The 283932-nt window shown below is 45.7% G+C and overlaps 16 protein-coding genes and 1 gene segment (V, D, J or C); 14 read left to right on the forward strand and 3 right to left on the reverse strand.

The window, feature by feature from the left end:
* The first annotated feature begins 11677 nt into the window (after window positions 1–11677).
* Window positions 11678–17074, forward strand: LOC136654351 (vomeronasal type-2 receptor 26-like). Its single transcript, XM_066631318.1, has 4 exons — window positions 11678–12445; window positions 12753–12980; window positions 13927–14053; window positions 16164–17074. Exons 1-4 carry the CDS (start codon window positions 11678–11680, stop codon window positions 17072–17074), a joined length of 2034 nt encoding a protein of 677 aa, XP_066487415.1.
* A 10682-nt stretch (window positions 17075–27756) lies between these two features.
* LOC136653544 (Ig heavy chain V region XIG14-like) lies at window positions 27757–34509 on the reverse strand (the record flags this gene model as incomplete). The annotated part of the segment is given in 7 exon segments: window positions 27757–27765; window positions 29314–29576; window positions 30634–30640; window positions 32666–32678; window positions 33286–33296; window positions 33401–33720; window positions 34446–34509. Coding segments are annotated over 7 exon segments (687 nt in total), but the record flags the coding sequence as incomplete, so codon positions are not given.
* Window positions 34510–46586: 12077 nt separating this feature from the next.
* Window positions 46587–52402, forward strand: LOC136650891 (vomeronasal type-2 receptor 26-like). The gene is made up of 4 exons (XM_066626819.1): window positions 46587–47387; window positions 48058–48285; window positions 50487–50613; window positions 51501–52402. Exons 1-4 carry the CDS (start codon window positions 46587–46589, stop codon window positions 52400–52402), a joined length of 2058 nt encoding a protein of 685 aa, XP_066482916.1.
* Window positions 52403–57776: 5374 nt separating this feature from the next.
* Window positions 57777–66700, forward strand: LOC136653545 (vomeronasal type-2 receptor 26-like). The gene is made up of 4 exons (XM_066630436.1): window positions 57777–58565; window positions 59993–60217; window positions 61690–61816; window positions 65799–66700. The coding sequence occupies exons 1-4, from the start codon at window positions 57777–57779 to the stop codon at window positions 66698–66700; spliced, it is 2043 nt and encodes a 680-aa protein (XP_066486533.1).
* A 5702-nt stretch (window positions 66701–72402) lies between these two features.
* LOC136653546 (vomeronasal type-2 receptor 26-like) lies at window positions 72403–76544 on the forward strand. Its single transcript, XM_066630437.1, has 4 exons — window positions 72403–73200; window positions 73940–74167; window positions 75195–75321; window positions 75643–76544. The coding sequence occupies exons 1-4, from the start codon at window positions 72403–72405 to the stop codon at window positions 76542–76544; spliced, it is 2055 nt and encodes a 684-aa protein (XP_066486534.1).
* An 18661-nt stretch (window positions 76545–95205) lies between these two features.
* LOC136653547 (vomeronasal type-2 receptor 26-like) lies at window positions 95206–104301 on the forward strand. Its single transcript, XM_066630438.1, has 4 exons — window positions 95206–96003; window positions 99017–99244; window positions 100497–100623; window positions 103400–104301. The coding sequence occupies exons 1-4, from the start codon at window positions 95206–95208 to the stop codon at window positions 104299–104301; spliced, it is 2055 nt and encodes a 684-aa protein (XP_066486535.1).
* Window positions 104302–113113: 8812 nt separating this feature from the next.
* Window positions 113114–124241, forward strand: LOC136653548 (vomeronasal type-2 receptor 26-like). The gene is made up of 5 exons (XM_066630439.1): window positions 113114–113911; window positions 114624–114851; window positions 116197–116323; window positions 116635–117523; window positions 123995–124241. The coding sequence occupies exons 1-5, from the start codon at window positions 113114–113116 to the stop codon at window positions 124239–124241; spliced, it is 2289 nt and encodes a 762-aa protein (XP_066486536.1).
* A 13-nt stretch (window positions 124242–124254) lies between these two features.
* LOC136653549 (vomeronasal type-2 receptor 26-like) lies at window positions 124255–159208 on the forward strand. The gene is made up of 7 exons (XM_066630441.1): window positions 124255–124290; window positions 124842–125099; window positions 154182–154228; window positions 155736–156294; window positions 157007–157234; window positions 157861–157987; window positions 158307–159208. Exons 1-7 carry the CDS (start codon window positions 124255–124257, stop codon window positions 159206–159208), a joined length of 2157 nt encoding a protein of 718 aa, XP_066486538.1.
* LOC136651193 (vomeronasal type-2 receptor 26-like) lies at window positions 131185–132081 on the reverse strand. The gene has a single exon (XM_066627382.1). It carries the CDS (start codon window positions 132079–132081, stop codon window positions 131185–131187), a length of 897 nt encoding a protein of 298 aa, XP_066483479.1.
* LOC136651194 (vomeronasal type-2 receptor 26-like) lies at window positions 141563–147542 on the reverse strand. Its single transcript, XM_066627383.1, has 5 exons — window positions 147460–147542; window positions 146135–146426; window positions 144205–144432; window positions 143100–143226; window positions 141563–142464 (listed from the first exon to the last, which is right to left on the reverse strand). The coding sequence occupies exons 1-5, from the start codon at window positions 147540–147542 to the stop codon at window positions 141563–141565; spliced, it is 1632 nt and encodes a 543-aa protein (XP_066483480.1).
* Window positions 159209–176709: 17501 nt separating the features above from the next.
* On the forward strand, window positions 176710–183869 carry LOC136653550 (vomeronasal type-2 receptor 26-like). Its single transcript, XM_066630442.1, has 4 exons — window positions 176710–177510; window positions 178195–178422; window positions 181847–181973; window positions 182968–183869. Exons 1-4 carry the CDS (start codon window positions 176710–176712, stop codon window positions 183867–183869), a joined length of 2058 nt encoding a protein of 685 aa, XP_066486539.1.
* A 4867-nt stretch (window positions 183870–188736) lies between these two features.
* On the forward strand, window positions 188737–200788 carry LOC136653551 (vomeronasal type-2 receptor 26-like). Its single transcript, XM_066630443.1, has 4 exons — window positions 188737–189537; window positions 189801–190028; window positions 191036–191162; window positions 199887–200788. Exons 1-4 carry the CDS (start codon window positions 188737–188739, stop codon window positions 200786–200788), a joined length of 2058 nt encoding a protein of 685 aa, XP_066486540.1.
* A 772-nt stretch (window positions 200789–201560) lies between these two features.
* On the forward strand, window positions 201561–212903 carry LOC136653552 (vomeronasal type-2 receptor 26-like). Its single transcript, XM_066630444.1, has 5 exons — window positions 201561–201667; window positions 206122–206413; window positions 209918–210145; window positions 211246–211372; window positions 212002–212903. The coding sequence occupies exons 1-5, from the start codon at window positions 201561–201563 to the stop codon at window positions 212901–212903; spliced, it is 1656 nt and encodes a 551-aa protein (XP_066486541.1).
* Window positions 212904–229531: 16628 nt separating this feature from the next.
* On the forward strand, window positions 229532–233551 carry LOC136653553 (vomeronasal type-2 receptor 26-like). The gene is made up of 4 exons (XM_066630445.1): window positions 229532–230332; window positions 230587–230814; window positions 231905–232031; window positions 232650–233551. Exons 1-4 carry the CDS (start codon window positions 229532–229534, stop codon window positions 233549–233551), a joined length of 2058 nt encoding a protein of 685 aa, XP_066486542.1.
* A 7288-nt stretch (window positions 233552–240839) lies between these two features.
* On the forward strand, window positions 240840–245693 carry LOC136653554 (vomeronasal type-2 receptor 26-like). Its single transcript, XM_066630446.1, has 4 exons — window positions 240840–241640; window positions 241908–242135; window positions 243226–243352; window positions 244792–245693. The coding sequence occupies exons 1-4, from the start codon at window positions 240840–240842 to the stop codon at window positions 245691–245693; spliced, it is 2058 nt and encodes a 685-aa protein (XP_066486543.1).
* A 14761-nt stretch (window positions 245694–260454) lies between these two features.
* LOC136653555 (vomeronasal type-2 receptor 26-like) lies at window positions 260455–264492 on the forward strand. Its single transcript, XM_066630447.1, has 4 exons — window positions 260455–261255; window positions 261510–261737; window positions 262847–262973; window positions 263591–264492. Exons 1-4 carry the CDS (start codon window positions 260455–260457, stop codon window positions 264490–264492), a joined length of 2058 nt encoding a protein of 685 aa, XP_066486544.1.
* Window positions 264493–271779: 7287 nt separating this feature from the next.
* Window positions 271780–276673, forward strand: LOC136653557 (vomeronasal type-2 receptor 26-like). The gene is made up of 4 exons (XM_066630448.1): window positions 271780–272580; window positions 272848–273075; window positions 274166–274292; window positions 275772–276673. Exons 1-4 carry the CDS (start codon window positions 271780–271782, stop codon window positions 276671–276673), a joined length of 2058 nt encoding a protein of 685 aa, XP_066486545.1.
* The last annotated feature ends 7259 nt before the right edge of the window (window positions 276674–283932 follow it).

The raw sequence follows: 283932 nt of genomic DNA on the forward strand, positions 1-283932 counted from the left end.
ATCCCCACCTCCTCCTTGGGGGATTTGCATGAGTGCTTCCTCCTGCAAGTTATGAAGTATAAAAGGGCTGGTGGAAGGAAGCTTCTGTGTAGGATCAACTGGTTTTGTTTTGTTTTTTTGGGGGGGGACTTCCTTTCTTCTCCAACCCCCTTGCAATAAGACATTGCAGCCCAGAGTGCCTGCAGCTCAGGAAAGATAGAGAAATAAACTTCTCCCCCTGATGCCTGTTCTTTCTTGAGCTTCTGTGGGTCACTGCTCACCTCTGTGTCTGTTAAGGCCTCTTTAGAGCACATAGTCCAGGGGTGGCTAAACTTGCTTAACCTAAGAGGCACATATGATTAACTGCAGATATTTGACAGCCACAGTATTTAAGAAACACTTAAATTCTTAAGTATATTTACTCATCCCAAACATGAAACTGACATTTTGATCCAGTTGGCTCTGAGTTTATACCTGGTAAATAATTATACCTGAAAATTTCTTATTTATGTTGTCTAGTATAAACTCGATGCAAGAAAAAGCTCAACCAACAAATTTCCAAGAGTCACACACTTTATATGTCTAAGGCTGCAATCCTAACCACACTTTCCCGAGCGTAAGCTCAACTCAACAAAATAGACCTTACTTCTGAGTAGACCTGGTTAGGATTGTGCCCAGGGATATGCCATTGTGGCATATCAATATGTGGCTTGCAAGCTGCTGTTCGGGGGCCCCTGACATAGTCTGTGGACTTCACTACAATTAGACATGGTGATAGTTGGAAAAGAGATTGAAACAAGCATTATGATGTAGCAGAAGATCTGTTTTGGTTGCTCCTCACCAACCCTGTGAATTTGCTTCTAATAGGAAAGCAGGTGTGAGGCAGTCAGAGAAGAATACTTTGCTTACAATTCTTGTATTGGCAACCTTCAGTCTCGAAAGACTATGGTATCGCGCTCTGAAAGGTGGTTCTGGCACAGCGTCTAGTGTGGCTGAAAAGGCCAATCCGGGAGTGACAATCCCTTCCACACCGGGAGCAAGTGCAGTCTGTCCCTGGTCTGTCTCCCTGGCTATGGGCCTTCCTTCTTTGCCTCTTAGCCTCAGACTGTTGGCAAAGTGTCTCTTCAAACTGGGAAAGGCCATGCTGCACAGCCTGCCTCCAAGCGGGCTGCTCAGAGGCTAGGGTTTCCCACTTGTTGAGGTCCATCCCTAAGGCCTTCAGATCCCTCTTGCAGATGTCCTTGTATCGCAGCTGTGGTCTACCTGTAGGGCGCTTTCCTTGCACGAGTTCTCCATAGAGGAGATCCTTTGGGATCCGGCCATCATCCATTCTCACGACATGACCAAGCCAACGCAGGCGTCTCTGTTTCAGCAGTGAATACATGCTAGGGATTCCAGCACGTTCCAGGACTGTGTTGTTTGGAACTTTGTCCTGCCAGGTGATGCCGAGGATGCGTCGGAGGCAGCGCATGTGGAAAGCGCTCAGTTTCCTCTCCTGTTGTGAGCTCAGTTTCCTCTCCTGTTGTGTGCTTACAATTCACAAACATGTAAATTTATGTCAGCTGTACAGGTTCTAGACATGCTTCCTTGTTTAGGATTACAGCCAGTGGCTAGGATAATTGAAAGCTCCTTGTTTTTAGAAGTCTAGAAGACACTCAGAGGCCAATTAGAAGACACTAAGGGTCCAATGCTTTCCAACTTTCCAGTACTGATACAGCCATGCCAATGGCATGTGCGCTGCATCCTGTGGGGGAGAGGGAGCAGTCATAGAGGCCTTTTCAAGGTAAGGGAACATTTGTTCCCTTACCTTGGGACTGCATTGTGGCTGCATCAGTGCTGGAAAGTTGGATAGGATTAGGCCCTTAGAAGTGTGGAGAAGGGGATGGACAGATTTTCATTTAACATAAATAAAGGCATCGGGTTGGGAGGAATTGCCTTTCTCATCCTGCCATGGCTTGTGAAGGTTTTGCCACTGTTCTTCAATCGGAATGAAATCTTCTACACTGTTGTGTTGAACTAAACCTTTGATGGAAAACACAATCAGGAGTGATAGGCAGACATGTATATATAAAGAAATGATCGTGAAAGGTTGCAGTTGAAGGCAATGAGAATGTCTCTACCTGGTAAATAATTACAAAGCTTGAAAATGAGAACGATTCAGGGCCCAATCCAATCCAATTTTCCAGTGCTGGTGCAGCTGTGTCAATGGGGCATGCACTGCATTCTGTTGTGGGGAGGCAGTCACAGAGGCCTCCTCAAGATATTGGTTCCCTTACATTGGGGCTGCATTGCATTGTTTGCAGACGACATCAAACTTTTCCGAGTGGTGAAGACCAGACGTCATTGTGAGGAGCTCCAGAAAGATCTCTCCAAACTGGCAGAATGGGTAGCAAAATGGCAGATGCGTTTCAATGTCAGTAAGTGTAAAGTCATGCACATTGGGGCAAAAAATCAAAACTTCACATATAGGCTGATGGGTTCTGAGCTGTCTGTGACAGATCAGGAGAGAGATCTTGGGGTGGTGGTGGACAGCTCGATGAAAGTGTCGACCCAATGTGCGGCAGCAGTGAAGAAGGCCAATTCTATGCTTGGGATCATTAGAAGAGGTATTGAGAACAAAGCAGTTAATATTATAATGCCGTTGTACAAATCGATGGTAAGACCAAACCTGGAGTATTGTGTCCAGTTCTGGTCACCACATCTCTAAAAGGATATAGTGGAAATGGAAAAAGTGCAAAAGAGAGCGACTAAGATGATTACGAGGCTGGGGCACCTTCCTTATGAGGAAAGGCTACGGCGTTTGGGCCTCTTCAGCCTAGAAAAGAGACGCCTGAGGGGGAACATGATTGAGACAAACAAAATTATGCAGGGGAAGGATAAAGTGGATAGAGAGATTCTCTTTACACTCTCACATAACACCAGAACCAGGGGACATCCACTAAAATTGAGTGTTGGGAGGGTTAGGACAGACAAAAGAAAATATTTCTTTACTCGGCGTGTGGTTGGTCTGTGGAACTCCTTGCCTCAGGATGTGGTGATGGCATCTGGCCTGGATGCCTTTAAAAGGGGATTGGACAAGATTCTGGAGGAAAAATCCATGGGTTACAAGCCATGATGTGTATGTGCAACCTCCTGATTTTAGAAATGGGTTATGTCAGATGCAAGGGAGGGCACCAGTATGAGGTCTCTTGTTTTCTGGTGTGCTCCCTGGGGCATTTGGTGGGCTGCTGTGAGATACAGGAAGCTGGACTAGATGGGCCTATGGCCTGACCCAGTGGGGCTGTTCTTATGTTCTTGACTACAATTCCCAGGAAGCCTTGCAGGTCTCTTGTTATCTGGTGTGCTCCTTGGGGCATTTGGTGGGCCGCTGTGAGATACAGGAAGCTGGACTAGATGGGCCTTTGGCCTGATCCAGTGGGGCTGTTCTTATGTTCTTATTGCGGCTGAATCAGTGCTGGGAAGTTGGATAGGACTGGGCCCTCAGTCTGCTGCTGTGGTCACTGCCACTGTGCAGCTACGTCAAGGAACTTGAGACATTTCGGAAAGTGGTTCTCTTTCAGAAAATCCCATTTCCCCAATACTCAGACCTCAATTTTGGATTTCTGCAGGAACACAACCTTGGCTATTCTCAGAGTGCCCCCTTCGGGCACAAAAGGAAATAGGAACAATATTGCCCCCCCCCCCCCGCAACTCGCAGACACTATGAAGAAGGGAGAATCTGCAACACCAAACCAAGGTCTGCTAAAACAAGACAAACCCCACTTCCCCTTTTTGTACACTGCCAGACTTGATCTTTGTCACTGTGTCCCCTGGCGCAGTAGTACATGGCTGTGTCTGTAGCTGCCATGGAGTCTAACTGGAGATTATGCTCTTGCTTGGAGTAGTCAGGAGTAATGGAGACCCTGCTGCTGAAGGCTGAGGCATAACTGGGCATCCAGCGGTTTTGGTACTGGTGGTAGTATCCCCCACCTAACCATTCCAGTTCATGGTTGGGAGGCTGGCGGAACCAGTTATGGCTATAACCATGTCCATCATTGATGATGGCCCCAGATAAAGCACAGGTCAGTCTCAGGGGTTCCCCAGGCTTCACTGTTCCTCCACCAGACTGAGTCAATCGAATTTCAGAAAGGACCCCTGAAAGAAAGGAGGAAATAAAAAATATGTTTTTAAGGATATTAGCAAAATTATAAGAGAGAGACAGAGAGGAAATGAGTGATTAAAACCTGTGTTCCAGCTCAGGTTTTTTTTTTTTTTTTCAAGTATCAGTGAAAATGTTCCCAGTATTTGGCTCTCATTTTTTATCCTTCCTAAAACTGATGCGAAAAGTATCACCCAATTTTCAAGGAAAAAACAATAATACTGAAATTGTTACATCATAGCTTCATCACTTGATTTGTGCAAAAGTGTCCTGGCTATGAAATGAACCATGTGACATCTGGTTGGTATTTCACCCCCCCCCCCAAAAAAAAAAAATTCTCTCTTTTCACTATGTCCTTTAAAAACAAACAAACAGAAAAAGAGAAAATCCCCATTGTAAATGCTAACCATTCTTCAGGAGTGAGAAGACAATGAGAAAGAGGACTGAGAGCTCCATCACTGCTATTGATTCTCCCCCAACTTGGGTACTAAAAGGCAAGAGCTCTATTTAAAGAAGGATATGATTAAGGGGTGATTTGCATATCCCCTGCATGTTTGGTCTTCAGGTTTTAAAAGGGGCTATGTGAAACACACCTCTTACGTATTCCTTCACAACTCCTTAGTCTTGCATGTTATCACTGCCATTTCAAATCTCACATTGAAGGAAGCCAAAGGCCTTCACATGGTTGAGATCTGTACTAAGAAAGATTTGGGGAACCCAAGCGATTGAATGTCATCTGGGGGCAGCCCATCCATGAGGCAAGATGATGTGGGTGGCAACAGCGGCAAACTGTAGGGGGTCAAGAAGGAACCAGATTTGGGGCTGCTTTCACGTGAACATGCCACCACTGTAGTTGCCTTCTTCCAGCCCACCACAGATGCAGTTGGCCTACATCTCTTTACTCTACATCTATTTACATCTATTTCTTTACTCAGCATTTGGTCAGTCTGTGGAACTCCTTGCCACAGGATGTGGTGCTGGCGTCTAGCCTAGACGCCTTTAAAGGGGGATTGGACAAGTTTCTGGAGGAAAAATCCATTATGGGGTACAAGCCATGATGTGTATGCGCAACCTCCTGATTTTAGAAATGGGTTATGTTAGAATGCCAGATGCAGGGGAGAGCACCAGGATGAGGTCTCTTGTTATCTGGTGTGCTCCCTGGGGCATTTGGTGGGCCACTGTGAGATACAGGAAGCTGGACTAGATGGGCCTATGGCCTGATCCAGTGGGGCTGTTCTTATGTTCTTATGTTCTTATCTCATTTTTGCCTGCTAGAAGTGAGTAGAAAGCTGATCACCTACCTCTTTACTTTGCTCCTGGTTTCTTCAAACATGGAACTGTGGAACTTCCAGGTGTCTTTACAGGGAACATACAAACAAAGAGTCCCTACATTCACATGGTGGCTTTCAATCAAACCAGACGTCCTGCACGTCCTTGTTTGAAGGAACCATGCCAGAAGCTAGGTAAGAGGCTTTTTTTGTGCAGAGGTGGCAACAGTGAACACAACGTGGCACTGGAGAGCAGTCCCCCCCCCAAATCAGGCTGGAACGAATTGAGCCTTGCCTGTTCCAGAACTGTAATGAAGTGACCACTCCCTGCTGGCACAGCATATTAGACCTTGTGACAAAAGTCACTACCTAGGAGCTCTCTGGCCCAGGGAAACAAGTTGATGGTGCAACAAAATCCCCAACTCTAGCTGTCCTCACCACCACTGTGGCTCCTTCTCCACACCTTAAAACCCCCGGTTCCTCACACCAGATATCTCTGGGAAACCACATTTCCCCATGTCCTTCTCCCCCTTCTTTTCCCCCTTCATGCTTGCACCACAACACACACCCCCTTCCTCCAAAGGACATCTTTTCGCCTCCCCTCTTCCTCTGCCTTAATAAAACAGTTGATCCACAAGAGCTAGTTGTGAGTGAATGGTTCAAATATATTGCATTGGGGGTGGTTCCACATTAAATTTATTATGATACTCTATCCCCCAAATGAAGTTTTTTTTTTTGTTGCATCTTTCGGCTTCCCCTCCCTCTCCTTCCCCATCAAACCATAAAAAGTGTGCCATTTCAATGCAATGCACTACAACTAGGTGCGACTAGTGAATTAAAACCAGGAGCTACACATTCAGAAACAGGTTCCCCTTTTTGCACACAGCTCCCATTGACCTTGTTTCAAGGTGCGCTCTCCGACACAGAAATACACGGCAGAGTTAGCAGCTGTCAGGATATTCAGCTGGAGAGAGACCTGATTCTTAGAGGCATCTGCAGAAATGGTTGAGCGGCTTTTCACAGAAAGGCCATATGCTGTGAGCCCATCATAAGGGTGTATTTGCGCCAGCCATTCTAGGCTTTTCCCAGGAGGCTGGCGGATCCAGTTCCAAGTATAGGCGTGTGTATTGATGGCAAAACCTGTCACTTGACAGACCAGGTGGAGATTCTCTCCAGGCCTCACCATTCCCGGTCCAGATAACGTGAGCTGAATGGCCGAGAAGGTGCCTTAGAAAGAGAAAATGGCAATTAACAAAGTACATCATCTAATCCTGTGACATAAGCAAATTACAACTCTACCCAAATGTCTGCTTACATCTTAGAACAGCCACCATGGCGAACAAGAACGACAGCAACAAATTCATACTGCTAAAGAGAGAATGTTCTTGCCAGGTCAGAAAGATTAGTCTTTGAACTGAGGATACAGTTCCGTTAATTTGAGGGTCCACTTTTGAGGAGACTCTCCGCACCCCAACCCCCCAACCCCTCCTAGGAGGATTTGAATGAGTCCTTCCTGCAGCAACTTAGGAAACATAAAGGGGCTGGTCAAAGGAGGTTTCAGAGTGGGGTTGAGTGCTTGCTCCTGGCTTCCTTCCAGTATTTTTGTCCTCCATGTGACTAGAAGTTGCTGTTGGGAGTGCCTGGGTAAAGCCTTCTCCCTCTGATGCCAGTTCTTTTCTCAGCCATGATAGTTCATAGCTCACATGTGTGTCTAAACTAGTTGGAATGGTTTTTAAAGCCATTTTGGTCAAATTCATGGGGGACCAGCGGTCTATGACTAGCTACTAGTTACACTGGCCAAGCCTTCACTCTGAGTTCAGAGGCAGGGTGACTCTGAATTCCATTGCAGGGGAGAAACGGACAGAGAGGCATGCCTTCTCTCCTGCGCGCTAACACCCTGCTGGACTAGATGGGCCTTTGGCCTGGCCCAGTGGGGCTTTTCTTCTCCTCTAATTTTGAAGTCACGATTCACCAAGCAGTCAATCAGTCAGGTGGCCCATTCCCCTCCCCTACTCATGTTGCCTGCCGGACTGTGAAAGTCATGGCAGCAGCTGAATAGAGAAGCGCATTGGAATATGACAGGCTGGGGTTTGTTTGAGTTCATTTTTTGGACACACTCATAAGTGACAACTGGAATATATCTGTCCAGATGAAAATATCGTCATAGCTCGGTACTTGCTTTACACAGAGAAGATCCTGGCTTCAACCACTGCGAGCACCTCCAGGGTGAGATGAGAGAGGCCCTCGTTTGAGATCCTGTACCAGGGACTGTGCAAACAGTACTAACCTAGATAGATCAAGAGCCTGACATTTGGGGCAATTTCCCATGAGCCAATGGGTTTTGCAAAACTAATTATTTGTTAGTAACTGAAGCCCCCCTACAGGCTATAATAGTGAATGTGAATGTGGTGGTAGTGATCTGTGCTGGATCCTAACCCCCTTCCCTCTCCCTTCATCTCCTCCTTTCTGCACCAGCAAAATGACTGGCACAGATCTGAGGAGACCCATTAGGACGGGGGAGCCTTACCCCAAAGTAAGGTAATGAGAGTCCTCTTACCTTGATGAGTCCTCTGGGACTACCCCCTCCCCCATGCATCCTGTGCTCTCTTGGCCCAGCTGCATCAGCAGGGGCTTTTAATGAGGAGTGGGCTTTGGTCTTTTTACCAGCTGCCTTGGGCACTCCTATGTACAGATGGCTTGAATCAACCTCTGAACAGCAGCTGCTGGGGACAAGGGAGGTTTGTGGTCAACTTCATGGCCCATGTGAGGGCTTCCCAGAAGCATCTGACTTGCCCTTTTGCTGGCTGAGATGGGCTCTTGACCTCATCCAGCAAGGCTTTTCTTATATTTCCACCCAGCATGCATTGCACTGCAAAAGCCACAGCCTAGGAAAATGTCTGGTTTGGAAAAGTCTGGAAAAAGTCTGATGACAAAGAAATAAGGGAGAGGCAGCTAGCTCTCCTCATTGGACTTTGAATGGAGATCAAATTTTAAGTGTGCTCTCTTTATTTATTTATTTATTTATTTTGCTCTAAACAATATTGTCTATAAGTAGAGGTGTTAGAAAATGGTTTTATTTTTTCATGGTAGTTTGTGTTTTCCAAAGTCAGAAGCGCAGAAAGTGGTGTGTTTTTTATTTTGTTATCACCATTTGCTCCCACCTCTATCTTGCCACCTTGGGTTGCCACTTGGGCTTTCACTAAGAAGAGGAAGGCAGGATCAAAGTCCTTAAAATTAAAAAAAAAAAAAATCTGTTGCACTGAGAGACCAACTTTTCTGCAGGTGCAATTTGCCTCCCATGCAATTATCTAAATCACCATCATTAATTATCTCAGTGAGAGCTTCAGCAGCTTCCAGAAGCTACTAGAAAAACAACCCATAAGCCAATCTGGTTTGTGTTTTTAAAGCCCTCTGCTTGTGCCATTCTGAGCTGGGATGAGGGGCAAGACGCAGGCAGAGTGAGGTCCATTTGTACCCAGGCAGGCTCCATCTTACATTGAATAGTTCTGACTTGAAATCCATATACTTGAGTTGCTTATCCAACTAAGTTGCCGTTAAGCTTGTTATCCTTCTGTTGGAGTAGTAGATTGGTGAGATCTGTTGGCATCCAGTGTAGTTCCTTTAGTGTCATGCTTTAATGAGACTGCAGATGGGTGCACAAGCAGAGTGAGCTCTAGACAAACACTTTGCTATCAGATGGTGATGCTTTTGTTGTTCTTGCTTCTGTCACCCTGCATGGTGTGCGACGTGCATGGCCTCAGGTGCCCCACAAGTGATCCCCTCCCTCTTCAACATGAATGGTATCAATCTGGTGGCCTTGTGATTGGTGGAATTGCTTCTCAGATTATTTACATCTTCCCCAAAGTTTCCTTCAAGAGACAGCCTTCTCAGGATCTGGGCTTTGATTTTCCAATGTAAGGAATACTTTTGTTCCCTCTCTCCTTTCCCATACCACGGGAAAGCCAAATAAGAAGCCAAATAATGTTTAATACAGGAACGAGAATGGTAAGGAGCTAGTCCACATTAACACACCCTTTTCGATGCCTTGTGAGTTTAATTCTTTGTAACATATCTAGCCTTCCTTGCCCTTTATTAAGAGGGTTCTTCCTGTGGCATTGTGTTTCCTAGGTATGAGTGCTTTCTTTAACTTATCTGAATTTGCATGCAGCCTGGTGGGGTTAGGCAGCACAAAAGTTAGAGAAACAACAATTTGAGAATGAATGGGCAATTAAAAAAAAAAAAACAGAACTCTTAAAGCCACTTCTGTAAGATCTTGCAAGATATGCCAAGGTGGGGGCATTCACTGATAAATAAGAACATAAGAACAGCCCCACTGGATCAGGCCATAGACCCATCTAGTCCAGCTTCCTGTATCTCACAGCGGCCCACCAAATGCCCCAAGGAGCACACCAGATAACAAGAGACCTGCATCCTGGTGCCCTCCCTTGCATCTGGCATTCTGACATATCACCATTCTGAAATCACCAAAGCTGAAAATTAAGAACACGTTTTCAGGTATACTCTTATACCTGCTTGTCCATTTTCACAATCTGATTCTTAAAAGAAATTCAGGCTGCAATCCTAACCTCACTTTCCTGGAAGTAAGTCCCATTGAATACACTAGGACTTGCTTCTGAATTGACCTGTTTAGGATTGTACCCTTAGTCTACAAAAACCTGTTAAAAATGGATGCAAGAACAGGACATTGGCCAGACTGGAAGGAGAATGGAAAACTTGTTCAAATAATTCTTCATAGTGAGAAAGGACTATTACAGGATGGTTTTCTGTTCCTTCATATTTTACAAGCTCATAACTTGTAAGGAATTTGCATAGCAGAGGTCATCATTCATTAGCTATGGGAGCTTTGTACTGCTAGCTTAGCTAAAATTAGGGTAAATGTTGCAAAGAAATTGAAAATGTATTTATTTTTGAGGAACCAATACTGCACTTTTATAACACCGATCTCATATAGAACGTCTCAGATTCAATTCCTGACAGATGCAAGTCCTCAGGTAGCAGGGCTGAGGAAGATATCTGCTGAAAGACGTGAACTATCACTGGTCAGACCAGATAGTAGTGAAGTTGCTGAGGTTGGGCACTAACTAAGGGTCCATGCCTATCAGAAGACCCACTGGCTTGGTTAACATCAGACCCCCCCCCCCCCGGCAACACATTGTCCCAAGACCTCCAGGAACCTGATGCCAGCACTACTGGCAATATAGGGATGGCTAAAACAGTTGTCTACCATTTAATGTGCTCATTGAAATTACACAACATTTGACTTAACATTTCTCTCTTAACTTTCTGCTAAGTTCTTGCTTGTGCCTTTTTTTCAATGGCACTTCCCAAATTCAGAAATGTTCCATCTCCATTTGTACACCTGTGTGCTTTATCTCCCCCACTCTGTGCTGTTCACTTTGATGGCATCTCTCTGTTCTTCTCTACCATAGTAAATTTGTTTTCCTTCATTCCAAAATGGGTGACAATTCTGATTTATTTAAGACCAGAGTGACCCAGCATTGTGACCAAATGATTCCCTGGACTGTAACATTTAAAGTGTTTAATTCTGTTTGCAGAGTGGTGACAAAGTTCTACCAGCATGTCCTCACTTTGGTATTTGCTGTCAGTGAGGTAAACAAGAATCCGAAGATTTTGCCCAATGTCACACTTGGATTCCACATCTGTGACAGCTACTATGATGCACGGATGACCTACCGTACCACGTTGAATCTCCTCTTCAAATCACCTAGATTCGTCCCAAACTACGAATATCACACCCAAAAAAACCTCATTGCTGTCATCGGGGGACTGAGTTTTGATATCTCCTTTTGTATAGCAGATATCTTAGGTCTCTACAAGATCCCACAGGTTGGACCTCTGCATGGGGACATTATGATTTTTACTTATTTCATATATTCTGCTTGTCATCCAGGGACAATTGTGTGGGTGGGGTTGTGTTTGACAGAAAAACCAAGCTTTGTCATATATTTAAGGACATCCTAATGCTGTATGGTTTCAGAAAGTTTGAGGGAACAGGATGATCAGAGTGCAGTCAAGGATATTGAGAAGATTTCTTGACAATGTCTATTTTTCATTCATTGAATTATACTCCCAAATATTGAGCGGAAGTTTCCTTGATCTAAACAAAACAAACAAACAAACAAAAAACAAATTGAATCAGATGTGTAGCTTTATTTATTGCATAAAGCAATGCCGTTTTATGTTTTAGATCACATATGGATCATTTGCTCCAAGGGAGAGAGATTCAATGCAGTACCCTTCCTTTTACCGAATGGTCTCAAATGAAGTCCATCAGTATATGGGGATTATTCAAATACTTCAGCATTTTGGATGGATGTGGGTTGGATTCTATGTTGTGGATGATGATAGTGGAGATCATTTCTTGCAGGCTGTAGAGCCACTGCTGCCCCAAAATGGCATCTGCTCAGCCTTCACAGAGAGAATCCCAAGCCAAGGTCGTTTGCTTACCATTAACGAACTGAACGATATGGCCTCCAATATTTTCCAACCTTTCAAGGAAACGAAGGCCAAAACGTTCATTATCTATGGTGAAACTCTGACCATTATGTGGTTGAGCACATTAATGGTTTTAGCAGGTCTTGAATATAATGAGGGAAAGGTATGGATTATGACAGCCCAGATTGATTTTACGCTGAGAGGTCTTTTAGTAAACTGGGATTTTCAACTGTTTCAAGGCGCAATTTCCTTGGCAATTCACTCTGAATTTATTCAGAAGGTGAAGCATCATTGGAGCAAAGGAGATGGTTTTCTCAAGGACTTCTGGGAGCAAGCTTTTGACTGTTCATTTCCAGATCCCAGCATGCCAGAGAAGGAGGATAAAACTTGTACTGGGAAGGAGAAGCTGGAGAGTCTTCCTGGGTCCGTTTTTGAAATGGTCATGACTGGCCATAGCTATAGTATCTACAATGCTGTCTGTGCTGTAGCACATGCTCTAAATGCCATGTTCTCATCAAAATCCAGCCGTAGAGCCATGGTGGAGGGTGAAAGCGTTGAACTTCTAAATCTTCAGCCTTGGCAGGTAATGCCACAAAATGGAATGGTTCTGAGACAGTGCATAAACTACTAATAGGTTACTTCTCTTCCATGACTAACTAATGGAAGCAGATTTATACATTGTATACATGCAGTATTCTTATCTTACCTCCTATACTTGACACCTGAAAAAGGTAAATTGTAATGTCACTGTTTCCTACCACTGCAACATTCCTGCAGTTTCAGGATAGGTGCATGTTGCAGAAACTCCCTAATACTAGCTGAGAGACAATTGTAAACCTAAATTCAACGTGTTTGTGTTATCCCTTTGTTTTGTTATTTCTTTTAACTAGCTTCACCCATTTCTTCAAGGCGTTTCATTTAACAACTCAGCTGGGGAAACGGTGTCGTTCAATGATGACCGAGAAATGGGAGCTGGGTTCGACATAATGAACATCGTCGTGTTCCCAAACAAGTCTTTTATCAGAGTGAAAGTTGGGAGGGTGAATCCGAAGGGTCTTGGAGGAAACGAATTCATCCTTGATGAAGATATCATTGTGTGGCCCCCAGGTTTTAACCAGGTGTGGATTCTGGGGTATTTGTGGGGGGTTGTATCAGAATGGATGAAATCATTTTTGCCGCTTGAACTGACCCCAAACTTTGTTGATCAGCTTTGATACTTTGGCCACCTCTTCCATTCAGAGATGAAATAGAGATAATGCACTGAAATGCTGAATAGCTATATTTCAAAGGACATCTGCAAGAGGGATCTGAAGGCCTTAGGAGTGGACCTCAACAGGTGGGAAACCCTGGCCTCTGAGTGGCCTGCTTGGAGGCAGGCTGTGCAGCATGGCCTTTCCCAGTTTGAAGAGACACTTGGCCAACAGTCTGAGGCTAAGAGGCAAAGAAGGAAGGCCCATAGCCAGGGAGACAGACCAGGGACAGACTGCACTTGCTCCCGTTGTGGAAGGGACTGTCACTCCCGAATCGGCCTTTTCAGCCACACTAGACGATGTTCCAAAACCACCTTTCAGAGAGCGATACCAGAGTCTTTCAAGACTGAAGGTTGCCAACAACATATTTCAAAAAGCATTTGAGTACAATTTTATAGTTTTTTATATATAGTAAATCTTTTTCATGCCCTGATTAAACTTTGCAAGGTTGTGATAGAGCAAGGGGGAAAAAAGGCTACAAAACTTGTATGAACCCCTTTTTTGAGGGGAGATGAGGCACTCACCTGAACAGACTATTCTGATTTTCTAGTCTCAAATCCTCAGCGACGAAACCGAGGCTAAAATCCTATGCAAACTTTCATGGGAGGAAGCCCCATTGAATACAATGGGATTTACTTCTAAATAGACATGCATAGGATCGTGCTGTAAATGCAAAAAAAAGGCAGATTTTTGCATCACAGATTCTGAATCATGCCATGTCAACTGATCCATTGTTTCTTCTTAGATCAGCTTATGGGCAGAGGAATTCTAATTTTTTTTTTCCATCCTAAAAACTCTCCATCTTTGTGGATAGGCACCTCCTTTTTCTACGTGTAGTGAGTCCTGCCACCCTGGTTTTCAGAAGAGAAAGAAGGAAGGGGAGAAGTTTTGCTGCCATGATTGTGTTCGTTGTCCAGGAGGAAAGATTTCTAACCAAAAGGGTAAGTAACATTATGCACAAAACATTCTGGTGCAGGGGGTTTAAGTGGGTGTCAATGTGTGAAGTGTTTAACTCACTATGGTGTACCGCTTGGCATGTCGGTGCTGTGCTACCGAAGGGTTAGAAAGCTTCTACCACATGCCCATTCTTGATGGGACATTCCTAAAAAGAGATCACTTCCAAGGATCACTTCCTTTTGCAATGGAGTTGGTTCACACCTGGAAACTGTGAGTTGCGTTCACAAGTTCTTAACTGATGACAAAATGGCGACAGCTAGAGCAGCCATTTTCAACCACTGCCGTGGCACACTGATGTGCCGCAGATGGTCTGCAGGTGCGCCGTGAGAGTTTGGACTAGGGTCTATTAATAGGGCTATTGGAGATGTGAGACAGCATGGTGCCTTGTCAATTGTCAAAAAAACTAATGAGGTGCCTTGACAATTTGTGTCAATAATATTGACAATTTGTGACAATGATATTATAATGCCTTTATACAAATCAATGGTAAGGCCACACCTGGAGTATTGTGTCCAGTTCTGGTTGCCCCATCTCAAAAAAGACAAAGTGGAAATGGAAAAGGTGCAAAAGAGAGCGACTAAGATCGTTACGGGGCTGGGGCACCTTCCTTATGAGGAAAGGCTACGGCATTTGGGCCTCTTCAGCCTAGAAAAGAGGCGCCTGAGGGGGGACATGATTGAGACATACAAAATTATGCAGGGGATGGACAGAGTGAATAGAGAGATGCTCTTTACACTCTCACATAACACCAGAACCAGAGGACATCCACTAAAATTGAGTGTTGGGAGAGTTAGAACAGACAAAAGAAAATATTTATTTACTCAGCGTGTGGTTGGTCTGTGGAACTCCTTGCCACAGGATGTGGTGATGGTGTCTAGCCTGGACGCCTTTAAAAGGGGATTGGACAAGTTTCTGGAGGAAAAATCCATTACGGGGTACAAGCCTTGATGTGTATGCGCAACCTCCTGATTTTAGAAATGGGTTATGTCAGAATGCCAGATGCAAGGGAGGGCACCAGGATGAGTTCTCTTGTTATCTGGTGTGCTCCCTGGAGCATTTGGTGGGCCACTGTGAGATACAGGAAGCTGGACTAGATGGGCCTATGGCCTGAGCCAGTGGGGCTGTTCTTATGTTCTTATGTGTGCCTTGTCAGTGTGTCATGAGATGAAAAAGGCTGAAAATGGCTGAACTAGAATTACCAAAGGAGGCATTTTTCTTTGCCTCAGTCAATGAATTGGTATATTTTCTCATTGGTATTTCTCAGTCGGTACGAGTTTCTCATCTTCACGTGATACCAGTGAGTTGGAATTAAAACCTCTCTAACACTGTCAAGACTTCATTTATTGATTCTCATGACTGGTTCTTGCATGACAGCTATCAATTAAATTGATTTCCAGATGCCCAGACTGTGGGTGGAACCGCTTAGGTGCAGTCTCAATCTACAGACTGCCCCAAGAACATCAAATACCTTGGTAATGATGGCATTAAAAATCAATGCACACACTATCACTGTGCACATTTCTTTAGTTCTGTTGGCAACCTTCAGTCTCGAAAGACTATGGTATCGCACTCTGAATGGTGGTTCTGGAACAGCGTCTAGTGTGGCTGAAAAGGCTGATTCAGGAGTGACAACCCCTTCCACACTGGGAGCAAGTGCAGTCTGTCCCTGGTCTGTCTCCCTGGCTATGGGCCTTCCGTCTTTGCCTCTTTGCCTCAGACTGTTGGCCAAGTGTCTCTTCAAACTGGGAAAGGCCATGCTGCACAGCCTGCCTCCAAGCGGGCCGCTCAGAGGCCAGGGTTTCCCACCTGTTGAGGTCCACTGCTAAGGCCTTCAGATCCTTTCCGTCTGATCTGGTCCGGAGATACATTTCTTTAGCACTCAAACTAATTATTATAGCTCGGTCCAATGCCCTCTCACTACACATCATGTAGCTGTGCTAAAGACAAGCAGACTTCATGCCTGCAGGGGAGAGGGGCTGACCAGAAGGCCAATGAGAGACAAGTAAAAACTTTTTATTTATTTACTGATATATTGTTCCCTTTGTAAACAGACCGGTGATGGTACAATGGCCTTTTTTTCCGTTTCTTTTACAGACATGGATGACTGTTTCAATTGTCCACAAGGTCAATATCCAAGCAAGGACCAAAACTGGTGCATCATCAAAACTATAATCTTTCTTTCTTATGAAGAACCATTAGGGATCGGTTTAGCTTTCTTGGCTATTTCTTTTTCTCTGCTTACTGGGCTGATCCTTGGATTATTTGTTAAGCACAAGGAGACACCCATAGTCAAAGCCAACAACCGGGATATAACTTACACTCTCCTCATCTCTCTCCTGCTCTGCTTCCTCTCTTCCTTCCTCTTTCTTGGAAAACCTAAGACGGTCACCTGTTTACTCCGACAATCTGCTTTCAGCATCATCTTCTCAGTGGCCGTTTCTTGTGTCTTGGCCAAAACCATCACTGTGGTGGTGGCTTTCATGGCCACCAAACCAGGGTCCAGCATGAGGAGGTGGGTGGGGAAAAGACTGGCCTACTCTATTGTCCTTTCCTGCTCTCTTATTCAAGGAGGCATTTGTGGGGTGTGGCTGGCAACCTCTCCCCCATTCCCACACTTGGACATGCAGTCATTGGCCCAAGAAACCATAGCAGAATGCAGTGAAGGATCCGTCATCATGTTTTATCTGGTCCTGGGCTACCTGGGACTTCTCTCCATCATCAGCTTCACGGTGGCTTTCCTGGCCAGGAAGTTGCCAGACGCTTTCAACGAAGCCAAGTTCATCACCTTCAGCATGCTGGTCTTTTGCAGTGTGTGGCTGTCCTTTGTTCCCACTTACCTGAGCACCAAAGGAAAGGCCATGGTGGCTGTGGAGATCTTCTCCATCTTGGCCTCCAGTGCTGGTTTATTGGGTTGTATCTTTTCCCCTAAATGTTACATTCTTGTGCTGAGACCACAGCTGAACACTCGGGACCAGCTGGTAATGAGAAGGAAGTTAAGAATCTGACTACTGTATCACACACATACACACAGACAGTGTCCGTCGAATGAAGACAGTGGCCCTGCTCTTGGTTTCAGCTCAGTCTATTTGGCACTTACGTTCCAAGGAAACAAAACTAATATATAACTGATTCCTTTCATTAAAACATCCTACCAGGGTGACTATGTTTTGATCAGTGATGTTTTTCCTTCATTCTAGACCTTAATCTTAAGATTATGACCTCAATCTTGTCTAAGTTAGGGTCTGAGCTCCAGCGCCAGTGCTGGTTGTCATAAACATGCTGTTAAACATGTTTACAGCACCCCCTAAGTAGGAAGCGCTGGCACCAGGCCAGCAACAGTTGGCACTGGGACCAGTGCTAGCAAAAGAACAATGCACCACTGCTGGGGGTACGTTGCACTGCCAGGTGGCAGTGCGGCTTCTGGGGGCTAGGGAGGGCAGAACTGCATGGGAGAGGGGAGGATCGGGCCCGGGAGGTGGGTGGAGACGGCGGTAGGTTCTGCCATTCTATCCTGTGCTCCCTCCTGCCCGGGCAGCCTGACACGCCCCCCCCCGGGTGTGCTGCTGCACAAAAATGGGCACGGATCTGAGGAGACCCACCGGTGCTGCAGCTGCTTTACCCGAGAGTAAGGGAGTAAGCACGCCCTTACCCCGAGGAAACTCCCGGCGCTAGCCGTGCACCCATAGGACTCTGCAGTAGCCGTTTCAGCTGGGAACTCTGGGTGCTTCCAGGCTTAAGAGTAGTCTGCGAGCTGGCATAGGTCCAAGGAGACCCACTGGTGGCCAGTCAGCTTACGAGTTTGTTAAAAAAAAAGTTTTTTGCTCACTTCTCTGTGGCTGTCTGACCCCACCCTCTACAGTAGCGCATCACACATACTCTTGTCAGCAACACTGCATGCTGTGGCTGGCGAGAAATAGGAATGGGCTGGCAGAAATCTACCAGCTCCACTTCACATGTTACACGAGAAAAGGTGTGAGAAGTTACAGTATTTTCATGCACAACCACCAAACTGTGTGGCGGGCTTGTATACGTTTTTAGCACCTTCTTCCAATTTGCTTTGGCTAGCAGTTGTATAGAGGTAGAAATATATGAATGCTGCTGAAGATTTAAATGTTCTGGTTTTTAATATCTCCCCATCTAAGGTTCTGTTTTAACAAGTTGGTGCGAGATTTGCGGGCTTTTGGGATGCCTGGGTGAATAAAACTTCATTACGACCATTGCTGATTGTGATCTTGACCTGAAATGTCCAATTCATTAAACTCTAACAGGATCAGCAGACTGAAAACCACCAGGGGAAGGTTTTTGTTTGCGCCTAGATTCACTTCCTCCCACTGTGCCTCTTGCACAGTAATACATGGCCGTGTCCTCAGGTTTCAAGCTGTTCATTTGTAGATACATTCGGCTATTTGAATCCTCTCTGGAGATGGTGAAGCGTCCTTTGGCTGCATCTGAGTAATAAATGGGGTTTGAGCTGGTATGTATAAATGCCACCCATTCCAATCCTTTTCCAGGGGCTTGCCGAATCCAGCTCATTGCATAGCTTCTGAAGGTGAAGCCAGAGGCTTGGCAGGAGAGACGAAGGGACTGTCCAGGCCTTTTGATATCGCCTCCGGATTCCACCAAACGGATCTCTGATTGGACACCTGGAGAAAAAAAAAAAACTTTATAGTGACCTGCTATGGAGATCCACTAGCAAGCAGCGTCTGTATGGGAAAGGAGAAATAATACCTGTGCAAATTGCAAAGAAGATTACAATGTGTTGCCAGAGCATCATTTAATCTTGTTGCTTCCGATTGCTTGACTGGTAAGCTTGAGAGCACAGATAGGTTGTCTCTCTGCTTATGACAGGGGCAAGGGAACTGTAGGACGGTTTTAAAGAGGATGTTCCCTCTACATTTACATACACCGCAGTATAATAGAGAAGCACTGACCTTTAGCAATCTCTGTTTGTCTCCGAACCCAGAGAACAAATGTTTTGGAAGATGCGGTACTATGGCTTGCCTTACCTATAAGGAGGAAAAGGGCAAAAACTAGCAAGTGAAAGTATATAACAGGAAAGAAAATGTGGATCAGAAATGAAATGAAAATAAAAGAAGTAAAATATGCCTGTTACCTTCTGTTTGGGGGAAGGTTTGATTGATACCAGGAACATTTGCATTTACATATTTCACTTTGGGGCAGAATTTGCAGCAGACCAAGGTGATCCTGTGCTACTTTTGTGGTGTGTTTCTGAGAAGAGGAAAGTGTTTGACTTGTAATGTTTAATACAGCATGTTTAATACATGTTCACTGGCATGCCCCTTCACTGAAGAATTCAGCTTGCTGCAAACTTTTGTAGTGTCAAACAAGCTTCTTTATTAAGCACCAACAAACATATGCTTAAATCTCAAACAAAAGCAATGAAGAAGGGATCACCTCCCCCCCACACACACACACAAGTCACAAGGGGGTAAGGAAACTAAACTCTCACAAGCTTGCATAAAGGTTCTTGCCTGCCAGGATCAATAAAGATAACAGTTTATAGGGTATCATGCTGGCAAGAGAGTAAAGAAATTTTATCACATACCTGTACAAGTGGTGCCTCGCAAGACGAATGCCTCGCACACCGAAAAACTCGCAAGACAAAAGTGTTTTTGCGATTTTTCTGGTGACTCGCAAGACAAATTTTTCTATGGCTGTGCTTCGCAAGACGAATTTTTAAAATTAAAAAGTTGAAGCTTTGTGCTTGAAATTTTTGAAATCCTCTGTACAGTATGTATGCCTTTAAAGAGCACTTAATAAACACTTTGTAAACCAAATTTGACTTTGTTCTGACTTTTTTTGCCCATAGGAACGCATTAATTAAATTTCAATGCATTCCTATGGGAAACCGCGCTTCGCAAGACGAAATTTTCGCAATACGAAACGACTTGCGGAATGAATTAATTTTGTTTTGCGAGGCACCACTGTATTTCCAATACCTGATTGGAAATCAGGCAGAGCAGATCACTGCAAACGCAATAATTTTCTATAGGGTCAATCCACATCAAGTGATCAAATGCAGTGATGCCATCAAATGGTGTGAAATACAGATGTGATTGAACTAGGGTGGCCAGTTACAATGAAGGACAGAGTGGCTGTACCTTTAACCATAGTATAGGAGGGGATTTTGGCAGGTGAAACTTTTAAAACCCTTCCAGGTTGAGTGACACCTCAGACCCCTTGGGACCCATGAGATGGACTTGTTGAATGAAATTTATGGTGGAAATCAGAACCAGGGCTGATAACTAGATTTGATGTTTTATTAATGCATTTGGAAGACACTGTCATCTGAAGAATGGTCAAGAAAGGTTATAGTTTGAGGCAATTAGAGTTTTTTTTAATCTACTTTTTCATGTTATTATTAATGCACAGTTAATGCAGGGGACTCAGGACATTGAAGGAAGTGGTTCTGTTCAAGAAAATCCCATTTCCCCAACACTCAAACCTCAACTTCACATTTCTAAAGAACAACAGTGGCAATGTTTAGAGTGTCCCCTTCAGGCACAGAAGGAAATAAGGACAACATCAGCCCCTACAACCAGCAAATCATATGTAGAAAGAAGAACACACAACACCAAACAACTCTACATTGAAACAACAGCAAGCCCCGCTTCCCCTTCTTGTACGATGCCAGACTCTCTCTGAGTCACTGTGTCGCGTACACAGTAATAGATGGCTGTGTCTGCAGCTGTCAGGGAATTTAATTGGAGAGAATATTGATTATCAGTACTGGCGATAATACTGATTATTGAATAATATCCAGTAATGAAGATTCTGCTGCTGAAGCTAGGGGCATAATTGGTCTTCCAAGTGGAACTACTGTAGTACATTCTCCCTAACCATTCCAGTCCTTTGTTGGGAGGCTGGCAGACCCAATGGTGAGCAGATCTATCTTTGGTGGAGCTACCAGTCACAGTACAGATCAGTCTTAGGATTCCCCCAGGCTTCACTGTTCCTCCTCCAGACTCAGTTAGTCGCACTTGAGAGAGGGTCCCTGGAAAAAAGGAAGGAAAGAAAAATGTCCTTTATTTTTGAGGTTGAGGAAAAAAAAATAGGAGAAAACAAAATGTGGAAGGTTCAAAAAGCTTGTTCAGGTCTCAGGATTGTTCCCAACACTTGGCTATCTTTGTTCCCTGAAGCCAATACAAAATGGGCTGTTTACATCTCAAAGGAATAAATAAATAAATTTCAGTGAAATTGTTAAGTAATTTCATTTCTGGAATTGTGCAAAGGGTCCCTGGACATAAAATGAATCAGGCAACTGGTCTTTGCCCCCACATAAGAAGAGCTCCACTGGATCAGGCCAAAGGCCATAAGAACATAAGAACAGACCCACTGGATCAGGCCATAGGCCCATCTAGTTCAGCTTCCTGTATCTCACAGCGGCCCACCAAATGCCCCAGGGAGCACACCAGATAACAAGAGACCTCATCCTGGCGCCTTCCCTTACATCTGGCATTCTGACAAAGCCCCTTTCTGAAATCAGGAGGTTGCACATACACACCATGGCTTGTAACCCGTAATGGATTTTTCCTCCAGAAACTTGTCCAATCCCCTTTTAAAGGCATCCAGGCCAGATGCCATCACCACATCCTGTGGCAAGGTATTCCACAGGCCCATCTAGTCCAGCTTCCTGTATCTCACAGTGGCCCGCTAGATGCTTTCAGGGAGCGCACAAGACCACAAGACACAATCTGCATCCTGGTGCCCTCCCCTGCATCCTCTCTCTGCATCCTTTTCTGATAGAAGAGAAAATCCCTGTTATGAAGACTGACCATTTTTTAGGAGTGAGAAGATAAAGAGAGAGAGGACTAATAACTTCATCATGGTTTTTCTCCCAACATGGGCTCTCAAAAGCAAAAGCTCCCTATTTAAGGAGGCGTGTAAGGAAGGATTAATTTGCATATCCTGTGCATGTTTTGTTTTCAGATATTAACAAAAAGTGCAATCCTAACCAACTTTCCAGCACTGGGGTAAGGGCAGTGCAGCTCTAAGGTGAGGGATCAAACATTCCCTTACCTTGAGGAGGCGTCCATGACTGCAGTCCAACTTCAGAATGCAACACATGCCCCATTGGCACTGCTATGTCAGTGTGGGAATGTTGGTTAGAATTTGGGTCGAAAGAACATAAGAATTGCTCCACTGGATCAGGCCAAACACCCATCTAATCCAGCTTCCTATATCTCACAGCGGCCCGCCAGATGCCTCAGGAAGCACCCAAGACAAGATACCAGCATCCAGTTGCCACTCCCTTGTGAAAGCATCTTCTGTTTCTAAGACATTCCTTTGCATCTCCTTAGTCCTGCACCTGATTCCCGTCATGCCAAAATTCATTCTGAATGAAGCCCAAAGGCTTTCACTTCTTCTGAATGAAGCCCAAAGGCTTTCAGTTCAGAAGCCCAAAGGCTTTTCACTTCAGAAGACTGAGGTCTGCACTGAGGTATCTGAGGAAGATCTGGAGAACCCTTTTCCATACCTTAATGGAAAAGAGGTCTGCAGAAAGTGGACCTGGAAAGTGGTCCGCGAGGTCACACACACAAACATGCATGTTTCTAGAACTATGCAGAGTAACAGTTTTGTTACTGGGCATGCTTTGAAGACATGTGCAACATGTGCACTAACTAATAATTTCACCACTATTACTAATAATAAGAATAATCAATAGGATAGTCAGAAACTACCAGATAGTGAAATCAAAACAGGTCATTCCTAAACATTGCTGTTCCAAAACTACTATCCCTTTGTATGTGAATTTTTGGGTTAATTCTCTCTGCAGGTAGAACTTATCACTAAGAACATAAGATCATAAATTCCTCTACCTTCGTCTCTCAGTGGCCCTGTTCCTTCTTGGGAAGGGGAGTTCAGCTCTCATTATGGTGAAGACCCAACAGTGGACATTTTCCATCTTCAGATTCTGACTGAGGGCAAAGTCTGGTGGTAGGCAAAGGGGCCCTGAGATGTCTGCCTCCTCTACAATTCTGCTTCTCACGGAAATAACATCAGAATCAACTCTTGTTACTCAAGAGTTGCACATGCTTTGCTCACAGCTTCAATAGCTGATGTCTCCAGGAAGGTCCTAAAGAGCAAGTGAAGACAACACTTAGCTGGATGGATCAATGTTGAGACTCAGCTTCTTGGGCTGCTCTGGCTAAGCCCTACAATGGAAAATGCTTCCATGCTTCCAGATTTCAGTCCTTGGTGGTTAGGATAATTCAAATTTCATTGATGTTAGAAGGCGAAAGGTTAGAGGCATATAGATGTTTGGAGACAGAGATTTTAATTTAGCATAGATAAAAGCATCAGATTTGGGGGAATTACCTTGATTATGTTGTAAGGCTACGGCTACGGCATTTGGGCCTCTTCAGCCTAGAAAAGAAACGCCTGAGGGGGGATATGATTGAGACATACAAAATTATGCAGGGGATGGACAGAGTGGATAGGGAGATGCTCTTTACACTCTCACATAACACCAGAACCAGGGGACATCCACTAAAACTCTGTTGGGAGAGTTAGAACAGACAAGAGAAAATATTTCTTTACTCAGCGTGTGGTTGGTCCTTGGAACTCCTTACCACAGGATGTGGTGATGGCATCTGGCCTGGGCACTTTTAAAAGGGGATTGGACAAGTTTCTGGAGGAAAAATCCATTACGGGGTACAGACCATGATGTGTATGCGCGGCCTCCTGATTTTAGAGATGGGCTATGTCAGAGGGCCAGATGCAGGGGAGGGCACCAGGATGAGATCTCTTGTTATCTGGTGTGCTTGCTGGGGCATTTGTTGGGCCGCTGTGAGATGCAGGAAGCTGGACTAGATGGGCCTATGGCCTGATCCAGTGGGGCTGTTCTTATGTTCTTATGTTCTTATGACAGGATTTGTTCAAGTTGCGAAATCAACTTGCGTAACCAAGTGGGAATGAAAATTTCTACACCGTTTTGTTGTGGTTGGGGAAACACCTCCCAGAGTGCAACAAACCACTGGCTCCTCCTTTAGCTGTCTCGCAATGGGGGGTTAAAGTAGCCTCATGCCTCTAGAACCTATGCAAAAGCCTATGCAAGAGAGGCAGCTGCGTATGGCACCTAACATGGTGGCGGATGTGAGTCTCACCCCCATGGACGCTGCCTCCCACAACCTGGACAGGTGGCTGAAAATAACCATATCTTACAGCCACACTGGCCAGGACTCATGAGAAGCAGGTTCAGGGAAAGACAAAGCAGGAAAGGATGGGGAAGACACTTTCAGGAGGAGAGAGGGACAGGAAGGGGGGTTCCCGAGTTCTTCCTCAGTGGGGTTTAAATGCCAGACTGAGGCTGATGAGAAATTCAGACTCCAGCAAGAGGGAAGATGAATGAGAGAGCTCAACGGAGCACCAACAGCCAACCTTGCAAAAGGAGGAGCTGCCATGAAGGGGGTAATAGAGTGAAGTGGAATCCTCTTCCCAGGGTATTATTTTTGGAGGCCTCAAAAGTTGGTGCTACCTCAAAGGAAAACCTCTGGCTGGACAGTGGCAGGTTAGTGGTTGGAATGACCAGCAGGACAGGCGCAACAAGACAGAACGTGCAGGCCCGCCTGGAAGCCATGAGATGAACTTGTTGAATGAAATTTTTGGTGGAAAACAGAATCAAGGATGAGAGATGCATTTGATGCTTTGATGCATTTGGAACACACTATCACATGAAGAATGACCATGAGTAGTTACCATTTAAGGCAGAGGTGTCAAACTCGTGTCATAGAGAGGGCTGAACAACATTCATGATGCCTGCTTTGGGGAAGACGTGATGTCATTAGGCAGGAAGTGATGTCATTAAACAGGTCATAACCAAAATCAAGCATTTTTCTCACTTAGGAACTCATTAGCTGCAAATGACAGAAGAGAAAATACGCAAATCTTTATCATATTTCAAGATAAGGGAGAGCCCAATATTCATGTGGGCTGCCTTTTCAGCAGTAGCACCTCAGCACTGCTCAGCAACTGAGAGCTTGAGGGCTGGATAAAAAGCTTTCAAGGGCTGTATCTGGCCCCCGGGATACATACATACATACATATGTTTGACAATCCTGGTTTAAGGCAATGATAGTTTTTCAGTCTGCTCTTCTTGGTATTACTAATGCACAGTTAATGCAGGGGACTCAAGACTTTGAAGGAAGTGGTTCTGTTTCAGGAAATCCCATTTCCCCAATACTCAAACCTCAACTTTGCATTTCTTAAGAACAACAGTGGCAATGCTTGGGGTGCCCCCTTCAGGCGCAGAAGGAAACAGCAGACCCTATCTAGAAAGGAGAATTCGCAACACCAGAAAACTGTTCATTAAAACAACTGCAAGCCCCGCTTCCCCTTCTTGTACGATGCCAGACTCTCTCTGAGTCACTGTGTCGCGTACACAGTAATAGGTGGCTGTGTCTGCAGCCATCAGGGAATTTAATTGGAGAGAATACTGATTATCAGTACTGGTGATAATACTGATTATTGAATAATATGCAGTAATGGAGATTCTGCTGCTGAAGCTAGGGGCATAGTTGGTCTTCCAAGTGGAACTACTGTAGTACATTCTCCCTAACCATTCCAGTCCTTTGTTGGGAGGCTGGCGGACCCAATGGTGATCATACCCATCATTGATGGAGATACCAGTCACAGTACAGGTCAGTCTTAGGGTTCCCCCAGGCTTCACTGCTCCTCCGCCAGACTCAGTTAGTCGCACTTGAGAGAGGACCCCTGAAAAGAAAGAAAGAAAAATGTCCTTTATTTCTGAGATGGAGGAAAAAAAAAATATAGGATAAAACAAAATGTGGTAGGTTCAAAAAGCCTGTTCAGGTCTCAGGATTGTTCCCAGCACTTGGTTATCATTGTTCCCTGAAACCGATACAAAATGTGCTGTTTACAGCTCAAAGGAAAAAATAAATCTCAGTGATATAGTCAAGTAATTTCATTTCTGGAATTGTGCAAAGGGTCCCCGGACATCAAAAGAATCAGGCAACTGGTCTTTGCCCCCACATAAGAAGAGTCCCACTGGATCAGGCCAAAGGCCCATCTAGTCCAGCTTCCTGTATCTCAGAGTAGCCCACTAGATGCTTTCAGGGAGCACACAACACCACAAGACACAACCTGCATCCTGGTGCCCTCCCCTGCATCCTCTCTCTGCATCCTTTTCTGATAGAAGAGAAAATTCCTGTTAAGAAGACTGACCATTTTTTAGGAGTGAGAAGATGAAGAGAGAGAGGACTAAGAACTCCATCTCAGCTGTTGTTTTCCTCCCAACATGGGCTCTCAAAAGCAAAAGCTCCCTATTTAAGGAGGCATGTAAGGAAGGAGTAATTTGCATATCCTGTGCATTTTTTGTTTTCAGATATTAACAAAAAGTGCAATCCTAACCAACTTTCCAGCACTGGGGTAAGGGCAGTGCAGCTCTAAGGTGAGGGATCAAACATTCCCTTACCTTGAGGAGGCGTCCATGACTGCAGTCCAACTTCAGAATGCAACACATGCCCCATTGGCACTGCTATGTCAGTGTGGGAATGTTGGTTAGAATTTGGGCCGAAAGAACATAAGAAGAGCTCCACTGGATCAGGCCAAACACCCATCTAATCCAGCTTCCTGTATCTCACAGTGGCCCACCAGATGCTTCAGGAAGAACCTAAGACAAGATACCAGCATCCAGTTGCCACTCCCTTGAAAAGGACACTTTTGTTTCTAAGACTTTCCTTTGCATCTCCTTAGTCCTGCGCCTGATTCCTGTCATGCCAAAATTCATTCTGAACGAAGCTCAAAGGCTTTCACTTCAGAAGACTGAGGTCTGCACTGAGGTATACCTGAGGAAGATTTGGAGAACCTGAGCTCTTACATCTCAGCTAATCGCTGTCTTTTCCATATCCTAATGGAAAAGAGTTCCTTGGAAAGTGGACCTGGAAAGTGGTCTGTGAGGTCAAGCACACACACAAACAACAACAACAACAACAACAACAACAACAACAACAACAACAACAACAACAACAATAATAATAATAATAATAATAATAATAATAATAATAATAATAATAATAATAATAATAATAGTACAGGTATTTATATACCGCCTTTCCTGGACTTTATTCAAGACTTTATTCAAGGCGGTTTACATAGGCAGGCTTATTAAATCCCCGTAGGGATTTTTACAATTTTGAAAGAATGTTCTATCTTACAAGAACCACAACATTCAGATTTTACTTTCTTGATCTGGTTTCATAAGAACATAAGAACAGCCCCACTGGATCAGGCCATAGGCCCATCTAGTCCAGCTTCCTGTATCTCACAGTGGCCCACCAAATGCCCCAGGGAGCACACCAGATAATAAGAGACCTCATCCTGGTGCTCTCCCTTGCATCTGGCATTCTGACATAACCCATTTCTAAAATCAGGAGGTTGCGCATACACATCATGGCTTGTACCCCATAATGGATTTTTCCTCCAGAAACTTGTCCAATCCCCTTTTAAAGGCATCTAGGCTAGACGCCAGCACCACATCCTGTGGCAAGGAGTTCCACAGACCGACCACATGCTGAGTAAAGAAATATTTTCTTTTGTCTGTCCTAACCTGCCCAACACTCAATTTGAGTGGATGTCCCCTGGTTCTGGTATTATGTGAGAGTGTAAAGAGCATCTCCCTGTCCACTCTGTCCATCCCCTGCATAATTTTGTATGTCTCAAAATATTTCACATTCTGGCTTCCATCCTCCCATTCTCAGAGCAGATGGAATAACTCGGCTCAGCTTGTCAGCTGCTTCAAGGTCGCACGGTGCCGGTGGCCTCGAACTGGCGACCTTCAGATGTTATCTTCAGGCAAATGGAGGCTCTACCCTCTAGACCAGACCTCCTGCCCAAAGATCAGCCTTTGGTAATTTTAATAAGTGCTTCTGATCAGAGGTGACAACTGGTGAGGCCAACTGGTCAGGCCATCACCCCATGGAATGGTGTCGCCCCATGGGCTGGTCTCATCCCCTCCAGGCTGCATCTGTTCACCAAAACTTCCAGGGTCACCCACCTGATTGGATGTGGTCCACGATGATTCCAATTTTTGCCTTAGTGGTCTGCGGTCTCCTTTACAGCCACACCTAATGAAATGAATCCTACATATGAGAATTTGGAAGAATGTCCATAGAGTTCAGTGGGCCTGAGGGGGGACATGATTGAGACATACAAAATTATGCAGGGGATGAACAGAGTGGATAGGGAGATGCTCTTTACACTCTCACATAACACTAGAACCAGGGGACATCCACTAAAATTGAGTGTTGGGAGAGTTAGAACAGACAAAAGAAAATATTTCTTTACTCAGCGTGTGGTTGGTCTGTGGAACTCTTTGCCACAGGATGTGGTGACGGCATCTGGCTTGGACGTCTTTAAAAAGGGGATTGGACAAGTTTCTGGAGGAAAAATCCATTAATATTATTATTATTATTATTATTATTATTATTATTATTATTATTATTATTATTATTATTATTATTATCTATATACCGCTTTTCAACTAAAAGTTCACAAAGCGGTTTACAGAGAAAAATCAAATAACTAATGGCTCCCTGTCCCAAAAGGGCTCACAATCTAAAAAGATGCAAAAGAATACCAGCAGACAGCCACTAGAACAGACAGTGCTGGGGTGAGGTGGGCCAGTTACTCTCCCCCTGCTAAAAAAAGGAGCACCCACTTGAAAAAGTGCCTCTTGCACATTACGGGGTACAAGCCATGATGTGTATGTGCAACCTCCTGATTTTAGAAATGGGCTATGTCAGATGCAAGGGAGGGCACCAGGATGAGGTCTCTTGTTATCTGGTGTGCTCCCTGGGGCATTTGGTGGGCCGCTGTGAGATACAGGAAGCTGGACTAGATGGGCCTATGGCCTGATCCGGTGGGACTGTTCTTATGTTCTTAAACTACAATTCCCAGTAGGCCTTGCAAGTCTTCTTGTTGTCTGGTGTGCTCCCTGGGGCATTTGGTGGGGCCGCTGTGAGATACAGGAAGCTGGACTAGATGGGTATATGGCCTGATCCAGTGGGGCTGTTCTTATGGGCCTTACTCTCAGGAAAGTGTGCAAAGGATTTAGCCCAATGCAGCCTTAGTGGTCCTGTAAAGTTGAAATTGCAGTAATGGGGGCTTCTTTGTTTTCTGATGTTGACCTTTGCATAGAAGTGGAAGTTCTATCTTCTGAAACAGCTTCCTCTTTTTGTACATCCCTCCTTTGCACTGGCCCCACTGTGTCATATCGGGCACAGAAATACATGGCTGAGTCAGCAGCTGTCAGGGAGTTCAGCTGGAGGGAGAATTCATTCCTGGAGGTGTCTGCAGAAATGGTTGCACGGCTTTTCAGAGAAGGGGCATATGATGTGCTCCCATCGTAGAGGTATATGCGGGCCACCCATTCTAGACCTTTCCCTGGAGACTGGCGGATCCACTCCCAAATATAACTCTGAGAATTGATGGCAACACCTGTCACTTTACAGACCAAGTTGAGATTCTCTCCAGGTCTCACCATTCCTGGACCAGATGACGTGAGCTGAATGTCCGAAAGGGCACCTTGGAAAGAGAACACGGGAATGAATAAAGTACATCATCTAAACTGTGTCTTAAGAAAACTAAATATTGACCCAAATGTCTGCCTACATCTTGAAATGACCACCAAGAAAAACAAGGAGGATAGCAATAATTTCATTCTGCTAATGGGAAAATGTTTTTAGCGGCAGGGAGGATGAGCCTTTGGACCTGGAAGTTTTTGAGGCTCCCTAATTTGAGGGCCTCTCTTTTGAAGAAGGACTCTCCACAAACCACATCCTCCTTGGGAGATTTGCATCAGTCCTTCTGCCCGCAAGCTATGAACTATAAAGTACAAAGGGACCAGTGGAAGGAGGCTTCAGGGTGGGGTAGAGGGTTTGCTCCTGCCTTCTCCTCGAGGTCCGCTCTCTTTCATTCTCTTTTTCTTTTCTATGTGATGAGAAGTTAAAGATAGATGGAAAGAAAAAGGACAAACCTCTCTGTGACATCAATTTTGGAACCACCACACATATGTATGTTAGGAAACCCAATTCACACAACTAACCCTGCAGCAATACAGTGGCACCAACGCAGCTGAATCCCATGGGATTCAGGAGGCTTCCTTGGTGTAAGAGAACATATGTTTCCTTGTATGAGGGTAAGCCCCCGAAGGCCTAGTGGGTCAACTTGGGCTTGTGCCAATGATATCACATGTTCACGTTGACCCATGAAGGCACATCAGGCCTGAGAAGAGGGTCCAGATTTGGTGGGCACTGCTGTTGCTGAACTTGCCCCTTTCGTGGACCCAATCTACCCAACAGTGCTGGAAAGTTGGATGAGACTGGGCCTTAAATAGTTTAAAAACAACAGTTCACAACAACAATTGAGCAAGCTGAGGAATGGAAAGGAAAGGAAAGGAAATGGGGAAAGGTCTGCTTACTAGGAACAGTTTGCAGAACTTGACTTTCTCACAGGGCAGGCCGAGACTCAGTGGCATCTCAGCAGGGGTCGAGGAGTGCAGACCACACTTAGGGGAGGGGGTGACACCAGTACTGGTCAAAGGGCCAGTGCAGCCCTTGTTGTTCAGCAATGTGTTTCCTTCATTCTAGTTACCACCTTAAACATGTCTAATGTAGGGTGCAATCCTAACTTGCGCTGGAACAGGCAGAGCGAGTTGCCTGTGTTTATTTCAGTGCAAGGTAGGACTGGACTGAAGTGCAACTTGAAGTAAGGGGATTTTATTTCCCTTACCCTGTGTCATGCGCCATCCACCCTATGGGGTTGCTTGGATCTGTACCTGCACTTTAATGGACTTAAATTTGATGGCCATGTGATGCTGGTTCAGCTAGGGATGGGAGTTTGGATCTGGCCTGCACCGCCCCAGCCGTATCACTGCCTCAGGGGCCTGATCCACCTCTCAGGTTGCCCTCCCTCTACCTAAAAATGCTCCCTCCCTACCTCTGTTCTGTCCTCCCACCAACCTCTCCCATCCCATGCTCCAGCCTGCACAAGCTAGCACCTGCTCTGGGGCAGGATCCAGCACTGGCAAACCTACACAAGTCCATGGACTGGCCTAGCCGGCTCCCAAGTAGCCACAAACATGCTTTGCGGTATGTTCATGACACTTGGGAACATTTGCCAGCTCGGGCCAGAGTGGGGGGGGGGGAGTTGGATTGTTCTGCCTGGCTATTATCCTCATAATTCTATTATCTTTATCTTATTATGCTATCATCCTATGGCTGTTCTCTTTTGCACTGTTTTGTGAGTATATCTTATCTGGCTGATGAAGAACCCCTGGTTCCCATATCTATATGGAGTAGGACAAGTACAGGTGTTCCCCGCTCATTAGACAGGTTAGGGACCAGAGCAGTGGTGAAAAGCGGAGATGGTTGAAAAGCGAAACCTGGTCTTTTTTTTTTTTTAGTTTACAGGTGTTGCTTCCAATGCTTTTTTAGCTAGCAAACTGCAAATGACTTTTTTATTTTGAAAATTCCTGCTGACACACAAGGATTTCTGCAAATGGACACTCATTAACACCTTCGAGAATGGGAATAGAATGGGAGCTAAAGTTGGTATGCTCGCTCTCTCTCTCTCTCTCTCTCTCTCTCACACACACACACACACACACACACACACACACACACACCCCAAAACAGTTTGAATCACCACTGTCATATGCAAATCAACCTGGGGGAGGGCAATATTAGCCTTTAGACCAGCAGAGAGAGGTTGAAAGGGTGAAACATACATTGAATGAATGTCTTCTGATTATTACCATGCACTCCCCAAATAAATACAGCCGACAACAGGTATGGAATTAAAATGGGCCACTTTATTAACTTACAACCAGATAGCAACAAGGCAAAAAACAGGGTAAACAATACCCATCCCAAGTGTGGGGTTCTAAGTGGGGGAAACGGCCCTAGCCGTCTACGTCCCCCAATCTCATAGGGCGTCCACCTGACTCCAGGCGTAGCTCAATTGTTATTAAGCCCGCCTTTCACCGTCGCCCGAAGAGGGTAAGTCAGCCGAACTGCTATGCCTTCAGGTCACCCCTGCAAGGCCCCCAAGTTCAGACAAGGAGCTAGCCAGCCTGCCTCCTCGAGCCACTCCAGCATCATGGGAGCAGTTCTGGTTCACCCCTGTCCTTGCTGACTTAGATTGGACACTGAGAAGGTCTTCTGCCTACCTACCCCGCACTTCTATTGCCAGTGACCAGGGCGTTAAAGAGATATATTGCAAACCCAAACGTGCTCCACAGCCAGTCTGAGGTAGGCGAAAACAAACACCATCATAGGGCCAATCAGATGGTGATTAAAAAATTCCTACCCGGTCCTCCAGAGAGCAACCAGCTAATCCCAGAATAGCTACAGGGTGGGCAAGTGGGGGTCGCTTCCCAGGAATGGACTGAGCTGAACCTAGCGCCTGCGCACTAGAAACAGCTCAGTCGTCCCGCCCCCTAAGGCAAGCCAGCCAATCAGCTGGCAGCAAAGCCCTGCTGCCGGCTGATGGGGGAGGAGGCATGACAATCATTGCTAGCGTGCCTCCTTAATTGAAATGTGTTGAAAGAGTGGAACATCAAAAAATGAACTTTGCCAAAAATGAAGGAAGTCAAAAGTCGGGCATGCCTGTAATTCTAAGAATACAGGTTCTGTCTCAGTATTCATGGGGATTTGATTCTGGGACACTCCCCAATACAAAAAAAAAAAAAAAAAAGTGTTAAAGCAGTTTTTAAAAAAAATCAAATCTACATCTATTAAATTATGGCCATTTTTGATTGTGAACTTTGCTACCTTCATGCAGCCTCTGTAGGGCTCTGCATGCTCTGGGGAAAAATTAGGGGTAACAGTGGTAGTAATGGTTGGAATTAGAGTCTATGCACTTGTTGGAGTTAAACTTGTGGTGGAAAAAAGAATCAGGAGTGTCAGCCAAACAGGTTCTTTTTTTAAATGCATTGTCTGAAGGGTGATCACAAAAGATTGCAATTTGAAACAATGATGACTCTTCAGTCTGCTCTTGTGGGCACTATTAATGCACATGTCATTCAGGGGATGCTGAACGTTAAAAGGAAGTCTCCCCTCCCCCCAGAAACCACAGTTTCCGCAATAGTCAAGCCACAATTTTGGATTTCGACCGGAATCCAAGTATGGCTGTGTTTGGAGTGCCCCCTTCAGGTATACAAGAAAAATAGCATCACTATGAGCCCCTCTAGCCTGAAATAGGGGTATGAATGAAGAACTTGCAACACCAGACAAATGTCAGGCAGTTCCTGCTTCCCCTTTTTGTACTATGCCAGACTCTCTCTGAGTCACTGTGTCTCTTGCACAGTAATAGGTGGCTGTGTCTGCAGCTGCCATGGAGTTTAACTGGAGATGATACTCATTCTTGGAAGCATCAGAAGAGAGGGAGACCCTGCTCTGGAAGGCTGAGGCGTAACTGGTGTGCCAGGTTGAACTACTGTAGTATATCCATCCTAACCATTCCAGTCCTTTGCTGGGAGGCTGACGGATCCAGGAATGACCATGCCCACCAGTGATGGTGGCACCAGACACAGTGCAGGTCAGTCTTAAGGATTCCCCAGGCTTCACTATTCCTCTGTCAGACTCAGTCAGTCGAATTTGAGAGAGGACCCCTGGAAGAAAGAAGGACAGAAAAAATGTGCTGTATTTTATCAAAATTATAAGATTTTATCAAAATTGGTTGGCAACCTTCAGTCTCGAAAGACTATGGTATAAGCCTACAGCATCTGGTATTCCCAGGCGGTCTCCCATCCAAGTACTAACCAGGCCTGACCCTGCTTAGCTTCCAAGATCAGATGAGATCAGGCATGTGCAGGGTATAAGAGAGGAAAAATGTGATTGGTTCAAGATAGATAGATATAATCTTAAAATTATTTTCAACGTATGGAATCTGAAAGTATTCCCAATAGCTGGATAGCATTGTTCACCCTTTCCTTTAACTAATGCAAAATGCATAGTCTGAATCTCCTCTCAAAGGAAAAAAAAAATTCTTGGTGAAATTGTCAGATCATGTCATCATTGGAATTCTGGCAAAGGGATCCTGGACATCAAATGAATCAGGCAAGTGGCAATTGCCCCTCCCCCCACATCCTCTCTCCCTACTAGATCCTTTTTCATATAGAAGAGAGAAAATCCCCATTATGAAGACTGACCGTTCTTAAGGAGGAAGAAGACAAAGAGAGAGAGGACTGAGAACTCCATTGCAGCTGTTATGTCCCCCACAATTCGGACTCAGAAGGCAAGAGCTCCTACTTAAGGAGAAGTGTAATGAAGGGGTGATTTGCATATTCCCTGCATACTAGGTTATCAGATTTAAAAGGTCTTGTGTAAAACATACCTCTTCCATCTTCCTCCTCATCTCTTTGGTCTTGCAGGCTGATTCCTGTCATTCCAAAATGCATACTGAACACCAAAAAGCTTCATATCAGATGACCAAGGTCTGCACTGAGGTATCTGAGGAAGTTCTGGAGAACCAGATCTGTTGCATCTCAGCTAATCACCCTTTTTTCCATACCTAATTACTAGTCTAGAACCTCAGCCTTTACAGCCACACCTAGCAGGTCAGGCAGATGGCCCAGGGCACTAGTCTTAGACCAATTAGGCAATGGGGTGGTGGGGGGAAGGTTTCCTGGGTCTGCTTTTAACCATCTCTACTATTGACCCAGCTTTACTCAAGTGATTGGTTAATTGAGCCACTGGAATTGCTTACTCCTGTGAATGTAATGGGCTTCACAGGCAAATGAGCTGAGTCAAAGCCAGGTTCTGTACCATGAGCCTTGCAACCAACACAGGTTTGTTGGCTGCAGCGGCTCAGCCACGGGCAAGGGGAAGCTCTTCCCCTTACCCGTGGGTAAGGGCTGTGCGCCCCAATGGGTCTCCTTGACCTGCGCCAACTCTGCAGGTAGTGCACGTCCGAGGAGAATGGAGCAACTGGAAGCCGCTCCATTCACCCCAGGGACGGGAGTTGGGATCCGGCATAACTGCTGGGTCCCAGCCCCGCCCCTGGCTCCCAGTGCGCCCGCCCATGGGCCCGCCCTCCCCCTGCCCAGAAATGCCCCCTCCCACCCCCTCCCCATGCCCTCCCATGCCTACCTTTGCAGCAACACAAGCGGTGGCGCGGGAGCCACGGCAGAGGCTTCTGCCTCTGTCCGCACGTCAGCGCATTCGAATGCGCTGACATGGCTCCCGCCTAAGGCAGCGCAAATGTGCTTTACAGCACATTTGCAACGCCTTCGGGGCACCTATACCAGCATAAGTGCCAGTTAGGGTTGCGCCCTCAAAGTCTCAGCAGCAGCAGTGGAGAAATGATGCTCTGTTTTGTGTTCCCAGCAAGAGGAGAAGGGGTAAGGAAAGGGAAGGGAAGGGTCCCTTTCCTGGGAACAGTATGCACTGCAGAGCATTAATTTCTCACAGGGGATGCTAGGACTTGTCGTCCTAGTGCAGGGGTGGCCAACCTTTCAACTTTAGGGCTCCTGGACCTTTAACAATTGTGTAGAGGAGGGAATTTCAGCTGCTTCACCTGAAGGTCCAGGATTGTTAAAGGTCCAGGATCCTTAAAGTTAAAAGGTTGGCCACCCCTGTCCTAGTGTATCACCAATGTGGGAAAGATGCTCTGCAAGGAACTCGGGCACCAACACTGGTACTGCCACCTTTCCTCTGTGAGTATCTTGGCTAATATTTTTATTTGTTTATTTTTTCCTGGGCTTCATCCAACCGGTTGGTAATTTTCATGTCTTATGAACGAGGGGCTGTTCTTATGTTCATCCCTGACAATCTCATTTATGCAGTAAACACTGTTGCATATGTGCATTTTGCAAGTTTTTATTCCAGTGTAATGATGTCCTGCTTCTGTATTCACCTGAATAATTCACCTGGATTCATGGGCTCAAACGATATCAATCGCGTTTCAGCATAGATAGATAGATAGATAGATAGATAGATAGATAGATAGATAGATAGATAGATAGATAGATTAGCATATAGGCATGTCTATCTCATCTGATCTTGGAAGCTAAGCAGGGTCAGGCCTGGTTAGTACTTGGATGGGAGACTGCCTGGGCATACCGGGTGCTGTAGGCTTATACCATAGTCTTTCGAGACTGAAGGTTGCCAACCATCTCCCTATACTGAACACTATCTCCCGATCTTGTCTGATCTCGTAAGCTAAGCTGGGTCAGGCCTGGTTAGTACTTGGATGGGAGACTGCCTGGGAATACCGGGTGCTGTAGGCTTATACCATAGTCTTTCGAGACTGAAGGTTGCCAACCATAGATGATTGATTGATTTTTGTGTATTTTGCTTGTGACTGCGTAAAAATTGATAGTTAGTAATAACTCAATAAAGAGCTGAATCCTATACATGAGTATTTAGCAGAAAGTCCATGGAGTTTGGTGGGCTGTACTCTCGGCAAAGTGTCAAAGGATTTAGCCTGATGCAGCCTTAGTGGTCCTGTAAAGTTGAAATAACAACAATGGGAACTTCTCCATTTTCAGATTTTGGCTGTTGAATAGAACTAGGAATCGTATCTTCTAAAACAGCCATTTCAACCACTGTGCAGTGGCACACTAGTGGTGTGCCTTGACCATTTTAGCGCCTTGTCAATGTGCCCTGAGATGGAAAATCACTGTTCTAAAACAAGTTCCTCTTTTTGTACATATCTTCAATCAACCTTGTCCCACTGTGGGATTTCGGGCACAGTAGTATTCGGCTGAGTCTGCAGCTGTCAGGGAATCCAGCTGGAGGAAGACCTCATTCTTGGAATTGTCTGCAGAAATGGTTGAGCGACTTCTCAAAGGAGGCGCATATGCTGTGTCCCCGTTATAGGTGCGTATGCCGCCAATCCATTCTCGACTTTTCCTGGGAGGCTGGCGAATCCACTCCCAAGCATAGCCCTGCGTATTGATGGCGAAACCTGTCACTTTACAGACCAGGTGGAGATTTCCTCCAGGTCTCCTTGTTTCTGGTCCAGATATCATGAGCTGGATGTCTGAGAAGGCCCCTTGGAAAGAGAACATGAAAAGGCAATGGATTAAGTACATCATCGAATCAGTGACTGAAGCAGACTGAACATTGACCCAAATGTCTACTCACATCTTGCAACAGCCACCAAGGAAAACAAGAGGGACAGCAATAATTTCATACTGCTAAAGGGGGAATGTTGTAGCCAGGCAGGAAGGGTGAGTCTTTGGACTGGAGAGAGTGTGAGGCTCCTTAATTTGAGCATCTCCCTTTTGAAGAAGGACTCACTCTCTCTCCGCACCTCACATCCTCCCAGGGGAATTTGCATTAGTTCTTCCTCCAACAACTTATGAAGTATAAAGGGGTTGGTGGAAGGAAGTTTCAGGGTGAAATCAACAGTTTAGTGGTTCAATCTTCTTAGCTTCTCCCCATTTTTTTTTTTCTTTTCCACATGGCAAGAAGCTGTATTTGGGTGTACCTGGGTGGAAAGGAGGCAAATAAACTTTCAGTCACTGATGCCAGTTCTTTCTTGAGCCACTGTGGTTCATTGTTCAAATGTGTGTCTCATAGGGCCTGGTGCTCTCTGGTGCTGAGTGTTGCAAACATGCTGTAAGGCACATGTGGGACACTCACCACTGGGTCAGCACAAGTGCCCGCTTAACACCAATTTTCACTGGGCAGTGGTGGCTGGAGGCCCATCGCATGCTGCCTGGAGCTTGTTCCTTGCTCCAGGTGGCAGAGAGGTAAGTGGGTGCATTGGGGGGGGGGTGTTCCAGGATATGGAAAGGGCAGGGGGAAGGCGGGGCAGGGGGAGAGAGTGGGTCAAGAGAGGAGCAAGACTGGTGGGGCTCTCCTTTGCTAGTTCCAGACAGGCCACATTGGGCCTCCTAAATAGCTAGCACAGACTTGAGTAGCCCCATTGTGGGGCCTGCGCCCTTACCCAGGGGAAGGTGGGAAGGAGACCCTGGCAGCTGCCTGGCAAGCATTAGATGAAGCTGTTTTGGAAAAGAGGAAACTAAAGTCGGAATATCAACCCAGTGGAAGAATTTTGTTGGCTCTGTCATGTCGTGAGAATGGATGATGGCCGGAAGGATCCCAAAGGATCTCCTCTATGGAGAACTCGTGCAAGGAAAGCGCCCTACAGGTAGACCACAGCTGCAATACAAGGACATCTGCAAGAGGGATCTGAAGGCCTTAGGAGCGGCCCGTTTGGCTGTGCAGCATGGCCTTTCCCAGTTTGAAGAGACACTTGGCCAACAGTCTGAGGCAAAGAGGCAAAGAAGGAAGGCCCATAGCCAGGGAGACAGACCAGGGACAGACTGCACTTGCTCCCAGTGTGGAAGGGATTGTCACTCCCGAATTGGCCTTCTCAGCCACACTAGACGCTGTTCCAGAACCACCATTCAGAGCGTGATACCAGAGTCTTTCGAGACTGAAGGTTGCCTACCTACCTTGGAAGAATTTGCACGAACTGTTTGCATTTCAGGTGAAATTATGGCCAATCTATGAAATTATGGCTATTGCTTGTTGTGACCCATAGCGCTCTGCATTCTCCAGGGGAAAATTAGGGGGGACACTGATAGCAACCAAGTTGGAATGAAAGTTTGCACACTTACGTTGAATTGTACTTGTGGTGGAAAATGGAATTAGGAGAGATAGCTGAACAGTGTCTTTTTTAATGGATTTGAAACCCTGTGGCCTGAGGAACGTTCATGAGGTTTGAAAGAATGATGACTCTTCAGTCTGCTCTTCTTAGCAATATTAATGCACAGATTTTAGAACATGCGAAACATTAAAGGAGGTATTTCTGTTTCAGGAAATCACATTTCTCCAATAATCGAGCCACAAATTGGGATTTCTACAGGAACTCAACAATGTTGCCCTTCAGGTACAAAAGAATATAAAGACAATAGCAGCTCCTGCAGACGGTATGAAGAAGGGAGAACCCGTCACAGCAAACAAGGGTCTGTTAAAACAACAGCGACTCCCTCTTCCCCTTTTTGTATGATGCCAGACTTGGCATGTGCCACTGTGCGCCTGGCACAGTAATAGGTGGCTGTGTCTGCAGCTGCCATGGAGTTCAACTGGAGAGAATACTCATTCTTGGAAGCATCGGGAGAGATGGTAATTCGGCTCTGGAAGGCTGAAGTATACTCGGTTATCCAGGTGGAACTACTGTAGTATCCCCTCCCAATCCATTCCAGTCCTTTGTTGGGAGGCTGGTTTGTTTTCAGATTTGGCCTTTGAATGGACGTGGGTATTTTATGTTCTCTTTTTGTACATATCTCCAATGGAGTTTCCTCGCTGTGGTTGGCTGGGCGCAGAAATACACAGCAGAGTCAGCAGCAGTCAGGAGGTTCAGCTGGAGGAAGAACTCGTTCTTGGAAGCATCTGCAGAAATGGTTGCATGGGTTTTCAGAGAAGGGGCATATCCTGTGCTTCCGTCATAGGGGGATATTGCTGCAATCCACTCGAGACTTTCCCCGGGACGCTGGCGGATCCAATCCCAATCATAACCATACATAGCGATGTTGAAACCTGACACTTTTCAAGCCAGGTTGAGGTTTTCTCTGGGTCCCACAACTCCTGGTCCAGACGAAGTGAGCTGAATGGCCAAGGAGGCCCCTTGGAAAGAGAACATCGCAATGCATTAAGCACATCGACTAATCAGTGTCATAAGCAAATTAAACGTTGACCCAAATGTCTGCTTACATCTTGGAGTGGCCACCAAGGAAAACAGGAAGGACAGCAAGAATTTCATACTGCTAAAGAGGGAATGTTCTAGCCCGGCAGGAAGGACAAACCTTTGGACCGGGGATACTGTGAAGCTCCTTAATTTGGGGATCTCCCTTTTAAAGAGGGGATCTCTGTCCCCACCCCCATGTCCTCCTGGGGGAGTTTGCACAAGTCCTTCCTCCTACAGCATATAAAGTAAAAAGGGGCTGGTGGATGGAGACTTCAGGGTGGGGTTGATGGTTTGTCTTGGGCTTCCTTCCCATCCCCCCCCCCATTCTTTTATTTTCCAGACTTTGAGAAGTTTTACCTGGCGTGCTTGGGTGAATTTTTTTTCCCCCGTTTGTGCCAGGTCTGTGTCTTTCTTTCTTTCTTTCTTTCTTTCTTTCTTTCTTTCTTTCTTTCTTTCTTTCTTTCTTTCTTCACTCTGGCTCATTTCTCACATACGTGTCAAGGCCAGTTTAAAGCACATGGTCTATGGCAATGGTCTTCAACCTTTTTCATGCCGTGGCACAAACAAGCAAACATACAAACACATATGAGACTGGGTACCCACTGCCAATCCTATCCCTGTCCCTGGATCTGATCTGCCCCCATCACCACCCAACCTCTGCCCCATTTCCTCCTAAGTCTTCACGACAACCTTCACAACACCCCTGTGAGGTAGGAGCCTAAGGAGGGCTGGCCTTAAGAGTTGCAGGGCAAGACAGCAAAAGAGGCTGTGCAGGGTTATTTCAAGAACTCAGTTTTGATAAGGCAGTGGGTTGGATCCAAGCCCTCTTGCGCAGGCTTTGAAAGTTTGCCCTGACCCCTAAAATGAGGCTTTGCGGCCCCATTGGGGTCATGACAGGTCAACATGCTTCCTTATGAGGAAAGGCTATGGCGTTTGGGCCTCTTCAGCCTAGAAAAGAGACGCCTGAGGGGGGACATGATTGAGACATACAAAATTATGCAGGGTGGATAGGGAGATGCTCCTTACACTCTCACATAACACCAGAACCAGGGGACATCCACTCAAATTGAGTTTTGGGAGAGTTAGAACATGCAAAAGAAAATATTTCTTTACTCAGCGTGTGGTTGGTCTGTGGAACTCCTTGCCACAGGATGTGGTGATGGCGTGTGGCCTGGACGCCTTTAAAAGGGGATTGGACAAGTTTCTGGAGGAAAAATCCATTACGGGTTACAAGCCATGATGTGTATGCGCAACCTCCTGATTTTAGAAATGGGTTATGTCAGAATGCCAGATGCAAGGGAGGGCACCAGAATGCAAGTCTCTTGTTATCTGGTTTGCTCCCTGAGGCATTTGGTGGGATGCTGTGAGATACAGGAAGCTGGACTAGATGGGCCTATGGCCTGATCCAGTGGGGCTGTTCTTATGTTCTTATGACCCACAGACTGAAGAACACTTGTCTATGGCATTTGTTGTTAACAGATGTGGTTATGCCACGTGTTAGTTTGGCTTTAAAAATCAGTTGGACAACTTCATGGAGGACCAAAGGTCTATCACTGGTTATACTAGGTCCCCAAAATACAAGTCAGTTCCATTCCATAGGTTTGTCCTGAAGTTGAGTCACATACATACCTAGAAACCACTGGCTCTTGTTTCCTCTCCCACTTGTGGCATTGTGCCTGCATGAAAGCATCTCTGTAGTCATTCATAACTGGGACAATTGTTTGGAAGCCAGTGTCTTAGTCTTTGTGGCTATGCTTTATCTTCAGGTTCACAGGTAGGGTGCCTCCAAATATTAGCTGCAAGGGACCAATGGTGTGTGGGGGGTGCTCCTTCTTTCCTGCTTGTGGGATACCCAGAGGTAGCTGGTGGGCCACTGGGGGGGGGGAGGAATCATGCTGCACTAGACAGGCCTTTGACATTGTGGCCCACCAGGCCAGTGTGGTGGCCCAAAGACCTATTTCTGTTGCCTGTTAGACTGTGAACAACTGGATAGAGAAGTGGCTGATGTTATGGGAGACTCAGAATTGACAACCACACGTTTCATATCCAGATGCAAAAGGTACCATAGCTCTGTACTTTCTTTGCATGCAGATCCTGGGTTCAACCCTTGGTAGCGGCTCCAGGAAGAGCTGGGAAAGGCCACCATCTGTTATTTTGTACCAATGAGTATGCAAACTGTGCTAAACCACTTAGACGCGACTCCTAGGGCAAGTTCATATGTGCAAAAGGCTTGTGCAAAAACCCAAATAATTGTTTGTTGGTAACTGCTTCCCCCTACTGGCAAGAATGAACCATGACAATGTGAGCTCACTGTTTCTTTTGCCCAGAACAAATGTGCATAAAGATCACATGGACACTGGCGTTTTGCCACAGAATAAACACATTAACTGATATGACAGACCGTCGTATATTTTGATGGTGGACATGTCATCTCTTAACCATCTTCTTTGGTTAAGAGGCAAGACCCATTCTCACAGACACAGTACTGTTAGCAGTGGTGTAGCCAGAGGGGGTGCAAAGTCCTGTGTTTTGTAGGGAGCCTCACCGCGGCATCCAAGCGGTCCCTTCCCCTCCCCTTTGAAGCCATTCTGGGCCGCGAGAGCAAAACGGAGGCAATGGCTCCAAAGGGGAGGGCGAGGCTGCCTGCAAAGCGTAGTGCTTTGCACCCCTTCGGGCTATGCCAGTGACTGTTGGCAAGTAACATACAGATCAGCCCTCAATGAATTCACAAAGTTCTGGGCATGGCATGGAGGGCAGTGGCCTCAGTGTTCCTGTTCATCCCATATTTCCGATGGAGATTCTCAGCATGGTGAAAAAGGAGGCCAGTATCACTAGCGTATTATTGCTATCTCTAGCCCAGGGTTGCCCAAACCCTGGCCCGCGGCCCTTGGGGGGCCCCAATCCAGCCACCAGGGAGCCCCCCATCTCCAGTGGGCACTCGACCTGCTGGAGACTCATCAGAGCCCTCGCTGGCCCAACACGACTGCCGGTTGCAGCGGCGGCGAAGGGATTGCTGGCCTGCAGAGCTCTCCTGCTCCAGCCCAGACATGCTTTCCTTCTGTTTTCCCTGGAGGACTTAGTTGTTCTGTTGCTGTGAGTTGACTGAGGTCACCCTGAACCCACCTCCCACTTCTTGCCCACGGAGAGCACAACCAGGCCTGCAGCAGATCATTACCACCTGGGTGCCCTTCAGAGACAAAATGTCGCAGTAGTTAATTATTTTCCTGGCAAGGATTCAGACTAATTACGCCCTCAAGCAGCTTTCATTAGGACAGCAAAAAAAAAACAAGACACAAGCAAATCAGAGAGTAGTTTTAAAGCACTCCGCCTGCTCAGAGTAGGGCTGAGAAATCACAGGCAGGGAGGGCTTGGCCAGTTTGTTGGGAGTTTCTCTTTTGCATTGTATAGTTCAGGTAGCCTCAGCTGTTGCTCAGGGCAGGCTTTTATGAGCCTATTAATGCTGACGGTACGACTGTTGTGCTTTACTTTATAAAATCTTGACTTGAGCCTTTATAAATACTTGAGTGTATTGGCAGACGGAGCTGTCATTCATCGTCGCTTGCTTCAGGTAGGTGGAGCCCACAGATGGGCGTAGGGGCATCCAAGCATAGAGAGAGACATGTGGGTGATGGTCTTTGTGCTGCTGCTACTTTTGTTGCCTCCCGTGATGTACACAGAGCATGCTACAAAGTGCCCCGCAGAGGAGCCCATCCCTGTTCTGCATGAGTGGCGTCAGCCTGGGGACCTCCTGATTGGTGGAATCAGTTCTCAGCTCATTCCCTTTTATTCCATGGTGAACTTCAAAGAACATCCAACCCTGGAGTTAGGCTTGAATCGTCCAACGTAAGATGTGTGTGTGTGTGTGTGTGTGTGTGTGTGTGTGTGTGAGAGAGAGAGAGAGAGAGAGAGAGAGAGAGAGAGAGAGTTGGCTTTAAGCCAATGGGACAAATTGCTCCCAATCGGGTCCTGTGTTTAAGGGGACCCCACTCTAGGATAATCTACTTTTGTTTGCAACCTTATATTGAAATGTGCTTCAATCCGTTTGGTTCCTTAACTTATCTGGACTTTTAAAGAGCACATTTTGATTCCTTTTCATTCTACCATAGGGATCTAAAATCTATAATAAATTTTTATGTATATCTCTAAAATTCTACAGAACTTGGCTGAGAACCTGCAGCCCCACAAAAAGTATGTTTCCATTTGGGACCCTGCAACTCATAAGGCCAGTGCCTCTCTCTCTCTCTCTCTCTCTCTCTCTCTCTCTCTCTCTCTCTCTCTGTGTGTGTGTGTGTGTGTGTGTTTAATAAAAGGCAATTGTTGATTGCTTCATGTCAAACCAAAAATAAACCAGGTCTTAAAGATGCATATGTATTTGAAATGCTGTTGGTTGGCAACCTTCAGTCTCGAAAGATTATGGTATAAGCCTACAGCACACTGTATTTCCACGCGGTCTCCCATCCAAGTACTAACCAGGCCTGACCCTGCTTAGCTTCCGAGACCAGACAAGATCAGGCATGTGCAGGGTAACAGTTGCTGCTTGAGATGCTGTACATGAGTGGAAAGGGACTGTTCCTTTCCCCCTGCTAAAAAATTTCCTGTTCATTTCCCTACCCCCATTTTTTTTTCCCATCCACTGGTTGCTTGCTCTCCTTGATCCTAATGAAAACTGGCAGTCTTTGGATGATCTGTTTTAATCATTATTTAAACCCAGAGTCAGCCTTGTAGCTAGAGGGGGTGCAAAGCACTAAGTTTTGCGAAGCACTATGCTGTAGACCAAGATCCAAGTCTACAGAGCTTGCGTCCTGAGTACACTTCTGTACTGCAGCGAGTCATGGACTCTTCACTCACAACAGGAGAGGAAACTGAATGCTTTCCACATGCGCTGCCTCCGACGTATTCTCGGCATCACCTGGCAGGACAAAGTTCCAAACAACACAGTCCTGGAACGAGCTGGAATCCCTAGCATGTATGCACTACTGAAACAGAGACGCCTGCGTTGGCTCGGTCATGTCGTGAGAATGGATGATGGCCGGATCCCAAAGGATCTCCTCTATGGAGAACTCGTGCAAGGAAAGCGCCCTACAGGTAGACCACAGCTGCAATACAAGGACATCTGCAAGAGGGATCTGAAGGCCTTAGGAGTAGACCTCAACAAGTGGGAAACCCTGGCCTCTGAGCGTCTCGCTTGGAGGCAGGCTGTGCAGCATGGCCTTTCCCAGTTTGAAGAGACACTTGGCCAACAGTCTGAGGCAAAGAGGCAAAGAAGGGAGGCCCATAGCCAGGGAGACAGACCAGGGACAGACTGCACTTGCAGTGTGGAAGGGATTGGAAGGGATTGTCACTCCCGAATTGGCCTTTTCAGCCACACTAGACACTGTTCCAGAACCACCTTTCAGAGTGCGATACCAGAGTCTTTCGAGACTGAAGGTTGCCAACTATGCTGTGCAAGCAGCCTCTCCCCCTCCCCTTCAGGGCAAATGCCGCAGTTTTGCTCCCACCTCCTGGAAAGGCTCTGGAGGGAGGGGGAGGGACCACTTGCATGGTGCATTGAAGTGCCTGCAAAACCTAGTGCTTTGCACCCCCTCTGGTTACACCACTGCTCAGAGTTGGCGGTATTGTGACTTACATGCACATTAGACTACATTTGTGAGAGGGTATTTGAACTGTTTCCACAGTGTGATGACTAAGTTCTATCAGCACATCCGGGCCTTGGCATTTGCTGTCAGTGAGATCAATGGGAATCCCAAGATTTTGCCCAATGTGTCGCTCGGGTTCCACATCAGTGACAGCTACTATGACGAGAGGCTGACCTATCGCAGTACCCTGGACCTCCTCTTCAAATCTCAGAGTTTCGTCCCCAACCACAGATGTGGGACCCCAAAAAACCTCAGTGCTGTCATTGGAGGAATGAGCTCCGATATCTCCTTCTGCATGGCCGACATCTTAAGGGTCTACAGGATTCCACAGGTAGTATCTCTACACAGAGGAGTGGGAATATTCAGATTACTTATGTAATTTTCTCATCGCACTGGGTCTTGTGGGTGATTCAAAAAGAGAGAGTGATGACTTACAGAAAAAAAAAAATGCATTCCAAAAGTTTAGACAATAAACCAGAAAAGAAAACATTCAAATTTGGGAACAGGAAGCTTACACATCATGCAATGTTATTTACCCTGATTTTTCTATACCAGTTGAGCCATGCTTTCTCATTGCAGATAGCAGAATCCTTGACATTAAGACCAATAATTTTGAAATGAAGGCTCAAGTCAAGATTTTACCTAGTGAAATAGTCATTGCATCCAAAGGCTGACACATACACATGTACTCAGTTATGATCCCAAACCCATTGGTTCTCAACCTTTAGACTGGTTCCCACCTCATCCTACACACAGTGGGTCACATCTGAACGATTAATTCTTCCTCCACAAAGCCTTTCTTTGAGCCTCAGGAAGCCAGTTTTGGGTAATGATGGACCTGCAACCCTCTATATTGGCCTCCACCTGTTCAAAACTCCTGGAAGCAACCAGAAGTTGTGGATGTAAACTGGAAGTAAACCAGTAGTCACTTCCAGGAGGTGTTCTGGGCTCAGCAGAGACCACTGGAGTGGGTTGCGGGTCTGGTTCAACCTGAAAGTAGCCCCTGGGGGCTCACAGAGAAGCTTTGCTGGAGAAGCATGGAGCATTGGGTTGAGACTCACCAGGGGGTCGTAACCCACAGTTGGGGAAATGCTGCCCTAACACCTATCTAAAGCATGCACACATTTCCTTGTAGCTCACTTATGGCTCATTTGCCCCAGAGGAGAGAGATTCAGTGCAGGTCCCTTCTTTTTACCGAATGATCCCAAATGAAGACCATCAGTACAAGGGGATTATCCAATTACTTCAGCATTTTGGATGGACGTGGGTCGGACTCTTTGTTGTGGATGATGACAGTGGGGACCGTTTCTTACAAGCCATGGAGACACTGATTTCCCAGCATGGGATCTGTTCAGCCTTCACGGAAAGAATGCCCAGGCAAGGTCAATTTCTGGCCCTTGATGATCTGGATGGCATGGCCTCAAAAATCTGTCTGCCTATCATGGGTAGGAAAGCAAACACATTTGTCATTTATGGAGAAAGCATGATCATTTTGTGGCTGAGCACCTTACTGGCTATAGCAGAACTTGAATATGAGGAGACCATCGCTCATGGAAAGGTGTGGATTATGACAGCTCAGATTGATTTTCCACTGACAGGTCTTGTAACACGTAAGAGTCTTCACCTGTTCCAAAGCACCCTTTCCTTCATGATTCACTCCGCTGAACCTCCAGGATTCCAGACATATCTTCAGAAAATACACCCTTACCAGGCTCAAAGAGATGGTTTCCTCCAGGAGTTTTGGGAACATGCTTTTGGGTGTTCATTTTTAAATCAAACTCTGCTGACGGAGATCGATGAATCCTGTACTGGGGAGGAGGGGCTGGAGAGCCTTCCTGGTTCTATCTTTGAAATGCGCATGACTGGCCACAGCTACAGTATCTATAATGCTGTCTATGCTGTAGCACATGCTTTACATGCCATGTACTCATCTAGAACTCATCACAGATCAATGGCGGGAGGTAAACAAGGTGACTTTCAAGACCTCCACTCTTGGCAGGTAATTTTTCACCAATGTGGTATCTAGATTATCATGATTGCACAGCCCAATCCTATGGCTGAACTGCAAAACCGGAGGTTAACCACGATTGCTGCACTTTCACTTTTTAAGCTGCAGGGAGCCCTGCAGACGCTCAAGCAGGGCTCCCCACACCCCCGACAGCCTGCAGCAGGGACCGGTGAGTGCATCCCAGTCCCTGCAGCCCACTTAGCCATGCAATCCTGGGGATCACCTCTCTGCCTCCCCCTGTCCTTTAAGAGGAAAGTGGCCAGGACTCACAGGCCCGGCCCTATTTCTTGCCGCCGCCGCACACACCTCTCTGGGTGGCAGCACTCATAAAAGGGCCTTGTATCTGATGAAATGGTGTTGTACACATTTATCATCGAGAAGGGTTTTTATTTTTTATTTTTTTATTTTTTTTCATAAAAGGGCCTTGTATCTGATGAAATGGTGTTGTACACATTTATCATTGAGAAGGGTTTTTATTTTTTATTTTTTTTATTTTTTGGACATTTTCTCCATGTTGGAGCTTAAAGAATCACACATCTCCAGTCTTCTAGCAATGTGCAAAAGCACAAGCTGGAGCTAGCAAAAAGTGCATAAAAGTGAATCCTAGCGTAGAGGCTCAAGTGTGATGTCGTTCCTCTGTTTCTTTTTCCCCAACATCCAGCTTCACCCATTTCTCCAGAGCGTTTCATTTAACAACTCAGCAGGAGAAACCGTGTCATTCAATGAAAAGGGAGAAATAGTAGCCGGGTTTGATATCGTGGGTGTGATCATATTCCCAAACACCTCCTTCCATAAGGTGAAAATTGGAATGGTGGATTCCTATGCGGCTGAAAGGGGAAAAGTCATCATTGATGAGCAGAGCATTTTGCTGTACAGAAGTTTCAACCAGGTGTGGCTCTAGCATAGTCTTATGTGCCTTCTCCATTATTGCAATAGATCAGGAGTGCCCTAACTCCAGCCCGGGGGCCATTTGCAGCCCTCGGGGAACCCCAATCCAGCCCGTGGGGAGTCCCCAGTCTCCAATATAAGAACATAAGAACATGAGAACAGCCGCACTGGATCAGGCCATAGGCCCGTCTAGTCCAGCTTCCTGTATCTCACAGCGGCCCACCAAATGCGCCAATGAGCCTCTGGCCCTCCGGAGACTTGCTGGAGCCCACTCTGACCCAACACGACTACTCTCAGCGTGAGGGCCAACTGTTTGACATCTAGTGCGAGTTGCAGGCCGAGGGTTCCCTCCACTGCTTGCTGTTTCATGTCTGTGATGTAGCGGCGGCAGCAAAGGAAAGACTGGCCTTGCTTTGCACAAGGTCTTTTATCCTTGAGCTATTGTGTGACCTTCATTCATTCATATAAGTTCCATCTTTAATATACACCCCAATCCTATCCAACTTTAGAGCATTGGTGCTGCCATCATGCAGCCCCAAGGTAAGCAAACAAATGTTCCCTTACCTTGAGGAGGTCTCTATGTCTGCCCCTCCACCACAGGATGGAGTGCATGCCCCATTGGTACAGCATGCCAAAAAGTATGGACCCCCCCCCCCCCCACAACAGTTACAATGAATATCATTAGTGGAGCTTGGGGTGGCTGGAGATCATGACCTATGTTAGGAGTGTTTCGAGTTAGGACTGTTTAGTTTGGAAATGAAATGGTTAAGAGGTGACACGGCCACCATCAAAATATATGAGGGTCTGTCATATCAGCCAGTCCTAACCTGCACTGGAACAGGCAAGCCAGGTCCTAACCTGCCACATCCTAACCTGTGCTAGTTACAGCACAGGCCACCTGACCTGACTATTCCAGCACAGGTTAGGATGCAACTGGAGGGCAACTTTGGGTAAAGGGATACTTTCCCCCTTACCCCATATAACACTCCAGTCACCGCTTGGGGCTACATCAGGGGTGTCCAAAGTTTTTGGCAGGAGGGCCACATCAACTCTCTGACACTATGTCGGGGGGCCGGGGAAAAAAAAAATTAATTTACATTTGAAATTTGAATAAATTAACATAAGTTTACATAAATGAATATATTGAAGATGAACGTATATGAATGAATGAAGGTGTTGCAATAGCTCAAGGCCTATAAAAGGCCTTGCACAAAGCAAGGCTGGTCTTTCCTTTGCTGCTGCTAGTGCATCACAGATGCGAAACAGCAAGCAGTGGAGGGAGCCCTCATCCCACAGCTCACAGGAGAGGTCAAACAGTTGCCCTCACGCTGAAAGCAGTTGGGTCGGGCCACTGCAGGCTCCAACAAATCTTTGGAGGGCCAGAGGCTCATTGGAGGCTGGGGGCTCTCTGAGGGCTGCATTGAGAGGCCTTGAGGGCCGCAAGTGGCCCCAGGGCCAGGGTTTGGGCACCCCTGGGCTACATGGATCAGCACCAGCAAAATTGCCAGCAGAAATCTGAGCAGCCTGTATAAGTCTGGTCAGGCCAGGGACAGAGGTTAGGATATGGCCTGCACTGCTGTGGCCGGTCCAACCCCCTCCCAGACCCGATCCACTTCCCAAACCACCCTCCCCCTGCTCCAAAATGCCCCTCCCCACCCCTTTCCACCCTCTTGCCACCCTCTCCTACCTCCCGCATCCAGCCTGCCCCAGCCAGTGCAAGCTCACCCTCTCCAGCGATGGATTCAGTACTGACAGGCTGGTGCATGTCATTGCGCCGGCCTAGCTGGCTCACGAGTACTCGTGAATGTGCTTTACGGCACATTCGCTATACTTGTAGGCTGACACACGGGGTCTGTACAGGTCTAATGGAAAGTTGGGATCGTGTCCTTGTATCACAGTTCAAAAATAATGTGAACCAGCACATGGAATTGTGAGCTACCATTTAGCCATCCCACTGTATATGGGTTGAGTGACACTCTGGGTAGGCATTTTGTCCCCTTTCTAGGCCACATTTTTTTCTCCTCGGAACAATGGATGGGAAACATAATGTCTGTCCTGTCCAGGAATGTGCTGGCAGAGATTTTGCTTGCAATGTATTGCACATTCTTCCACAGCAATTTATGGCATTTCTTTGCAGTTTATCTGATGAACAATAAAACCGTCATTCTCCCAGTCTTCAACTCTCTTCGTGGTCATGTACAGGTGCTTCCCATCTCGGTCTGTAGTGATTCCTGCCAGCCTGGTTTTCAGAAGAAAAAGAAGGAAGGGGAGAAATTTTGCTGCTACGATTGTATTATATGCCCAGAAGGGAAGATTTCAGTTTGGAAGGGTAGGTGTCATGATGCCCAAAATATTCTAGTGAAATAGATGGTAATTAAAATACAAATGTTATAGGATGAATTTTACTTTATCGATATATAATTCTCCAAGTTACTAATAACCCAGTCCTATTTAGGATTTGGCCAGTGTGCTCAGGGCTTAAAGGGAGTGGAACACAATTCTGCTATCATAGAATGTGTGCTGATGGAGCTCAGAGCAAGGTGTCAAGGCATCTCTGGGCTGCCACCAGAGCTTTTCTACGCCCTCTAGAGCAGGTAAGGCAGTAACAGGGGCAGGGCAGAGGTGAAGCAGTGTGGGGAGAGGGCAGGGGCTGATCTAGTGTTTGTATTTGGGAGAGACATGAGCACTACCTTAATTCCAGAACCCAGGCCCACAGGATCAGGATGTAAATAACTGTGCTGTGTGGAAAAAAAAAAAATGGTTCTTTGCACCCTCCTGGAAATGAATATCTGCCAGATGTCTAAAAGTACCTGGAAAGTCATGGTTAGAATGATGAATAAATGAAGAGTTCTGTAAGAGCCATTAGCCTTTACCTTCATTCAGTGGTTGACATAGAATTTTCTAATCAGCATTCTTGTATCTGCTCAGGGAGATGTGAAGGGGGAAAACACACACACATTTTGTTAAAAAAAAAACACAAAACTTAACACTAAAAATCTTTGTTAAGAACGTCCATAAAATAGCAATGAAATACTGTGGCATTTTTCTTAGCAATCAAAATAGTCCGCTGAATAGCTACACAATCTTGAGATGACTTTTCAGGCAAGACCAGCTCCAAAGGAGGACCAGGCAGACAGAAGTTGATGTAAGCAGTGACTCCTATTCAGAAGGCAACCAAGGAAATGAACACTGTGATAGGTCCTCTTTCTCTTTCAGACATGCCTGACTGTTTCCAGTGCCCAGCAGATGAATACCCAAGCCAGGACAGAGACAGATGCATCCCCAAAGTTACAACCTTTCTCTCATATGAAGAGCCTTTAGGGATCACTTTGGCCTCCCTTGCTGTGTCTCTTTTCCTGATCACAGCCTTGGTGCTGGGAATTTTTATAAAGCACAAAGATACTTCCATTGTCAAAGCCAACAACCGGGACATCACCTACGCCCTCCTTGTCTCCCTCCTCCTCTGCTTCCTTTCCTCTTTGCTGTTCATTGGCTACCCTAGGAAAGTGACCTGCCTTCTCCGCCAACCAACTTTCAGCATCATCTTCTCGGTGTCCGTTTCTTGTGTGTTGGCCAAAACCATCACTGTGGTGGTGGCTTTCATGGCCACCAAACCAGGGTCCAGCATGAGGAAGTGGGTGGGGAAGAGAATGGCCAACTCCATTGTCCTTTCCTGCTCCCTGATCCAAGCAGGCATTTGTGGGGTGTGGCTGGCAACTTCTCCCCCATTCCCAGACCTGGACATGGATTTGCTGCCTGAAGAGATGATAGCAGAATGTAATGAAGGCTCGGTTGCCATGTTTTATCTGGTCCTGGGCTACCTGGGGCTTCTCTCCATCATCAGCTTCACGGTGGCTTTCCTGGCCAGGAAGTTGCCCGACAGTTTCAATGAAGCCAAGTTTATAACCTTCAGTATGTTGATCTTTTGCAGTGTTTGGTTGTGTTTTGTCCCCACTTACCTGAGCACCAAAGGAAAAGACATGGTGGCTGTGGAGAGCTTCTCCATCTTGGCCTCCAGTGCTGGCTTGCTGGGTTGCATCTTCTCCCCCAAATGCTACATCATCGTGTTGAGACCTGAGCTGAACAACAGGAAACAGCTAATAAGGAGAAAGGATTAAAAATCAAACTGGCATGTGTATTTCTCCTGTGATGTTTGTGGCCGGAGGGCAAAGCTCCTATTGTTTTTTGTTAGCCTAGGCTACCCTGTTTTTCAGTAATGATTAGATTAGATCAGCCCTGGCCACTTTCTCAGGCTCTATTCCATTGCTCCTTTAAACCAGCAGCACCTACAGCAGCATAACAGTTGAAAGGACAACCTGAAGTTCAAGTGCTTGCTAAGGACTGATTTTTCAAATCAGTTCAATATATATGTTAAGAAAAAGACACTTATGGATGCTATAGGCAGCACAATCCTAACTTCCACTGGAACAGGCAGGCCAAGAGGCCTACACTGTATCCTGCACAAGTTTGGGGCTGGCTGTGGCTTGGCCCAAGGTAGCAGGAAATAATTCCCCTTACCCCGGTGAGAGCTGCAGCAGCCCCAATGGGGCTACTTGGATCTGCGCCACCTCAAGAAGTGGCGCAGATCTGAGCAGCCTGGGACTGGCTTGGGCTGCCCAGAGATGGGGATAGGATTTGTCACTTGTGCTGGATCCTGGTCCCACATCCCCGCTCCCCATCTGCCTCCCCATGAGCCCACCTGCCACTCGTTGTTCCCCCGCCCCGAAGCACCTCGTCCCTGATCTCCCCACACACACACACACACCCCCACACCCTCACACTGGTTGAGCTCGACCAGCATGGACCTAACTTCTCCCTTAAGCAAGGAGATTGGATCCGGCCTCCATAGGCCAGTGTGTGTTCCTGTGCCAGCCCAGCAGACTTCAGAGAAGGTGAAAACATGCTTTATAGCACTTTTGTGACCCTCCAAGGCCGGCACAAGGGACTTGCACCAGCCGAGCACCCAGTTTGCATTGCGCTCTGAGTTGTCCAAAAGTAATTTCGGAATTGATCACATCTGTCTCTGGAAATTGGCAGTCTAAAGTCATTCCAGGCCCACAGCAACTGGTCGACTTGGAAATCTGGACATTGCAAGCTTCTGTCCAGCCAGCGCATGCGCAGACATCCTTTGTGACTGTGAAATGTGTTGTGTATATGCAGTGTGCCAGGTTCTAGCATGCCTGAATCTAAACTAAGGGTGATGCAGTGTTGATGTTACCTCCCAGATGCACCACAAATGTTGCACTGTTCATGATAATTCCATCGAAGCGCACCTTCTGGCTGCTAGCATTAGGCTCCCACACAGTAGTTTGACGTGAAAACACACCTGTGCTTCCTATACATGGACTTAATTTTGGGTTGATGATGTCTCCAGGTTACCTGGTTGGACTTTACTTTGGGCTGATGATGTCACCAGTTGTCTGAGTGGAGTCCACCGGGCATCTCCATCCCGATGCAGGTTTGGCTGCCCTGCGGCAAATGCTTGCCAATCCTAGAAGAAGGGTAGCGATTCCAGACAAGACAAAGAACCCTACTTCATCCGCACGACTGTGTGGGAATGGTGCTTTTCCAACACAGGGCAGGGGCCGCTTACCAGCAATTTTTAGTCTGCTAAAGTAGAACAAAAGTGGAACAAAAATACAGAAACAAAAATGGTCACAATGTCCCTGAACACTGTCCTGTGTGAAAATGGTAGTCAGAGGTGTTTATTCTGCTGCGGCAACATTACTGGGAGGATAGGGTCTATGTGTAAGGAAACATGTCAGAGGTGAGTGGAGAATCCAGGTCTGTATTCTAGGCCTGACTCATAAACAAGAAACCAGGTTCTGCCCAAACAGAGGCAAGTACCATTCTCCCAAACACAATACTTTCAGCAAGTGAAGTGAACTCATGGAAGATACTTCCATTGTCAAAAACATGGTGGTTTCTCTGCATGGCTGCAGGTCACCCACCAGGCCTTGTCCCTGAACACTGTCCTGTGTGAGAACAGCAGTCAGAAAGGCCTGAAGCAACAGGCCAAATGCCGCCTCTCCAACCTACTGATGTACTGAGCTTTCCTGCTTCTTGGACTGGAGAAGAAGGAGAAGAAAAGGACGTGTGGAGGCCAGGAAGGGGGTGGTTTGAATGTTCCTGTTCTCTCCATAATAGGATCTTTTCTAGGGGTTCGGTGCTGGTTTTTCTTTTGTAACTGGTGACTGATTTTGAGTCCTTTGGGGACAAGGTCCTAATCCGTTCTTAACAGTCCTACGTAAGTCACTTTGTGAACTTTTTTATGTTGATAAGCGGTATGTAAATATTCTGAATAATAATATTCTTGGGAATAAAGCCTGACTTTCTTGCACCCCCGTCTCCTCTCTTCCACACTTCCTCCATGTTCCTTTTCCTATCCTGGTTGGAGGCTGTGAGGAGCAGTGGAGGGAAACGGGTGGTGACCGTTTTCCCATGCTGCCTCTGGCCCAGGTCAGTGAATGTCATGGGTGCGGAGAAGAGGGATTGGTGACCAAGTGTATCACTGCCATGACTCCGTGGCAGACCTGGGGTGGGGGAAGAGGGGGCAAATATCCCAGGCGCCATGCTTACTGTGTCCCGCCACTGCCACTTCTGCCCGTGCACTGCCCTGCCTGCCCATTGGAGCTGTTTTGCAGGCAGACGAAGCCCCGCGTGGCACTTAGCAGTGTGTGAAAAGCCTCCAGCGGCTTCTTGCTCAATCTTAAGCATTACTTCCAGTTTCATTGGAAAACTGGAAATATGGCTTAAAATCATGCAAGAAGCCTCAGAAGGCTTCTTTAGTGTTGCCGGGCGTTGCGCGAGGCTTCGTTCTTCTAGGGTGAGTATCTCCTTGGGAGGGAAGGGATGAGGTAGGCTGCGTGTCGCAGACCTGCACCCTGGGGCATCATGGGGCAGGTCTGTAACTACCCTAACTAGCCCAATGATGCCTTCCTTGTGTCTGATTTTCCTAGAGGGCTTAATTCTTCTGCTGCTGTGCGTTGACTGAGGTCACTGTGAACCCACCTCCCACTCCTTGCCCTAGGAGAGCAGCAATCAGATCTGAAACATTTCATTGCTACTGTGGGTGCCATTCAGAGACAAAATGTCGCACAGTAATTATCTTCCTGGCAATTACACAAACTAATTACTAATTGTACTCTCAGCATCTTTCTTCAGGGCAGCAAAAGAAAGAACACACAGGCAAGTCAGAGAGTACTTTTAGGAGCAGGACAGAGGGACACAAGGCAGGGGGAGCTTTGTTGATTTGAAGCAGGAGTGCTCCATTTCAGAGTTCAGTTGCTATGCAGGAAATAATAATCTGATCTCTGTTGGCCCACATGGTGTGCAAAGTAAATGCTTTGCCAAGAGGTGATGGTGCTCGCATTTCACTTGCTTCGGCTGGCCAACCTGATGTGCACAGTGAATGCTATGAAATGTTCTGGGAATGCTCCCCTCCCTGCTCTACACGAATGGTATCAGCCTGGGGGCCTCCAGATTGGTGGGATGGCTTCTCAGATCAGTTACTTTTACCACACAGTTTCCTTCAAGGAGCCCCCATCTCAGGAATTGGGCTTGGATGTCCCACTGTAAGTTTCTCATGTTCATTTTTTTTTTCTTCCTTCCCTTGTCACGTGATCTCAGAAGCCTCAGAATGTGTTATAGGAATAGACAAAATAGAATTCTCTATGAAGCTTGGCCAAGCAAAGTAGCAGACCTCTTCCAAAGAAGTCAAAGTCTTGAGAATCCCGAGCTTTTTATTTGATTTGCTGCAGTGGTCTCCAAACTGGATACTGCTGTTCAACGAAAAAGGTGTCCCTGACTCGACCAGCACTTACTGTTCTGCCAGGAAGCTGGACTTTCCCGCTGCTTATCTCCAACCCACTCCAACCCACTGCACCTTTCCAGAAATCCAGGCGCAGTGGCTGCTGGGACAATGGAACATAGAAGTGGCAGCCCGGAATTCAGTTTGGGGGAGATTTGTGGTGTGGAAGGACAGCTCCCCCACGGACCGGTAAGTGCCGTTCACTTGGAGGAGGGAAAAGGCAGGGCACCAGATCCAGCCCCCGTGACAGGGTCTGGAGAGGCCTGGTTTACAACATACCTTCATTTTCTTCTCCAAGAATAAAAGCTTGTTTTGCAGTTTTGCAGTCTTGTAGTCATTTTGTACACCAAAGATGGTTTGTAACTGAAGGTCATTTTGAAAGGAGTGTATTGATTTAATTAAAAATCCAAGAACCATGGGAGTCTTTTTATGGGTTGTGATGAACTTATAGACTGGAATTAAGGAATTTATATTTAACATTACAAATTTCAATGGGAACATCAAAAGCAGATTTCCTACTATGAAAAACATAGATGGGAAGAGTTGAGTGATGATTTTTATATTACTGTTTTTGTGAAGATTTTGTAAGTGATGTCTTAAAAATGTGTAGATCTCAAAGGTAGAAGAATGGGAGAACAGTTGCATGAATGTGCAATTCTGGCAAAGTTGGCCAGGAACATTTATAGGATGGATGGAGGTCAGGAGAAAAAAGCTAGGCTGAAAGGATCATATTATTCCTAAAGTTTACACAATGATTCCTTGCTATACCTTATATGTGATGCTTTCAAAGCCTTCTGAGTTTCACCAGTGCCTTCATGTACATCATTATACATGTACATTATCGGCATTTGACGTCTGAATGAACACCTTTTATTCAGCTGCCTCCCTCTGTCCTCTGCTCTGGAGTCCCCACCCACTTTTTTGGCTTCAACTTGTGTTCTTCTCAGCCACTGGTTTTTCTCCATCACCATGATTTAAACCAATGTTGCTTGTATGGGTTTCCTTCATCATCAAACCCAGAGCGGTGGAGTACTGTGAGGAAGCACCTGCATGCACTTTACATTTGTGAAAGGGTATCTTCACTGTTTTCACAGTGCAGTGACAAAGTTCTACCAGGACATCCGGGCCTTGGCGTTTGCTGTCAGCGAGATCAATGAGAATCCCAAGATTCTACCCAACATCACGCTCGGGTTCTACATTGGTAACAGCTACTATGAGGATAGGCTGACCTATCGCAGTACCTTGGACCTCCTCTTCAAATCACAGAGATTTGTCCCCAGCTATGCATGTGGGACCCCCCATACACTCAAAGCTGTCATTGGAGGAAGGAGCTCTGATACATCCTTCCGCATGGCAGACATCTTAAGTCTCTATAAGATTCCGCAGGTAGGGTACATACACATTCAAATCACACATGTAACTCAGTCTATCGTTCTGGGACTCTCTATCAATTGCACCATATTCTCTCACTGGGGCTCAAACAATTTGTGGCCTTAAAGTTGATAAATCGGAGGTGGGAAACCAAATCATGGTTTCACCATGTTTGGTATTCATTAAAGTCGATCACATCCAAATGTATCTCCAATCGGTTTCTTAAGCATCTGTACGTTTCCTTGTAGCTCACTTATGGCTCATTTGCCCCAGAGGAGAGAGATTCAATGCAGGTTTCTTCTTTTTACCGAATGGCCCCAAATGAAGCCCATCAGTACAAGGGGATTATCCAATTACTTCAGCATTTTGGATGGACTTGGGTTGGACTCTTTGTTGTGGATGATGACAGTGGAGACTGTTTCTTACAAGCCATGGAGCCATTGCTTTCCCAGAATTGGATCTGCTCAGCATTCACAGAAAGAATCCCCAAACAAGCTCGAGTCACAGACCTTAGTGTCACAGCCTTAAAAATGTATCTGCTGATCATGGGTAGGAAAGCAAACACATTTGTCATTTATGGAGAGAGCCCAAGCATTTGGTGGCTGAGCGACTTAATGGCCATGGCAGAACTTGAATATGAGGAGAACATAACCCCTGGAAAGGTGTGGATTATGACAGCTCAGATTGATTTTGCAGCAATAGAAACCACGCGTAAGAATCTTCAGCTGTTCAAAAGCACCATTTCCTTCACGATTCACTCCGCTGAACCTCCAGGATTCCAGACCTATCTTCAGAAAATACACCCTCACCAGGATCAGAGAGATGGCTTCCTCAAGGTCTTCTGGGAGGAAGCTTTTGGGTGTTCATTTCCAAGTTCTGCTGTGCCGGACGTGGTTGTTGAATCCTGCACTGGGGAGGAGAGGCTGGAGGGCCTCCCTGAGACTGTTTTTGAAATGCGCATGACTGGCCACAGCTACAGTATCTATAATGCTGTCTATGCTGTGGCGAGTGCGTTGTACGCCAGCTCCTCATCTAGATCTCATCACAGATCCATGGTGGATGGGAACAGAGGTGAACTGCAAGACCTCCAATCCTGGCAGGTATTTTTTTTTTTTTCCCCCCCAGAGAAAGTCAAGGTTATTGTATACCATTTGAATAATCAGTTAGCCGCACACTTTACAAATAAAGGGTGCAATCCTGGCCTTTTCTTGGGCTGGCACAAGTCCCTTGTGCTGGCCCAGGAGGGTTGCAAACATGCCGTAAAGTATGTCTGTGCATCCTCGAGAGTAAGCTGGGCCAGCGCATGGAGGTGCGCTGGCCTGCAGAGGCTGACACAAGCCACCACGCCGGCTTCCTCGGCTTCCTCAGGCTCTGGGGTGGACAGGAGGAGGCAGGAGGGAGGTGGAGGGTGGGCGGGCGGTCTGGCAGTTAGTGGGCAGCTTGGGGACAGGCGGGGAGCAGGAGGCAGCCTGTGGAGGCTGAAATTCTCGGCAAGCCTCACATTGGCCTGGCTGGGCCTATACAAGGCTCCGGGGTGGGCAGGGAGGTGTTCCTGAGTGGGGGAGGGAGGGCAGTGTGCGGCCCAGGGGCGGGTGGGTGGGGACCGGGAGGTGGGACTGGAATCCAGCAGTTATGCTGGATCCCAACCCCCATTCCCTGGGACTTCGGAGCGGCTTGAAGCCGCTCCATTCTCCTCAGAATTGCACCACCTCAGAATGTGGCGCAATCCAAGGAGACCCATGGGGCAAAGGTGCCATACGTGGAGGTTAGCCACTGACTGAGCCATTTTGGGCTTCTAGCCTGCGCTGGATGCAGTGCAAGCCTCTTGGCTTGCCTGTTCCAGCGCAGGGTAGGATTCTGCCCGAAGTCACTCTCATCCATCAAAACAGACATTGATTGGATTAGTCTTATAGGACATACTTTAGTGACTGCTTGTCTTGCTGTTCCACATTCTTTGCAGTTTTTTCAGTCTGACGGTATACACCAGTGGTTCCCAACTGTGCCACAGGGTGTCCCAGAGTCCACAGCGCACTCACAGGGTCGCTCCGTGGCCTCTTCTTCCTGGCTCTCCAGGCTAACATTCCATGATCCTTCTGAGATCTGGTGCAATCCCACACCAATGAGGCAGGAAGAATAGGCCATACAATGCCCTTGTGAGTGCAAAGGGCATTGCGGCCACAGTGAATTTGGGGACCACTGGTGTACACGGATCCTTGGGAGCATGGATGTTTGTCCACGTGTGCTCCCAATCCCTGCTCATCCTGATTCGTGAAAGCATCCCTAGGGCTGGTTGATTAGGAGCAGAATATCTGGTGAATTGGTTTTCATGCAAATCTTTGACTGAAAGAGGGTTCACTTCATCCATTTGGGAGCTGAAAACACTGTCCATCTTCAGTCTTCAAGCACTGCAAATCAAATGGCTCGTTCTCCATTAAACAGACCATATCACCAAGAAAAGGTTCTTTGAGATCTTGGCAAAGAGAACCAAATGTACCCTAATTCCTTGGTTTATTCCTGTTTTGTGCAGCTCCACCCATTTCTTCAGAGCGTTTCATTTAACAACTCTGTTGGAGAAAAAGTGTCATTTACCGACCAGGGGGAAATGGTAGGTGGTTTTGATATCATGAGTGTCATCATATCTCCAAACTCCTCCTTCCACAAGGTGAAAGTTGGAAGGCTGGATCCCCATGCAGGTGAAAGAACATTCACGATTCATGAGGACAGCATGGCATGGCACAGAAGCTTGAATCAGGTATGAATTCTAAAGTATCCTGGGGAGTTTGAATATACCTACCATGACTTGTAACCCGTGATTGACTTTTCCTCCAGAAATTTGTCCAATTCCCTCTTAAAGGCATCTAGGCAAGATGCCAAGGGGTACTACAGGGTATGACTCCATGATTACAAGGGTTGTATTTTAATAAGGAATATCATCACAGCATTCTAGTAGGCCAGAAGAATTGTGCCCTGTGAGGGGCTGTTTGTATTCGTAATCAGGTCAGCACCAAGTATCATATTTAAAAACCAACAAGAAACATATCATGAAATTATGAACTAGTACTTGGTCTTTCCTGTACCTTTGAGTTGAAGCTTGCAGCATGGTGGTCATTCCCCCCCCCCCCAAGTTGCACCAATGGCCAAATCTAATTGGGCTGCCCCACTGGTGGAAAAGTGTTCTGCAAGCGCTAACTGCCTTGTTGCAGTTTTAAATGATGCTTCAGCTGTGGCTTCAGGAGAGCCTGTGGGAAGGCCAGAGCCTTCTTGCACACACTAGAAGATCCCCCTGATCTTACCAGTGGCGGACCTCCCCAGACCTGTGCCCTGGGGCAAAAGTGCCCCCCACAGGATGCTACCGCCGCATGCCTGGATGCAAATCCACACACACACACACACACACACACACACACACACACACACACACACACACACACTTACCGGGAGTGCACAGAGCCTTGTGCAACTCTGGGACACGTCGGGGAAACCTCCTGAACATTCCCCATGCTTCCAGGAAACCGGAAGCATAGTTTCCAAAGGTCCGGAACCTCAAGGAGACTCCCATCCTGTCCTAAAGTCATGTGAGCCTTCACGCCCGGGGCACTTGCCCCGTTCATTCAATAGCAGGACTGTCACTGAATCTTACCTGCCAGATTCCCCAGATCTCACCTGCCGTGGCATGCAAGACGACAGCAGAGGTGGAACTGAATGGGAGAGGATGGAATGAGAGCAGGAGAGGGCAGAATGAGGTGGTGATGGGGCGGGGGTGGGCAGAATGGGGCTGCATCGGGGTGGGTGATGGGTGGATTGCTTCTGGGAAGGGGCATGTTTGGTGATAGCAGCGTCAGTCCACATGGACCTGTGCCTGTGAAATGGGTCATGCAGGTCTAGGTGGATTGCTCTGTACTGTAGAAGTTTACCACTGGTTAGAGAACAAATGTTTTCACACCCAGAGCTTATCTCTGCAAATTCCCCACTTCTTCACAGGATGCAGCTCTAGCCAATTTGGTGTCACACATCTGTGGGATGGGGAGGGGCAAGAAGAACTGCATTGGGCCGAACGTGAATAAAGGCAAGAATAAAAGATGCCGTACCCAGGAAAGTCCTGGCAGAGAGTTTGCATCCAATATATTTGACATTCTTCAGTGTAGATTGATCATTTATCTCACCTGATGGACAATAAAATGTCAGCAGGCCCCAGTCCTCACCTGTCTTTATGGTTCTGCACAGGTGCTTCCCGTCTCTGTCTGTAGTGATTCCTGCCAGCCTGGTTCTCAGAAGAAAAAGAAGGAAGGGGAGAAGTTCTGCTGCTACGATTGTATTCCATGTCCAGAAGGGAAGATTTCCACCTGGAAAGGTAGGTGACAGGGTACATCAAACAGCTGACAGGTTCATAGACATGACTATAAGTGAAGCGATAACCTCCCATTGTACTGGTACCAATTGGAGTGTATCATCCTATATATGAAGATTGCTTCATGACGTTTTGATGTTCATGATGAGTTCTGAACCTTTGTACCTTTTCAAAGTGAACCAGGCTGGTGGGAAATCCAGAGAAGGAGGCCACACTAAATTCCAGATTTTTCAAATAGGGTCCGTTCGCTCATCCACCGGCAAGTCATGAGTGAAGCCATGTGCATACAGATTGGGACCACTCATTAGGTAAAGACAGAATAAGGACATTGAGAATCCGTAAGTACATCAGAAGAGCCCTGCTGGATCAGGTCTAGGACTCACCTAGTCCAGCTTCCTGGATCTCACAGTGGCCCACCAGATGCTTTGGGGAGCACATGGTCCATAAGATACCTGTCTCCTATTGCCACCTTGCATCTGGCATTCAGAGACAGGCAAAACCCAGAGGCTGCATAATTATTATTTTTTATTTAGAGGTGTTCCCCTCTTTCTGCAGTGTTTCCATTTTGTGCCCCTGCAGGTCTAGGGGAACAATATATAAACGGCAGACCCCACATGCCCTGTGCGCCCGTTACGGCACCATTGTTTCACTGTACAAGAACAAAGGCGACAGGGGTGACTGCAACAACTACCGCGGCATCTCTCTGCTTAGCGTTGTAGGAAAGCTGTTTGCCCGAGTTGCACTAAAGAGGCTCCAGGTACTTGCAGAGAGCGTTTATCCAGAATCGCAGTGCGGATTCCGAGCCAACAGGTCCACCACTGATATGGTATTCTCCCTTAGACAACTGTAGGAGAAATGCAGGGAACAACGACAGCCACTCTTTATAGCCTTCATAGATCTCACCAAGGCTTTCGACCTGGTCAGCAGGGACGGCCTCTTCAAGATTCTCCCCAAGATCGGATGTCCACCCAGGCTCCTCAGCATCATCAGAGCTTTCCACAAGGACATGAAGGGCACTGTTGTCTTCGATGGCTCCATATCAGACCCCTTTGACATCTGAAGCGGAGTGAAGCAGGGCTGTGTTCTTGCACCAACCTTGTTTGGTATTTTCTTCACTGTCCTGCTGAAGCAGGCCTTTGGAACTGCAACAGAAGGCATCTATCTCCGGACCAGATCAGACAGAAAGCTCTTCAGCCTCTCCAGACTGAGAGCAAAGTCCAAAGTCCAGCTGAAGTGTCTGCGTGACTTCCTCTTTGCCGATGATGCAGCTGTCACTACCCACTCTGCCAAAGATCTCCAGCAGCTCATGGATCATTTTAGCAAGGCCTGCCAAGATTTTGGACTGACAATCAGCCTGAAGAAAACACAGGTCATGATTCAGGATGTGGACTCACCTCGCTGCAATACAATCTCTGCACATGAACTGGAGGTTGTCCATGACTTTGTGTACCTTGGCTCAACGATCTCCAACATTCTTTCTCTTGATCCCGAGCTAAACAAATGCATCGGTAAAGCAGCTACCACGTTTTCCAGACTCACAAAGAGAGTCTGGTCCAACAAGAAGCTGACAGAGCATACGAAGATCCAGGTCTACAGAGCTTGTGTCCTGAGTACACTTCTGTACTGCAGCGAGTCATGGACTCTTTGGTCACAACAGGAGAGGAAACTGAACGCTTTCTACATGCGCTGGCTCCAATGCATCCTTGGCATCACCTGGCAGGACAAAGTTCCAAACAACACAGTCCTGGAACGAGCTGGAATCCCTAGCATGTATGCACTGCTGAAACAGTGACGCCTGCGTTGGCTCGGTCATGTTGTGAGAATGGATGATGGCCGGATCCCAAAGGATCTCCTCTATGGAGAACTCGTGCAAGGAAAGCACCCTACAGGTAGACCACAGCTGCGATACAAGGACATCTGCAAGAGGGATCTGAAGGCCTTAGGAGTGGACCTCAACAGGTGGGAAACCCTGGCCTCTGAGCGTCCCACTTGGAGGCAGGCTGTGCAGCCTGACCTTTCCCAGTTTGAAGAGACACTTGGCCAACAGGCTGAGGCAAAGAGGCAAAGAAGGAAGGCCCATAGCCAGGGAGACAGACCAGGGACAGACTGCACTTGCTCCCAGTGTGGAAGGGATTGTCACTCCCGAATCGGCCTTTTCACCCACACTAGACGCTGTGCCAGAACCACCATTCAGAGCGCGATACCAGAATCTTTTGAGGATGAAGGTTGCCAACAACAGGTGTTTCACTGTCGTAGCACTTGCAGCATGGGTGCTTCTTGCTTAACATTCTAGCTTAACGGAAGAATGAAAGAGGCAGGCAAGCAGCCTGCCTGCTAAAGGGTGACTAACAGGGGTCCAGACAGGCCCTGCTTCCTGATAACTTTCAGTTCGTCTTCCTCTAGCATGGGGAGACCAACTAAACTGCAGATACCGGATCTAAGGATGGGTGGAGACCCCAGTCATCTTATGTTCTTATTTATTAAAGTATTTATATCTTCACTTTTCCTGGCAAAGGCAATCAAAGTGGTCAGTGATTAGGATTGTAACCTGTGATGGTTACAATGCCCTGTGACAAGGAGTTCCACAGATAATTATGTGGTTAATAAAGAAATATTTCCTTCTGTCTGTTCGGACTGTCCTGCAAGTCATTTTCAATGTGTGTTCCCTGCCTCGGTTATATATACCTCCGTGGATATATACAGATTGGACCTTGGTATACATGGAATACTGTGGAATCAGAAGTCCATGGATATCCAGGACCCAGTTTAAATTCCTATTGAAACAAAGTGCACAAAAATGGAGTTTCCTTCATTTTTGCAGCAAAACTGTGTCTCTTCCAAGCTTCTCAGGGCTAAACAGAGCTCTAAAGATGCACTTGGGGGTCTCCCAGCAGTGGTATAGACCACATTCAGACACTAAAGGTGCTGAATGTAATGGAATAATGTCATTAAATTCCATTCCATTCCATTCAGCACCTCTAGTGGCTGAATGTGGTATATACCAATGTTGAAAGACCTGGAGGGCATCCTTAGAGTTAATTGTACCCTGAGAGGCTTGAAAATGGCATGGTTTTGTTGGACAAAAGAAGAAAACTCAATTTTCAGGCACTTGGTTTCTATTTAAATACATTTAAACTGGGACCCTGGCATCTGCAGTGAATCAACTCTGCATATGCTGGATTCCTGGGTGCCAGGGTAGAACTTTATAGTTTAATTATATTTCAACTTGAAAATGTTTTCATCAAGAAACCAAGAGCGCATTTGTTGGGAATATTGGATGATTCAATTAAGAATGGCTATGAAACTATGTTTTTATATATGACAACTGCTGCATGAATATTGGTTGCCAAATACTGGAAAATTCCAGAGATACCTGCACTGGAAGAATGATGGCTGACGGGATTGGATTTGGCAGAAATTGATACAATTCTTCTTAAGGACAAGTCAGTAAAAACTTTTATGGACAATTGGAAACCAGTGCATGGACTTCCCAGGTATCTAGGGTAAATGGGTCAAATAACCTATGAATTGAATGAGTAAATAAAGGATTTAATTTTTATTTTTTCTCATTTTTCTTTGGTGTTGAAAATGTACTTTTCAATGCGTAGTAAACTGTTTTAGATCTGAAAGTTAATATTTTGCATGATTTTGTAGTAGAACAAAGAACTGTAGATCGAGATCTCCACACTTGCCACACGACTTGCAACTTTTTTACTTTTTAACTACCCTTTTAATTTGTCTTCAATAAAATAAAAAAAGAAAAAGGTTTTCATCACTATTAAGAATGAACATAAAAGAGAAGTCACTTAATCAGTGTGCCACTATTATTATTAATAGGAATGATTTGATAATCCTAAAATGCCTGTTTAGGCAGGACCCACTCCACAAGAGGACCAGGCAGATAGAAGTTGACTCTCACTCAGAAGGCACCCAAGAGAATACCCCTTATGCGTTTTCACTGGGATGGGTCTTCTTTCTCTTTCAGACATGCCTGACTGTTTCCAGTGCCCAGAAGATCAATATCCAAACCAGGACAGAGACGGATGCATCCCCAAAGTTATAACCTTTCTCTCCTTTGAAGAACCTTTAGGGATCGGTTTAGCCTCCCTTGCTGGGTCTCTTTCCCTGATCACAGCCTTGGTGCTGGGAATTTTTATCAAGCACAAAGAAACCCCCATTGTCAGAGCCAACAACCAAGACATCACCTACGCCCTCCTTGTCTCCCTCCTGCTCTGCTTCCTTTCCTCTTTGCTGTTCCTTGGCAACCCTGGGAAAGCAACCTGCCTTCTCCGACAATCTGCTTTCGGCATCATCTTCTCAGTGGCTGTTTCTTGTGTGTTGGCCAAAACCATCACTGTGGTTGTCGCTTTCATGGCCACCAAACCAGGGTCCAGCATGAGGAAGTGGGTGGGGAAAAGACTGGCCTACTCCATTGTGCTCTCCTGCTCCCTGATTCAAGCAGGAATTTGTGGGGTGTGGCTGGCAACCTCTCCCCCATTCCCAGATTTAGACATGCAGTCAGTGATTACTGAGATCACAGCAGAATGTAATGAAGGGTCTGCAACAATGTTTTATCTTGTTCTGGGCTACCTGGGACTTCTCTCCATCATCAGCTTCATGGTGGCTTTCCTGGCCAGAAAGCTGCCAGACAGTTTCAATGAAACCAAGTTCATCACCTTCAGCATGCTGGTCTTTTGCAGTGTTTGGTTGACTTTTGTCCCAACCTACCTGAGCACCAAAGGAGAAGACATGGTGGCTGTGGAGATCTTCTCCATCTTAGCTTCCGGTGCTGGCTTGCTGGGTTGTATCTTCTCCCCTAAGTGCTACATCATTGTGCTGAGACCTGAACTGAACAACAGGAAACAGCTAATTAGGAGAAAGTATTAAAGAATCAAACAAGCAGAGGTATTTGTTCTGTGATGTCTGTGGCTGGAAGACAAGGTTCCTATAGGTTTTTTTTCGGCCTAGGCTCCCTTGGTTTTCAATCTAGTCCATTATACATAGGTTTTAATCTGTGCACTTATTAATCTGTGCTTGAATTGTTCCTTGATATGGGCAAGCACCCCATAGCTGCGTAAGAGTAAGAATATAAGAACATAAGAACAACCCCACTGGATCAGGCCATAGGCCCATCTAGTCCAGTTTCCTGTATCTCACAGCGGCCCACCAAATGCCCCAGGGAGCACAGCAGATAACAAGAGACCTCATCCTGGTGCCCTCCCTTGCATCTGGCATTCTGACATAACCCATTTCTAAAATCAAGAGGTTGCCCATACACATCATGGCTTGTACCCCATAATGGATTTTTCCTCCAGAAACTTGTCCAATCCCCTTTTAAAGGCGTCTAGGCTAGATGCCATCACCACATCCTGTGGCAAGGAGTTCCACAGACTGACCACATGCTGAGTAAAGAAATATTTTCTTTTGTCTGTCCTAACCCGCCCAACACTCAATTTTAGTGGATGTCCCCTGGTTCTGGTATTATGTAAGAGTGTAAAGAGCATCTCCCTATCTACTCTGTCCATCCCCTGCATAATTTTGTATGTCTTAATCATGTCCCCCTCAGGCATCTCTTTTCTAGGCTGAAGAGGCCCAAATGCCGTAGCCTTTCCTCATAAGGAAGGTGCCCCAGCCCCGTAATCATCTTAGTCGCTCTCTTTTGCACCTTTTCCATTTCCACTATGTCTTTTTTGAGATGCGGCGACCAGAACTGGACACAATACTCCAGGTGTGGCCTTACCATAGATTTGTACAACGGCATTATAATACTAGCCATTTTGTTCTCAATTTGAGAGAACAAAGTAGACAGAGTAGAGAGTAGTAGAACAGAGTAGTAGAACAGAGTAGAGAGAACAAGTTGAAGAAGCACCCCTTCAAAGAGCTTGCTGTGTCCAGCTCATTGCATAGGTGAATTGCAGAAGAGGAAGGAGACCTCAGAACGCTCCTGTTGTAGGCATCAACTGAGCGTTTTTATGTTCAGTGTTGGAATAATCAACTGTGAAGAGTTGCCAGCCCTGGAGTAATAAGGCATGTTGAGTGTGGGGTTATCAGAATGATTTTCAACAGCTCTTGAAAAAAAACTCTTCCAGGTTCTGCAGCTCTGTTTCTCGGGCAATTGTCTGTAGTCATAAATTGTCCGTCCCTTGCCGGTAGAGGAAGAGGGGCAGACAACTTCTTACTACAGACATTGCCCAAGCAACAGAGCTGCAGGACCAGGAGTAGTCTTCTAGAAGCTGGAAGTGACAGGAGACCAGACAGAAGACCACAGAGGTCATTATTCTGAGAAGAGAAAAAATTGAAAATTGCAGGGTGGTCCTACCACTTCCAAGCAGTCGCTCCAGTTCCAAATGCTCTCAGCAATCGCAAATGGGATAGCACACCTACGGGCAAAATCTTAACCCACTTTCCAGACCTGAAATAGGGGCAATGCAGCCCCAAGGAAAGGGAATCATCATTTCCTTACTTTGAGGAGGCCTCCATAACTGCTGCCCAACTGCAGGATGCAACACATATCCCATTGGCACAGCTATGCCAGTGCTGGAAAGTTGGTAAGGATTTAGGCCTAAGTCCCTCCCTCTGTGTCCAGGCTTCATCTTGTATGATCTTGATTGGGCCAGCTGTCCCTGAGATAGGACACACTTCTCCAAAGTATTGGTACTAAGGAACTCAGGAAGTCACACGTGCTCTCTTTATCTTGTGTGTGTAACTAACTTCTGATGTCGGTCAGGCTGAGAGATGACGTTTGGCTTACGGCCAGAGAGTTTCCTGGCCAAGCAAGGCTTTGAAACGATCAAATATCAGGAGTGTCCATTGCAGCCTGGCAACATGGTGGTTTCTCTGTATGGTTGCACGTCACCCCACCAGGCCTTTTCCCTGAACACTGTCCTGCGTTAGAATGGCAGTCAGAAATGCCTGAAGCAACAGGCCAAATGCTGCCTCTCTAGTGATGTACTGGAGCTTTCCCATTTCTTGGACTGGAGAAGAAGGGCAGAACTGAGAAGAAGAGAAAGTGTGGAGGCCAGGAAGGTGGTGGTTTGAATGTTCCTATTCTCTCCATAATAGTATCTTTTCTAGGGGTTCGGTGCTGGTGTTTCTTTTGTAACTGGTGACTGATTTTGAGCCTTTTGGGGACCGGGTCCTATTCAGTTTTTAATAAACTGAAGGTCATATTGTCATATTGTGAACTTTTTTTGTTGAAAAGCAGTATGCAAATACTCTGAATAATAATATTCTTAATAATAAAGCCTGACTTTCTTGCACCCCCGTCTCCTCTCTTCCACACTTCCTCCATGATCCTTTTCCTATCCTGGTTGGGGGCTGCAAGGAGCAGTGGAGGGAAACGGGTGGTGACCCTTTCCCAGCAAATGCTGCCTCTGGCCCAGCTCAGTGAATCTCATGGGTGCGGGGAAGAGTGAGAGGTGACCAAGTGTATTACTGCCATAACTCCATGGCAGACCTGGGGTGGGGGCAGAGGGGGCAAAAATCCCAGGCGTCATGCTTACCGTGTCCCGCCACTGCCACTTCTGCCCGTGCACTGCCCTGCCTGCCCATCGGAGCTGTTTTGCAGGCAGACGAAGCCCCGCATGGCACTTAGCAGTGTGCAAAAAGCCTCCTGCAGCTACTCGCTCAATCTTAGGCATTACTTCCAGTTTCATTGGAAAACGGGAAATATGGCTTAAAATCATGCAAGAGACCTCAGAAGGCTTTTTTAGTGAGGCTTTGTTCTGCTAGGGTGAGTATCCCCTTGGGAGGGGCACGAGGCAGGCTGCATGTCGCAGACCTGCACCCTGGGACATTCGGGGGGCAGGTCTGTTACTACCATAACTAGCCCAATGATGCCTTCCTTGTGTCTGATTTTCCTAGAGGGCTTAATTCTTCTGCTGCTGTGCATTGACTGAACCCACCTCCCACTCCTTGCCCCAGGAGAGCAGCAATCAGATCTGAAACATGTCATGGCTACTGTGGGTGCCATTCAGAGACAAAATGTCGCACAGTAATTATCTTCCTAGCAATTACACAAACTAATTGCACTCTCAGCACCTTCCTTTAAGGCAGCAAAAGAAAGGAAAGAACACACAGGCAAGTCAGAGAGCACTTTTAAAGCCCTCCACATGCCATGCTCAGAGCAGGGCTGAGAGACATGAGGCAGGGAAAGCTCCATTGACTTGACGCATGAGTGTTTCATTTCAGAGTTCGTTTGCTATTCAAGGCATCATTTTCTGATCTTCTTAAGGCTAAAGATAAGGCTGACATACTTCTGTTTGCCAAATACATGGGCAGAATTGGCAGCTCTCCATTGTTGCTTGCTTAGAACTAGGCTGGCGCCCGTGATGAGGATGCCAACAGCCACTGCAGTGTCTATATCTCGAGAGAAGCTTTGCCAGCAGGTGATGGTATTAGCTTCTCAGTTGCTTCTGCTGGCCCACACGGTAAATGCTATGAAATGTCCTGGGAATGCTCCCCTGCCTGCTCTGCACGAATGGCATCAGCCTGGGGGCCTCCAGATTGGTGGGATCGTTTCTCAGATTGGTTACCTTTACCACACAGTTTCCTTCAAGAAGCCCCCATCTCAGGAGTTGGGCTTGGATGTCCCAATGCAAGTTTCTCGTGTTCATTTTTTTCTTCTTCCTTCCCTTGTAATGTGATCTTGGAAGCCTCAGAATGTGTCCTTCAGGAAACTGAATTCTCAGTGAAGAGGTAGGTTGGCCTTGCAAAGTAGCAGACCTCTTCCAAAGCAGTCAAAGCCTTGAGAGTCCTGTGCTTTTTATTTGGTTTGCAGCAGTGGTCTCCACACTGGAGACTGCTGCTCAACGCAAAAGGGGTCCCAGGCTTGACCAGCACTTACCATTCTGCCAGGAATCTGGCCTTCCCCGCTGCTTATCTCCCCCAAAGTAAGCTCCAGAAATCCAGTCACAGTGGCTGCTGGGGTGATGGAACGCAGAAGTGGCAGCCTGGAGCTCAATTTGGGGGAGATTGGTGGTGTGGAAGGACAGCTCCACCACGGACTGAGAAGCACCATTCTCTTGGGAGAAGGAAAAGGCAGGGTGCTAGATCCAGCCTGCATGGCAGGCTCTGGAGAAGCCTGGTTTACAATATAGCTTCATTTTCTCCTCCAAGAATAAAGCTTGATTTGCAGTTTCAGAAGGTGAATCATGTTGTAAACTTTTTCACCAAAGATGGTTTGTAACTGAAGTTCATTTCGGAAGAAGTGTATTGATTTAATTAAAAATCCAAGAACTGTGGGAGTCTTTTATGATTTGTGATGGAATCCAAATCATATCACATTTGTGAGGAATTCCAATTCCTATGGACTGGAATTGGAACATTAAAACCAGATTTCCTACTATGAAAAATATAGATGGGAAGAGTTGAGTGACAATTTTTATATTATTATTTTTGTGATGATTATATAAGTGATGTATTAGGAAATGTGTATATTTCAAAGGTAGAAAAATGGGAGAACAGTTGTGCAATAGGTGAACATGAATGTGCAATTCTGGCTAAGTTGGTCAGAGACACTTATAGGAGGGATGGAGGATGGGGGGAAAAGCCTAGGCTGGATGGATCCAATGGTTCCTAAAGTTTACACCAGGTTTCCTTGCTGTTCCTTGTATATGATGCATTTAAAGCTTTCTGAGTTTCTCCAATGCCTTCCCATACATACATTATCGACATTATACATCTGAACACCTTTTATTCAGCTGTCTCCTTCTGTCCTCTGCTCTGCTCTAGAGTCCTCGCCCACATTTTTGTCTTCAACATGTGTTCTTCTCAGCCACTGGTTTCTTTCCTTCACCGTGATTAAAACAGATGGCGCTTGTATGGGTTTCCTTCATCATCAAACCCAGAGTTGTGTGGTATTGTGAGCAAACAATTGCATGCACTTTACATTTGTGAAAAGGGTGTTTTCGCTGTTTTCACAGTGCACTGACCAAGTTCTACCAGCACATCCGGGCCTTGGCGTTTGCTGTCAGCGAGATCAATGAGAATCCCAAGATTCTACCCAACGTCACACTCGGGTTCTACATCGGTAACAGCTACTATGAGGAGAGGCTGACCTATCGCAGTACCTTGGACCTCCTCTTCAAATCACAGAGATTTGTCCCCAACTATGCATGTGGGACCCCCCATAAACTCAAAGCTGTCATTGGAGGAATGAGCTCTGATACATCCTTCCGCATGGCAGACATCTTAAGTCTCTATAAGATTCCGCAGGTAGGGTACATACACATTCAAATCACACATGTAACTCAGTCTATTGTTCTGGGACTCTCTATCAATTGCACCATATTCCCTCACTGGTGCTCAAAAGTAACTCACGTGTAACACCCTCTATCTGTTGCACCATTCCTTCACCATTCCCTCACTGGTGCTCAAACAGTTTGTGACCTTAAGGTTGATAAATTGGAGGTGGGAATCCAAACCATGGTTTTACTGTGTCTGATATTCATTAAAGCTGATCACATACAAATGTACTCAGATATACCTCTAATCAATTTCTTAAGGATCTGTACATTTCCTTGTAGCTCACTTATGGCTCATTTGCTGCAGAGGAGAGAGATTCAGTGCAGCTCCCTTCTTTTTACCGAATGGCCCCAAACGAAGTCCATCAGTACATGGGGATTATCCAATTACTTCAGCATTTTGGATGGAATTGGGTTGGACTCTTTGTTGTGGATGATGACAGTGGAGAACGTTTCTTACAAGCCATGGAGCCACTGTTTTCCCAGCATGGAATCTGCTCAGCATTCACAGAAAGAATCCCCAAACAAGTTCAATTTACAGACCTTGAAAACCTGGGTGTCACAGCCTCAGAGATTTATCTGCTGATCATGTGTAGGAAAGCAAACACATTTGTCATTTACGGAGAGAGCGCAACCATTTCGTGGCTGAGCACCTTAATGGCCATGGCAGAACTTGCATATGAGGAGAGCATAACCCTTGGAAAGGTGTGGATTATGACAGCTCAAATTGATTTTGCAGCATCAGAAATAACATTTAAGAGTCTTCAGCTGTTCCACAGCACCATTTCCTTCACAATTCACTCCGCTGAACCTCCAGGATTCCAGACCTATCTTCAGAAAATACACCCTCACCAGGATCAAAGGGATGGCTTCCTCAAGGTCTTCTGGGAACAAGCTTTTGTATGCTCCTTTTCAGATCCTGCTGTGCCGGACGTGGTTGGTGAATCCTGCGCTGGGGAAGACAGGCTGGAGAACCTCCCTGATACTGTTTTTGAAATGCGCATGACTGGCCACAGCTACAGTATCTATAATGCTGTCTATGCTGTGGCGAGTGCCTTATACGCCAGCTCCTCATCTAGATCTCATCACAGATCAATGGTGGATGGGAACAGAAGTGCCTTTCAAGACCTCCAATTCTGGCAGGTAATTTTTTTTTTTTCCCCAGAGAAAGTCAAGGTTATCATCGACACCATTTAACTGATCAGTTAGCCACACACTTTACAAATAAATTCACTCCCATCCATCATGACAGACATTGATTGGATTCGTCTTATAGCAAATATCTGGGTGACTGCTTGTCTTGCTGTTCCACATTCTTTGCAGCTGTTTCAGTCTGACGGTGTAGACCAGTGGTTCCCAAACTGTGCCACATGTTCCCAAGGATACCACAGTCCACTCGCAGGGTCGCTCCGTGGCCTCTTCTTCCTGGCTCTCCAGGCTGACATTCCATGATCCTTGTATCTGGTGTAATCTCACACCAAAGAGGCAGGAAGAATAGGCTGTGCAATGCCCTTGTGAATGCAAAGGGCACTGCGGCCACAGTGAGTTTGATAACTACTGGTGTAAACAGACTCTTGGGACCATGGATGTTTGTCCATGTGTGCTCCCAATCCTTCCTCTTCCTGATTCATGAAAGCATCCCTGGGGCTGGTTGATTAGGAACAGAAAATCTGGTGAATTCATGCAAATATTTGACTGAAAGTGGGTTCACTTCATGCATTTTGGAGCTGAAAACTTTGTCCATCTTCGGTCTTCTAGCACTGCAAGCCAGAAGGCTCGTTCTCCATTAAACTCACCATATCACCAAGAAAAGGTTCTTTGAGATCTTGGCAAAGAGAACCAAATGTACCCTAATTCCTTTGTTTATTCCTATTTTGTGCAGCTCCACCCACTTCTTCAAGGCATTTCATTTAACAACTCTGTGGGAGAAAAAGTGTCATTTAACGAGCAGGGGGAAATGGTAGGTGGGTTTGATATCATGAGTGTCGTCGTATCTCCAAACTCCTCCTTCCATAAGGTGAAAGTTGGATGGCTGGATCCCCATGCACCTGAAGGAAGAACATTCACCATTCATGAGGATAACATGTCATGGCACAGAAGCTTGAATCAGGTATGGATTCTAGAGTATCACGCGGTGTGACTCCATGATTGCAAGGGTTGTATTTTAAGTAATATAATCACAGCATTCTAGTGGGCCAGAAGATTTGTGCCCTGTGATGGGCTGTTTGTATTCAGCTACTGTGTATAACATTTAAAAAATAACAAGAAGTACCACATGATTATGAACTTCTCCTTGGTCCTTCCTCTATCTTTGGGTTGAAGCACACAGCATGGTGGTCATTCCCCCCCCCCAAGGTCACACCAACGGCCAAATCCTATTGGGCTGCCCCACTGGTGGAACAAGTGTTCTGCAAGTGCTAACTCCTTTGCTGCAGTAGTAAATGATGCTTCAGCTGTGTGTGAACTCATGTACTGCAGGAGAGCCAGAGGGAAGGCCAGAGCCTTCCCACACACACTGGAAGATCCCCCCTGATCTTACCTGCCAGATCCCTCAGATCTTTCCTGCTGTGGCAGGTGAGATGACGGCGGAGGTGGAACTGTGTGGGAGAGGGCAGAATGGAAGCAGAGGAGGGTGGAATGAGGCACTGGGGGCAAGAGTGGGCAGAATGAAGATACATTGGGGTGGGTGATGGGTGAATTGTGACAGTACATGTGACTGGGAAAGGGACAGGTTTGGGGATGGCAGCGTCAGTCCACTGGACCTGGGCCTGTGAAATTGGTCATGCAGGTCCAGGTAGATTGCTCTGTACCATTGAAAATTATTCCTGGTTAGAGAACACATGTTATCTTGTGCCAAGTAGATCTCTACAACTACCCCACTTCTTCATAGATTGCAGTGGTAGCCATTTTGGTGTCTCACATCAGTGGGATGGGGAGGGGGAAGAAGAACAGGATTGGGCCGAAAGTGAATAAAGGCAAAAATAAAAGATGCCGTGCCCAGGAAAGTCCAGGCAGAAAAGTTGCATCCAGTAAATTGGAAGCTCTTCAGTGTTAATTGTTCATTTTTTTTCCTCACTTGATGGACAATAAAACGTCATCTGGCCCCAGCCCTCAACTCTCTTCTTGGTTCTGCGCAGATGCTCCCCATCTCGGTCTGCAGCGATTCTTGCCAGCCTGGTTCTCAGAAGAAGAAGAAGGAAGGGGAGAAGTTCTGCTGCTACTATTGTATTCCATGTCCAGAAGGGAAGATCTCCACCTGGAAAGGTAGGTGACATGGTGCACCAAGTAACTTACAGGTTCATTGACTTGACTATATGTGAACTGAAGTGATAACCTTTCATTTTATTGGCACCATTGGGACTGTTTCATGCTGTATATGGTTCAGGATGTCAAGAGATTTGAGACTTCATGCCATTGACTGTTAATAAGAATGGTTTGATGATCCTAAAATGCCTTTTTAAGCAGGACCCACTCAATAAGAGGGCCAGGCAGACAGAGGTTGACGTAAACAATGACTCCGACTCGGAAAGCACCCAAGGAAATTCCCACAAGTTAACATTATGATGGATCTTCTTTCACTTTCAGACATGCCTGACTGTTTCCAGTGCCCGGAAGACCAATATCCAAACCAAGAGAGAGATGGATGCATCCTCAAAGTTATAACCTTTCTCTCTTTTGAAGAACCTTTAGGGATGGGTTTAGCCTCCCTTGCTGGGTCTCTTTCTCTGATCACAGCCTTGGTGCTGGGAATTTTTATCAAGCACAAAGAATCCCCCATCGTCAGAGCCAACAACCGAGACATCACCTACGCCCTCCTTGTCTCCCTCCTGCTCTGCTTCCTTTCCTCTTTGCTGTTCCTTGGCTACCCTTGGAAAGCATCCTGCCTTCTCCGGCAATCTGTTTTTGGCAACATCTTCTCAGTGGCTGTTTCTTGTGTGTTGGCCAAAACTATCACTGTGGTTGTTGCTTTCATGGCCACCAAACCAGGGTCCAGCATGAGGAAGTGGGTGGGGAAAAGAATGGCCTACTCCATTGTCCTTTTCTGCTCCCTGACCCAAGCAGGTATTTGTGGGGTGTGGCTGACAGTGTCTCCGCCATTCCCGGATCTGGACATGCATTTGCTGCCTGGAGAGATGGTAGCAGAATGCAATGAAGGCGCCGTCATCATGTTTTATCTGGTCCTGGGCTACCTGGGACTTCTCTCCATCATCAGCTTCACGGTGGCTTTCCTGGCCAGGAAGTTGCCAGGCAGTTTCAACGAAGCGAAGTTCATCACTTTCAGTATGTTGATCTTTTGCAGTGTGTGGCTGTGTTTTGTCCCCACTTACCTGAGCACCAAAGGGAAATACATGGTGGCTGTGGAAAGCTTCTCCATTCTGGCCTCCAGTGCTGGGTTGCTGGGTTGCATCTTCTTCCCCAAATGCTACATCATTGTGCTGAGACCTGAGCTGAACAACAGGAAACAGTTAATTAGGAGAAAGGATTAAAGAATCAAAGTTGCATATTCATGTCTTCTTTGTTTTTTTTTGTGATTTGAAGACAAGGCTTCTACTGTCTTTGTAAGCCCTGGCTACCCTATTATTCAAACCAGTCCAACATACATAGGTTTTAGTCTGTGCATCTATAAATGGAGCAGGCTGCTTGAATTGATTCTCGCTATGGCAGTGCCCCCCTTAGCTGAATGTGAGTGGAGAGAACGAGTTGAAGAAGCACCCCTTCCAGGAGCTTGCTGAATCCAGCTCATTGCATAGGTGACGAAAGTGGACTGGAGAAGAGGAAGGAGAGTTCAAAATGCTCCTCTTGTACAACTCAACAGAACATAAAATTAAGTGCTGGAATAATTGGCTGAGAAGAGGTGCCAGACTTGGAGAGCAAAAGGCACATTTTGTGTTCTTAGTTGGTGGCGTCTTCTCTGATGTGTGGAACTAACTTGTGATGTTGGTCTGAACTCTGCCTTTCCCACTTCTTGGATTGGAGAAGAAGAGCAGGACTGAGAAGAAAAGCAAGTGTGGGGGCCAGGAAGGGGGTGGTTTGAATGTTCCTATTCTTTCCATAACAGTCTCTTTTCTGGGGGTTTTGTGTTGGTGTTTCTTTTGTAACTGGTGTTAGAGTGTGAGCCCTTTGGAGACAGAACCCTATTAATTTTATAATAATCCTACATAAGTCCCTTTGTGAACTTTTTTTTTTTTTTTGAAAAGTCATGTCTAAATATTCTGAATAATAATACTGATAACAATAAAACTTTTCTTTCTTGCACCCCAGTCTCCTCCCTTCCACACTTTCTCCATGTTCCTTTTCCAGTCCTATTTGGAGTGGAGCAGTGGAGCCAAGCAGGTGGTGACCCTCTTCCAGTAAGCTGCTACCTCTGGCCCAGCTCGGTGAAGCTCATGGGTGGGAGGAAGAGGAGACCAAGGGGATCACTGCCATAATTAGCCGAATGATGCCTTCTTTTCGTCTGATTTTCCTGTGGGGCTTAATTCTGCTGGTGCTTGTTGACTGAGGTCACCCTGAGCCCACCTCCCACTTCTTGCCAGTGGAGAGGAGCAATCAGACCTGATACGTGTCATCACTACCATGGGTGCCATTCAGAGAACAAATTTTGCAGCGGTAATTGTTTTCCTAGCAATTATCCGAACTTATTTCACTCTCAAGCAGCTTTCCTTAGGGCAGCCAAAACAAAAACAAAAAAAAATGCAAGCAAGTCAGAGAGTAGTTTTAAAGCCCTCCACCTGCTCAGAGCAGGGGTGAGGAATGAGACAGGGAGGTCCCTGCTCAGTTTGAATGATGAGAGTTTCTGTTTTGCAGTGTGAAGTTCAGAGAGCCTCAGCTGTTGCTCAAGGCATGCTTTTATGATCCATTTCATGTGAGGGATTAGGCTGATGCTCCTTTCCACTATAGCTTGCTTCAACTCCATGGAGGCTACAGATGAGCACATGGTTGGCAACCTTCAGTCTCGAAAGACTATGGTATAAGCCTACAGCACCCGGTATTCCCAAGAGGTCTCCCATCCAAGTACTAACCAGGCCTGACCCTGCTTAGCTTCCGAGATCAGGCAGTGTCTGTATGTAGAGAGGCATGCCGGTGATGGCATTTGTGTTTCTGCTGCTGCTGTTGCCTCACAGGGCATGCCCAGATCATGCTATGAAGTGCCCAGGAAATGATCCCGTCCCTGTTTTGCACGATTGGCATCAGCCTGGGGGCCTTCTGATTGGTGGGATCACTTCTCAGCTTGTTCCTTTTTTCCCCACGATGTCCTTCAAGGTACCTCCAGCCCAGGAGCTAGGCTTGAATCAGCCAACGTAAGGTCTTGTGTGTGTGTGTAGCAATTATTTACTACTTACTAGAAAAAAAATGAGTCAATTGATCAATTGGTTGTGTTCATTTTCACACACTTCTTGGCTGAGACATTTACAGGAAAATTTAGTGGCATCTTGGCAGGTATGCTATAGCAGTTTTGCCTCTGCTGAGTATGTGGCTGGACTAGGTGATCTTTGGAGTCCCTCCAAACTCTTATTCTAGGATTGTAGAAGTCCATTTGCAGTGTTCGCCCTGATCCTTACTTTAGTCGTCCATCAGAAACAGATGCCCTTTTCTTTTGCCAAATCTCCTCTTGCCTTCCATTCCATGCTTGTTGTTTTACTGCCCACCCACACCAAGGGTAAATCAAGGGGAAGGTGTCTTTGTGCCATCTCTCTGTGTAAGGGGCATATCTGGAAGACAGGGCCTTCCCACTGGTGGACGAACTGAGAGAGGAGTATCCCTGAAGCCAGTCATGCTCCTCAATGTGCTTGGGTAGAATTGACTCTGCTCTCTTTCCAGGAATGAGCCTGACATTTGAAACTCAGGTGACATTGTTCTCACACCCCCCTTTAGGGGCGGTTTGGTCACCTTTGGGGGTGAGGTAGAAATCTGTGGTCTCTGCCTGGTTGGCACCTGACATGGTCCCCTCCCTCCACCTCCTCTAGACTGTCTTCTTTGGTGAGGTGTTAGATTAGCCAGATCTAGCCTGGAACTGGGAGGAGGGGTAGGAATTGGCATTTGGTGTGCGTTCTAAGGGGGTGCAACAACCAGAGGGGAAGCAAGTACCTGTCTCTAGAGGCTGTTTGGCTCGGGGATGCTGGTCAGTGACCCTTAAGGCCTGAATGGCAAAATCCACCCTGTAGGCTTTCTGGCTTGTAATGAGCTGGGTAATTTGACTTTTTCTGCCCTCTTTCCAGGGGTTAGTGGTGAAAACCTGAGTTTGAACTGAGCTCTGGGTGAAGTCAGGGTACTAATACCCAAAGTGCGGGCTGGACATTTGCTTCTGTCTCCCTCAGGGAGACAGACTAAAGGAGAAGGAATTTGGTAGACAGGATCCATTGCAGGATTTAAGCTTTTTGAATCATAGTGACCCTGATTTATTAAAGACCCTGATTTATTAAATAAAGTGACCCTGATTTATTTTCTCATGTGATTTCTGTGTGTACGTCGGGGGGAGGGGTCATTGTGTTTGGGCAACAATGAATTCTGGACTTACTTGACACCTTATAGGGTATGGTGCCGATAAACTAGAACTGTCATGACAAGGTCTGCACCATGCAGTCAGGATGGGGTTATCTGAAAAAGGGGAAGGATAAGGCAGGAGCCCACATCGACAGATGGGGTGTGCGTAAAAGTGCTAGAAAAGTCACACCCCACTGCAGTCTGGGTTTGATGCTCAGTCACATTTATATGTGGGCAAAGAGATTTCCCATTCAGTTCCTGACTACATTGTGACCTTTTAAGCTACTGCTTCCTCATTCTCCTCCATTCTGATGAAAGTTTAGGATGTCTGCGTGGGTTGCTTTCATTATTATTTAAACCCAGAGTGATGTAGTATTGTGAGAAAAAAAGGCTGGACTGGATGGATCCAATTGTTCCTAAACTTTACACAAGGTTTCCTTCCTGCGCCTTATCTATGATCCTTCATTGCTTTTCAAGTTTTATTATTGCCTGTGTGCATCACTGTAAATGTGCATTACCCTCCTTGTACATTAGAAATCAAAAAAACTTTTCATCCACTGTCTCCTCTGTCCTTGGCTCTATTTTTGCAGTTCTCAGTTTGTGATCACTTTTGTGGCTTCTGTTTTGTTCTTAGCCTCTGGTTGCTGTCTTTCATCATGATGGAAATTAATGTTGCCTAGATGGATGATTTTCACCATCATTTAAATCCAAAATGGTGCAGTCTTGTGAGCAAATACTTGCACTTTAGACTACACTTTGTGAGAAGGTGTTTTAACTGTATTCACAGTGTGGTGACAAAGTTCTACCAGCATGTCTGGGCCTTGGCATTTGTTGTCAGTGAGATCAATGAGAATCCTAAGATTCTGGCCAACATCACGCTCGGGTTCCACATCTGTGACAGCTACTATGACGAGAGGCTGACCTATCGCACTACCTTAGACCTCCTCTTCAAATCACAGAGGTTTGTCCCCAACTACAGCTGTGGGACACCCAAAAATCTCAAAGCGGTGATTGGAGGAATGGGCTCTGATATCTCCTTCCGCATGGCAGACATCTTAAGTCTCTATAAGATTCCACAGGTACGATATAAGATTCCACGCTCTGTCCCTTTGGGGAGAAAGGCCGGGTATAAATAAAAAAATAAATAATAACAATCTTGTCTGATCTTGTCTGATCTCGGAAGCTAAGCAGGGTCAGGCCTGGTTAGTACTTGGATGGGAGACCGCCTGGGAATACTGGGTGCTGTAGGCTTATACCATGATCTCGGAAGCTAAGCAGGGTCAGGCCTGGTCAGTACTTGGATGGGAGACCGCCCGGGAATACTGGGTGCTGTAGGCTTCTACCATGATCTCGGAAGCTAAGCAGGGTCAGGCCTGGTTAGTACTTGGATGGGAGACCGCTTGGGAATACCAGGTGCTGTCGGCTTATACCATGATCTCGGAAGCTAAGCAGGGTCAGGCCCGGTTAGTACTTGGATGGGAGACCGCCTGGGAATACCGGGTGCTGTAGGCTTATACCGGTATAGTCTTTCGAGACTGAAGGTTGCCAACCATGTGCATGGAAGAGTGGAGATATTCAAATTACATATGTAATCTTCTCATCATTCTGGAACCTGTGGGTAATTGAAAAAGCTGAAGTTATGAGTTACAGAAAAGCCAAAGTTTTTTTCCAAAGTGTTAAACAGAAAAGCCAAATAAGGATTCAGAAAAGGTCCTGAAATGGCCCCGCTGTATCCTATGGGGCCAGGGCAGCTGCCAGAGTCTCCTCAGGGGAAGGCAGTGTTTGCGCCCTCATCCCGGCTAGAACACAGGCAGTAGCAAGGGTCTCTTCAGATCTGCGCTTGCTATTTAGGGGGCACAGGACTGAGGAGATTCTGGTTGGGCTTTCTTGCCAGGGAGTGGGTATAGGATTTGGCACCAGACTCTGCCACAATCCCCACCCCCATCCTGGGTCTAGTCTTCCATTTGGCCTGCCCTCCCCCTGCCTCACCTTCCCCTTGCCCTGAAAACTTCACCACCGCTTACCACCCAGTGCTCCAGCGGTGAATTCTCCAGGCAGTAATATCCAGTGCTGACTGGTGCTGGCCTTACTGTCAGTGCTGCGGCCTCACCGCTGGCATGAAGTGCCTTACCGCACTCTTCATGATAATGGATGCTTGGGCACATAGCAGCCACCAGCGCTGCATAGGATTGGGCCCCTAGCGAACTACTTATCGTATCCAGTGGCTGTCACATACACATGTACTTAGTTATAACACCTAACCAATATCTAAAGTATCCATAAATCATGTTTTAGCTCACTTATGGCTCATTTGCCCCAGAGGAGAGAGATTCAATGCAGGGCCCTTCTTTTTACCGAATGGCCCCAAACGAAGTCCATCAGTACATGGGGATAATCCAGTTGCTTCGTCATTTTGGATGGACGTGGGTCGGACTCTTTGTTGTGGATGATGACAGTGGGGACCGTTTCTTACAAGCCATGGAGACACTGATTTCCCAGCATGGGATCTGTTCAGCCTTCACTGAACGAATGCCCAAACAAGGCCAATTTCTTGCCCTTGATGACCTGGATGGCATGGCCTCAAACATCTATCTGCCTATCATGGGTATGAAAGCAAGCACATTTGTCATTTATGGTGAAAGCATGACCATTTTGTGGCTGAGTACCTTATTGGCTGTAGCAGAACTTGAATACGAAGAGAGCATGACTCATGGAAAGGTGTGGATCATGACAGCCCAGATTGATTTTCCACTAACAGGTCTTGTAACACATAAGAGTCTTCACCTGTTCCAAAGCACCCTTTCCTTCACGATTCACTCCGCTGAACCTCCAGGATTCCAGACCTATCTTCAGAAAATACACCCTCACCACGTTCAAAGAGATGGTTTCCTCAAGGGATTCTGGGAACGTGCTTTTGGGTGTTCATTTCTAAATCAAACTCTGCTGACTGAGATCGATGAATCCTGCACTGGGGAGGAGGGGCTGGAGAGCCTTCCTGGTCCTATTTTTGAAATGTGCATGGCAGGCCACAGCTACAGTATCTATAATGCTGTCTATGCTGTAGCACATGCTTTACATGCCATGTATTCATCTAGAACTCATCCCAGATCAATGGCGGGAGGTAAACAAGGTGACTTTCAAGACCTCCACTCTTGGCAGGTAATTTTTCACCAGTGAGGTATCTAGATGATCATGAATACACAGCCCAATCCTGTGATTGAACTGAACTGCTGGAACTGGAATTCTGGGAGCGCAGTGCAACCTACGGAATTGTGAAACGTGACATGGTATGGCACGCAGCGGACCCCCTCCAGAAACAGGAAGCAGAGCCAGCCATGCAGCAGTGGATGGCATGGAGACCGTGGTGCCGATAAGTCAGCAGAGGGTTAGGCTGTGGACAGGGAGAAGGAAGCGGTGGTAGGACTAGGGCCATAAGTGAGTGGACCAGGGGAGGGATTGGGGGTGGAGAGTAGGCAAGAGTTGAGGATCCTTCAGCAATTGAGCATGCTGGAAAGTACCTTCCCTCCCCTGTTAGATCCCTCCCAGATCAGAAATTAATTAATTAATTTCTGATCTGGGAGGGATCTAACAGGGGAGGGAAGGTACTTTCCAGCATGCTCAATTGCTGAGCAATTACTTGTTAATTAATTAATTAACAGTATTTATATACCTTATATAACCGCTTTTCAACTAAAAGTTCACAAAGCGGTTTACAGAGAAAAATCAAATAACTAAATGGCTCCCTGTCCCAAAAGGGCTCCCAATCTAAAAAGATACAAATGAATATCAGCAGACAGCCACTAGAACAGACAGTGCTGGGGTGAGGTGGGCCAGTTACTCTCCCCCTGCTAAAAAAAGGAGCACCTACTTGAAAAAGTGCCTCTTACCCAATTAGCAGGGGTTCATCTGAATGTTGTGGTTCTTGAAAGATAGAACCTTCTTTCAATTGTAAAAATCCCTACAGGGAATTAAATAGCCTGCCTATGTAAACCGCCTTGAATAAAGTCTTGAATAAAGACCAAGAAAGGCGGTATATAAATGCCTGTACTATTATTATTATTATTATTATTATTATTATTATTATTATTATTATTATTATTATTGTTGTTGTTGTTGTTGTTGTTGTTGTTGTTGTTGTTGTTGTTGTTGTTGTTATAAACCTCCTCAAGGAAGTATGTCCAAGGAGATCAATAGGCAGCCCTTGGTGATAAGTAAAACAAATATTTTTACTTACCTCCCATTTATCCTTATCCCCCCCTCACACAACTGGATGCAGGGTGCAGCTTTTTGGTGCAGCTTCAACTCCGCTGGTGGTCCAGGGATAGGATAGGACTATAAAAGGTGAAGCATCAATTATTTTCAAGAAGAATATCTGCTAAAATGGTGTTGTACACGTTAATCACAAAGGGCCCAATCCTATCCCACATTCCAGAGCTGGTGCAGCTGCAGTGCAGTCCTGAGGCAAAGGAACAAATGTTCCCTTACTTTGTGGTGGCAAAGCAAAAGCTCAAAGTGGAGCGAGCAAAAAGTGCATACAATTCTAAGACAGAGGCTCAAATCCAGTGTTGTTTCTCTGTTTCTTTTTCTCCATCATCCAGCTCCACCCATTTCTCCAAAGCATTTCATTGAACAACTCAGCGGGAGAAACCGTGTCATTCAATGATAAGGGAGAAATAGTAGCTGGATTTGATATCATGAGTGTGGTCATATTTCCCAACACCTCCTTCCATAAGGTGCAAATTGGACGGGTGGATCCTTGTGCTTCTGACGGGAAAACAGTCATCGTTGAAAAGAAAGACACTGTGTTGCACAGAAGTTTTAACCAGGTGTGGATTCAGCATATTCTTATGTCTCCATTAGTGAAATAGATCTATTACTACAATGCATATAATCTGTGAGGCTTTAGGGGACTGGGACAGATTAACAGCACAATCCTAACTGCTGCTGCAGTATGGAACACAGACAGGAAGACTGTGCTGTTCTGCCAGCCCTGAATGGCTCCCTTCACTGGTAAGTACCTGTGGCTCCCATCACTCTTAATTACCTGTGGCTCCCTTCACCCGTGGCTCCCTTCACTGGTAAGTACCTGTGGCTCCCTTCACCTGTAGCTCCCTTCACTCTTAAGTACCTGTGGCTCCCTTCACTCTTAATTACCTGTGGCTCCCTTCACCTGTGGCTCCCTTCACTGGTAAGTACCTGTGGCTCCCTTCACCTGTGGCTCCCTTCACTGGTAAGTACCTGTGGCTCCCTTCACCTGTGGCTCCCTTCACTCTTAAGTACCTGTGGCTCCCTTCACCTGTGGCTCCCTTCACTGGTAAGTACAGCAGGAAACAGCACAGGGGTTGGCGAAAGGCAGACCAGGGAGTGGATCAAGCCCAGGAGGGGCAGATCAGCGGAGAAGGCCTCTGCAATATCCTACCCCCCATCCTGGGCCTTGAAACCCAGCCCTGCACAGGGCTTTTTGGACTTGTGCCAGCAATTTTGCTAGTGTAATTCCAAGTAGCACCATTGAGCAGGCTGGGGCTCGACTCCAGGTGAGGGAACAAATGTCCCCTTATTCTGAAGAAACCACCAGCCTGCTCAATTCCAGTGCTGGTTACAGAATGGATCATGAAGCCCGGCTGTGCCAGCACTGGATAGGATTGCGTGTGAAGGGGTTAGAGGTGTTTAGTTTGGAGAGGAGAAGGTTAAGAGGTGACACAATCACCATCACAAAATATGAAGGCCTGTCATATCTGTAAATATCTGAGCGAGCTAATTTGTTCTTGATTACTCTAGAACAGGGGTCTCCAAACCCCGGCCCAGGATCCAAATGCGGCTTGCGGCCAGCCTTTATCCGGCACACAGCCAGCCTCTGATCCCCTGAGAGCCTCTGGCCCAGTTGACCAAACACAAATTAAGTAGTGCTTGTGGGGTGGGGGAATGGGGGTCCATTGAAGTGTGTGCTTTATTTCTTAGGCTGTGTTGGTGCTTGGAGAAATCCTGGGCATTTGAACCCATTCACTTATTCTTTCATCTAGGTTCCATCTCTAATGTATTATTATTTAAAATTGTTTTCCGGCCCTCGACACTGTACCAGATATTTGATGCAGCCCTTTGGGCCAAACTGTTTAGAGACTCCTGCTCTAGAGCAGGGGTGCTCAAACTTTCAACTTTAGGGACCCTGGACCTTTAAAATTGTGTAGGAGAGATAATTTCAGCAGGTGCAGCTTGTCATCTGTGGGATGACAAGTTGCACCTGCTGAAATTCTCTGTTCTATACACTTGTTAAAGGTCCAGCATCCCTAAAGTTGAAAGTTTGAGCACCCCTGCTCTAGAGGATAAGACCAGTGGTGTAACTAAGGGGGTCAGAGGGGTACACTACTACACCACACCTTTAGGGTTTGTCTTTGAGGCTTCTGAAAGGTGCTTCCAATTTTTGCTGAAAACTGGAAGTGCCTTTTGGAGACCCCAAGATACAATTTCAAGGTACCCAATGTATGAGTACATAGTGTATGGGGGGTTAGGGGGTATGGGGGTGTTTTTTGTGCCCCTTGGTGCCAGATGTCTTAGCTACACCACTGAGTAGAACCAGGACAAATGGGTTTAAAACACAACATAGGGGATTTTGGTGAAATATCAGGAAGAACTTCCTGATGTGACAAACTACTCAGCAGTGGAACAGTCTGCCTTGGAAGGGGATGGACACTCTCTCTCTCTCTCTCTCTCTCTCTCTCTCTCTCTCTCTCTCTCTCTCTCTCGTTGCAGGATAGCCATCTCCTGAGGTTGCTGTATTTCTGGACAGCCTGCTTTGGCCAGGTTTGGAGTCAGTGATCCTGTAGGATCTTTCCAACTCTATGATGCTATGAATCTATCTTAATATTTCTAGTGGGCCAGAAGTTTATTTCCCTGTACAAGCTGCCCCATATCAGACTCAATTCAGTGGCTTGTACCACAAAAATAAGAGCTGTGATACAGAATTGTGAGCTACCATTTAGCCATTCCTCTATATATGGGTTGAGTGACACACTGGGTAGTCATTTGGTTCCCTCTCTAGGTCACAGGCTTTCCTCTTCAGAATGATGAATGAGAAACACAATGTCTGCCATGTCCAGGAACATACAGGCAAAGATTTTGCTTGCAACATATCTCATAGTCCTCCGTAGCAGTTCATGACATTTCTTTGTAGCTTATCTGATGAACAAGAAGAGAGTCTTATTCTTGATATCTACTCTCTTCATGGTTCTGCTCAGGGGCTTCCCATCTCTGTCTGTTGTGATTCCTGCCAACCTGGTTTTCAGAAGAAAAGAAGGAAGGGGAGAAATTTTGCTGCTACGATTGCATTCCGTGTCCAGAAGGGAAGGTTTCAGTCCAGACGGGTAGGTGTCATGATACCCCAAATATTCCAGTGATAGGTTGTAATTAAACTATCAAAGTTATAGGATGAATGAATGCTTACATTGATGGATGAAAAGCAAAAGCATGACGAATTCTGTGAGGGCCTTCATCTTGATTCATGGAATTTTCTAATCTGCTTTCTTTTATCTGTTCAAGGAAACGTGAAGGAAAGAAAATCAGGTCCTGGCACCTTATATTTTGTAATAAAATATTTTGTAAAAAAAAAGTTTCAACACTATTAAGAACATCCATAAAACAGCAGTGAAATAATAATTATGATACTCTTACTACTATAGTTGACCCTCCTTATCTCCTGGGTTCGGCACCCACTGATTTCACTCAAGGCGGGTGCCAAGCCTTCATCTGGAAGGTCTCAGACCGCCTGGAAATGACCAAAAGCACCTTCTGGTCACGTCCAGAAGGTCCTGTGAGGCCGTTCCATGGATTTATAAAAATTGAATGAATGAATGAATGAATGAATGAATGAATGAATGCCATTATCTGCAAAAATCTGTATCAAGGGGAGTCCTGAAACAGACCCCTCCCCCCAGATACTGGGCCTACTGGATTCAAAATCATGAGCAGAATAGTACACAATCTTAAGTTGCCTTTTGAGGCAAGACCAGCTCCATATGGGAACCTGGCAGATAGAGGTTGATGTAAGCAATGACTCTCCCTCGGAAGGCAGCCATGGGAATGACCCTTATGAATGGACACTGTGAAAGGCCCTCTTTCTCTTTCAGACACAGCTGACTGTTCCCAGTGCCCAGAAGATCAATATCCCAACCAGGGCAGAGATGGCTGCATCCTCAAATTTACAACCTTTCTCTCATACGGAGAACCTTTAGGGATTGGTTTGGCCTCCCTTGCTGTGTCTCTTTCCCTGATCACAGCCTTGGTGCTGGGAATTTTTATTAAGCACAAAGAGACTCCCATCATCAAAGCCAACAACCGGGACATCACCTACGCCCTCCTTGTCTCCCTCCTTCTCTGCTTCCTTTCTCCTTTGCTGTTCCTTGGCTATCCTAGGAAGGTGACCTGCCTTCTCCGCCAACCATCATTCGGCATCATCTTCTCAGTGGCCGTTTCTTGTGTGTTGGCCAAAACCACCACTGTGGTTGTAGCTTTCATGGCCACCAAACCAGGGTCCAGCATGAAGAAGTGGGTGGGGAAAAGACTGTCCAATTCCATCATGCTTTCCTGCTCCCTGACTCAAACAGGCATTTGTGGGGTGTGGCTGGCAACCTCTCCCCCATTCTCGAATCTGGACATGCATTTGCTGCCTGGAGAGATGGTAGCAGAATGCAATGAAGGCGCCGTCATCATGTTTTATCTGGTCCTGGGCTACCTGGGACTTCTCTCCATCATCAGCTTCACGATCGCTTTCCTGGCCAGGAAGTTGCCAGGCAGTTTCAACGAAGCCAAGTTCATCACCTTCAGTATGTTGATCTTTTGCAGTGTGTGGCTGTGTTTTGTCCCCACTTACCTGAGCACCAAAGGGAAAGGCATGGTGGCTGTGGAGAGCTTTGCCATCCTAGCCTCCAGTACTGGCTTGCTGGGTTGTATCTTTTCCCCCAAATGCTACATCATCGTGCTGAGGCCTGAGCTGAACAACAGGAAGCAGCTAATAAGGAGAAAGGATTAAAGGATTCAAACTGGCATAGTTATTTCTTCTGTGATGTCTGTGGCTGGAAGACACTGTTCCTACCATTTTTGTAATGTTTGGACGTGCAGCCCTGGCCACTATCTGAAACTCTATTCCATTGGTCCTTTAAACCAGTGGCACCTATAGTAGCATTTCAGCTAGGAGGACAACCTGCTCTCCAAGCGGCAGCGAAGGACTAAAGAAGACTCCATTTTTTTCAAATCAGTCCAATGGATATGCTAAGTAAAATACACTTATGGATACCCCTGAGTTGTCCAAAAGTAATTTCAGAGTTTTCAGAATCAATCACATCTGTCTCTGGGATTTGGCAATCCAAAGTCATTCCAGGCCCCCTGCAACTGGTCAGCTTGGAAATCTGGACATTGCAAGCTTCATTTAGGCAGCACATGCGACTGTGAAATGTGCATAGGCAGTGTGCCTGTTCCTCACATACCTAAACATAAACTAAGGGTCATGCAGTGATGATGTTCCTGTAAGAACATAAGAACAGCCCCACTGGATCAGGCCATAGGCCCATCTAGTCCAGCTTCCTGTATCTCACAGCGGCCCACCAAATGTCCCAGGAAGCACACCAGATCACAAGAGACCTGCATCCTGGTGCCCTCCCTTGCATCTGGAATAGCCCATTTCTAAAATCAGGAGGTTGCGCATACACATCATGGCTTGTACCCCGTAATGGATTTTTCCTCCAGAAACTTGTCCAATCCCCTTTGTCTCCCCATCTGTCTCCCAGATGCACTCATCACCTGCACATTTAGGAAGTATCGCAAATGCCGGCCATTAGCTGGAGACGCACATTTTGAGAGACAATAGCCAAATATTTAAGTCAAACTTTTTTTCTTTTTTTAAAAGACCAATGGAATAAAGTTTGGGAAAGTGACCAGGGCTGCATATCCAATCATTACTGAGAAATTGCAATACATATCACTGATATGCCCCCCGTCTCCCAGTAGTTACCACAAGTGCTTTGCTTCCCATTCTTCTTGGGATTGGATCTGCCCACTGGTTCAGTGTTGCAAGCCAGTGACACTGATCGTGATACTTCCATTGCTGTGCATCTTCTGTCTGCTAGCATAAGGCTCTCCCACAGTTGATAGTCATAAAAACACACCTATGCTTCCCGTGTGCATGAACTTAACTTTGGGTTGATGATGTCACCAAGTTGCCTGATTGGACTTAACTTTGGGTTGATGATGTCACCAAGTTGCCTGGGCAGAGCCCACCTGGCATCTCCGTTCCGCCGCTTTACCTAGCTGGCTGCTCTGTGGCAAATGCCTGTGTCAATCTTGGAGGAGGGGTAGCTATTCCAGACAGGGTGCCCAATCCACATGGCTGTGTGGGAATGGCGCTTTTACAACAATGGACAGAGGTTGCTTGCCAGCAGTTTTGAGTCTGCTGAAGTGGAACGAGAGCGTCTGTGTCCAAAAATACAGAACAAAAATGGACCAAAAAAGAAGAAAGTGCGAGAAGGGAAGAGCATTTGTCACAGTGGAGTACAGAGAAATTTTTCATGAGGTTCTCAGGAGTTACTCCAAAGACCTAAAGACAAGCAATTTAGCAGAGACTTTGGGACCCGATTCTCCTTTGGTTGCAGTCCGATCAAAGCCAACAATCAACTAGCCTGAATGACACACAGGCACGCCCTGACACCCGTGGGAGTTCCGTTTCGAAACCCCCTGCAGTTAGGTGAAACCATGGTGTCAAGCAAGGGGAAGACTTCTAGCAATCACCCGCTGATCAAGGGCAGTGATGCCTAGCAAGCTCACTCCCTTCCCATCCCCCACTCTTCCAATGGTTTGAATGTGCAACTTGGTGGGACACGACTTAGTAAATCTAGTCTGCTGCCACCAGCCTGAGAGATCTAGTTCCCAGAGGGGTTCCCTGGGCAAAACCCTACCCCCAGAATGGTATTTAGGGTTGTTAAAATGCCCTCACTCTGAGAGTAGTACTTGCAGAGCAGGGAGGCTGGCAAACCCACTGATCCCGGAACACTCAGAGGTGTAAAGCAAAAAGGGTTTTATTAATAGGTGGGTTGTAAATAGTCTTGGTTTCTTGCAGAAAAGAAAAGAAAAAAAAAAAAAACATCCCCTGAATGGTGCTGGCTCTGCAGGAAAGCCTCACACATGCAGGTCCTGCTGGACTTTACTGAGGGCCTGGATCCCAACTCAGCCTAGCCTGAGCTGAGAGGACCAAAAGCTCCCAATGTCTGCAAGGGGAGGACAGACCAACTGAACAGAACCCAATGCCCCTGGCTGGCACTTGGATCCTTTCTATGTCCCTGGGGCTCTCTCCAACAGCCTTCCACTCTGATCCCCAGAGTGTGGACTCTCCATGTCTTGTCCAGTCAGAAGAGCACAGACAAGCGAGGGACAACGTCTCCTCCAGCTTGGTGACATTCTCTCTCGCACCACCCACTGGCTCTCTGCTTGGCTGCCCCCTTGACATGAAACCCCCCAGAATTTGGGGGGTGGGAAAATCCTTCACAATGAAATGCAGCTGTACAACTATTTCATCACATGCGGATACCAGGGAACACCCACCCTCCAGAGGCGAGGGGAGTTTTGCTGGTCTTCTCAGTCCAGCAGAGGTCACACACATCCACTTGTGGCATCTGCCAGGCTCAGAATGACAATCAGAGGTTAAAAAAAGTCACTTCTAGACTTTTTGAAAAACCAGAAGTGACATTTTAAATTCCTTATAAGGCATTAGGAAGCCTCAGTGACCCAAAGAGACCTTTTACCTCTAATTGGCATTCTGAGCCTGGCAGAGGTTGCAGGAGGATGTGAATAGCCTCTTCTGGGCTCAGAAGTCTCCCTGGAGGTGAGGGAAGCAGGCCCTGTCTGCACACTGTCCCGTGTGAGAAGGGCAATCAGAGATGTTAGTTCTACTAAAGGGACATCATTGGGAGGATAAGGTGTATGTGTTGGGAACATGTCGGCTGTGAGTGGAGAATCCATGTCTGTATTCCAGGCCTGATTCATAAGCAAGAAACCAGGCTCTGCCAATACAAAGGCAAAACCCATTCTCACAAACGCATGACTGTTAGCAAGTAACATGCAGGTCACCCATCAATGAACCCACAAAGTCTCGGCCAGGGTTCGAAAGGAGATCCTTATTACAGCCGCAGGATCTCCTGGTCCCCAAGACCTGGTGTTTCTTTTGTAACTGGTGTAAGATTATGGGCCCCTGGGGACATCTTTTACCCATCCCACATAAGTGAACTTTTGTGCTGAAAATGATATGCAAATATTCCTAATAATAAACCCCAAATTTCTATCACCTTCTTTCACACCTTCTCAGTCTTCCTGTTCTTTTTCCTCTCTGACTTGGGTGGGGGAGCAAGGGAGACAAGAGTACTGTGACCCCTTCCCTGAAACCTGCTGCCTATGGCCCCAGTGGAGTGAATCTTACGAAGGGAAGAAAGAGGACCAAGTGTATCATTGCCAGAGCTAGCCTAACAAGGACTTCTTTGATTTGCCTGTAGGGCTTAGTTCTTCTGTTGCAGTGTGTTGTCTGGGGTCACCCTGAACCAGGGTTGGGAACTCAGCTCAGATGACTTGGACTCGAGTCACAAAAATGCGCGTCTTTCACCGCTATGGACTTGTGAGTCGGGCGTGTGGAAGACTCGGAAAAAGACTAGAGTCAGGGTCCCCCTGACTCAGCACTTGTCCCCACACATGCTGATTCGAGTCTGCCTGTGTCTGGGTGTGTTTGCTTACTATTTTTGTGGCATGAAAAACCTCGGGGGGGGGGCCATCATTCCGACCAGGTCAGTAGCAGGGAGATTCCAGCCACGAGGCAGGAAAGGGTTAATGCATCTGGGCAGGAAGGGGGAGGTGGAAGCGAGCTCATTTGCCCAGGATAGGAAGGAAGGAATCCATGATCATTGGATGCAGGATGGAAGGGCAGGAGGAGGAGCCCAAGCAGGTTCTTAGCTTAGGATTGACTGGAGGGGAAGCAGGGTGGAGGTGGTTTGTAGCAAACATGATTCCCAACCCGTGGCTTCTATGGGCTCCATTGTTATTTAGGAGGGGGAAGCTTCATTGGATCACTGACTGTGTTGGGACTACTTATGAGTAGAGTTGCAATGGATTGGGTCGTCCTGGTAAGCCTGGCAGCTGCCGTATGTGACCTTCCTCCCTCTTGCCGCTTCTATTACTGCTGTTTCACAGTTTGTCTCACCCCCTCCCACCCCATTTACAGATGGGTGGGACAGCAGGGGAGTATTACAGGAGATCTCCAACACACACACGCACACCAGCAGCAGCCTCATTTTTTCCACGGCGGGCTTTTTAAAAGCGGCGGGGCAACTCGAGTTCTTTAGAGTCATGAGAGGGTGACTCTGCGACTCTTCAAGTCGAGTGGCGGGAGGGCGGTGACTCTAGACTCGAGTCGAGTCAAGCTGCATCGGACCTTCCCATCCCTGTCCTGAACCCACCTCACTTCTAGCGCATGGAGAGCAGCAATCAGACCTGAAACGTATCACTGCTACTGTGAGTGCCGTTCAGAGACAAAATGTCGCAGTGGTAATTATTTTCCTAGCAATTATCCAAGCTAATTGCACACTCCAGCAGCTTTCTTTAGGAAAGTCAGAAAAAAGGATTCACAAGTCAGAGATTAGTTATAAAGCTCTCCACTGGCCATGCTCAGTGCAGGGCTGAGTGAAATGAGGCAGGGAGAGGTCCGTTGGTTTGAGCCATGATAGTTTCTCTCTTCCATTGTCCGGTTTGGTTGCCATTCAAGGCGTGCTTTTCTGATCTTATGAATGCTAAAGATAACACTGACATGCCTGTCTTGGCCTAGTATATGGGCAGAACTGGCAGCCATCCATTGTTGCTTGCTTAAATGCCTATGACGAAGCTGCCGATGGGCACGGCAGTGTCTGTACCTGGAGAGAAACTTTGCCAACAGGCGATGGTATCTGCATTGCTACTAATTCTGCTGGCCCACATGGTGTGCAAGGTACATGCTACAAAATGTCCCAGGAACAATCCCCTCCCTGTTCCACATGAATGGTATCAGTCTGGGGACCTCCTGATTGGCGGGATCACTTCTCAGATCCTTTACTTTTTCCCCACAGTTGCCTTCAAGAACTCCCCATCTCAGGAGCTGGGTTTGGATGTCCCAATGTAAGGAACTCATGTTCATTTTTTTTTTTCTTCCTTCCCATGACGTGTGAACTTGGAAGCCTCAGATGGAGTCGTTCAGGATATATGCTCTTACAGAAGCTGGAGGTTGGCTTCACACAATAGCACTGCTTTTCCAAAATAGTCCAAGCTTTAAGAGTCACTTGCTTTTTCATTTGGTTTACAGCATATCTTGATTTTCTCCTCCCATAATAAAAAGTTTGTGTTTGTTTTTTTCCCCAGTTTTGAAAGAACACATTCTTAAGGTTACAGATGTTAATGGCAGCATTAAAACCAGGTTTTTCTTTCTGCTATGGGAGGATTTGAGTGATGATTTTTATATGATGGTTTCTGTGAGTATTATTTAAGTGATGCATTACAAAATGTGTAGGATATCAAATGTAGAAAAATGAGAGAACAGCTGCATGAATGTGAAATTCTGGCTAAGTTGTTCACAAATACTTATAGGAAGATGGGGGTGGGGAGAAAAAGGATTGGCTGGATGGATCAAATTGTTCCTAAAGTTTACACAGGATTTCCTTGCTGTGCCTTATATATGATGCCTTCATTACTTTCTGCAGGCTTTACCAATACCTGAATGCACATCATTGTGCACGTATATTAATTACATTGTACATCTGAAATGACCATGTTTCTGTCTGTCTCCTTGTGCTCTTTGCTCTGCTAGGAGTTCCAGCTCATTTTTTGATAATTTTTGTGCCTTCAATACCTTCTTCTCAGTCACATGTTTCTCCTTCAGCCTGATGACAACTGATGCTGTTTGTATGAGTTCCTTCCTTGATCAAATTCAAAGTGTTGTAGTACTGTGAGCAAAAACATGCACTTCAGAGTACATTTGTGAGAGGGTGTTTTCACTGTTTTCACAGTGCGCTGACAAAGTTCTACCAGCACATCAGGGCCTTGGCATTTGCTGTCAGAGAGATCAATGGGAATCCCAAGATCCTGCCGAATGTCACTCTCGGATTCCACATCTGTGACAGCTACTATGATGAGAAACTGACCTATCGCACTACCCTAGATCTTCTCTTCAAATCACAGAGATTTGTACCCAACTACAGATGTGGGACCCCCCAGAACCTGAGAGCTGTCATTGGAGGAATGGGCTCCGATATTTCTGTCTGCATGGCAGACATCTTAAGTCTCTACAAGATACCACAGGTAAGATCCATACATGGAAGAGTGGGGATATACAAAAGACTTATGCAACACAATCTAACCTTCTGAGACACTACATCAATTGCACCATTTTTTCCTCATTGCTGGTTAAACAATCCATGACCTTCATATTGATAAATTGGACGTGGAATTTGTATTCCGGTTTTTACCATGTCTAGTATTTGTTGCACTAAAAACCATTCACTTATAGATGTACTTAGATATATCTCCGATCCATTTCTGTACATTTCCTTGTAGCTCACTTATGGCTCATTTGCCCCAGAGGAGCGAGATTCAATGCAGGTCCCTTCTTTTTACCGAATGGTCCCAAACGAAGCCCATCAGTACAAGGGGATTATCCAATTACTTCAGCATTTTGGATGGACGTGGGTCGGACTCTTTGTTGTGGATGATGACAGTGGGGACCGTTTCTTACAAGCCATGGAGCCACTGTTTTCCCAGCATGGGATTTGCTCAGCTTTCACAGAACGAATCCACAAACAAGCTCAATTAATTGACCCTCAAAATCTGGGTGGCACGACCTCAAAAATTTATCTGCTGATCATGGGTAGGAAAGCAAACACATTTGTCATTTATGGAGAAAGTCTGACCATTTCATGGCTGAGTGGTTTAATGGCCATTGTAGAATTTGAATATGAGGAGAGCATAACCCTTGGAAAGGTGTGGATTATGACAGCACAGATTGATTTTGCAGCAACAGAAATCACGCTTAAGAATCTTCAGCTGTTCAAAAGCACAATTTCCTTCACGATTCATTCAGCTGAACCTCCAGGATTCCAGACCCATCTTCAGAAAATACACCCTCACCAGGATCAAACGGATGGTTTCCTCAAGGTCTTCTGGGGGCAAGCTTTCGTGTGTTCATTTTCAAGTCCTGCTGCATCGGGCCAGGTTGGTGAATCCTGCACTGGGGAGGAGAGACTGGAGAACCTCCCTGAGACTGTTTTTGAAATGCGCATGACTGGCCACAGCTACAGTATCTACAGTGCTGTCTATGCAGTGGCACATGCTTTACATGCCATGTACTCATCTAGAACGCATCGCAGATCCATGGCCGGAGATAAACGAGGTGACTTTCAAGACCTCCAATCCTGGCAGGTAATTTTTCACCAGTGAGGTATGCAGATTGTGCTATTAGTGTGATGGCGAATACCTTGGTGACTGCTTGACTTGCTGTTCCACATTCTTTGCAGTTGTTCTTCTATCTGACAATGTGCAACATTGGTTTCCAACTGTGCCACATAGTGCTCCAGAGTACCACAGCACACTCACAGGTGCGTCCTGGGACCTCTTCTTCCTGGATCACTGGGCTGAAATGTATTGATAGTTGTGAGATCTGGTGCAATCTCAGATAAATGAGGCAGGAAGAACAGGCTGTGAAGTGCCCTTGTGAGTGTGAAAGGCACCGAAACCACAGTGGGTTTGGGAACCACTGGTGTAGACAAATATTTAAGCACATGGAAGTTTGTCCGTGTGTGCTCCCAATCCTTGCCCATCCTGATTCATGAAAACATCCCCGGGGGCTGGTTGATTAGGAACACAGTATCTGGTGAATTGGTTTTCACATAAATCTTTCACTGAAAGAGGGTTCACTTCACCCATTTTGGAGATTAAAACATTGTAAGTCTTCAATTCTAGCACTGCAAAACTAAAGGCTAATTCCTCATCAAAGTGACTGTAACACCAAGGAAAGGGTCTTTGAGAACATAAGAAGAGCCCTGCTGGATCAAGCCCAGGGCACATCAAGTGCACTTTCCTGTATCTCAAAGTGGCCCACCAGATGCTTCAGGGAGCACACACAAGACCACAAGATACTTGCATCTCACTGCCACCTCCCTGCATCTATTTACACTCACACACCCCAGTGAAGACAGCAGATTGCAACTGGGTTTAGCTTGTGTTACTTTATTAAACACAGTGACCAATTTTTAATGCATGAGACCTACTGGATATCCCTTCTCTCCTTCACCAGTCTGGGGTAGGCAAAAAAAAGAACAGCCACCCACGGCCAATTCGGATGACAAAAAAAAAAATTCCTACCAGGTCCTCATAATGAGCGACCAGCTAATCTAAGACTGTACATACTCATCATGGTTTGTAACCTTCAGAAATCTGTCCAATCCTGTTTTAAAGGCATCTAGGCTGGATGCCATCACCACATCCTGTGGCAGGGAGTTCCACATACAAATTACAGGTCCAGCCTATTTATACACGGATTTGACACAACACGAATGACCCCCTGCAAATGAGAAGGAATGTGCTGATCCCTGGAGAAGGGGATTTAAAGGGATTTTAAATCCCTTTAAAATCAGTTTTAAAAACTGAAGGGTCCTTTAACAACAGCCTTCTTAAAGAGAGAGAGAGAGAGAGAGAGAGAGGGCAGCTGGCTGACAATCCATCAATCCTTCTCTCTCCAGGGGACCCCTCCCTTCCCCCTGAGCACGTGAAAGAAAGGTGATAACTTTGTATTGGTGAAGGGAGGGACTGAGTGAAGTGCTTGGAGGACGACTGATTGATGGATTGTCTTCTTAATGACTCTTATCTTCAAAAGGTCAGCAAGGCTATTTTTAAATCACTGGAGCAAAGAAACTTTGTTTTTTTAGATTGATTTGCTATAGTGTGTTTTTTGCCATCCAGGTGAGTGCTTGGAATGGAACCCATGCGAATAATTAGTCTCATCCTGTACATACTGGGTAAAGAAATATTCTATTTTGTATGTGCTGACATTCAATTTTAGTGGGTGTCCCCTGGTTCTAGTGTTGTGTGAGAAAGAAAAGAGCATCCCTCTATCCACTCTATCCATCCCCTGCAAAATTTTGTATGTCTCAATCATGTCCCCCTCCCCGCCAGGAGCCTCTTTTCTAGACTGAAAAGCCCCAAACGCTGTAGCCCTTCCTCATAAGGGACATGTCCCAGCCCAGTAATCATTTTGGTCACTCACTTCTGCAGCTTTTCTAGTCCTTTTTAAGGACTAGGTCCTTAAGCTAAGTCCTTTTTAAGATGTGGGGACCAGAACTGAACACAATATTCTAGGTGCAACTGATTAAAACTACAATTAAAAAGCGAATCTAAAAGAATGCCTATAGAGGCTAATTTGGATACACAATACTCATACCAAGCGGATTGAAAAGAATCCATAAGAGAATGAGCAAGAAGGGGATCAGGGACAGTCTTAAAAAAAAGGCGTAACTAAAATTTAAAAGTGAATTTCCAAGCCCATGTTGAAGGGAGATGTACACCCAGCTCAGGAAACAAAGTAGACAATTTGATATAATTAGAGACCCCAAGGATCCATGTATAAAAGGAGGCGGCCAACTGATCGACTTTATTTGACATGGCATGAATCCAGATAGGAACCCCGTAAAGCAGGCGACTAACCATTTTAGTATTAAAAATACGAAGTGCAGCCGGGACATACCGATTCCCGGCTGTATGATGAAATTTAGTTATCGTACCAATTAGATGTGAAGAAGAAGCGATTATGGAGTTCCTGTGACTAGACCACTTAAGTTGAAAATGTAAAAAAATGCCAAGATATTTAGAAGTGTTGACTTGTTCAATAGGCCTATTATTGATTACCCAATGAAGGGGCCTCCAGGATTTGGAAAAAAAAAACAAACCATAATTTTGGTTTTTTCCTCATTAATAAATAGATTGTTACATAAACAATAAGATTGAAATAGCACAAGAAAGCGTCTGAGACCCGAGCTGGAAACTGACAGAAGGGCAGCATCGTCAGCATATAATAGAACGGGAACAGGCATTTTGTTCAAATAAGGGGCTGACTTCTCAGCTGTAGACAAATGAGCACGAAGATCAGCTAAAAAAAGATTAAACAAAAACGGAGCTAAAATGCAACCTTGTCTAACCCCTTTAGTGACTGGTATCTTCCCTGTTAGCGAGCCATTACAATATCATTACAATATTAGCAGTCTTACTCTCAATCCCCTTTGATCCCTAGCATGGAATTGACCTTCTTCACTGCCACCCCACATCATGACAAGATCTTTGAGATCTTGAGAAAGAAAGTCAAAGGTAATTCCTTTATTTATTCCTTTATTTATCACTTATTATATGCCATAATTCCTTTATTTATTCATATTTTAAACAGCTGCACCCATTTATTCAAGGCATTTCATTCAACAACTCTGTTGGAGAAAAAGTCTCATTTAATGATCAGAGGGAAATGGTAGCCGGGTTTGATATCATGGGTGTCGTCATATTTCCAAACTCCTCCCTCCACAAGGTGAAAGTTGGACAGCTGGATCCCCATGCAGGTGAAAGGAGAACATTCACCATTCATGAGGATAACATGGCATGGCAAAGAAGCTTGAACCAGGTATGGATTGTAGAGTACTGTAAGAAGAGCCCCGCTGGATCAGGCCAGAGGCCCATCTGGTCCAGCTTCCTGTATCTCACAGTGGCCCACCAAATGCTTCAGGGAGCACAAAAGACAACAAGACGTCACCTGTGTCCTGGCACTCTCCCCTGCATCTGGCACTCAGATACAGCCTGCCTCTAAAGTCAGGAGTTTGCACATACCTGCCATGACTTGTAGCCTGTGATTGACTTTTCCTCCAGAAATTTGTCCAATCTCCTCTTAAAGGCATCTAGGCAAGATGCCATGGGGTACTATGGGGTGTGACTTCATTATTGCAGGGGATGTATTTTAGTAATGAAGATCAGCACAGCATTCTAGTGGGCCAGAAGATCTGTGCCCTGAATTGGGCTCTTTGTAATCATATCAGCACCAAGTATCATATTTAAAAACGAAAGAGAGACATGACATGAAATTATGAGCTATTATTTCATCCTCCTTGTTTCTATGAATTGAGGAACGCAGCTCAGTGGTCTTTTTCCCCACAAGGTCACACCCCAACAACCCAATCCTATTGGGCTGCCCCACTGGTGGAATGAGTGTTCCGCAAGTGCTAACTGCCATGTGGCACTTGTAAGAGATGCTTTGGCTGCGTGTGAAGTCATGCGCTGCCAGATAGTTTGAGGGAAGGCCAGAGCCTTCTCATGTTCACTGGTAGATCCTCCGGGACCTGCTGTGGCAGGTAAAATGACAGCGGAAGTGGGACTGTGTGGGGGAGGGCAGAATGGGAGCAGGGGAGGGCGGAATGAGGTGTTGAGGTGGGCAAGGGAGGGCAGAATAGGGATACGTTGGGGTAGATCATGACCGTGAAGAGGCAGGTTTGGTGACAACGGTGTTGGTCCACACTGACTTGTGCCTGCAAATTTGATTGGGCAAATCTGGGTAGATTCCTCCATATTATGGAAGATTACCACTCAGTAAGAGAACACATGTTTCCATTCCCAGAGTAGATCACTGCAACTACCCTACCTCTTCGCAGGATGCAGTAGTAGCCATTCGGTGTTGCACATAAGTGGGGAGGAGAAAGAACAGGATTGGGCTGAAAGTGACTAAAGGCAAATGTTAAAGCTGCCATACCCAGGAAAGTCCAGGCGGAAAGGTTGCATCCAATATATTTTAAATTCTTCAGTGTTGACTGACCATTTATCTCACCTGAAGGACAATAAAATGTCAACTGGCCCCAGTCCCCAACTCTCTCCACGGTTCTGTGCAGGTGCTCCCCATCTCGGTCTGTAGTGATTCCTGCCAGCCTGGTTCTCAGAAGAAAAAGAAGGAAGGGGAGAAATTTTGCTGCTACGATTGTATTCCGTGTCCAGAAGGGAAGATCTCCACCTGGACAGGTAGGAGACATGGTGCACCAAAAAGCTTACAGGTTCATAGACATGACTATATGTGAAGTGATAACCTGGCACCATTTAGAACACATCCTTTTATATGTGCAGATATATCTGTCTGTTGTGACTCCGAATGTTTCTTGCCTCCATTATTTATGCATCTGTGGATATACAGGTCAGACCTTGGTATCTGCAGAGAACCATGGAATCCAAAATCCAGGTATACTGGGGACCCAGTTTCAATTTCTTAAAACTGAAACAAGTGCAAAAATTGTGTTTCCTACCTTTGCATAGCAAAACTGTGTGTTTTCCAAGCCTCTCTGGACTAAAGATGCTCTTCCAGGTCTCACAGCAGTGGTATAAACCGCATTCAGCCACTAAAGGTGCTGAACGTAATGCAATGGAATAGAATAATTTCATTACATTCAGCATCTCCTGTGGCCGAATGTGGTATATCCCGATCACCCCATTAAAGAGGTGGTCGGAGTTTGTTTGGCCCTGGCCAGGACACTCTGAGAGTCCAGCCCCTCCCCAAGGGGGAGGTGAAGGGGGCTGGGTCATGCAGCCACGGCAGACCTTTCAAAAGGGGACGAGACCCAGCCCTCTTCCTCCTTGTGCATGTGGGCACCGTGGGAATACCCACCCACCCGCCCTAGAGGCAGTCTGAGTTTAACTGGTCGCCGTTTGGGGCCGAGTAGGAATTTTTTGCTGCCTGCCAAGATTGGCCGAGGGGCAGGCAGTTTTTTTGCCTACCCCAGACTGTTATGGGCCTGGGGGTTACACCCCCCCCCCTGTTTGCAAGCAGCCATTGGTCACTTTAAGAGGGATGGTGGTGCGGGTTAGGAGGCGTGAATGGGACTTTGGCATGCACCTTCAGGCGGCATAGGCAGGGCAGAACCCTATTTCAGTCCTCAGGGGCTTGGCGGCACGAGGAAGTGGACGGGGCCCTGGCTGGGACCCTGGCCGGGACCGCGGGGCACACCTCAGAGGCTCAGCGGCTCGAGGTGGCACAGTCTGCAGTCCGGCTGCCTTCCCCTTAAGGGATAGACATGGATGAGACGCGCCGTCCCAGCAGCGGGGCGCGACTCGGAGTCGGGTGCATGCCCAACTGGGGGCAGAGGTTTCTGGTACCACCCAGAGGTCCCTCCCCGCACCACAGGGGCTTTTGCTGCCTCGGATGCTGCAGGTCTCAGCCTCTGCTTCTCTTGGTAACATGAAATAAAGTTGCCCTTTCTCCCATATCTGTTGTCTCGAGTGTTCATTGGACAGTGCGGAAACAAACATTGAGAGACCTGGAGGTGCTGCATTATTGCTAATTTTAGACCTGAGAGGCTTGGAAATGGCGCAGTTTTGCTGCAAGAAAGGGGGAAACCCAATTTTTCTGGTGCTCTCCATAAAGAACTATTTAAACTGGGACTCTGGCATCATGCAGTGGATCACAAGATGAACATGAGTCAGCAGGTGTGATGAGGCTGCAAAGAAGGAGAATGCAATTTTAGCCTGCATTGGTAGAAGCTGCATTAGTTTCCCAGTTGCGAGAAGTTGTGGTTCTGCTTTACCCTGCATTGGTCAGATGTCACTCCAGGGCACCACACTTTAAGAAAGAGGCAACCAAACTGGAGCAGGTTCAGAAGACCTGGATGAAGGTTCAGAAGACCGTGAGCATGATCAGAGGGCTGGAAAACAAGCCCTACGAGAAAAGGTTGAGGGAATTTGGTATGTTCAGCCTGGAGAAGGCTAAGAGGGGATATGACAGCACTCTTCAAACACCTGAAGGGCTGTCATCTGAAAGTAGAAGTAGAACAAACAGGTACAAATGGCAGTAGAAGATATTCTGATGGGATATCAGGGGAAAAAAATTCCTGATTGAAAAGAATTGGTGGTGCAGATTACCAAGAGAGATAGTGGACTCTCCCTCACTGGAGATCTTTGAGCAGAGGCTTGACAAGCACCTGTTGGAGATGCTCTAGGAGGAGTTACAGGCAGGAGGTCTGGTCTAGAGGGCAGAGCCTCCGTTTGCCTGAAGATAACAGCTGAAGGTCGCCAGTTCGAGGCCACCGGCACTGTGAACGGCGAGACCTTGAAGCAGCTGACAAGCCGAGCCGAGTTTTTCCATCTGCTCTTTGGCCGTCCTTCAAGTGAGATATGAAGGATTGTCAGCTTGCGTGGGAGGAAACTGAAGGCCAGAACATGATACCAGATCATAAAAGGATCCATCTGAAATGTTGTAGTTCTTGAAAGGCAGAACCTTCGTCAATTGTAAAAATCCCTATAGGGATTTAGTATAGCCTGCCTGTGTAAACCGCCTTGAAATAAAGTCTGAGGAGAAATCTGAAGACCATTAAAGGCGGTATATAAATACATGTATTATTATTTTATTTTTATTATTTATCTACTGTAGGCAGGGGGTTGGACCAGATGACCTAACAGGCCCTTCCAACTCTATGATTCTATAATTTTATGATCTGCGTTGACTCAAATCCGCAAATGCTGGATCTGCAGATGCTGGTGTTGGGCAATGTATTTTGTTTAATTATATTTGAACTTGAAAATCTTTTCATCACTATTGAGAACGAACATAAAAGAGAAGTCATTTCATGAGTATGTCACTCTTATTAGTAATAAGATAGGTTCAATAATCCTAAGATGCGTTTTTAGGCAGGCCGCACTCCAAAAGGGGACGAGGCAGGCAGAGTTTGACATAAACAGTGATTCCGACTCAGAAGGCACCCAAGGAAATTCCCACGAGTTAACACTATGATGGGTCTTCTTTCTCTTTCAGACATACCTGACTGTTTCCAGTGCCCAGAAGATCACTATCCAAACCAGGACAGAGATGAATGCATCCCCAAAGTTATAACCTTTCTCTCCTTTGAAGAACCTTTAGGGATCGGTTTAGCCTCCCTTGCTGGGTCTCTTTCTCTGATCACAGCCTTGGTGCTGGGAATTTTTATCAAGCACAAAGAATCCCCCATTGTCAGAGCCAACAACCGGGACATCACCTACGCCCTCCTTGTCTCCCTCCTGCTCTGCTTCCTTTCCTCTTTGCTGTTTCTTGGCTACCCTGGGAAAGCAACCTGCCTTCTCCGGCAATCTGTTTTTGGCATCATCTTCTCGGTGGCCGTATCCTGTGTGTTGGCCAAAACCATCACTGTGGTTGTCGCTTTCATGGCCACCAAACCAGGGTCCAGCATGAGGAGGTGGGTGGGGAAAAAACTGGCCTACTCCATTGTCCTTTCCTGCTCTCTTATGCAAGGAGGCATTTGTGGGGTGTGGCTGGCAACCTCTCCCCCATTCCCAGATTTAGACATGCAGTCACTGACTATGGAGATCACAGCAGAATGCAATGAAGGGTCTGTAACAATGTTTTATGTTGTTCTGAGCTATCTGGGACTTCTCTCCATCATCAGCTTCATGGTGGCTTTCCTGGCCAGGAAGTTGCCAGACAGTTTCAATGAAGCCAAGTTCATCACTTTCAGTATGTTGATCTTTTGCAGTGTGTGGCTATGTTTTGTCCCCACTTACCTGAGCACCAAAGGGAAGTACATGGTGGCTGTGGAGAGCTTCTCCATCCTGGCCTCCAGCGCTGGCTTGCTGGGTTGTATCTTCTCCCCCAAATGCTACATCATTGTGTTGAGGCCTGAACTGAACAACAGGAAAAAGCTAGTAAGGCGAAACAATTAAAGTATCAAGTTAGCATAGGCATTTCTTTTGTGAAGTCTGTGGCTGGAAGACAAGGCTCATAGTTGTCTGTTTCCAACCTAGGCTACCCTATTTTTCCGATCAGTCCAATATGCACATGTTTTAGTCTATTTGTAAATAGAGCAGGCTGCTTGAAGTGTTCCTCAATAATGCTAAGCTCCCCTTAGCTACATACGAGCTGAGACAATGAGTTGAAGAAGCACCCCTTCTAGGAGTTTGCTGAATCCAGCTCATTGCTTAGGTTTCGAAAGTGAACTGGAGAAGACGAAGGACAGTTCAAATGCTCCTCTTGTACAACTCAACTGAACATAAAATTAAGTGCTGGAATAATCGGCTGAGAAGAGGTGCCAGACTTGGAGAAAAAAGGCACGTTTTGTGTTCTTAGTTGGTGGGGTCTTCTCTGATGTGTGGAACTAACTTGTGATGTTGGTCTGCACTCTGCCTTTCCCACTTCTTGGATTGGAGAAGAAGAGCAGGACCGAGAAGAAAAGGAAGTGTGGAGGCCAGGAAGGAGGTGGTTTGAATGTTCCTATTCTTTCAATAACAGTCTCTTTTCTAGGGGTTTTGTGCTGGTGTTTCTTTTGAAACTTGTGTTAGAGTGTGAGCCCTTTGGAGACAGGGCCCTATTAATTTTATCATAATCCTACATCACGGTCTCTGTGTCAGGAACACGTTCTTCAACACGAAGCCCCAACATAGAGTCTCTTGGAGACACCCACGATCAAAGCACTGGCACCAGCTCAACCTGATTCTCACCAGACGCTCCAGCCTTCCCAGCACCAAGATCACACGCAGCTATCAGAGTGCTGCCTGTGACACTGACCACTCCCTGGTGTGCAGCAGAGTGAAACTGCAAACAAAGCAACTGTATCACACGAGAAAGGAAGGAAGACTTCACATTGGCACCAGCAAGACCCAGGATCAGGGAAAAGTGGAGGAATTTACACAAGCGCTTGAGGAAATTCTTCCAGGCCCGGCTGATGCAAATGCATCCAACAGATGGGAACATTTCAAGAATGCTGTTTACAACACCACCTTGTCCATATTCGGCAAGAAGACCAACAAGACGGCAGACTGGTTTGAATCCCACTCTGAGGAGTTGACACCAGTCATTGAGGAAAAGAGGAGAGCTCAAGCAGCATACAAGGCCTGTCTCAGTGAGCACAACCTGCAGGTCCTCTGAGCTGCTCGCAACAAAGTCCAGCAAACTGCCAGGAGATGTACTAACGACTACTGGTTCCAACTCTGTTCCCAGATATAGATAGCAGCTGACACAGGCAACATCAAGGGGATGTATGACGGTATCAAGCAGGCCCTAGGTCCAACACAGAAGAAAATTGCCCCTCTGAAGTCTGCCACAGGCGAGGTCATCCAGGATCGGGCTCAGCAGATGGAGCGCTGCGTGAAGCACTACTCTGAGCTGTATTCCAGAGAAAATGTAGTCAACCAAAGAAGCGCTAAACAATACTGAGTGCCTGCCTGTGCTGGAGGAGCTTGACAGTGAACCAACCCTAGCAGAACTTCATGTGGCTCTGGACTCCCTTGCCTTTGGCAAGGCACCTGGAAAAGACAGCATCCCTGCTGAAGTCCTAAAGTGCTGCAAAGAGATCATCACCACTGAGCTGCATGAAAACCTCTGTCTCTGCTGGAGAGAAGGTGGAGTACCTCAGGACATGAGGGGTGCAAACATCAGCACACTGTACAAGAACAAAAGCGACAGGGGCGACTGCAACAACTACCGTGGCATCTCTCTCCTTAGCATTGTAGGAGAGCTGTCTGCCCGAGTTGTGCTAAAGAGACTCCAGGTACTTGCAGAGAGCGTCTATCCAGAATCGCAGTGCGGATTCCGAGCCAACAGATCCACCACCAATATGGTATTCTCCCTTAGACAGCTGCAGGAGAAATGCAGGGAATGACAACAGTCACTCTTTATAGCCTTCATAGATTTCACGAAGGCTTCGGACCTGGTCAGCAGGGACAGCCTCTTCAAGATTCTCCCCAAGATTGGATGTCCACCCAGGCTCCTCAGCATCATCAGGTCTTTCCACAAGGACATGAAGGGCACTGTAGTCTTTGATGGCTCCACATCAGACCCCTTTGACATCTGAAGCAGAGTGAAGCAGGGCTGTGTTCTCGCAACAACCTTGTTTGGGATCTTCTTCGCTGTCCTGCTGAAGCAGGCCTTTGAAACTGCAACAGAAGGCATGTATCTCTGGACCAGACCAGACGGAGAGCTCTTCTACCTCTCCAAACTGAGAGCAAAGTCCAAAGTCCAGCTGAAATGTCTGCGTGACTTCCTCTTTGCCGACGGTGCAGCTGTCACCGCCCACTCTGCCAAAGATCTTCAGCAGCTCATGGATCGTTTTAGCAAGGCCTGCCAAGACTTTGGACTGACAATCAGTGTGAAGAAAACACAGATCATGGTTCAGAACTCACCTCCCTGCATTACAATCTCTGCACATGAACGGGAGGTTGCCCATGACTTTGTGTACCTTGGTTCAATGATCTACACTCTTTCTCTCAATACCGAGCTAAACAAATGCATCGGTAAAGCAGCTACCACGTTTTCCAGACTCACAAAGAGAGTCTGATCCAACAAGAAGTTGACGGAACATACCAAGATCTAGGTCTACAGAGCTTGCGTCTTGAGTACACTTCTGTACTGCAGCGAGTCATGGACTCTTCGCTCACAACAGGAGAGGAAACTGGACGCTTTCCTCATGCGCTGCCTCCGATGCATCCTCAGCATCATCTGGTAGGACAAAGTTCCAAACAACACAGTCCTGGAATGAGCTGGAATCCCCAGCACGTATGCACTGCTGAAACAGAGATGCCTGCATTGGCTTGGTCATGTTGTGAGAATGGATGATGGCCGGATCCCAAAGGATCTCCTCTATGGAGAACTCGTGCAAGGAAAGCGCCCTACAGGTAGACCACAGCTGCGATACAAGGACATCTGCAAGAGGGATCTGAAGGCCTTAGGAGTGGACCTCAACAAGTGGGAAACCCTGGCCTCTGAGCAGCCCGCTTGGAGGCAGGCTGTGCAGCATGGCCTTTCCCAGTTTGAAGAGACACTTGGCCAACAGGCTGAGGCAAAGAGGCAAAGAAGGAAGGCCCATAGCCAGGGAGACAGGCCAGGGACAGACTGCACTTGCTCCCGGTGTGGAAGGGATTGTCACTCCTGAATCAGCCATTTCAGCCACACTAGACACTGTTCCAGAATGACTTTTCAGAGCACGATGCCAATGAATGAATCCTACATAAGTCCCTTTGTGAATTTTTTGTTGAAAAGTGATATATTGTGAATATTAATATTGATAACAATAAAGCTTTACTTTCTAGCAGCCCAATCTCCTCTCTACCATACTTTATTTGTTTGTTTGTTTGTTTGTTTGTTAGATTTGTATTCCGCCTTTCTCCCCAAAGGGCACCCAAGGGGCTAACAATCAATTTAAAATACAAACAAAGTAAAATACAAATAAACATAGAAAATTAAAAAAAAAAACAATTAAAAACAAAAACTTTTTCCATGTTCCTTTTCCTATCCTATTTGGAGTGGAGCAGTTGCAATGTTTTATCTGGTCCTGGGCTACCTGGGACTTCTCTCCATCATCAGCTTCACAGTGGCTTTCCTGGACAGGAAGTTGCCAGATTCCTTTAACGAAGCCAAGTTCATCACCTTCAGCATGCTGGTCTTTTGCAGTGTTTGGTTGACTTTTGTCCCCACCTACCTGAGCATCAAGGGGAGATACATGGTGGCTGTGGAGATCTTCTCCATCTTAGCCTCCAGTGCTGGCTTATTGGGTTGTATCATTTTCCCCAAGTGTTACTTTATTGTGCTGAAGCCCGAACTGAACAATAAGGAGCAGCTCATGAGAAGAAAAATATAGGAAGTGGGGTGGTGGGATGTCACTCAAGCCAGATCAACCTTTTCTAGATAGGGTCACAATTTGCTCACCAATCCAGTCTAGTGACAAAATAGTCCTAGGCACCAAAATTACCTGGATATCCAGACATACTGTTGGGTCCAGGAGTACTCCAGACTTTAATTTTGTTCCTTAAGCACAAGTCAACCCACTGGCAACAGATTGGACCACACAATTCACCAGGTGTTCTTCCAACACAGAGTGCTTCCATTTTTTCCTCGTCAAAAACAGAACCGCTCGTTTAATACATTGATATATGGCCTTCCTGCCATGTAGAGCTTCCATGTTACAATTATGGCTTCCGCTCAATGACACACGATTCACAAGGCAAAAGGAATAGCAAGCAATAGTTTTGAGTTCTTAGTTGGTGGGGTCTTCTCTGATGTGTGGAAGTAACTTGTGATGTTGGTCTGGTTGAGAAATGAGGTTTGGCTTTGGGCCAGAGAGTTTCCTGATCAAACAAGGCTTTGAAATTATCTAATTTCAGGGGTCTCCACTGAAGCATAGTAGACCCCATTGGCAACATGGTGGTTTCCCTTCATGGTTGGAAGTCATCCCACCAGGCTCTGTCCTTATACACTGCCCTGTGTGGGAACGGCTGTCAAAATAGCAGCCTGAAGCAACAGGCCAAGAGCTGCCTAAATGGTTGGCAACCTTCAGTCTCAAAAGACTATGGTATAAGCCTACAGCACCCGGTATTCCCAGGCGGTCTCCCATTCAAGAACTAACCAGGCCTGACCCTACTTAGCTTCCGAGATCAGACAAGATCAGGCATGGAAAGACTATGGTATAAGCCTACAGCACCCGGTATTCCCAGGCGGTCTCCCATCCAAGTACTAACCAGGCCTGACCCTACTTAGCTTCCGAGAGCTGCCTAACTAACTTGATGATGTAGTATTGTATTGGCAACCTTCAGTCTCGAAAGACTATGGTATCGCGCTCTGAAAGGTGGTTCTGGCACAGCGTCTAGTGTGGCTGAAAAGGCCAATCCGGGAGTGACAATCCCTTCCACACCGGGAGCAAGTGCAGTCTGTCCCTGGTCTGTCTCCCTGGCTATGGGCCTTCCTTCTTTGCCTCTTAGCCTCAGACTGTTGGCCAAGTGTCTCTTCAAACTGGGAAAGGCCATGCTGCACAGCCTGCCTCCAAGCGGGCCGCTCAGAGGCCAGGGTTTCCCACTTGTTGAGGTCCATCCCTAAGGCCTTCAGATCCCTCTTGCAGATGTCCTTGTATCGCAGCTGTGGTCTACCTGTAGGGCGCTTTCCTTGCACGAGTTCTCCATAGAGGAGATCCTTTGGGATCCGGCCATCATCCATTCTCACGACATGACCAAGCCAACGCAGGCGTCTCTGTTTCAGCAGTGAATACATGCTAGGGATTCCAGCACGTTCCAGGACTGTGTTGTTTGGAACTTTGTCCTGCCAGGTGATGCCAAGGATGCGTCGGAGGCAGCGCATGTGGAAAGCGCTCAGTTTCCTCTCCTGTTGTGGGCGAAGAGTCCATGACTCGCTGCAGTACAGAAGTGTACTCAGGACGCAAGCTCTGTAGACCTGGATCTTGGTATGTTCCGTCAGCTTCTTGTTGGACCAGACTCTCTTTGTGAGTCTGGAAAACGTGGTAGCTGCTTTACCGATGCGCCTGTTTAGCTCGGCATCGAGAGAATGAGTGTCGGAGATCGTTGAGCCAAGGTACACAAAGTCATGGACAACCTCCAGTTCATGCTCAGAGATTGTAATGCAGGGAGGTGAGTCCACATCCTGAACCATGACCTGTGTTTTCTTCAGGCTGATTGTCAGTCCAAAATCTTGGCAGGCCTTGCTAAAACGATCCATGAGCTGCTGGAGATCTTTGGCAGAGTGGGTAGTGACAGCTGCATCATCGGCAAAGAGGAAGTCACGCAGACATTTCAGCTGGACTTTGGATTTTGCTCTCAGTCTGGAGAGGTTGAAGAGCTTTCCGTCTGATCTGGTCCGGAGATGATGTAGTGCGCACTGCCTTTCCCGCTTCTTGGATTGGAGAAGAAGAACAGGACTTAAAAGAAAAGGAAGTGTGGAGGCCAGGAAGGAGGTGGTTTGAATGTTCCTATTCTTTCCATAACAGTCTCTTTTCCAGGGGTTTTGTGTCGATGTTTCTTTTGTAACTGGTGTTACAGTGTGAGCCCTTTGGGGACAGGGCCCTTTCCATTTTATAGTAATCCTACATAAGTCACTGTGAATATTTTGTTGAAAAGTCATGTCCAAATATTCTGAATAATGATATTGATAACAATAAAGCTTTACTTTCTTGCACCCCAGTCTCCTCCCCTCCACACTTTCTCCATGTTCCTTTTCCTATCCTATTTGGGGGTGAGCAGTGGAGCCAAGTGGGTGGTGACCCTCTCCAGGTAAGCTGCTGCCTCTGGCCCAGCTCAGTGAATCTCATGGGTGGGGGGAAGAGGAGACCAAGAGGATCACTGCCATAATTAGCCCAATGATGCCTTCTTTTTGTCTGATTTTCCTGTGGGGCTTAGTTCTTCTGCTGGTGCGTGTTGACTAAGGTCACTGTAAACCCACCTGCCACTTCTTGCCCTGAGGAGCAATCAGACCTGATGACATACTATGTCATCACTGCCGTGGGTACCATTCAGAGACAAAATGTCGCACGGTAATTACCTTCCTGGCAATTACATGAACTAATTGCACTCTCAGCACCTTTCTTCATGTTAGCAAAAGGAAAGGAAGAATACACCAGCAAGTCAGAGAGCACTTTTAAAGCCCTCCACGTGTCATGCTCAGAGCTGGGCTGAGAGACACGAGGCAAGGAAAGCTCCGTTGACTTGAACCCTGAGTGTTTCATTCTAGAGTTCGTTTGCTATTCAAGGCATCATTTTCTGATCTTCTTAAGGCTAAAGATAAGGCTGACTTACTTCTGTTTTCCGAATACATGGGCAGAATTGGCAGGCCCTCCGTTGTTGCTTGCTGAGTATTAGGTGGGTGCCTGTATTGAGGCTGCCAATGGGCACTGCACTGTCTGTATCTGGAGAGGAACTTTGCCAGGAGGTGATGGTGCTCGCATTTCAGTTGCTTCTACTGGCCCACTTGATGCGCACGGTAAATGCTATGAAATGTCCTGGGAGTGATCCCCTCCTTGCTCCACATGAATGGCATCAGCCTGGAGGCCTCCAGATTGGTGGGATGGCTTCTCAGTTCGGTTACGTTTCTCACACAGTTCTCTTCGAGGAGTCCCCATCAAAGGAGTTGGGCTTGGATGTCCCAATGCAAGTTTCTCACGTTCATTTTTTTCTGTCTTCCTTTCCTTGTGATGTGATCCTAGAAGCCTCAGAATGTGTCATTCAGGAAATAGAATTATAAAAGAAGAGGGAGGTTGGCTTTGCAAGTAGTAGACCTCTTCCAAAGTAGTCAAAGCCTTGAGAGTCATGTGCTTTTTTATTTGGTTTGCAGCAGTGGCCTCCAAACTGGAATGGAAAAGGTGTCCCTGGTGCGACCAGCATTACCTTTCTGCCAGGGAACTGTCTTCCCTGGTTCTAATCTCCCCCAAAGTGAGCTCCAGCCCACTGTGCTTGTCCAGAAATCCAGGTGGAATGGCTGTTGGGGCTATGGGTGGAAGGCCAGAGCTAAGTTTGGGGGAGATTGGTGGTGTGGAAGGACAGCTCCCCCATGGATCGGTAAGCGCCATTCTTGGGGGAGGGAAAAAGCAGGGCGCCAGATCCAACCCACAGGACAGGGTCTGGAGAGGCCTGGTTTACAACATATCTTCATTTTCTCCTCTCGTTATAAAAACTCTTTTTTAACTCCCTCTTAAACTCAGGGACGGGGCATAATGGGGGGAGGTGACAGGATGAGCAGAGCTCAGCTCCACTGAATCCTGACCCCTGTGTCAGACCACAGAGCCCAACACAGGACTGTTCGATTCTGCCCTGGTCTAGATGGGTCAGATTGTTCCTAAAGTTTACGCAATGTTTCCTTGCTGTGTCTTATATCTGATGCTTTGAAAGCTGTCTGAGTTTCACCAGTGCCTTCATGTATAGGTACATGTACACAGATCAATGTATCTTTTCTTCAGCTTTCTCGTCCTGTCCTCTGGTCTGGAGTCCCCACCTGCATTTTTTGGCTTGAAAATAGGTTCTTCTCAGACACCGGTTTCTCTCCTTCACCCTGATGAGAACTGATGGTTTATGTATCTTAATCAGAAACAGAGTGGTGTAGTACTGTGAGCAAACACAAGCATGCACTTTACATTTGTGAAATGGTGTTTTAACTGAATTCACAGTGCGCTGACCAAGTTCTACCAGCACATCCGGGCCTTGGCATTTGCTGTCAGCGAGATCAATGAGAATCCCAAGATTCTGCCCAACGTCACGCTCGGGTTCTACATCGTTAACAGCTACTATGATGAGCGGCTGACCTATCGCAGTACCCTGAATCTCCTCTTCAAATCACAGAGATTTGTCCCCAACTATACATGTGGGACCCCCCAAAATCTGAGAGCTGTCATTGGAGGAATGGGCTCTGATGTCTCCTTCCGCATGGCAGACATCTTAAGCCTCTATAAGATTCCGCAGGTACGATACATACATGGCGGAGTGGTGATATTACCATCACAAATGTAACTCAATCTATCCTTCTGGGACTCTCTGTCCATTCCACCATATTTCCTCATTGCTGCTCAGAGAATTTGTGACCTCCAAGTTGATAAATTGGAGGTGGGAAAGCAAATCACGGTTTCACTGTGTCTGATATTCATGAAAGTTGATCACATACAAATGTATCTCTAATCAATTTCTTGAGCATCTGTACATTTCCTTGTAGCTCACTTATGGCTCATTTGCCCCAGAGGAGAGAGATTCAATGCAGGTCCCTTCTTTTTACCGAATGGCCCCAAATGAAGCCCATCAGTACAAGGGGATTATCCAATTACTTCAGCATTTTGGATGGACGTGGGTTGGACTCTTTGTTGTGGATGATGACAGTGGGGACCGTTTCTTACAAGCCATGGAGCCACTGTTTTCCCAGAATGGGGTCTGCTCAGCATTCACAGAAAGAATCCCCAAACAAGCTGAATTCATAGGCCTTCAAAACCTGAATGTCACAGCCTCAAAAATTTATCTGCTGATCAAGGGTAGGAAAGCAAACACATTTGTCATTTACGGAGAAAGCATGACCATTTCATGGGTGAGTGGCTTAATGGCTTTGGTAGAATTTGAATATGAGGAGAGCATAACCCTTGGAAAGGTGTGGATTATGACAGCCCAGGCTGATCTTGCAGCAACAGAAATCACGCTTAAGAATCTTCAGCTGTTCCACAGCACAATTTCCTTCATGATTCACTCAGCTGAACCTCCAGGATTCCAGACCTATCTTCAGAAAATACACCCTCAACAAGATCAGAGGGATGGTTTCCTCAATATGTTCTGGGAACAAGCTTTTATTTGTTCGTTTTCAAGTCCTGCTGAGTCGGACCAGGTTGGTGAATCCTGCACTGGGGAGGAGAGACTGGAGAACCTCCCTGAGACTGTTTTTGAAATGCGCATGACTGGCCACAGCTACAGTATCTACAGTGCTGTCTATGCTGTGGCACATGCTTTGCATTCCATGTACTCATCTAGAACGCATCGCAGACCCATGGCATTAGATAAACAAGGTGACTTTCAAGCCCTCCAATCCTGGCAGGTAATTTTTCACCAATGAGGTATCTAGATGATCATGAATGCCATATGAATAATTAGTTTACAAATAAATTAACTCTCATTCATCATGACTTACACATTAATTGGACCAGTCTTATTGCAAATACTTTGGTGACCACTTATCTTGCTGTTCCACATTAGTTGAGGTTTCTCAGTCTGAAGGTGTAGATCAGTGGTTCCCAGCTGTGTCACATAGTGCCCCTGGGTACTCCAGATCACTCACAGGCTTTCCTTGTGGCCTTTCTGGCTCATCAGGCTGAGATTCCGTGAATCTTGTGGGATCTGGTGCAATCTCACATCAATGAAGCAGGAAGAATAGGCCATGCGGCACCCCTGTGAGTGTGAAGGGCATTGTGACCACAGTGAGTTTGGGAACCACAGGTGTAGGCAGACCCTTAGGAGGGTGGAGGTTTGTCCATGTGTGTTCCCAATCCTTGCCCATCTTTTTCATGAAAACAATCTTGGGGGGAGTGGTTGAATAGGACAAGAATATCTGGTGGTGTTGTAGGCATCATTCAGTTCAGCCATTTTGGAGCCATTAAAACATTGCCTAGCTTCAGGCTTCAAGCACTGTAGACCAAAAGTCTGGATCACCATCAAAGTGGCTGTACCACCAAGGAAAGATTCTTTGAAATCTTGACAAAGAGACCCCGATATGCTGTAATTCCTTGACTTCTGTTTTTTACATTAACCAGCTCCACCCATTTCTTCGAGGCATTTCATTTAACAATTCTGTTGGAGAAAAAGTGTCATTCAATGACAAGATGGAAATGGTAGCTGGGTTTGATATCATGAGTGTGGTCATGTTTCCAAACTCCTCCTTCCGCAAGGTGAAAGTTGGACAGCTGGATCCCCATGCGCCTGAAGGACAAACTTTTGTCATTCATGAGGATAACATGGCATGGCAAAGGAGCTTGAACCAGGTGAGGATTCTAGGGTACTATGGGGTGCGGCTCCATTATTGCAATGGAAGCATTGTAGTAATGAATATCATCCCAGCATTCTAGTGTACCACAAGAGCCCTGTGATGGAGCCCTATTCATAATAGCCCATCACAGCTATTGATTGTCATTGATTGAACGATTATGACATTGACTTACCTTTGCCTCCTTGAGAAAGGCGTTCACTGAACTGCGTTTTCAAACTATGCCAACTGCAGCTCTAGATGGCAGATATATGCCCATTCCCAGGCATTTGAGGCTTTGTATTTGCAGAGCAGGGCAGATTGAAGATATTGTACATTACCTGCTTCATTGTCAGCTTTATCAAAATCCTAGGGTAAGATTTTTGGAGCCTATTTTGGCTACCCTTCAAGGGGAGAACACACAAATTGTATTGGTTACTTTCCGACTGTGACCCATTGGTCACCTATAGTGTGGCGTTGTTTGCTAAAGCTGCCAGAACTATTTGTGCCAACTACCTGGGGGAAATAGCGGTAGATTGTAAAGGAGATTCCTTAATATGATGGGTGTAGGTGCCTTTTGTGCTTGATTTTGACCTAATTTTATCATTGTTTGTATCTTTGATGTATTTTTGGATTTACATGTTTTATCTTATTGTGATGGCTATTAGCTAATACAATAAACAATCTTTGACTTTGGTAATGAATATCATCCCAGCATTCTAGTGTACCACAAGAGCTTTGTGCCCTGTGATGGGCTATTCATATTAGCCCATCACAGCTATTGATTGTCATTGATTGAATGATTATGACATTGATGACATAATCGTTAATGAATGATTATGTCATTCATAATCATGACAGCTACTGTGTATCACATTTAAAAACAAAAGAGAGACATACCATTAAATGGCGAGCTACCATTTGGTCCCCCTGGTTCTATGGATTGAAGCATGCAACTGGGTGGTCATTTTCCCCCATCAAGGATACACCCACCAGCCCAATCATATCAGTGCTGCCCGACTGGTAGAATGAGTGTTCCACAAGCACTGGCTTGTGGCATTTGTAAAAGATGCTTTGGCTGTATGTGAAAGTGCGTACAACAGGAGAGTCAGTGGGAAGGCCAGACCCCACTGGACCTGCTATGGCAGATAAGGTGATAGAAGAGGTGGGACTGTGTGGAGAAGGGCAGGGATGGAAGCAGGGGAGGGTGGAATGAGGCAGCAATGCAGGTGAGGGTGGGGGGAATGGGGATGCATGGGAATGGGAGATGGGTGGATCATGTCTGGGATTGTGTCTTTCTCATCTGGCTGACAATAAAATGTCAACTGGCCCCAGTCCCCAACTCTCTCCACGGTTCTGTGCAGGTGCTCCCCATCTCTGTCTGTAGTGATTCCTGCCAGCCTGGTTCTCAGAAGAAAAAGAAGGAAGCGGAGAAATTTTGCTGCTACGATTGTATTCCATGTCCAGAAGGGAAGATTTCCACCTGGACAGGTAGGAGACATGGTGCACCAAAAAGCTTACAGGTTCATAGACATGACTATATGTGAAATGATAACCTCCTATTGTAGTGGCACCATTTGGACTGCATCACGCTATATAAGGTTCATGATGTCAATGATATTTTACCCTTAATTGTTAATAAGAATGGTTTGATAAACCTAAGGTGCCTTTTTAGACAGGACCCACTCCATAAGAGGACCAGGCAGATAGAGGTCGACATAAACAATGACTCCCACTTGGAAGATAGCCAAGGGAATTCCCTCCACGAGTTAACACTGTGATGGGACTTCTTTCTCTTTCAGACATGCCTGACTGTTTCCATTGCCCAGAGGAGCAATATCCAAACCAGGACAGAGATGGATGCATCCCCAAAGTTATAACCTTTCTCTCCTTTGAAGAACCTTTAGGGATCGGTTTAGCTTCCCTTGCTGGGTCTCTTTCTCTGATCGCAGCCTTGGTGCTGGGAATTTTTATCAAGCACAAAGAATCCCCCATTGTCAGAGCCAACAACCGGGACATCACCTACGCCCTCCTTGTCTCCCTCCTGCTCTGCTTCCTTTCCTCTTTGCTGTTTCTTGGCTACCCTGGGAAAGCAACCTGCCTTCTCCGGCAATCTGTTTTTGGCATCATCTTCTCGGTGGCCGTTTCTTGTGTCTTGGCCAAAACCATCACTGTGGTTGTCGCTTTCATGGCCACCAAACCAGGGTCCAGCATGAGGAGGTGGGTGGGGAAAAGACTGGCCTACTCCATTGTCCTTTCCTGCTCTCTTATTCAAGGAGGCATTTGTGGGGTGTGGCTGGCAACCTCTCCCCCATTCCCAGATTTAGACATGCAGTCACTGACTATGGAGATCACAGCAGAATGCAATGAAGGGTCTGTAACAATGTTTTACGTTGTTCTGGGCTACCTGGGACTTCTCTCCATCATCAGCTTCGTGGTGGCTTTCCTGGCCAGGAAGTTGCCAGACAGTTTCAATGAAGCCAAGTTCATCACTTTCAGTATGTTGATCTTTTGCAGTGTGTGGCTGTGTTTTGTCCCCACTTACCTGAGCACCAAAGGGAAGTACATGGTGGCTGTGGAGAGCTTCTCCATCCTGGCCTCCAGCGCTGGCTTGCTGGGTTGTATCTTCTCCCCCAAATGCTACATCATTGTCTTGAGGCCTGAACTGAACAACAGGAAACAGCTAGTAAGGCGAAATGATTAAAGTATCAAGTTAGCATAGGTATTTCTTCTGTGAAGTCTGTGGCTGGAAGACAAGGCTCCTACTTGTTTGTTTACAACCTAGGCTACCCTATTTTTCAAACCAACATATGCAGGTTTTAGTCTATACATTTGTAAATAGAGCAATCTGCTTGATTTGTACTGGGATATGGCAAAGCAAAATTTAAACTACAGAGAATGAATGGAAGAAGCCCCTCAAGGAACTTGCTAAATCCAACCCATTGTACTGTACAGGTGTTGAAAGTGATCTAGTCTTGGAAGGAGAGCTCAAAATGTTCCCCTTGTACAGCTCAACAGAGCATGAAATTAAGTGTGGGAATAGTCAACTGACATGAGGTTCCAACCTTGGCAAAATAAGGCATGTGTGTTTATTGTTGATGGGGTTATAGTAAGCAGTTGCTGGTTCCAGTTCAAAATGCTAACAGCCACAGCGAATGGGATGTGTCCTGATTTATTATTATTATTTTATTTTTATTTTTATTATTTTATTAATTTGTACCCCGCCTTTTTGCCCAACGGGCACACAAGGCGGCTAACAAACAATTTAAAAATACAACATGAAAAACAGTTAAAAACAATTTACAATGATTAAAAAGCTAAAAACAAAACAAACCCCGTGGATTTTCATATAAAAAGCAAGAACGCCAGCCAGCCTGTCAACAATTAAAAGCTTTTTGAAATAAAAAGGTCTTCAGTCCACGCCGAAACGTTAGCAACGAGGGAGCAATTCTCAGTTCTAAGGGGAGGGTATTCCACAGTTCGGGGGCCACCACCAAGAAGGCCCTCTTCCTGGCCGCCGCCCCTCTCACATCTCTTAGTGGCGGCACAGTCAAAAGGGCCCCCCCCCAGAAGATCTAAGAGCACGGGCTGGATTGTAGGGAAGGACCGTTTCATCTTCCCTGATATTGGTTGGGCCAGCTGCGCCTGAAATAGGACAAACCTGTCCAAAGAAATTCTACCAAACAACTCAAGAGGTCACACAGACCCTCTATATCTTAAGTACATGGCAAACTTGTTATGTGGGTCAGGCTGAGAGATGATGACTGATTCAGGGTCAGAGAGCTTCTTGGCCAAAGAACGTTTTGAACTTGTACAAATTCAAGAGTCTCAGAGGATCCCACTGTGGCATGGTGGTTTACCTGCAGAGGTGAAGGTCCTTACACCTGGCCCCATTCTGTATATGCCGTTCTCTGTGAGAATGGCAGTCAGTTCTGCTGCAGGACCATTATTGTTCAGTAGGGTCTATGTGTAGGAAACATATCCAATGTCAAGTAGCTATTGAAAGAATTTCCAGAGCTGGGCATCAAGGGAGAAGTTCTTTCTGACTGGAGAATCCATAATTGTACTCTAGGCATGATCCATGAGCGTGAAACCAGGTTCTCTTCCTACAGGGGCAAGTTCCATTCTCACAAACACAGTACTGTTAGCAGGTAACCTGCAGATCCACAATGCATTTGAGCCAGATTTGGGCCTGTGTCCAAAGGAAGGTTCATATTTTAGTCCCAGGAAGTCCTAGTGCCCAAGGGATCCTAGAGCCTGAAGCAACATGCCAAATGATGCCTCCCCCCCCCCCACAAACCTAATTGTGTATCCTGCTCCTCCTGCTTCTTGAATTGGAAAAGGAACAGGAAGACTGAGCAGAACAGGAAGTGTGGGGTGAGGAGGACGGTGGACTGAATGTTCCCATTCGTCCCATAACAGCATCTTCTCTAGTGGTTGTGTGCTGGTGTTTCTTTGGTAAATGGTGTTAGATTGTGAGCCCTTTGGGCCCAGGGCCCTATTTATTTTTTCACAATACTACATAAGTCACTTTGTGAATTTTTTTGTTGAGAAACGGTATGCAAATATTCTGAATAATGTAGCAATAGTAGTTGGCAACCTTCAGTCTCGAAAGACTCTGGTATCGCGCTCTGAATGGTGGTTCTGGAACCGCGTCTAGTGTGGCTGAAAAGGCCAATTCGGGAGTGACAATCCCTTCCACACTGGGAGCAAGTGCAGTCTGTCCCTGGTCTGTCTCCCTGGCTATGGGCCTTCCTTCTTTGCCTGTTTGCCTCAATCTGTTGGCCAAGTGTCTCTTCAAACTGGGAAAGGCCATGCTGCACAGCCTGCCTCCAAGCGGGCCGCTCAGAGGCCAAGGTTCCCCACCTGTTGAGGTCCACTCCTAAGGCCTTCAGATCCCTCTTGCAGATGTCCTTGCATCTCAGCTGTGGTCTACCTGTAGGGCGCTTTCCCTGCACGAGTTCTCCTGTAGGAGATCCTTTGGGATCCGGTCATCATCCATTCTCACGACATGACCGAGCCAACGCAGGCGTCTCTGTTTCAGCAGTGCATACATGCTAGGGATTCCAGCACGTTCCAGGACTGTAATGATATCCTTCATAATAATAAAACCCGCCTTTCTCACACCTCATTGTCCTCAGTCTCCTCTCTTCCACACTTTCTCTTCCTCTCAATCTCCCTGTTTCTTTTCCTATCCAGGTGTTTGTTTGTTTGTTTTGCTGGGGGGGGGGAGCAGTGGAGGCAAGTGGCCGGTGACCCTCTCCCAGGAATCTGCTGCCTGTGGTCCCACTCCAGTGAATCTCATGAAGGGATGAAGAGGGACCAAGGGTATTGTGCCGTAACTAGCCTAGTGATGGCATCTGTTTCCCTGTAGGGCTTCTGTGGCTTTGTGTTGACTGAGGTCACCCTGAACCCACCTCCCACTTCTTGCCCACAGAGCAGGGCTGACCTTAGGGCGACGGGAGCGATTTCTCCAAAATTGGGCCCCGCCCCTAAAGGATCCTGCGCTGGGTTTTCTCTTCTTCCCCCACCCACTCCACCTTTCTCCCTGTACCACTCAAAACAGGAATGTGTCCCACCTGCCCTGTGGTGCCAGCTTTGCCAATAAGGAGATCCGAACAGTAGGGAGACCTGAACCTCTGCAAGATTCAGCTGCACAACCAAGAGGGAGTTTTTCACAGCCGGCCACTGCAAACACCACTGGGGGGGAGGGGGGTTAATTACAGCAGGAGGTGTCGGGAGGATATAATAGAATTAACGTGCCTCCCCCTTTTCCCTCCCTGGGAGCCCAGCTAAGGGGTGAGCACAGCGAGACAGGCTGTTCGAGCCCCAGTTCTGGTAGCCCCCTCCCGGTTGGTGGGATCAGGGCCCCTGGTGGCCCTGATATGGTCCTCTGTCTCCCAGGGACAGGAGAGGGGGATCCCAGGAGACCTGGGTTTTGCGTCCCTTTTGGAAGGGGTAACGGGTAGTTCCTTCACTAGCCTGCTGTGAGCTGCCCACCCACCAGCAGCCAAGACCGGCCAGTGTGGGCCCGGGAGAGGAGCAACCCCAGTAGCCCCAGAAGAGGCACCACGCACAAGGGGGAGCCACTCTTGGCCAACTGGGCACCCCCCCCAACTGCCTGGATAGATGCACAGGCAGGTGCAGCAGGTGGGACTCCTGCCACTACCTCCTCACAAGAGCAGCAGCAGCTTTGCCCACAGGGGAGCCAAATGCCAAAACCAAAATGCAAGAAAGTCAGAGTTATAAAGTCCTCCATGTGCCTTCCGGAGAGCTGGACTGAGGGACAACAGGCAAGGAGGGCTCTGCTGCTTTGGACCAAGAGAGTCCCTCTCTTTCTCCCTCTTCTAGTTTGGTTGCCATTCAAGGCCTGCTTTTCTGATCTCATTAGTGCTACAGTTAAGGCTGAGATCCATCTCTTCGCCAAGTCAATGGGCAGAATTGGCAGCCATCTATTGGTTGGCAACCTTCAGTCTCGAAAGACTCTGGTATAAGCCTACAGCACCCGGTATTCCCAGGCGGTCTCCCATCCAAGTACTAACCAGGCCTGACCCTGCTTAGCTTCCAAGATCAGATGAGATTGAGCATGTTACAGCCACCAGCCGTCTATTGTTGCCTGCTTAAAACAAGGCTGCTACTGGAGAGAGCTATGATCAACCACTGATGGCATTAGCATTACTGCTGTTTCTGATCACTTCCGTGATGTGCAAGGCACATGCTACGAAATGTCTCAGGAATTATCCCCTCCCTGTCCCACACAAATGGTATCAGCCTGGGGACCTCCTGATTGGTGGCATTGCTTCTCAGATCATTTACTTTTACCCCACCTTTTCCTTCAAGCAACCCCCATCTCAGGAGATGGGTTTGGATGTCCCGATGTAAGAATCTCATGTTCATTTTTTTCCTTCCTCCCCATGTCATGTGAGTGTGGAAGTTTCAGAATGCGTCATCCAAGAAATAGAACTCTTTAAGAAGTGGGAGGTTGGCTTCACACAGCATGTCTCTTCTGAAGTAGTCCAAGTTTTGAGAGCCACGTGCTTTTGGAAGTTATGGACGTTACAGAAATGGACAGACATACAATCTGATTTAAAGAAAAATTGACAGAGAACTTCATGTAGAATTTTATGGAAATCAATTATTGACTTCCTGCATGAGAGAGAGAATAATGAGCCAAAGGGTTGTGGGTTTGTGGAAGGAATAGAGAATATTAATCTGAAATAATAATCTGAAATGGAATAAGTACTTATAATGAGAAGATAAGAGGGGCTGTTGAAGATATAATACATATTTGGGTAGAAACTGAGGGCACAATCCTAACCAGGTCTATTCAGAAATAAGTTCTATTTTGTTCAATGGGGCTTACTCTCAGGAAAGTGTGGTTAGGACCACAGCCTGAGATTGTTAAGATATAAAGTTGTAAGTAATTAGAACATTTGACTTCACCTGTACTACATTATTAGATTTATTCTTTGTATTTTTAATAGATTTTTAAACGTTCTCTCTTTTAAGAACAATCAGTCCAGGTGGACCTCTCATGGTTTAGTGAAGCATTCTGGCTGCTTACTGTCTCCCACACTGACAGACAGCCAGAGCCGGCTTCTTTTGGCTCCCACCTAAAAGGGCTTGGCTTGCCAAGGCTTGGCTTGGGCAGGAGGTCTGGTCTAGAGGGTTGAGCTTCCATCTGCCTGAAGATAACATCTGAAGGTCGCCAGTTCAAGGCCACCAGCACCATGAATGGTGAAGACCTTGAAGCAGCTGACAAGCTGTTCCACCTGCTCTTTGGAAGGAGCTGCTCATCAGCCTGTGTGGGAGGAGGCCAGAAAGTGATAACAGACCGCAAAAATTCCATCTGAAATGTTGTGTGGTTCTTGAAAGATAGAACCTTTCTTTAATTGTAAAAATCCCTACGGGATTTAAACAGCCTGCCTATATAAACCGCCTTGAATTAAAGCCTGAGGAGAAATCTGATGACCAAGAAAGGCGGTATATAAATACCTGTATTATTATTATTATTATTATTATTATTATTATTATTATTATTATTATTATTATTATTATTATTAACAGTATTTATATACCGCTTTTCAACTAAAAGTTCACAAAGCGGTTTACAGAGAAAAATTATTATTATTGCCAGTGCGCGAATGGATGATGGCCAGATCCCAAAGGATCTCCAAAGGATCTCCTCTATGGGGGACTCGTGCAAGGAAAGTGCCCTACAGGTAGACCACAGCTGCGATACAAGGACATCTGCAAGAGGGATCTGAAGGCCTTAGGAATGGACCTCAACAAGTGGGAAACCCTGGCCTCTGAGCAGCCCGCTTGGGGGCAGGCTGTGCAGCATGGCCTTTCCCAGTTTGAAGAGACACTTGGCCAACAGACTGAGGCAAAGAGGCAAAGAAGGAAGGCCCACAGCCAGGGAGACACACCAGGGACAGACTGCACTTGCTCCCAGTGTGGAAGGGATTGTCACTCCCGAATTGGCCTTTTCAGCCACACTAGACACTGTTCCAGAATCACCTTTCAGATTGCTATACCATAGTCTTTCGAGACTGAAGGTTGCCAACATGAACATTATTGCCAGCACTCAAGGTCTCGCTACTTATGGAAATTTCCAGTTATCTTGAATTGGTGACCTTCAGATGTTAATTCTTCAGGCTTAATGCCGGCTCTACCCTCTACACCAGACCTCCTGCCCTCCTAAGCTTGTTGCCTTTTTAATTTTTTTTCTTTTTTACTGTGCTGTTCCTTTCCTTTTTCATCATACATAAATGAAATTTTTAAAAAGTCATGTGCTTTTTATTTGGTTTACAGAATATCTGGATTTTCTCCTTCCATAATAAAATAGTTTTTTTTTTTGCAGTTTTGGAAGGTGGGTCTCATTGTAGTCTTGCACTGATCAAAAATGGTGTGTTGCTCAAGATTATTTCTAAAGAAGTGAATTGATTTACTTAAAAATCCAAGAACAATTTGAACTAATTATTTGTGGTGAACCTATAGACATGGGCAGCAATATAAGACTTGAATTAAATAATATATTTACTGTATAAGGTACAGGTTTTAGAACTAGCATTAAAACCAGATTTTTTTTTCTCCTTCAAACTTTATGAAAAATGTACTTCAGAGTCCATTTGTGAGAGGATGTTTCAACTGTTTCCACAGTGTGGTGACCAAGTTCTACCAGCATGTCCGGGCCTTGGCATTTGCTGTCAGCGAGATCAACGAGAATCCCAACATTTTGCCCAATGTCACACTCGGGTTCCACATCAGTGACAGCTACTATGATCAGAGGTTGAGCTATCGCACTACCCTGGACCTCCTCTCCAAATCACAGAGATTTGTCCCCAACTACAGTTGTGGGACCCCTCCCCCCAAATCTCAAAGCTATCATTGGAAGAATGGGCTCTGATATCTCCTTCCGCATGGCAGACGTCTTAAGTCTCTATAAGATTCTACAGGTAGGAACATAAGAACATGAGAAGAGTCCCGCTGGATGAGGTCAAAGGTCCATCTAATCCAGCATTCTGCATCTCACGGTGATCCACCAGATGCTTCAGGGAGCACACCAGACAACAGAGACCAGCTTCCTGGTGCCCTCCCCTGCATCTGGCAATCAGAGGCAGCCTACCTCTACCTTGCACATACCTATCACGGCTTGTAACCCCTTGATGAACCTTTCCTCCAGAAATTTGTCCAATCCCCTCTAAAAGGCATCTAGGCAAGATGCTGTCACTACTTCCTGAGGCAAGGAGTTCCACAGACTAATTACACGCTGGGTAAAGAAATATTTTCTTTTGTCTGCCCTAACTCTCCCAACACTCAACTTTAGTGGATGTTCCCTCGTTCTGGTGTTCTGTGAAAGGGAAAAGTGTGTCTCTCTATCTGCTCTTTCCAGCCCCTGCAAATTTTTATTGTGTCAGATATCCATTGACTCAAAGTCACTCACATACACACGTATTCTCTTATGATCACTAACCTAGATCTAAAGTAACTATAAATTGTCTTTCAGCTCACATATGGCTCATTTGCTCCAGAGGAGTCAGTGCGGGCCCCTTTTTTTTACCGAACGGTTCCAAATGAATTCCATCAGTACAAGGGGATTATCCAATTAGTTCAGCATTTTGGATGGATGTGGGTTGGACTCTTTGTTGTGGATGATGACAGTGGAGAACGTTTCTTACAAGCCATGGAGCCACTGTTTTCCCAGCATGGGATCTGCTCAGTTTTCATGGAAAGAATGTCCAAACAAGGTAGGTTTATTGACATGGTTAACTTGGGTGGCATGGCCTCAAAAATGTATCTGCTGATCATGGGTAGGAAAGCAGGAACATTTGTCATTTACGGAGAAAATATGACCATTTCATGGCTGTGCTTAATGGCTTAATGGACATAGCAGAACTTGAACGTGAGGCGAGCATAACCCTTGGAAAGGTGTGGATTATGACAGCCCAGATTGATTTTGCAGCAACAGAAATAATGTGCAAGAATCTTCAGCTGTTCAAAAGCACAATTTCCTTCACGATTCATTCAGCTGAACCTCCAGGATCCCAGACCCATCTTCAGAATATACACCTTCAGCAGGATCAGAGGGATGGTTTCTTCAAGGTCTTTTGGGGACAAGCTTTTGTATGCTCCTTTTCAGATCCTGTTGTGCTGGGCCAGGCTGATGAATCCTGCACTGGGGAGGAGAGACTGGAGAACCTCCCTGAGACTGTTTTTGAAATGCGCATGACTGGCCACAGCTACAGTATCTACAGTGCTGTCTATGCAGTGGCACATGCTTTACATGCCATGTACTCATCTAGAACGAATAGCAGATCCATGGCAGGAGGTAGATAAAGTGACTTTCAAGCCCTCCAATCTTGGCAGGTAATTTTTCACCAATGAGGTATCTAGATGATCATGAACGCCATATGAATAATTAGTTTATGAATAAATTAACTCTCATCCATCATGACTTACGCATTAATTGGTTTAGTCTTATTGCAAATGCCTTGGTGACCACTTATCTTTCTGAACCACATTCGTTGAGGTTTCTCAGTCTGAAGGTGTAGACCAGGGTTCCCAGCTGTGCCACATAGTGCCCCTGGGTACTCCAGATCACTCACAGGGTTGCCTCGTGCCCTTTCTGGCTCATCAGGCTGAGATTCTGTGAATCTTGTGGGATCTGGTGCAATCTCACATCAATGAAGCAGGAAGAACAGGCCATGCGGCACCCCTGTGAGTGTGAAGGGCATTGTGACCACAGTGAGTTTGGGAACCACAGGTGTAGGCAGACCCTTAGGAGGGTGGAAGTTTATCCATGTGTGCTCCCAATCCTTGCCCATCTGTTTCATGAAAACATTCTTGGGGGGAGTGGTTGAATAGGACAAGAATATCTGGTGGTGTTGTAGGCATCATTCAGTTCAGCCATTTTGGAGCTTAAAACATTGCCTAGCTTCAGGCTTCAAGCACTGCAGAACAAAAGACTGGATCACCATCAAAGTGGCTGTACCACCAAGGAAAGATTCTTTGAGATCTTGACAAAGAGACCCCGATATGCTGTAATTCCTTGACTTCTGTTCTTAGTTGGTGGGGTCTTCTCTGATGTGTGGAAGTAACTTGTGACGTTGGTCTGGTTGAGAGATGAGGTTTGGCTTTGGGCCAGAGAGTTTTTTGGCCAAGCAAGGCTTTGAAATGATCTTATTTGGCGGTTTCCCTTCATGGTTGAAAGTCATTCCACCAGGCCCTTTTCTGGTAAACTGTCCTGTGTGGGAATGGCAGTCAGAATGGCAGCCTGAAGCGACAGGCCAAATGCTGTCTCCCCAACCTGGTGATGTACTGGACAATGCTCTTCCCTTCTTCTTTTCCCTGCAATTAGTGCAGAATGTGGCGGGCCGTGTGGTCACTGGAGCTAGGCGGTTTGACTCTGTCAGCCCGCCTCTCCGGGGGCTGCATTGAATGCCCATTTGTTTCCGGGCCCAATTCAAGGTGCTGGTTTTGACCATTAAAGCCCTATACTGCTCTGGGCCAGGGTATCTCAGAGATCGCCTACTTCCGTACAATCTGGCTCATCCTCTTAGGTCATCAGAGAAGGCCTTTTTACAAGTGCCGCCGCCTAAGAAGGTACGTGGGGCGGCGGCAAGAAATAGGGCCTTCTCATTAGTGGCACGAACATTACAGAACTCCCTTCCCCTTGACTTGAGAATGGCTCCCTCTCTTGAGACTTTTCGGCGAGGCCTGAAGACATTTTTGTTTAAAGAAGCCTTATGAGTGCATGGCCTTTTTAAACATCTTTTCTGTATCTTTTAGTATTTTTACAGGCCTGATGCCTCTGATTTGCTACGTTTTGCTCTTTTTATCTGACTTATTATCAGACTATGGTTTTTATGGGTATATGTTAATGTGTTCTTAATATGTTTTTATTTGTGGTTAAATTATGTTTTTAATCTGTTTTTAATATGTTGTGAGCCTCCCTGGGTCCCTTTGGGGAGAAGGGCGGGATATAAATAAAGTTTATTTATTTATTTATTTATTTATTTATTCATTCATTCATTCTTGGATTGGAGAAGAAGAGCAGGACGGAGAAGGAGGTAATTAGCCTGTGGAACTCCTTGCTACAGGATGTGGTGATGACATCTGGCCTAGATGCCTTTGAAACGGGATTGGACAAATTTCTGGAGGAAAAGTACATCACAGGCTCTAAGCCATGATAGGTACATGCAACCTTGTGGTTGTAGAAGTAGGCTGCCTCAGAAGGACAGATACGAGGTAGCGGCACCAGGATGTCTTGTGTGCTCCCTGATGAAGCTGGTGGGCCACTGGGAGATACAGGAAGCTGGACTAGATGGGCCTCTGGCCTGATCCAGCGGACTCACCTCATGTTCTTATGTGCTAATGCTTACCTCTGCATACATGGAACCTGCTCTAGTGCTGATGATTCCTGCCACTGTATTAAAATATTAAAATTAAAATACAGGTAGTATTACAATACAGTAAATACAGGTATGAATATTAAAATAGAGGTAGACCACAGCTGCGATACAAGGACATCTGCAAGAGGGATCTGAAGGCCTTAGGAATGGACCTCAACAGGTGGGAAACTCTGGCCTCTGAGTGGCCTGCTTGGAGGCAGGCTGTGCAGCATGGCCTTTCCCAGTGTGAAGAGACACTTGGCCAACAGACTGAGGCAAAGAGGCAAAGAAGGAAGGCCCATAGCCAGGGAGACAGGCCAGGGACAGACTGCACTTGCTCCCGGTGTGGAAGGAATTGTCACTCCCGAATCGACCTTTTCAGCCATACTAGACACTGTTCCAGAACCACTTTTCAGAGCGCGATACCAGAGTCTTGTCAATAGAATCCCCCTGCAGACCCTCCTCTAGATTTCTGTGGAATTGATCCAATTATGGATTCACTGATTGGGTATTATGGAGATTTGGACATGACCAATGTGAGAACAATGTAATTAGCTGGGTAATTAGCCTGTGGAACTCCTTGCCACAGAATGTGGTGATGGCATCTGGCCGAGATTCCTTTTAAAAGGGATTGGACACATTTCTGGAGGAAAAGTTCATCACAGGTTACAAGCCATTATATATGTGCAACATCAATGTTTCAGAAGTAGGCTTCCTGAGAAGGCCAGATACAAGGGAGTGCAGGCCTCTGGTTGTCCTGCGTGTTCCCTGAGGCATCTGGTGGGCCATTGTGAGGTACAGGAAGCTGGATTAGATGGGCCATTGGCCTGATCCAGCACAGCTCTTCTCATGTTCTTATGTTCTAATGTCTACCGTTGACCATCCTCATTGAGTCATTTAAAAAAAAAAAGTCATTTAAAAAAGTTTTAAAGTTGAAACAAGTTTAAAAAGTGAAAAAAAAACTTCAATTACATTTTCACGGCAAGCTGGAGGTCTGCAGGTCAGTCTACGGTGCTTGTGGAAGCCATTTCCAAATCGTGCCAAGTATTTAAAATTTTGCTTTTTAAAAAATGCAAACTGTGGGGGACACCTACCTACTTCCCCAGCAGCTCACCACTCACTTGATCTGCCATCTCTCCCCAGCCAGTGGCACAGCTAAGGCATCAATCTGTTTTCCAATGATATATAAACTTTCCAATGATTACTTTTCCAATGATATCTGACATGATGCTCTTCTTCTTCTTACCAAGTTGGTTGGTTGGCAACCTTCAGTCTCGAAAGATTATGGTATAAGCATACAGCACCTGGTATTCCCAGGCGGTCTCCCATCCAAATAATAACCAGGCCTGACCCATCTTAGCTTCTGAGATCAGACGAGATCGAATATGTGCAGGGTAACAGTTGCTATTACTGTTACTTACCAAGATTTTCACACTTTTGGCCACTAGTGTCAAGCTCAGCTTGTTGCCCCCTAAAGCTTGTTGCCTGATGCGCCTGCTACCCCCTGTACCCCCTTAGCTATGCCACTGCCCGACACTCTTTTCTGCTGTCTTCTCTTGCCCTCTGAACTTGAGACCTTCACCACTTGTTTCATGCCTTCCATTGAGTTCCTGATCAACTGCCATGACTTTATGGTCCATCATTCTAACAGCGAAGGACATTTGTGATGCTTGTACAGGTGGAGCTTATTTATCCGTGTTAGTTCCGTTCCGTGACTCAGCGCGATTAACAAAAAATGTGTTGTGCTAAATTCCATATCGTTACGCAAATACACTGCAGCCTGACACTTCCGGATGGAAGGAAAATAAGTCAGCTGTTATCAATCCCCTCCCTTCAGCTCCTCTCCGTACTCAGCCCTCCCATTGCCAGCTGTCCCTCTGAGCTTTTAAGAGTCCAGCCCTATGCGTTTCTACTCAGAAGTAAGCCTCACTGTAGTCAATGGGGCTTACTCCCAGGAAAGTGTGGAGAGGATTGTAGGCTAAATCACATGCTTTGCTTGCTAGGAAGGCTTGCTTGTGTCAGTGATTGCCTGCACCATGGGGAGGGAATGCGGCAAACACTCCCTGGGCTTTTTTAAGCAATCCCCTCTGTTGCTACCACACCTGCCCCTGTGTGTATGTGAGTGAGTGAGTGAAAGAGAGAGAGAGCAAGAGCGAGAGAAGGAGCTCCACATTGCTGCACGTGTTGTGGCTACAGAAGTATTCCACCCCCCCTTCCCCTCTTCAGCCTCTTTGCTGGCTCAGGGGCTCCAGGAATGTTACTGTTCTTTGCAAGGGGGACCCCTTCCAGGGCTCCAGGGCTATTTCCCTGGGCGAGCCTTTTTGAAGTGTTTTGGGCTGCCTGGAAATGGATTGGAGCAAGATGCCAGCGCAGGGCAAAGGAGGCAAAGGTGCATGTGAATTTCAGTACCCCCACCCATTCCAATTGAGACAGATAAAAAAATCCATAGATAAATAGGCTGAACCTGTATGTATGGTTTTCATGGTAAGAATCTATCTATCTATCTATCTATCTATCTATCTATCTATCTATCTATCTATCTATCTATCTACCAACACACACACACACACACACACACACACACACACACACACACACACACACGTAGAGAGAAAGAGATGGAGCCTGTTTATCTGCAGATATTACGTCTGTGAATCTGGCTCAATGCAGGCCCCCAGGAGCCGTGTTGAGCCACACTGGGCTGCACCTGAACCCTCTGAAGGGGAACAGAGCAGTTCTGTAGCTCTGGTCCACTTCAAAGGCTACATAGTAGTTCTACATGTATATAAGCTTAAACAGAGGCCGTAATAGAAATGCAAGATAACAAAACAAAACAAAAAAAACCTCAAAGGGAAGAAAATAAATGCACTAATTAATAATAAGTAATAATTAACAATTAGAAATAATTAATAATTAGTCTTCAGCACAGCAGCCATTGCAACTCACAACACGAGACTTGGTCAAGGAAACATAAGATTGGAATCATGTTAAAATGAACATAGTTGATTTGGCAGATGCTTTTTCATATCTGTTAGACACAAATCATTGATCCAACTGATTGGCTTTGCCCACAATATCTGCAGAAGACATTTTAAAGTCAACACACAAAATATTCCATTTCTTCTGAGCCCCATGAACAGAAAAGGGCAAAGCACAGAATGTGGGCAAATCTATCAATAAACCTGCCTCTGCAGTGCCAGTAATATAATTCCCCTCCTGTTCCATCCTGAATGCTGACCTGAATTCCTGCTTCCCCCACCACCACATTGGATCAGACCACCACCGGAGACTCTGCTGACCACTGTAGCAGGAGCCTGGCAGCAGTTTGGAAAAGCAACATTTGTTTTAAATTCCCTGTTCCTTGCTATTCGTTTTTCCTTGTGAATCATGTGTCACTGAGTGAAAGCTATAATTGTGACATGGAAGCTCTACATGGCAGGAAGGACATATATAAATATATCAAACGAGCAGTTCTGCTTTTGATGAGGAAAAATGGAAGCACTCTGGGTTGGAAGAACATCTGGTTTGAATTGTGTGGTCCAATCTGTTGCCAGTGGGTTGACTTGTGCTTCTCCTTATGAGCTGCTCCTTATTGTTCAGTTCGGGCTTCAGCACAATAATGTAACACTTGGGGAAAAAGATACAACCCAATAAGCCAGCACTGGAGGCCAGGATGGAGAAGATCTCCACAGCCACCATGTATTTCCCCTTGGTGCTCAGGTAGGTGGGGACAAAAGTCAACCAAACACTGCAAAAGACCAGCATGCTGAAGGTGATGAACTTGGCTTCGTTAAAGGAATCTGGCAACTTCCTGGCCAGGAAAGCCACTGTGAAGCAGAAAATGGAGAGGAGTCCCAGGTAGCCCAAAACAAGATAAAACATTGTTATAGACCCTTCATTACATTCTGCGGTGATCTCGGTAATCACTGACTGCATGTCTAAATCTGGGAATGGGGGAGAGGTTGCCAGCCACACCCCACAAATGCCTGCTTGGATCAGGGAGCAGGAAAGGACAATGGAGTAGGCCATTCTCTTCCCCACCCACTTCCTCATGCTGGACCCTGGTTTGGTGGCCATGAAAGCTACCACCACAGTGATGGTTTTGGCCAACACACAAGAAACGGCCACTGAGAAAATGATGCCGAAAGCAGATTGTCGGAGGAAGCAGGTCACCTTGCAAGGTTGTCCAAGAAAGAGTAAAGAGCAGAGGAAACAGAGTAGGAGTGAGAGGAGGAGAACGAAGGTGATGTCTCGGTTGTTGGCTTTGACGATGGGGGTGTCTTTGTGTTTCATGAAAGTTCCAAGTACCACAGTTGTAACCAGGGAAAAAGAAATGGCAAGAGAGGCTAAACTCATCCCTAAAGGTTCTTCAGGTGATAGAAAGCTGATCACTTTGGGGATGCATCCATCTCTGTCCTTGTTCGGATATTGATCTTCTGGGCATCTGAAACAGTCCGATGTGTCTGGAAAACAAGATGTGTGGTCATCACAGAGTTCATTCATATGCAAATTGGAACCAATTCTCACAACCTCTTTTGGACTGGAAGTCACTCCTCTTAGTGATCCTTCCTTTGCTAGTTCTGCATTTCAAGCTGGCTTTATATGAAGATGCATTTTCACATTTCTTATTATGCTGATACTTTTACAGCCCAATCCTCACTTTCACCAGCCTGTATACAGAGAAGGCTGCCTGGGACAAGTTAGTAGTTCAACTCCTCCACCCCACATGTCCCCACATGGGCCTCCTCAGATTTACTTCTGCTCTTTTGCTGGTGTGGATCCACTGTGCTGCAGGGGGTGTGTCAGGCCTGGGACAGGGTTTCTGGAACAGGTGGTCAGCACTGCTGTTGAGATCTGCCCCGTCCCATTGCTGCTCCATCCATGACCTGGCCCAATCCCCCCCCCCACGACTAAACACTTCTGCCAACAGACCACAGTCAATGGCCAGTCTCCAGAGGGCCACGGTCAGCATGTGGCCATCTAACTTTGCCCCAGTGGCAGCTTGCAGAGCAGTGAAGCAGCTGCCACACCATGTATGGAACCCACCTTTTTGTACTGAAATTTTCCCATCAGGACATGCAGCACAATCAAAGCAGCAAAATTTCTCCCCTTCTTTCTTCTTCTTCTGGTACCCAGGGTCACAGGAGTTAGTACATGCTGAAAGGGGCAGCACCTTTCCATTAAAACAAAAATGAAGGTATTTAGCATAAGAAGGAATTACTGAAGAGCTCTATGGCCAGGACTGTCCTTTGGCTACAATTGAGAAGGGGGATGAAACGACCCCCTCCAGGTCTCCCCCAAATGTTCCTAAATTTTGTTCCTTTGTGGCTGACACAAAAGAGCCACTGAAGAATCAAAACAGCAGAAGGAAACTGAATTTTCCCCACAGTTTCCAGGGCAGCAGGGGAAGACTTCCCACTCACCTTCCCTACTCTCTCATCCTGCTCCCCTTCACAGAGGCCTGAGAAACTGGCATAAAAACAAGGTCCATCACTACAGCCCACAAAATGGACTGGGGCTGAGCTTTCACTTCAGCCCTAGGAAAAATGAATTAAGGTTGCAATCCTAACCACACTTTCCTGAGAGTAGGCCCCATTGAACAAAATAGGACTTACTTATGAGTAGACCTGGTTAGGATTGTGCCCCCTCAAAAAACTATTCCCCAACCTACGTGAGAAGAATTGGCCTGGAAGAATATGGGACACACTGCATACAAAAACCTCTGCAGTAATTTCCTGAGAACAGCAGGGGTTCGTTCTGCAGTCAGTTTCATGGCTCAGGAGAGACTGGGGACTGGAGAAAAGGCATTGACTACTCAGCTGAGGACAATGGTTAGTCTGCAGTCTAAGACAATATGCAAAATGTATAAAATTCTGCTTAATGGGGGAGTCGATCTTCCTATTTTATTAAACTAGAACTTGGGTGATCCAATGTACTTGACTAGCAGTGACCTCAGGATAGAGAAAAAGAAATTTGTTCACACCACAGTGAATTAATGTATAGAATTCATTACCAGGAGAAGTGGTGATGTCCACTAGCTTAGATGCCTCCTTACTAGCCATTATAGCAAGAGGGAATCTCCAAATTTGGGGACAGTATACATCTGAATACCAGTCACTAGAAAACAATTGCAAGTGTGGACAATCATAGGATTTCTGGAGATAACTTGTTGACTGCTATGGGAACAAGGATGATGGATATCTGATTTTTTATATGATTTGGAGCATATCACATGTCCAGGTGAGGGAGTGGCCACCCAGTAGATCTTTGAAAGCACACCTGGTTGAAACTTCTGTGCCAAATGATTAGATCCTCGTTGATGATCAATTCTTCTCCTTCAAGAGCATCAGGGTCCACTCTCCCGACTTTCACTTTACGGAAGGAATTGTTTGGGAACACGGCGATATTCACGACATCAAATCCGGCGACCATCTCCTTGTTCTCATTAAAGGAGATGGTCTCTCCTGCTGAGTTGTTAAAGGAAATACTGTGAAGAAATGAGTGGAGCTATTAGAGAAGAAGAAAAGAGGGAAAAATAAGAACTTTCAGTTGAAATCGCTGTGCTCTGCTTTTATATATTTCCATCTTACACAGATTTATGTTTATGAGGCTCCAACTTGATGAGAAAATATGAACCCTCCCCCACCTCTTTGTCAATGAATAAAGTGTGTCTATTTTTAAACTATTTATTCATGGAACATAATGCTCCACATGGTTTCAAGTTGTACAAATGTGTCCATGCAAACCAACTAATATTGTTGTGGGCACATTACCTGCCAAGGTTGGAGATCTTGGAGGTCACTTCTTTTACCCCATATCCTTGCTCTGTGTGTGAATCTAGATGAGTATAATGCATGTAAAGCATGTGCCACTGCATAAACTGCATTATAGATCCCATAGCTGTGGCCAGTCATACGCATTTCAAAGACAACACCAGGAAGGCTCTCCGGATTCTCCTCCATAGTACATATTCCATCAACGTTTGTGGATGCACTGAGATCTGGAAATGAGCAGTTAAAGGCTTGCTCCCAGAAGTCTTTGAAAAAGCCATTTCCTTGGGTTCCAGAAAGCCTTATATTCCCTAGATAGGACTGGAACCCTCCCAGCTCACTGGAATGAAGTGCAAAGGACAAGGTGCCTTCAAATACTTCAAAATTCCAACCCCTTATAAGTGTGCCTACCGCAAAATCAATCTGGGCTGTTGTAATCCACACTTTCCCAACAGACAGGTTTTCTTTATAGTCAGGATCTGCTAGAAACATTAAAGTAATCAGCAACTGAAGAACTTCTGTTTCACCATAGATAATAAATATTTTTGTTTTCTGATCCATGAGAGTTTGATCAATAATTTCAGTCAAGCCCTTAAGGTCATCCAAGGAAGGTATGTGGGCTTGATTTGGGACTCTTTGTGAGAAGGCCGAACAGATTTGGTTCTGGGAAAATAATTGTTCAATAGCTTGCAAGAAACGGTCTCCACTGTCATCATCCACAACTAACAGCCCAACCCATGTCCAATCAAAATGCTGGAGTAATCGGATGAGCCCTTTATACTGGCGATCTTCACTTGGGACCATGCGGTAAAAGGAAGGGGACTGGGTCGCCCCCCTCTCTTCCGGGGCAAAGGAGCCATATGTGACCTAAATCATACAGATATTTTACAGATTTACTAAGAGGAGTGTTTGTGGGCACAGGTACCTGAATGACTTTTCATGCTATGAAGTTTGACCTACAATGACCTGCTTTGATTAAAGTGAATGGTTTGAAGTTCAACAGGCATGTGTATGTGGGAGAACCCGAAGACATCATATATCTAGACTTTCAGAAGGCGTTTCACATGGTCCCTCACCAAAGGCTACTAAAAAAACTCCACAGTCAGGGAATTAGAGGAGAGGTCCTCTTATGGACTGAGAACTGGTTGAAGACCAGGAAACAGAGAGTGGGTGTCAATGAGCAATTTTCACAATGGAGAGAAGGGAAAAGCGGTGTGCCCCAAGGATCTGTCCTGGGACCGGTGCTTTTCAGCCTCTTCATCAATGACCTGGAGACAGGGGTGAGCAGTGAGGTGGCAAAGTTTGCAGACGACACCAAACTTTTCCGAGTGCTGAAGACCAGAAGTGATTGTGAGGAGCTCCAGAAGGATCACTCCAGACTGGCAGAATGGGCAGCAAAATGGCAGGTGCGCTTCAATGTCAGTAAGTGTAAAGTCATGCACATTGGGGCAAAAAATCAAAACTTCACATATAGACTGATGGGTTCTGAGCTGTCTGTGACAGATCAGGAGAGAGATCTTGGGGTGGTGGTGGACAGGTCGATGAAAGTGGACATTGGGTGGACAGGTCGCCCAATGTGCGGCGGCAGTGAAGAAGGCCAAGTCTATGCTTGGGATCATTAGAAAAGGTATTCAGAACAAAATGGCTAATATTATAATGCCGTTGTACAAATTGATGGTAAGGCCACACCTGGAGTATTGTGTCCAGTTCTGGTTGCCGCATCTCAAAAAAGACATAGTGGAAATGGAAAAGGTGCAAAAGCGAGCGACTAAGATGGTTACTGTGCTGGGGCACCTTCCTTATGAGGAAAGGCTACGGCGTTTGGGTCTCTTCAGCCTAGAAAGGAGGCGCCTGAGGGGGGAAATGATTGAGACATACAAAATTATGCAGCGGATGGACAGAGTGGATAGAGAGATGCTCTTTACACTCTCACATAACAACAGAACCAGGGGACATCCACTAAAATTGAGTGTTGGGAGAGTTAGGTCAGATAAAAGAAAATATTTCTTTACTCAGCGTGTGGTTGGTCTGTGGAACTCCTTGCCACAGGATGTGGTGATGGCATCTGACCTGGATGCATTTAAAAGGGGATTGGACAAGTTTCTGGAGGAAAAATATATTACGGGTTACAAGCCATGATGTGTATGTGCAACCTCTTGATTTTAGAAATGGGCTATGTCAGATGCAAGGGAGGTCACAAGGATGCAGGTCTCTTGTTACCTGGTGTGCTTGCAGGGGCACTTGGTGGGCTGCTGTAAGATACAGGAAGCTGGATTAGATGGGCCATTGGCCTGATCCAGTGGGGCTGTTCTTATGTTGAAAGTGAAATACTTCTCTGTCTGGGATATGAAGACACAGCTGACCTTTCCCTCCTTATACAGTCCTAATTCATTCCTGAAAAGAGCCCTTATACTGAAAAATCTAAATAATTTCAATGGGAATAATTATTTTTCATTTCAAAGTGATTCCATTAATAGCATATAGACAAAATTTGTGACTTAATAGAATATAATAAATGGCATTTAATAACAACATTATACAGCATCAATAAAATGTCAATAATGAAAAGGTTTCAGCAGTTCTAGCATGAGACTATGAGGTTTAACATCTCAGGTTTTGGTTGACCTAGGTTTGATTTGAGCAGTGAGATAAGTGAAAACTCTATCCTCAGTGTAGAATTTGTACCTGTGGAATCTTGTAAAGACTTAAGAGGTCCACCATGTAGAAGGAAACACCAGAGCCAAGCCCCCCAATGACGGCCGCAAGGTTTTGGGGGCTGTCACATCTATAGTTGGAGATGAATCTTTGTGATTTGAAGATCAAGTCCAGTATGGATTGATAAGTCAACTTCATATCACTGAAGCTGTCCTCGACGTGGAAACCAAGGGTAGCGTTTGGCAAGATCTTGGGATGAGCGTTGATTTCCTGAACAGCAAATGCCAAGGCCAGGACATGCTGGTAGAACTTTGTCACAACCCTGTGAAGAGAAATAGGCAGCTATGGCCATTATTTTTATAATGTGCTGGGTCACTCTGGTTTGAATCATGCAAGCTTATTTTGAATTGGTGCCATGGAAAAATAATGTCTGTTCACCATTTTTTAACTGAAAAAAAAAAAAAGAATCAGAATATCTCAGGAGATGCAGTGGCTTACCCGGTGGTAAAGGGGAAGAGTTTCACCTTACCTCTGGCTGAGCCACTTTGGTGCGCTATCTCACGCTGGATACAGCGTAAGCTTCCTGGCTTGCCTGTTCAAGCACAAGATAGGATTGCACTGTCCGTTTCCTGCTTTACAAATTCTTAGGTTTCAAAAATGACTTGACAGAGAAAGGGAGAACTAAAAATAACTCCTTACACCGGAAGATCAAAGAACACATCCCGGGATGGGTTTTCTTCAAAGGAAAATTCATAAGTCATAAAAACATAGTGAGAAGCAATGGCACCAATGAAGAGGTCTCCTGGTTGATACCATTCGTGGTGCACAGGAAGAGGATCGTTTTCAGGGCATTGGACACAATTTACTTGGTAGTCCTTCAGAGGTAGCAGAAATAGCAACAGCTGCAGCCTCGCCAACATGATGCAAAGCTCTCAGAACTAGATTCTCCTCTGTAGACTCGTGAATGGCATCAGCCTGATTTATCAACAAACTAGATGGCATTCAATTGTGCCAGTTTACTTTCTAAAGAGAACCAGCATCTCGACTTTAGCACCAACAATATTCTAGAAATGTGTCTTGAATGGCAAGCAAATACACAACAAAAGGGGGACTTTCAGAGTCTGATAACAGTCTCGCCTGCATCTAGCCCTCAATCAAGCTCCAAATGACACAAAGAGGGTTTAAGACTCTTAAGACTTGCTTATGCTGCACTTTTCTTGTATGTTCTGTTAAGTATCTGAACCTTCGCAAAGAAAGTCAATAACACTCATTGAGATAATGATAGGGGGAGATATAGCTTTGTCTCTGAGCGCCAGCTTTGGTGGAAACATGTTTCTTTCTCCTCACCGGATCATTGATCAAATGACATGTAAGGGCAGATTCAGGGTGAGCAAACCAAAACAGGTGACCTATGTCCCAGGGTGCAGTTCGACAGAATGAAGACATTTTTCGATTCCGACTGGAAATGACGCCCTATGGGATGACTTTGTGAGTTAGCCCAGTGGCTCCCAAACTTTTTCCCATCATGACCCACCTTGTCCTCTGCATTGGTTGCAACCCCATGCTGAATGCTCTGCAGGAAGGCCTTTGGGACTACCCAGAGGCCACTTCTAGGTCATGCCAGGACTGTGACCCACTCCATTGTCCTCCACATGCCACAGAATCCCTCAAAGAAGTGATTAGAAGCTAGATCTTGTTTGCAGAATTGATTTCTGGTTTACTTCTGGGTTGCTTCTGTGACTTCCAGTCACTTAAACTGTATCACTCAAGCATTGAAAGTCACTACTGGGTTGCTTCTGCGACTTCCAGTCACTGTAGCACTCCAGCTTTGAAAGACACTACCAAGTTTTTTGGTTTTCTTGACACAGCATGGACACAATAATCTGTTAGTATGATTCAGCTCTCATAAATATGTACCAGAGTTAATACTAGAACCAGGGGCGGGAACTCGAGTCATGTGACTTGATTCCGAGTCACGTAAATCAGCGTTATTTGCTGACTCATGGAGACTTGAGTCATGCATGTAGAAGACTCAGCAAAACACTCAAGTTAGGGGCCCCGACTCGTGAGTCACCATCTGCTTGAGTGACTGCAGACAAAACCTGAGACAGGGAGGTGCCTCCCCTGGTCCCCCGGAATATCCATTGGGTGGAGGCTGTTTCTCTGGGAGAGGGAGGGGAACAGGAGAAGCCATTTTTCTCCATAGGGACAAGTGGGGGTTTCAAGCAGAAGGAGGGGCTGGGGTGTGTCAAGCAAACCCTCTGACACTTCTGGTCCACAGTACAGGTCAGGTGTGTCCCTGAGTGGTGCAACACATGCTGGCCAGGCAGCTTAGACGAAGCAGGCTGCACAGCCGAGGTGTGTCATTCCTCACTGCCTGGGTGCTGCTTGCTTGACATGCAGAGGGTTAATCTCCAATGTCCAGGATGTTAGGCTGCTGTTATTACAGGATGCCTGGATGGATAGTGGGTACTTTGCCCACTCCCAGAACACCCCTCTTTTCTTCTGGAAACATGCCTGAAAGTAACCGTCAGCCACTTTGTGTCTGAGCAGCATGTTCCCTCTCCAGCCTCCTTTGATTCAGCCTGCCAGTATTGCTGAGTCCAATGAGGTTGCAGGCCTCACCTCCCCTGGCTTACCTGTGGGCTTCCCCCATCTCATCCATCCCGTCCCCTCTCGCCTTGAAAAGCTAGGATGTGTCCTCCCTCCCTGTAGCTCTACGCATGCCCGTGATGTGAAGGGTTTTGGAACTACTTGAGACGTGAGTCTTTTTGAGTCGCAAAAACACTCTGGGCAACTTAGAAAGTGCCCTCATTAGGTCTCATTTTCGAGTCAAGGTGTGGAGGGTGGAGACTCGCAACTCGACTTGAGTCAAACTACGCCTGACTTGCCCATCCCGGACTATTCATCTTTTTTAGTGTCATCAAGTTGGCTGCTGGTTTTTTGTTGGTTACTGATTTGTTGGGTGACCTGTACTGTTATATGAATAATATAAATAAAGGAATAAAGGAATAAATAAAGTTAATGGATGTTAATAATCGGTTGACAGTTAAGTAAGTGTGTGTATGTGTAAATTTTGAGTGTTGTTGGCCATTGGCTTAGATAAATTTAAAAGCGGATTCTAAACATGGACTATACTGTAGATCTAACAGTGGCTTTTAAACCATGATGGCTACATTAAACTTCCAAATGCAGGGGCAGTATATCACTGAATACTTGCAGGGGAGCATCAACGGGGAGGGCGCTCACTTTTATCCTCTGATTCTGCAGAAATGTTCACAGTGTTTGATTTTATGGTCATTATTATTATTCATGTCATGATTATTATGGAAAACGGTTTTGTTATAGTAAAGGGTCTGTGTCAAGGATTTACAGGCCCTGGGTGTCAAATGACCTCTGCTCTCCTGGCAGACACACAGCAACAAGAACGTGTTGATAGATACGTTTCACACTTTATAAATTCCAAAAAAATTAATAAAAATGTTGTCAGGCATGAAATTTGGTTTAGAAGAACTTACAGACTAGCTTATCAGTTATTTTTTGACAAACCTTTGAGAAGTTTCTGGAGTTCAGCAAGGAAAATAATTGACTGACTCAGATAAATGCTGGGAAGAGTTATTTGGCTGGTTCTCTGTGGAGGGTAAACTTTGAAGACACAGTGTAGATTTCAAGGGGAGCAGAATGTTGCTGCTTGGATGCTCATGCGATGGAAGACAGCCGAACAGCAAATTTCTACTAGCCACATTATGCATTTATTCCCAATGGATAATTCCATTCCCAATGGATAATAAAGGTCTTTGCCAGTACAATTCTATGTGGTCTTTACAGTTAATGCTAGAAACCCTGTTCTCTGGGTTTCCTTTGACACAAATCTGAAGGGAAGGAACCATGGACGGAGTGGCTTCTGTGTGGCATGAACCTTCGGAATGCTGTCCCAAGTTTCCCAGATCCCCACTTCTGCTTCTTTTAAATAGGTGGCTGAAATAGAATTTTTTGGTCAAGACTTTTAGGTACTGTAAGCCTTTTAGCTGTAATTCTCTCTAGTTGAGGATGTCTTTCTCTGTGTTTGTAGGTATCTGGACAGCATTTCATCTTGAAAATCAGCATATAGGGCTTAAGAACATAAGAAGGCCCAGGTCCCATTTACTCCAGTTTCCTGCATCTTACAGTGGCCCACCAGGGTGCACACAACACCACAAGATACTTGCAGCTTGCTACCTCTCGCCTGCATCGAGCATTCTCTTTACCCTCACACACACAAACCTCAATGACTTGAAGACAGGGATAAGCAGGGAAGTGGCCATGTTTACAGTTGACACTGAAGACCAGAAGGGATTGTGAAGAGCTCCAGAAGGATCTGTCCAAATTTATTATAAATTAGACTTATACTAATGCTAATATTAATAGATCCCCTAGTTTTTTCTCCTTATCAGCTGGTCCTTGTTATTCAGTTCAGGTCTCAGCAAAATAATGTAGCACTTGGGGAAAAAGATACAACCCAATAAGCCAGCACTGGAGGCTAAGATGGAGAAGATCTCCACAGCCACCATGTATTTCCCCTTGGTGCTCAGGTAGGTGGGGACAAAAGTCAACCAAACACTGCAAAAGACCAGCATGCTGAAGGTGATGAACTTGGCTTCGTTAAAGGAATCTGGCAACTTCCTGGCCAGGAAAGCCACAGTGAAGCTGATGATAGAGAGGAGTCCCAGGTAGCCCAAGACAAGATAAAACATTGTTATAGACCCTTCATTACATTCTGCTGTGATCTCAGTAATCACTGACTGCATGTCTAAATCTGGGAATGGGGGAGAGGTTGCCAGCCACACCCCACAAATGCCTGCTTGGATCAGGGAGCAGGAAAGGACAATGGAGTTGGCCATTCTCTTCCCCACCCACTTCCTCATGCTGGACCCTGGTTTGGTGGCCACGAAGGCTACCACCACAGTGATGGTTTTGGCCAACACACAAGAAACAGCCACTGAGAAGATGATGCCAAAAGCAGATTGTCGGAGGAAGCAGGTCACCTTGCAAGGTTGTCCAAGAAAGAGTAAAGAGCAGAGGAAACAGAGTAGGAGTGAGAGGAGGAGAACGTAGGTGATGTCTCTGTTGTTGGCTTTGACGATGGGGGTGTCTTTGTGTTTCATAAAAGTTCCAAGTACCACAACTGTAACCAGGGAAAACGACAGAGCAAGAGAGGCTAAACTCATCCCTGAAGGTTCCTCATGTGACAGAAAGCTGATAATTTTGGGGATGCATCCATCTCTGTCCTTGTTTGGATATTGATCTTCTGGGCATCTGAAGCAGTCAGACATGTCTGGAAAGAAAGATGTGTGGTCATCACAGAGTTCATTCATATGCAAATTGGAACCAATTGTCACATCTTCTTTTGGACTGGAAGTCACTCCTCTTAGTGATCCTTTCTTTGCTAGTTCTGCATTTCAAGCTGGCTTTATATGAAGATGCATTTTCACATTTCTTATAATGCTGATACTTTTACAGCCCTATCCTCACTTTCACCAGCCTGTATACAGAGAAGGCTGCCTGGGACAAGTTAGTAGTTCAACTCCTCCACCCCACATGTCCCCACATGGGCCTCCTCAGATTTACTTCTGCTCTTTTGCTGGTGTGGATCCACTGTGCTGCACGGGGTGTGTCAGGCCTGGGACAGGGTTTCTGGAACAGGTGGTCAGCACTGCTGTTGAGATCTGCCCCGTCCCATTGCTGCTCCATCCATGACCTGGCCCAATCCACCCCCCTCCCCCGCGACTAAACACTTCTACCAACAGACCACAGTCAATGGCCAGTCTGCCTGACACAATCCTGTTGCCAACAGACCACAGTCAATGGCCAGTCTCCAGAGGGCCATGGTCAGCATGTGGCCATCTAACTTTGCCCCAGTGGCAGCTTGCAGAACAGTGAAGCAGCTGCCACACCATGGATGGAACCCACCTTTTTGTACTGAAATTTTCCCATCAGGACATGGATCACAATCAAAGCAGCAAAATTTCTCCCCTTCTTTCTTCTTCTTCTGGTACCCAGGGTCACAGGAGTTAGTACATGCCGAAAGGGGCAGCACCTTTCCATTAAAACAAAAATGAAGGTATTTAGCATAAGAAGGAATTACTGAAGAGCTCTATGGCCAGGACTATCCTTTGGCTACAATTGAGAAGGGAGATGACATGACCCCCTCCAACTCTCCCTCAAATGTTCTTAACCTTTTGTGGCTGACAAGAGGCACAGAAGAATCACAGTAGCAGAAGGAAATTGATTTTCCCCCTCAGCTTCCAGTGCAGTAGGGGAAGACTTGGAGCATCATGCTGAGAAACTGACAAAAAAACAGGATCCGTCCTTGCAGCCCAGAAAATGGACTGGGGCTGAGGTTTCTGTTCAGTCCTAGGAAAAGCCAATTAAAAAACTATGGCCCAACCTACTTGAGAAGAATTGGCCTGGAAGAATACGGGACACACTGCATGCAAAAACCTCTGCAGTAATTTCCTGAGAACTGCAGGGATTCATTCAGCAGTGGGTTTCATGGCTCAGGAGAGACTGGGGACTGGAGAAAAGGCATTGACTACTCAGCTGAGGGCCTCCGACGAAGAACAATGATTGGTCTGCAGTCTAACACAATAAATGCAAAATGGATACAATTCTGCTTGATGGGGGAGTCGTTCTTCCTATCTCATTAAACTAGAACTTGGGTGATCCAATGTATTTGACTAGCAGTGAACTCAGGATGGGGGGGGAAGATTAGTTCACACCACAGTGAATTAATGTATAGAATTCATTGCCAGGAGATGTGATGATGGCCACTAGCTTAGATGCATCCTTACTAGCCATTATAGCAAGAGGGAATCTCCAGACTTGGGAACAGTAAATATATGAATACAGTCACTATGGAACAATTGCAAGTGTGGACTATGCTAGGATATCTGGAGATACCTTGTTGCATGCTATGGGAATAAGGATGATGAATATCTGATTTTTTTATACCATTTGCAGCAAATCCCATGTCCCAATGATGGAGTGGCCACCCTGTAGATCCTTGAATGCATACCTGGTTGAAACACCTGTGCCAAATGATTAGATCCTCATTGATGATCAATTCTTCTCCTTCAAGAGCATTGGGGTGCACTCTCCCGACTTTCACTTTACGGAAGGAATTGTTGGGGAAGACGGCAATATTCACGACATCAAATCCGGCGACCATCTCCTTGTTCTCGTTAAAGGAGACGGTTTCTCCTGCTGAGTTGTTAAAGGAAATACTGTGAAGAAATGAGTGGACCTATTAGAGAAGAAGAAAAGGGGGGATAAGAATTTTCTGCTGAAGTCTCAGTGCTCTGCTTTTATATATTTCCATCTTACACAGCTTTATGTTTATGAGGCTCCAACTGGATGAGAAAATATGAACCCCCCACCTCTTTGCCAATGAATAAGGTGTGCCTATTATTTAACTATTTATTCATGGAACATAATGCTCTACAAATGTGTCCATGCAAACCAAGTAATGCTGTTGGGGGCACATTACCTGCCACGGTTGGAGATCTTGGAGGTCACGTCTTTTACCTCGTATCCTTGCTCTGTGTGTGAATCTAGATGAGTATAATGCATGTAAAGCATGTGCCACTGCGTAAACAGCATTATAGATCCCATAGCTGTGGCCAGTCATACGCATTTCAAAGACAGCCGCAGGAAGGCTCTCCGGATTCTCCTCCTTAGTACATACTTCATCAGCATTGGAGGATGCATTGAGACCTGGAAATGAGCAGGTAAAGGCTTGCTCCCAGAAGTCTTTGAAAAAGCCATTTCCTTGGGTTCCGGAAAGCCTTATGTTCTGAAGGTAGGACTGGAAGCTACCAGGTTCGTTTGAGTGAATTGCAAATGAAATGGCGCCTTCAAACATTGCCAAGTCCCAACCCCTTATAAATCCACTTAATGCAAAATCAATCTGGCCTGTTGTAATCCACACTTTTCCAATGCATCCATGTTCTTCAAGGTCTGATAGTAAAAGGAACGTAATTAGCCACATAAAGGCTGTAGTGTCACCATAGGAAAGAACTACCCTGACTTTTGTGTCCACGAGAGGCTTAGAAATACTGTCCACCATGCCCGTAAGTTCACTCATGGCAGGGAAACGGCCTTGTTTTTGGATTCTTTTTGAAAAAGCTGAACAGATTTGACCCTTAGAAAGCATTGGTTCGACAACCTGCAAGAAATGGTCTCCACTGTCATCGTCCACCACCAACAGCCCAATCCACGTCCATCCAAAATGCCGTAGTAACTGGATTATCCCCTTATACTGTTGGTCTTCATTGGAGACCATGCGGTAAAAGGAGGGACTTTTTGTTGTATCCTTTTCTTCTGGAGCAAATGAGCCATATGTGAGCTAAGAAGGAAATTTACAGGTATGATGCAGGTGCAAGATGAGTTTCTCGGTGCATGTGTCCTATACGACTGCTTCTTTATTCAATGCTCCCAGACCCTCCAAGACGGAAACCATTTTAAGCAGTTTTTGTAAAGAATGCATTGTGGATGTGGCTAATTTTTGCTTTACTGTATTTTTAATTTCAAACTTATAGGCGCATAGGACTCCCCACTGGACTCCTTCGAAGAGCATCCCTGCCACATGCAGGCACACACAACCCAAGCATCAGGGACATGTGAACGGTGGGGAAGCAGGTAAGGCAGAGTCTCCCCAGCAGAGCACATGGGTTGTTAGTGCACCTCACATGACAGGGATGCTTTTTGAAGGACTCTGGTGGGGAGGCTGTGCCTCATCTGCCTCCCTACCCACCGCACATCCCTGAAAGAAACCCACTAGACATCCCAGACCCCATGATTCTCTGTTTGATTAGATTTCCAAACAAACCCGTTTTTAATTCAGCTACACGCCCTCTTTCTGAAATGCAAAATCATCACAGGTCATGAAAAGATTTGAATTGCATGTGAGAGTATTGAGTCCCCTCTCCTCGAGAGTAAGATCTTACCTGTGGAATCTTGAACAGACCTAAGAAGTCAGCCAGGTAGAAGGAGTTATCAGACCCAAGTGCCCCGATGACAGCTAGGAGTTTTTTCTGCCTCTCACATTTGTAGTTGGGGAGGAATCTTTGGGACTTGAAGAGCAGGTCCAACAGGGTGCGATAGGTCAAGGTCACATCGCTGTAGCTGTCATAGATGTGAAATCCAAGGGTGATGTTGGGCAAGATGTTTGTTTTCCTGTTGAGCTCATCTACCGCAAATGCCAAAGCCAGGACGTGCTGATAGAATTTTGTCACCACCCTGACAGCAGAAGTTGGCATTCATTCACCAATGAATTATAAACAATACATATCATTATTTTATCCAAACTCTGGAGCGGTGTGGCTCAGAGAAGGTTGTTGAAATTTGAAAAGATTTCATGGAAACACAGTGATTTGTCCTGATTTTTTCTTTTAATGGAAGAAAAGCAAATCAGAATGTCTGAGACCAATACAGAGAAGCTGCAAAGGCGATCAGCAGCTTGGCCCTTGTTCAGACTTGAGAGCTATTTCCAAATCATAAGGACAGAAATGTTCTCTGCACAGTAACTGAATGCCATAACACCATCTCCTCTTTTCCCTGGAAATGCTTTGGAATATATTTGCTTTTCGTCTCCTTCCAGTTCTTTTTATCAGTTTCCCCTCATCTTGACTAGGTTCGTTTGCATTTTCCAGGAGAAGGTTTTTTAAAGTGTTCTTTTCCCACTGAATTTCTCAGATTTCTTTTTAGAGTTACATCTCAGCTGGGAAATTCAGTAAAATTAAAAGACACACAGACACACACACACACACACACACACACACACACACACACACAGAGAGAGAGAGAGAGAGAGAGAGAGAGAGAGAGAGAGAGAACCAAATTCCAAGCTAGAGAAAGTTCTCTTTGAGAAGGAGTAGGAATTGAATAGGAAGCAGAGTAGAAAACATAAAACACACTAAGGCTGCAATCCTAACCACACTTTCCTGAGAGTAAGCCCCATTGAACAACATAGGACTTACTTCTGAGTAGACCTGGTGAGAATTGTGCCCTAAGGCCTAAATCCTAACCAACTTCCCAGCAGTGGCATAGCTGCGCCATTGGGACATGTGCTGCACCCTGCAGTTGGGTGGCAGTCATGCAGGCCTCCTCAGAGTAGGGGACTGTTCCTTTGCCTTGGAGCTGCACTGCCCTTATGTTGATGCTGGAAAGTTGGTGAGGATTGTGCCCTAAGTGTCAACAACAGGGGACAATCCTCTTTCTCATGCCCTGCATCTAAACGTCCTTGGCACACAACAGAGAAGAATCAGCTTACATTGGAATCTCAAATCCTTCACTCCTTGACGGGTCTTTCTTGAAGGACATTGCAGGCATGACATAAATGATGTGAGAAGCCATCCCACCAATGAGGAGGTCCCCTGGCTGGTACCATTCATGTGGAACGGGGAGGGGGTCGCACGCAGGGCATTTGATGCTCTCCAGTTTGCACTTCTTGAGAAGCAGGAGCACCAGCAACCTCAACACCCTCCAAGCCCAGCTTCTCTCAAGAGGAGCTTCTCCTCTAGTTGTAGCCATATCCTTCGCATCAGCCTGATTGAAATTAGACAGCAGTCAAGTGGGCCAAATTGAAAAGCGGGGAGAATTGTGCAACGACCAGAGCCTTGCCTGCCTCTTGCCCACAATGGAACAAGCAGAAGGGTTTATAAGCACTTACAGGCTTGTTTGGAGCTTGTTTCTGGAGCTTGGCAAGGGACGTAAATGACAGTCATTCCAATAAGTGCCAGAGAGAGTTAATTGCCGCTGTAAAGTTTTCACAGAGTTACATCATTGCTAGTAAACAGGTGTCTTCATTCCCTTCCTCAAGTGAATGTAGTTTCATCATCATGACAAGTATAACAGCTCAACAATAGAACTTCATTTAGGGCTGACATTGGGAGGGAGGAAGATATCTTTGCAGGAGAACTGGGAATGACATGCTTGTTCATCTCCCTCAACCCCCTCCCACCTTATTTCACCCCAACGGAACTGTTGCCTAATCACCCTATAGACCCTAGTCTAGATCCCTGTGTAATTGATCCAGTTATGGATTCACTGATTGAGCATTGTAGGAGTTTGGACATTAGGGGTTTGGTAATTATCCTGTGGAACTCCTTGCTACAGGATGTGGTGATGACATCTGGCCTAGATGCCTTTAAAATGGAATTGGACAAATTTCTGGAGGAAAAGTACATCACAGGCTCTACACCATGATAGGTACGTGCAACCTTGTGGTTGTAGAAGTAGGCTGCCTCAGAAGGACAGATACGAGGTAGCGGCACCAGGGTGTCTTGTGTGCTCCCTGATGAAGCTGGTGGGCCACTGGGAGATACAGGAAGCTGGACTAGATGGGCCTCTGGCCTGATCCAGCGGGACTCACCTCATGTTCTTATGTGCTAATGCTTACCTCTGCATACATGGAACCTGCTCTAGTGCTGATGATTCCTGCCACTGTATTAAAATATAGGTAGTATTACAATACAGTAAATACAGTAAATGCTGGTATTGATATTAAAATAGAGGTAGACCATAGCTGCGATACAAGGATATCTGCAAGAGGGATCTGAAGGCCTTAGGAATGGACCTCAACAGGTGGGAAACCCTGGCCTCTGAGCGGCCCGCTTGGAGGCAGGCTGTGCAGCATGGCCTTTCCCAGTTTGAAGAGACACTTTGCCAACAGTCTGAGGCTAAGAGGCAAAGAAGGAAGGCCTGTAGCCAGGGAGACACACCAGGGACAGACTGTACTTGCTCCCGGTGTGGAAGGGATTGTTACTCCCGAATTGGACTTTTCAGCCACACTAGACACTGTTCCAGAACCACTTTTCAAAGCGTGATACTATAGTCTTCCGAGTTGTTGTCAATAGAATCCCCCTGCAGACCCTCCTCTAGATTTCTGTGGAATTGATCCAATTATGGATTCACTGATTGGGTATTGTAGGGGTTTGGACATGACCAATGTGAGAACAATGTAATTAGCTGGGTAATTAGCCCATGGAACTCCTTGCCACATGATGTGGTGATGGCATCTGGCCGAGATTCCTTTTAAAAGGGAATGGACACATTTCTGGAGGAAAAGTTCATCACAGGTTACAAGCCATTATATATGTGCAACATCATGGTTTCAGAAGTAGGCTACCTGAGAAGGCCAGATACAAGGGAGTGCAGGCCTCTGTTTGTCCTGCGTGTTCCCTGAAGCATCTGGTGGGCCATTGTGAGGTACAGGAAGCTGGATTAGATGGGTTGTTGGCCTGATCCAGCACGGCTCTTCTCATTTTCTTATGTTCTAATGTCTACCATCACAGTAGACATTAACAGTAACTTTCCCAGTTTGAAGAGACACTTTGCCAACAGTCTGAGGCTAAGAGGCAAAGAAGGAAGGCCCATAGCCAGGGAGACAGACCAGGGACAGACTGCAATTGCTCCCGGTGTGGAAGGGATTGTCACTCCCAGATTGGCATTTTCAGCCACACTAGACGTTGTGCCAGAACCACCTTTCAGAGCGCGATACCATAGTCTTTTGACCAATGTGAGAACAATGTAATTAGCTGGGTAATTAGCCTGTGGAACTCCTTGCCACAGGAGATTGTGGAGTTAGATACCTTAAGACTCTACTTGTGGGCTTTATAGGAGACAAACATGGCCTCTGATTGGCTAAAGGGGGCTGTCCTTAACACCCTGCACACATCTAGGGTGTGCCACTGCCTTGCTCTCTAGAGTGTCTGGGATTTGAACTATGGAAGAATGACCTCCTCTGGCCGCTGCAATATGGAGTTGATCTTGGGAAGAAAGGAAGGGTCTGACGTGATGATATTGCCACTGACTGCTTCCTAGAGGCCCATTTCAGTGCGTTTGGATGTGGGGCAGGCAGGAGGGCCCAACACGAAGTCACTCCACTCGCCCCACTGACTTACAGCCCACTGAGATCCCAGTTCCTGCAGTGAATACTCAGCTCACCATGCCGGCAACCCCCCCCCATGTGTGGGGCTCAATGTGACATCGCTGGACACATTGGCTTAAACCTGGCCCTTCCTGGGTAGCAGAACTAGGGGAGGACTAAGAGCTTGATCAATACTACTTGTCAGAGCAAGTAATAATGAGCTGGTTGGTTTGATACTTTAGAACAGTGTTTCTCAAACTGTGGGTCAGGACCCACTAAGTGGGTCACGAACCAATTTCAGGTGGGACCCCATTCATTTCAATATTTTATTTTTAATATATTAGACTTGATGTTACCATGATATGTGACTGCATTTGGAGGAATGTTACAGATCTGTACTTTGAACAGGCTACTCAGTATATGTTGGTTAGTCAGTGTTGGTAGGATTTTAGCCTAGAATTGTTAAAATTTTTCCTGCTTGATGATGTCACTTCCAGTCATGACATCACTTTCGGTGGGTCCTGACAGATGTTTATTCTAAAAAGTGGGTCCCAGAACTAAAAGTGTGAGAGCCATTGCTTTAGTAGATGCACTGCCATATACTATACACAAAAATAGTCTTGCTGTGCCTTATACAGTGGTTGCCATCATCCTCATTTCACTTGACAGTGGCGTAGTTAATGAATGTGTAGCCCAGTGCAGAGCTCAAAATGTTGCCCCAAAGTGATGTCACAACCGGAAGTGACATCACACCAAGGCTTTTTAAAAAATGCAAACTATGGGGGACACCTACCTCCTCCCCCAGCAGCTCACCACTCACTTGATCTGCCATCTCCATCTCCCCCCAGCCAGTGGCACAGCTAAGGCATCAATCTGTTTTCCAATGATATATAAACTTTCCAATGATTACCTTTCCAATGATATATAACATGATGGTATTCTTCTTCTTACCAAGTTGGTTGGTTGGCAACCTTCAGCCTCGAAAGATTATGGTGTAAGCATACAGCACCTGGTATTCCCAGGCGGTCTCCCATCCAAGTAATAACCAGGCCTGACCCATCTTAGCTTCCGAGATCAGACAAGATCAGACATGTGCAGGGTAACAGTTGCTGTTACTGTTACTTACCAAGATTTTCACAATTTTGGCCACTAGTGTCAAGCTCAGCTTGTTGCCCCCTAAAGCTTGTTGCCCGATGCGCCTGCTACCCCCTGCACCCCCTTAGCTATGCCACTGCCCGACACTCTTTTCTGCTGTCTTCTCTTGCCCTCTGAACTTGAGACCTTCACCACTTGTTTCATGCCTTCCATTGAGTTCCTGATCAAGTGCCATGTGTTTATGGTCCATCATTTTAAAAGCAAAGGACTTTTGTGATGCTTGCATGTGTGGTTTTAATAGTAAGTATCTATCTATCTATCTATCTATCTATCTATCTATCTATCTATCTATCTATCTATCTATCTATCTATCTATCTGGAGCCTGTTTATCTGCAGATATTACGTCTTTTTTTTTTTTTTTAATATATTTTATTGATTCATTACAGATACAGGAAAGGAAATAGGCTTAACTTTGGGTAGGGTACAACACAGGTTACACATAAGGTTTGGCCCCAGATTCCAACATACAACATTCAGTTAACACAAAAAAACACAATAATCATCAATACAAAGGTTCGCATATTTCTCAATATAAAAAATTGATTTTTACGAAACACTCAATTTTATCTAACTAGATTTATCTACCCCAGGGGTGCCCAATATGTCGATCGCGAGCTACCAGTCAATCTCGAGGCGAAATGAGTCAATTGCAGGCTTCTCTCCCATCCACGCATCCCTAGGAGTGAGCCCCTGGCAGGCTTGTGAGCCCAGGGAGCGAGCCCAGGGAGCCTAGGGAGTAAGCCCAGGGAGTGAGCACCTGGCAGGCTCCTCCCTGGGAGAGGAGCCGCTGGCAGGCTTCTCTCCCGTCCACGCATCCCTGGGAGTGAGTCCCATTGACTCTACTGGGGCTGACTTACCTTTCTCCTGTTTTTGCACTGGTATGTATGGAGATCTGCCCCCCCCAACTTCCATCTGTTGGTTCTGTGTGCAAGGGGTTTTGCACTGGTCTTGCTGTGATGTCTATACAGAGATCTTCCCTCCCCCACACCTTTCCCCTGCTTTTGCACTAGTATGTATGGAGATCTGCCCCCCCCAACATCCATCTGTTGGTTCTGTGTGCAAGGGGTTTTGCACTGGTCTTGCTGTGATGTCTATATAGAGATCTTCCCTCCCCCACACCTTTCCCCTGTTTTTGCACTGGTCTGTATAGAGATCTGCTCCCCCCCCCCCACTTGTATTGGAATCGAGGAAGATCTGGTGAGGAGGTAGATGTGGTGTCAGCAGTGGCCCCTTTAAGGGTAAGGCCTGGGCATCCAGCAGAGTGTGCTGCACAGCTGCAGCCGCTTGAAGGCAATAGGGCCCTCAGGGATATAAGAGCACCTGAGGCAGGAAGGGCTCCACTTATTTATGTGAGTCAGCCTTTTCCTACATGAAGATCATTAAGTCCAAGTACCGTTCCACCATGACTGATGAACATTTGGAAGTGTGCTTGAGGCTGGCTGTCAGCAGCTACTGTCTGGACTATGCATCCTTGGCTGATTCACTTCAGTGCAAGTCATCAAAGTAAACTCAAGTAATTACAAAAAATGTTTATAGTTAATTATGTTGTGTTGTGCAATATTGGCTCATGCAGTTATGCAAGGTACACCAACATACATTGTACACATAAATGTTATATGTTATGATGGCGCGAACATTGTTAAAAAACTCTGGTAGATCTCCGGGCCTTGCTGGGTTTCAAAGTAGCTCTTGAACCAAAAAAGTGTGAGCACCCCTGCTCTACCCAATCATAAAAAAACTTCCACTATTTTCTTACTCTATCTAAATCTCTCTTTCATTCTTTCTGTTAAAACTTCCATTTCTGCTACTTCATAGATTTTATCTATTAAATCTTCTTTAGTTGGCACATCTATAGATTTCCATTTTTGCGCAAACAATATTCTTGCCGCTGTAACAATATGTACTATAAGGTGTTTCTTAAGTTGGTCTTTAATTTCTGATGTCACATTTAGGAGGAATATTTCTGGTTTGAATGGTAATACACAATGCAATATCTCTTGCAACACTTTATGTATCATTTTCCAATATTTCTTTGCTTTTTCGCATGTCCACCACAAATGATAAAAAGTTTCTTCTAGCTCATTACATTTCCAACACTTATTTGATAACCCAGAGTACATTTTTGCCAACTTCTCTGGTGTTAAATACCATCTATAAAACATTTTATATAAATTCTCTTTAAAAGGCACTGCTTTAGTTATCTTAATATTTGTATTCCAAATTTGATTCCAATCATCCATTGATATATTATATCCAAAATTTTTTGCCCAACGCACCATTGCATCTTTAACTATCTCATCTTCCATTCTCATCTCCAGGAGAAAACTGTACATTCTTCTTATATACTTCCCCTCATCAATCAAAAATATTTTATCAAAACTTATATCTTCTTCATATAGACCTATTTTTTGGTCTTCTCGTAGTCTTATTCTTATTTGCATTTCATTCCACTAGTCCAGCTTTATTCCTTTCTCTTCTAACTCAGACTTACTTAAAATCTCTCCTTTATTATTCAGCAAGTCACTGTATGGTTTATTTTGATCTTTTTTAATCCAGTTCAGATTGGTTGCTATTTCAAGCGGTTTTATTCATCTAGGTAATTTAAAATATATCTTATATTTTATCGGATCCCATATCCAAATTAGAGATCTTCTTAAAATATGTTGTTTAAAATATCCATGCTGTTTAACTTTATCATAAAAGAGGAATGCATGCCAGCCTATTTGTAAATCGTGTGCTTCTAATGTTAAGATTTTTTCATTCAATACAAGTCCCCAATCTTTTATCCAGTTTAAGGCTGCTGCTTGATAGTATAATTCCCAGTCTGGTAATCCAAATCCTGCTCTTTTTTTATCTTCTTGCAATAATTTCAGTCTTATTCTCAGTTTTTTACCTTGCCAAACAAATTTTGTAGTAATTTTGTTCATTTCTTCAAAAAAAAAAGATCTCTTCAAAATAATCGGAATAGTCTGGAATAAAAACAATAATTTTGGTAATATTTTCATTTTCAATAAAGCTATTCTTCCCATTAGAGATAGTTGCAGTTTATTATATTTCTCTAAATCTTTTTTATTTCTTTCATTAATTTGATATAATTATCTTCCATTAATGTACTTGTCTTTTTTGTAATTGTAATTCCTAGATATTTTACTCTGTTTGTTATCTGTAGTCCAAATGCCTTTAATCGTTCTATATCATTGTCTTTTATGTTTTTAAGTATCATTTTGGTCTTCTGGTAATTTATTTTTAAACCTGCTACTTCTCCATATTGTTTTAAGTCTTCTATCAAAAATTCCATTGAGTTGAGTGGATCTTCCAAAATAAATACAAGATCATCTGCAAACGCTTGTAATTTATATTCTTCACTTTTAATTTTGAGCGGTTTCACCCTATCATCTTCTCTTATTACATTATTCAATATTTCTAATGTCAAGATAAACAATGGTGAAAGTGGACAACCTTGTCTTACTCCTTGTTGAATATTAATCTCTCTCCTCAATTCTCCATTTACTCTTATCCTTGCTTTCTGGTCTGAATATATTCCTTGTAGCATCTTGATAAATTTTGGACCAAAATCTAATTCTTGCAGACAATTAATCATAAAGTCCCAATGTAAATTGTCAAACGCCTTCTCAGCATCTAGAAACACTAGAGCTAATTTCTTATCTGGATGGGCTTCAAAAAATTCCAATATATTTATTATCATTTTCACGTTGTTTTTTAATTGTCTTTTTGGTAAAAAAAAAAAAAAAAAACCAGTTTGATCTTCTTTAACTATCTGATTCAATACTTTTTTTAGTCTTGTAGCTAAAATTGAAACAAAAATTTTATAATCCGTGTTTAACAGCGAGATGGGTCTATAATTTTTAATTTCTTTTTCATCCGTGTCTGGTTTATGTATCAAAGTAATTGTTCTGACAAAGTAATTGTCAGAATGGCAGCCTGAAGCAACAGGCCAAATGCTGCCTCCCCAACCTGGTGATGTACTGGACAATGCCTTTCCCTCTTCTTGGATTGGAGAAGAAGAGCAGGACGGAGAAGGAGGTGGTTTGAATGTTCCTATTCTTTCCATAACAGTCTCTTTTCCAGGGGTTTTGTGCTGGTCTTTCTTTTGCAGCTGGTGTTAATGTGAGCCCTTTGGGGACAAGACCCTGTTCAGTTTTTGATAATCCTATGTGATACACTTGGTGAACTTTTTCTGTTGAAAAGTAGTATGCAAATATTATGAATAATAATATTCTTAACAATAAAGCTTGATTGTCTTGCACCCCAGTCTCCTCTCTTCCATACATTCTCTATGTTCCTTTTCCTACCCTGTTGGGGGGGGGGGAAGTGGCATCAAGTGGGTGATGACCCTCTCCTGCTAAGCTGCTGCCTCTGGCCCAGCTCAGTGAATCTCATGGGTGGGGGGAAGACCAAGGGGATCACTGCCATAATTAGCCCAATGATGCCTTCCTTTCGTCTGATTTTCCTGTGGGGCTTAGTTCTTCTGCTGGTGCGTGTTGACTGAGGCCACCCTGAGCCTCATGGGTAGGAAAGCAAACACATTTGTCATTTACGGAGAAAGCATGACCATTTCATGGCCGAGTGGTTTAATGGCTATGGTAGAACTTGAACGTGAGGAGAGCATAACTCTTGGAAAGGTGTGGATTATGACAGCTCAGATTGAATTTGCAGCAACAGAAATCACGCTTAAGAGTCTTCAGCTGTTCCACAGCACAATTTCCTTCATGATTCACTCAGCTGAACCTCCAGGATTCCAGACCTATCTTCAGAAAATACACCCTCAACAGGATCAGGGGGATCAGTTCCTCAATATGTTCTGGGAACAAGCTTTTATTTGTTCGTTTTCAGATCCTGCTGTGCCGGACGTGGTTGGTGAATCCTGCACTGGGGAGGAGAGGCTGGAGAACCTCCCTGAGACTGTTTTTGAAATGCGCATGACTGGCCACAGCTACAGTATCTACAGTGCTGTCTATGCTGCGTCACATGCTTTGCATGCCATGTACTCATCTAGAACGCATCGCAGATCCATGGCAGGAGATAAACGAGGTGACTTTCAAGCCCTCCAATCCTGGCAGGTAATTTTTCACCAATGAGGTATCTAGATGATCATGAATGCCATATGAATAATTAGTTTACGAATAAATTAACTCTCATTCATCATGACTTACACATTAATTGGACCAGTCTTATTGCAAATACTTTGGTGACCACTTATCTTTCTGAACCACATTCGTTGAGGTTTCTCAGTCTGAAGGTGTAGACCAGTGGTTCCCAGCTGTGCCACATAGTGCACCTGGGTACTCCAGATCACTCACAGGGTTTCCTTGTGGGCTTTCTGGCTCATCAGGCTGAGATTCTGTGAATCTTGTGGGATCTGGTGCAATCTCACATCAATGAAGCAGGAAGAACAGGCCATGCAGCACCCCTGTGAGTGTGAAGGGCATTGTGACCACAGTGAGTTTGGGAACCACAGGTGTAGGCAGACCCTAAGGAGGGTGGAAGTTTGTCCATGTGTGTTCCCAATCCTTGCCCATCTGTTTCATGAAAACATTCTTGGGGGGAGTGGTTGAATAGGACAAGAATATCTGGTGGTGTTGTAGGCATCATTCAGTTCAACCATTTTGGAGCCATTAAAACATTGCCTAGCTTCAGGCTTCAAGCACTGCAGAACAAAGGACTGGATCTCCATCAAAGTGGCTGTACCACCAAGGAAAGATTCTTTGAGATCTTGACAAAGAGACCCCGATATGCTGTAATTCCTTGACTTCTGTTTCTTATATTAATCAGCTCCACCCATTTCTTCGAGGCATTTCATTTAACAATTCTGTTGGAGAAAAAGTGTCATTCAATGACAAGATGGAAATGGTAGCCGGGTTTGATATCATGAGTGTGGTCATGTTTCCAAACTCCTCCTTCCGCAAGGTGAGAGTAGGACAGCTGGATCCCCATGCGCCTGAAGGACAAACTTTTGTCATTCATGAGGATAACATGGCATGGCAAAGGAGCTTGAACCAGGTATGGATCCTAGAGTACTATGGGGTATGACTGCATTATTGCCTTTCAACATGATTATGTCATCTGATCTTGGAAGCTAAGCAGGGTCAGGCCTGGTTAGTACTTGGATGGGAGACCGCCTGGGAATACCGGGTGCTGTAGGCTTATACCATAGTCTTTCGAGACTGAAGGTTGCCAACCAACCATTGCAAGAATGAATATCCCAGCATTCTAGTGGGCCAGAAGAGGTGTGTGCCCTGTGACAGAATATTTATACTCATTATCATGACAGCTACTATGTCCATTACATTTATCTGACCATTTAACCCCTGCTAATTGGGTAAGAGGCACTTTTTCAAGTGGGTGCTCCTTTTTTTAGCAGGGGGAGAGTAACTAGCCCATCTCACCCCAGCAGTGTCTGTTCTGGTGGCTGTCTGCTGGTATTCTTTTGCATCTTTTTAGATTGTGAGCCCTTTTGGAACAGGGGGACATTTAGTTATTTGATTTTTCTCTGTAAACCGCTTTGTGAACTTTTAGTTGAAAAGCGGTATATAAATACTGTTAATCATCATCATCATCATCTCATATGGCAGACAATAAAATCTTAACTTGCCCCAGTTCTCAACTCTCTTCATGGTTGTGCACAGGTGCTCTCCACCTCAGTTTGTAGTGATTCCTGCCAGCCTGGTTCTCAGAAGAAAAAGAAGGAAGGGGAGAAGTTCTGCTGCTACGATGGTATCCCGTGTCCAGAAGGGAAGATCTCCACCTGGAAAGGTAGCTGACATGGTGCATCAAACAGCTGACAGGTTCATTGACATGACTATATGTGAACTGAAGTGATAACCTTTCATTTTAGTGGCACCATTTGGACTGTATCATGCTGTATATGGTTCGTGATGTCAAGAGTTTTGAGACTGTGCCATTAATTGTTAATAACAATGGTTTGATAATCCTAAAATGCGTTTTTAGGCAGGCCCCACTCCAAAAGGGGACCGGGCAGGCAGAGTTTGACATAAACAGTGATTCCGACTCAGAAGGCACCCAAGGAAATTCTCATGAGTTAACACTGTGATGGGTCTTCTTTCTCTTTCAGACATGCCTGACTGTTTCCATTGCCCAGAAGATCACTATCCAAACCAGGACAGAGACGGATGCATCCCCAAAGTTACAACCTTTCTCTCATTTGAAGAACCTTTAGGGATTGGTTTAGCTTCCCTTGCTGGGTCTCTTTGTCTGATCACAGCCTTGGTGCTGGGAATTTTTATCAAGCACAAAGAATCCCACATCGTCAGAACCAACAACCGGGACATCACCTACGCCCTCCTTGTCTCCCTCCTGCTCTGCTTCCTTTCCTCTTTGCTGTTCCTTGGCTATCCTGGAAAAGTAACCTGCCTTCTCCGGCAATCTGCCTTCGGCATCATCTTCTCGGTGGCTGTTTCTTGTGTGTTGGCCAAAACCATCACTGTAGTGGTAGCTTTCATGGCGACCAAACCAGGGTCCAGCATGAGGAAGTGGGTGGGAAAAAGACTGGCCTACTCCATTGTGCTCTCCTGCTCCCTGATTCAAGCAGGAATTTGTGGGGTGTGGCTGGCAACCTCTCCCCCATTCCCAGATTTAGACATGCAGTCACTGACCATGAAGATCACAGCAGAATGTAATGAAGGTTCTGTAACAATGTTTTATCTTGTTCTGGGCTACTTGGGACTCCTCTCCATCATCAGCTTCATAGTGGCTTTCCTGACCAGGAAGTTGCCAGACAGCTTCAATGAAGCCAAGTTCATCACCTTCAGCATGCTGGACTTTTGCAGTGTTTGGTTGACTTTTGTCCCCACCAATCTGAGCACCAAGGGGAAATATATGGTGGCTGTAGAGATCTTCTCCATCCTGGCCTCCAGTGCTGGCTTATTGGGTTGTATCTTTTCCCCCAAATGCTACATCATTGTGCTGAGGCCTGAGCTGAACAACAGGAAGCAACTCATAAGGAGGCACAATTAATGCATCCATTATATGTGGCATGGTGCAGTAGCATAGCTAAAAGGGGGGCAAAATTGTATGTACTGCAGGCTCTGCAACACCCCATGTAAGCAGGCCCTCCCACTCACATTCAGACTGTTGCAAACATGCCATAAAACACACTGCAATGGTACACCTACAGTAAGCACTGGTGAAAATGCCTGCACCATCCCACCAGCACCAGTAAAGAACCTAGAATGCACAGGAACAGATAAAGGCTTATCTGCACGTCGCAGCGGTGGGGGAAGGAGGGAGGGAGTAGAAGGGGGCAGGGAAGGTGGGTAATGGGAGGTGTTGGGTGTTTCACACCCAGGACAAGGCACGGTCAACAATTGTGGCATACATCCTATCCCCCTTCCATGGCCCAATCTACTTGGACAGGCATCATCGATGTAGCTGGTGCAAGTTCAAGTAGACCCATTGTACTGGCTGGGGCTTTCCTTGGGGTAAGGAAACCTTGAGGTACATCCAGGAGACCTCCAGACTGAAAAAAAAATTATCCCCATCAAATACAGCCCATGGTGCGCTGGCCCCACTTCATCAGAGCAGGGGACACACAGCCCTGGATTGCTGTATGGCTAGTGAGAGTGGAGAGGGAGCCTCATGGCTGGGCACAGATTCAAATCCTGGGTTTCTCTAGTGTATCCTTACATCCCTTCCACTGCAGCACTGCAACTCTGAAAGAAGCTCCAATGTGTCACGTGGGTGAAAGCTCTGACCCCATTTCACTGGGTGTACAATGATATACAATGTCACCGAGGACCATTGCCAAGATGTCTATTGTGATCTTGCTCTTTTGATATTTTTGTCTACAGTACATGGGCAGGGAATCTCTGTGTAAAGGAAACGTATCAGATGTGAAACAGCCTTTGAAATCATTCTTACAGAGGCACATCTGGGGGGGGGATGCCCCTTTGGGATAGAAAATCGATGGCAACTTTGCCGGCAGTCTTCACGGCACTGCAATAGGCAAAAATAGCTGTCTTAGTCCTGAGTTAGCTATTTTTGCCTGTTACAATGGTGTGAATCTCACTGAAATCTCAGCAAGGGTCCCAGCAGAGGGAATACCTCTCATCGCCATGTGCTGTCTTTTGAAGGGAGGGGAGGAGCAGGCTAATTATATCCTTGCCTATTCTAGTTCCAAGTTCCTTCCTTCTGTCTGGCTTCACAGAAGGATTTAGCTTGCCTGTTTGTGGTGTTGCTCACAGCGATGGCTCTGAACACAACTCCTCCGTGTTGCCCTAGGGAAGAATTAAGGCGACCTTTGGGTCAGACCTGGATAAACAAAGCAGATTGGCTATCAGTGGAGCTACTTGAAGTTACTTCTCTACAGAAGTCGTTGTCTTTCTCTATAATTTTCATAATCACCGCAATTGGTTCAATGAGTCACAGCTCCTGCAAGCTTTTCAGGATGCATTAGCAGAAACACCATAGATAAGCAAGATGAAATTAAATAACTGAACTCTCCTATTATACATATTTCTCCTGGTAGGGAGATGGTAGGGTTTGGAGTCTGCTTCGGCTACGTGTAATCTATTCTAAAAACATGTTCCATGAAAAAACAAAACAAACCATTTAATATGTGACAAACTTGTAGGCATGAATAATGAAAAATAAAATAAAATAATATATTATTTTTCAGGCTGTGCAGCATAGCCTCTTCCAGTTTGAAGATCCCCACTGGATCAGGCCATAGGCCCGTCTAGTCCAGCTTCCTGTATCTCACAGCGGCCCACCAAACGCCCCAGGGAGCACACCAGATAACAAGATACCTGCAAGGCTTCCTGGGAATTGTAGTTAAGAACATAAGAACAGCCCCACTGGATCAGGCCATAGGCCCATCTCGTCCAGCTTCCTGTATCTCACAGCGGCCCACCAAATGCCCCAGGGAGCACACCAGATAACAAGAGACCTGCAAGGCTTCCTGGGAATTGTAGTTAAGAACATAAGAACAGCCCAGCTGGATCAGGCCATAGGCCCGTCTAGTCCAGCTTCCTGTATCTCACAGCGGCCCACCAAACGCCCCAGGGAGCACACCAGATAACCTCATCCTGGTGCCCTCCTTGCATCTGGCATTCTGACATAGCCCATTTCTAAAATCAGGAGGTTGCACATGCACATCATGGTCTGTACCCCGTAATGGATTTTTCCTCCAGAAACTTGTCCAATCCCCTTTTAAAGGCATCCAGGTCAGACGCCATCACCACATCCTGTGGCAAGGAGTTCCACAGACCAACCACACGCTGAGTAAAGAAATATTTTCTTTTGTCTGTTCTAACTCTCCCCATATTCAATTTTAGTGGATGTCCCTTGGTTCTGGTGTTATGTGAGAGTGTAAAGAGCATCTCCCTATCCACTCTGTCCATCCCCTGCATAATTTTGTATGTCTCAATCATGTCCCCCCTCAGGCGTCTCTTTTCTAGGCTGAAGAGGCCCAAACGCCGTAGCCTCTCCTCATAAGGAAGGTGCCCCAGCCCAGTAATCATCTTAGTCGCTCTCTTTTGCACCTTTTTCCATTTCCGAGAACTTTTTGAGAAGAGACACTTGGCCAACAGACTGAGGCAAAGAGACAAAGAAGGAAGGCCCATAGCCGGGGAGACAGACCAGGGACAGAATGCACTTGCTTCCAGTGTGGAAGGGACTGTCACATCCAAATCGGCCTTTTCAGCCAAACTAGACGCTATGCCAGAACCACCATTCAGAGCGCGATACCAGAGTCTTTTGAGACTGAAGGTTGCAACAATAAATTTCACTAATGCAGTTTTTATTATTATTATTTCTAGTGATGTGCTTGAATTTAATGACTGGGGCACCAATTCTGCTGTCTTGCTCTACTTTCCTTAGTGGACCATTCATATATAATAATTTTGCTATGAAATCTTGTTTCATGATGTAAGCCTGGCCGCTGACTTGCTGGTAGGCTGTGACTTGGCTAGCAGCTTAAACCAAAGCCATGTTGAAAGAACAGTGAAGTAAGGAGACAGGTAAAGCCACAGCAGCTCTGTAGCAATGGGACTACTCAGATCTGTGCCACTTCAAGCGCAAATCTGAGCAGTCCAGGACTGCCCCGGGCTGCCCGGGAATGGCGTTAGGTTCTGCTCACCTCCTGCCTGCCCCTGGGGACACCTGCCACCTGCACTCTCCCCACCCTGAAATGCCTCCTCCCTGCCTCCTCGCCGCCCTCTCCACCCCTGCATTGGCTGAGCTTGGCCAACACAACCTGCCTACCTCCCAGGGCCCACGTCGGCATGAGGAAGCCAGCACATATCCGTGTGCTGGCCTAACCCCACTTAGGTTGGTGCTTTATGGCACTTTCACAACAGCCTTGGGCCGGCGCAAGGGACATGCACTGGCCCAAGGCCCTGTTTGGATCTCCCCCAAGTGTCAGCCAGGGCAGAACATTAGGTTCTATTTGTATTGATCTGTCCTCCCTGTCATGGGGTGGGGCAAGTGCCTTTCCCTTTAAGATGGATTAAGTTGGGTGGTTGCTGCCCAGGTGTAGTGCATCAGTAATTTAGAGCAGGGGTATCCAAAGTTTTTGGCAGGAGGGCCACATCGTCTCTCTGACACCGTGTCGGGGGCCGAATTAATTTACATTTCAAATTTGAATAAATTTACATAAATGAATATATTAAAGATGAACTTATATGAATGACTGAAGGTCTTGCAATAGCTCAAGGCCTATAAAACCCTTTGCTGCCACTCCTGCATCACAGACGTGAAACAACAAGCAGTGGAGGGAGCCCTCAACCCACAGCTCACTCGAGAGGCCAAACAGTCGCCCTCACGCTGAGAGCAGTTGCGTCGGGCCAGTGTGGGCTCCAACAAATCTCTGGAGGGCCAGAAGCTCATTGAAGACTAGGGGCTCCCTGAGGGCCGCATAGAGAGGCCTTGAGGGCCGCAAGTGGCCCCAGGGCCGGGGTTTGGGCACCCCTGATTTAGAGAATAAAACCTGGGCGTGAGTGCCTGAAAACACACACAGCAGGAGGAAGGGAGCTGAGGGTGACATCTTTTATACTGAAAATGCTGAGGGACCTGCTGTAGGGGTCCACCCCTGGAGGGGCCTGGGGCAGGCTTGTTCCACTCCCAAGGAGGCCTCAGATTGGCTGGAGGGAGAGGGGGTTCCAGCACCCTTGTCCTCCTCCCTAGCAGAGCTGCCAGTCCTGGCCTAGGAGCAGGAGCTGTTGACCTCCCAGCTCCCTGCTTCACACTGCCTGCCTCTCATCCCTGGCCTTCCTGTTTTATGGAGCAAGCCCGCCCCCCCTTTGGCCCCTCCACTTCCTCCAGGTGGGGCAGAAAAGGCCTTTCTTGGTCCAGGCTTGTTTCCTGCGCTGTTTCTTGTTTGTCCTGCCAGCCCCCTCTGGCTGGTTGGGGTGAGCCAACCTTCAAGGGCAGGGAAGCCTCCCCACCCTGGGCATGGGGTGCCTGCTCCAGGGTAAATCGGGGGTCAGGGCATCTGGGAGGGGCCCCGACACCTGCGTGATGGTAATTTTAGCCTCTTTTTAGTTTCTTGTTTTTAGCTACTGTAATGCATGTAAATATGTCTTTTGGAGTAATTGAAACTCCCTTAAAATAAAAATCTTTTACATGAAAAATTGGGTGCAATTATTGACCAAGGAGTTGCATGTTAATAGGACCTGGGGCTTGGAGTAAGCTAAATAAAAAAACATTGCTCTTGGGGGTTTGTGGAGGATGGTGTAAGATTGGAGGAGGGTTAAATTCTGGTTGGCTTGGGAATCTCCCCTGGTCCTTCGCTACTCCAAGGGTGATGTTTGTGACACTCCCCTCCAGATATTGGGAGCTCTTGGTCCCTTCAGATCAGGCCAAGCCAAATGGGATCCAGGCTCTCAGCGAGTCCAGCAGGCCTTGTATGTATAAGGCTTCCCTGCAGAGCCAGCACCATTCAAGGAACATTAACCTGTGAGGAACAAAGCCTGTTTGCATTGTTTTGTTTTCTTCATCTTTTAATAAAATCTCTTCATTTAAAACCTCTGCCGTGTTCTGGGATCAGTGGATTTGTCAACCTCCCAGCTCTGCCGATTTCCCCTCGCCCCCGAAGAAGGCACAAACAGGAGTTGCAAATGGGAGGCATGGACCTGATTCGCGGATACATGAATCCACAGATACGAGATCCACAGATCTAGGGCCCCCCTGTATTTGGCTATAACATTTGTTAAACAGATATTCCATCACAGTCTGTTTCATTGCTTTCTGAATGATATACAGGTCCAACCTTGTTTTACACAGATTTTTTTATACACGAATGGCCCCTGCAAATGAGAAGGAAAGTGCTGATCCCTGGAGAAGGGGGAAAATACACCCCTTTAAAATCACAGTTTGAAAAATTTCTTTTTCACTATTGCAGAGACAGTCATGCAAGTGATAACAGGTATAACCTAATTATTTAATTATCCACAGATTTTTCTATCTCAAAGCTGATGAGAAGAGCCCTTTAAATTAAAGGAAAACAGTTCTTTCATAATGCCAGAGAGGGCAGCCAGCTGACAATCCTTCAGTCATGCAGGGAATGGACAGAGTGGATAGGGAGATGCTCTTTACACTCTCACATAATACCAGAACCAGGGGACATCCACTAAAATTGAGTGTTGGGCGGGTTAGGACAGACAAAAGAAAATATTTCTTTACTCAGCGTGTGGTTGGTCTGTGGAACTCCTTGCCACAGGATGTGGTGCTGGCGTCTAGCCTAGACGCCTTTAAAAGGGGATTGGACGAGTTTCTGGAGGAAAAATCCATTATGGGGTACAAGCCATGATGTGTATGCGCAACCTCCTGATTTTAGAAATGGGTTAAGTCAGAATGCCAGATGTAGGGGAGGGCACCAGGATGAGATCTCTTGTTATCTGGTGTGCTCCCTGGGGCATTTGGTGGGCCGCTGTGAGATACAGGAAGCTGGACGAGATGGGCCTATGGCCTGATCCAGTGGGGCTGTTCTTATGTTCTTAAACTACAATTCCCAGGAAGCCTTGCAGGTCTCTTGTTATCTGGTGTGCTCCCTGGGGCATTTGGTGGGCCGCTGTGAGATACAGGAAGCTGGACTAGATGGGCCTATGGCCTGATCCAGTGGGGCTGTTCTTATGTTCTTATGCTCTCTGCAGGCTTCTCTCCAACCTTCTCCCTGAGCATGTGAAAGAAAGCTAAATGGCAGTGATTATCACATCCTCAATTTTTTCCCCCTCGCTGGGACTCCTGGTGAAGGGAGGGATTGCTGCCTCCTATTTAGTTATTTATTTATTTATTTATTTATTAGATTTGTATTCCGCCTTTCTCCCCATAGGGCACCCAAGGTGGCTAACAATCAATTTAAAATACAATGTAAGATACAAATTAACATTGAAAATTAAAAAAAAAAACAATTAAAACAAGATAAAATACATAGCAGCAGATTAAAAGCATGCAGTAAAATTTATTTATTTAATTTATTTATTTAAAAATTATATTAAAAAATTATATTTATTTATAAATATAATTTATAAAAGCAGCTCTTATAAGGCCTCGAAGGCTTTCCTGAATAAAAAATCTTCAGGCCCGTCGGAATGTTAATAACGAAGAAGCGGTCCACAATTCAAAGGGGAGGGAATTCCACAGTGTAGGTGCCAGGACCGAAAAGGCCCTAGTGAAACCCAAGCGCCTGGAGAGAGACTGATTGCCTCTGTGTGCATTTCAAAAGATCAACAAGGCTGTTTTTAAGTCACCAGAGCAAAGAGACATTGTTTTTTAAATTGATTTGCTTAAGTGCATTTTTTTGCCATCCACTTGAGTTCTTGGAACGGAGCCTTCACAAATAATGAGACTCAACCTGTATAACATGCTGGCATTATTTGAAAATAACCAAGATTTCACCATTTTGGCCAGTAGCTGCATCACCCTTTTCCCCGAGCACATCACCCAATATAGTCCGCACCCCTGAATGACACCACTGTTCCTTGTATAAGCACTGAGTTCCACGTAACTACTGAGAGCAATCCTGGAGACTTTAACACAATGTGCTTGCCTTAACAACAGTATGTCATGATGGGGACCAAAAAAAATCTTCAGAAACAGGTACGTCAGAATTGGCAGCCCTCATCCTAACTAGCAACTACTTTGCTGTGATTGTAAAAGCGGGATATGACCTACAGAGCTCAGCCTTCATATGGGCACAGCTCTCTGCGCATTGTGGGTGATGACTGTGCAAGAAGGAAGCAGTTGGAGACTCTCCACCTTATAAAGAGGGTGGAGGGTAATAAGAACAGAAGAACAACCCCACTGAATCAGGTCATAGGCCCATCTAGCCCAGCTTCCTGTATCTCACAGCGGCCCACCAAATGCCCCAAGGAGCACACCAGATAACAAGAGACCTGCAAGGCTTCCTGGGAATTGTAGTTAAGAACATAAGAACAGCCCCACTGGATCAGGCCATAGGCCCATCTAGTCCAGCTTCCTGTATCTCACAGCGGCCCACCAGATGCCCCAGGGAGCACACCAGATAACAAGAGACCTGCAAGGCTTCCTGGGAATTGTAGTTAAGAACATAAGAACAGCCCCACTGGATCAGGCCATAGGCCCATCTAGTCCAGCTTCCTGTATCTCACAGCGGCCCACCAAACGCCCCAGGGAGCACACCAGATAACAAGAGACCTGCAAGGCTTCCTGGGAATTGTAGTTAAGAACATAAGAACAGCCCCACTGGATCAGGCCATAGGCCCATCTAGTCCAGCTTCCTGTATCTCACAGCGGCCCACCAGATGCCCCAGGGAGCACACCAGATAACAAGAGACCTGCATCGTGGTGCCCTCCCTTGCATCTGACATAGCCCATTTCTAAAATCAGGAGGTTGCATATACACATCATGGCTTGTAGCCCGTAATGGATTTTCCCCCCAGAAACCTGTCCAATCCCCTTTTAAAGGCATCCAGGCCAGACGCCGTCACCACATCATGTGGCAAGGAGCTCCACAGACCAACCACACTCTGCGTAATAAGAACATAAGAACAGTCCCACTGGATCAGGCCATAGGCCCTGCTTGCAGAGGGTGCTTGTAATAGTTGAGGAAGATACCATTGTGAACATCGAAGAAGCATACCACCAAGGGGAAAAAGTGGTGGGTGGAGAGATGAATTCAATGCTGCCTCTTCCCCACCCACCCCCACTGGTCAAAGACATTTGCAATTGGGAGCTGCTTGGCAAAGATGCTCCGAAACTGAAGCCAACTTGTACCACAACAGACACCACAAGCATTAGCTAATCAAACTCCCAGATGACAGCCAATTGCGAGGAATAGCTAATACCTACAGCAGGGGTTTCCAAACTACAACCCGGTCACCACATTTGACGCACCACAAGTTTTTATCCAGCCCCCAGCAACTTTTTCTTTTGTCAGAGCATTTGCTAATGTCTGGCATTTTTTTTTTTTTAAACTCCTTATACTATATATAATTTCTCAGTTTAAACATGGCATTGTTTGTTTCAGAGTCAACAGCGGATTGTCAACCTCTTCACTCTGCAGGTACTACTGTAAGAGTGAGTTCAACAGAGACCCATTGAGGTCACAACCTACTCTAGGAGAGGGATTCTGCTTAGTGAACCTTTCTGGTGACCTGATACCCTGGGCTAGTGGCAGAGGATTAGAACTACCAAGGCTTTTCCCCATTCATAAGAACATAAGAACATAAGAACAGCCCCACTGGATCAGGCCATAGGCCCATCTAGTTCAGCTTCCTGTATCTCACAGCGGCCCACCAAATGCCCCAGGGAGCACACCAGATAACAAGAGACCTCATCCTGGTGCCCTCCCCTACATCTGGCATTCTGACCTAACCCATTCCTAAAATCAGGAGGTTGCGCATACACATCATGGCTTGTACCCCATAATGGATTTTTCCTCCAGAAACTCGTCCAATCCCCTTTTAAAGGCATCTAGGCTAGACGCCAGCACCACATCCAGTGGCAAGGAGTTCCACAGACCGACCACGCGCTGAGTAAAGAAATATTTTCTTTTGTCTGTCCTAACTCTCCCAACACTCAATTTTAGTGGATGTCCCCTGGTTCTGGTATTATGTGAGAGTGTAAAGAGCATCTCCCTATCCACTCTGTCCATCCCCTGCATAATTTTGTATGTCTCAATCATGTCCCCCCTCAAGTGTCTCTTTTCTAGGCTGAAGAGGCCCAAACGCCGTAGCCTTTCCTCATAAGGAAGGTGCCCCAGCCCCGTAATCATCTTAGTCGCTCTCTTTTGCACCTTTTCCATTTCCACTATGTCTTTTTTGAGATGCGGCGACCAGAACTGGACACAATACTCCAGGTGTGGCCTTACCATAGATTTGTACAACGGCATTATAATACTAGCCGTTTTGTTCTCAATACCCTTCCTAATGATCCCAAGCATAGAATTGGCCTTCTTCACTGCCGCCGCACATTGGGTGGACACTTTCATCGACCTGTCCACCACCACCCCAAGATCTCTCTCCTGATCTGTCACAGACAGCTCAGAACCCATCAGCCTATATCTAAAGTTTTGATTTTTTGCCCCAATGTGCATGACTTTACACTTACTGACATTGAAGCGCATCTGCCTTTTTGCTGCCCATTCTGCCAGTCTGGAGAGATCCTTCTGGAGCTCCTCACAATCACTTCTGGTCTTTACCACTCGGAAAAGTTTGGTGTCGTCTGCAAACTTAGCCGCTTCACTGCTCAACCCTGTCTCCAGGTCATTTATGAAGAGGTTGAAAAGCACCGGTCCCAGGACAGATCCTTGGGGCACACCGCTTTTCACCTCTCTCCATTTTGAAAATTGCCCATTGACACCCACTCTCTGCTTCCTGGCCTCCAACCAGTTCTCAATCCACGAGAGGACCTGTCCTCTAATTCCCTGACTGTGGAGTTTTTTCAGTAGCCTTTGGTGAGGGACCGTGTCAAACGCCTTCTGAAAGTCCAGATATATAATGTCCACGGGTTCTCCCGCATCCACATGCCTGTTGACCTTTTCAAAGAATTCTATAAGGTTCGTGAGGCAAGACTTACCCTTACAGAAGCCATGCTGACTCTCCCTCAGCAAGGCCTGTTCGTCTATGTGTTTTGAGATCCTATCTTTGATGAGGCATTCCACCATCTTACCCGGTATGGATGTTAGGCTGACCAGCCTATAGTTTCCCAGGTCCCCCCTCTTTCCCTTTTTAAAAATAGGCGTGACATTTGCTATCCTCCAATCTTCTGGCACCGTGGCAGTTTTGAGGGACAAGTTGCATACCTTAGTCAAGAGATCTGCAACTTCATTCTTCAATTCCTTAATAACCCTTGGGTGGATGCCATCAGGGCCCGGTGACTTATTGATCTTTAATTTATCAATGAGGTCTGAAACATCTTCTCTTTTAACCTCTATCTGACTTAACTCCTCGGTTAGGAGGGGCCGTTCGGGCAGCGGTATCTGCCCGAGGTCTTCTGCCGTGAAGACAGATGCAAAGAACTCATTTAATTTCTCTGCCATCTCTAAGTCTCCTTTTAGCTCCCCTTTCCCTCCCTCACCATCCAGAGGGCCAACCGCTTCTCTGGCGGGTTTCCTGCTTCTAACATATTTGAAGAAGCTTTTATTATTCCCCTTAATGTTGCCGGCCATGCGTTCCTCATAGTCTCGCTTGGCCTCCCATATCACCTTCTTACATTTCTTTTGCCACAGTTTATGTTCCTTTTTATTCTCCTCATTAGGGCAAGACTTCCATTTACGGAAGGAAGCTTCCTTGCCCTTCACAGCCTCTCTAACTTGGCTGGTCAGCCATGCGGGCACCCTCCTGGATTTAGTGGAACCTCCTGGATTTAGTGGATTCAGCTGCACATTCAAACCGATTGGAAGAGTGGGGAGCGGCTAGGCATTTGGCACTAGGCGACATTGCCCTGGATCAGTGGGTAGTCACTGGTAGCCCCATTTTCCATGACACATTGTTTCTTTGTAATTGTCATATTTAATAATAATAATAATAATAATAATAATAATAATAATAATAATAATAATAACAGGTATTTATATACCGCCTTTCTTGGTCTTTATTCAAGGCGGTTTACATAGGCAGGCTGATTAAATCCCAGTAGGGATTTTTACAATTGAAAGAAGGTTCTATCTTTCAAGAACCACAACAGTCCAGGTGTTTCACTCTGATCTGGTTTCACATCCTGGCCTCCATCCTCCCACGCTCAGAGCAGATGGAATCGCTCGGCTTCAGCTTGTCAGCTGCTCCAAGGTCGTATGGTGCCGGTGTCCTCGAACTGGCGACCTTGTGGATGTTATCTTCAGGCAGACGGAGGCTCTACCCTCTAGACCAGACCTCCTGCCTAATAATGCCTAATAATAATGCCTCCTGCCTAATAATAATAATTTATTATTATTATTATTATTATTATTATTATTATTATTATTATTATTATTATTATTATTATTATTATTATTATTATTATTAACAACAGTATTTATATACCGCTTTTCAACTAAAAGTTCACAAAGCGGTTTACAGAGAAAAATCAAATAACTAAATGGCTCCCTGTCCCAATCTAAAAAGGGCTCACAATCTAAAAAGATACCAAGGAATACCAGCAGACAGCCACTAGAACAGACACTGCTGGGGTGAGGTGGGCCAGTTACTCTCCCCCTGCTAAAAAAAGGAGCACCCACTTGAAAAAATGCCTCTTACCCGATTAGCAGGGGTTTCTCTTTAGCAGAATATTTCTCTTCTGCTCTGAATCCTATCATGTTGGTTACAAAAAAAATTTAATTTAATTTAAAAAATCCAAGTAAAACATAAATTCATTTAAATTTCATTCATTCATTTATAAAACTGATTTTTTTTTTCAACCAATAAAAATGTGTACAATATATTATGTGGCCCTCATACTGAAAAGACCCCTGATCTAGAGCAGTGTCCAAGATTATTTGGACAGGATGGAAAACTGAGCATATATGAACACAATGCTCTTCCACAAGGATAAATGTAAAGTTCTGCATTTGTGTAGGAAAAATGAAGGGGAAAAAGATTTTGAATACATGCCTAGGCTGTGGTATCTATTGAAAAGATCTATGCATTTTAGTAGGAGGTAAGTTAAGCAAAGGCTGGACAGCCATTTTCTGGGAATGTTATGAAGTAATTGTGGGCTGCTTGCATTGGCAGGGGTGAGACTCAATAGTCTCCTGGTTCCTTCCAACTCTGTGATTCTATGAATAGGGTGGTACAAGTGTAGTGTAATTCTAATGGATCAAGGATCTGTGGAACCCCTTGCCACAGGATGTGGTGATGGCATCTGGCCTGGATGCCTTTAAAAGGGGATTGGACAAGTTTCTGGAGGAAAAATCCATTACGGGTTACAAGCCGTGATGTGTATGTGCAACCTCCTGGTTTTAGAAATGGGCTATGTCAGAATGCCAGATGCAAGGGAGGGCACCAGGATGAGGTCTCTTGTTATCTGGTGTGCACCCTGAGGCATTTGGTGGGCCGCTGTGAGATACAGGAAGCTGGACTAGATGGGCCTATGGCCTGATCCAGGGGGGCTGTTCTTATGTTCATAAGGGTCAGACAGGCTGGCATGGAGGTGGGATCTCAAACCAGGGTCTGAGTTGACTAACTCGTGATGCCATCCCATGTGGTGTCATTTTCAGGCGTATTCCAAATACACTTTCATTCCGTCTGGCTTCATCCCAAGGATTAGATCACCTGTTTTGGTTTGCTCACTGTGGTCACCTGAATCTGCCCTTACATGTCATTCTAACAATGATCAGGTGAGGAGAAAGAAACATGTTTCCCCCAATGCTCTCGCTCCGAGACAAAACTTGGCAAAGACAATTATCTCCCCCTATAATTATATCAATTAGTGTTATTGACTTTCCTTGCCAAAGTCCAGAAACTTTCCAAGCCGTAAGCAAGTCCTAAGCGCTTATAAACCTTCTTTGTGCTATTGGGAGCTTATTTGAAGGGCTCGAAGTGGGGAAGGCTCTGTTATTGAACTCTGAAAGGCTTCTCTTTGGTGGTGTAGTTCTTCAGATCAACGTACCTAGCTTGCCATTCAAGACAATATTTCTAGAATATTGTTGGTGCTAAAGTTGAGATAGTGGTTCTCTTTAGAACGTTGATTGGCACAATTGATTGCTGTCTAATTTAGTTTGTTTAAAAATTAGGGTGATTCCAGTCATGAGATTGCAGACGAGAATCTGAGAGCTTTGTGCCATGTTGGTGAGGTTGCAGGTGATGCTCCTTCTGTTATCTCTGATGGACTGCAGAGAAAACCATATCAAATGCCCTGTGATCGATCCCCTTCCTGTGCACCACGAATGGTATCAGCCTGGTGACCTCTTCATTGGTGCCATTGCTTCTCACTACATTTACATGGCATATGAATTTTACTTCGAAGAAAACCCATCCCGGGATGCAAGCTTTGATCTTCCAGTGTAAGTAATTATTACAGCTCCCTTTTTCTGCCAAGTGAACTTTGAAACCTAAGAACTGGTAATGTAGAAATGTTCTCAGAGTTCCTTCAAATCCCAAATGTGTTCATCCTGGTTTGGAAGTCCATATGTGGACAAGTGCTCTCTGTGAAAAATGAAAATTTGGAATAAAATGGGCAGTGACTTTCTGAGAGATCTACAGCAAGTTCCTTACTTAAGTCATTTTGTTTAAAGTAATTCTATGAAAAAGGTTGTTGGGGGAAGACCTGATTCCTACATCTCCCCATGTCCACATTCTCTCCATGTCTGTATAGGTCTTCTCTGACTCAGAAAGCTCATATTTATTTCAATGTTTAATATTATAAGTGTTTTGTGTCATCATTTAGAAGTTTGGTGATTTTTTTGTGACCAGAAATATACTGTAGGAACGTAACTCTGGTTTACGTATATCATTACACATATGGTAATGTGTGCCTTTCATCCTCTGGTGTTGTGCATTGACTCAGCGGCACTGGACAGGACCTCAGCTGTTTGGCTTACTGGTAGTGCTAATCAAGGTAGTGGGACAACAGTAAAATCAGTGTATGTTATAAGCCATTTGCTTAAAGTTGCAGTTTCCAAGAACTTATTGACAACTATAAGTGAGTGGGTGTATAACTCTGTGTGTATAACTATGGGACTAGAGAAAGAGAAAAAGGTGATGGTAGGTGGGGTCAAATGACTATAGGATGGAAGCAATAAAGTCAGTGCTCTTATGGTTCATTGACAACTCACAACAGTAGTCATTATAGATGTAATCTCTTGTGTGTAGTCATAGGCAATTAAAAAGGAATGCATATTCTACAGATAAAATACAGAACAAAACTATTCTCAACAATACATAAACAATAATACAAAACAATACAATAATAATTGATTATGGAATTCATTGCCACAAGATGCAGTGATGACCACTCATTTGAATGGCTTTAAAAGGGATTCATGGAGGAGAGGACTTCATGATGGCTACTAGCCATGATGACTATGTACTACCTCCAAGGTCAGTCACAGTATAATAATAATAATAATAATAATAATAATAATAATAATAATAATAATAATAATAATAATAATAATAATAAGGTATTATATAATAAACAGGTATTTATATACCACCTTTCTAGGTCCTCAGATTTCTCCTCAGACTTTATTCAAGGCGGTTTACATAGGCAGGCTATTTAAATCCTCGTAGGGATCTTTACAATTGAAAGAAGGCTCTATCTTTCAAGAGCCACAACAATTCAGATGTTTCGTTCTGATCTGGCCTCCATCCTGGCCTCCATCCTCCCACACTCAGAGCAGATGGAATAACTCGGCTCAGCTTGTCAGCTGCTTCAAGGTCGCACGGTGCCGGTGGCCTCGAACCGGCGACCTGCGGATGTTATCTTTAGGCAAATAGAGGCTCTGTCCTCTAGACCAGACCTCCTGCCTCAGAATGGTGGGAGAGAAGGTTCTCTCTTTTTTGATTTTTTTTTCTTCTTCAGTAAAATGTGGCAAAAGTTCATTATGCAATTCAAAATGGGTTTGCCTTCTTTAAACAAGAGTGGCCCAATAATTATTAAAATAACTGCCAAATTTTGCCTAATTCTCTTCTCAATTTTGCCTAATTCTCTTCTCAGGGTTGTGACAAAGTTCTACCAGCATGTCCTGGCCTTGGCATTTGCTGTTCAGGAAATCAACTCTAATTCCAAGATCTTGCCAAACGTCACACTTGGTTTCCACGTTGAGGACAGCTTCAATGATATGAAGTTGACTTATCGATCCATACTGGATTTGATCTTCAAATCACGAAGATTTATTTCCAACTATAGATGTGACAGCCCCAAAAACCTCATGGCCATCATCGGGGGGCTTGGCTCTGATATTTCCTTCTACATGGTGGACCTCTTAAGCCTTTACAAGATTCCACAGGTAAGAACTGTGCACTGAGGATAGCGTTTTCATGAATCTCTGATCTGCTCTCAGATTCTGATCTCAGATTCACTCCTCCCTTCTCAGTTTCTAAGTAATTTTGTGGTTCAGGGAGGCAGTGATCTATACCATGATTGGAAAAACAAAACTTTGCTTGACAAAGAATATCTAAACACAAATGGTTGCAAATAATCAGGGGAGTATGGAACATAGAGAAGAGCCAGGGTTGTCTTTATTAACAGCCCAATCCTATGTGTATCTACTCAGAAGTAAGTCCCATTAGAGTCAGTGGGGCTTACTCTCAGGAAAGTGTGGATAGGATTGGACTGCAAGGCTGCTTGCTAGTAGTAATACACTCTTCCCTTTGATATGCACTTTCATTATACAGATTTTCACTTATCCATCCTGCACATATTACAACAATTCCTCTTTATTCATGCAAAGATTTTCAGTGTATGGTCTAGGAACGGGTTGGGGGGGGACACGACTACCATCCCATGTGGTCTTTTTTGCCTCACATTTTATTCAGTGGGTAGACTTTGCTTTGAGCTCTGGAGACAGAGAAGGCGACAAATTTTCCTTGCATGCTGAGGAAGACTTCCAGAAGGTGGTATTGAATTTTAGATTTTCCCCTTGGTAGGACAGAAGTCCAGAAGGAACCCTTTACTTGAGTGTACACCAGCAGACTTTAAGGGAAGCAATCTTCTGGACCCCAGAAAAATAGAGCATGACATGGGAAGAGGAGCCCTCCTTCGTGTAAGACTCACCAACAGAGGGATTGTAGCAGTGCAAGATGCTGCTTTGGGGAGCACCCAAGGCTTTGGGGGGCCTTGGTGCTTGGTGGGAGACACACAAGACTGTATCTTGTTGCCTGAAGGAGAATATTAAAGCAGAAGCACTCTGAGGGTTTGAAAGTTAGAACTTGAGGCAGCAAAGAGTTATAGCAATGAATAAAACAACAGACATGTATAGAAGCGAGCTGCAGAAGGAAGGCTTGATGCAGAAGGAAGGCATCTGGGATTCAGCCTTCTCTGGCTTTTATTCCCTCTCAGACAATACACAACAGGCTGGGGTTTTCCATTCTCTGATCTTGTTTACAATACTAAACTATGAGTCAGAAGTCTGCGTAATAGGGAAATTTACAAGAGGATGCTGAGATTCACACTGGCTATAACTAGCCGGCTCTCTAGCTTAACCGCAATACACATTCCTAGATATGATTCTGTTGTTCGCAGCACTGGGTTCAGAGTCATCACCAAGGCCAAGAGTTTGCTCTTGCCGTGCAGGCGCGGAATGTGTTCTGCTATTGCCACATTTGCCAAGGCATCTCAAAACCTAGTGCCTGTGCATTCTATATTTACTACAAGGGATATTGCATCTCTGCTCTTTAAAGGCTCATGCATTACACTCTCCCTTTTACAGTGTATCTATTTTTTGTTCTGCGTTTGTACAAATTACTGTGATTTTGGATCCTCAAGATCAGAAGACGACTAAAAATATGGGTAAAGCAGAAAAAGAGGCAAAACGGAGAAGAGTTACTCATAGTTTGCAACTAAAGCTTGAGGTGCTAAAAATCATTAGGTGATGCTAGAACTTCTGAAACATTTTCATAGTTAGCACATTATTGATGCTATAAAATGTTGTAATTAAATGTTATTCAACTATCTATTTTACTATGTCACACACATTTTTCTTTAGGCTATTAGGCATTTTGGGTGATTTTGGGGTGAACTTGGAGTGGCTTTGGAACGAGTTAGAATTGTTCCTATTGAAATTAATACAATGATTTTATTATTATATCAAGTTGTATACAACCAGATTTTTACTATAAGGGCTGTTTCATGAATGGATTAGATATGTATAAACAGGGAAAGGTCTGTTGCATTTTCTAGTCAGAGAAGTATTTTACTTTCAAACTGTTCGGATTAATCCAAGCAGGAAACTGAATTTAGCTCCCCAAAACTTCATAGCATGAAATGGCACTCAGCTACACGCGTCCACAAATACTCCTCTTGGGCAATCCATAAAATATCTGTGTGCTTCTTTTTAGCTCACATATGGCTCCTTTGCCCCGGAAGAGAGGGGAGCGACCCAGCCCCCTTCCTTTTACCGCATGGTCCCAAGTGAAGATCGCCAGTATAAGGGGCTCATCCGATTACTACAGCATTTTGACTGGACGTGGGTTGGGCTGCTTGTTGTGGATGATGACAGTGGAGACCGTTTCTTGCAAGCCATTGAACAATTATTTTACCAGAACCAAATCTGTTCGGCTTTCTCAAAAAGAGTCCCAAATCAAGGCCATATACCTTCCTTGGATGGCCTTAAGGGCTTGACCGAAATTATTGATCAACCTCTCATGGATCAGAAAACAAAAACATTCGTTATCTATGGTGAAACGACAGTCCTTCAGTGGCTGATTACTTTAATGTTTCTAGCAGATCCTGACTATAAAGAAAACCTGTCTGTTGGGAAAGTGTGGATTACAACAGCCCAGATTGATTTTGCGGTAAGCAGCCTTTTAAGGGGTTGGAATTATGAAGTATTTGAAGGCACCTTGTCCTTTGCACTTCATTCCAGTGAGCTGGGAGGGTTCCAGTCCTATCTTCGGAATATAAGGCTTTCTGGGACCCAAGGAAACAGCTTTTTCAAAGACTTCTGGGAGCAAGCCTTTAGCTGCTCATTTCCAGATCTCAGTGCATCTACAAATGCTGATGGAATATGTACTATGGAGGAGAATCCGAAGAGCCTTCCTGGGGCTGTCTTTGAAATGCGCATGACTGGCCACAGCTATGGGATCTATAATGCTGTTTACGCAGTGGCACATGCTTTACATGCATTATACTCATCTAGATTCACACACAGAGCAAGCATACGGGGTAAAAGACATGATCTCCAAGATCTCCAGCCTTGGCAGGTAATGTGCCCACAATGGCATTGGTTGGCTTGCATGGATACATTTGTACAACCTGAAATCTCATGGAGCCTTATGTTCCATTAATAAATAATTAAGTAATGGGCACGCCTTATTCATTGGCAATGGAGGGGGGGGGTTCATATTTTCTCATCAAGTTTGAGCCTTAAATATGTAGCTCTGTAATTTGGATATGATGAAAAGCATCTCATGGTGTTTCCAACAGAAAATTCTTATTTTCTGGTCTGGTCCTCCTGGGCAGGTGGTCTGGTCTAGAGGGTAGAGCCTCTGTTTGCCTAAAGATAACATCCGAAGGTCGCCAGTTCGAGGCCACTGGCGAGACCTTGAAGCGGCTGACAAGCCTAGCCGAATTATGCTGAGTTATTCCACCTGCTCTTTGGTCGCTGTCAGCCTGTGTGGGAGGAGAAAGTGATAACAGACCATAAAAGATCCATCTGTAATGTTGTGGTTCTTGAAAGACAGAACCTTCTTCAATTGTAAAAATCCCTTTTGGGATTTAGTAGAGCCTGCCTATGTAAACCGCCTTGAATTAAAGTCTGAGGAGAAATCTGACAACCAAGAAAGGCGGTATATAAATACCTGTATTATTATTATTATTATTATTATTATTATTATTATTATTATTATTATTATTATTATTATCCCCCCTTTCTTCTTCTCTAATAGCTCCACTCGTTTCTTCACAGTATTTCCTTTAACAACTCAGCAGGAGAAACCGTCTCCTTCAATGAGAACAAGGAGATGGTCGCCGGATTTGATGTCGTGAATATTGCCGTCTTCCCAAACAATTCCTTCCGTAAAGTGAAAGTCGGGAGAGTGGACCCCGATGCTCTTGAAGGAGAAGAATTGATCATCAACGAGGATCTAATCGTTTGGCACAGACGTTTCAACCAGGTGTGCTTCAAGGATCTGCTGGGTGACCACCCCATAATCAGGACATATAATCTGGGTCAGAAGTTATTTTGCTGCAGAATATATATATATATATATATATATATATATATATATATATATATATATATATATATATATATATATATATATAATTCGGATATCCAGCATTCTTGTTCCTATAGTGGTCATCTGGAAACCTATCAAAATCTCAGAATAGTCCACTCTTCCAACTATTGCTTGGTGACTGGTATTGAGAAACATACTACCCTTGAATTTGGAGGTTCCCTATCGCTATAATGACAAATAAAGGCCTTCATCAAATTATCTAAAGCCTTTAAGAGCCTAATCTTCTCCAGTTCTCCATGCCAATGGGGCATGTGCTGCATCCTGAGGTGGGAGGCAATCACAGAGGTCTCCTCAAGGTAAGGGGACATTTGTTCCGTTACCTCTGGGCTGCGTTGTGGCTCCACCAGTGCTGGAAAGCTGGATAGGATTGGGCCCTTAAAGGCATCTAAGCTGGTGGCCTCACCATATCTCATGGCAATGAGTTCCACACATTCGTTCGCTTTGGTGTAACTTGACCCTTTTTGTCTGTCCCGAATTCACAGCTAGTCAAGTTAATTGGATGAGCCAAGTTTATTGTGACAGGGAGATTTGTTGGCAACCTTCAGTCTCGGAAGACTCTGGTATCGCGCTCTGGATGGTGGTTCTGGCACAGTGTCTAGTGTGGCTGAAAAGGCCAATTCGGGAGTGACAATCCCTTCCACACTGGGAGCAAGTGCAGTCTGTCCCTGGTCTGTCTCCCTGGCTATGGCCTTCCTTCTTTGCCTCTTTGCCTCAGTCTGTTGGCCAAGTGTCTCTTCAAACTGGGAAAGGCCATGCTGCATAGCCTGCCTCCAAGCGGGCCACTCAGAGGACAGGGTTTCCCACCTGTTGAGGTCCATTCCTAAGGCCTTCAGATCCCTCTTGCAGATGTCCTTGTATCGCAGCTGTGGTCTACCTGTAGGGCGCTTTCCTTGCACGAGTTCTCCATAGAGGAGATCCTTTGGGATCCGGCCATCATCCATTCTCACGACATGACCAAGCCAACGCAGGCGTCTCTGTTTCAGCAGTGCATACATGCTAGGGATTCCAGCACATTCCAGGACTGTGTTGTTTGGAACTTTGTCCTGCCAGGTGATGCCGAATATCTCCCTCATCAAGTGTACTTGTATACACTTCTAGTTGATCAAGTTCTCCTTTCAATTGTAGACCAGTCTTTGTCTTATCGGAGGAGGCACTCAGCTGGTGCCTTTTCACCAGTCTCCAGACTCTCTTGAGCTATGCAATTGATCACAAAAACTATGGATGCAGTTCTCAGGAAAGTTCCACATTCTTCCATGTCAATTCTTCTCTTGTTTCTTTGTGCATCGGGTGATGATTTTTTAAAAATTGTTTTTTCCTTGATCTGAACAGAAATGACAGTCCCAACTGCTTGATAAATTTTCTGTGCTGCAGTGATGGGCCCTTGTTTTTTGGCCAGTTCTCAGGGGAAAATGGTGGGGTAGATAGGGAAGAATGAATCTGATTTTCCTCCTGCTGCTTTGGTTTTTCTGTAGCTCTTGTAAGTCACAAAAGGAACAAACGTAATCACCCAATCCTATGGGCCTTTTTCAACAGTGGGTCTTGTGTCCCACTAGCTGTCATAAAAGGCCCTGCAATGGCATAAAGTTTATGCTACTGCTGGGCCATTTGAGAGGCCACTTCGGCAAAGCAGCTGCAAAGGCAGATCCCCACCATCATGGAACGTGGATGGCACCAGGGCAGGTAGGCTGGCGTGGGGGGGGGGGAGTCATTGAAGTCATTGAATTCAATTAAGGCAGTAACTGGGTTGGCAGAAGGAAGAGCCAGGGGCGTGTCAAGGGCAAGAGGGGTGGATCCAGAAGCAGAGATTATTGCACTATTCTACACCCCATTTTGCAATTGCCCCTGCTTTTGTCAGACTTGCACCAGCAGAATGGCAGGCACAGATTCAAGAAGACCCATAAACAATCAACCAGCGTACCCAGAAGCTATATTTTTTATTATTATATTTACTTCGTGCAGGCTATTTGAACGCACCCCCATGCAGTATTACAGCTGTATACTATAACATGTTCGTCAGTCCAAAATCTTGGCAGGCCTTGCTAAAACGATCCATGAGCTGCTGGAGATCTTTGGCAGAGTGGGTAGTGATAGCTGCATCGTCGGCAAAGAGGAAGTCACGCAGACATTTCAGCTGGACTTTGGACTTTGTTCTCAGTCTGGAGAGGTAGAAGAGCTTTCCGTCTGATCTGGTCCGGAGATAGATGCCTTCTGTTGCAGTTCCAAAGGCATGCTTCAGCAGGACAGCGAAGAAAACACAGCCTTAAGAAAACAAAGGTCATGGTTCAGGATGTGAACTCACCTCCCTGCATTACAATCTCTGCACATGAACTGGAGGTTGTCCATGACTTTGTGTACCTTGCCTCAACGATCTCCGACACTTTCTCTCGATACCGAGCTAAACAAATGCATCGGTAAAGCAGCTACCACATTTTCCAGACTCACAAAGAGAGTCTGGTCCAACAAGATGCTGATGGAACATACCAAGATCCAGGTCTACAGAGCTTGTGTCCTGAGTACACTTCTGTACTGCAGTGAGTCATGGACTCTCCGCTCACAACAAGAGAGGAAACTGAACGCTTTCCACATGCACTGCCTCCAACGCATCCTTGGCATCACCTGGCAGGACAAAGTTCCTAACAACACAGTCCTGGAATGAGCTGGAATCCCTAGCATGTATTCACTGCTGAAACAGAGACGCCTGCGCTGGCTTGGCAATGTCGTGAGAATGGATGATGGCCGGATTCCAAAGGATCTCCTCTATGGAGAACTCGTGCAAGGAAAGCGCCCTACAGGTAGACGACAGCTGTGATACAAGGACATCTGCAAGAGGGATCTGAAGGCCTTAGGAGTGGACCTCAACAGGTGGGAAACCCTGGCCTCTGAGTGGCCCGCTTGGAGGCAGGCTATGCAGCATGGCCTTTCCCAGTTTGAAGAGACACTTGGCCAACAGTCTGAGGCTAAGAGGCAAAGAAGGAAGGCCCATAGCCAGGGAGACAGACCAGGGACAGACTGCACTTGCTCCCAGTGTGGAAGGGATTGTCACTCCCGAATCGGCCTTTTCAGCCACACTAGATGCTGTTCTAGAACCACCATTCAGAGCGCGATACCATAGTCTTTCGAGACTGAAGGTTGCCAACTAACTATAACATGGTGGGGGATAGGATTGGGAACATTTGAAGGAGAATTGGAAGGGGTCCTTTCATCTCCCTTGTCAAATGAAGCCAAAGTATTGTTCTGGCCACAGTGTTCTTCAGCAATTTCTCCTTATCCTAAATGCCTCCAATTGTTTTATGGATAGGTGCTTCCCCTTTCGGTATGTACTAACTCCTGTTACCCTGGGTACCAGAAGAGGAAGAAAGAAAGGGAGAAATTTTGCTGCTTCGATTGTGTACCATGTCCTGACGGGAAAATTTCTGTACAAAAGGGTAGGTTACATATTTCCTCCATCATACAATGTGAACAAGGCTTTTAGGGTATAGTTACTTGCTAGGGGATAAACAATATTTTAGGGAATAGTTACTTGCTAGGATGTGCATGACAGAAGAATCCTAATGGTCGGTAAACATGTTGACAAGAAGATTAATTGGGGCATGTTTCCTACATAATGGGAAATATAGGAGTTGTACAAGTGTATAACTTCCCTGTGCCCTATACTCCAGGTGACATGTAGAAAAGGGGAACATTAAAACAATGCTTTGGTTTATAAAAAAAAAAAAAATTAAAGTGCCAAATCATAATTAAAAGGACATCAATATAAGAGCCCAAAAAGACAAAAATAAATTATATTACTATTTCTAATTTAATGCCCCAATTATAACTGCACAGTTCACTGTAGTTCAGAAGGTTTACCAGTGTACAGTGTAGGCTCCTGGCAAGCCAATCTCTGTTCTGCAGAGGGCTACCACTGGTGCAAAGGCAGGTGGCCATGTGCTGACAATGACATTCTGGAGATTGGCCTTTGATGGGTCTGTTTGCTGTAGATTTGGATTGGGGTGGGGAATGGGCCAGGTGAGGGGTAGGTCGGGAATGGGACAGGGCAGATCTTGGCTGTAGGAAAGATTCCCTGTTCTGGGATCCTGTCCCAGGCCTGATATACTTCCTGTAGTGGAACAGATCTACATCAGCAAAAGAGCTAGCATAGATCTGGGCAGTCCCATAGGGGACCATACAGTGACAGAGGAGGTAAATAAAACATTACTTACATACAGGTCAGCCAAGGTGAGGATTGGGCTGAAAAAAGATCAGCAGAATAGTTCGGGGATGCAAAAATGCTTTTTTTACTTAGTCCAGCTTCACATACAGAACTTGCAAAGTAATGATCAATATGAGGAGAAACTCCCACTCTGAAAGACGTTTTGAGAGTTGGTCCCAATATGCAGATGAATGAACCCTGTGGTGATCACGCATCTTGTCTTCCAGACATGTCTGACTGCTTCAGATGTCCAGAAGATCAATATCCGAACAAGGACAGACACGGATGCATCCCCAAAATTATCAGCTTTCTGTCACCGGAAGAACCTTTAGGGATGAGTTTAGCCTCTCTTGCCATTTCTTTTTCCCTGGTTACAACTGTGGTACTTGGAACTTTTATGAAACACAAAGACACCCCCATCGTCAAAGCCAACAACCGAGACATCACCTACGTTCTCCTCCTCTCACTCCTACTCTGTTTCCTCTGTTCTTTACTCTTTCTTGGACAACCTTGGAAGGTGACCTGCTTCCTCCGACAATCTGCTTTTGGCATCATCTTCTCGGTGGCCATTTCTTGTGTGTTGGCCAAAACCATCACTGTGGTGGTAGCCTTCGTGGCCACCAAACCAGGGTCCAGCATGAGGAAGTGGGTGGGGAAGAGAATGGCCAACTCCATTGTCCTTTCCTGCTCCCTGATCCAAGCAGGCATTTGTGGGGTGTGGCTGGCAACCTCTCCCCCATTCCCAGATTTAGACATGCAGTCAGTGATTACTGAGATCACAGCAGAATGTAATGAAGGGTCTATAACAATGTTTTATCTTGTCTTGGGCTACCTGGGACTCCTCTCTATCATCAGCTTCACTGTGGCTTTCCTGGCCAGGAAGTTGCCGGATTCCTTTAACGAAGCCAAGTTCATCACCTTCAGCATGCTGGTCTTTTGCAGTGTTTGGTTGACTTTTGTCCCCACCTACCTGAGCACCAAGGGGAAATACATGGTGGCTGTGGAGATCTTCTCCATCTTAGCCTCCAGTGCTGGCTTATTGGGTTGTATCTTTTTCCCCAAATGCTACATTATTTTGCTGAGACCTGAACTGAATAACAAGGACCAGCTCATAAGGAGAAAAAACTAGGGGATCTATTAATATTAGCATTAGTATAAGTCTAGTTTATAATAAATTTGGACAGATCCTTCTGGAGCTCTTCACAATCCCTTCTGGTCTTCAGTGTCAACCGCAAACATGGCCACCTCTCTGCTTATCCCTGTCTTCAAGTCATTGAGGTTTGCGTGTGTGAGGGTAAAGAGAATGCTTGATGCAGGCGAGAGGTAGCAAGAGGCAAGTATCTTGTGGTGTTGTGTGCTCCCTGGTGGGCCACTGTAAGATACAGGAAACTGGAGTAAATGGTACCTGGGCCTTCTTATGTTCTTAAGCCCTATATGCTGATTTTCAAGATGAAATGCTGTCCAGATGCCTACAAACACAGAGAAAGGCATCCTCAACTAGAGAGAATTACAGCTAAAAGGCTTACAGTACCTAAAAGTCTTGACCAAAAACATCTATTTCAGCCACTTATTTAAAAGAAGCAGAAGTGGGGATCTGGGAAACTGGGGACAGCATTCTGAAGGTTCATGCCACACAGAAGCCACTCCGTCCATGGTTCCTTCCCTTCAGATTTGTGTCAAAGGAAACCCAGAGAACAGGGTTTCTAATATTAACTGCAAAGGCCACATAGAATTGTACTGGCAAAGACCATCTTTTATGTAACATAGTTGTAGAACATGCCTGGGTGGAGCTTTGGCTTGGGAATAAATGCGTAATGTGGCTAGTAGAGAATTGCTGTTTGGCTGTCTTCCATCCCTTGAGCATCCAAGCAGCCACATTCTGCTCCCCTTGAAATCTACATTGTGACTTCAAAGGTTGCCCTCTACAGAGCACCAGCCAAGTAACTCTTCCCAGCATTTATCTGAGTCACTCTCATTTATTTTCCTTGCTGAACTCCAGAAACGTCTCAAAGGTTTGTCAAAAAATCACTGATATGCAAGCCTGTAAGTTCTTCTAAACCAAATTTCACGCCTGACAACATTTTTATTAATTTTCTTGGAATGTATAAAGTGTGACACGTATCTACATATAAACATGTCTGTGTTGCTGTGTGTCTGCCAGGAGAGCAGAGGTGTAGCTAGGCCATTTGACACCTAGAGCCCATAAATCCTTGACACATACCCTTGACTATGACAAAATCATTTTCCATAATAATCATGACATGAAATGAAAAATAAAAATGACCATGAAATAAAACACAGTGAATATTTTCCCAGAATTAGAGGATAAAAGTGAGCGCCCTCCCCATTGATGCTCCCCTGCGAGTATTCAGTGACATACTGCCCCTGCATTTGGAAGTTCAATGTAGCCAACATGGTTTAAAAACCACTGTTAGATCTACAGTATAGTCCATGTTTAGAATCCACTTTTAAATTTATCTAAGCCAGTGGCCAACAACACTCAAAATGTACACACACACACTCTTACTTAACTTTCACCCAATTGTTAACTTCCATGAACTTTATTTATTCCTTTATTCCTTTATTTATATTATTCATATAACAGTACAGGTCACCCAACAAATCAGTAACCAACAAAAAACCAGCAGCCAATTTGATGACACTCAAACAACTGCAAAAGATGAATAGTCTGGGATGGGCAAGTCAGGCGTAGTTTGACTCAAGTCGAGTTGCGAGTCTCCACCCTCCACACCTTGACTCGAAAATGAGTCCTATTGAGGGCACTTTCTGAGCTGCCCGGAGTGTTTTTGTGAAGGCGGGTGGGGACGGGATGGATGAGATGGGGGAAGCCCACAGGTAAGCCAGGGGAGGTGAGGCCTGCAACCTCATTGGACCCAGCAATACAGGCAGGCTGAATCAAAGGAGGCTGGAGAGGGAACATGCTGCTCAGACACAAAGTGGCTGACGGTTACTTTCAGGCATGTTTCCAGAAGAAATGAGGGGTGTTCTGGGGGGGGCAAAGTGCCCACTATCCATCCAGGCATCCTGTAATAACAGCAGCCTAACATCCTGGACATGGGAGATTAACCCTCTGCATGTCAAGCAAGCAGCACCCAGGCAGTGAGGAATGACACACCTCGGCTGTGCAGCCTGCTTCGTCTAAGCTGCCTGGCCAGCATGTGTTGCACCACTCAGGGACACACCTGACCTGTACTGTGGACCAGAGGTGTCAGAGGGTTTGCTTGACCCACCCCAGCCCCTCCTTCTGCTTGAAACCCCACTTGTCCCTATGGAGAAAAATGGCTTCTCCTGTTCCCCTCCCTCTCCCAGAGAAACAGCCTCCACCCAATGGATATTCTGGGAGACCAGGGGAGGCACCTCCCTGTCTCAGGTTTTGTCTGCAGTCACTAAAGCAGATGAGTGACTCACGAGTCGGAGTTCCTAACATGAGTGTTTTGCTGAGTCTTTCATACGCATGACTCGAGTCTCCATGAGTCAGCAAAAAACGCTGATTTTTGCAACTTGGAATTGAGTCACCTGACTCAAGTTCCCACCCCTGGTTCTAGTATTAACTCTGATACACGTTTATGAGAGCTGAATCATACTAACAGATTATTGGGTCCATGCTGTGTCAAGGAAAAACAAACAAACAAACGTGTTAGTGTCTTTCAAAGCTGGAGTGCTACCGTTGAAGTGACTGGAAGTTGCAGAAGCAACCCAGAAGTAATCCAGAAATCAATTCTGCGAACAAGATCTAGCTTCTAATCACTTCTCTGAGGCATTCTGCAGCATGTGGAGGACAATGGAGGCGTCACAGTCCTGGCATGACATAGAAGTGGCCTCTGGGTAGTCCCAAAGGCCTTCCTGCAGAGCATTCAGCATGGGGTTGCAACCACTGCAGAGGACAAGGTGGGTCATGATGGGAAAAAGTTTGGGAGCCACTGGGCTAACTCACAAAGTCATCCCATAGGGCGTCATTTCCAGTCGGAATCGAAAAATGTCTTCATTCTGTTGAACTTCACCCTGGGACGTAGGTCACCTGTTTTGTTTTGCTCACCCTGAATCTGCCCTTACATGTCATTTGATCAATGATCAGGTGAGGAGAAATAAACATGTTTCCACCAAAGCTGGTGCTCAGAGACAAAGCTACATCTCCCCCTATAATTATCTCAATGAGTGTTATTGACTTTCTGTGCCAAGGTTCAGAAATTTAACAGAGCATACAAGAAAACTGCACCATAAGCAAGTCTTAAGTGTTTATAAACCCTCTTTGTTTCATTTGGAGCTTGATTGAGGGCTAGATGCAGGCGAGACTGTTATCAGACTCTGAAAGTCCCCCTTTTGTTGTGTATTTCTTCAAATCAGTGTACCTTGCTTGCCATTCAAGATACATTTCTAGAATATTGTTGGTGCTAAAGTGGAGTTGGTGGTTGTCTTTAGAAAGTAAACTGGCACAATTGAATGCCATCTAGTTTGTTTATAAATCAGGCTGATGCCATTCACGAGTCTACAGAGGAGAATCTAGTTCTGAGAGCTTTGCGTCATGTTGGCGAGGCTACAGCTGTTGCTCTTTCTGCTACCTCTGAAGGACTACCAAGTAAATTGTGTCCAATGCCCTGTGAACGATCCTCTTCCTGTGCACCACGAATGGTATCAACCAGGAGACCTCTTCATTGGTGCCATTGCTTCTCACTATGTTTTTATGACTTATGAATTTTCCTTTGAAGACAACCCATCCTGGGACGTGTGCTTTGATCTTCCTGTGTAAGGAGATATTTTTAGTTCTACCTTTCTCTGTCAAGTCAGTTTTGAAACCTAAGAACTCGTAAAGCAGGAAACGGACAGCGCAATCCTATCTTGTGCTGGAACAGGCAAGCCAGGAGGCTTACGCTGTATCCAGTGTGAGATAGCACACAAAAGTGGCTCAGCCGGAGATAAGGCGAAACATTTCCCCTTACCACCGGGTAAGCCACTGCAGCTCCTGAGATATTCTGATTCTTTTTTTTTTTTTCAGTTAAAAATGGTGAACATACATTATTTTTCCATGGCACCAATTCAAAATAAGCTTGCATGATTCAAACCGGAGTGACCCAGCACATTATAAAAATAATGGCCATAGCTGCCTATTTCTCTTCACAGGGTTGTGACAAAGTTCTACCAGCATGTCCTGGCCTTGGCATTTGCTGTTCAGGAAATCAACGGTAATCCCAAGATCTTGCCAAATGCCACGCTTGGTTTCCACATCGAGGACAGCTTCAATGATATGAAGTTGACTTATCGATCCATACTGGACTTGATCTTCAAATCACAAGGATTCATCTCCAACTATAGATGTGGCAGCCCCAAAAACCTTGCGGCCGTCATTGGGGGGCTTGGCTCTGATGTTTCCTTCTACATGGTGGACCTCTTAAGTCTTTACAGGATTCCACAGGTACAAATTCTACACTGAGGTTAGAGTTTTCACATATCTCATAGCTCAAATCAAATCTCAGTCAACCAAAACCTGAGATGTTAAACCTCATAGTCGCATGCTAGAACTGCTGAAACCTTTTCATCATTGACATTTTATTGATGCTGTATAATGTTGTTATGAAATGCCATTTATTATATTCTACTCAGTCACAAATTTGTCTATATGCTGCTAATGGAATAACTTTGAAATGAGAAATTATTATTCCCATTGAAATTATTATTATAATTATCTAGATTTTTGACTATAAGGGCTGCTTTCAGGAATGGAATAGATCTGTATAAGGAGGGAAAGGTCAGCTGTGTCTTCATATTCTAGACAGAGAAGTATTTCACTTTCAAACCATTCACTTTAATCAAAGCAGGTCATTGTAGGTCAAACTTCATAGCATGAAATGACATTCAGGTACCTGTGGCCACAAACACTCCTCTTAGCAAATCTGTAAAATATCTTTATGTTTTAGGTCACATATGGCTCCTTTGCCCCAGAAGAAAGGGGGGCGACCCAGTCCCCTTCCTTTTACCGCATGGTCCCAAGTGAAGATCGCCAGTATAAGGGGCTCATCCGATTACTACAGCATTTTGACTGGACATGGGTTGGGCTGTTTGTTGTGGACGATGACAGTGGAGACCGTTTCTTGCAAGCTATTGAACAATTATTTTCCCAGAACCAAATCTGTTCGGCCTTCTCACAAAGAGTCCCAAATCAAGCCCACATACCTTCCTTAGATGACCTTAAGGGCTTGACCGAAATTATTGATCAACCTTTCATGGATCAGAAAACAAAAACATTTATTATCTATGGTGAAATGACAGTTCTTCAGTGGCTAATTACTTTAATGTTTCTAGCAGATCCTGACTATAAAGAAAACCTGTCTGTTGGGAAAGTGTGGATTACAACAGCCCAGATTGATTTTGCGGTAGGCACACTTATAAGGGGTTGGAATTTTGAAGTATTTGAAGGCACCTTGTCCTTTGCACTTCATTCCAATGAACTGGGAGGGTTCCAGACCTATCTTCGGAATATAAAACTTTCCGGAACCCAAGGAAATGGCTTTTTCAAAGACTTCTGGGAGCAAGCCTTTAGCTGCTCATTTCCAGATCTCAGTGCACCTACAAATGCTGATGGAATATGTACTATGGAGGAGAATCCAGAGAGCCTTCCTGGGGCTGTCTTTGAAATGCGTATGACTGGCCACAGTTATGGGATCTATAATGCTGTTTACGCAGTGGCACATGCTTTACATGCATTATACTCATCTAGATTCACACACAGAGCAAGGTTACGGGGTAAAAGACGTGACCTTCAAGACCTCCAACCGTGGCAGGTAATGTGCCCTCAACAGTATTAGTTGGTTTGCATGGACACATTTGTAAAACCTGAAACCACATGGAGCATTATGTTCCATGAATAAATAGATAAATAATAGGCACACCTTATTCATTGACAAAGAGGTGGGGAAGGGTTCACATTTTCTCATCAAGTTGGAGCCTCATAAACATGAAACTGTGTTAGATGGAAATAAATAAAAGCAGAGCACAGCGATTTCAACTGAAAGTTCTTCCCCCCCCTTTTGTTCTTCTCTAATAGGTCCACTCATTTCTTCACAGTATTTCCTTTAACAACTCAGCAGGAGAAACCGTCTCCTTTAATGAGAACAAGGAGATGGTCGCCGGATTTGATGTCGTGAATATCGCTGTCTTCCCAAACAATTCCTTCCGTAAAGTGAAAGTCGGGAGAGTGGACCCCGATGCTCTTGAAGGAGAAGAATTGATCATCAATGAGGATCTAATCATTTGGCACAGACGTTTCAACCAGGTGTGCTTTCAAAGATCTACTGGGTGGCCACTCCCTCACCTGGACATTTGATTTACTGCAAATCATATAAAAAATCAGATATCCATCATCCTTGTTTCCATAGCAGTCAACAAGATATCTCCAGAAATCCTAGAATAGAATAGTCCACACTTGCAATTGTTTTATAGTGACTGGTATTCGGATGTATACTGTCCCCAAATTTGGAGATTCCCTCTTGCTATAATGGCTAGTAAGGAGGCATCTAAGCTAGTGGCCATCATCACATCTCCTGGCAATGAATTCTATACAATAATTCACTGTGGTGTGAACAAATTTCTTTTTCTCAATCCTGAGTTCACTGCTAGTCGAATACATTGTCCTCAGCTGAGTAGTCAATGCCTTTTCTCCAGTCCCCAGTCTCTCCTGAGCCATGAAACGCACTGCAGAAGGAACCCCTGCAGTTCTCAGGAAATTACTGCAGTGGTGTTTGCATGCAGTGTGTCCCGTATTCTTCCAGGCCAATTCTTCTCATGCAGGTTGGGGAATATTTTTAGGGGGGTGGGCAAATCCTAACCAGGTCTACTCAGAAGTAATTCCTATTTTTCAATGGGGCTTACTCTCAGGAAAGTGTGGTTAGGACTGCAGCCTTAATCCGTCTTTCCTAGGGCTGAAGTGAAACCTCAGCTCCAGTCCATTTTGTGGGCTGCAATGATGGACCCTGTTTTTATGCCAGTTTCTCAGGCCTCTGTGAAGGGGAGCAGGATGAGTGAGTAGGGAAGGTGAGTGGGAAGTCTTCCCCTGCTGCCCTGAAACTGTGGGGAAAATTCAATTTCCTTCTGCTGTTTTGATTCTTCTGTGGCTCTTTTGTGTCAGCCACAAAGGAACAAGATTTAGGAACATTTGGGGGAGAGTTGGAGGGGGTCGTTTCATCTCCCTTCTCAATTGTAGCCAAAGGATAGTCCTGGCCATAGAGCTCTTCAGTAATTCCTTCTTATGCTAAATACCTTCATTTGTGTTTTAATGGAAAGGTGCTGCCCATTTCCATATGTACTAACTCCTGTGACCCTGGGTACCAGAAGAAGAAGAAAGAAGGGGATAAATTTTGCTGCTTTGATTGTGCTCCATGTCCTGATGGGAAAATTTCAGTACAAAAAGGTGGGTTCCATACATGGTGTGGCAGCTGCTTCACTGTATACAGGTGTGCGCCACTTAATGACAGGGATACGTTCTCCCAGTGCTTTTTTTGTGGAGAAAAAGGTGCAGGAACTCACAACTTGTTTCTGTGCTGGCAACATTCGGTCCCGAAAGACTATGGTATCACGCTCTGAAAGGTGGTTCTGGACCAGCGTCTAGTGTGGCTGAAAAGGCCAATTCGGGAGTGACAATCCCTTCCACACTAGGAGCAAGTGCAGTCTGTCCCTGGTCTGTCTCCCTGGCTATGGGCCTTCCTTCTTTGCCTCTTAGCCTCAGACTGTTGGCCAAGTGTCTCTTCAAACTGGGAAAGGCCATGCTGCATAGCCTGCCTCCAAGCGGGCCGCTCAGAGGCCAGGGTTTTCCACCTGTTGAGGTCCACTCCTAAGGCCTTCAGATCCCTCTTGCAGATGTCCTTGTATCGCAGCTGTGGTCTACCTGTAGGGCACTTTCCTTGCACAAGTTCTCCTTAGAGGAGATCCTGTGAGATCCGGCCATCATCCATTCTCACAACATGACCGAGCCAATGCAGGCGTCTCTGTTTCAGCAGTGCATACATGCTAGGGATTCCAGCACGTTCCAGGACTGTGTTGTTTGGAACTTTGTCCTGCCAGGTGATGCCGAGAATGCGTTGGAGGCAGCGCATGTGGAAAGCTTGTTAATCTTAATCACAACTTGTTAATCTTTTATTTATTTATTTATTTATTTATTTTTAAACCATTTTTTATTGGAGAAATAAATTATTTTTTAGGTGCTTCCCCCCCAAAGATGAACTTACTTCTGAGTAGACATGCGTAGGACTGGGCTGTCAATCTCCACATCCCCTTCCCCCTAGCTATTTTTTCTACACATGGGGAAAAATACTGTACAGGTGCACTTGTAGCGTGTAGTATGTAGTGTGGCACTACTTCGAGGAGAGAAAGCAGTGAATGGATTCTGAAAAATGGCTTACGTGAGTTCCATGTAGTAGAATTACTCTAAGCAACTTTGGGCGTAAGAACAAAAAAGGAATTCTTACACGAGAGGGGTCCTTCGGTGCACAAAGAAACAGCTACGTTTGTAAACAAGCGATTAAATATGGTTTAATTCAGATATCAGAATACTCTGTGTCTTGGGGAAGGCACTTGGCATGCAATTGTATGTTCTCTGCTGCCCTGAGCAGCCGCTTTGCATTGCTGGAGAGGACTGCAAATGCTGGCTGGCGGAGGGCATGCTTGTGGGGGAAGGACGAGGAAGATCTCTGGCAAGGCTGGACAGCATGTTGTACACATGTAGAATCCCTTTTCACCTGCCCTTAGCATGTGAAAATGGGTGCAGATATATATCTCTGCCAAGATTAAGAGCCCAATCCTAGGTATGTCTACTCTGAAGTAAGTCTAGTCAATGGAGCTTACTCCCAGGAAAGTGCCTAGGATTGCAGCTTAAGAGCCCAATCCTCTGCATGTCTACTCAGAAGTCGACTTTAGTGAATGGGGCTTACTGTGGATAGGATGGCAGCCTTAGAGTCCAATCCTGTGCCTGTCTACTCTGCCTCTGTTTTGCTCCCCCCTCCTGGAATGCCTCCAAAGGGGAGGGGCCCCTGCAAAAATGTGCCAGAACTCCGTCCCCCCGTGTTCCATTAGAAAAAAAGCCCTGTGTTCTCCTATCTCTGTTGTTATGTGATTAGGTCATTAAGTGAACATTCATTGTGATGTATTGCCTTTGTTGTGTAAACAGACACTCCCTGCCAGACACCATAAGAACATAAGAACCTAAGAACAGCCCCACTGGATCAGGCCATAGGCCCATCTAGTCCAGCTTCATGTATTTCACAGCGGCCCACAAAATGCTCCAGTGAGCACACCAGATAACAAGAGACCTCATTCTGGTGCCCTCCCTTGCATCTGACATAGCCCATTTCTAAAATCAGGAGGTCACATATACATGTCATGGCTTGTAACCCTTAATGAATTCTTCATCCAGAAACTTGTCCAATCCCCTTTTAAAGGCATCCAGGCCAGATGCCATCACCACATCCTGCAGCAAGGAGTTCCACAAATCAACCACATGCTGAATTAAGGAATATTTTCTTTTGGCTGTCCTAACTCTCCCAACACTCAATTTTAGTGGATGTCCCCTGGTTCTGGTGTTATGTAAGAGTGTAAAGAGCATCTCTCTATCCACTCTGTCCATCCCCTGCATAATTTTGTATGTCTCAATCAGGTCCAAACTCAGGTGCCCCTTTTCAAGGCTGAAGAGGCCCAAATGCCATAGCCTTTCCTCATAAGGAAGGTGCCCCAGCCCAGTAATCAACTTAGTTGCTCTCTTTTGCACCTTTTCCATTTCCACTATGTCTTTTTTGAGATGTGGCAAGCAGAACTGGACGCAATTCTCCAGGTGTGGCCTTACCATCGATTTGTACAACGGCATTATAATATTAGCCGTTTTGTTCTCACTACCTTTTCTAATGATCCCAAGCATAGAATTGGCCTTCTTCACTGCCACCGCACATTGGGTCGATGCTTTCATAGACCTGTCCACCACCAGCCCAAGATCCCTCTCCTGATCTGTCACAGACAGCTCAGAACCCATCAGCCTATATCTAAAGTTTTGATTTTTTACCCTAATGTGCATGACCTTACACTTACTGACATTGAAGCGCAACTGCCATTTTGCTGCCCACTCTGCCAGTCTGGAGAGATCCTTCTGGAGCTCCTCACATTCACTTCTGGTCTTCACCACTTGGAAATGTTTGGTATCATCTGCAAACTTTGCCACCTCACTGCTCACCCCTGTCTCCAGGTCATTGATGAAGAGGTTGAAAAGCACCGGTCCCAGGACAGTTCCTTGGGGCACACCGCTTTTCACTTCTCTCCATTGTGAAAATTGCCCATTGACACCCACTCTCTGTTTCCTGGCCTTCAACCAGTTCTCAATCCAAGAGAGGTCCTGTCCTCTAATTCCCTGACTGTGGAGTTTTTTCAGTAGTCTTTGGTGAGGGACCGTGTCAAACGCCTTCTGAAAGTCCAGATATATAATGTCTACAGGTTCTCCCGCATCCACATGCCTGTTGACCTTTTCAAAGAATTCTAAATGGTTTGTGAGGCAAGACTTACCCTTACAGAAGCCATGCTGATTCTCCCTCAGCAAGGCCTGTTCGTCTATGTGTTTTGAGTTTCTATCTTTGATGAGGCATTCCACCATCTTACCCAGTATAGGTGTTAGGCGTGACATTTGCTATCCTCCAATCCTCTGGCACTGTGGCCGTTTTGGGGGACAAGTTGCATATTTTAGTCAAGAGATCAGCAACTTCATTCTTCAATTCCTTAATAACTCTTGGGTAGATGCCATCAGGGCCCGGTGACTTATTGATCTTTAATTTATCAATGAGGTCTGCAACATCTTTTTTAACCTCTATCTGACTTAACTCCTCGGTGAGGAGGGGCCGTTCGGGCAGCGGTATCTGCCCAAGGTCTTCTGCCGTGAAGACAGATGCAAAGAACTCATTTAATTTCTCTGCCATCTCTAAGTCTCCTTTTATCTCATCTTTCCCTCCCTCACCATCGAGAGGGCCAACTGCTTCTCTGGCGGGTTTCCTGCTTCTAACATATTTGAAGAAGCTTTTATTGTTCCCCTTAATGTTGCTGGCTATGCGTTCCTCATAGTCTCGCTTGGCCTCCCGTATCACCTTCTTACATTTCTTTTGCCACAGTTTATGTTCCTTTTTATTCTCCTCATTAGGGCAAGACTTCCATTTACGGAAGGAAGTTTCCTTGCCCTTCACAGCCTCTCTAACTTGGCTGGTTAGCCATGCGGGCACCCTCCTGGATTTAGTGGAGCCCTTCTTTCTTTGTGGTATATACCTCTGCTGGGACTCTATTACTGTTGTTTTAAGCAGCCTCCATGCACTCTGGAGAGATTGGACTCTTTTTACCCTCCCTTTCAACCTCCTTCTAACCAGCCTCCTCATTTGAGGGAAGTCCGCCCGTCGGAAGTCAAGGTTTTTTGTTAGAGATTTGCCCAGTATGCTTCCCCTGACGTACATGTCGAAACGGATCGCAGCATGATCACTGTTCCCCAATGGCTCAGTAACATTGACATCTCTAACCAGGTCCTGTGTACCACACAATATTGAATCCAGAGTCACCTGCCCTCTGGTGGGCTCCGTGACTAGCTGATCTAAGCCACAGTCATTTAGCACGTCAAGAAATCCGGTTTCCTTATCATGACCAGAACACAAATTGACCCAGTCAATATGAGGATAATTGAAGTCCCCCATGATTACAACCTTGTCCCTCCTTGTCACCTCACTGATCTGTTTCCTCATTTCAAGGTCCCCTTCCGGTTTCTGGTCTGGAGGACGATAGTTCGCCCCAGTGCCTTTTTTGTAAAAAAAAAAAAAAAAGGTGCAGGAACTCAAAACTTGTTAAATAAATAAGGATTTTTTTTTATTTTTAAACCATTTTTATTGAAGAAATAAGTAATAAGATACAACTAGACAACACGTGATTAACACATACAGATAGGATAACAAAAAGGCATTCAACATTATTGAATACAGACCTATTAAAAATAAATTGAAATGAATGGGGACCTACCTGAAATTGGCTCATGACCCACCTAGTGGGTCCCGACCCTTAGTTGGCAACCTTCAGTCTCGAAAGACTATGGTATCGTGCTCTGAATGGTGGTTCTGGCACAGCGTCTAGTGGGTCCTGACCCACAGTTTGAGAAACACTGTTCTAATTTAAAATGCACTAAAATACACTGTAACTACAGTTAGCAAGTTAACCACTCTTTGCCATTGGCAAAAAATAGTTCAGGACAATCTTTAATCTATATCAAAGACTTGCAAAACTGAGGGTCAGAAAAACATTTTATCAAAATTTATGGTGGTTATTTATGAATTTGGGTTGCTGATTCCAAAAATGGCCATAGCATAGGCTTCCTCATGAGGAAGCTCCTTGAACCATTCACTAATGAGACTATGCCATATTTCCAAAACTAGAAATGATAGGGGGAAACTGATGCCATTTTTGGAACCAGCACCCCAGTGGCGTCACTAGGATTCGCATCACCTGGTGCAGGAGGCCTGTGCGTCACCCCATGCAGTGGGCAGGGCAATGTCCCAGGTGGTGGGCATGGTGATGTACCATCACCCTGCTCCCACTGGTTTATTGGCTGTACCTTTTGTTAGAACACAGATAGTTCAATGTGGTTCGTTTCACTGCATTCTGCATGAAATTATGCATAGATTGATATAAAATATGATGGTATTGTTCCTCCAAATTCTGATTTTAGTGATTTTGAAAACTTGTAGAGTCTCTCTCTCTCTCACACACACACACACACACCTGTGTCAACTTACTAACAACTTATGGCAGCAGTTCTCAAACTGTTTTGCCAGCTTCCAAGGCCAAGCTCTGCCTAGAGAATTATGCTCAATTTAAGCAAATTAGCTCCCCTTCTTTCCCCCAACAAATGACCCTGGTTCTGCCCTGCACTCCTGCTGAACCCCACCTCCAGGGTAGCTCACCTGTTCACCCTGCAGAGGTCCTCTCTCCTGCCAGCAGCCTCCCACCACTACAGCAGACCCTTGGTCCTCAGCAGGTCTTGGGCACAGCAGCCACACACCAAACTCCAGTGTCTCCAGCAGTCTGTTCCAGCAGTCTCCAAAGTCCATTCACCAATCAGTCCAATAGCCATCAATTCCTTAGTCCATTAATCCAGTCTCCCCTCCCTCAAACTTTCCTCCTTCTGCTGCCCACAAACCCTTCCTGCTTCAGGTGCTCCTTATATCCCTGAGGGCCCTATGGCCTTCAAGTGGCTGCAGCTGTGCAGCACACTCTGCTGGATGCCCAGGCCTTACCCTTAAAGGGGCCACTGCTGACACCACAGCCTGCCTCCTTTCCAGATCTATCGAGATTCCAATACACACTGGGACCCACTTTTTAGAATGACAATCTGTCCAGGACCCACTGGAGGTGATGTCATGGCCAGAAGTGACATCATCAAGCAAATTAAAATAAATAATTATAAATAATTAAATTAAAAGAAATAATAATAATAATAATAATAATAATAATAATAATAATAATAATAATAAACAACTCTATTTTCATCCCGCCCTTCTCCCCAAAGGGACCCATGATAGGGGGAGACAGTCCTGTTCCACCAAATGAATCTACTCTGAAGATTGTTGTGGTCAATTTGTGGTCCTATTGTGGTCAATGGGGCTTACTCTCAGGAAAGTGTGGGTAGGATTGCAGCCTGTGAACCCAATCCTATGCATGTCTACTCTGAAGTAAGTCCCATAGTGGTCAATGGGGCTTACTCTCAGGAAGTGTGGGTAGGATTGCAGCCTGTGAGCACAAGCCTATGCATGCCTACTCTGAAGTAAGTCCCATAATGGTCAATGGGGCTTACTCTCAGGAAAGTGTGGGTAGGATTGCAGCCTGTGAGCCCAATCCTATGCATGTCTACTCTGAAGTAAGTCCTATTGTGGTCAATGGGGCTTACTCTCAGGAAAGTGTGGGTAGGATTGCAGCCTGTTAATCCAATCCTATGCATGTCTACTCTGAAGTAAGTCCCATAGTGGTCAATGGGGCTTACTCTCAGGAAGTGTGGGTAGGATTGCAGCCTGTGACCCCAATCCTATGCATATCTACTCTAAAGTAAGTCCCATAGTGGTCAATGGAGCTTACTCTGTAGCCTGCCTGCAATAACCCCCCCCCCCAAAAAAAAAAAAAAAAGAATCAGTGAGATTTCCAGTCCTCCCCAGTGCCCAGTTTAAAGTTCTTCTATTTCAGGCAGATCAAGATAAAGACCCTCCTGGCTTTCTGGTGTCCTCACATTCCCCTTTGCCTGGCATGACCAACAGCCAAGGCTAGTGAGTAAACGCGGCCACGTGGCTTCCTTTCTGGCTCAGACTCAGGCTCGCAGCTGGGAGGGATGGGACCTTCTCTGGTGATTTTGGGAGGCTGCATTCATTGGATTGGGGCCATTCTGGTGTCGTTGGATTTCTCTCAGCCTGCCCTTTCTGAAGGACTATGGCAAGTATGCCTACTCACGAGTAAATGTGCGCTACGGCTCACTTTCACTTTCCTTAGTGCTCCATGCATTTTTTCCTGGGGGGGGGGACTGCATAAAAAAGGTGCAGGAACGCTGTTCCAGTGCGTTCTATTACCAAAAAAAGCCCTGGTTTGCCCCAGTATTACATCGCTCCACAGGCCTGGTAATTTATCCCACAGAGATTATACGGTGGATTCGAACCCACCTTCTATCTCAACTTTGCTGGATTCTATCCCTTCCTTAACATAAATGGCCACCCCACCTCCAACACGCCCCTGCCTATCCCTCCTGTAGAGTTTATAGCCCGGGATTGCGGTATCCCACTGATTCTCCGCATTCCACCAGGTTTCCGTTATGCCCACTATATCAATGTTTTCCTTTGTCACCAGACATTCCAGTTCTCCCATCTTTGCTCGGAGACTTTGGGCATTTGCATAAAAGCATTTGTATGTGGAATGCCCCAGGATGGGCTGCTTATTCTCTCCTTTATCCCTGAATCCTCTCATTGTGCCAAACTGTCTAACACATTGCATCATGCTACTATTCCCAATTTCTTCTCCTACTCTGCCTTTGTCTTGTTGTTCTCTAACCTCTCCATCCTCGTCCCATAGGGATGAGGAGTCCCAAACCGGATGCCCCACGGTTCCTGTTGGCCTTCCCCCAGGGATCAGTTTAAGAGCTGCTCTGCCACCTTTTTAATGTTATGCGCCAGCGGTCTGGTTCCATTCTGGTTCAAGTGAAGCCCATCCCTCTTGTAATGGCCCTGCTTGTCCCAAAACGTTCCCCAGTGCCTAACGAATCTAAACCCCTCCTCCCTACACCACCGTCTCATCCGCGCTTTGAGACCCCTGATATCTGCCTGCTTAGCTGGCCCTGTGCGTGGAACAGGTAGCACTTCAGAGAACACTACCTTTGAGGTCCTAGCTTTCAGCTTCCTACCTAAAAGTCTAAATTTGCCTCCAGGACCTCCCGGCTACACATGCCCACGTTGTTGGTGCCGACATGCACCACAACTGCTACCTCCTCCCCAGCACTGTCTACCAGCCCGTCTAGATGAGAAGTCATGTCTGCAACCTTCGCACCAGGCAGACAAGTCGCCATGCGGTCCTCAAATCCACTGCAAACCCCCCTCTCTATGTTCCTAATAATCGAATCCCCCACTACAAGATACGTTCTCCTATCTCTGTTGTTATGTGATTAGGTCATTAACATTCAGTGTGATCTATTGCCTTTGATGTGTAAACAGACATTCCCTGCCAGACACCAGCTGAATACACAGGCTACTAGAGATGGGTTGCCTCTTCTTTGCATTAAGAGCCTCTCTGTTGTCTAAACAGACACTAGGCTGCAGGCTACGGGAGATGCAATTGCCTCATTAAGAGCATCTTTATTGTGCTTTGACCACTGTCATATATATGGTCTGTCATTAGGGAAATGGTTGTTAAGTGGTGCACACCTGTAAAGGCTGGTGAAGGTGAGGATTAGGCTGTAAAACTATTAGCCCAGAAGGGTATGTGAAAATGCATCTTACTATAAAGTCAGCTCCAAATGCAGAACTAGCAAGTAAGGATCACTAAGAGGAGTGACTTCCACTCCAAATGAATATACTCTGTCATGACCACACATCTATTTTTCCAGACATGTCTGACTGCTTCAGATGCCCAGAAGATCAATATCCGAACAAGGACAGACACGGATGCATCCCCAAAGTGATCAGCTTTCTGTCACTTGGAGAACCTTTAGGGATGAGTTTAGCCTCTCTTGCCATTTCTTTTTCCCTGGTTACAGTTGTGGTACTTGGAACTTTTATGAAACACAAAGACACCCCCATCGTCAAAGCCAACAACCGAGACATCACCTACGTTCTCCTCCTCTCACTCCTACTCTGTTTCCTCTGTTCTTTACTCTTTCTTGGACAACCTTGGAAGGTGACCTGCTTCCTCCGACAATCTGCTTTTGGCATCATCTTCTCAGTGGCCGTTTCTTGTGTGTTGGCCAAAACCATCACTGTGGTTGTAGCCTTCGTGGCCACCAAACCAGGGTCCAGCATGAGGAAGTGGGTGGGGAAGAGAATGGCCAACTCCATTGTCCTTTCCTGCTCCCTGATCCAAGCAGGCATTTGTGGGGTGTGGCTGGCAACCTCTCCCCCATTCCCAGATTTAGACATGCAGTCAGTGATTACTGAGATCACAGCAGAATGTAATGAAGGGTCTATAACAATGTTTTATCTTGTCTTGGGCTACCTGGGACTCCTCTCTATCATCAGCTTCACTGTGGCTTTCCTGGCCAGGAAGTTGCCGGATTCCTTTAACGAAGCCAAGTTCATCACCTTCAGCATGCTGGTCTTTTGCAGTGTTTGGTTGACTTTTGTCCCCACCTACCTGAGCACCAAGGGGAAATACATGGTGGCTGTGGAGATCTTCTCCATCTTAGCCTCCAGTGCTGGCTTATTGGGTTGTATCTTTTTCCCTAAATGCTACATTATTGTGCTGAAGCCCGAACTGAACAATAAGGAGCAGCTCACGAGAAGAAAAATATAGGAAATGCTGATGTTGATATGTTACTGAGCCAGGTGCACCTTTTCTAGATAGGGTCACCATTTGCTCACCAATCTAGTCTAGTAACAAAATAGTCCTAGGCACCAAAATTACCTGGATAACCAGACACACCATTGGATAACCAGGATAACCTGGACAACCAGACACACCATTCCAGACTACAAATTTGTTCCTTAAGCACAAGTCAACCCACTGGCAACAGATTGGACCACACAATTCAAACCAGATGTTCTCCAAACCAGAGTGCTTCCATGTTTTTCCTCATTAAAAGCAGAACTGCTTGTTTAATACATTGATATATGGCCTTCCTGCCATGTAGAGCTTCCATGTCACACTTATGGCTTTCACTCGATGACACATGATTCACAAGGAAAAAGGAATAGCAAGGAACAGGGCATTTAAAACAAATGTTGCTTTTTCAAACTGCTGCAGCATGCAAAAGCATGCTGGTGTTTTCCAGTGTTTGGTTGACTTTTGTCCCCACCAATCTGAGCACCAAGGGGAAATACATGGTGGCTGTGGATATCTTCTCCATCCTGGCCTCCAGTGCTGGCTTATTGGGTTATATCTTTTCCCCAAATGCTACATTATTTTGCTGAGACCTGAACTGAATAACAAGGACCAGCTCATAAGGAGAAAAAACTAGAGGAACTATTAATATTAGCATTAGTATAAGTCTAGTTTATAATAAATTTGGACAGATCCTTCTAGAGCTCTTCACAATCCCTTCTGGCCTTCAGTGTAAACCGCAAACATGGCCTCCTCCCTGCTTATCCCTGTCTTATCCCAAGTCAGGGATATCCCTGCTTATCCCAAGTCATTGAGGTTTGTGTGTGAGGGTAAAGAGAATGCTCGATGCAGGTGAGAGGTAGCAAGATGCAAGTATCTTGTGGTCTTGTGTGCTCCCCAGTGGGCCTTCTGGTAGTCCCCTTCCGGTAGTCCCTTCTGGCCATCATTGTAAACCGTAAACATGGCCTCCTCCCTGCTTATCCCTGTCTTATCCCAAGTCATTGAGGTTTGTGTGTGAGGGTAAAGAGAATGCTTGATGCAGGTGAGAGGAAGCAAGATGCAAGTATCTTGTGGTCTTGTGTGCTCCCCGGTGGGCCACTGTAAGATACAGGAAACTGGAGTAAATGGGACCTGGGCCTTCTTATGTTCTTAAGCCCTATATGCTGATTTTCAAGATGAAATGCTGTCCAGATACCTACAAACACAGAGAAAGGCATCCTCAACTAGAGAGAATTACAGCTAAAAGGCTTACAGTACCTAAAAGTCTGACCAAAAACATCTATTTCAGCCACATATTTAAAAGAAGCAGAAGTGGGGATCTGGGGAAACTGGGGACAGCATTCCGAAGGTTCATGCCATGCAGAAGCCACTCCGTCCATGGTTCCTTCCCTTCAGATTTGTGTCAAAGGAAACCCAGAGAACAGGGTTTCTAGCAGTAACTGTAAAGCCCACGTAGAATTGTGCTGGCAAAGACCATCCTTAAGGTAACATAGTTCTAGAACATGCCTGGGTGGAACTTTGGCTTGGGAATAAATGCGTAATGTGGCAAATAGAGATTTGCTTTTTGACTGTCTTCCATCCCATGAGCATCCAAGCAGCCACATTCTGCTCCACTTGAAATCTACATTGTGTCTTCAAAGGTTGCCCTCTACAGAGCACCAGCTAAGTAACTCTTCCCAGCATTTATCTGAGTCACTGTCATTTATTTTCCTTGCTGAACTCCAGAAACGTCTCAAAAGTTTGCCTAAAAAAATAACTGATAAGCAAGTCTGTAAGTTCTTATAAATCAAATTTTATGCCTGACAACATTTTTATTAATTTTCTTTGAATGTATAATGTGTGTTAGTTAGTTGGCAACCTTCAGTCTCGAAAGACTTGGGTTTCATGCTGTGAATGGTGGTTCTGGCACTGTGTCTAGTGTGCCTGAAAAGGCCGATTCGGTAGTGACAATCCCTTCCGCACTGGGAGCAAGTGCAGTCTGTCCCTGGTCTGTCTCCCTGGCTATGGGCCTTTCTTCTTTGCCTCTTTGCCTCAGTCTGTTGGCCAAGTGTCTCTTCAAACTGGGAAACGCCATGCTGCACAGCCTGCCTCCTAGCGGGCCGCTCAGAGGCCAGGGTTTCCCACCTATTGAGGTCCACTCCTAAGGCCTTCAGATCCCTCTTGCAGATGTTCTTGTATCGCATCTGTGGTCTAAACGTATCCTTGTTACTGTGTGTCTGCCAGGAGAGCAGAGGTCATTTGACACCCAGGGCCCGTAAATCCTTGGCACATACCCTTGACTATGACAAAATCATTTTCCATAACAATCATGACATTAAATGAATAATAATAATGACCATAAAATCAAGCACAGTGAACATTTCCCCAGAATCAGAGGATAAAAGTGAGCGCCCTCCCCATTGATGCTCCCCTGCAAGTATTCAGTGACATACTGCCCCTGCATTTGGAAGTTTAATGTAGCCATCATGGTTTAAAAGCCACTGTTAGATCTACAGTATAGTCCATGTTTAGAATCCACTTTTAAATTTATCTAAGCCAGTGGCCAACAACACTCAAAATTTATACATACACACACTTACTTAACTGTCAATCGATTATTAACGTCCATTAACTTTATTAATTCCTTTATTCCTTTATTTATATTATTCATATAACAGTACAGGTCACCCAACAAATCAGTAACCAACAAAAAACCAGCAGCCAACTTGATGACACTGAAAAAGATGAATAGTGCGGGATGGGCAAGTCAAGCGTAGTTTGACTCAAGTCGAGTTGCGAGTCTCCACCCTCCAAGCCTTGACTCGAAAATGAGTCCTAATGAGGGCACTTTCTGAGTTGCCCGGAGTGTTTTTGCGACTGAAAAAGACTCAAGTCTCTAGTAGTTCCAAAACCCTTCACATCACGGGCATGCGTAGAGCTACAGGGAGGGAGGACACATCACAGCTTTGCAAGGCGAGAGGGGACAGGATGGATGAGAAGGGAGAAGCCCACAGGTAATCCAGGGGAGGTGAGGCCTGCAACCTCATTGGACCCAGCAATACAGGCAGGCTGAATCAAAGGAGGCTGGAGAGGGAACATGCTGCTCAGACACAAAGTGGCTGACAGTTACTTTCAGGCATGTTTCTAGACAAAATGAGGGGTGTTCTGGGGGGGAGGCAAAGTACCCACTCTCCATCCAGGCATCCTGTAATAACAGCAGCCTAACATCCTGGACATGGGAGATTAACCCTCTGCATGTCAAGCAAGCAGCACCCAGGCAGTGAGGAATGACACACCTCGGCTGTGCAGCCTGCTTCGTCTAAGCTGCCTGGCCAGCATGTGTTGCACCACTCAGGGACACACCTGACCTGTACTGTGGACCAGAGGTGTCAGAGGGTTTGCTTGACACACCCCAGCCCCTCCTTCTGCTTGAAACCCCCACTTGTCCCTATGGAGAAAAATGGCTTCTCCTGTTCCCCTCCCTCACACAGAGACAGCCTCCACCCAATGGATACTCCGGGGGACTAGGGGAGGCACCTCCCTGTCTCAGGTTTCGTCTGCAGTCACTCAAGAAGATGGTGACTCACGAGTCAGGGCCCCTAACTTGAGTGTTTTGCTGAGTCTTCCACGTGTATGACTCGAGTCTCAACGAGTCAGCAAAAAACACTGACCTTTCACGACTCGGAATTGAGTCACCTGACTCCAGTTCCCGCCCCTGGTTCTAGTATTAACTCTGGTACATGTTTATGAGAGCGGAATCATACTAACAGATTATTGTGTCCATGCTGTGTCAAGAAAACCAAAAAAACTTGGTAGTGTCTTTCAAAGCTGGAGTGCTACAGTGACTGGAAGTCGCAGAAGCAACCGAGTAGTGTCTTTCAATGCTTGAGTGATACAGTTGAAGTGACTGGAAGTCGCAGAAGCAACCCAGAAGTAAACCAGAAATCAATTCTGCGAACAAGATCTAGCTTCTAATCACTTCTCTGAGGCATTCTGCAGCATGTGGAGGACAATGGAGTGGGTCACAGTCCCGGCATGACCTAGAAGTGGCCTCTGGGTAGTCCCAAAGGCCTTCCTGCAGAGCATTCAGCATGGGGTTGCAACCACTGCAGAGGACAAGGTGGGTCAGGATGGGAAAAAGTTTGGGAGCCACTGGGCTAACTCACGAAGTCATCCCATAGGGCGTCATTTCCAGTCGGAATTGAAAAATGTCTTCATTCTGTCGAACTTCACCCTGGGACGTAGGTCACCTGTTTTGTTTTGCTCACCCTGAATCTGCCCTTACATGTCATTTGATCAATGATCAGGTGAGGAGAAAGAAACATGTTTCCACCAAAGCTGGCGCTCAGAGACAAAGCTATATCTCCCCCTATAATTATCTCAATGAGTGTTATTGACTTTCTTTGCGAAGGTTCAGATACTTAACAGAACATACAAGAAAAGTGCAGCTTAAGCAAGTCTTAAGTGCTTATAAACCCTCTTTGTTTCATTTGGAGCTTGATTGAGGGCTAGATGCAGGCGAAACTGTTATCAGACTGTGAAAGTCCCCCTTTCGTTGTGTATTTGCTTGCCATTCAAGACATATTTCTAGAATATTGTTGGTGCTAAAGTCGAGATGGTGTTTCTCTTTAGAAAGTAAACTGGCACAATTGAATGCCATCTAGTTTGTTGATAAATCAGGCTGATGCCATTCACGAGTCTACAGAGGAGAATCTAGTTCTGAGAGCTTTGCATCATGTTGGCGAGGCTGCAGCTGTTGCTATTTCTGCTACCTCTGAAGGACTACCAAGTAAATTGTGTCCAATGCCCTGTGAACGATCCTCTTCCTGTGCACCACGAATGGTATCAACCAGGAGACCTCTTCATTGGTGCCATTGCTTCTCACTATGTTTTTATGACTTATGAATTTTCCTTTGAAGAAAACCCATCCCGGGATGTGTTCTTTGATCTTCCGGTGTAAGGAGTTATATTTAGTTCTCCCTTTCTCTGTCAAGTCAGTTTTGAAACCTAAGAATTTGTAAAGCAGGAAACGGACAGTGCAATCCTATCTTGTGCTTGAACAGGCAAGCCAGGAGGCTTACGCTGTATCCAGCGTGAGTTAGCGCACCAAAGTGGCTCAGCCAGAGGTAAGGTGAAACTCTTCCCTTTACCACCGGGTAAGCCACTGCAACTCCTGAGATATTCTGATTTTTTTTTTTCAGTTAAAAAATGGTGAACAGACATTATTTTTCCATGGCACCAATTCAAAATAAGCTTGCATGATTCAAACCAGAGTGACCCAGCACTTTATAAAAATAATGGCCATAGCTGCCTATTTCTCTTCACAGGGTTGTGACAAAGTTCTACCAGCATGTCCTGGCCTTGGCATTTGCTGTTCAGGAAATCAACGGTAATCCCAAGATCTTGCCAAACGCCTCGCTTGGTTTCCACATCGAGGACAGTTTCAATGATATGAAGTTGACTTATCGATCCATACTGGACTTGATCTTCAAATCACAAAGATTCATCTCCAACTATAGATGTGGCAGCCCCAAAAACCTTGCGGCCGTCATTGGGGGGCTTGGCTCTGATGTTTCCTTCTACATGGTGGACCTCTTAAGTCTTTACAAGATTCCACAGGTACAAATTCTACACTGAGGATAGAGTTTTCACTTATCTCACAGCTCAAATCAAACCTAGGTCAACCAAAACCTGAGATGTTAAATCTCATAGTCGCATGCTAGAACTGCTGAAACCTTTTCATTATTGACATTTTATTGATGCTGTATAATGTTGTTATTAAATGCCATTTATTATATTCTATTAAGTCACAAATTTTGTCTATATGCTGTTAATGGAATCACTTTGAAATGAGAAAGAATTATTCCCATTGAAATTATTATTGTAATTATTTAGATTTTTCAGTATAAGGGCTCCTTTCAGGAATGAATGAGGACTGTATAAGGAGGGAAAGGTCAGCTGTGTCTTCATATCCCAGACAGAGAAGTATTTCACTTTCAACATAAGAACAGCCCCACTGGATCAGGCCAATGGCCCATCTAGTCCAGCTTCCTGTATTTTACAGCGGCCCACCAAGTGCCCCTGCAAGCACACCAGGTAACAAGAGACCTGCATCCTGGTGACCTCCCTTGCATCTGACATAGCCCATTTCTAAAATCAAGAGGTTGCACATACACATCACGGCTTGTAACCCGTAATATATTTTTCCTCCAGAAACTTGTCCAATCCCCTTTTAAATGCATCCAGGTCAGATGCCATCACCACATCCTGTGGCAAGGAGTTCCACAGACCAACCACACGCTGAGTAAAGAAATATTTTCTTTTATCTGACCTAACTCTCCCAACACTCAATTTTAGTGGATGTCCCCTGGTTCTGGAGTTATGTGAGAGTGTAAAGAGCATCTCCCTATCCACTCTGTCCATCTGCTGCATAATTTTGTATGTCTCAATCATTTTCCCCCTCAGGCGCCTCCTTTCTAGGCTGAAGCGACCCAAATGCCGTAGCCTTTCCTCATAAGGAAGGTGCCCCAGCCCAGCAATCATCTTAGTCGCTCTCTTTTGCACCTTTTCCATTTCCACTATGTCTTTTTTGAGATGCGGCAACCAGAACTGGACACAATACTCCAGGTGTGGCCTTACCATCATTTTGTACAACAGCATTATAATATTAGCCATTTTGTTCTAAATACCTTTTCTAACGATCCCAAGCATAAACATTGCCATATTCAGTGCCGCCGCACATTGGGCGACCTGTCCACCCAATGTCCACTTTCATCGGCCTGTCCACCACCACCCCAAGATCTCTCTCCTGATCTGTCACAGACAGCTCAGAACCCATCAGTCTATATGTGAAGTTTTGATTTTTTGCCCCAATGTGCATGACTTTACACTTACTTTACACTTTACATTGAAGCGCACCTGCCATTTTGCTGCCCATTCTGCCAGTCTGGAGAGATCCTTCTGGAGCTCCTCACAATCACTTCTGGTCTTAAGCACTCAGAAAAATTTGGTGTCGTCTGCAAATTTTGCCACCTCACTGCTCACCCCTGTCTCCAGGTCATTGATGAAGAGGTTGAAAAGCACCGGTCCCAGGACAGATCCTTGGGGCACACCGCTTTTCACCTCTCTCCCTTGTGAAAATTGCTCATTGACACCCAATCTCTGTTTCCTGGTCTTCAACCAGTTCTCAATCCATGAGAGGACCTCTCCTCTAATTCCCTGACTGTGGAGTTTTTTAGTAGCCTTTGGTGAGGGACCATGTCAAACGCCTTCTGAAAGTCTAGATATATGATGTCTTCAGGTTCTCCCACATCCACATGCCTGTTGAACTTCAAACCATTCACTTTAATCCGTTCCGTTCAGTAAGACCTTTATTGGCATAAAATACAGAGAAATAACAGAACAGAACAGGAATATACAAAGACAACACAACATAAGCATAAACATCAGTCACTGCCCAGAGTCCCAGGGCTCTGCCTGGCTATTACCCCAGATAAAAAGGAAGCGACATTATCCAGAGTCTCAGAATCAGGAGTGGAAAGGAGAGACTGAAGCATGGTTGAATTCTCCCAGCCCTGCATCCTAGCTAGCAATGGACCTAGAAATTTCTTGCATGGCAGCGGGCAGTAAAAAAAGGTATGCATTAAAGTCTCAACACAATCCCTACCACACTTGCATTTCCTCTCTAAGTAGGGGATATCGCTGAACCTGCCCGTTAACAAGGCTGATGGAAGAGCGTTACACCTTGCCAGTGTGAAAGCTCTCCGGGCCTGTGGGCACACCAGGTGGTAAAAGAAGGAGGCCGGTTACCCAAAACTGACTGGAATATGAATATGGAGAGGAGAACATGTGGTTCTGGTGGCACTAAACACCTCTTGTTGTTCAATATCCACTTTAATCAAAGCAGGTCAATGTAGGTCAAAGTTCATAGCATGAAATGACATTCAGGTACCTGTGCCCACAAACACTCCTCTTAGCAAATCTGTAAAACATCTGTATGTTTTAGGTCACATATGGCTCCTTTGCCCCGGAAGAGAGGGGGGCGACCCAGTCCCCTTCCTTTTACCGCATGGTCCCAAGTGAAGATCGCCAGTATAAAGGGCTCATCCGATTACTACAGCATTTTAATTGGACATGGGTTGGGCTGTTTGTTGTGGATGATGACAGTGGAGACCATTTCTTGCAAGCCATTGAACAATTATTTTCCCAGAACCAAATCTGTTCGGCCTTCTCACAAAGAGTCCCAGATCAAGCCCACATACCTTCCTTGGATGACCTTAAGAGCTTGACTGAAATTATTGATCAACCTCTCATGGATCAGAAAACAAAAACATTTATTATCTATGGTGAAACAGAAGTTCTTCAGTTGCTGATTACTTTAATGTTTCTAGCAGATCCTGACTATAAAGAAAACCTGTCTGTTGGGAAAGTGTGGATTACAACAGCCCAGATTGATTTTGCGGTAGGCACACTTATAAGGGGTTGGAATTTTGAAATATTTGAAGGCACCTTGTCCTTTGCACTTCATTCCAGTGAGCTGGCAGGGTTCCAGTCCTATCTTCGGAATATAAGGCTTTCTGGAACCCAAGGAAATGGCTTCTTCAAAGACTTCTGGGAGCAAGCCTTTAACTGCTCATTTCCAGATCTCAGTGCATCCACAAACGTTGATGGAATATGTACTATGGAGGAGAATCCGGAGAGCCTTCCTGGGGCTGTCTTTGAAATGCGCATGACTGGCCACAGCTATGGGATCTATAATGCAGTTTACGCAGTGGCACATGCTTCACATGCATTATACTCATCTAGATTCACACACAGAGCAAGGATATGGGGTAAAAGACGTGACCTCCAAGATCTCCAACCGTGGCAGGTAATGTGCCCACAACAGTATTAGTTGGTTTGCATGGACACATTTGTACAACCTGAAAACACGTGGAGCATTATGTTCCATGAATAAATAGTTTAAAAATAGACACACTTTATTCATTGACAAAGAGGTGGAGGAGGGTTCATATTTTCTCATCAAGTTGGAGCCTCATAAACATAAATCTGTGTAAGATGGAAATATATAAAAGCAGAGCACAGAGAGTTCTTATTTTTCCCCCTTTTCTTCTTCTCTAATAGCTCCACTCATTTCTTCACAGTATTTCCTTTAACAACTCAGCAGGAGAAACCGTCTCCTTTAATGAAGACATGGAGATGGTTGCCGGATTTGATGTCATGAATATCGCCGTCTTCCCAAACAATTCCTTCCGTACAGTGAAAGTCGGGAGAGTGGACCCTGATGCTCTTGAAGGAGAAGAATTGATCATCAACGAGGATCTAATCATTTGGCACAGACGTTTCAACCAGGTGTGCTTTCAAAGACCTACTGGGTGGCCACTCCCTCACCTGGACATGTGATATGCTCCAAATCATATAAAAAATCAGATATCCATCATCCTTGTTCCCATAGCAGTCAACAAGTTATCTCCAGAAATCCTATGATTGTCCACACTTGCAATTGTTTTCTAGTGACTGGTATTCAGATGTATACTGTCCCCAAATTTGGAGATTCCCTCTTGCTATAATGGCTAGTAAGGAGGCATTTAAGCTAGTGGCCATCACCACTTCTCCTGGCAATGAATTCTATACATTAATTCACTGTGGTGTGAACAAATTTCTTTTTCTATATCCTGAGTTCACTGCTAGTCAAGTACATTGGATCACCCAAGTTCTAGTTTAATAAAATAGGAAGATCGACTCCCCCATTAAGCAGAACTTTATACATTTTGCATTTATTGTCTTAGGCTGCAGACCAACCATTGTCCTCAGCTGAGTAGTCAATGCCTTTTCTCCAGTCCCCAGTCTCTCCTGAGCCATGAAACACACTGCAGGACAAACCCCTGCAGTTCTCAGGAAATTACTGCAGAGGTTTTTGTATGCAGTGTGTCACATATTCTTCCAGGCCAATTCTTCTCACGTAGGTTGGGGAATAGTTTTTTGAGGGGGCACAGTCCTAACCAGGTCTACTCAGAAGTAAGTCCTATTTTGTTCAATGGGGCTTACTCTCAGGAAAGTGTGGTTAGGATTGCAGCCTTAATCCGTTTTTCCTACGGCTGAAGTGAAAGCTCAGCCCCAGTCCATTTTGTGGGCTGCAATGATGGACCCTGTTTTTATGCCAGTTTCTCTGTGAAGGGGAGCAGGATGAGAGAGTAGGGAAGGTGAGTGGGAAGTCTTCCCCTGCTGCCCTGAAACTGTGGGGAAAATTCAATTTCCTTCTGCTGTTTTGATTCTTCAGTGGCTCTTTTGTGTCAGCCACAAAGGAACAAAATTTAGGAACATTTGGGGGAGACCTGGAGGGGGTCGTTTCATCTCCCTTCTCAATTGTAGCCAAAGGACAGTCCTGACCATAGAGCTCTTCAGTAATTCCTTCTTATGCTAAATACCTTCATTTTTGTTTTAATGGAAAGGTGCTGCCCCTTTCGGCATGTACTAACTCCTGTGACCCTGGGTACCACAAGAAGAAGAAAGAAGGGGAGAAATTTTGCTGCTTTGATTGTGATCCATGTCCTGATGGGAAAATTTCAGTACAAAAAGGTGGGTTCCATACATGGTGTGGCAGCTGCTTCACTGCTCTGCAAGCTGCCACTGGGGCAAAGTTAGATGGCCACATGCTGACCGTGGCCCTCTGGAGACTGGCCATTGACTGTGGTTTCTTGGCAGCAGGATTATGTCTGGCAGACTGGCCATTGACTGTGGTCTGTTGGCAGAAGTGTTTAGTCGGGGGGGGGGGATTGGGCCAGGTCATGGATGGAGCAGCAATGGGACGGGGCAGATCTCAACAGCAGTGCTGACCACCTGTTCCAGAAACCCTGTCCCAGGCCTGGCACATCCCCTGCAGCACAGTAGATCCACACCAGCAAAAGAGCGGAAGTAAATCTGAGGAGGCCCATGTGGGAACATGCGGGGTGGAGGAGTTGAACTACTTACTTGTCCCAGGCAGCCTTCCCTGTATACAGGCTGGTGAAAGTGAGGATAGGGCTGTAAAAGTATCAGCATAATAAGAAATGTGAAAATGCATCTTCATATAAAGCCAGCTTGAAATGCAGAACTAGCAAAGGAAGGATCACTAAGAGGAGTGACTTCCAGTCCAAATGAGGTTGTGAGAATTGATTCCAATTTGCATATGAATGAACTCTGTGATGACCACACTTCTTGTTTTCCAGACACGTCGGACTGTTTCAGATGCCCAGAAGATCAATATCCGAACAAGGACAGAGATGGATGCATCCCCAAAGTGATCAGCTTTCTATCACCTGAAGAACCTTTAGGGATGAGTTTAGCCTCTCTTGCTCTGTTGTTTTCCCTGGTTACAACTGTGTTACTTGGAACTTTTATGAAGCAGAAAGACACCCCCATCGTCAAAGCCAACAACCGAGACATCACCTACATTCTCCTCCTCTCACTCCTACTCTGTTTCCTCTGCTCTTTACTCTTTCTTGGACAACCTTGCAAGGTGACCTGCTTCCTCCGACAATCTGCTTTTGGCATCATCTTCTCAGTGGCCGTTTCTTGTGTGTTGGCCAAAACCATCACTGTGGTTGTAGCCTTTGTGGCCACCAAACCAGGGTCCAGCATGAGGAAGTGGGTGGGGAAGAGAATGGCCAACTCCATTGTCCTTTCCTGCTCCCTGATCCAAGCAGGCATTTGTGGGGTGTGGCTGGCAACCTCTCCCCCATTCCCAGATTTAGACATGCAGTCAGTGATTACCGAGATCACAGCAGAATGTAATGAAGGGTCTATAACAATGTTTTATTTTGTCTTGGGCTACCTGGGACTCCTCTCCATTATCTGCTTCACAGTGGCTTTCCTGGCCAGGAAGTTGCCAGATTCCTTTAACGAAGCCAAGTTCATCACCTTCAGCATGCTGGTCTTTTGCAGTGTTTGGTTGACTTTTGTCCCCACCTACCTGAGCACCAAGGGGAAATACATGGTGGCTGTGGAGATCTTCTCCATCTTAGCCTCCAGTGCTGGCGTATTGGGTTGTATCTTTTTCCCCAAGTGTTACATTATTGTGCTGAAGCCCGAACTGAACAATAAGGAGCAGCTCATGATTAGAAAAATATAGGAAATGGTGGTGTTGCTATGTTACTGAAGCCAGATGCACCTTTTCTAGATAGGGTCACAATTTGCTCACCAATCCAGTCTAGTGACAAAATAGTCCTAGGCACCAAATTTACCTGGATATCCAGACATACTGTTGGGTCTACGAGTACTTCCAGACTATAAATTTGTTCCTTAAGCACGTCAACCCACTGGCAACAGATTAGACCACACAATTCAAACCAGATGTTCTTCCAACCCAGAGTGCTTCCATTTTTCCTCATCAAAAGCAGAACTGCTCGTTTGATATATTTATATATGTCGTTCCCGCCATGTAGAGCTTCCATGTCACAATTATGGCTTTCACGCAATGACACATGATTCACAAGGAAAAAGGAATAGCAAGGAACAGGGAATTTAAAACAAATGTTGCTTTTCCAAACTGCTGCCAAGCTCCTGGTACAATGGTCAACAGAGTGTCAGGTGGTGGTCTGATCCAATGGGGTAAGCAGGAATCCAGGTCAGCAATCAGGATGGAACAGGAGGGGAATTATATTACTGGTACTGCAGAGGCAGGTTTATTGAGAGATTTGCCCACATTCTGTGCTTTGCCCATTTCTGTTCTTGGGGCTCAGAAGAAATGGAATAATTTGTGTTTAAATGTCTTTAAAATGTCTTCTGCAGATATTGTGGGCAAGGTCAATCAGTTGGATTAATGATTTGTGGCTAACAGATGTCAAAAAAAGCATCTGCCAAATCAACTATGTTCATTTTAATGTGATTCCAATCTTATGATGCCTTGATCAAGTCTTGTGTTGTGAGTTGCAATGGCTGCTGTGATGAAGACTAATTATTAATTATTACTAATTATTAATTAGTGTATTTATGTTCTGCTCTTTGAGGTTTTTTTGTTTTTGTTTTTTGTTTTGTTTTATTATCTTGCATTTCTATTATGGCCTCTGTTTGAGTTTATATACATGTAGAACTACTATGTAGCCTTTGAAGTGGACCAGAGCTACGGAGCTGCTCTGTTCTCCTTCAGAGGGTTCAGGTACAGCCCAGTGTGGCTCAACACGGCTCCAGGGGGCCTGCATTGAGCCAGATTCACGGACGTAATATCTGCAGAAAAACAGGGTTTAGAAATCAAATCAAAACTTTAGATATAGGCTGATGGGTTCTGAGCTGTCTGTGACAGATCAGGAGAGAGATCTTGGGGTGGTGGTCGACAGGTCGATGAAAGTGTCGACCCAATGTGCGACCCATAGAAGGCCAATTCTATGCTTGGGATCATTAGAAAAGGTATTGAGAACAAAACGGCTAATATTATAATGCCGTTGTACAAATCGATGGTAAGGCCACACCTGGAGTACTCTGTCCAGTTCTGGTTGCCGCATCTCAAAAAAAAAGAAAAGACATAGTGGAAATGGAAAAGGTGCAAAAGAGAGTGACTAAGATGATTACGGGGCTGGGGCACCTTCCTTATGAGGAAAGGCTACGGCATTTGGGTCTCTTCAGCCTAGAAAAGAGACGCCTGAGGGGGGACATGATTGAGACATACAAAATTATGCAGGGGATGGACAGAGTGGATAGGGAGATGCTCTTTACACTCTCACATAACACAAGAACCAGGGGACATCCGCTAAAATTGAGTGTTGGGAGAGTTAGAACAGACAAATGAAAATATTTCTTTACTCAGCGTGTGGTGGGTCTGTGGAACTCCCTGCCACAGGATGTGGTGACGGCGTCTAGCCTGGACGCCTTTAAAAGGGGATTGGACAAGTTTCTGGAGGAAAAATCCATTACGGGGTACAAGCCATGATGTGTATGCGCAACCTCCTGATTTTAGAAATGGGTTATGTCAGAATGCCAGATGTAAGGGAGGGCACCAGGATGAGGTCTCTTGTTATCTGGTGTGCTCTCTGGGGCATTTGGTGGGCCGCTGTGAGATACAGGAAGCTGGACTAGATGGGCCTATGGCCTGATCTAGTGGGGCTGTTCTTATGTTCTTATGTTCTTAGGCTCCATCTAGATAGATAGATAGATAGATAGATAGATAGATAGATAGATAGATAGATAGATAGATAGATAGATAGATAGATAGATACTTACTATTAAAACCACACATGCAAGCATCACAAAAGTCCTTTGCTTTTAAAATGATGGACCATAAACACATGGCAGTTGATCAGGAACTCCATGGAAGGCATGAAATAAGTGGTGAAGGTCGCAAGCTCAGTGGGCAAAAGAAGACAGCAGAAAAGAGTGTCAGGCAGTGGCATAGCTAAGGGGGTGCAGGGGGTAACAAGCCCATCGGACAACAAGTTTTAGGGGGCAACAAGCTGAGCTTGACACTAGTGGCCAAAATTGTGAAAATCTTGGTAAGTAACAGTAACAGCAACTGTTAATCTGCACATGTCCGATCTTGTCTGATCTCGGAAGCTAAGATGGGTCAGGCCTGGTTATTACTTGGATGGGAGACCACCTGGGAATACCAGGTGCTGTGTGCTTATACCATAATCTTTCAAGACTGAAGGTTGCCAACCAACCAACTTGATAAGAAGAAGAATACCATCATGTTAGATATCATTGGAAAGGTAATCATTGGAAAGGTTATATATCATTGGAAAACAGATTGATGCCTTAGCTGTGCCACTGGCTGGGGAGAGATGGCAGATCAAGTGAGTGGTGAGCTGCTGGGGGAGGAGGTAGGTGTCCCCCACAGTTTGCATATTTTAAAAAGCCTGGGTGTGATATCACTTCCGGTTGTGACATCACTTGTGGGGCAACATTTTGAGCTCTGCACTGGGCTACACATTCATTAGCTATGCCACTGTCAGGTGAAAGGAGGATGATGGCAACCACTGTATAAGGCACAGCAAGACCATTTTTGTGCATAGTATATGGCAGTGCATCTACTAAAGCAGGGGTGTTCAAAGTTTTTGGCAGGAGGGCCACATCATCTCTCTGATACTGTGTCGGGGGCTGGGGAAAAATAATTAATTTGCATTTAAAATTTGAATAAATTTACATAAGTTTACATAAATGACTATGTCGGGGTTCCCCTCCTCCCACAGGTCCCCATCTTACCCAGGGAGAGGACTTCTGGGTCAGAGGATCAGGGAGGAAGCCGGTGGAGCAGGGGGCCACCTCCCCATACACTGCCTGGGCATTCCTGTGGGTGGCAAGGCACAGCAGAGGAACACTGCATGCCGAACCCCCTGCTTCACCCCAGCCTTGGAGGAGGGAGGGGGAGACAGGCCCTTCGGCTGCTGGACAACTGCCCCTCCCCCACCTGGGGGGAAGGGGAGCACTCCCTCGCCCAACCAGCGGGGCCTGCCTTGCCAGGCAGGACACCTGGCTGTGACATCAGGAGCCCTCAGCTGGACATCCCGGCATTGTCTGCAGAGCTACAGGACCCAGGTGGGCAGGGCCAGCCCACCCCCCAAAGGCAGAGACCAGAGCAGAGGCCGTTCCAGGTGGGAGGGAAGGAGTTGTGGTAAGCCCAGGGAAGCGCAGGCCCGGAGACAGGCCCTTTTTGTACCCTCCCTGTGAGGGGAGGGGCCAAAAGGGGAGGGGTCTGCCCTACATAAAACTGGAGGCCAGGGCTGACAAGGCAGTTGGGAGTTAGGAGAGCAGGCAGGAGGATCTGCTGCTAGCAGCCCCTGCTCCTGACTGGCAAATGCTGGCAACCCAAAGAGGGGGAACCGGGTGACACAAGCCCCCTTTCTTCTGGGGAACTAGTCTGAGGCCTCCACAATGGGGTCCCCCTCGGAAAGGCCGGGCAGGCCCTCCTCTCCTCTCCCCCCACAGGGAGGCCTCACAGACTATATTAAAGATGCACTTATATGAATGATTGAAGTTCTTGAAATAGCTCAAGTCCTGTAAAAGGCCTTGCACAAAGCAAGACTGGCCTTTCCTTTGCTGCCACTACTGCATCACAGATGTGAAACAGCAAGCAGTGGAGGGAGCCCTCATCCCACAGCTCTTGCGAGAGGTCAAACAGTCGCCCTCATGCTGAGAGCAGATGCATCGGGCCAGTGCGGGCTCTCTGGAGGGCCAGGGGCTCATTGGAGACTGGGGACTCCCTGAGGGCCGCATTGAGAGGCCTCGAGGCCCGCAAGTGGCCCCAGGGCCAGGGTTTGGGCACCCGTGTACTAAAGCAATGGCTCTCACACTTTTAGCACTGGGACCCACTTTTTAGAAGGAGAATCTATCAGAACCCACCGGAAGTGATGTCATGACTGGATGTGACATCATCAAGCAGGAAAATTTTTAACATTTCTAGACTACAATCCTACCAACACATGCCCAGGAGTAAGACCCACTGGCAATCATTTTAAAAGCATATGCTGAGTAGCCTATTCAAAGTACAGATCTGTAACATTCCTCCAAATGCAGTCACGTATCATGGTAGCATCAAGTCTAATATATTAAAAATAAAATATTGAAATGAATGGGGACCCACCTGAAATTGGTTCGCAACCCACCCAGTGGATCCCGACCCACAGTTTGAGAAACACTGTACTAAAGTATCAAACCAACCAGCTCATTATTACTTGCTCTGACAAGTAGTATTGATCAAGCTCTTAGTCCTCCCCTAGTTCTGCTACCCGGGAAGGGCCAGGCTTAAGCCAATGTGTCCAGCGATGTCACATTGAGCCCCACACATGGGGGGGGGGTGTGCCGGCATGGTGAGCAGAGTATTCACTGCAGGAACTGGGATCTCAGTGGGCTGTAAGTCAGTGGGGCGAGTGGAGTGACTTCATGTTGGGCCCTCCTGCCTGCCCCACATCCAAACGAACTGAAATGGGCCTCTAGGAAGCAGTCAGTGGCAATATCATCACGTCAGACCCTTCCTTTCTTCCTAAGACCAACTCCATATTGCAGCGGCCAGAGGAGGTCATTCTTCCATAGTTCAAATCCCAGACGCTCTAGAGAGCAAGGCAGTGGCACACCCTAGATGTGCGCAGGGTGTTAAGGACAGCCCCCTTTAGCCAATCAGAGGCTAGGTTTGTCTCCTATAAAGCCCGCAAGTAGAGTCTTAAGGTATCTAACTCCACGATCTCAAGGTGGATCAGGGAGGCAATTGGGGCAGTGTAGAGGGCCCAGGGGGTGCCCCCTCCAAAGGGCATCATAGGGCATCTCTCTGAGGTGTGGCCACATCAGTGGCCTTCAAGGCCTTTCCCTCATTGGAGGCAGCGTGCAGGGCAGTTTCCTGGAGGTCCCTCTCACCTTCATTCGACCCTTCAAGGTAGACACATTCACTGTGAGAGATGCCGCCTTTGATCATTCAGAGTGCCTCAGCGTAACCCCATCCTTGAAGGTATGGCTTTGGTATGTCCCAGATGCATCACGCTGTTCCTGCTTGGAACTACTGGAGAATGGGAAGATCTGCACTTACCTGTGAATTCATCTTCTCAGTAGTTCCAGGCAGGATCAGTGCCTTTCACCAAGGAATCTAAGGCTCTCCTATCACTAGGAGAGCATCAGATTCCCTCTCAACAAGCCCCTTCCTGCTCCACAAGACTTCTGTCACTTCACCTGCCTGCCTGACCTCCAGGACCGCTCCAGCTTGTGGGATATAGCCTTTGGTCTGGTAGTGTTACTGCATCAACGGGGGGAGGATTGAGCCCTTAGTTCATTTCATGCCTTTCCTCCAATGTGGGGCTTGTCACTGCTGCTGCCACTACACAGAGGAAGCCAAAGCCAAGATGCCAATGCGGTCTCAGGCAGTTACCTCACAGCAGCACTGCTTTGGATGGGTCTTTAAAGCACCCACTGTGTGAGGAGAGTGAGCTGGAGGCAAGCCAGAGCAGGGAGGGAAATGGTGCTTGCAGGCGGGTGGGATGGAGCTGTGGCTTCCCCTGGAGCCTGGATGTCCTTGTCCTGCTGGCCGGCTCACCGGTTTGCTTCATGCTAGCCTTCAGGCCCTCCTTGTTTCCAGCGATCGCTGAGACACCTGATTTCCCCAAAGGGGGAAGGAGTGCCAAGCTGTCCTTTCGCAGCAGCCACTGTGGGCATAAGGCCAGCCTTCCCCCAGGGTTCTCACTATTCAGCCACGGTCGGGTGGGGGGATTGGCATGATCCGGAAATGGCTTCCACAAGCACTGTAGACTGACCTGCAGACTTCCAGCTTGCCGTGAAAGTGTAATGGAAGCTTTTTCACTTTTTAAACTTGTTTCAACTTTAAAACTTTTTAAAATGTCCCTTTGAAGACATTATTTAAGTGACTCAATGAGGCTGGCCAGTGGTAAGACATTAGAACATAAGACGATAAGAAGAGCCCTGCTGGATCAGGCCAGTGGCCCATCTAATCCAGCTTCCTCTACCTCACAATGGCCCACCAGATGCCTCAGGGAGCATGCAAGACAAAAGAGGCCTGCATGTAGTAATTAGAGCAGAGGCGCTGGGCTTTGAAATGCTTTGGCATATTTGGCAACAACAGCAGGCATGCCTACATTGTGCTGAGCACACTCTGCTAGCCTTGGAATTATGCTGATGTGTCCAAGCCCAGTGCTGTAAATAACAGGATGTTATAGAGAAACGGTCATATCTAGGAATGTATTGTGGTTAGCCTAGAGCAGTGGTGCTCAAAACGTCGCTCGCGATCTACCGGTCGATCCCGAGGCAAAATGAGTCCATCGCGGAGCCCTTAGTCTAGTCACTAGACTAAGGGCTTCGCAATCAACTCATTTTGCCTCATGTTGAGTCACTAGACTCTAGTGACTAGACTAGAGTCTAGTCTATAGAGTCGATAGACTAGGGGCTCCTGGAGACTAGCGCTGCTGCCCTCCTGCCCTTGCTGGGAGGGGGGGCGAGAGGAGGATGGTGGGCCACGCCACCCGTGAGGAGGCACCGCCTGGACCCTCACGCCAGAACATGTAGCGCGCCTCGCAGAGCTCGTGAGCTCACCTGGCTTGGCCTGCGCTCCGCTCCTCGCCTCCCTCCACTCATTGAGAGGCGCACTGAGGAGATGGAGGGAGTTGCGGGCTGCTCCGCAGGGGGAGAGCCGTCGCTGCTCACCGTCAAGCACGAGCTCAGGAACAGTGAGCGTGTCAGTGCCTGAGGGGTCAACTGTGTCTGTCGGGGGCTGAGGAGAGCAGCGAAGGGGAAGGAAGGCGGGAGGAGCGTGTGTGCGATGGGGGCGAGGAGAGGAGCGGAGCACGCTCGAGGATGGGGCAGTGCACGAGGAGCCCCCTGAGAGGGCAGCGGGGAGGTTGGAGCAGGCAGGGAGATGGGGGCAGAGAGAGAGTGTGAGAGTGTCCCCCTGGAGGAGCTGAGGCTGCGGTCCTGTCCACGCTTGCCTGGGAGTGAGCTCCAATGACTCTAATGGGACTTTTCTGAGTAAACCTGCATAGGATGGGGCTCTGGGGCTGCAGTCCTAGCCACACTTGCCTGGGAGTAAGCCCCAGTGGCTATACTGACTTCTGAGTAGGCAGGCATAGAATGTGGGGCTCCGTGGCTGCAGTCCTGTCCACACCTGTCAGGGAGTAAGCTCCATTGACTATAATGGGACCTTAGTAGACAGGCATTGGACCCGACACTGAAGCAACATTGATGCCTGTGAAGAACCTTGGGGCATCTCTTAAAGGGAGGGAGATGACCATTGGGGGGGCAGATGGAATGAGAAGCCATCTGGGCAACATGTAGACATTGTTGACAGAGGGATGGGTGGCCTCCAAGGCAGAGAACAGACAGCCCAATCTTATCCACACTTTCCTGGGAGTAAGCCCTATTAACATTAATGGGACTTCTGAGTAGACATGAACTGTAAATTGACAGAAATGGAGGAGATGAGGAAGGTAGATGGGGCAGAAGCAGGTGGGAAATTCTGTTATGGCAAATGCTATTATTGCTCCTATTATTATGATTATGAGCAATTATGAGCAATTATTATGGCAAATGCTCCTGCTTCTGGCTTCCTCCTTGCATCTACATTTGAATCCTTGTCCCATTCATTGTTCTGATTCCTTGCTGCTCCAGTTCCCACTTTCAACCCCCCTCATTTGCTTTTGAGCCTGCTCTAGATCCAGCAGCTGGGCTTCTGAGCCCTGCTGCTCCCAAAGCTGTTGCTACACCTTCACTTCCTTGTATCTGGCCTTCTGAGGCAGCCTACTTCTAAAACCAGGATGTTGCACATATACGTATAATGGCTTGTAACCTGTGATGGACGTTTCCTCCAGAAATGTGTCCAATCCCTTTTAAAAGGAATCTCGGCCAGATGCCATCACCACATCCTGTGGCAAGGAGTTCCACAGGCTAATTACCCAGCTAATTACATTGTTCTCACATTGGTCAGGTCCAAATCTCCATAATACCCAATCAGTGAATCCATAATCGGATCCATTCCACAGAAATCTAGAGGAGGGTCTGCAAATGCTACATTATTTTGCTGAGACCTGAACTGAACAACAAGGACCAGCTCATAAGGAGAAAAAACTGGGGAATCTATAATTATTAGTATTAGTTTAAGTCTAGTTTATAATAAATTTGGACAGATCCATCTGGAGCACTTCACAATCCCTTCTGGTCTTCGGTGTCAACCACAAACATGGCCACCTCCCTGCTTATCCCTGTCTTCAAGTCCTTAAGTTTTGTGTATGAGGGTAAAGAGAATGCTTGATGCAGGCGAGAGGTAGCAAGAGGCAAGTATCTTGTGGTCTTGCGTGCTCCCTGGTGGGCCACTGTAAGATGCAGCAAACTGGAGTAAATTGAACCTGGGCCGTCTTATGTTCTTAAGCCTTATATGCTGATTTTCAAGATGAAAATCTTGTCAAGGTACCTAACAACATTCAAACACAGAGAAAGACATCCTCAACTAGAGAGAATTACAGCTAAAAGGCTTACAGTACCTAAAGGTCTTGACCAAAAAATTCTATTTCAGTCACATATTTAAAAGAAGCAGAAGTGGGGATCTGGGAAACTGGGGACAGCATTCCGAAGGTTCATGCCACACAGAAGCCACTCCGTCCGTTGTTCCTTCCCTGCAGATTTGTGTCAAAGGAAACCCAGAGAACAAGGTTTCTAACATTAACTGCAAAGCCCATGTAGAATTGTGCTGGCAAAGACCATCCTTAAGGTAACATAGTTTTAGAACATGCCTGGGTGGAACTTTGGCTTGGGAATAAATGCCTAACGTGGCTAGTAGAAATTTGCTGTTCGGCTGTCTTCCATCCCATGAGCATCCAAGCAGCCACATTCTGCTCCCCTTGAAATCTACATTGTGACTTCAAAGGTTACCCTCTACAGAGAACCAGCTAAGTAACTCTTCCCAGCATTTATCTGAGTCACTGTCATTTATTTTCCTTGCTGAACTCCAGAAACTTCTCAAAGGTTTGCCAAAAAAAAATAACTGATAAGCAAGTCTGTAAGTTCTTATAAATCAAATTTCATGCCTGACAACATTTTTATTAATTTTCTTGGAATGTATAAAGTGTGACACGTATCTATAAACATGTCCTTGTTGCTGTGTGTCTGCCAAGAGAGCAGAGGTGTAGCTAGGTCATTTGACACCCAGGGCCCGTAAATCCTTGACACAGACCCTTGACTATGACAAAACCGTTTTCTGTAACAATCATGACATGAAACAAATAATAATAATGATCATAAAATCAAACACTGTGAACATTTCCCCAGAATCAGAGGATAAAAGTGAGCGCCCTCCCAATAGATGCTCCCCTGCGAGTATCCAGTGACATACTGCCCCTGCATTTGGAAGTTCAATGTAGCCAACATGATTTAAAAACCACTGTTAGATCTGCAGTGTAGTCCATGTTTAGAATTCACTTTTAAATTTATCTAAGCCAGTGGCCAACAACACTCAAAATGTACACACACAAACTCTTATTTAACTTTCAACCAATTGTTAACTTCCATGAACTTTATTTATTAATTTATTCCTTTATTTATAGTAGTTGGCAACCTTCAGTCTCGAAAGACTATGGTATCGCACTCTGAAAGGTGGTTCTGGAACAGCGTCTAGTGTGGCTGAAAAGGCCGATTCGGGAGTGACAATCCCTTCCACACTGGGAGCAAGTGCAGTCTGTCCCTGGCCTGTCTCCCTGGCTATGGGCCTTCCTTCTTTGCCTCTTAGCCTCAGACTGTTGGCCAAGTGTCTCTTCAAACTGGGAAAGGCCATGTTGAGTTCTCCATAGAGGAGATCCTTTGGGATCCGGCCATCATCCATTCTCACGACATGACCGAGCCAACGCAGGCGTTTCTGTTTCAGTAGTGCATACAAGCTAGGGATTCCAGCACGTTCCAGGACTGTGTTGTTTGGAACTTTGTCCTGCCAGGTGATGCCGAGAATACGTCGGAGGCAGCGCATGTGGAAAGCATTCAGTTTCCTCTTCTGTTGTGAGTGAAGAGTCCATGACTCGCTGCAGTACAGAAGTGTACTCAGGACGCAAGCTCTGTAGACCTGGATCTTGGTATGTTCCGTCAGCTTCTTGCTGGACCAGACTCTCTTTGTGAGTCTGGAAAACGTGGTAGCTGCTTTACCGATGCGTTTGTTTAGCTTGGTATCGAGAGAAAGAGTGTCGGAGATCGTTGAGCCAAGGTACACAAAGTCATGGACAACCTCCAGTTCATGCGCAGAGATTGTAATGCAGGGAGGTGAGTCCACATCCTGAACCATGACCTGTGTTTTCTTCAGGCTGATTGTCAGTCCAAAATCTTGGCAGGCCTTGCTAAAACGATCCATGAGCTGCTGGAGATCTTTGGCAGAGTGGGTAGTGATAGCTGCATCGTCGGCAAAGAGGAAGTCACGCAGACATTTCAGCTGGACTTTGGACTTTGCTCTCAGTCTGGAGAGGTTGAAGAGCTTTCCATCTGATCTGGTCCGGAGATAGATGCCTTCTGTTGTAGTTCCAAAGGCCTGCTTCAGCAGGACAGCGAAGAAGATCCCAAACAAGGTTGGTGCAAGAACACAGCCCTGCTTCACGCTGCTTCGGATGTCAAAGGGGTCTGATGTGGAGCCATCAAAGACAACAGTGCCCTTCATGTCCTTGTGGAAGGATCTGATGATGCTGAGGAGCCTGGGTGGACATCCAATCTTGGGGAGAATCTTGAAGAGGCCATCCCTGCTGACCAGGTCGAAAGCCTTTGTGAGATCTATGAAGGCTATAAAGAGTGGCTGTCGTTGTTCCCTGCATTTCTCCTGCAGTTGTCTAAGGGAGAATACCATATCAGTGGTGGACCTGTTGGCTCGGAATCCACACTGCGATTCTGGATAGACGCTCTCTGCAAGTACCTGGAGCCTCTTTAGTACAACTCGGGCAAACAACTTTCCTACAACGCTAAGGAGAGAGATGCCGCGGTAGTTGTTGCAGTCACCCCTGTCACCTTTGTTCTTGTACAGCGTGATGATGTTTGCATCCCTCATGTCTTGAGGTACTCCACCTTCTCTCCAGCAGAGACAGAGGATTTCATGCAGCTCAGTGACGATGATCTCCTTGCAGCATTTTAGGACTTCAGCAGGGATGCTGTCTTTTCCAGGTGCCTTGCCAAAGGCAAGGGAGTCCAGGGCCACGTGAAGTTCTTCTAGGGTTGGTTCACTGTCAAGTTCCTCCAGCACAGGCAGGCACTCAATGTTGTTCAGTGCTTCTTCAGTGACTACATTTTCTCTGGAATATAGCTCAGAGTAGTGCTGCACCCAGCGTTCCATCTGCTGCGCCCGATCCTGGATGACCTCGCCTGTGGCAGACTTCAGAGGGGCAATTTTCTTCTGTGTTGGACCTAGGGCCTGCTTGATACCATCATACATCCCCTTGATGTTGCCCGTGTCAGCTGCTTTATTTATATTATTTATATAATTTATTTATATTATTTATATATATTTATAAATTTATTTATAAATTTATATTTATTATTTATTTATATTATTTTATTTATTATTTATCCTTTATTTAAATTATTTATATAACAGTACAGGTGACCGAACAAATCAGTAACCAACCAAAAACCAGCAGCCGACTTGATGACTCTGAAACAACTGAAAAAGATGTATAGTCCGGGATAGGAAAGTCAGGCATAGTTTGACTTGAGTCGAGTTGCGAGTCTCCACCCTCCACGCCTTGACTCGAAAATGAGTCCTAATGAGGGCACTTTCTGAGCTGCCCGGAGTGTTTTTGCGACTCAAAAAGACTCAAGTCTCAAGTAGTTCCAAAACCCTTCACATCACGGGCATGCGTAGAGCTACAGGGAGGGAGGACACATCCCAGCTTTGCAAGGCAAGAGGGGACAGGATGGATGAGGTGGGGGAAGCCCACAGGTAAGCCAGGGGAGGTGAGGCCTGCAACCTCATTGGACCCAGCAATACAGGCAGGCTGAATCAAAGGAGGCTGGAGAGGGAACATGCTGCTCAGACACAAAGTGGCTGACAGTTACTTTCAGGCATGTTTCCAGAAGAAAAAAGGGGTGTTCTGGGAGTGGGCAAAGTGCCCACTATCCATCCAGGCTTCCTGTAATAACAGCAGCCTAACATCCTGGACATGGGAGATTAACCCTCTGCATGTCAAGCAAGCAGCACCCAGGCAGTGAGGAATGACACACCTCGGCTGTGCAGCCTGCTTTGTCTAAGCTGCCTGGCCAGCATGTGTTGCACCACTCAGGGACACACCTGACCTGTACTGTGGACCAGAGGTGTCAGAGGGTTTGCTTGACCCACCCCAGCCACTCCTTCTGCTTGAAACTCCACTTGTCCCTATGGAGAAAGATGGCTTCTCCTGTTCCCCCTCCCTCTCCCAGAGACAGCCTCCACCCAATGGATACTCCGGGGGACCAGGGGAGGCACCTCCCTGTCTCAGATTTCGTCTGTAGTCACTCAAGCAGATGGTGACTCACGAGTCGGGGCCCCTAACTTGAGTGTTTTGCTGAGTCTTCCACGTGTATGACTCGAGTCTCAACGAGTCAGCAAAAAACACTGACCTTTCACGACTCGGAATCGAGTCACCTGACTCCAGTTCCCGCCCCTGGTTCTAGTATTAACTCTGATACATGTTGATTAGAGCTGAATCATACTAAAAGATTATTGGGTCCATGCTGTGTCAAGGAAAAAAAAAAAACAAAAGTGTTAGTGTCTTTCAAAGCTGGAGTGCTCCAGTTGAAGCGACTGGAAGTTGCAGAAGCAACCCAGAAATAAACAAGAAATCAATTCTGCAAATAAGATGTAGCTTCTAATCACTTCTCTGAGGCATTCTGCAGCATGTGGAGGACAATGGAGTGGGTCACAGTCCTGGCATGACCTAGAAGTGGCCTCTGGGTAGACCCAAAGGCCTTCTGGCAGAGCATTCAGCATGGGGTTGCAACCTACTTCAGAGGACAAGGTGGGTCAGGATGGGAAAAAGTTTGGGAGCCACTGGGCTAACTCACAAGGTCATCCCATAGGGTGTCATTTCCAGTCGTAATATAAAAATGTCATCATTCTGTCGAACTTCACCCTGGGACTTAGGTCGCTTGTTTTGATTTGCTCACCCTGAATCTGCCCTTACATGTCATTTAATCAATGATCGGGTGAGCGGAAAGAAACATGTTTCCACCAAAGCTGTCGCTCAGAGACAAAACTATATCTCCCCCTATAATTATCTCAATGAGTGTTATTGACATTCTGTACCGAGGTTCAGAAACTTAACAGAACATACAAGAAAACTGCACCATAAGCAAGTCTTAAGTGCTTATAAACCCTCTTTATATCATTTGGAGCTTGACTGAGGGGCTAGATGCAGGCGAGACTTATCCAACTCTGAAAGTCCCCCTTTTCTTGTGTATTTCTTCAAATCAGTGTACCTTGCTTGCCATTCAAGACACATTTCTAGAATATTGTTGGTGCTAAAGTCGAGATGGTGGTTCTCTTTAGAAAGTAAACTGGCACAATTGAATGCCATCTAGTTTGTTGATAAATCAGGCGGATGCCAGTCACGAATCTACAGAGAAGAATCTATTTCTGAGAGCTTTGCGTCATGTTGGCGAGGCTGAAGCTGTTGCTCTTTCTGCTACCTCTGAAGGACTACCAAGTAAATTGTATCCAATGCCCTGTGAACGATCTTCTTCCTGTGCACCACGAATGGTATCAACCAGGTGACCTCTTCATTGGTGCCATTGCTTCTCACTATATGTATATGACTTATGAATTTTCCTTTGAAGACAACCCATCCCGGGATGTGTTCTTTGATCTTCCGTTGTAAGGAGTTATTTTTAGTTCTCCCTTTCTCTGTCAAGTAGGTTTTGAAACCTAAGAACTCGTAAAGCAGGAAATGGACAGTGCATTCCTATCTTGTGCTGGAACAGGCAAGCCAGGAGGCTTACGCTGTATCCAGCGTGAGATAGCGCACCAAAGTGGCTCAGCCAGAGGTAAGGCGAAATGCTTCCCCTTACCACCGCATAAGCCACTGCAGCTCCTGAGATATTCTGATTCTTCTTTTTTTCAGTTAAAAAATGGTGAACAGACATTATTTTTCCATGGCACCAATTCAAAATAAGCTTGCATGATTCAAACCGGAGTGACCCAGCACATTTTAAAAATAATGGCCATAGCTCCCTATTTCTCTTCACAGGGTTGTGACAAAGTTCTACCAGCATGTTCTGGCCTTGGCATTTGCTGTTCAGGAAATCAACGGTAATCCCAAAATCTTGACAAATGCCTCGCTTGGTTTCCACATCGAGGACAGCTTCAATGATGTGAAGTTGACTTATCGATCCATACTGGACTTGATCTTCAAATCACAAAGATTCATCTCCAACTATAGATGTGGCAGTCCCAAAAACCTTGCGGCCGTCATTGGGGGGCTTGGCTCTGATGTTTCCTTCTACATGGTGGACCTCTTAAGTCTTTACAAGATTCCACAGGTACAAATCGTACAATGATAGAGTTTTCACACATCTCACAGCTCAAATCAAACCTAGGTCAACCAAAACCTGAGATGTTAAACCTCATAGTCTCATGCTAGAACTGCTGAAACCTTTTCATCATTGACATTGACATTTTATTGATGCTGTATAATGTTATTAAATGCCACTTACTATATTCTACTAAGTCACAAATTTTGTCTATATGCTGTTAATGGAATCACTTTGAAATGAGAAAGAATTATTCCCATTGAAATTATTATTGTAATTATTTAGATTTTTCAGTACAAGGGCTGCTTTCAGGAATGAATGAGGACTGTATAAGGAGGGAAAGATCAGCTGTGTCTTCCTATCCCAGACAGAGAAGTATTTCACTTTCAACATAAGAACAGCCCCACTGGATCAGGCCAAAGGCCCATCTAGTCCAGCTTCCTGTGTCTCACAGCAGCGCGCCAAATGCCAAAGGGAGCACACCTTATAACAAGAGACCTCATCCTGGTGCCCTCCCTTGCATCTGACATAGCCCATTTCTAAAATCAGGAGGTAGCACATACACATCATGGCTTGTACCCCCTAATGGATTTTTCCTCCAGAAACATGTCCAATCCCTTTTTAAAGGCGTCCAGGTCAGATGTCATCACCACATCCTGTGGCAAGGAGTTCCACAGACCAACCACACGCTGAGTAAAGAAGTATTTCCTTTTGTCTGTTCTAACTCTCCCAACACTCAATTTGAGTGGATGTCCCCTGGTTCTGTTGTTATGTGAGAGTGTAAAGAGCATCTCTCTATCCACTCTGTCCATCCCCTGCATAATTTTGTATGTCTCAATCATTTTCCCCTTCAGGCACCTCCTTTCTAGGATGAAGAGGCCCAAACTCCGTAGCATTTCCTTATAAATAAGCTGCCCCAGACCAGTAATCATCTTACTCGCCCTCTTTTGCACCTGTTCCAATTCCACTATGTCTTTTTTGAGATGTGGCGATCAGAAATGGACACAATACTCCAGGTGTGGCCTTACCATCGATTTGTACAACGGCATTATAATATTAACCGTTTTGTTCTCAATACCTTTTCTAATGATCCTAAGCATAGAATTGGCCTTCTTCACTGCAGCCGCACATTGGGTCGACACTTTCATTGACCTGTCCACCACTACCCCAAGATCCCTCTCCTGATCTGTCAGAGACAGCTCAGAACCCATCAGCCTATATCTAAAGTTTTGATTTTTTGCCCCAATGCGCATGACCTGACACTTACTAACAGTGAGGCACATCTGCCATTTTGCTGCCCATTCTGCCATTCTGGAGAGATCCTTCTGGAGCTCCTCACAATCACTTCTGGTCTTCACCACTCGGAAAAGTTTGGTGTCGTCTGCAAACTTAGCCACCTCACTGCTCACCCCTGTCTCTAGGTCATTTTTGAAGAGGTTGAAAAACACTGGTCCTTGGGGCACACTGCCTTTCCCTTCTCTCCATTGTGAAAATTGCTCATTGACACCCAATCTCTGTTTCCTGGTCTTCAACCAGTTCTCATGGTTGAAGGAGGGACCGTGTCTAATGCCTTCTGAAAGTATAGATATATGTCTTCGGGTTCTCCCACATCCACATGCCTGTTGACCTTCAAACCATTCATTTTAATCAAAGCAGGTCATTGTAGGTCAAATTTCATGGGCTGAAATGACATTCAGGTACGTGTGCCCGCAAACACTCCTCTTAGCAAATCTGTAAAATATCTGTATGTTTTAGGTCACATATGGCTCCTTTGCCCCAGAAGAGAGGGGGGCGACCCAGTCCCCTTCCTTTTACCGCATGGTCCCAAGTGAAGATCGCCAGTATAAAGGGCTCATCCGATTACTACAGCATTTTGATTGGACATGGGTTGGGCTGTTTGTTGTGGATGATGACAGTGGAGACCATTTCTTGCAAGCTATTGAACAATTATTTTCCCAGAACCAAATCTGTTCGGCCTTCTCACAAAGAGTCCCAAATCAATCCCACATACCTTCCTTGGATGACCTTAAGGGCTTGACCGAAATTATTGATCAACCTCTCATGGATCAGAAAACAAAAACATTTATTATCTATGGTGAAACAACAGTTCTTCAGTGGCTGATTACTTTAATGTTTCTAGCAGATCCTGACTATAAAGAAAACCTGTCTGTTGGGAAAGTGTGGATTACAACAGCCCAGATTGATTTTGCGATAGGCACACTTATAAGGGGTTGGAATTTTGAAGTATTTGAAGGCACCTTGTCCTTTGCACTTCATTCCAATGAGCTGGGAGGGTTCCAGTCCTATCTTCGGAATATAAGGCTTTCTGGAACCCAAGGTAACGGCTTTTTCAAAGACTTCTGGGAGCAAGCCTTTGGCTGCTCATTTCCAGATCTCAGTGCATCCACAAATGTTGATGGAATATGTACTATGGAGGAGAATCTGGAGAGCCTTCCTGGGGTTGTCTTTGAAATGCACATGACTGGCCACAGCTATGGGATCTATAATGCAGTTTACGCAGTGGCGCATGCTTTACATGCATTATACTTATCTAGATTCACACACAGAGCAAGGATATGGGGTAAAAGACGTGACCTCCAAGATCTCCAACCGTGGCAGGTAATGTGCCTACAACAGCATTGGTTGATTTGCATGGACACATTTGTATAACCTGAAACCACGTGGAGCATTATGCTCCATGAATAAATAGTTAAATAATAGGCACACCTTATTCATTGACAAAGAGATGGGGGAGGGTTCATATTTTCTCATCAAGTTGGAGCCTCATAAACATAAATCTGTGTAAGATGGAAATATATAAAAGCAGAGCACAGAGAGTTCTTATTTTTCCCCCTTTTCTTCTTCTCTAATAGCTCCACTCATTTCTTCACAGTATTTCCTTTAACAACTCAGCAGGAGAAACTGTCTCCTTTAATGAAGACATGGAGATGGTTGCCGGATTTGATGTCGTGAATATCGCCGTCTTCCCAAACAATTCCTTCCGTAAAGTGAAAGTCGGGAGAGTGGACCCCGATGCTCTTGAAGGAAAAGAATTGATCATTAAGGAGGATCTAATCATTTGGCACAGACGTTTCAACCAGGTGTGCTTTCAAAGATCTACTGGGTGGCCACTCCCTCACCTGGACATGTGGTTTGCTGCAAATAATATAAAAAAATCAGATATCCATCATCCTTGTTCCCACAGCAATCAACAAGATATCTCCAGAAATTCTAGAATAGAATAGTCCACACTTGCAATTGTTTTCTAGCGACTGGTATTCAGAAATATACTGTCCCCAAATTTGGAGATTCCCTCTTGCTATAATGGCTAGTAAGGAGGCATCTAAGTTCGTGTCCGTCACCACTTCTCTTGGTAATGAATTCTATACATTAATTCACTGTGGTGTGAACAAATTTCTTTTTCTCTATCCTGAGTTCACTGCTAGTCAAGTACATTGGATCACCCAAGTTCTAGTTTAATGGGATAGGAAGAACAACCCACCCATCAAGCAGAACTTTATACATTTTGCATTTATTGTCTTAGGTTGCAGACCAACCATTGTCCTCAGCTGAGTAGTCAATGCCTTTTCTCCAGTCCCCAGTCTCTCCTGAGCCATGAAACTGACTGCAGAACGAACCCCTGCAGTTCTCAGGAAATTACTGCAGAGGTTTTTGTATGCAGTGTGTCACATATTCTTCCAGGCCAATTCTTCTCACGTAGGTTGGGGAATAGTTTTTTGAGGGGGCACAATCCTAACCAGGTCTACTCAGAAGTAAGTCCTATTTTGTTCAATGGGGCTTACTCTCAGGAAAGTGTGGTTAGGACTGCAGCCTTAATCCGTCTTTCCTGGGGCTGAAGTGAAACCTCAGCCCCAGTCCATTTTGTGTCCATTTTTATGCCAGTTTCTCTGCGAAGGGGAGCAGGATGAGTGAGTAGGGAAGGTGAGTGGGAAGTCTTCCCGTGCTGCCCTGAAACTGTGGGGAAAATTCAATTTCCTTCTGCTGTTTTGATTCTTCTGTGGCTCTTTTTTGTCAGCCACAAAGGAACAAAATTTAGGACCATTTGGGGGATAGTTGGAGGGGGTCTTTTCATCTCCCTTCCCAATTGAAGCAAAAGGATAGTCCTGGCCATAGAGCTCTTCAGTAATTCCTCCTTATGCTAAATACCTTCATTTTTGTTTTAATGGAAAGGTGCTGCCCCTTTCGGCATGTTCTAACTCCTGTGACCCTGGGTACCAGAAGAAGAAGAAAGAAGGGGAGAAATTTTGCTGCTTTGATTGTGATCCATGTCCTGATGGGAAAATTTCAGTACAAAAAGGTGGGTTCCATACATGGTGTGGCAGCTGCTTCACTGCTCTGCAAGCTGCCACTGGGGCAAAGTTAGATGGCCACATGCTGACTGTGGCCCTCTGGAGACTGGCCATTGACTGTGGTTTCTTGGCAGCAGGATTGTGTCCGGCAGACTGGCCATTGACTGTGGTCTGTTGGCAGAAGTGTTTAGTCGGGGGGGGGGATTGGGCCAGGTCATGGATGGAGCAGCAATGGGACGGGGCAGATCTCAACAGCAGTGCTGACCACCTGTTCCAGAAACCCTGTCCCAGGCCTGACACACCGCGTGCAGCACAGTGGATCTACACCAGCAAAAGAGCAGAAGTAAATCTGAGGAGGCCCTTGTGGGAACATGCGAGGTGGAGGAGTTGAAGCAGGCAGCCTTCCCTGTATACAGGCTGGTGAAAGTGAGGATAGGGCTGTAAAAGTATCAGCATAATAAGAAATGTGAAAATGCATCTTCATATAAAGCCAGCTTGAAATGCAGAACTAGCAAAGGAAGGATCACTAAGAGGAGTGACTTCCAGTCCAGAAGAAGTTGTGAGAATTGGTTCCAATTTGCATATGAATGAACTCTGTGACGACCACACATTTTTTTTCCCCCCAGACATGTCTGACTGTTTTAGATGCCCAGAAGATCAATATCCGAACAAGGACAGAGATGGATGCATCCCCAAAGTGATCAGCTTTCTATCACCTGAAGAACCTTTAGGGATGAGTTTAGCCTCTCTTGCCATTTCTTTTTCCCTGGTTACAACTGTGGTACTTGGAACTTTCATGAAACACAAAGACACCCCCATCGTCAAAGCCAACAACCGAGACATCACCTACGTTCTCCTCCTCTCACTCCTACTCTGTTTCCTCTGTTCTTTACTCTTTCTTGGACAACCTTGGAAGGTGACCTGCGTCCTCCGACAATCTGCTTTTGGCATCATCTTCTCGGTGGCCGTTTCTTGTGTGTTGGCCAAAACCATCACTGTGGTTGTAGCTTTCATGGCCACCAAACCAGGGTCCAGCATGAGGAAGTGGGTGGGGAAGAGAATGGCCAACTCCATTGTCCTTTCCTGCTCCCTGATCCAAACAGGCATTTGTGGGGTGTGGCTCGCAACCTCTCCCCCATTCCCAGATTTAGACATGCAGTCAGTGATTACCGAGATCACAGCAGAATGTAATGAAGGGTCTATAACAATGTTTTATCTTGTCTTGGGCTACCTGGGACTCCTCTCTATCATCAGCTTCACTGTGGCTTTCCTGGCCAGGAAGTTGCCGGATTCCTTTAACGAAGCCAAGTTCATCACCTTCAGCATGCTGGTCTTTTGCAGTGTTTGGTTGACTTTTGTCCCCACCTACCTGAGCACCAAGGGGAAATACATGGTGGCTGTGGAGATCTTCTCCATCTTAGCCTCCAGTGCTGGCTTATTGGGTTGTATCTTTTTCCCTAAATGCTACATTATTGTGCTGAAGCCCGAACTGAACAATAAGGAGCAGCTCACAAGAAGAAAAATATAGGAAATGCTGATGTTGATATGTTACTGAGCCAGGTGCACCTTTTCTAGATAGGGTCACCATTTGCTCACCAATCTAGTCTAGTAACAAAATAGTCCTAGGCACCAAAATTACCTGGATAACCAGACACACCATTGGATAACCAGGATAACCTGGACAACCAGACACACCATTCCAGAGTACAAATTTGTTCCTTAAGCACAAGTCAACCCACTGGCAAAAGATTGGACCACACAATTCAAACCAGATGTTCTCCAAACCAGAGTGCTTCCATTTTTTTCCTCATTAAAAGCAGAACTGCTTGTTTAATACATTGATATATGGCCTTCCTGCCATGTAGAGCTTCCATGTCACACTTATGGCTTTCACTCGATGACACATGATTCACAAGGAAAAAGGAATAGCAAGGAACAGGGAATTTAAAACAAATGTTGCTTTTTCAAACTGCTGTAGCATGCAAAAGCATGCTGGTGTTTTCCAGTGTTTGGTTGACTTTTGTCCCCACCTACCTGAGCACCAAGGGGAAATACATGGTGGCTTTGGAGATCTTCTCCATCTTAGCCTCCAGTGCTGGCTTATTGGGTTGTATCCTTTCCCCCAAATGCTACATTATTTTGCTGAGACCTGAACTGAATAACAAGGACCAGCTCATAAGGAGAAAAAACTAGGGGAACTATTAATATTAGCATTAGTATAAGTCTAGTTTATAATAAATTTGGACAGATCCTTCTAGAGCTCTTCACAATCCCTTCTGGCCTTCAGTGTCAACAGCAAACATGGCCACCTCCCTGCTTATCCCTGTCTTCAAGTCATTGAGGTTTGTGTGTGTGAGGGTAAAGAGAATGCTTGATGCAGGTGAGAGGAAGCAAGATGCAAGTATCTTGTGGTCTTGTGTGCTCCCCGGTGGGCCACTGTAAGATACAGGAAACTGGAGTAAATGGGACCTGGGCCTTCTTATGTCCTTAAGCCCTATATGCTGATTTTCAAGATGAAATGCTGTCCAGATACCTACAAACACAGAGAAAGGCATCCTCAACTAGAGAGAATTACAGCTAAAAGGCTTACAGTACCTAAACATCTTGACCAAAAACATCTATTCCAGCTACATGTTTAAAAGAAGCAGAAGTGGGGATCTGGGGAAACTGGGGACAGCATTCCGAAGGTTCATGCCACGCAGAAGCCACTCCGTCCCTGGTTCCTTCCCTGCAGATTGGTGTCAAAGGAAACCCAGAGAACAGGGTTTCTAGCATTAACTGTAAAACCCACGTAGAATTGTGCTGGCAAAGACCATCCTTAAGGTAACATAGTTCTAGAACATGCCTGGGTAGAACTTTGGCTTGGGAATAAATGCGTAATGTGGCAAATAGAGATTTGCTTTTTGGCTGTCTTCCATCCCATGAGCATCCAAGCAGCCACATTCTGCTCCCCTTGAAATCTACATTGTGTCTTCAAAGGTTGCCCTCTACAGAGCACCAGCCAAGTAACTCTTCCCAGCATTTATCTGAGTCACTGTCATTTATTTTCCTTGCTGAACTCCAGAAACGTCTCAGAGCCTGCCAAAAAAATAACTGATAAGCAAGTCTATAAGTTCTTATAAATCAAATTTTATGCCTGACAACATTTTTATTAATTTTCATTGAATGTATAATGTGTGTTAGTTAGTTGGCAACCTTCAGTCTCGAAAGACTTGGGTTTCATGCTGTGAATGGTGGTTCTGGCACTGTGTCTAGTGTGCCTGAAAAGGCTAATTCAGTAGTGACAATCCCTTCCACACTGGGAGCAAGTGCAATCTGTCCCTGGTTTGTCTCCCTGGCTATGGGCCTTTCTTCTTTGCCTCTTTGCCTCAGTCTGTTGGCCAAGTGTCTCTTCAAACTGGGAAAGGCCATGCTGCACAGCCTGCCTCCAAGCGGGCTGCTCAGAGGCCAGGGTTTCCCACCTATTGAGGTCCACTCCTAAGGCCTTCAGATCCCTCTTGCAGATGTTCTTGTATCGCATCTGTGGTCTAAACGTATCCTTGTTGCTGTGTGTCTGCCAGGAGAGCAGAGGTCATTTGACACCCAGAGCCCGTAAATCCTTGGCACATACACTTGACTATGACAAAATCATTTTCCATAACAATCATGACATTAAATGAATAATAATAATGACCATAAAATCAAACACAGAGAACATTTCCACAGAATCAGAGGATAAAAGTGAGCGCCCTCCACGTTGATGCTCCCCTGCGAGTATTCAGTGACATACTGCCCCTGCATTTGGAGGTTTAATGTAGCCATCATGGTTTAAAAGCCACTGTTAGATCTACAGTATAGTCCATGTTTAGAATCCACTTTTAAATTTATCTAAGCCAGTGGCCAACAACACTCAAAATTTACACATACACACACTTACTTAACTGTCAACCGATTATTAACTTCCATTAACTTTATTTATTCCTTTATTCCTTTATTTATATTATTCATATAACAGTACAGGTCACCCAACAAATCAGTAACCAACAAAAAACCAGCAGCCAACTTGATGACACTAAAAAAGATGAATAGTCCGGGATGGGCAAGTCAGGCGTAGTTTGACTCAAGTCGAGTTGCGAGTCTCCACCCTCCACACCTTGACTCGAAAATGAGACCTAATGAGGGCACTTTCTAAGTTGCCCAGAGTGTTTTTGCAACTCAAAAAGACTCACGTCTCAAGTAGTACCAAAACCCTTCACATCACGGACGCGTGTAGATCTACAGGGAGGGAGGACACATCACAGCTTTGCAAGGCGAGAGGGGACAGGATGGATGAGGTGGGGGAAGCCCACAGGTAAGCCAGGGGAGGTGAGGCCTGCAACCTCATTGGACCCAGCCATACAGGCAGGCTGAATCAAAGGAGGCTGGAGAGGAAACATGCTGCTCAGACACAAAGTGGCTGACAGTTACTTTCAGGCATGTTTCTAGACAAAATGAGGGGTGTTCTGGGGGGGAGGCAAAGTACCCACTCTCCATCCAGGCATCCTGTAATAACAGCAGCCTAACATCCTGGACATGGGAGATTAACCCTCTGCATGTCAAGCAAGCAGCACCCAGGCAGTGAGGAATGACACACCTCGGCTGTGCAGCCTGCTTCGTCTAAGCTGCCTGGCCAGCATGTGTTGCACCACTCAGGGACACACCTGACCTGTACTGTGGACCAGAGGTGTCAGAGGGTTTGCTTGACCCACCCCAGCCCCTCCTTCTGCTTGAAACCCCCACTTGTCCCTATGGAGAAAAATGACTTCTCCTGTTCCCCTCCCTCTCCCAGAGACAGCCTCCACCCAATGGATACTCCAGGGGACCAGGGGAGGCACCTCCCTGTCTCAGGTTTCGTCTGCAGTCACTCAAGCAGATGGTGACTCACGAGTCGGGGCCCCTAACTTGAGTGTTTTGCTGAGTCTTCCATGCGAATGGCTCGAGTCTACATGAGTCAGCAAAAAACGCTGATTTACGCAACTCGAAATCAAGTCAGAGACTCGAGTTCCCGCCCCTGGTTCTAGTATTAACTCTGGTACATGTTTATGAGAGCTGAATCATATCACAGATTATTGTGTCCATGCTGTGTCAAGGAAACCAAAAAACTTGGTAGTGTCTTTCAAAGCTGGAGTGCTACAGTGACTGGAAGTCGCAGAAGCAACCCAGTAGTGTCTTTCAATGCTTGAGTGATACAGTTGAAGTGACTGGAAGTCACAGAAGCAACCCAGAAGTAAACAGGAAATCAATTCTGCGAACAAGATCTAGCTTCTAATCACTTCTTTGAGGGATTCTGCAGCATGTGGAGGACAATGGAGTGAGTCACAGTCCTGGCATGACCTAGAAGTGGCCTCTGGGTAGTCCCAAAGGCCTTCCTGCAGAGCATTCAGCATGGGGTTGCAACCACTGCAGAGGACAAGGTGGGTCAGGATGGGAAAAAGTTTGGGAGCCACTGGGCTAACTCACGAGGTCATCCCATAGGGCGTCATTTCCAGTCGGAATCGAAAAATGTCTTCATTCTGTCGAACTTCACCCTGGGACATAGGTCACCTGTTTTGGTTTGCTCACCCTGAATCTGCCCTTACATGTCATTTGATCAATGATCAGGTGAGGAGAAAGAAACATGTTTCCACCAAAGCTGGCGCTCAGAGACAAAGCTACATCTCCCCCTATAATTATCTCAATGAGTGTTATTGACTTTCTTTGCGAAGGTTCAGATACTTAACAGAACATACAAGAAAAGTGCAGCATAAGCAAGTCTTAAGAGTCTTAAACCCTCTTTGTGTCATTTGGAGCTTGATTGAGGGCTAGATGCAGGCGAGACTGTTATCAGACTCTGAAAGTCCCCCTTTTCTTGTGTATTTGCTTGCCATTCAAGACATATTTCTAGAATATTGTTGGTGCTAAAGTTGAGATGGTGTTTCTCTTTAGAAAGTAAACTGGCACAATTGAATGCCATCTAGTTTGTTGATAAATCAGGCTGATGCCATTCACGAGTCTACAGAGGAGAATCTAGTTCTGAGAGCTTTGCATCATGTTGGTGAGGCTGCAGCTGTTGCTATTTCTGCTACCTCTGAAGGACTACCAAGTAAATTGTGTCCAATGCCCTGTGAACGATCCTCTTCCTGTGCACCACGAATGGTATCAACCAGGAGACCTCTTCATTGGTGCCATTGCTTCTCACTATGTTTTTATGACTTATGAATTTTCCTTTGAAGAAAACCCATCCCGGGATGTGTTCTTTGATCTTCCGGTGTAAGGAGTTATTTTTAGTTCTCCCTTTCTCTGTCAAGTCAGTTTTAAAACCTAAGAATTTGTAAAGCAGGCAGGAAACGGACAGCGCAATCCTATCTTGTGTTTGAACAGGCAAGCCAGGAGGCTTACGCTGTATCCAGCGTGAGATAGCGCACCAGAGTGGCTCAGCCAGAGGTAAGGTGAAACTCTTCCCTTTACCACCGGGTAAGCCACTGCAGCTCCTGAGATATTCTGATTCTTTTTTTTTCAGTTAAAAAATGGTGAACAGACATTATTTTTCCATGGCACCAATTCAAAATAAGCTTGCATGATTCAAACCAGAGTGACCCAGCACATTATAAAAATCATGGCCATAGCTGCCTATTTCTCTTCACAGGGTTGTGACAAAGTTCTACCAGCATGTCCTGGCCTTGGCATTTGCTGTTGAGGAAATCAACGCTCATCCCAAGATCTTGCCAAACGCTACCCTTGGTTTCCACGTCGAGGACAGCTTCAATGATATGAAGTTGACTTATCGATCCATACTGGACTTGATCTTCAAATCACAAAGATTTGTCTCCAACTATAGATGTGACAGCCCCAAAAACCTTGCTGCCGTCATTGGGGGGCTTGGCTCTGATGTTTCCTTCTACATGGTGGACCTCTTAAGTCTTTACAAGATTCCACAGGTACAAATTCTACACTGAGGATAGAGTTTTCACTTATCTCACAGCTCAAATCAAACCTAGGTCAACCAAAACCTGAGATGTTAAACCTCATAGTCGCATGCTAGAACTGCTGAAACCTTTTCATTATTGACATTTTATTGATGCTGTATAATGTTGTTATTAAATGCCATTTATTATATTCTATTAAGTCACAAATTTTGTCTATATGCTGCTAATGGAATCACTTTGAAATGAGAAAGAATTATTCCCATTGAAATTATTATTGTAATTATTTAGATTATTCAGTATAAGGGCTCCTTTCAGGAATGAATTAGGACTGTATGAGGAGGGAAAGGTCAGCTGTGTCTTCATATCCCAGACAGAGAAGTATTTCACTTTCAACATAAGAACAGCCCCGCTGGATCAGGCCAATGGCCCAACTAGTCCAGCTTCCTGTATCTTACAGCAGCCCACCAAGTGCCCCTGTAAGCACACCAGGTAACAAGAGACCTGCATCCTGGTGACCTCCCTTGCATCTGACATAGCCCATTTCTAAAATCAAGAGGTTGCACATACACATCATGGCTTGTAACCCGTAATATATTTTTCCTCCAGAAACTTGTCCAATCCCCTTTTAAATGCATCCAGGTCAGATGCCATCACCACATCCTGTGGCAAGGAGTTCCACAGACCAACCACACGCTGAGTAAAGAAATATTTTCTTTTATCTGACCTAACTCTCCCAACACTCAATTTTAGTGGATGTTGTTATGTGAGAGTGTAAAGAGCATTTCACTATCCACTCTGTCCATCCGCTGCATAATTTTGTATGTCTCCATCATGTCCCCCCTCAGGCGCCTCCTTTCTAGGCTGAAGAGACCCAAACGCCGTAGCCTTTCCTCATAAGGAAGGTGCCCCAGACCAGTAATGATCTTAGTCGCTCTCTTTTGCACCTTTTCCATTTCCACTATGTCTTTTTTGAGATGCGGCGACCAGAACTGGACACAATACTCCAGGTGTGGCCTTACCATCAATTTGTACAACAGCATTATAATATTAGCCATTTTGTTCTGAATACCTTTTCTAATGATCCCAAGCATAAACTTTGCCATCTTCACTGCCGCCGCACATTGGGCGACCTGTCCACCCAATGTCCACTTTCATCATCCTGTCCACCACAACCCCAAGATCTCTCTCCTGATCTGTCACAGACAGCTCGGAACCCATCAGCCTGTATGTAAAGTTTTGATTTTTTTGCCCCAACGTGCATGACTTTACACGTACGGACATTGAAGCACACCTGCCATTTTGCTGCCCATTCTGCCAGTCTGGAGAGATCCTTCTGCAGCTCCTCACAATCACTTCTGGTCTTCACCACTCGGAAAGGTTTGGTGTCGTCTGCAAACTTAGCCACCTCACTGCTCACCCCTGTCTCCAGGTCATTGATGAAGAGGTTGAAAAGCACCGGTCCCAGGACAGATCCTTGGGGCACACCGCTTTTTCCTTCTCTCCATTGTGAAAATTGCTCATTGACACCCAATCTCTGTTTCCTGGTCTTCAACCAGTTCTCAATCCATGAGAGGACCTCTCCTCTAATTCCCTGACTGTGGAGTTTTTTTAGTAGCCTTTGGTGAGGGACCATGTGAAACGCCTTCTGAAGGTCCAGATATATATTGTCTTTGGGTTCTCCCACATCCACATGCCTGTTGAACTTCAAATCATCCACTTTAATCAAAGCAGGTCATTGTAGGTCAAACTTCATAGGCTGAAATGACATTCAGGTACCTGTGCCCACAAACACTCTTCTTAGCAAATCTGTAAAACATCTGTATGTTTTAGGTCACATATGGCTCCTTTTCCCCGAAAGAGAGGGGGGCGACCCAGCCCCCTTCCTTTTACCGCATGGTCCCAAGTGAAGATCGCCAGTATAAGGGGCTCATCCGATTACTACAGCATTTTGACTGGACATGGGTTGGACTGTTTGTTGTGGGTGATGAAAGTGGAGACCGTTTCTTGCAAGCTATTGAACAATTATTTTCCCGGAACCAAATCTGTTCGGCCTTCTCACAAAGAGTCCCAAATCAAGCCCACATACCTTCCTTGGATGACCTTAAGGGCTTGACCAAAATTATTGATCAACCCTTCATGGATCAGAAAACAAAAACATTTATTATCTATGGTGAAACAACAGTTCTTCAGTGGCTGATTACTTTAATGTTTCTAGCAGATCCTGACTATAAAGAAAACCTGTCTGTTGGGAAAGTGTGGATTACAACAGCCCAGATTGATTTTGCGATAGGCACACTTATAAGGGGTTGGAATTTTGAAGTATTTGAAGGCACCTTGTCCTTTGCACTTCATTCCAATGAGCTGGGAGGGTTCCAGTCCTATCTTCAGAATATAAGGCTTTCTGGAACCCAAGGAAATGGCTTTTTCAAAGACTTCTGGGAGCAAGCCTTTAGCTGCTCATTTCCAGATCTCAGTGCACCTACAAACGCTGATGGAATATGTACTATGGAAGAGAATCCGGAGAGCCTTCCTGGGGCTGTCTTTGAAATGCGTATGACTGGCCACAGCTATGGGATCTATAATGCAGTTTATGCAGTAGCACATGCTTTACATGCATTATACTCATCTAGATTCACACACAGAGCAAGGATACGGGGTAAAAGACATGATCTCCAAGATCTCCAACCGTGGCAGGTAATGTGCCCTCAACAGTATTAGTTGGTTTGCATGGACACATTTGTACAACCTGAAACCACGTGGAGCATTATGTTCCATGAATAAATAGTTTGATAATAGACACACCTTATTCATTGACAAAGAGGTGGGGGAGGGTTCATATTTTCTCATCAAGTTGGAGCCTCATAACCATAAATCTGTATAAGATGGAAATATATAAAAGCAGAGCACAGTGATTTCAACTGGAAGTTCTTATTTTTTCCCCCTTTTCTTCTTCTCTAATAGCTCCACTCATTTCTTCACAGTATTTCCTTTAACAACTCAGCAGGAGAAACTGTCTCCTTTAATGAAGACATGGAGATGGTTGCCGGATTTGATGTCGTGAATATTGCCATCTTCCCAAACAATTCCTTCCGTAAAGTGAAAGTCAGGAGAGTGGACCCCGATGCTCTTGAAGGAGAAGAATTGATCATCAACGAGGATCTAATCGTTTGGCACAGACGTTTCAACCAGGTGTGCTTTCAAAGATCTACTGGGTGGCCACTCCCTCACCTGGACATGTGGTTTGCTGCAAATAATATAAAAAAATCAGATATCCATCATCCTTGTTCCCATAGCAATCAACAAGATATCTCCAGAAATTCTAGAATAGAATAGTCCACACTTGAAATTGTTTTCCAGCTACTGGTATTCAGAAATATACTGTCCCCAAATTTGGAGATTCCCTCTTGCTATAATGGCTAGTAAGGAGGCATCTAAGTTTGTGTCCATCACCACTTCTCTTGGTAATGAATTCTATACATTAATTCACTGTGGTGTGAACAAATTTCTTTTTCTCTCTCCTGAGTTCACTGCTAGTCAAGTACATTGGATCACCCAAGTTCTAGTTTAATGAGATAGGAAGAACAACCCACCCATCAAGCAGAACTTTATACATTTTGCATTTATTGTCTTAGGCTGCAGACCAACCATTGTCCTCAGCTGAGTGGTCAATGCCTTTTCTCCAGTCCCCAGTCTCTCCTGAGCCATGAAACTGACTGCAGAACGAACCCCTGCAGTTCTCAGGAAATTACTGCAGAGGTTTTTGTATGCAGTGTGTCCCATATTCTTCCAGGCCAATTCTTCTCACGTAGGTTGGGGAATAGTTTTTTGAGGGGGCACAATCCAAACCAGGTCTACTCAGAAGTAAGTCCTATTTTGTTCAATGGGGCTTACTCTCAGGAAAGTGTGGTTAGGACTGCAGCCTTAATCCGTCTTTCCTAGGGCTGAAGTGAAACCTCAGCCCTAGTCCATTTTGTGTCCATTTTTATGCCAGTTTCTCTGCGAAGGGGAGCAGGATGAGTGAGTAGGGAAGGTGAGTGGGAAGTCTTCCCCTGCTGCCCTGAAACTGTGGGGAAAATTCAATTTCCTTCTGCTGTTTTGATTCTTCAGTGGCTCTTTTTTGTCAGCCACAAAGGAACAAAATTTAGGAACATTTGGGGGAGAGCTGGAGGGGGTCGTTTCATCTCCCTTCTCAATTGTAGCCAAAGGATAGTCCTGGCCATGGAGCTCTTCAGTAATTCCTTCTTATGCTAAATACCTTCATTTTTGTTTTAATGGAAAGGTGCTGCCCCTTTCGGCATGTACTAACTCCTGTGACCCTGGCTACCAGAAGAAGAAGAAAGAAGGGGAGAAATTTTGCTGCTTTGATTGTAATCCATGTCCTGATGGGAAAATTTCAGTACAAAAAGGTGGGTTCCATCCATGGTGTGGCAGCTGCTTCACTGTTCTGCAAGCTGCCACTGGGGCAAAGTTAGATGGCCACTTGCTGACCATGGCCCTCTGGAGACTGGCCATTGACTGTGGTTTCTTGGCAGCAGGATTGTGTCCGGCAGACTGGCCATTGACTGTGGTCTGTTGGCAGAAGTGTTTAGTCGAGGGGGGGGGATTGGGCCAGGTCATGGATGGAGCAGCAATGGGACGGGGCAGATCTCAACAGCAGTGATGACCACCTGTTCCAGAAACCCTGTCCCAGGCCTGGCACATCCCCTGCAGCACAGTGGATCCACACCAGCAAAAGAGCAGAAGTAAATCTGAGGAGGCCCATGTGGGAACATGCAGAAGGAGTTGAACCAGGCAGCCTTCCCTGTATACAGGCTGGTGAAAGTGAGGATTGGGCTGTAAAAGTATCAGCATAATAAGAAATGTGAAAATGCATCTTCATATAAAGCCAGCTTGAAATGCAGAACTAGCAAAGGAAGGATCGCTAAGAGCAAAGCAAGGAGTTCCAGGTGCGGCGGTGGCCAGGGGAGCCTTTGCTCAGCTTTGGCTGATTCGCCAGCTGCGACCGTACCAGAGCTGCACGGACCTGGCCACAGTAACCCATGCCCTAGTGACATCTAGATTAGATTATTGCAATGCGCTCTACGTGGGGCTGCCCTTGAAGACGGTCCGGAAATTACAACTAGTACAGAACGCGGCTGCTTGTGTGGTTGCCGGGGCACGTCGGTTTGACTCTGTCGAGCCGTTGCTCCAGCAGCTACACTGGCTGCCGGTTCTGTTCCGGGCCCAATTCAAGGTGCTAGTTTTGACTTTTAAAGCCCTTTACGGCTCAGGTCCGGGGTGTTTGAGGGACCGCCTCCTTCCCTACAATCCTACCCGTGCTCGTAGATCATCTAGGGGGGGCCCTTTTGACTGTGCCACCACTAAGAGATGTGAGAGGGGCAGTGGCCAGGAAGAGGGCCTTCTCGGTGGTGGCCCCCGAACTGTGGAATACCCTCCCCTTAGAACTGAGAACTGTTCCCTCATTGTTAACGTTTCGGCGTGGACTGGATACCTTTTTATTTCAAAAAGTTTTTAATTGTTGACAGGCTGGCTGGCGTTCTTGCTTCTTGCTTTTTATATGAAAATCCACGGAGTTTGTTTGTTTTTAGATTTTTTAATTATTGTAGGTTGTTTTTAAAAATTGTTTTTTAAGTCGTATTTTTAAATTTTTTGTAAGCCGCCTTGTGTGCCCGTTGGGCAAAAAGGCATGGTATAAATTAATAATAATAATAATAATAATAATAATAATAATAATAATAATAATAATAAATAAGAGGAGTGACTTCTCTTCCAAAAGAAGTTGTGAGAATTGGTTCCAATTTGCATATGACTGAACTCTGTGATGCCCACACATCTTTCTTTCCAGACATGTCCGACTGTTTCAGATGCCCAGAAGATCAATATCCAAACAAGGACAGAGACGGATGCATCCCCAAAATTATCAGCTTTCTGTCACATGAGGAACCTTCAGGGATGAGTTTAGCCTCTCTTGCTCTGTCGTTTTCCCTGGTTACAGTTGTGGTACTTGGAACTTTTATGAAACACAAAGACACCCCCATCGTCAAAGCCAACAACCGAGACATCACCTACGTTCTCCTCCTCTCACTCCTACTCTGTTTCCTCTGTTCTTTACTCTTTCTTGGACAACCTTGGAAGGTGACCTGCTTCCTCCGACAATCTGCTTTTGGCATCATCTTCTCAGTGGCTGTTTCTTGTGTGTTGGCCAAAACCATCACTGTGGTGGTAGCCTTTGTGGCCACCAAACCAGGGTCCAGCATGAGGAAGTGGGTGGGGAAGAGAATGGCCAACTCCATTGTCCTTTCCTGCTCCCTGATCCAAGCAGGCATTTGTGGGGTGTGGCTGGCAACCTCTCCCCCATTCCCAGATTTAGACATGCAGTCAGTGATTACTGAGATCACAGCAGAATGTAATGAAGGGTCTGTAACAATGTTTTATCTTGTCTTGGGCTACCTGGGACTTCTCTCCATTATCAGCTTCACAGTGGCTTTCCTGGCCAGGAAGTTGCCGGATTCCTTTAACGAAGCCAAGTTCATCACCTTCAGCATGCTGGTCTTTTGCAGCATTTGGTTGACTTTTGTCCCCACCTACCTGAGCACCAAGGGGAAATACATGGTGGCTGTGGAGATCTTCTCCATCCTGGCCTCCAGTGCTGGCTTATTGGGTTGTATCTTTTTCCCCAAGTGTTACATTATTGTGCTGAAGCCCAAACTGAACAATAAGGAGCAGCTCATGAGAAGAAAAATATAGGAAATGGTGGTGTTGGTATGTTACTGAAGCCAGAACAAACTGGGCCGGATACCTCCACCTCAAAAAACAGAGGGCGGGAGAAAGAATTTTGCCAAGCTTGAGCAGATTTGCTTGACACTGAAGGTCGCTGTACGCAGTGCTTACAATAAATTTTGAGAAACTAATAGTAGATTAAATTTACTACAATATTTTAAGCTGTCTGCCCAACTCAAAGAAGCTATCAAAACTTCGCTACACCACAGTGCAACAGCGAGATGGTCACGTTTAATTAAATCTGTGAGATCTAAAAACGTCAAGATTTTTTGGCAAATTATATCAGGCTGTTTCTATAAAAACTCATTTGGTTTCACAGCAATTCCAGCTAAAATGTGGGAAGCACATTTTAAATCAATCTTCTCTGATGAATCTAAACCTATCTCCATTGTCAATATGCCACTCGCGCTAGATCTACCTGATTGGCCTGCAGTCTCAGTGGATGAAGCTCTTTCACTCATTAATCAGTTAAAGCTGGGTAAAGCAGCAGGACCAGACTCAATTCCTCCTGATATTTATAAAGAAGCACCAGAGTGGTGGGCCCCAATAATTGCAGAACTTTTCACTAGAATTGATAAATTTGGGGTACTTCCAGACACTTGGACTAGATCTATCTTGGTTCCCATCTTCAAAAAAGGGGATAAAAAACTTCCCCCCAGCTACAGGCCAATCAGCCTTTTAGACCTGGCAGGGAAAATGTATGCCTCCCATCTACTTAAGAAACTTTCTGTCTGAATTTCGGACCATAGCATCATATGCCCAGAGCAAGCAGGTTTTAGGCCAAATAAGTCTGCAATTGATCAGTGTGTGGTACTATCCCACCTAATCTCCAAACAAAGGACCCAAAATAAATCCCGACTATATGTGGCTTTTTTAGATTTAAAGTCGGCCTTTGATTCCATAGATAGAGAGAGACTCTGGGATAAACTTGAGAAGATGGGAGTGGACAAAAGGCTATTAATATTAATTCACGCCCTTCATTTAAACACCTCATGCCAAGTGAAATTATCTCCGAGGGGCGGCCTGTCGGCCCCAATTCCAATCAACAAGGGGGTCAAGCAGGGGTGCGTTCTTCCTCCCACCCTGTTCAATCTCTTCATTAATGATCTGGCTCCCTATCTGGCAAACTTCAACACGAATTCCCCCAAATTAGGTTCAGTGGCTATCCCTCTTCTTTTGTATGCTGATGACATGGCCCTGATATCCCGAACTAAAATAGGATTAAGGAGACTGGTTAACACCTGCATAGAATATTTTACCAACAACGCCCTCCAGCTAAACTATGAAAAGTCCAAGATTGTGGTGTTTGGGCACTCTTGGAAACCACAGTCCTGGCTTTTCAATGGTAAATCAATACAACAAGTCAAGGAATTTCAGTATCTTAGTCTCCGGTTTCACTACCGGCTTTTCTGGTCTTCCCATCATCTTACAGTAATCAACTCATCCAAACTAGCTGTTCAGGCTATTACTCGTTTTTTCTTCTCTTGGGGTAACTCATTCATTCCAGCTGCTCTCCAGGCTTTTAATGCCAAAGTTACACCTCAAATTTTGTATGGCATTCCTGTTTGGATGCCAGCATTAAATGACTCGATTGAAAAGATCCATTCTAATTTTCTATACAAGATCTTAGGTGTACCGCATTGTGTTGCCTTCGCGGCACTTTGCCTGGAGACAGGCCAATATAGGCTGGAGTTTCTAGCTTGGTCCAGTTTCTTAAAATACTGGGCCAAAGTGTGCTTCAGGGCTGACCAAAACCCATTGTTAAAGGGGTTATTGACTGACTCGCTGTTGTCTCCTTGCTTAGCTCTATTCAACAAGAAAATTAGACAAATCGGTCTCGAGGAAGATCTACAAGGAGCTGCTACACTTGAGGTTTCTATCAGTCTCTTGACAACAAGACTAACTGACATAGAAAGGCAAGAGATTTTGGCTGCAGCACAAAAAAAAAGTTTGCCCCTAAATTTCCATCTTAACAATACTTTTGGTAAACAACCAAAGTACCTGACCTTCTTAGAGTGCCTCTTTGCAAGGAGGGCTTTTACATTAGCCCGATGCAACGTGTTGCCTTCTAATGACCTACTTGGTAGGTTTAGAAATGCCCCGAAAGAAGAACGATTTTGCAATTGTGGCCTCAGAGAGGTAGACTCTCTTCCACACATTGTTCTGCGTTGTGCTTTTAATCAAGTGCTCAGAGACCAGCATCTCCCCTCATTGTCAGGAAACAAAAAAAGGTCTCTCTGAGATCACCTCTTTACAACTTTTGCTGGCGGGTGAATTCGAATTCGTGACCCTTCCAGTTGCTAAATTTTTACATTTGAGCAACATGAAACGGGCTAAGCTGCTGGTTCTAAGCAACTTGGAGTAACTGTGTAAGCAAATTGTTGTGTTTTAGCCCTTATTTCTTATCTCTCTTTTAACATATACCTTAATACATGACTGTTTGGAGATATTAGTTGTAAAACTATATGCCTAATAAAGGTTTGTTGTATGTTTTGTATGAGCAGCTCATGAGAAGAAAAAATATAGGAAATGGTGGTGTTGATATGTTACTGAAGCCAGATGCACCTTTTCTAGATAGGGTCACAATTTGCTCACCAATCCAGTCTAGTGACAAAATAGTCCTAGGCACCAAAGTTACCTGGATATCCAGACATACTGTTGGGTCCAGGAGTACTTCCAGACTACAAATTTGTTCCTTAAGCACAAGTCAACCCACTGGCAACAGATTGGACCACACAATTCAAACCAGATGTTCTCCAACCCAGAGTGCTTCCATTTTTCCTCATCAAAAGCAGAACTGCTCTTTTAATATATTTACATATGTCCTTCCTGCCATGTAGAGCTTCCATGTCACAATTATGGCTTTCAGGCAATGACACATGATTCACAAGGAAAAAGGAATAGCAAGGAACAGGGAATTTAAAACAAATGTTGCTTTTCCAAACTGTGCCAGGCTCCTGCTACAGTGGTCAGCAGGGTCTCAGGTGGTGGTCTGATCCAATGTGGTGGTGGGGGAAGCAGGAATCCAGGTCAGCAATCAGGATGGAACAGGAGGGGAATTATATTACTGGTACTGCAGAGGCAGGTTTATTGAGAGATTTGCCCACATTCTGTGCTTTGCCCATTTCTGTTCTTGGGGCTCAGAAGAAATGGAATATTTTGTGTGTTGACTTTAAAATGTCTTCTGCAGATATTCTGCAGATATTGTGGGCAAGGCCAATCAGTTGGATTAATGATTTGTTGCTAACAGATATCAAAAAAGCATCAGCCAATTCAACTATGTTCATTTTAATGTGATTCCAATCTTATGATGCCTTGATCAAGTCTTGTGTTGTGAGTTGCAATGGCTGCTGTGATGAAGACTAATTATTAATTATTACTAATTATTAATTAGTGTATTTATGTTCTGCCCTTTGAAGTTTTTTTGTTTTTGTTTTTTGCTTTGTTTTGTTATCCTGCATTTATTTTATGGCCTCTGTTTGAGCTTATATACATGTAGAACTACAATGTAGCCTTTGAAGGGGACCAGAGCTATAGAGCTGCTCTGTTCTCCTTCAGAGATTTCAGGTACAGCCCAGTGTGGCTCAACACAGCTCCAGGGGGCCTGCATTGAGCCAGATTCACGGACGTAATATCTGCAGATAAACAGGCTCCAGATAGATAGATAGATAGATAGATAGATAGATAGATAGATAGATAGATAGATAGATAGATAGATAGATAGATAGATAGATAGATTCTTACTATGAAAACCACACATACAAGCATCACAAACGTCCTTTGCTGTTAGAATGATGGACCATAAACACATGGCAGTTGATCAGGAACTCAATGGAAGGCATGAAACAGGTGGTGAAGGTCGCATGCTCAGTGGGCAAAAGAAGACAGCAGAAAAGAGTGTCGGGCAGTGGCATAGCTAAGGGGGTGCAGGGGTAGCAGGCCCATCGGGCAACAAGCTTTAGGGGGCAACAAGCTGAGCTTGACACTAGTGGCCAAAATTGTCAAAAAGCTTGGTAAGAAGAATAATACCATCATGCTATATATCATTGGAAAGGTAATCATAGGAAAGGTTATTGTTGTTGGCATCCTTCAGTCTCGGAAGACTATGGTGTCACGCTCTGAATGGTGGTTCTGGAACAGAGTGTCTTCTCCAGTGCGTGAAGCCTGGGTAAAGTAGGTATGGAGGATAGGCTGTTTCCCATGCAGCAAATCCCCCCTCTCCACGTCGCTGAAATGGTCCAATGGAAAGGCAGAGGCCAATACGGTTGGTTCCAGCGGCGTCGCAGGAGTTGCCAGAACGTGACTGTGTTCAGCCACGAACTGCCTTAAGGACTCCGGCTCCGGATTTTGCCTCGAGGTTGACTCCTGAAGCCTTTTCCATAACTGGATGTAGCCACAAGGCAGTGGAGGTTTGGGATCAGAGTTTTCCTTCTCTCAGATGAGCTGCCTTCCCAGGCTGACGAGTCCCATCTACCCGGTGGCTGTTTAATCGCCTCTTACGACAAGTACAGCCAAACTGAGGGCCTATTCTTATCCCCAGCCCCCAGGGGATATATATAACCCCAGGAAAGGTTATATATCACTGGAAAACAGATTGATGCCTTAGATGTGCCGCTGGCTGGGGAGAGATGGCAGATCAAGTGAGTGGTGAGCTGCTGGGGGAGGAGGTAGGTGTCCCCCACAGTTTGCATTTTTTTATAGAGCCTGGGTGTGATATCACTTCCGGTTGTGACATCACTTGTGGGGCAACATTTTGAGCTCTGCACTGGGCTACACAATCATTAGCTACGCCACTGTCAGGTGAAATGAGGATGATGGCAACCACTGTATAAGGCACAGCAAGACCATTTTTGTGCATAGTATATGGCAGTGCATCTACTAAAGCAGGGGTGTCCAAAGTTTTTGGCAGGAGGGCCACATCATCTCTCTGACACTGTGTCGGGGGCTGGGGAAAAGTAATTAATTTGCATTTAAAATTTGAATAAATTTACATAAGTTTACATAAATGACTATGTCGGGGTTGCCCTCCTCCCACAGGTCCCCAACTTACCCAGTGAGAGGACTTCTGGGTCAGAGGATCAGGGAGGAAGCCGGTGGAGCATTGGGCCACCTCCCCATACACTGCCTGGGCACTCCTGTGGGCAGCAAGGCACAGCAGAGGAACACTGCATGCCGAACCCCCCGCTTTGCCCCCGCCTTGGAGGAGGGAGGGGGAGACAGGACACAGGCCCTTTGGCTGCTGGACAACTGCCCCTCCTCCACCTGGGGGGAAAGGGGAGCACTCCCTCGCCCAACCAGCCGGGGCCTGCCTGGCAAGGCAGGACACCTGGCTGTGACATCAGGAGCCCCCAGCTGGACCTCCCGGCATCGTCTGCAGAGCTACAGGACCCAGGTGGCAGGGCCAGCCCACCCCCCAAAGGCAGAGACCAGAGCAGAGGCAGCAGCCTCCCCAGCCCTCTCAGGAACAACCCTGGCAGCTCCAGGTGAGAGGAGGTGGGAGGAAACAGAGAGAGGAAGGGGTGGAGTGCTGGTAACCCCAGGGGAGGGCAGGCACGGAGACAGGCCCTTTTTTTACCCTCCCTGTGAGGGAAGGGGAGGGGCCAAAGGGGAGGGGTCTGCCCTACATATAACTGGAGGCCAGGGCTGACACAACATAATTCTATAAGGTTCTTGAGGCAAGACTTTCCCTTACAGAAGCCATGCTGATTCTCCCTCAGCAAGGCCTGTTCGTCTATGCGTTTTGAGATCCTATCTTTGATGAGGCATTGCACCATCTTACCCGGTATAGATGTTAGGCTGACCGGCCTATAGTTTCCCGAGTCCCCCCTCTTTCCCTTTTTAAAGATAGGTGTGACATTTGCTATCCTCCAATCTTCTGGCACCGTGGGACATAGCTTGTGGGATATAGCTTGTGGGATATAGCATGTGGTCTGGTAGTGTTACTGCATCAGCGGGGGGAGGATTGAGCCCTTAGTTCATTTCATGCCTTTCCTCCAATGTGGGGCTTGTCACTGCCGCTGCCCCTACACAGAGGAAGCCAAAGCCAAGAAGCCAACGCGGTCTCAGGCACTACATCACAGCAGCACTGCTTTGGGTGGGTCTTTCAAGCACCCACTGTGTGAGGAGAGTGAGCTGGAGGCAAGCCAGTGCAGGGAGGGAAATAATAATAATAATAATAATAATAATAATAATAATAATAATAATAATAATAATAATAATAATAATACAGGCATTTCTATACCGCCTTTCTTGGTCCTCAGATTTATCCTTAGACTTTATTCAAGGCGGTTTACATAGGCAGGTAAATTAAATCCCCATAGGGATTTTTACAAATGAAAGAAGGTTCTTTCTTTCAAGAACCACAACATTCAGGTGTTTCTTTCTGGTCTGGCTTCACATTCTGGCCTCCATCCTCCCATGCTCAGAGCAGATGGAATAGCTCAGTTCAGCTTGTCAGCTGCTTCAAGGTCGCACGGTGCTGGCCTCGAACTGGCGACCTTCAGATGTTATCTTCAGGCAGATGAAGGCTGAACCCTCTAGACCAGACCTCCTGCCCATTTAGAGCTTGTTTCTGGAGCTTGGCAAGGGACGTAAATGGCAGTCATTCCAAGCTCTCAATGGTGCTTGCAGGAGGGTGGGAGGGAGCTGTGGCTTCCCCCGGAGCCTGGATGTCCTTGTCCTAGTGGCCGGCTCACCCGTTTGCTTCAAGCTAGCCTTCAGGCCCTCCTTGTTCCAGTGATCACTGAGAGACACCTGATTTCCCAAAGGGGGAAGGAGTGCCAAGCTGTCCTTTCGCAGCAGCCACTGTGGGCATAAGGCCAGCCTTCCCGCAGGGTTCTCAGCCCGAGCATTATTCAGTCACAGTCGGGGGGGTGGGCCTTGGCAGAATCCAGAAATGGCTTCCACAAGCACCTTAAACTGACCTGCAGTCTTCCAGCTTGCCGTGAAAGTGTAATGGAAGCTTTTTCACTTTTTAAACTTGTTTCAACTTTAAAACTTTTTAAAATGTCCCTTTAAAGACATTTTTAAAGTGACTCAATGAGGATGGCCAATGGTAAGACATTAGAACATAAGAAGATGAGAAGAGCCCTGCTGGATCAGGCCAAAGGCCCATCTAATCCAGCTTCCTCTACCTCACAATGGCCCACCAGATGCCTCAGGGAGCACGCAAGACAACAAGAGGCCTGCATGTAGTAATTAGAGCAGAGACGCTGGGCTTTGAAATGCTTTGGCATATTTGGCAACAACAGCAAGCATGCCTACATTGTGCTGAGCACACTCTGCTAACCTTGGAATTATGCTGATGTGTCCAAGTCTAGTGCTGTAAATAACAGGATGTTATAGAGAAATGGTCATATCTAGGAATGTATTGTCATCAGCCTAGAGTCAGCTAGTTGCAGCTAGAAGCTTATCAGGATTGCTTCATGTGTTTTTGAGAGGGAATAAAGGCTTGGAGGAAGCTAAGCAAAGCTCACTCTTCACTCCTCACTCCCCTCCTCTCACTCCTTTCCAGTTTCTGACTTCCTCCTTGCATCTACATTTGAATCCTTGTCCCATTCATTGTTCTGATTCCTTGCTGCTCCAGTTCCCACTTTCAACCCCCCTCATTTGCTTTTGAGCCTGCTCTAGATCCAGCAGCTGGGCTTCTGAGCCCTGCTGCTCCCAAAGCTGTTGCTACACCTTCACTTCCTTGTATCTGGCCTTCTGAGGTAGCCTACTTCTAAAACCATGATGTTGCACATATACGTATAATGGCTTATAACCTGTGATGGACTTTTCCTCCAGAAATGTGTCCAATCCCTTTTAAAAGGAATCTCAGCCAGATGCCACCACCACATCCTGTGGCAAGGAGTTCCACAGGCTAATTACCCAGCTAATTACATTGTTCTCACATTGGTCAGGTCCACATCTCCATAATACCCAATCAGTGAATCCATAATCGGATCCATTCCACAGAAATCTAGAGGAGGGTCTGCAAATTTGGTTATTTGATTTGAGCCATTTGGTTATTTGATTTTTCTCTGTAAACTGCTTTGTGAACTTTTAGTTGAAAAGCGGTATATAAATACTGTTAATAATAATAATAATAATCTGCAAATGCTACATTATTTTGCTGAGACCTGAACTGAATAACAAGGACCAGCTCATAAGGAGAAAAAACTGGGAAATCTATAATTATTAGTATTAGTTTAAGTCTAGTTTATAATAAATTTGGACAGATGCATCTGGAGCTCTTCACAATCCCTTCTAGTCTTCAGTGTCAACCGCAAACATGGCCACCTCCCTGCTTATCCCTGTCTTCAAGTCCTTGAGGTTTCTGTGTGTGAGGGTAAAGAGAATGCTCGATGCAGGTGAGAGGTAGCAAGATGCAAGTATCTTGTGGTCTTGTGTGCTCACTACAGGAAACTGGAGTAAATGGGACCTGGGCCTTCTTATGTTCTTAAGCCCTATATGCTGATTTTCAAGATGAAATGTTGTCAAGATACCTACAAACACAGAGAAAGACATCCTCAGCTAGAGAGAATTACAGCTAAAAGGCTTACAGTACCTAAAAGTCTTGACCAAAAAATTCTATTTCAGCCACATATTTAAAAGAAGCAGAAGTGGAGATCTGGGAAACTGGGGACAGCATTCTGAAGGTTCATGCCACACAGAAGCCACTCCGTCCATGGTTCCTTCCCTTCAGATTGGTGTCAAAAGGAATTCAGAGAAAAGGGTTTCTAACATTAACTGTAAAGCCCACGTAGAATTGTGCTGGCAAAGACCATCCTTAAGGTAACATAGTTGTAGAACATGCCTGGGTGGAACTTTGGCTTGGGAATAAATGCGTAACGTGGCTAGTAGAAATTTGCTGTTCGGCTGTCTTCCATCCCTTGAGCATCCAAGCAGCCACATTCTGCTCCCCTTAAAATCTACATTGTGTCTTCAAAGGTTGCCCTCTACAGAGCACCAGCCAAGTAACTCTTCCCAGCATTTATCTGAGTCACTGTCATTTATTTTCCTTGCTGAACTCCAGAAACTTCTCAAAGGTTTGTCAAAAAATAACTGATAAGCAAGCCTGTAAGTCCTTGTAAACCAAATTTAATGCCTGACAATATTTTTATTAATTTTCTTGGCATGTATAAAGTGTGACACATATCTATAAACATGTCCTTGTTGCTGTGTGTCTGCCAAGAGAGCAGAGGTGTAGCTAGGTCATTTGACACGCAGGGCCCATAAATCCTTGACACAGACACTTGACTATGACAAAATCATTTTCCATAATAATCATGACATGAAATGAATAATAATAATGACCATAAAATCAAACACAGTGAACATTTCCCCAGAATCAGAGGATAAAAGTGAGCACCCTCCCCTGTTGATGCTCCCCTGTGAGTATTCAGTGACATACTGCCCCTGCATTTGGAAGTTCAATGTAGCTATCATGGTTTTAAAACCACTGTTAGATCTACAGTATAGTCCATGTTTAGAATCCACTTTTAAATTTAGCTAAGCCAGTGGCCAACAACACTCAAAATGTATACACAATGTTAACTTCCATTAACTTGATTTATTCCTTTATTCCTTTATTTATATTATTTCTATAACAGTACAGGTCACCCAACAAATCAGTAACCAACAAAAAACCAGCAGCCAATTAGATGACACTCAAACAACTGAAAAAGATGTATAGTCCACGATGGGCAAGTCAGGCATAGTTTGACTCGAGTAGAGTTACGAGTCTCCAGCCTCCACGCCTTGACTCGGAAATGAGGTCAAGTACAGGTCACCCAACAAATCAGTAACCAACCAAAAACCAGCAGCCAATTTGATGACACTCAAACAACTAAAAAAGATATATAGTCCAGGATGGGCAAGTCAGGCATAGTTTGACTCGAGTAGAGTTACGAGTCTCCAGCCTCCACGCCTTGACTCGGAAATGAGGCCAAGTACAGGTCACCCAACAAATCAGTACACAACAAAAAACCAGCAGCCAACTTGATGACACTAAACGGAAAAAGATGAATAGTCCGGGATGGGCAAGTCAGGAGTAGTTTGGCTCGAGTCGAATTGCGAGTCTCCACCCTCCACACCTTGACTCGAAAATGAGTCCTAATGAGGGCACTTTCTGAGCTGCCCGGAGTGTTTTTGCCCCTCAAAAAGACTCAAGTCTCAAGTAGTACCAAAACCCTTCACATCACGGGCATGTGTAGATCTACAGGGAGGGAGGACACATCCCAGCTTTCCCAGGCGGGTGGGGACGGGATGGATGAGATGGGGGAAGCCCACAGGTAAGCCAGGGGAGGTGAGGCCTGCAACTTCATTGGACCCAGCAATACTGGCAGGCTGAATCAAAGGAGGCTGGAGAGGGTACATGCTGCTCAGACACAAAGTGGCTGACGGTTACTTTCAGGCATGTTTCTAGACGAAATTAGAGGTGTTCTGGGGGGGGCAAAGTACCCACTATCCATCCAGGTGTCATGTAATAACAGCAGCCTAACATCCTGGACATGAGAGATTAACCCTCTGAATGTCAAGCAAGCAGCACCCAGGCAGTGAGGAATGACACACCTCGGCTGTGCAGCCTGCTTCTTCTAAGCTGCCTGGCCAGCATGTGTTGCACCACTCAGGGACACACCTGACCTGTACTGTGGACCAGAGGTGTCAGAGGGTGTGCTTGACTCACCCTAGCCCCTCCTTCTGCTTGAAACCCCCACTTGTCCCTATGGAGAAAAATGGCTACTCCTGTTCCCTTCCATCTCCCAGAGGCACAGCCTCCACCCAATGGATATTCCGGGGGACCAGGGGAGGCACCTCCCTGTCTCAGGTTTCGTCTGCAGTCACTCAAACAGATGGTGACTCACAAGTCGGAACCCCTAACTTGAGTGTTTTGCTGAGTCTTCCAGGCGCATGAATCGAGTCTCCATGAGTCAGCAAAAAACGCTGACCTTTCACGAATTGGAATCGAGTCACCTGACTCGAGTCCCCGCCCCTGTTTCTAGTATTAACTCTGATACATGTTTATGAGAGCTGAATCATACTAACAGATTATTGGGTCCATGCTGTGTCAAGAAAACAAAAAAAAAAGGTAGTTTCTTTCAAAGCTGGATTGCTACAGTTGAAGTGACTGGAAGTCGCAGAAGCAACCCAGAAGTAAACCAGAAATCAATTCTGCGAACAAGATGTAGCTTCCAATCACTTCTTTGAGGCATTCTGCAGCATGTGGAGGACAATGGAGTGGGTCACAGTCCTGGCATGACCTAGAAGTGGCCTCTGGGTAGTCCCAAAGGCCTTATGGCAGAACATTCAACATGGGGTTGCAACCACTGCAGAGGACAAGGTGGATCAGGATGGGAAAAAGTTTGGGAGCCACTGGGCTAACTCACGAGGTCATCCCATAGGGTGTCATTTCCAGTCGTAATGGAAAAATGTCTTCATTCTGTCGAACTTCACCCTGGGACTTAGGTCACCTGTTTTGGTTTGCTCACCCTGAATCTGCCCTAACATGTCATTTGATCAATGATCTCAGGTGAGGAGAAAGAAACATGTTTCCACCAATACTTTTGCTCAGAGACAAAACTACATCTCCCCCTATCATTATCTCAATGAGTGTTATTGACTTTCTTTGCCGAGGTTCAGAAACTTAACAGAACATACAAGAAAAGTGCACCATAAACAAGTCTAAAGTGCTTATAAACCCTCTTTGTGTCATTTGGAGCTTGACTGAGGGGCTAGATGCAGGCGAGACTTATCCGACTCTGAAAGTCCCCCTTTTGTTGTGTATTTCTTCAAATCAGTGTACCTTGCTTGCCATTCAAGATACATTTCTAGAATATTGTTGGTGCCAAAGTCGAGTTGCTGGTTCTCTTTAGAAAGTAAACTGGCACAATTGAATGCCATCTAGTTTGTTTATAAATCAGGCTGATGCCAGTCACGAGTCTACAGAGGAGAATCTAGTTCTGAGAGCTTTGCGTCATGTTGGCGAGGCTGCAGCTGTTGCTCTTTCTGCTACCTCTGAAGGACTACCAAGTAAATTGTGTCCAATGCCCTGTGAACGATCCTCTTCCTGTGCACCACGAATGGTATCAACCAGGCGACCTCTTCATTGGTGCCATTGCTTCTCACTATATTTATTTGACTTATGAATTTTCCTTTGAAGAAAACCCATCCCGGGATGTGTTCTTTGATCTTCCGGTGTAAGGAGTTATTTTTAGTCCTCCCTTTCTCTGTCAAGTCAGTTTTGAAACATAAGAATTTGTAAAACAGGAAACGGACAGTGCAATCCTACCTTGTGCTGGAACAGGCAAGCCAGGAGGCTTACTCTGTATGCAGAGTGAGATAGTGCACCAAAGTGGCTCAGCCAGAGGTAAGGCGAAATTCTTCCCTTTACCACCGGGTAAGCCACTGCAGCTCCTGACTTATTCTGATTCTTTTTTTTTCAGTTAAAAAATGGTGAACAGACATTATTTTTCCATGGCACCAATTCAAAATGAGCTTGCATGATTCAAACCGGAGTGACCCAGCACATTATAAAAATAATGGCCATAGCTGCCTATTTCTCTTCACAGGGTTGTGACAAAGTTCTACCAGCATGTCCTGGCCTTGGCATTTGCTGTTCAGGAAATCAACGCTCATCCCAAGATCTTGCCAAACGCCACGCTTGGTTTCCACGTCGAGGACAGCTTCAATGATATGAAGTTGACTTATCAATCCATACTGGACTTGATCTTCAGATCACAAAGATTCATCTCCAACTATAGATGTGGCAGCCCCAAAAACCTTGCGGCCGTCATTGGGGGGCTTGGCGCTGATCTTTCCTTCTACATGATGGACCTCTTAAGTCTTTACAAGATTCCACAGGTACAAATCGTACAATGATAGAGTTTTCACACATCTCACAGCTCAAATCAAACCTAGGTCAAACAAAACCTGAGATGTTAAACCTCATAGTCTCATGCTAGAACTGCTGAAACCTTTTCATCATTGACATTGACATTTTATTGATGCTGTATAATGTTGTTATTAAATGCCATTTATTATATTCTACTAAGTCACAAATTTTGTCTATATGCTGCTATTGGAATCACTTTGAAATGAGAAAGAATTATTCCCATTAAAATTATTATTATAATTATTTAGATTTTTCAGTATAAGGGCTGCTTTCATGAATGAATTAGGACAGTATAAGGAGGGAAAGGTCAGCTTGTCTTCCTATCCCAGACAGAGAAGTATTTCACCTTCAACATAAGAACAGCCCCGCTGGATCAGGCCAAAGGCCCATCTAGTCCAGCTTCCTGTATCACACAGCGGCCCACCAAGTGCCCCTGCAAGCACACCAGATAACAAGAGACCTGCATCGTGGTGACCTCCCTTGCATCTGACATAGCCCATTTCTAAAATCAAGAGGTTGCACATACACATCATGGCTTGTAACCCGTAATGTATTTTGCCTCCAGAAACAGGTCCAATCTTCTTTTAAAGGCATCCAGGTCAGATTCCATCACCACATCCTGTGGCAAGGAGTTCCATAGACCGACCACACGCTGAGTAAAGAAATATTTCCGTTTGTCTGTTCTAACTCTCCCAACACTCAATTTTAGTGGATGTCCCCTGGTTCTGATGTTATGTGAGAGTGTAAAGAGCATCTCTCTATCCACTCTGTCCATCCCCTGCATAATTTTGTATATCTCAATCATGTCCCCCCTCAGGCGCCACTTTTCTAGGCTGAAGAGGCCCAAACGCCGTAGCCTTTCCTCATAAGGAAGGTGCCCCAGCACAGTTACCATCTTAGTCGCTCTCTTTTGCACCTTTTCCATTTCCGCTATATCTTTTGTGAGATGCGGTGACCAGAACTGGACACAATACTCCAGGTGTGGCCTTACCATCGATTTGTACAACAGCATTATAATATTAGCCGTTTTGTTCTGAATACCTTTTCTAATGATCCCAAGCATAGACTTGGCCTTCTTCACTGCCGCCGCACATTGGGCGACCTGTCTACCCAATGTTCACTTTCATCGACCTGTCCACTACCACCCCAAGATCTCTCTCCTGATCTGTCACAGACAGCTCAGAACCCATCAGCCTGTATCTAAAGTTTTGATTTTTTGCCCCAATGTTCATGACCTTACACTTACTGACATTGAAGCACATCTGCCATTTTGCTGCCCATTCTGCCAGTCTGGAGAGATCCTTCTGGAGCTCCTCTCAATCACTTCTGGTCCTCAGCACTCGGAAAAGTTTGGTGTCGTCTGCAAACTTTGCCACCTCACTGCTCACCCCTGAATCCAGGTCATTTTTGAAGATGTTGAAAAGCACCGGTCCCAGGACAGATCCTTGGGGCACACCGCTTTTCGCTTGTGAAAATTGCTCATTGACACCCAGTCTCTGTTTCCTGGTCTTCAACCAGTTCTCAATCCATGAGAGGACCTGTCCTCTAATTCCCTGACTGCGGAGATTTTTTAGTAGCCTTTGGTGAGGGACCTTGTCAAACACCTTCTGAAAGTCCAGATATATATTGTCTTTGGGTTCCCAACATCCACATGCCTGTTGAACTTCAAACCATTCACTTTAATCAAAGCAGGTCATTGTAGGTCAAACTTCATAGGCTGATATGACTTTCAGGTACCTGTGACCACAAACACTCCTCTTAGCAAATCTGTAAAATATCTGTATGTTTTAGGTCACATATGGCTCCTTTGCCCCGGAAGAGAGGGGAGCGACCCAGTCCCCTTCCTTTTACCGCATGGTCCCAAGTGAAGATCGCCAGTATAAAGGGCTCATCCGATTACTACAGCATTTTGACTGGACATGGGTTGGGCTGTTTGTTGTGGATGATGACAGTGGAGACCATTTCTTGCAAGCTATTGAACAATTATTTTCCCAGAACCAAATCTGTTCAGCCTTCTCACAAAGAGTCCCAAATCAATCCCACGTACCTTCCTTGGATGACCTTAAGGGCTTGACCGAAATTATTGATCAACCTCTCATGGATCAGAAAACAAAAACATTTATTATCTATGGTGAAACGACAGTTCTTCAGTGGCTGATTATGTTAATGTTTCTAGCAGATCCTGACTATAAAGAAAACCTGTCTGTTGGGAAAGTGTGGATTACAACAGCCCAGATTGATTTTGCAGTAAGCACAGCTCTAAAGGGTTGGGATTTTGAAGTATTTGAAGGCACCTTGTCCTTTGCACTTCATTCCAATGAGCTGGGAGGGTTCCAGTCCTATCTTCGGAATATAAGGCTTTCCGGAACCCAAGGAAATGGCTTTTTCAAAGACTTCTGGGAGCAAGCCTTTAGCTGCTCATTTCCAGATCCCAGTGCATCCGCAAACGTTGATGAAATATGTACTATGGAGGAGAATCTGGAGAGCCTTCCTGGGGTTGTCTTTGAAATGCGTATGACTGGCCACAGCTATGGGATCTATAATGCTGTTTACGCAGTGGCACATGCTTTACATGCAATATACTCATCTAGATTCACACACAGAGCAAGGATACGGGGTAAAAGATGTGACCTCCAAGATCTCCAACCTTGGCAGGTAATGTGCTTACAACAGTATTAGTTGGTTTGCATGGACACATTTGTACAACCTGAAACCACGTGGAGCATTATGTTCCATGAATAAATAGTTAAATAACAGGCACACCTTATTCATTGACAAAGAGGTGGGGGAGGGTTCATATTTTCTCATCAAGTTGGAGCCTCATAAACATAAATCTGTGTTAGATGGAAATATATAAAAGCAGAGCACAGAGAGTTCTTATTTTTCTCCCTTTTCTTCTTCTCTAATAGCTCCACTCATTTCTTCACAGTATTTCCTTTAACAACTCAGCAGGAGAGACCATCTCCTTTAATGAGAACAAGGAGATGGTCGCCGGATTTGATGTCGTGAATATCGCCGTCTTCCCAAACAATTCCTTCCGTAAAGTGAAAGTCGGGAGAGTGGACCCCGATGCTCTTGAAGGAAAAGAATTGATCATCAAGGAGGATCTAATCATTTGGCACAGACGTTTCAACCAGGTGTGCTTTCAAAGATCTACTGGGTGGCCACTCCCTCACCTGGACATGTGGTTTGCTGCAAATAATATAAAAAAATCAGATAACCATCAACCTTGTTCCCACAGCAATCAACAAGATATCTCCAGAAATTCTAGAATAGAATAGTCCACACTTGCAATTGTTTTTTAGCGTCTGGTATTCAGAAATATACTGTCCCCAAATTTGGAGATTCCCTCTTGCTATAATGGCTAGTAAGGAGGCATCTAAGTTTGTGTCCATCACCACTTCTCTTGGTAATGAATACACTAATTAGCTGTGGTGTGAACAAATTTCTTTTTCTCTATCCTGAGTTCACTGCTAGTCAAGTACATTGGATCATCCAAGTTCTAGTTTAATGAGATAGGAAGAACAACCCACCCATCAAGCAGAACTTTATACATTTTGCATTTACTGTCTTAGGCTGCAGACCAACCATTGTCCTCAGCTGAGTAGTCAATGCCTTTTCTCCAGTCCCCAGTCTCTCCTGAGCCATGAAACGCACTGCAGAACGAACCCCTGCAGTTCTCAGGAAATTACTGCAGAGGTTTTTACATGCAGTGTGTCCCATATTCTTCCAGGCCAATTCTTCTCATGTAGGTTGGGGAATAGTTTTTTTGGGGGGGCACAATCCTAACCAGGTCTACTCAGAAGTAAGTCCTCTTTTGTTCAATGGGGCTTACTCTCAGGAAAGTGTGGTTAGGACTGCAGCCTTAATCCGTCTTTCCTAGGGCTGAAGTGAAAACTCAGCCCCAGTCCATTTTGTGGGCTGCAATGATGGACCCTGTTTTTATGCCAGTTTCTCAGGCCTCTCTGAAGGGGAGCAGGATGAGTGAGTAGGGAAGGTGAGTGGGAAGTCTTCCCCTGCTGCCCTGAAACTGTGGGGAAAATTCAATTTCCTTCTGCTGTTTTGATTCTTCAGTGGCTCTTTTGTGTTAGCCACAAAGGAACAAAATTTAGGACCATTTGGGGAATAGTTGGAGGGGGTCTTTTCATCTCCCTTCCCAATTGAAGCAAAAGGATAGTCCTGGCCATAGAGCTCTTCAGTAATTCCTCCTTATGCTAAATACCTTCATTTTTGTTTTAATGGAAAGGTGCTGCCCCTTTCGGCATGTTCTAACTCCTGTGACCCTGGGTACCAGAAGAAGAAGAAAGAAGGGGAGAAATTTTGCTGCTTTGATTGTGATCCATGTCCTGATGGGAAAATTTCAGTACAAAAAGGTGGGTTCCATACATGGTGTGGCAGCTGCTTCACTGCTCTGCAAGCTGCCACTGGGGCAAAGTTAGATGGCCACATGCTGACCGTGGCCCTCTGGAGACTGGCCATTGACTGTGGTTTCTTGGCAGCAGGATTGTGTCCGGCAGACTGGCCATTGACTGTGGTCTGTTGGCAGAAGTGTTTAGTCGGGGGGGGGATTGGGCCAGGTCATGGATGGAGCAGCAATGGGACGGGGCAGATCTCAACAGCAGTGCTGACCACCTGTTCCAGAAACCCTGTCCCAGGCCTGACACACCGCGTGCAGCACAGTGGATCTACACCAGCAAAAGAGCAGAAGTAAATCTGAGGAGGCCCATGTGGGAACATGCGGGGTGGAGGAGTTGAAGCAGGCAGCCTTCCCTGTATACAGGCTGGTGAAAGTGAGGATAGGGCTGTAAAAGTATCAGCATAATAAGAAATGTGAAAATGCATCTTCATATAAAGCCAGCTTGAAATGCAGAACTAGCAAAGGAAGGATCACTAAGAGGAGTGACTTCCAGTCCAGAAGAAGTTGTGAGAATTGGTTCCAATTTGCATATGAATGAACTCTGTGACGACCACACATTTTTTTTCCCCCCAGACATGTCTGACTGTTTTAGATGCCCAGAAGATCAATATCCGAACAAGGACAGAGATGGATGCATCCCCAAAGTGATCAGCTTTCTATCACCTGAAGAACCTTTAGGGATGAGTTTAGCCTCTCTTGCCATTTCTTTTTCCCTGGTTACAACTGTGGTACTTGGAACTTTCATGAAACACAAAGACACCCCCATCGTCAAAGCCAACAACCGAGACATCACCTACGTTCTCCTCCTCTCACTCCTACTCTGTTTCCTCTGTTCTTTACTCTTTCTTGGACAACCTTGGAAGGTGACCTGCGTCCTCCGACAATCTGCTTTTGGCATCATCTTCTCGGTGGCCGTTTCTTGTGTGTTGGCCAAAACCATCACTGTGGTTGTAGCTTTCATGGCCACCAAACCAGGGTCCAGCATGAGGAAGTGGGTGGGGAAGAGAATGGCCAACTCCATTGTCCTTTCCTGCTCCCTGATCCAAACAGGCATTTGTGGGGTGTGGCTCGCAACCTCTCCCCCATTCCCAGATTTAGACATGCAGTCAGTGATTACCGAGATCACAGCAGAATGTAATGAAGGGTCTATAACAATGTTTTATCTTGTCTTGGGCTACCTGGGACTCCTCTCTATCATCAGCTTCACTGTGGCTTTCCTGGCCAGGAAGTTGCCGGATTCCTTTAACGAAGCCAAGTTCATCACCTTCAGCATGCTGGTCTTTTGCAGTGTTTGGTTGACTTTTGTCCCCACCTACCTGAGCACCAAGGGGAAATACATGGTGGCTGTGGAGATCTTCTCCATCTTAGCCTCCAGTGCTGGCTTATTGGGTTGTATCTTTTTCCCTAAATGCTACATTATTGTGCTGAAGCCCGAACTGAACAATAAGGAGCAGCTCACGAGAAGAAAAATATAGGAAATGCTGATGTTGATATGTTACTGAGCCAGGTGCGCCTTTTCTAGATAGGGTCACCATTTGCTCACCAATCTAGTCTAGTAACAAAATAGTCCTAGGCACCAAAATTACCTGGATAACCAGACACACCATTGGATAACCAGGATAACCTGGACAACCAGACACACCATTCCAGAGTACAAATTTGTTCCTTAAGCACAAGTCAACCCACTGGCAAAAGATAGGACCACACAATTCAAACCAGATGTTCTCCAAACCAGAGTGCTTCCATTTTTTTCCTCATTAAAAGCAGAACTGCTTGTTTAATACATTGATATATGGCCTTCCTGCCATGTAGAGCTTCCATGTCACACTTATGGCTTTCACTCGATGACACATGATTCACAAGGAAAAAGGAATAGCAAGGAACAGGGAATTTAAAACAAATGTTGCTTTTTCAAACTGCTGTAGCATGCAAAAGCATGCTGGTGTTTTCCAGTGTTTGGTTGACTTTTGTCCCCACCTACCTGAGCACCAAGGGGAAATACATGGTGGCTGTGGAGATCTTCTCCATCTTAGCCTCCAGTGCTGGCTTATTGGGTTGTATCCTTTCCCCCAAATGCTACATTATTTTGCTGAGACCTGAACTGAATAACAAGGACCAGCTCATAAGGAGAAAAAACTAGAGGAACTATTAATATTAGCATTAGTATAAGTCTAGTTTATAATAAATTTGGACAGATCCTTCTAGAGCTCTTCACAATCCCTTCTGGCCTTCAGTGTCAACAGCAAACATGGCCACCTCCCTGCTTATCCCTGTCTTCAAGTCATTGAGGTTTGTGTGTGTGAGGGTAAAGAGAATGCTTGATGCAGGTGAGAGGAAGCAAGATGCAAGTATCTTGTGGTCTTGTGTGCTCCCCGGTGGGCCACTGTAAGATACAGGAAACTGGAGTAAATGGGACCTGGGCCTTCTTATGTCCTTAAGCCCTATATGCTGATTTTCAAGATGAAATGCTGTCCAGATACCTACAAACACAGAGAAAGGCATCCTCAACTAGAGAGAATTACAGCTAAAAGGCTTACAGTACCTAAACATCTTGACCAAAAACATCTATTCCAGCCACATGTTTAAAAGAAGCAGAAGTGGGGATCTGGGGAAACTGGGACAGCATTCCGAAGGTTCATGCCACGCAGAAGCCACTCCGTCCCTGGTTCCTTCCCTGCAGATTGGTGTCAAAGGAAACCCAGAGAACAGGGTTTCTAGCATTAACTGTAAAACCCACATAGAATTGTGCTGGCAAAGACCATCCTTAAGGTAACATAGTTCTAGAACATGCCTGGGTAGAACTTTGGCTTGGGAATAAATGCGTAATGTGGCAAATAGAGATTTGCTTTTTGGCTGTCTTCCATCCCATGAGCATCCAAGCAGCCACATTCTGCTCCCCTTGAAATCTACATTGTGTCTTCAAAGGCTGCCCTCTACAGAGCACCAGCTAAGTAACTCTTCCCAGCATTTATCTGAGTCACTGTCATTTATTTTCCTTGCTGAACTCCAGAAACGTCTCAGAGCCTGCCAAAAAAATAACTGATAAGCAAGTCTATAAGTTCTTATAAATCAAATTTTATGCCTGACAACATTTTTATTAATTTTCATTGAATGTATAATGTGTGTTAGTTAGTTGGTAACCTTCAGTCTCGAAAGACTTGGGTTTCATGCTGTGAATGGTGGTTCTGGCACTGTGTCTAGTGTGCCTGAAAAGGCTGATTCAGTAGTGACAATCCCTTCCACACTGGGAGCAAGTGCAATCTGTCCCTGGTTTGTCTCCCTGGCTATGGGCCTTTCTTCTTTGCCTCTTTGCCTCAGTCTGTTGGCCAAGTGTCTCTTCAAACTGGGAAAGGCCATGCTGCACAGCCTGCCTCCAAGCGGGCTGCTCAGAGGCCAGGGTTTCCCACCTATTGAGGTCCACTCCTAAGGCCTTCAGATCCCTCTTGCAGATGTTCTTGTATCGCATCTGTGGTCTAAACATATCCTTGTTGCTGTGTGTCTGCCAGGAGAGCAGAGGTGATTTGACACCCAGAGCCCGTAAATCCTTGGCACATACACTTGACTATGACAAAATCATTTTCCATAACAATCATGACATTAAATGAATAATAATAATGACCATAAAATCAAACACAGAGAACATTTCCACAGAATCAGAGGATAAAAGTGAGCGCCCGCCACGTTGATGCTCCCCTGCGAGTATTCAGTGACATACTGCCCCTGCATTTGGAAGTTTAATGTAGCCATCATGGTTTAAAAGCCACTGTTAGATCTACAGTATAGTCCATGTTTAGAATCCACTTTTAAATTTATCTAAGCCAGTGGCCAACAACACTCAAAATTTACACATACACACACTTACTTAACTGTCAACCGATTATTAACTTCCATTAACTTTATTTATTCCTTTATTCCTTTATTTATATTATTCATATAACAGTACAGGTCACCCAACAAATCAGTAACCAACAAAAAACCAGCAGCCAACTTGATGACACTAAAAAAGATGAATAGTCCGGGATGGGCAAGTCAGGCGTAGTTTGACTCAAGTCGAGTTGCGAGTCTCCACCCTCCACACCTTGACTCGAAAATGAGACCTAATGAGGGCACTTTCTAAGTTGCCCAGAGTGTTTTTGCAACTCAAAAAGACTCACGTCTCAAGTAGTACCAAAACCCTTCACATCACGGACGCGTGTAGATCTACAGGGAGGGAGGACACATCACAGCTTTGCAAGGCGAGAGGGGACAGGATGGATGAGGTGGGGGAAGCCCACAGGTAAGCCAGGGGAGGTGAGGCCTGCAACCTCATTGGACCCAGCCATACAGGCAGGCTGAATCAAAGGAGGCTGGAGAGGAAACATGCTGCTCAGACACAAAGTGGCTGACAGTTACTTTCAGGCATGTTTCTAGACAAAATGAGGGGTGTTCTGGGGGGGAGGCAAAGTACCCACTCTCCATCCAGGCATCCTGTAATAACAGCAGCCTAACATCCTGGACATGGGAGATTAACCCTCTGCATGTCAAGCAAGCAGCACCCAGGCAGTGAGGAATGACACACCTCGGCTGTGCAGCCTGCTTCGTCTAAGCTGCCTGGCCAGCATGTGTTGCACCACTCAGGGACACACCTGACCTGTACTGTGGACCAGAGGTGTCAGAGGGTTTGCTTGACCCACCCCAGCCCCTCCTTCTGCTTGAAACCCCCACTTGTCCCTATGGAGAAAAATGACTTCTCCTGTTCCCCTCCCTCTCCCAGAGACAGCCTCCACCCAATGGATACTCCAGGGGACCAGGGGAGGCACCTCCCTGTCTCAGGTTTCGTCTGCAGTCACTCAAGCAGATGGTGACTCACGAGTCGGGGCCCCTAACTTGAGTGTTTTGCTGAGTCTTCCATGCGAATGGCTCGAGTCTACATGAGTCAGCAAAAAACGCTGATTTACGCAACTCGAAATCAAGTCAGAGACTCGAGTTCCCGCCCCTGGTTCTAGTATTAACTCTGGTACATGTTTATGAGAGCTGAATCATATCACAGATTATTGTGTCCATGCTGTGTCAAGGAAACCCAAAAACTTGGTAGTGTCTTTCAAAGCTGGAGTGCTACAGTGACTGGAAGTCGCAGAAGCAACCCAGTAGTGTCTTTCAATGCTTGAGTGATACAGTTGAAGTGACTGGAAGTCACAGAAGCAACCCAGAAGTAAACAGGAAATCAATTCTGCGAACAAGATCTAGCTTCTAATCACTTCTTTGAGGGATTCTGCAGCATGTGGAGGACAATGGAGTGAGTCACAGTCCTGGCATGACCTAGAAGTGGCCTCTGGGTAGTCCCAAAGGCCTTCCTGCAGAGCATTCAGCATGGGGTTGCAACCACTGCAGAGGACAAGGTGGGTCAGGATGGGAAAAAGTTTGGGAGCCACTGGGCTAACTCACGAGGTCATCCCATAGGGCGTCATTTCCAGTCGGAATCGAAAAATGTCTTCATTCTGTCGAACTTCACCCTGGGACATAGGTCACCTGTTTTGGTTTGCTCACCCTGAATCTGCCCTTACATGTCATTTGATCAATGATCAGGTGAGGAGAAAGAAACATGTTTCCACCAAAGCTGGCGCTCAGAGACAAAGCTACATCTCCCCCTATAATTATCTCAATGAGTGTTATTGACTTTCTTTGCGAAGGTTCAGATACTTAACAGAACATACAAGAAAAGTGCAGCATAAGCAAGTCTTAAGAGTCTTAAACCCTCTTTGTGTCATTTGGAGCTTGATTGAGGGCTAGATGCAGGCGAGACTGTTATCAGACTCTGAAAGTCCCCCTTTTCTTGTGTATTTGCTTGCCATTCAAGACATATTTCTAGAATATTGTTGGTGCTAAAGTTGAGATGGTGTTTCTCTTTAGAAAGTAAACTGGCACAATTGAATGCCATCTAGTTTGTTGATAAATCAGGCTGATGCCATTCATGAGTCTACAGAGGAGAATCTAGTTCTGAGAGCTTTGCATCATGTTGGTGAGGCTGCAGCTGTTGCTATTTCTGCTACCTCTGAAGGACTACCAAGTAAATTGTGTCCAATGCCCTGTGAACGATCCTCTTCCTGTGCACCACGAATGGTATCAACCAGGAGACCTCTTCATTGGTGCCATTGCTTCTCACTATGTTTTTATGACTTATGAATTTTCCTTTGAAGAAAACCCATCCCGGGATGTGTTCTTTGATCTTCCGGTGTAAGGAGTTATTTTTAGTTCTCCCTTTCTCTGTCAAGTCAGTTTTAAAACCTAAGAATTTGTAAAGCAGGCAGGAAACGGACAGCGCAATCCTATCTTGTGTTTGAACAGGCAAGCCAGGAGGCTTACGCTGTATCCAGCGTGAGATAGCGCACCAGAGTGGCTCAGCCAGAGGTAAGGTGAAACTCTTCCCTTTACCACCGGGTAAGCCACTGCAGCTCCTGAGATATTCTGATTCTTTTTTTTTCAGTTAAAAAATGGTGAACAGACATTATTTTTCCATGGCACCAATTCAAAATAAGCTTGCATGATTCAAACCAGAGTGACCCAGCACATTATAAAAATAATGGCCATAGCTGCCTATTTCTCTTCACAGGGTTGTGACAAAGTTCTACCAGCATGTCCTGGCCTTGGCATTTGCTGTTGAGGAAATCAACGCTCATCCCAAGATCTTGCCAAACGCTACCCTTGGTTTCCACGTCGAGGACAGCTTCAATGATATGAAGTTGACTTATCGATCCATACTGGACTTGATCTTCAAATCACAAAGATTTGTCTCCAACTATAGATGTGACAGCCCCAAAAACCTTGCTGCCGTCATTGGGGGGCTTGGCTCTGATGTTTCCTTCTACATGGTGGACCTCTTAAGTCTTTACAAGATTCCACAGGTACAAATTCTACACTGAGGATAGAGTTTTCACTTATCTCACAGCTCAAATCAAACCTAGGTCAACCAAAACCTGAGATGTTAAACCTCATAGTCGCATGCTAGAACTGCTGAAACCTTTTCATTATTGACATTTTATTGATGCTGTATAATGTTGTTATTAAATGCCATTTATTATATTCTATTAAGTCACAAATTTTGTCTATATGCTGCTAATGGAATCACTTTGAAATGAGAAAGAATTATTCCCATTGAAATTATTATTGTAATTATTTAGATTATTCAGTATAAGGGCTCCTTTCAGGAATGAATTAGGACTGTATGAGGAGGGAAAGGTCAGCTGTGTCTTCATATCCCAGACAGAGAAGTATTTCACTTTCAACATAAGAACAGCCCCGCTGGATCAGGCCAATGGCCCATCTAGTCCAGCTTCCTGTATCTTACAGCAGCCCACCAAGTGCCCCTGTAAGCACACCAGGTAACAAGAGACCTGCATCCTGGTGACCTCCCTTGCATCTGACATAGCCCATTTCTAAAATCAAGAGGTTGCACATACACATCATGGCTTGTAACCCGTAATATATTTTTCCTCCAGAAACTTGTCCAATCCCCTTTTAAATGCATCCAGGTCAGATGCCATCACCACATCCTGTGGCAAGGAGTTCCACAGACCAACCACACGCTGAGTAAAGAAATATTTTCTTTTATCTGACCTAACTCTCCCAACACTCAATTTTAGTGGATGTTGTTATGTGAGAGTGTAAAGAGCATTTCACTATCCACTCTGTCCATCCGCTGCATAATTTTGTATGTCTCCATCATGTCCCCCCTCAGGCGCCTCCTTTCTAGGCTGAAGAGACCCAAACGCCGTAGCCTTTCCTCATAAGGAAGGTGCCCCAGACCAGTAATGATCTTAGTCGCTCTCTTTTGCACCTTTACCATTTCCACTATGTCTTTTTTGAGATGCGGCGACCAGAACTGGACACAATACTCCAGGTGTGGCCTTACCATCAATTTGTACAACAGCATTATAATATTAGCCATTTTGTTCTGAATACCTTTTCTAATGATCCCAAGCATAAACTTTGCCATCTTCACTGCCGCCGCACATTGGGCGACCTGTCCACCCAATGTCCACTTTCATCATCCTGTCCACCACCACCCCAAGATCTCTCTCCTGATCTGTCACAGACAGCTCGGAACCCATCAGCCTGTATGTAAAGTTTTGATTTTTTTGCCCCAACGTGCATGACTTTACACGTACGGACATTGAAGCACACCTGCCATTTTGCTGCCCATTCTGCCAGTCTGGAGAGATCCTTCTGCAGCTCCTCACAATCACTTCTGGTCTTCACCACTCGGAAAGGTTTGGTGTCGTCTGCAAACTTAGCCACCTCACTGCTCACCCCTGTCTCCAGGTCATTGATGAAGAGGTTGAAAAGCACCGGTCCCAGGACAGATCCTTGGGGCACACCGCTTTTTCCTTCTCTCCATTGTGAAAATTGCTCATTGACACCCAATCTCTGTTTCCTGGTCTTCAACCAGTTCTCAATCCATGAGAGGACCTCTCCTCTAATTCCCTGACTGTGGAGTTTTTTTAGTAGCCTTTGGTGAGGGACCATGTGAAACGCCTTCTGAAGGTCCAGATATATATTGTCTTTGGGTTCTCCCTCATCCACATGCCTGTTGAACTTCAAATCATCCACTTTAATCAAAGCAGGTCATTGTAGGTCAAACTTCATAGGCTGAAATGACATTCAGGTACCTGTGCCCACAAACACTCTTCTTAGCAAATCTGTAAAACATCTGTATGTTTTAGGTCACATATGGCTCCTTTTCCCCGAAAGAGAGGGGGGCGACCCAGCCCCCTTCCTTTTACCGCATGGTCCCAAGTGAAGATCGCCAGTATAAGGGGCTCATCCGATTACTACAGCATTTTGACTGGACATGGGTTGGACTGTTTGTTGTGGGTGATGAAAGTGGAGACCGTTTCTTGCAAGCTATTGAACAATTATTTTCCCGGAACCAAATCTGTTCGGCCTTCTCACAAAGAGTCCCAAATCAAGCCCACATACCTTCCTTGGATGACCTTAAGGGCTTGACCAAAATTATTGATCAACCCTTCATGGATCAGAAAACAAAAACATTTATTATCTATGGTGAAACAACAGTTCTTCAGTGGCTGATTACTTTAATGTTTCTAGCAGATCCTGACTATAAAGAAAACCTGTCTGTTGGGAAAGTGTGGATTACAACAGCCCAGATTGATTTTGCGGTAGGCACACTTATAAGGGGTTGGAATTTTGAAATATTTGAAGGCACCTTGTCCTTTGCACTTCATTCCAGTGAGCTGGCAGGGTTCCAGTCCTATCTTCGGAATATAAGGCTTTCTGGAACCCAAGGAAATGGCTTTTTCAAAGACTTCTGGGAGCAAGCCTTTAGCTGCTCATTTCCAGATCTCAGTGCACCTACAAACGCTGATGGAATATGTACTATGGAAGAGAATCCGGAGAGCCTTCCTGGGGCTGTCTTTGAAATGCGTATGACTGGCCACAGCTATGGGATCTATAATGCAGTTTATGCAGTGGCACATGCTTTACATGCATTATACTCATCTAGATTCACACACAGAGCAAGGATACGGGGTAAAAGACATGATCTCCAAGATCTCCAACCGTGGCAGGTAATGTGCCCTCAACAGTATTAGTTGGTTTGCATGGACACATTTGTACAACCTGAAACCACGTGGAGCATTATGTTCCATGAATAAATAGTTTGATAATAGACACACCTTATTCATTGACAAAGAGGTGGGGGAGGGTTCATATTTTCTCATCAAGTTGGAGCCTCATAACCATAAATCTGTATAAGATGGAAATATATAAAAGCAGAGCACAGCGATTTCAACTGGAAGTTCTTATTTTTTCCCCCTTTTCTTCTTCTCTAATAGCTCCACTCATTTCTTCACAGTATTTCCTTTAACAACTCAGCAGGAGAAACTGTCTCCTTTAATGAAGACATGGAGATGGTTGCCGGATTTGATGTCGTGAATATTGCCATCTTCCCAAACAATTCCTTCCGTAAAGTGAAAGTCGGGAGAGTGGACCCCGATGCTCTTGAAGGAGAAGAATTGATCATCAACGAGGATCTAATCGTTTGGCACAGACGTTTCAACCAGGTGTGCTTTCAAAGATCTACTGGGTGGCCACTCCCTCACCTGGACATGTGGTTTGCTGCAAATAATATAAAAAAATCAGATATCCATCATCCTTGTTCCCATAGCAATCAACAAGATATCTCCAGAAATTCTAGAATAGAATAGTCCACACTTGAAATTGTTTTCTAGCTACTGGTATTCAGAAATATACTGTCCCCAAATTTGGAGATTCCCTCTTGCTATAATGGCTAGTAAGGAGGCATCTAAGTTTGTGTCCATCACCACTTCTCTTGGTAATGAATTCTATACATTAATTCACTGTGGTGTGAACAAATTTCTTTTTCTCTCTCCTGAGTTCACTGCTAGTCAAGTACATTGGATCACCCAAGTTCTAGTTTAATGAGATAGGAAGAACAACCCACCCATCAAGCAGAACTTTATACATTTTGCATTTATTGTCTTAGGCTGCAGACCAACCATTGTCCTCAGCTGAGTGGTCAATGCCTTTTCTCCAGTCCCCAGTCTCTCCTGAGCCATGAAACTGACTGCAGAACGAACCCCTGCAGTTCTCAGGAAATTACTGCAGAGGTTTTTGTATGCAGTGTGTCCCATATTCTTCCAGGCCAATTCTTCTCACGTAGGTTGGGGAATAGTTTTTTGAGGGGGCACAATCCAAACCAGGTCTACTCAGAAGTAAGTCCTATTTTGTTCAATGGGGCTTACTCTCAGGAAAGTGTGGTTAGGACTGCAGCCTTAATCCGTCTTTCCTAGGGCTGAAGTGAAACCTCAGCCCTAGTCCATTTTGTGTCCATTTTTATGCCAGTTTCTCTGCGAAGGGGAGCAGGATGAGTGAGTAGGGAAGGTGAGTGGGAAGTCTTCCCCTGCTGCCCTGAAACTGTGGGGAAAATTCAATTTCCTTCTGCTGTTTTGATTCTTCAGTGGCTCTTTTTTGTCAGCCACAAAGGAACAAAATTTAGGAACATTTGGGGGAGACCTGGAGGGGGTCGTTTCATCTCCCTTCTCAATTGTAGCCAAAGGATAGTCCTGGCCATAGAGCTCTTCAGTAATTCCTTCTTATGCTAAATACCTTCATTTTTGTTTTAATGGAAAGGTGCTGCCCCTTTCGGCATGTACTAACTCCTGTGACCCTGGCTACCAGAAGAAGAAGAAAGAAGGGGAGAAATTTTGCTGCTTTGATTGTAATCCATGTCCTGATGGGAAAATTTCAGTACAAAAAGGTGGGTTCCATCCATGGTGTGGCAGCTGCTTCACTGTTCTGCAAGCTGCCACTGGGGCAAAGTTAGATGGCCACTTGCTGACCATGGCCCTCTGGAGATTGGCCATTGACTGTGGTTTCTTGGCAGCAGGATTGTGTCCGGCAGACTGGCCATTGACTGTGGTCTGTTGGCAGAAGTGTTTAGTCGAGGGGGGGGGGGATTGGGCCAGGTCATGGATGGAGCAGCAATGGGACGGGGCAGATCTCAACAGCAGTGATGACCACCTGTTCCAGAAACCCTGTCCCAGGCCTGGCACATCCCCTGCAGCACAGTGGATCCACACCAGCAAAAGAGCAGAAGTAAATCTGAGGAGGCCCATGTGGGAACATGCAGGAGGAGTTGAACCAGGCAGCCTTCCCTGTATACAGGCTGGTGAAAGTGAGGATTGGGCTGTAAAAGTATCAGCATAATAAGAAATGTGAAAATGCATCTTCATATAAAGCCAGCTTGAAATGCAGAACTAGCAAAGGAAGGATCGCTAAGAGCAAAGCAAGGAGTCCCAGGTGCGGCGGTGGCCAGGGGAGCCTTTGCTCAGCTTTGGCTGATTCGCCAGCTGCGACCGTACCAGAGCTGCACGGACCTGGCCACAGTAACCCATGCCCTAGTGACATCTAGATTAGATTATTGCAATGCGCTCTACGTGGGGCTGCCCTTGAAGACGGTCCGGAAATTACAACTAGTACAGAACGCGGCTGCTTGTGTGGTTGCCGGGGCACGTCGGTTTGACTCTGTCGAGCCGTTGCTCCAGCAGCTACACTGGCTGCCGGTTCTGTTCCGGGCCCAATTCAAGGTGCTAGTTTTGACTTTTAAAGCCCTTTACGGCTCAGGTCCGGGGTGTTTGAGGGACCGCCTCCTTCCCTACAATCCTACCCGTGCTCGTAGATCATCTAGGGGGGGCCCTTTTGACTGTGCCACCACTAAGAGATGTGAGAGGGGCAGTGGCCAGGAAGAGGGCCTTCTCGGTGGTGGCCCCCGAACTGTGGAATACCCTCCCCTTAGAACTGAGAACTGTTCCCTCATTGTTAACATTTCGGCGTGGACTGGATACCTTTTTATTTCAAAAAGTTTTTAATTGTTGACAGGCTGGCTGGCGTTCTTGCTTCTTGCTTTTTATATGAAAATCCACGGAGTTTGTTTGTTTTTAGATTTTTTAATTATTGTAGGTTGTTTTTAAAAATTGTTTTTTAAGTCGTATTTTTAAATTTTTTGTAAGCCGCCTTGTGTGCCCGTTGGGCAAAAAGGCAGGGTATAAATTAATAATAATAATAATAATAATAATAATAATAATAATAATAATAATAATAATAATAAATAAATAAATAAATAAATAAATAAATAAATAAATAAGAGGAGTGACTTCTCTTCCAAAAGAAGTTGTGAGAATTGGTTCCAATTTGCATATGACTGAACTCTGTGACGACCACACATCTTTCTTTCCAGACATGTCCGACTGTTTCAGATGCCCAGAAGATCAATATCCAAACAAGGACAGAGACGGATGCATCCCCAAAATTATCAGCTTTCTGTCACATGAGGAACCTTCAGGGATGAGTTTAGCCTCTCTTGCTCTGTCGTTTTCCCTGGTTACAGTTGTGGTACTTGGAACTTTTATGAAACACAAAGACACCCCCATCGTCAAAGCCAACAACCGAGACATCACCTACGTTCTCCTCCTCTCACTCCTACTCTGTTTCCTCTGTTCTTTACTCTTTCTTGGACAACCTTGGAAGGTGACCTGCTTCCTCCGACAATCTGCTTTTGGCATCATCTTCTCAGTGGCTGTTTCTTGTGTGTTGGCCAAAACCATCACTGTGGTGGTAGCCTTTGTGGCCACCAAACCAGGGTCCAGCATGAGGAAGTGGGTGGGGAAGAGAATGGCCAACTCCATTGTCCTTTCCTGCTCCCTGATCCAAACAGGCATTTGTGGGGTGTGGCTGGCAACCTCTCCCCCATTCCCAGATTTAGACATGCAGTCAGTGATTACTGAGATCACAGCAGAATGTAATGAAGGGTCTGTAACAATGTTTTATCTTGTCTTGGGCTACCTGGGACTTCTCTCCATTATCAGCTTCACAGTGGCTTTCCTGGCCAGGAAGTTGCCGGATTCCTTTAACGAAGCCAAGTTCATCACCTTCAGCATGCTGGTCTTTTGCAGCGTTTGGTTGACTTTTGTCCCCACCTACCTGAGCACCAAGGGGAAATACATGGTGGCTGTGGAGATCTTCTCCATCCTGGCCTCCAGTGCTGGCTTATTGGGTTGTATCTTTTTCCCCAAGTGTTACATTATTGTGCTGAAGCCCAAACTGAACAATAAGGAGCAGCTCATGAGAAGAAAAATATAGGAAATGGTGGTATTGGTATGTTACTGAAGTCAGAACAAACTGGGCCGGATACCTCCACCTCAAAAAACAGAGGGCGGGAGAAAGAATTTTGCCAAGCTTGAGCAGATTTGCTTGACACTGAAGGTCGCTGTACGCAGTGCTTACAATAAATTTTGAGAAACTAATAGTAGATTAAATTTACTACAATATTTTAAGCTGTCTGCCCAACTCAAAGAAGCTATCAAAACTTCGCTACACCACAGTGCAACAGCGAGATGGTCACGTTTAATTAAATCTGTGAGATCTAAAAACGTCAAGATTTTTTGGCAAATTATATCAGGCTGTTTCTATAAAAACTCACTTGGTTTCACAGCAATTCCAGCTAAAATGTGGGAAGCACATTTTAAATCAATCTTCTCTGATGAATCTAAACCTATCTCCATTGTCAATATGCCACTCGCGCTAGATCTACCTGATTGGCCTGCAGTCTCAGTGGATGAAGCTCTTTCACTCATTAATCAGTTAAAGCTGGGTAAAGCAGCAGGACCAGACTCAATTCCTCCTGATATTTATAAAGAAGCACCAGAGTGGTGGGCCCCAATAATTGCAGAACTTTTCACTAGAATTGATAAATTTGGGGTACTTCCAGACACTTGGACTAGATCTATCTTGGTTCCCATCTTCAAAAAAGGGGATAAAAAACTTCCCCCCAGCTACAGGCCAATCAGCCTTTTAGACCTGGCAGGGAAAATGTATGCCTCCCATCTACTTAAGAAACTTTCTGTCTGAATTTCGGACCATAACATCATATGCCCAGAGCAAGCGGGTTTTAGGCCAAATAAGTCTGCAATTGATCAGTGTGTGGTACTATCCCACCTAATCTCCAAACAAAGGACTCAAAATAAATCCCGACTATATGTGGCTTTTTTAGATTTAAAGTCGGCCTTTGATTCCATAGATAGAGAGAGACTCTGGGATAAACTTGAGAAGATGGGAGTGGACAAATGGCTATTAATATTAATTCGTGCCCTTCATTTAAACACCTCATGCCAAGTGAAATTATCTCTGAGGGGCGGCCTGTCGGCCCCAATTCCAATCAACAAGCAGGGGTGCGTTCTTCCTCCCACCCTGTTCAATCTCTTCATTAATGATCTGGCTCCCTATCTAGCAAACTTCAACATGAATTCCCCCAAATTAGGTTCAGTGGCTATCCCTCTTCTTTTGTATGCTGATGACATGGCCCTGATATCCCGAACTAAAATAGGATTAAGGAGACTGGTTAACACCTGCATAGAATATTTTACCAACAACGCCCTCCAGCTAAACTATGAAAAGTCCAAGATTGTGGTGTTTGGGCACTCTTGGAAACCACAGTCCTGGCTTTTCAATGGTAAATCAATACAACAAGTCAAGGAATTTCAGTATCTTAGTCTCCGGTTTCACTACCGGCTTTTCTGGTCTTCCCATCATCTTACAGTAATCAACTCATCCAAACTAGCTGTTCAGGCTATTACTCGTTTTTTCTTCTCTTGGGGTAACTCATTCATTCCAGCTGCTCTCCAGGCTTTTAATGCCAAAGTTACACCTCAAATTTTGTATGGCATTCCTGTTTGGATGCCAGCATTAAATGACTCGATTGAAAAGATCCATTCTAATTTTCTATACAAGATCTTAGGTGTACCGCATTGTGTTGCCTTCGCGGCACTTTGCCTGGAGACAGGCCAATATAGGCTGGAGTTTCTAGCTTGGTCCAGTTTCTTAAAATACTGGGCCAAAGTGTGCTTCAGGGCTGACCAAAACCCATTGTTAAAGGGGTTATTGACTGACTCGCTGTTGTCTCCTTGCTTAGCTCTATTCAACAAGAAAATTAGACAAATCGGTCTCGAGGAAGATCTACAAGGAGCTGCTACACTTGAGGTTTCTATCAGTCTCTTGACAACAAGACTAACTGACATAGAAAGGCAAGAGATTTTGGCTGCAGCACAAAAAAAAGTTTGCCCCTAAATTTCCATCTTAACAATACTTTTGGTAAACAACCAAAGTACCTGACCTTCTTAGAGTGCCTCTTTGCAAGGAGGGCTTTTACATTAGCCCGATGCAACGTGTTGCCTTCTAATGACCTACTTGGTAGGTTTAGAAATGCCCCGAAAGAAGAACGATTTTGCAATTGTGGCCTCAGAGAGGTAGACTCTCTTCCACACATTGTTCTGCGTTGTGCTTTTAATCAAGTGCTCAGAGACCAGCATCTCCCCTCATTGTCAGGAAACAAAAAAAGGTCTCTCTGAGATCACCTCTTTACAACTTTTGCTGGCGGGTGAATTCGAATTCGTGACCCTTCCAGTTGCTAAATTTTTACATTTGAGCAACATGAAACGGGCTAAGCTGCTGGTTCTAAGCAACTTGGAGTAACTGTGTAAGCAAATTGTTGTGTTTTAGCCCTTATTTCTTATCTCTCTTTTAACATATACCTTAATACATGACTGTTTGGAGATATTAGTTGTAAAACTATATGCCTAATAAAGGTTTGTTGTATGTTTTGTATGAGCAGCTCATGAGAAGAAAAAATATAGGAAATGGTGGTGTTGATATGTTACTGAAGCCAGATGCACCTTTTCTAGATAGGGTCACAATTTGCTCACCAATCCAGTCTAGTGACAAAATAGTCCTAGGCACCAAAGTTACCTGGATATCCAGACATACTGTTGGGTCCAGGAGTACTTCCAGACTACAAATTTGTTCCTTAAGCACAAGTCAACCCACTGGCAACAGATTGGACCACACAATTCAAACCAGATGTTCTCCAACCCAGAGTGCTTCCATTTTTCCTCATCAAAAGCAGAACTGCTCTTTTAATATATTTACATATGTCCTTCCTGCCATGTAGAGCTTCCATGTCACAATTATGGCTTTCAGGCAATGACACATGATTCACAAGGAAAAAGGAATAGCAAGGAACAGGGAATTTAAAACAAATGTTGCTTTTCCAAACTGTGCCAGGCTCCTGCTACAGTGGTCAGCAGGGTCTCAGGTGGTGGTCTGATCCAATGTGGTGGTGGGGGAAGCAGGAATCCAGGTCAGCAATCAGGATGGAACAGGAGGGGAATTATATTACTGGTACTGCAGAGGCAGGTTTATTGAGAGATTTGCCCACATTCTGTGCTTTGCCCATTTCTGTTCTTGGGGCTCAGAAGAAATGGAATATTTTGTGTGTTGACTTTAAAATGTCTTCTGCAGATATTCTGCAGATATTGTGGGCAAGGCCAATCAGTTGGATTAATGATTTGTGGCTAACAGATATCAAAAAAGCATCAGCCAATTCAACTATGTTCATTTTAACGTGATTCCAATCTTATGATGTCTTGATCAAGTCTTGTGTTGTGAGTTGCAATGGCTGCTGTGATGAAGACTAATTATTAATTATTACTAATTATTAATTAGTGTATTTATGTTCTGCCCTTTGAGGTTTTTTTGTTTTTGTTTTGTTTTGTTATCTTGCATTTATTTTATGGCCTCTGTTTGAGCTTATATACATGTAGAACTACTATGTAGCCTTTGAAGGGGACCAGAGCTATAGAGCTGCTCTGTTCTCCTTCAGAGATTTCAGGTACAGCCCAGTGTGGCTCAACACAGCTCCAGGGGGCTGCATTGAGCCAGATTCACGGACGTAATATCTGCAGATAAACAGGCTCCAGATAGATAGATAGATAGATAGATAGATAGATAGATAGATAGATAGATAGATAGATAGATAGATAGATAGATAGATAGATAGATAGATACTTACTATTAAAACCACACATGCAAGCATCACAAAAGTCCTTTGCTTTTAAAATGATGGACCATAAACACATGGCAGTTGATCAGGAACTCCATGGAAGGCATGAAACAAGTGGTGAAGGTCGCAAGCTCAGTGGGCAAAAGAAGACAGCAGAAAAGAGTGTAGGGCAGTGGCATAGCTAAGGGGGTGCAGGGGGTAGCAAGCCTATCGGACAACAAGTTTTAGGGGGCAACAAGCTGAGCTTGACACTAGTGGCCAAAATTGTGAAAATCTTGGTAAGTAACAGTAACAGCAACTGTTAATCTGCACATGTCCGATCTTGTCTGATCTCGGAAGCTAAGATGGGTCAGGCCTGGTTATTACTTGGATGGGAGACCACCTGGGAATACCAGGTGCTGTGTGCTTATACCATAATCTTTCAAGACTGAAGGTTGCCAACCAACCAACTTGGTAAGAAGAAGAATACCATCATATTAGATATCATTGGAAAGGTAATCATTGGAAAGGTTATATATCATTGGAAAACAGATTGATGCCTTAGCTGTGCCACTGGCTGGGGAGAGATGGCAGATCAAGTGAGTGGTGAGCTGCTGGGGGAGGAGGTAGGTGTCCCCCACAGTTTGCATTTTTTTATAGAGCCTGGGTGTGATGTCACTTCCGGTTGTGACATCACTTGCGGGGCAACATTTTGAGCTCTGCACTGGGCTACACAATCGTTAGCTACGCCACTGTCAGGTGAAATGAGGATGATGGCAACCACTGTATAAGGCACAGCAAGACCATTTTTGTGCATAGTATATGGCAGTGCATCTACTAAAGCAGGGGTGTCCAAAGTTTTTGGCACAACATCTCTTTGACACTGTGTCGGGGGCTGGGGAAAAATAATTAATTTGCATTTAAAATTTGAATAAATTTACATAAGTTTACATAAATGACTATGTCGGGGTTCCCCTCCTCCCACAGGTCCCCAACTTACCCAGGGAGAGGACTTCTGGGTCAGAGGATCAGGGAGGAAGCCGGTGGAGCAGGGGGCCACCTCCCCATACACTGCCTGGCCATTTCTGTGGGCGACAAGGCACAGCAGAGGAACACTGCATGCCGAACCCCCCGCTTCGCCCCCGCCTTGGAGGAGGGAGGGGGAGACAGGCCCTTCGGCTGCTGGACAACTGCCCCTCCCCCACCTGGGGGGAAGGGGAGCACTCCCTTGCCCAACCAGCGGGGCCTGCCTTGCCAGGCAGGACACCTGGCTGTGACATCAGGAGCCCCCAGCTGGACGTCCCGGCATCGTCTGCAGAGCTACAGGACCCAGGTGGGCAGGGCCAGCCCACCCCCCAAAGGCAGAGACCAGAGCAGAGGCAGCAGCCTCCCCAGCACTCTCAGGAACAACCCTGGCAGTTCCAGGTGGGAGGGAAGGAGTTTTGGTAAGCCCAGGGAAGCGCAGGCCCGGAGACAGGCCCTTTTTGTACTCTCCCTGTGAGGGGAGGGGCCAAAAGGGGAGGGGACAAAGCGGAGGGGTCTGCCCTACATAAAACTGGAGGCCAGGGCTGACAAGGCAGTTGGGAGTTAGGAGAGCAGGCAGGAGGATCTGCTGCTAGCAGCCCCTGCTCCTGACTGGCAAATGCTGCCAACCCAAAGAGGGGGAACCGGGTGACACAACCCCCCTTTCTTCTGGGGAACTAGTCTGAGGCCTCCACAAGGGGGTCCCCCTCGGAAAGGCCGGGCAGGCCCTCCCCTCCCCCCACAGGGAGGCCTCACAGACTATATTAAAGATGCACTTATATGAATGATTGAAGTTCTTGAAATAGCTCAAGGCCTGTAAAAGGCCTTGCACAAAGCAAGACTGGCCTTTCCTTTGCTGCCACTACTGCATCACAGATGTGAAACAGCAAGCAGTGGAGGGAGCCCTCATCCCACAGCTCTTGCGAGAGGTCAAACAGTCGCCCTCATGCTGAGAGCAGATGCATCGGGCCAGTGCGGGCTCTCTGGAGGGCCAGGGGCTCATTGGAGACTGGGGACTCCCTGAGGGTCGCATTGAGAGGCCTCGAGGCCCGCAAGTGGCCCCAGGGCCAGGGTTTGGGCACCCGTGTACTAAAGCAATGGCTCTCACACTTTTAGCACTGGGACCCACTTTTTAGAAGGAGAATCTATCAGAACCCACCGGAAGTGATGTCATGACTGGAAGTGACATCATCAAGCAGGAAAATTTTTAACATTTCTAGACTACAATCCTACCAACACATGCCCAGGAGTAAGACCCACTGGCAATAATTTTAAAAGCATATGCTGAGTAGCCTGTTCAAAGTACAGATCTGTAACATTCCTCCAAATGCAGTCACGTATCATGGTAGCATCAAGTCTAATATATTAAAAATAAAATATTGAAATGAATGGGGACCCACCTGAAATTGGTTCGCAACCCACCCAGTGGATCCCGACCCACAGTTTGAGAAACACTGTACTAAAGTATCAAACCAACCAGCTCATTATTACTTGCTCTGACAAGTAGTATTGATCAAGCTCTTAGTCCTCCCTAGTTCTGCTACCCGGGAAGGGCTAGGCTTAAGCCAATGTGTCCAGCGATGTCACATTGAGCCCCACACATGGGGGGGGGTGTGCCGGCATGGTGAGCAGAGTATTCACTGCAGGAACTGGGATCTCAGTGGGCTGTAAGTCAGTGGGGCGAGTGGAGAGACTTCGTGTTGGGCCCTCCTGCCTGCCCCACATCCAAACGCACTGAAATGGGCCTCTAGGAAGCAGTCAGTGGCAATATCATCACGTCAGACCCTTCCTTTCTTCCCAAGACCAACTCCATATTGCAGCGGCCAGAGGAGGTCATTCTTCCATAGTTCAAATCCCAGACGCTCTAGAGAGCAAGGCAGTGGCACACCCTAGATGTGCGCAGGGTGTTAAGGACAGCCCCCTTTAGCCAATCAGAGGCTAGGTTTGTCTCCTATAAAGCCCGCAAGTAGAGTCTTAAGGTATCTAACTCCACGATCTCAAGGTGGATCAGGGAGGCAATTGGGGCAGTGTAGAGGGCCCAGGGTGTGCCCCCTCCAAAGGGCATCATAGGGCATCTCTCTGAGGTGTGGCCACATCAGTGGCCTTCAAGGCCTTTCCCTCATTGGAGGCAGCGTGCAGGGCAGTTTCCTGGAGGTCCCTCTCACCTTCATTCGACCCTTCAAGGTAGACACATTCACTGTGAGAGATGCCGCCTTTGATCATTCAGAGTGCCTCAGAGTAACCCGATCCTTGAAGGTATGGCTTTGGTATGTCCCAGATGCATCACGCTGTTCCTGCTTGGAACTACTGGAGAATGGGAAGATCTGCGCTTACCTGTGAATTCCCCTTCTCAGTAGTTCCAGGCAGGATCAGTGCCTTTCACCAAGGAATCTAAGGCTCTCCTATCACTAGGAGAGCATCAGATTCTCTCTCAACAAGCCCCTTCCTGCTCCACAAGACTTCTGTCACTTCACCTGCCTGCCTGACCTCCAGGACCACTCCA

Source organism: Tiliqua scincoides, chromosome 5, assembly GCF_035046505.1.
Source record: "Tiliqua scincoides isolate rTilSci1 chromosome 5, rTilSci1.hap2, whole genome shotgun sequence".
Lineage (NCBI taxonomy): Eukaryota > Metazoa > Chordata > Lepidosauria > Squamata > Scincidae > Tiliqua > Tiliqua scincoides.

What these genes read in the sequence shown, in the direction of transcription:
- LOC136653548 (XM_066630439.1), top strand. Translation starts at nt 113,114, where the DNA reads ATGGCCCCAAATGAAGCCCATCAGTACAAGGGGATTATCCAATTACTT. An exon ending in AAGCCCTCCAATCCTGGCAG is followed by an intron (nt 113,912 to 114,623) that starts GTAATTTTTCAC and finishes TACATTAACCAG; the next exon opens with CTCCACCCATTTCTTCGAGG. An exon ending in GAAGATTTCCACCTGGACAG is followed by an intron (nt 116,324 to 116,634) that starts GTAGGAGACATG and finishes TTTCTCTTTCAG; the next exon opens with ACATGCCTGACTGTTTCCAT.
- LOC136651194 (XM_066627383.1), bottom strand. Translation starts at nt 147,542, where the DNA reads ATGGCTTCTCACATCATTTATGTCATGCCTGCAATGTCCTTCAAGAAA. An exon ending in GTCTGTTCAAGATTCCACAG is followed by an intron (nt 144,433 to 146,134) that starts GTAAGATCTTAC and finishes CTTCTCTAATAG; the next exon opens with GTCCACTCATTTCTTCACAG. An exon ending in GGCACAGGTGTTTCAACCAG is followed by an intron (nt 143,227 to 144,204) that starts GTATGCATTCAA and finishes TTTAATGGAAAG; the next exon opens with GTGCTGCCCCTTTCGGCATG.
- LOC136650891 (XM_066626819.1), top strand. Translation starts at nt 46,587, where the DNA reads ATGATCCCAAATGAAGACCATCAGTACAAGGGGATTATCCAATTACTT. An exon ending in AAGACCTCCACTCTTGGCAG is followed by an intron (nt 47,388 to 48,057) that starts GTAATTTTTCAC and finishes CCCAACATCCAG; the next exon opens with CTTCACCCATTTCTCCAGAG. An exon ending in GAAGATTTCAGTTTGGAAGG is followed by an intron (nt 50,614 to 51,500) that starts GTAGGTGTCATG and finishes TTTCTCTTTCAG; the next exon opens with ACATGCCTGACTGTTTCCAG.
- LOC136653549 (XM_066630441.1), top strand. Translation starts at nt 124,255, where the DNA reads ATGGCAGACGTCTTAAGTCTCTATAAGATTCTACAG. An exon ending in AAGGTAGGTTTATTGACATG is followed by an intron (nt 125,100 to 154,181) that starts GTTAACTTGGGT and finishes TAATCGGAATAG; the next exon opens with TCTGGAATAAAAACAATAAT. An exon ending in ATATTTTCATTTTCAATAAA is followed by an intron (nt 154,229 to 155,735) that starts GCTATTCTTCCC and finishes GGCCACCCTGAG; the next exon opens with CCTCATGGGTAGGAAAGCAA.
- LOC136653554 (XM_066630446.1), top strand. Translation starts at nt 240,840, where the DNA reads ATGGTCCCAAGTGAAGATCGCCAGTATAAGGGGCTCATCCGATTACTA. An exon ending in GGCACAGACGTTTCAACCAG is followed by an intron (nt 242,136 to 243,225) that starts GTGTGCTTTCAA and finishes TTTAATGGAAAG; the next exon opens with GTGCTGCCCCTTTCGGCATG. An exon ending in GAAAATTTCAGTACAAAAAG is followed by an intron (nt 243,353 to 244,791) that starts GTGGGTTCCATC and finishes CTTTCTTTCCAG; the next exon opens with ACATGTCCGACTGTTTCAGA.
- LOC136653550 (XM_066630442.1), top strand. Translation starts at nt 176,710, where the DNA reads ATGGTCCCAAGTGAAGATCGCCAGTATAAGGGGCTCATCCGATTACTA. An exon ending in AAGATCTCCAGCCTTGGCAG is followed by an intron (nt 177,511 to 178,194) that starts GTAATGTGCCCA and finishes CTTCTCTAATAG; the next exon opens with CTCCACTCGTTTCTTCACAG. An exon ending in GAAAATTTCTGTACAAAAGG is followed by an intron (nt 181,974 to 182,967) that starts GTAGGTTACATA and finishes CTTGTCTTCCAG; the next exon opens with ACATGTCTGACTGCTTCAGA.
- LOC136654351 (XM_066631318.1), top strand. Translation starts at nt 11,678, where the DNA reads ATGGTCTCAAATGAAGTCCATCAGTATATGGGGATTATTCAAATACTT. An exon ending in TAAATCTTCAGCCTTGGCAG is followed by an intron (nt 12,446 to 12,752) that starts GTAATGCCACAA and finishes TCTTTTAACTAG; the next exon opens with CTTCACCCATTTCTTCAAGG. An exon ending in GGCCCCCAGGTTTTAACCAG is followed by an intron (nt 12,981 to 13,926) that starts GTGTGGATTCTG and finishes CTTTGTGGATAG; the next exon opens with GCACCTCCTTTTTCTACGTG.
- LOC136653545 (XM_066630436.1), top strand. Translation starts at nt 57,777, where the DNA reads ATGGCCCCAAATGAAGCCCATCAGTACAAGGGGATTATCCAATTACTT. An exon ending in GGCACAGAAGCTTGAATCAG is followed by an intron (nt 60,218 to 61,689) that starts GTATGAATTCTA and finishes GGTTCTGCACAG; the next exon opens with GTGCTTCCCGTCTCTGTCTG. An exon ending in GAAGATTTCCACCTGGAAAG is followed by an intron (nt 61,817 to 65,798) that starts GTAGGTGACAGG and finishes TTTCTCTTTCAG; the next exon opens with ACATGCCTGACTGTTTCCAG.
- LOC136653551 (XM_066630443.1), top strand. Translation starts at nt 188,737, where the DNA reads ATGGTCCCAAGTGAAGATCGCCAGTATAAGGGGCTCATCCGATTACTA. An exon ending in GGCACAGACGTTTCAACCAG is followed by an intron (nt 190,029 to 191,035) that starts GTGTGCTTTCAA and finishes TTTAATGGAAAG; the next exon opens with GTGCTGCCCATTTCCATATG. An exon ending in GAAAATTTCAGTACAAAAAG is followed by an intron (nt 191,163 to 199,886) that starts GTGGGTTCCATA and finishes CTATTTTTCCAG; the next exon opens with ACATGTCTGACTGCTTCAGA.
- LOC136653553 (XM_066630445.1), top strand. Translation starts at nt 229,532, where the DNA reads ATGGTCCCAAGTGAAGATCGCCAGTATAAAGGGCTCATCCGATTACTA. An exon ending in AAGATCTCCAACCGTGGCAG is followed by an intron (nt 230,333 to 230,586) that starts GTAATGTGCCTA and finishes CTTCTCTAATAG; the next exon opens with CTCCACTCATTTCTTCACAG. An exon ending in GAAAATTTCAGTACAAAAAG is followed by an intron (nt 232,032 to 232,649) that starts GTGGGTTCCATA and finishes TTTTCCCCCCAG; the next exon opens with ACATGTCTGACTGTTTTAGA.
- LOC136651193 (XM_066627382.1), bottom strand. Translation starts at nt 132,081, where the DNA reads ATGAGTTTAGCCTCTCTTGCCATTTCTTTTTCCCTGGTTACAACTGTG.
- LOC136653547 (XM_066630438.1), top strand. Translation starts at nt 95,206, where the DNA reads ATGGTCCCAAACGAAGCCCATCAGTACAAGGGGATTATCCAATTACTT. An exon ending in GGCAAAGAAGCTTGAACCAG is followed by an intron (nt 99,245 to 100,496) that starts GTATGGATTGTA and finishes GGTTCTGTGCAG; the next exon opens with GTGCTCCCCATCTCGGTCTG. An exon ending in GAAGATCTCCACCTGGACAG is followed by an intron (nt 100,624 to 103,399) that starts GTAGGAGACATG and finishes TTTCTCTTTCAG; the next exon opens with ACATACCTGACTGTTTCCAG.
- LOC136653555 (XM_066630447.1), top strand. Translation starts at nt 260,455, where the DNA reads ATGGTCCCAAGTGAAGATCGCCAGTATAAAGGGCTCATCCGATTACTA. An exon ending in GGCACAGACGTTTCAACCAG is followed by an intron (nt 261,738 to 262,846) that starts GTGTGCTTTCAA and finishes TTTAATGGAAAG; the next exon opens with GTGCTGCCCCTTTCGGCATG. An exon ending in GAAAATTTCAGTACAAAAAG is followed by an intron (nt 262,974 to 263,590) that starts GTGGGTTCCATA and finishes TTTTCCCCCCAG; the next exon opens with ACATGTCTGACTGTTTTAGA.
- LOC136653552 (XM_066630444.1), top strand. Translation starts at nt 201,561, where the DNA reads ATGGCCTCCTCCCTGCTTATCCCTGTCTTATCCCAAGTCAGGGATATC. An exon ending in GTCTTTACAAGATTCCACAG is followed by an intron (nt 206,414 to 209,917) that starts GTACAAATTCTA and finishes CTTCTCTAATAG; the next exon opens with CTCCACTCATTTCTTCACAG. An exon ending in GAAAATTTCAGTACAAAAAG is followed by an intron (nt 211,373 to 212,001) that starts GTGGGTTCCATA and finishes CTTGTTTTCCAG; the next exon opens with ACACGTCGGACTGTTTCAGA.
- LOC136653557 (XM_066630448.1), top strand. Translation starts at nt 271,780, where the DNA reads ATGGTCCCAAGTGAAGATCGCCAGTATAAGGGGCTCATCCGATTACTA. An exon ending in GGCACAGACGTTTCAACCAG is followed by an intron (nt 273,076 to 274,165) that starts GTGTGCTTTCAA and finishes TTTAATGGAAAG; the next exon opens with GTGCTGCCCCTTTCGGCATG. An exon ending in GAAAATTTCAGTACAAAAAG is followed by an intron (nt 274,293 to 275,771) that starts GTGGGTTCCATC and finishes CTTTCTTTCCAG; the next exon opens with ACATGTCCGACTGTTTCAGA.
- LOC136653546 (XM_066630437.1), top strand. Translation starts at nt 72,403, where the DNA reads ATGGCCCCAAACGAAGTCCATCAGTACATGGGGATTATCCAATTACTT. An exon ending in AAGACCTCCAATTCTGGCAG is followed by an intron (nt 73,201 to 73,939) that starts GTAATTTTTTTT and finishes TATTTTGTGCAG; the next exon opens with CTCCACCCACTTCTTCAAGG. An exon ending in GAAGATCTCCACCTGGAAAG is followed by an intron (nt 75,322 to 75,642) that starts GTAGGTGACATG and finishes TTTCACTTTCAG; the next exon opens with ACATGCCTGACTGTTTCCAG.